A 288,358-nucleotide genomic window follows, 5' to 3' on the forward strand; every position below is an offset into this window, starting at 1 on the left:
TGGGCCCCCACTTTGTGGAGGGCCAGCTCTGGAACTTTGGGAAGGAGGCTGGCCCTCCCAGAGCCTCAGCACCAGCCACAGCTGCAGGGCCTCAGACTCTCAGGCGACCTCCAGTCTGGGAGGTGCCCAGAGCCATGAGTCTCTTGGCCATGCTGGGACTGTCACCATGTCACCATGGAGCACCCAGAGAGGCAGGCAGCCTGGGGGCCACTCTCCACAACCATAGGAGCAAGGCAGGTCCCACTCAGCTCTGCCCCCTCCAAACAGGGGACAAAAGCACCCCTCACTGACCCAGAGAACACCACCCACATGAAACCCAGAATTAAAAAAAAGAAAGATTCTGAATCCATGAGTCCACACTGCCAAGCACTGCCGGGGGTGGCAGCTGCCCAGTTCCTTTAGGCCCAAGTCCAGCGCACTAGCTTGAGGGGGTCAAGTCTGCACCAAGTGGGGCAGCCAGTGCTCAACTTTCTGATTTCCAATACCTGTCACATGGGATGCTAGGCGTCTACATGTCACCGACCCATGTCATCCCCACTGCCTTGTGGAAGCAAGTAATTTGACTTTCCCTAGTTGAGAGACGAGCAGGAAGATTAGCTGTTGACAGTGGGGAGCAGAGGGAAAAGATGCACGTGTCTGGGGCCTGCGGCCTTGCCTGTGCCTGTGCCTGCATGGGTCTGCATCACCTATGCGTGCAGAAGGCTGGTGGGCTGGTCCGCTTTCTGTGCTGTGCCCAGATGCCCAGTAAAAACCAGCCTAGAGGGGGAGAGATGCACTGTGGCACACTGTCCCAGACGTCCCAGTCCATGGTCAGCTGGCTCCATGGTGCTGGGTCCATGTCAAAGCAGAGCGTGATGGCAGAGGGGCATGGCAGAGCAAGCTCCTCCTCATGGTGGCTGGGAAGCAGAGAGGGGCAGGAAAAGGCTGGGCCAGATGTGCCCTTCCAGAACATTCCCCAGGACCACCTTTCTCCAACCAGGCCCCCACCTACAGTGTCCACCCCCTCTGAGTAATGCCATCACATGTGGCTCTCTCGATGGGTCAGTCCGCCACTGAGGTCGGAGTCCTCGGGATCCAATCACTTCCCAGAGCCCCACCTTGGCACTGCTGCAGTGGGGCCAGGCCTCCACACAGGAGCCTTTGGGGACATTCCAGATGCACACCACAGCAGCCGGCTGTCAGGGCCTTTAAACACATCAGAGCAGGTGGGTCAGCCCCCAACTGACCCCACCTCTTCCCCAAAGGCTTTCCAAGTCACATGCTCCCCAGGTCCACCCCCAGCAGGGAGAGCCTTGGTCTTCCTTCCCAGGGTCCGTGAACAGCTCCCTGCAGTGCTGGGGGCTGGGAGCATGGTGTTGCCAGGCAGCCCAGGGCTCACTGCTGCTGAGGTCACGTGGAGCTGGCCGGTCAGTGCCTGGCAGTGCTGGGTCAGCCTCTGTGTCTCCTGTGGAGAAGTTAGGGCCATAGGCAGCTAGTAAAGTATCAGGGTTGGGTGTTTACTGGAGGGTGCACCCAGTTTTCTGGACTCCTTGAAATAAATATGCATTTCCCTAAGTGGGACCTGCCGCCGGCAGCTGGCCCATTCTTGGTCCGTGTGCAGAGCCCTCCCAGGCCTCCCATGCCCAGGGAGATTGGCATGCGTGGGCATGTGCAGTCAGGAGCCATCTTGCTGGATGCTGCTGAGCAGGCCTTGGCTCTTTGGCTGGTTTTGCAGTTTCCAAGTTGCTGTGAAATCTATGCCTGCATACTTGCAAAAGTGCTTTCCCAAACATTTAGGTTAATGATCATTTTAAGCCCAAACGCTCCCTGTCTCTCCCGGAACACAGGGCACACTGCAGATCGGAAAGCCTCCTGCTGGGACTTGACCAGGAGGCCCAGAGATGCCCTAGGGAGCATGCGCACCCTGCCCCAAGCCCTGCAGAGCCACCCCAGCCACAGAGCAAGTTCTGAGCTCAGGGGGGCGGATCTGGAAGCTCTCTGGGACTGACTCTGCCCCCTCTGGTCTCAGTGCCCTGCACCAGGAGTCCCTGGACTCCAGCACCTCCACTCTCCATTTGCTCTACTTCCTTGATCCCGCCTGCGGTTCTGCCCAGTCTTATGCCTTAACAAGCCCGCAGAGCCTCATCCATCTCCTCTGCCCTCCCGGGCACGCTTCTGCTCTGGAAACCTCCCTGGCACGCCAAGCAGTGTCCATTGCGCCCTCTGATGACACACACTTGAGATCTGATCCCTTGCTTGGCACCCTCCACCCCCCCCCCACTCTGAGCCCCTGGGAAACAGTGCTTGACCTCATCTGCTAACCTCTGTGTCCCCACTACCAGATCAGCACCTGGAAACACTGGGCCTGGAGGATGTGGGGCTGAACACATGGTGGGTAAGCAAGTAGAGGCCCAGGGGCACCCTGCACTGCGCCTGGTGCCCTGCTCTGTGGCTCTGCTGCTCACCCCCTGCAGGCTAGAGGATCGCCACAGACCTGTGAGCCTCAGTCTCCCACTGAAGGACGGTGCAGTGACCCTTCTCCACAGGCTGGGACTAAAGTGCCATACACGCAGCAGGGCGCAGGGGAGGAGGAGCAGCCGCCATGCTCCACAGAGGAGGCACAGAGGCTGCCCAGCAGCAAGAAGGGCGAGGACTGCAGGGTAGCGACAGGGCCCCCGCGGCACCCCTGCTGTCCCCCTTGGGCAGACAGCCTCTGTGGGCCTGGCTGCTCCTCAGTAACACAGGCCACCATGGCTCCTCCCCCGGGGCAGAGGACAGGTGTATCACCATGACTCGAAGCACGCAGGGCACCTGGCTGGAGGCAGCTCTGCCCGAGTGCTGCCCAGCAGATGGCCGCAGGCCCTGTGCTCTAGTGCCCCAGGCCCGCCCCTCCTAGGGGACCTTTCTGGCCTGCTGAGGACTGCCCCCCCCAAGTCCCTGTAGCCCTCCCCATCAGGCAGGGGAATGACCTCGGCTCCTCATAGCCAAGGTCGCTCTATCTCATGGCGCCAGGAGCAGGCTGAGCCCCTCGCTCGTGACTAGAGTCCAAATGCTGATTTTTACGGTTTAAAGACCCTAATTTATTGTGTGCGAGGCAGGACACTGCAGAGGGGGAGGACCTGCCTGGAAAGTGGGGGAGGGGGCAGGGAACCGCAGGGGAGGGAGGCTGGGCTCTGACCAGGGAGTCACCAGCCACACTCACCACGCCCTCCTCCCCTCCACCGAGGTCCACCTCCCCTCCAGCCCAGCACTTTTAGCTCTGTACAGTTGTCACCTTCTCCACGACACATCTCTGTCCACTCGCCTTACAGCACCCCACCCCCAGCTTGAAGAGGCAAAGGGACACGAGGTCAAAATTCACTTTTACTGCTTGCTGCCGTGTGACCTTGGCTGTTACCTCTCTGAGTCACTTTCTTCTTGTTAGATGGGGAATGATACCACTTTCTGCAGAGGGACACTGATGGCATTTGGTGTGGTCAGGAGGAGTCAGAGCTGGTTCCTCCTGGGTCTCTCACCCACAGCCTCAGGTCCTCACCAATGAACATGAGCTGCTCACCCACCTCTTGCAAAGGAGACCCCAGGATACCTGACACGAGCTGCCCAGTCAACGCCCACTAGGAAGTAGCTGCTCCAGAGACTCTCACGTCTTCCTGTGCGTAGTTGTCACAATCCTTCAGCCAGAAGCAGTGACATGGAAGACCAGTTGTAGGCCAGGAAGGTCCAGACGCAGGAAGACCCTGGCTTGCACATAGCACGGGCTGGGTGGCCGGCAGGAGCCAGGCGAGGCCCTGAGTGAAGGGAGGGAGGGCAGCCGCAGCTCCAGGGATGGGACCAGGATGGGACCACAGCTTGGCGCACTCATGGGGCCAGCGGGGCTGGCACTGATCTCGGGTGGGGACATTATGATGGTCAAGGCTGTCCAGGAAGTGGACCTCTGGAGGAGCTGCAGTGGGTTGGCTGGTGGCCCCTGAGGAGGCCTGTCCTCAAGCTAATCCTGGAGCCTTCGAATGTGACCTTCTCTGGCAGAAGGGTCCTCGGAGACCTGGCTGAGGCCCTCCAGGTGAGATGATCCTGGATCACCAGGCAGGGCCCCAACACAGTGACAAGTGCCCTCGCACAGGAGATGAGCCGCGAGCTGTGAAGACAGGCGGGGACAGGAGCCCTGCGGCCATGAGCCGAGGAGCCCAGGCTTGCCAAGGCTATCAGAAGCTGGAAGAGGCAGGGAGGGCTCCCAGAGCAGGAGGAGGACATGGCCCTGCCCACACCTTGACCTTGGATTTCTGCCTTCTGAACTACGAGAGGATAAACTTCTGATGCTTTAAAGCACCCGGTTTGTGGTATTTGCTGTGGCAGCCACAGGGCAGGACGACATGAGCTTCGTGACTTAGTGGACGCCCATCCGTGAGGTATCTGTTCACTCATTTGAGGGGCACCTGACTGAAGGAGCACCTGAACCACATGAAACTGCCTGTCTGTAAGTCAGAGATGACAGAATGTGGGCAGTGTCCCTGGTCCACCCTCCGCTCAGCTAGCCTGGGGACCGTGTGCGTAGAGCAAGCAGAGGTGACCCATTAGCTGGTGCTATTGGGATCAAATTCTTGAAAGAGTGGCATTGACACAGGCCCTGGGGGATGCATAGAAGCCCATGTCCATAAGATGGGGCTCCAGGGCCCGGCGCAACCTGAGATGACCAGATGGGAAGAGGCAGGAGATGGGGCAGGCAGGGAGAGGGGGCTTTGGGAGGAGCAGTGGGGACAGAGGGAGCTCCTCTGGACAGGGGTAGAGGTGCTTTATGCACCCACAGAATACAGAGCGTCTGCATGCGCTCAGCCCGAGGGGTGTCTCTGCTGCCTCCCGTCACCAGGTGACTTTGCTAAGACACAGCTCAACATACCCCACCCTGGATGAACGTGCTTTCAGCTTCTGTAAACCTGACCCTCGACACCGGTGCGCCTGCATGCACCATTCTGCCTTGGCCTGGACTGCCCGGTGACACCCGCTGCCTCCCATCACCCCAACCTGGTTGGCACACTTGGCAAACACAAACCAATCCATCCAGAAACCATCACTTCCTTTATTGGGTTCCCATACTCAGGGCCCCTATGCACCTGCCCAAATCACCCAAGCCACACGCTCGACAACCGAAGATGGTCCTAAGCCCCAAAGTCAGGAAAAATCATCCCAACCAGCCTGTGCTGAGCCGTGGGCCCCACCAGCTGCCCCTCCCATGCCAGAGCAATCAGTGCTTTGGTCCGTGGTTCTGGCCCCTCTGCCTCCTGCCGTTCTGCTAGCAGATCCTGGATCCCACCACCGCAGAGGTGGGCAGTGCCCAGCATTTGGCATGGACACACCTCATGACCCGTGACTACCTGCTCTGGGCTGCCGTGCATCTCTGAGGGCCTGGCACGTGTGTCCCTGGGGTTGAGATCAGTAAGCACCGGGCACTGCTTGCTTCCTGAGCCCATGTGCTATAGGTTCCCAGGCCCCCAGGCCCCCAGGTGGATTACGGTGAATGCCTTCGGCTGGATGCTCTGGAAATTCCAGGGTTGTTTTCCTTTCTTCGTCACTGGCTCAGTGCAAGGGTGTGAATTCTCTTTTTCCAATTCCTAAGCACCCCCCATTCTTTCTTTACTGTAGAATCCACACCCCCCTCCCCACTCGCAGGATTGGGCTTTAGTTAACTACCTCCATCACTGACCTTTCCCATCCAGCCTCCCTGACAGGGTGAGGCCATTATCAACCACTGGCCCCTAGACTTGAAAAGGCACTGTCCTTGAGGGCTGGCACTGGGCTGCAGGGAACCTCTGTGGACATCAGTATCCTCATCTGTAGAATGGATACCCTAATGGCCTCAGAGGATGCGGTGAGAATCCTGAAGATGATCCAGCCAGCACCAAGGACAGTGCCTGCCCATCAGTGCTCAGTGCAGGCTCGCTGCAGCTTAGGGAAATGGGACACTTCCTCCCGTGTCCCGGTGCTTTCAGGTTTCCCAGTGCTGGTTCCTTACCCTTTCACTCCAGCTGGGCAGGGAGCCCCAAGGGCAGTCCAGGAGCAGGAAGGCCTCTGAGGCCTCTGGTTCATGGGTAAGGAGGCAGCACTCCCCCCCCCACACACACACCACCACACACTCCCCAAGCCGGGCTCCTGCTCCAAAGCCCCAGGTCCTCCCACACTCCTCCAGGGAGGCACTGGCCAGCCCTGCAGGGGGATCTAGGACTTCTGAGGTAGGCTTGGTGAGGGCTGGAGGCCGCTGGGCCAGGCTGGTGCCGGGGCTGGTGCGGAGCAAAGGGAGGTGAGTGCCTAGTTTTCCCTGCTCCAAGCTGAGCCAGGCATGGGCACAGGAAGCATCAGGGCGAGGGACTACAGGTACATGTAGACCATGTAGACCATGCATCTTTGAGGGCCTGGCACTCAGTATCCTCTTTACAGATGAGAGACGGACTTGGAGGGCAAGGGCTGCGGACAGCCAGCTCAGCACCAGGAAACTGAGATCCGGTTCAGGCCTGATTCCCACCACCCCTCCCACACCGGAGGGCAGTTCATCGACTTCCAAATCGGGTCCCAGCTTCTGCAGAACTCAAGTCATTCAACTCATAGAAACACCCAAGTCTGTTACACGTCTACTAAACTTACAACTACTGTTAATTTTAAAAGGCCACTGTGTGAGCTGGCCAGGGGTGTCCTCAGGAAGTGTCCCAGACAAAGCAGGTCACAACAGGAGCTCTGGAGGCCAGGAGGGCAGATCCAGATGCCTCTGCGTGGACGCGGGGAGGCCTGGCTTCCTGGCTTGCAGCCGCCTTCTCACTGTGTCCTCCCCTGGGGGTGAGCTGCAGTGTCCTCCTCTGCCTAGCCTGGCGCAGCGCCAGGGCCCCCTCTGTGACCTCACTTCCTCTTGCTCACCTCCTCACAGCCCCATCCCCATATACATCACGCTGGGGGTGAGGCTTCCGCTCAGAGATTTGGGAGGGCTCAGATGTGCAGTCTGCCACGCGGGGAAGGCTGGATTGCGCCCACCCCTGCTCCCGCCTCCGCACCTCAGCAGGAGGGGGACTGAAGTGGGAGGTGGTTTAGGATTGTGCCGTGAGCCTGGTGTCACTATGAGAAAGAGCAAGGCTGGCAGAGGGAAGGGCGAGGTGCTGGGTTCTGCAGGCGGAGAAGGGGCCACAAACTAAGGAACTAAGTTGCTGAGGGTCTAATTGGCCCAGGCTGACCTTGAACTTGCAATCTTCCTGTCTCAGCCTCCTGAGTCACTGGGATTACAGGCAGGTGTTACCATGCCTATCAGATGTCCACAATTAGCTGTTTTTCACCCTTGTGTTGTAGACTCATGGACTGAAGAAGGCTGCTGTGGCTCCAAACATCACTTTTGTATTTAACGTAGAAAGAAGCGTGAAGAGTTCTCCAATTCCTGAGGTCTCCTATAGACATCCTAAAAGACTTAGATAGTACTCTATCTGTATTATCTAAGTCTTTTAGACTGGCTGGTCCCCATATCTGTGAGGGGGGCTGGAAAGTCTAGTATTTAGCTTCACAGCCTATTAGATAATAGAGACTCACCCCATTAGACTGCAGATTCCGTGACACTGGTTCAGTTTCTGGGAATTCCTCCACCTCCAGTTGCTATCAAACACCTGCAGTCACTGTACCCACCTAGGATGCTCACCCCGTGCTGTCTCCCCTGTGAAAGGCACAGACGCCCCAGTGCCAGCAGGTGTTGTTTGGATCCCAGGGGAGGTGCCAGTCATTCAGGGTTGGTCCCAGACCCTCAGTCTGTCATCTGGAAAAGAGAAGAGAATGCGACTCACACTCCAGGCTGATGGTGAAGGCCAGAGGCCAGGAAGAGAGCCAGGGTGACCCAGAGCTGACGCCCAGCCACTGGGAACTCGGGGAGTGTCCAGCCCTTCCTCCGTGCCCACCCTGTCTTCCACCACCAATGAAAACTGACCAGTGCCATGTTCAGTGGGGCTTCACCTTTTCAGGGGGCTTCTGATCAGTGCACCTTGTAGACCTCAGGGGAGTAGAACTCTGCCCTCCAACTCTGAACTGGGTGACAGTGGCCAGGTGACAGGGAAGGGCTGCTCTGGCTTTGGGTTCAAATCTGCGGCTAGGTGGCTTTGTGTCCTACCATACTACAGAGGTGACACTCAGCCTCCTCATCTGTAAAATGGGAACTGGTGGGCTGTTGTGAGGTTTCACAAAAAAACACCCCAGCACAATGCCTGGTGCATAAGGGACCCCAGGGAAATGCTGGCTCTCTCACTGTCAGAGGTGAGACAGGCCACCTCCCCACCGGAGGCATGGACATCAGCAGAGGGGACGCTGTGCGGCTGCCGCCCGAGGCATGCAGGGCTCTTGGCTAAAGGTGACCTAATTATTAATGAAAGCTCCCGAGAGCTGAGACATAATCCTCCCTGAGCAGGCTCAGAAGGAGCAGATAATGGGACAATAAAATTAATCTTGTAGAAAAACACAATTAGCTGTATCATTTATAAATCTCATCTCCCTGGCTGGGCAGAGGCGGGCATCGGCATGAGCCCGGCTGCTGCGGCCCAGACTCCCCTTCACGTGAATGGACGGGCAGACGCAGCTTTTGCTGGGAAAACATTTTCATTTCACATTCAAGGGTTATTATTGGAGTTTTAAAAACAGACTTCAGAAGCCAGAATGACCCAGAGAACAAAATGGAAGGCTTGGTGCCCAGCCCCTCCATGTCCTGCCTGTTTCAAGGGCTTCAATGCCACGGCAGCTGCTTTACGGGGAGCGTCCCAGGAACCTGCCCAGCTCTTGACCTGGTTGTGGCTTTCAACAGGAACCAGCCCCGCTTCTGCCCTCCTGGAGCTCCTGGGGCGGAGCGGACAAGCAGCACCAAGACCCGAGGAGGACGGACCGGCCCAGCCCGGCTCCCTGCTGTGGGGTCTTGAGCAAGCACCCTGAGCCTCAGTTTCCCCAAAAGTCACATGTACGGAGCTGGGGGTTGCCCTACCTTCCAGGGCAGGGGGACCACAGGAGTCGGTGTGCGGCACCCCCCACACAGGACCACCGCAGGCGCAGTGTCTGGAGGTTTCCGGAGCTTTCCGGTCCTTCTTGTCCCTGCCTTTCTCTCATCTCCCACTAGAGAGGACTCTGCTCATTTTACCCATCACCACCTTTTTAAAACATTGAAGTTTAATGATTCACACACCCTGAAATGCAGCATATAAAAGCATCCAATTCACTGGTTTTTCATCCTTTCAGGGTTGTACAACTAGCACTACTAACCTTGGACTCTTCACCACCCCAGGGAGGCTCGGCCTCATCGGCAGTGACCAGTCCCCAGCCTTTGGTAACCCCAATCCCACTTCTGTCTCCACAGATTTGTCTTTTTCTGGACATTTCCTATAAATGGGATCAACAACGTGGTCCTTCATGTCTGGCTTCTTTCCAGAGCGTCCTGCTGGGGCAGGTGGTGGTGTTCCCTTACTTTTTGTAGCTGAAAAGAGTCCCATCACCCAGACAGGCCACATTGTGTATCCACCCATTTGTTGGTGGGCATTTGAGTTATTTCCATTGGGGGCTATTAGAATTTAGTGGTGCTCTGAACTCTGTGTTTATATGAATGTTGTGTGTGAATAGATGCTTTAATCCTCTTGCGCACACATCTGGGAGCAGAACTTCTGGGTCACATGTCAAGTCTCTGCCCAGTGCTGTGAATAGCGGCTGCCATGCTGGTTTGCACATTGGCTGCCCCGTTGCACAGCCCACAGAGGACGTGAGAGTTCCAAGGTCCACATGGCTTTATTCACACTTACTTACCAGATGGTTTTTTCGTGGTCATCATCTGAAGCTCTGCACCTTTCCCTCCTGTCCCTCTCATGGCCTTACCCCATTCTGTGCTCCACTTCTCCTCCTGAGACCATGGGGCCACCAAGGCATCTAATTCCAGAGCCTGGTGCCTCAGGACCTGGTTACCAGGTCCCCCCAAGGATGAACTTCTTGTCCTTTCCTTGAGTTGCTGCTAAGGTTCGGAGCTGTTGGAGTAACCTGCGGAGTGAGCCTGCCGTGGACCAGACACGGGTTCCTGCCCACGTGGGCCCTTCCATTTCCCACTGTCAAATGAGATAACTGAGTACGTGTGGTCTCACACTCATGTGCCTGCAGGGCCAGGCGGTTAGGAAGCCTGGTGAGTGGGGCAGAGGCCCATCCGAGGCAGGAAGGGGTGGGTGGGCGCCATCATGCTTAGGCAGTTTGCCACACGGCAATGTTTGCTGTCAGACTTCTCAAATTTAATTAAAAACAATTTTTTTTTCCTGTAAAGGCAATTTTAAAGACTCCAAACAAGTACAGCTTGACCTGTAGAATTCCAGTTTGCAAATCTGGGACCAGTGATTCTGAAACTCAAGTGTGCACCAGAATCACCCAGAGGACTTATTCAAAGATAAAGGTTCTGATGGAGCAGGTCTGGGGTGGGGCCTGAGAATCTGCATTTCTCAAAGTTAAGGCTGCTGCTGGTCCAGGGACCATTTTTGGAGAACCGAACCGCAGCCTTGGACTGATATTGCTCAGTAAGTTCCGTCCCTGTTCTAACACAGGTGGATGATTCGAAAATCCAAAGCTGAGGACTGTGCCCATGGAGAAGCAGCATCCCTCCAGGATAGACTGGGGACCAGGGGACAGCTAGCCTAGTTCCTGGCCTGTGCAGGCAGTAGCCAAGAGCAGCAGTACTGAGCGGCCATATCTCCTCCTTCTCCTGAGCTTTAATCATGGAAACTCACACATGTGCAAAGTGCTTGTAGAACTCAAAACAATGCCGAAGCTGCTGAAATATGTGATATATTAAAACATAGCGCGAAAGCATTGACAGTGTGAAAGCTATTTGGGCCTCAGAGCCTCTGACTGTCTCCTGGGACTATCGTAACAAGTTGCCGTGAGCTGTGCAGTTTAAATCAACACCAGCTCTCCTGCCGCTCCAGAAGCTCGAGTCCAAAGTCAAGGCGTCCACAGGCCATGCTCTCGGCGGGCTCTGGGGAATCTGCTCCATGCCTCTTCCCAGCTTCTGGTGGCTCCCAGAAACCCTTGGCAGTCCTTGGCTTGTGGAGGTGTCACTCCAGTCTCTGCCTCTGTCCTCCCATGGCCTTCTGCGTGGTGTGTCCCCCTCTATCCCTTCTTAGAAGGACACCAGTCGTTGGGTTCAGGGCCCACCCTCTATCCAGGATGATCTCATCTCAAGATCCTCACCTTTCACGCCTGCAAAGACCTATTTTAACATGAGCTCACATTCTGAGGTTCCAGGTGCCACAAGTTTTGGAGGGATGCTCTTCAACCCACTGTGACCGCCTTACTCAGATGTGCTTCTAGTAAGCCTGACAGCCTGGCATCTATGCTTGTAGCAGATTAGAGAATACATCTCAGGAAGAGGTGGCGTGGAGTAGTGACGACCTTGTGCAGGCCCCTGTCAGGGCAGAGGTCACAGGAGCAGGCCCAAACGGTAACCAGGCCCCACAGCCTGGGGACATTCAGGGTGGGGTGGGGGGCCCTAGCCCCCACGTTGCCCAGCTTGGAAGATGGGTATTCATGAAGCTGACCCAATTCTCCAAGAGGTGCTTAAATTCTTTTCAAGGTCCTCTGTCTCAGAAGGCAGGACAATGTGCCTTGCATTTTAGAATGACTGTTCTACAAGGAGGAAAAGTAGACGAGATGGATCAAAATGCAATTGCCGGAAAATCTGTTCACAAGGAACCGACCCCATGCCTCAGCTGGGCCTGAGTAAAGGGGGGGGGGTGCCTGCTGACAGAAGAAGGTTGTGCATTGTGGATGCTAGAAAAATAATCATGCCAGAAGTCCAAGGACAGCTCAGGGCCTTCAGATCAGGGCTGCTCCTGGGGTGGAGGAGTGATAATTTCCCTCTGAGGCAACTACCAAAGCCCCAGCCCCAGCTGCCAAGCAGAGACGGTGGGGATGGAAAAGCCCCATTAGGTCATCCTGAGCCGCCTGGCCTTGGTGTGAATCTCCAGGTTGCATGTGGGGAGCCACACTCTCCAGGGACCTGGCTCCACAAAGCATGGAATGAATTGCATCATCCATCTTCAGGCCTTTAAAAATTCCATAATTCATCCAAGCGTATGGCGGTACCATTGTTACTAGAATTTGGCCTTTCTGTGGTTCTTTACTTTGGCAAAGTGCTTTTATAATCATTTACCGACTAAATAATTTAAATCAAGTTATTGCAACAAGCTAGAAGCCTTGTACTTAGCTGCTGAGGGTGATGTTGGGATGCTTTTGAGAAAGGCAGGAGGGAGCCCAGGGAAATCAAATCCTATGGTCCTTACAACTCATGCCCAGGAGTGGGCAAGAGCCTGTGGGACCTCAGTGTGCCCTCGGGCATGGTGAGACCTTGGGCGTGGTGGCTCTGATGTCTCCGGGGCCATGGTTCAAGGTGCCAGAGCACAACACAGAAAAGTGGCTCTTGGCTGCAGGGGAATCCAGTTCCTTCAGCCCCAACCTGCCTCTTACAGAAGGAAAACCAGGTCTGGGAGGGAGGGCTTGCTTTCCCAGGGAGGGGGCTTGTGTCCAGGTTAAGGGGACTTGCCTCCTCCATTAGAGTCCTAAATGGAGTGAAGAAGGGGCCAGCTACCTGAGCATAAGGGCAGGCGGGGGCTGGGGAGGGGGCTGGGTGGCATCTCTGGTTGGGAACCCACAGGGACAGCGTGTGCTCGTCTCCCCTCTGCTAACACCTCTGCCAGCACCGCCTTAATGACCACGTGTCTCCCAGGCCTTGGTGGCCTCACCTGGACATGGTGTCCTTACAGAGCCCACCTGCAGTGTGGACTGTGCTTTGCCCAGAAGGTGTGCATCACTGCCAGCACACCGTGTGGTAGCTGTCCTTAGCCACCATGTCAGCCCCTTGTTGTCCCTTTATCTGCAAAATGGGGATGACAGTATCTGCCCTTTCCCTGCAAGATTTTTGTGAAGCTAACAAAAAAAAAAAAAAAAAAGAAAAGAAAAAGCAATCAAGGGCAATGGAAGGGAAAGTACTGGAGGAGGAGGGCGGAGGAGGGGTCTCCTGCTCCAGGAGGGAGGGACTTCCCAGGCCTTAGCACTGGTGTCTCTCCATGCCAAGAGGGGGCTGCAAGCTGAGAGGGGTCCTTGGAAGAGACTGGGTTCCAAAGGATCATTTGCAAAGGTGTGGCCAGGGCACAGAGCACGGAGGAGGCTTCAGTGGCCAGAGCTCACATCAGGGTGCAGGAGGGGAGGGGAGAGAAAAGCCTGGAAGAACTGGGCTGCCCTGGGGTATGGGGACCCCCAGAACAGGGCCAGCCTGCTTGGCCAGAGGGCATGGGATCCACTGAAGCAGGCTCTAGTCCACAAGGGCATCTGGTGTCCTAGGGGGAGGGTTGAGGGCCAAGGGCAGGTGCCCTGCACAGCACCATCTGGACTCCCAGGGCAGGGAGGGAAGCAGTGGGCAGACGGAAGCTGGCTTGATCTGTGACTGGTGACTTTGGGTGTCAGCCTGGTTGCAATAAGGAACACCTAGGGATTGGTAAAGTGTCACTTCTGGGAGTGTCTGAGGAGACCAACCTGTGAGTTCAGGGACCAGGTGGGGAATATATGTCCTCACGGTTGAAGGCACCATCCAGTCTGCTGGGGCCCAGACTGGATCCAGAAAAGAGAGGAGGATTCCCCCCACCCCCGTCTCTCCTGGAGCTGGGACACTCTGCTTCTCCTGCCTCTGGACCTCAGAGCTCCAGCCTGTCTGACCTTGGACTTTGGGACTTGCACCAGTAGCACTCTGGGTCGCAGACTGAGAGTTGTGCCGTCAGCTTCTCCAGTTCTGAGCCCTCTGGTCTTGGACTGAGCTACGCTACAACTGGCCTGTCAGGGGACTTCTCTGCCTCCACTATCACCTGAGCCAACTCCACTTCTTCCCGTCTCACACAGATTAAACTGTGTCTCCTACTGGTTCCATTCCTGGAGAACCCTGACCTGACAGTCTGTGAGCTCATCTGCTCTCTGGGAGTCCTAGGGCAGGCTCTGCCTCTCTGCAGGGTGGCCAGTGACAATCTGCCCCTGCTGGCCCAGATGTGAAATGGAGGTGTGGAACTAGAGGATTGCTCATCCTTGCCCCTAGGAGACTGCTTCCCTGGATCTGCCCCTGGATCTGTGCTGCCTCAAGCAAACTTTGTGGAGCTTTGGCTTCTGAATTTGATTCCCACCCCTAAAAATAAAGTGTATTCGATGTGACACGCCCTTTAGAAATCCCTGTGGGCTCCCTCTCCTACTGTCCTCTATTTGGGGTGGGAGGGCTGCTTCTCCTCCCTCTTCCCCTGCCTCCCACTGATGGGAACCTGGGGCCACTAGTCGTCCTTTCAGGTTCTTTCTAGCTGGACAGGGACAGTACTTCTTGTCCTAAGTATTTTCCCATTTTAATGTCCTCCTCTTCAAGGTTGGGCAGATTTGAACATTTGAAAAAAGCCCGGCTTATAAGAGAAGAAGGTGGACAGGTAACAGGAATTAGCTCCCAGAACCTTAGAGGTGGGCACCCAAATGGAAAGAATTCAGCTTCTACTATTTTATGCCCACTGATGATGCAAAATTGAAATGCTCTGCACTCAAAATGGGAATCAAAATAGCGAACGTTTGAAAATCATCTTGTCTTATATACCAAATCTTGGAGCTAAAAAAAAAACAAAAATGATTTTGTGAATATCCTATCAATATATAGAAAGGAAAATGTGGTCCAGAGAGGGCCACTCACCAGAGCCTTTGGCTATTATTTTCTTGCTCACACACTACCAAGGTCAAGGGTCTCAGCACCAGGGCAAAATGGATCTTAGAAATAATTTAGGAAAATCAGGAATGGCTGAGTAGTTCTGTAAGGGTCCGGCGAAACGTCGGAGTAAGAGACCACAAGAGACTGTCTTATGCAAAAGCAGAAGGGTGGGTTTATTTGGAGACCAGCATGCTGGGGCCCAGAGCTCTCTATAGCAAAGAGAGATGGAGCCCTGAGAACCGCTTGAGCAGAGCTTATATACTTTTCTTGGAGAGGGCAGGGAGGGAAGTTCATTGACAGGTCAGGGCGAGTGAGCAGTTTGCCTGCAACCGAGTGAGGGAGTGTATCCTGAAGTTTGGCAGTTTGGGCAGCACATTCTGGGAACAAGATTAGCAAACAGTTCACAGTTGGGGACAACACATCCTGGGAACAAGATTTCAACAGTGTTTTGTTAAGCGTATAGAAAAACAGAGTGACAAGTACCTATTTTATTAACCTTTCAGTTCACTAAGACAATAAGGCAAAACAACAATAAACAACCACCTCCCAAACCTAAAACAAAACGCATGCACACAATTCCTTTTAAATACGTACTAGGTCCCCAAGTGCCTCTGAGCGCCATGACAGTATTGACTCAGTCCCTGTGAATATAAACAAAGAAACAAAACAGCCATGTGCTGCTAACCATTACAGATTGCTTTAAATGGCCAAGTGCTGAGAAATACAGAGGTAAGTAAAACCCTGGGGACCACCAGCAACTGTATGTTTTTGTCTATTTGTATATTTTTAAATATTTTGAGTTTTCCAGAAATGAACATTTATAATAGGTAACATTTAGGAGAGAGGATGTCACAATGACATGGTGGACGACCCTGCCTCCAGGTTGAACCAGTCCACGTGTTTTCTTACTGCACACTGGAACACGCCTTCCCCAGCGATGATTAAACACATTTCTTGTGAGTGGGCAGTAAATTGGTGCCAATCTGCCCGACTCCTCAGTGCCACTCGGGAGACAGGGAAATGAAAGATAAAGCAGTTCTACCTGGATTTGCTTGCGGTCTAGAAAGAGATGTGAATACCAGACCCAGACTAGCATAAAGACAGGCCAGATTCAAAGAGGAGGCGACACTAAACCCGGGCTTGAAGGGTGAGTGGGAGTTTGCCATGTGGACCAGGGGCAAAGCAAAAAGTGTTTCCGAAGGCCTGTGGGCTCCGGGGAGGGGTGGAGTGTGGCAGCAGCTCAGGGGGAGGAGGGACAGCGAGGACTCCACCAGAATGGCTGCTTCACCAGGCCAGTGGATTCTGTGGTTTGCAGAAAGACCCCGAGCCTGGGTCCCCCCAGGCCACAACAGTGTGCCGGCTGACTTCGTGAGCTAGGAACTGGACCAGAGAACGGTGAAGCCATCAGCTTTGTAGAAGAGGTGAATTCAGAAAGCAGACTGGGAGCTGCCAGGGTTGGGAGGGAGGGGAGGACAGGGAGTGTGCTCCTTAGTGCCTCAGGGTCTCCTTGTGGGGTGATTAAGTGTCTAGGAAGGAGCGGGGTCAGTGGCACAGCCTTGGGAATATTACTAAAGCCGGGGAAGTGGACACTTTAAAATGGAGCTGTCTCAGGCACCTGAGCTGTCTCTCAGTCATTAAAATACGTGTGGATGAAGCGTCTCTGGACCTGCGTCTCCAGGCTGTGGGATGGCCAGAGCCTTCTCTGATCAACACAGGCAGCACCAAGCTTCCACTTGCTGCTGGTGCTGGGCGGCCTCCCTCACCCGTCCTGGGATCAGGCTGGAGGTGGGAAGCCCAGAGCCTGCAGCCTGTCCCCTGTGCAGGAACCCGAGGGCCTGGAACCAGTCTCGCCTCCTCTGAGATAGTAAGCTCACAGAACTGTGGGGATGGAGATTCTCAGCCATTCTGGACTGTCCAGAACCATAAAAAATGCCCATCACCTTGTCCTGACTCCAGCATATGCAACTGCCTAAGGGTGCAGAATTAGAAGGCAGAGCAATAATAGCTAAAGCAAGAACTGTTTTTTTTTTTTTTTAACTAATAGCCCATTTGATTCTTACAATACCACCATGATGGAGATATTATCTATACAGATAAGGAAACCGAGGCACAGAGAGAGTAATCTACTTACCCATAGTGACACGGTTTGGAGTAGGAAGGGACCAGGTTCCAGATCAGGGCATAGTGCTAGGGTTTGGCTGGGATTCCCCCCCAAGGTTCGTGTGTTGGAAGTTTAGTCCCCAGGGTGGTAATGTTAAGTGGTGGGGCCTTTAAGAGGTGGGGCCTGGTGAGAGGTCCTGGGGCACTTCCCCTGGGACTCAGGTAGTTCTGAGTTACTTTTCACCTGCTCACCCTGGCTTCCTATCTTCTTCTCACACTTCCTCCTGCCATGATGCCAATTCACCAAAGGGTCCTCACCAGAGCTGAGCTGATGCTGACACCATGCCCTTGCACCTCCAGAACTGTGAGCCACATGAACCTATTTATAAAGTTCCAGCCTCAGGTATTTCCTTATAGTAATGGAAAACAGACCACTTCATGTGGCCTAGCGACTGTGCCACACTACCTGTTGCAGTGAGGATGTGAACTTCAACTAGTGGGACAAGGGAAGTCTCCATCAGCCTTGGACTTGGTAGAAATAGCAGGTTGGCTCTGAGTGTTGAGGAGCAGGATCTGGCTGACCTGGGGAGGACAACCAGGGGTTACTTCAGACATTTAAACAGTGAATATATCCCTCTGATCAGCAACCATGAAGTACAGACAGCCAAGAGTCGTTCAGAAAAACCAAATGTGTTAAAAATCCTTTGTGGCACTTGGAATTACATGGTTGGTTCTAAGATGAAGCTGGGGTCCAGAGGGGAGATCAAGCCCTGTTGGTATCATTTATTTTTGGTTGACCTTCAACCACCATTGTAGCTTCAACCATCCCCACTTCTGTGATCATGGCCTCTTCAACCTAATCTCTTGTCAAGTCCCTGCCCAAGCAAGAGCCACCTCAGCCCCCTGTAAATTACTTGGACTTGGGATCCCCACGTCACTGCACGTTTGCAGGATTAATGCCTTAATGTCCTGAACAGTGGTCCTTCAAGAGTCTGTCCATGTTCTCATCCTGGGTGCCTGGAAGTAGGTAAGAGCAGTGGTCACTTACATGGCAACAGATAGGACTCAGTTGGGGACATTGAGAGGAGGACCTCATTCATCTTGGATCATCAGAGCAGGCCCTAAGTCCAACGTGAGAGACAAGGGAGACACACGCAAGACAGAGGCCTATGGCTGGAGTGATTAAGGAGAATACAGAGCCTGGAGTGACCAGGCCACCAGTCAAGGAATGCCTGGGGCCTCCACATAGAACTAGGAACAGCTTCTCCCCTGCCGCCTCCAGAGGGAGCGGTCCTGCTGACGCCTTGATCTTGGACTTCCTGCCTCCAGAGTGGTGAGGACTACATTTACATTTCTGTTGTTTCAAGCCTCCCAATTTGTGCTCCTTTGTTCCAGCAGCCACGGGAAGCTGGGGCTGCCTTCCTCCCGGCACACACCCTCCCTGGTCCACCTCACTCTGGGACCTCCCCTGGGAACTGCACATTTACCCACCTCCTGGAACCTTCCCTCCTAAAGGCTTGCAATTTGCTGCCCCTTGTCCGTGAGCCCCTTGTGGGTGGCAGTGCATCCTGTGCACCTTGCGTTGCCCGTGTCCTTCAGCAGAAGAAAAGCACACAGAAAGGGACACAGCAAGCGGCACCGCAAAATCACAGCACCGGAAAGCAAGTGACAGTCAGAAACAACATGGGTCCTTCTTGACGTCTTGGAGGGAGAGGGAAGAACCCCACTTTGTTGCTTTCTGTGTGGGATTCTGACCACAGCGGGTGTGTGTCTGTGTGTGTGTGTGTTCTGTAAAGCATTTGGGTCCAAGATGGGGACAAGGTCTTCCCTTGCACAAGCCACAGGTTGTCTCTGATCCCAGAGATGCTGGGGTGAACCAGGACACACCTAGGAAGTGCCAGGACATATTTCAAGACTCTTCCTCACCTGCTCAGGAAGGCATCCAACAGGAAGCTTTGTGCTTCCTGTTGGGAAGGGTCTGTGGCAGAGGCACCCTGAAGACCCCTGACCTCCCTGGGCTGGCCTGGAGGAGTCTGCCAAGAGCCTGGGTCCTCCAACACTGTGCTCAAAGTCAGCTTCCCCCCTGCTGGAAGCCAGAGTAGCTAGAAGGAGCCACAGCTCCCCTGTATAGGGCATGTCCTCCTGGGGATTTTGAAATAGGTGCCCATGGCCGGTTCCTAGACTGGGCCTGGGGCTCAAGGCCCAGAGAGACTCTTTCTTTGATCTAGGTTTATTCTCTCGATTGGCTGGTGTTTCTCAGGGCCTCGGATCCTCAGTAACGACTTGGGGGATGCCTCCCCTGCGTCCTAACGGTGTCCAGCCCGGTGTCCAGGTGCGGATAAGAGCGAATACTCCGCAGCTGCAGTCACCAGCTGGGGCCCCACTCCCATTCTGGCCTCTTTCCCACATCCCTGCAGTTTTTCATCGGCCGGTGAGTCTGGCTGGAGGTCTGCAAAACAGGGTTGTAATCTGGGCAGCCGCGACAGCGCCCCGCTCAGGGAGTGAGGGGTGCGGGTCAAGTGACAACCACCTCCATCTCGGTCCGGATCTCTCCTCTGAGCCTGGGATGCTTGGGCCGGCAGCGGCGGCAGCAGTGGGGGGGACCTATGCCTTGTCTTTCGTCAAGACCAGAGAAACCTTTCTGCAGGGCTCCCCTCGGTCGCACTAAGCTCACTGTTCTGAATAACTGCTCTCTTGCTCCGGAGGGCAGTCCCCATCCCAGGCACACGTGCCCAGCCCTGGGTGAGCCACACTCCGCATCCCGCACCGCGGGGAATGTGCCCCTCCTTTCCCATCGTGCCCCCTTTATACAGGGGAGCGCTCTCATTTTCCATCCCTCCCCAACTAGAATCATTAAGGAACGCAGGGTCTCTGCCTCCGCCCTCCGCCTCCCGGACGCCCCCATCCCATCCCTCCGCGCCACCCCTTCCTGATCCTAGAGGCCCCGCAGTCCGGCGTGGCTGCAGCCAGCACCCTCGGTCCACCTCCCCTCTTTCGGGGGCTCGCTCCATCCCTATTCCCCTCCCCTTTCTCCTTCCCGATCGCCTGGCCCCGGCCGCCGCCCGGGGTTGCGCAGCCCGCAGCCGCTCCCCCAGCGCTGCGCGCCCAGGCAGAGCCTCCCCGGCGGGGTCCCGGGGGAGGCTCCGCGCCTAGCCCCGCGTTCCTTTGTGCGGCGGGCGCTGCGTCAGGGCGGGGGCGCGGCCGCGGCCACACGCACACTCACGCGCCAGCCCCCGGGGGCGGCGGAAGGCGGCGCGGAGGAGGGAGCCGCCGACCCAATCGCTCGCTCCCCCGCCCGCCGGCCGCGCCGCCTCCGCCATTGCTGCGCGCGGGAGCGGGCGACGCGGAGCTCGGAGCCGCTCGGAGGCCAGACCTGCGGAGCCTGGCGTGGGTGAGTGCGGGCCCCGCCAGGGACCGGGGTGGCCGTTCACCTGCCGGAGGAGCGACCTGGTGGGCGGGCGGGTCGACCGGGCTCCGCGGCCCAGACGAGGGACGACGCTTCCAGAGGGGCTGGGCAGGGGCGGCGCCCCCGGCCGGGGTGCGCCGGGCGTAGGGGTCGGGGCTGGTGAGGTGAGACTATTAGTACCCTCGCCTGCCGTCTCAAATCAGGCGGTGACCGCGGCGTCCTCGCGATCCCTCCCTGGGGGCGAGGCGGAGGCTGCGGTGCCCGGGACGGGACGGCAGGTGGGCGTGCGGGGCCCGCCTCCCTCCGCCCGCTTCGGCTCCTGCTCTCCGTGACTCCAGCGCGGCCTTCCCTCTGCAGGCGGCAGCTTTAGGTCTTCGGAACGATGGTTAAGTTGGGGAACAATTTCGCGGAGAAGGGCACCAAGCAGCCGCTGCTGGAGGATGGCTTCGACACCATTCCCCTAATGACACCCCTCGATGTCAATCAGCTGCAGTTCCCGCCCCCGGATAAGGTAAGCCCCCCCTCCCGCCCCGCCGCCGTATTCCCCGTGCTGCCGGGTGCGCACCCCTAATTCTCCCCCATCCGCTGCAACAAAAGAAACGCCACGTGCGCTGGGGACTCAAGTAGGGGCGGGCTTGGGCAGGCAGGCAAGGCCGGGCCAGGAAGCTGCACCCTCATGCAATTCTGGATCCGGTAATGTTGGGTCCTGTCTTAGAGGACACCTCTGTCCTGACGTGGAACTCTGCCAGGGAAAGGTCCCTTCTTGATGAGTTTTGTGGGCGTCTTCTCCAGAGGGAAATGCCCCTGGTTCCACAGTACTACCCAGCTCTGGGTCTGGGGTGAGATCAGGGGGGTGGCTGCTGCCTGTGCCTTCCTGTATGAAGGGGTTTCACCCTGCTTGGCCCTCTGAGGTGGGGAATTGCCAGATGTGCCCTCCCTAGAGGCCTGCTTCCTCTGCTTGTTGGTTTTGCCCATCTCTACCAGGCTGCGGGGCTGCGGGAGGGCGTGTGCGCTCACACTGAGCTTTCTCCCTCTTTGTTCCTTTTGTGAAATCTCCAAATTGGTGCCCAGGCTCACTCCTTGTTGGTGTAGCTGGGAACCCTCATTCATGCACCTTTCCCCAGGGCGTTGTTGCTGAATTTAAAGAATGCCCTCCTTTCTTGAGTGCAGCATCCAGTTTCCAGTATCTCTTTATCCAGTAAGGATAATATTTTGATGAGTTAACACTTAAAGGTTAATAGGGTTTTTAAGTCTAGACAATTGCATTGCAAAACTCAAGCCTAAAATCATAAACACAGTGTCTTTTTCAACTGTGCTGCTGCTCACACCCCACCCACCACAACCAGGAGCTTTCTCCCATTCCCCGAAGTGCTTTTACGTTTATTATCTCCCTGGTGAGGAGGCTCTGACTCAGGGCTTCCCGTTCATTCTGGCAGGATGGTGATTGCTGGCCACCAGCAGGGGTGGGGTGGCTGGGGAGGGCCCTGCAGTGGCCCTCCTGGTAGAGGCTTCCTTTATTCCCATAGCAGACCCTGAGAGGCTTGCTCAGCTTCCCAAAGTGGCTTTGCCTCCCTGACTATTCTCCATTAGGCGGGGTGGGCAGCAGGTGCTTCAGTTCCCGATAGGGATCAGCTGTTGGTCCAGGTTGGGCTTTGCAGGAAGGGTAGGGCTGCCTGAGGCCTCAGCTTCGACTACCCCTCCCTATCCAGGGATCTACTTAGCAGAGCCTGGCCTCAAGCCCCAAGGTGGCCTGTGTCAGGAACTGTGTCCAAGCAGCACCTCTGTGGGGTGACTCCCCCCACTTGGCCTGACCTCCTCTTGCGCCCTCAGTTTGCTCCACTCTAGAACTGTCTGGCACAGTTGGCTTATTACGGGGAGCAGGGTTTCAGGCAGGTATGAAATTCTGAGCAACCCAAATGGTTGCCCAGGCGTGGCCTATGCAGTGCTGAAAGGTGCTCTGCTGTGCCTGCGAGTGTTCAAACAGAGGGGCACCTGGCAGAGGAGCTCCAGAGAAGGGAGTTCCAGTAGGGACCAAGAGTGGGTAAGGAGGCTTCCAAAGACCCAGAGGAGACTGAGGCTGGGAGAATTTATGGGATGCACCCAGGGTCACTCGGGGGAAGGCCACAGTCCCCGGTACACAGGTTTCTGGCAGCGCCTCTTGTTCCATTCCACTTGTAGTGCGATGTCCTGCTCTTGACCTTTCTCAACTCAAAACAACTGCAAGGTGTTGCTCACAGTTAGGTTGAGGGAGGTGATGTCATCTACTCCTGGTGACATGGCATCTGAGGGCCAGATTACACACAGAATCTATCCTGAAGAGGTGCACTAAGTGGAGGCACAGCAGTTACAACAGCAGTGGTAGTCCCAGGGCTGGCTGCTGGCGTGTCAGGGACAGCCTCACCTGACGTTTGCTGGATGCCTGTTGTGCACGTGTTATAGGGTGAAATTCCTTTCATGTCTTGACCACACTATGAGGTAACTACCATCAGTGCTGCAGTTTACAGATAAGGAAATGAAGGCACTGGGTGTAGGGGACCTGCCCAAGGTCACCTAGCCTGTTACGGCGGGTGTAGATTGGTGCAGATGCAGATCCAGGTTAGCAAACGTTGACAGGTAACCACGCTGGACTGGGGTTCCACGGACTTCCTGGTCTGCATAGCCTCCCAGAGAGATAGCCTTGTTCTTGGCTTATGGGCCGATGAAGCAGCTTCAAATAGCAAGTGCATGTTCAGGGTCACAGGGCTAGTCAGGTGTGACTGCGATGTGAGGATGGCAGGGTGACACTCATGTGCTGATTCAGGAGATGGGCAGCAGAGCTTTAAGGGGTGGGCACTTTGGCCAACGCAGGCTGGTGTGCCCTCTCTGGTGCTCCTAGGTGAGCTGTGTGCAAAGGAGTGAGTGGGGCAGCAGTGGGGGTGGGTGGCCCCCAGATCTGGGATCACGCCGGCACTGGCCACTTTCTCCCTGTCCCTTCTCTCCATGGCTGGCTTTCCGGGGTCCACAGCTCAGGCTGAGTCCCTCCAGCTGCTCACCTGGGACTGGCCATCCTGAATTGCTGGATTCCCCTTGTTCTGCTCAATTGCCATGCAGAGCAGGGTGTCTCCCCCAAAGTATGGACCACCCAACGAAGGGGCATGTTCCCTCAGTGGGAGCATGTGGCAGCTGGTTCTTTGCAGTCCACAGCCACTGCCAGGAACCTGCTCTGGGGAGTGGGGTTTGTGGACTAGAGACCTGTAACCCCGGTCCCATCTTGAACCTGTCTCCAGGGGTCCAGTGTAGAGGTGTGAGGAAGACAAGGCCAGGGAGGCCAGGGCTGGGAGGTCCCAGGGACGAGGCACGGGGAGCCTGGGTCACCCTGAAATGAAGCTGGGGATGCAGGGGGAGGGGCCGTGCAGGGCAGCGGGCCGGGGTTGGTGAGTGGAGACCAGGAGCCAGCCTGAGGCCTGTGTCCCCTGGGCTTGCTGCCTGCCCCTCTGTCGAATGTGTGAACCAGTCCTCCTGTGCGCTGCCTGGGGCGTGGGGTACATAAAGGCCCTTGGAAAAGCTGATGCCTTCTGCTCTCCGGGGGTGGAGGAAGGAGCCCTGGAGTAGGAGTCGGGTGTCTTGCTGCCCTATCCAGTCACCTGTCAGCCACCTGACCTTGGCCAATGAGCTTAACTCCTCTGCCCCTCGGTTATACCGTTTCCTTCCTGGGGTTGCTCAGGATTGTGAATGGGAGTTCCTCTGACATGCTGGCACAGAGGAGAGTTCCAGTAGGTGGTGGCTGTTCTCATTCTATTTTGTGGAGAAAGGGTGACTTTGAACATGACAGTTCCCAGACATACCTTCTCAGGGCAGCTGTGTCTGAGTGCATCAGGCCACCACTGACCCCTTGCTTCTCTGCTTCCTGGATAAGGTGGTGGTGAAAACCAAGACTGAATATGAACCTGACCGCAAAAAAGGAAGAGCTCGTCCTCCCAAGATCGCTGAGTTCACTGTCAGCATCAGTGAAGGGGTCTCCGAGAGGTTTAAGGTGAGTGTGCCCAGCTGTAGAGATGACTGCAGGGGGACAGTGACCTGGCATGACACCCTTTACCTGGACTGATCCCAGCTGCGCAAACCTAGCAGCTGCTGGCAGCCCACCAAGATGGTATCCTTGTGGCTTTTAAAATCTTCTTCTTTCAAAATGAACATGTATTGTTTATTTTTATAACAGGGGAAAACCCACCTGTGAGCTTTCTTTTGATAAAGGTTATAAACCTATAAAAAAATCAATTCCAAACATTAAAATATTGACCTAACAGTTCCAGGAAGGAAGCGTGCAGCCCCGGTCATGTGCCAGACAGTGTACTAAGCCCTGGCCTGTGTGAGCTCATCTGAGCCCTGGTCCACAGGAGGCTGGTACTGACCTTGTCACCCATTTCACAGATGGGGAGGCAGAGCCAGGATCCGGGGCCCACCTGGCTGCAAAGCCCACATGTCCATCTTCCAGCCTTCTCCACCTCCAGACATGATGGGGATGCCTGTCCCAAGAGTCAGGGTTCTGGCTGGGTGGGGTGAGGAGGGACCTTCCTGACAGTCTGGTGGCAGGAACAAGTGGGATACTGATGTTCTGGGAGTGGGAAGCCTGCAAGAGAAGGTGGGATGGAGGCACTCACCTAGGTGTGAAGGGGTGGACCGGGAGACACAGGGGTCCCCAGGCCCTGACCCAGGTCCTGTGGGCGCCCTGATCACCCCTTGTGGATGTGCGAGCAGTTTGCTCAGGCTGGCACAGGTTCCGGGCCCCCTTGCACATCGTCAGGTTTGGACTTAATGATGTGAATTGCAGAAGGCCTCAGGACTGTCCCTGGTTAATGGATGAAGGGCAGCAGAGGCGGGTGGCTTCTCTGAACCTGCCTGCCTCTCAGGGCCTGCCTGGCGCGGACTCCTGGCATTGCCCTCTTCTGGCCTCTGGTGGTGTTTGCTTGGGTCAGTTTATCGAGTCCTCCCAGCAGTGCTCTTACCTCCTAATGGTGGGCTCTATTCTGATGGCTCTTTCTGCAGATGGGGAGTCAAGGCACAGAGGTCTGTGTCTGCAGGACCTGCTGGGGTGACAGGGTGTCGAATGTGATGAGATGTTGCTGGCTCGGCAGTCGATAAGCCAGAGGTTCATGGCCAGGATCAGGATGGGCTGACCAAGGTCATCCCTTTCTTATTTTGGCCTGAGAGATTAGCATATGCCCTGTCAGTGGGCACTTGCCCCTATGCCCCATCCCCATCTTGGGATTGGTTCCCACCGCTACTTGAGGCAGGAATGACCTCAGTGTTAAGGTCATGGTATCTGGATGTCTGAGCGGGTTTCTCCTGCCCCATTCAACCCTTCCCCCCAGCCCTGTCATTGTAGGTCCCTGTAGGCCTGGAGCAGTGTGGCATCTGAACGGCTGCTCCTTCTGTTGAGTGTCCATATGTGCCAGGCCATGTCCCCTCTGTTGTCCTTGGCTTGTGCTTTTCCCACAAGCTCACCTGCAGCAAGTCCCTAGGTCCCTTGTCTAAGGTGTGGGTGACGCACATCTGCCACCAGGGCTCTTGGCAGCCACGGCTGGGACTCTGTGTGGTTACTTGGCTCCTGTTGCCCAGAACCTAAGGACTCAGAAGACCTCACATGGTTGGTCCCTGTCCCCGTGGACTGGCTCCTGTGGCAGAAGTCCTGCCTTGCCTCTGCTCCCGCCTTCCGGGCTGTTGGAAGGTGCCGTGGGGTGGGTGCCCAGCACGCTGCTCTCCCACGAGCCCTGTGCTTGGTTTCGCACCGAGGGCGGCTGGCTGTCTTGCCTTTGAGGCCTGCTTCATGGCTCACACTGCATTGCTTGCTCTTTACAGACAGGGGTCAAGTTCCAGCTGGTTGCAGGGAGGTTCTGAAGCCAGTGCCTTTCATCATGACCTCCCATGGCCTTTCTCCAGCCCTGGCAGGAAGCACCCTGCATCCCAGACCTGTCCCTTTCCATCTCCTTCCCGCCTCTTCCTGTCCCACTGCCCTTTGTAGCGAGGCTGTGCCAGCAGTTGACAGTGCCCGCATGCTCCCATGAACAAGGCTCTAGTTCAAGGTCATTCTGCTCATTATCTGTTATCATCTACCTCATGAGGGAGGCACCACTGTCATCTCTGTTTTACAGCTGAGGGGAGACCAAGGCAGAGAGCTTGCCCCCAGGCAGCCTGCTCTAGGCTGTGGCACAAGAGGGCACCTGGCTTTTCCTGTGGCTGGTTTCTAAGGGGTCTCCAGGTCATTATTGTGCTGCGGTTGTTCTCTACATCCCTTTCCTTTGTAGATGCGAAACTCTTCCTGGACTTGGGAAGCTGAGGCAGGAGGATTGCAGATTTAAGGCAAGGCTAGGCAACTTAGTGAGATTCTGTCTCAAATTTTTAAAAGTCTGAGGATGTGGCTCAGTGGTAGAGCACCCCTCTGTTCAGTACCCAGTACTGCAACAAACACCCCCCACCCTACCCCCACCCCAGCAAAAAAAACAGCCTTCCTGGGCACTGTCGCCTGTGGTCTTGGAGTTGCTTCCTTGAGCCACTGAACGCAGGTCTCCCTCCCTCCCTCCGCACCCCTGCGGCCTGGGCTCTGCTGGGCTGCCCACTGTTGCCCTCTTGTCTCTGCTTCTCTCATGGGTTCCAAGTCCCTTCCTCTGGGGGACCGGGTTGGCCATGTTTCTCTTTGGGTGTGTGCGCTGTGATCTGGTGTCCTGGCCAGGTCTAGGGGTGGTCTTTTAAGGAAAAGTTCCCTCAACTGGAGTTGGTGACCTTGGGAAGGGAACCAGGCCATAGCAACCCCCTGGGACAGAATGTCGGCTAGACGCTGAAGGCGCAGGGACTTCTTGGGGACAGACTTGCTCAGAGCGACTGTGCCGGCATCACTCACTGCCATCTCTGCACACGCTCAGTAACACGCTCAGTAACAGCGTGATAATAAAGTGGGTGCCTCACGGTGCTGCTGGCTCATGTGAAGGGGGGCCTTGGTGAGGTCCAGGGTCTCGCCACGGGGCCCCTTGTGTGTTGAGTGATCAGTGTTGGGCCGCTCTCTGAGACAGCCCTCTTTAGACCAGCCCCCTCCAAGTTCTCACATCAGGGCAGGTGACCTGCCCCAGGCCTCATCCTAAGGGACAGAATCTGGGCCAGGAGCCTTCTGGGGGCTTATTTGCCTGGCCTGCTTCCTGGGACACCCTAGCTGGGCTTCATCAGCCTAATGTCCAGCTTCCTTAAGGGCCCCTCTTGCCTTTGCCTGCTCCTGAGGCCCTTTTGAATTGGGAAGGAGATTGTCCCTGTTCATTGCCACCTACAATGGCTGAAGCACAAGGGCCACCCCCAAAGCCTATTTCCCTGAGTGTGCTGGGGCTGCCCTTCTGTGAGTCGCCTGGAGTCCAGCCCTGGGTATGTGCATTTTAACCTGCTCTCCAAGCCACGCTCGTATTCACTGGGATTGAACCTTACATCCTTCCAGTGGCACAAGATGGGGAAGGATCACCAGAAATGCTAGGAGCGCCTACCCTTCTAGAACATTCTCCCTGCCTTTTATTGCCCAGCTCTACTTCTGTTATTCCTGAATGCAAGTGAGGCAGGTGACTGCTGTGTGAGGCTTCAGCTGGTTTCTGAAAATTGGGTGTGTCTGTGTGTGTGTGCTCATGCGCAGCACAGAGCTCCGCCCACCCTGGCCTCTGTGTGTGCCTCACTGGGTCAGTCCCAGCTGGGGCAGGTTGGAACATGGTCCTCATTCTCTTGGTGCCCGGAGGTTTCTGTGTGGCTGCTCAGCTCAGCCATTGGCTTGGTTCTTTTCATCCGTGTGTGTGAATGGACAGAAGGAGATCCTGCCTTTCAGATGTTTAAGCAACAAGTAAACAGCGCATCCCCTTTGTCTCTAATTTGTGTGGTTCAGGCGTGCCTGTCTTTATATACCTTTGGATTGCATCCTTGAAACGAAATGTCTTTTTGGATGTTACTTTATGATTATCACTCAGGGATTAATCTCTTGGCTACGAGGTTGCTAGGCTGGTTGCTAGGTAACAGCTAGTGGGGAAGAGCTTGGAAAGACTCGGCCACACAGGGATGGCAGGATGAATCACCCAAGGCCGCCCAAAGTCGAGGCTCCAAGTGGCTGGCGTCAGGGAAGAAGGCAGTCATTTAATTAATGGAGGGGTGTTTACAGTGAGAAGCAACACGGCCCGAGGTGTTTCTTCAGCCTCAACATTTTTCTAATGTTCTTTCCTTCTTGCTGATGCAGAGCAGTGTGGCACGCACTGGAGGGTGGGGCACTTCTCAGGGCCCTCCCTCCATCTGGGAGGGCAGAGGGGCCCTAATTGGGCAGGCTCCTGGGAGACTCTGTTGGGGCTGCTGGGATGCAGAGTGGGGACTTGGCACTCTGTACCCGCTCCCTGTGCCTGTGGGTTAAGGGTTTGGGTCATGAAGCCACCTTCTAGGCTTTAAGAGAGTCCAAGGTCAGCCTTGCACCTGAGCCAGCAGCTCCCATGCCCACGGGTCGGTGTGGGGTCGGTGTCGGGGAGTCAGGAGAGGCCAGGTCTGATGGTCCTGGAGTTGACGATCAGGCCCCCAGTGGGGATGTCCCTCTGCATCCTGTCTCAGATGATCCCATGGGTGGTTTGCATCTTCTCCTGTCCTTGATGACCTTCAGCTTCTCGGGTGCCAGTTTGTTTTCCACACTCTCCAGTAATCCCCTGGCGCATTCCGACATGCACTTGTTAAATATTTATGAACGATGACGCGTTTTCCTTGGCACTCAGCAGTGTGTGGGGAGGTGTGGGCCCTGCAGACCCCAGCCCCCGACCTTCAGCGGGGGGGCCACACATCTTGCGGGATGTGGCTGCCCACATCTGCACTTGCAGAGCCCCTGGGCTCCCAGTCCAGCGTGGAGTGGGGGCTTCCTCCAGAGCCAGGTGATGGCGTCGAGCTGTCTGGGGAGGCGTGTCTGCGTTCACTTCTGTGTGGGTTGCTGTAAATGCTTGACGATGGCAGGATTCGTCTTCCTTTTTCAGGATTGTTGTTGGTGCCGCGTTACTCAGCAGAAGCGCTCCTTGCTCCCTCCCCCAAGGGAGGGGGGACAGAGAGCCAAGGGGGAGCCACGGTGCCATCGACCCAGCGCCCGCGCAGGCTCAGAGCTTCGCGGTGTGGCTCACTTGGGGCTGCCCTTGCTGTCCCAGTTTTGTGGGTGGAGAGTGAAGACCCGAGAGGCTGAGGAGGGCCCAGCCACCCAGTAACCAGGAGTCAAGGTGGGGTCCAGGCCCATGTGTGTTTGACGTCAGTGGGACTGTGAGTGGCTCTCCTGCTGCAGTGTCCTGGTCTCCGTAATCCCCCAGACGGACATGGCCTTGAGGAGGCCCGGAGCAGAGGAGGCAGGGAAGCCCAGGGCTGCAGTGTCTGGTCTGCAGAGCGGGCTTTGCTGTGTTGGCCGTGGCTGTGCCTCGTCAGCCGAGCGGCTGTGTCGCTCACGCTGTAGCCGGTCCTTCTGTGAATGACCGTGGAGGAGCAGTGATGATGGCAGTGGCCAGGGACTGGAGAGAGAGCAGCTGGGACGGTGTCTCCTTCAGGCCCACAGGCTCCTGGCAGGTATCCTCGCTGCTGTGGCTGGGAAGCCCCCCAGAGCCCTCCTGCTCTCCCTGCTCTGGCCGGGGCGTGCCTGCTCATCAGGACCCCCGCAGCTCATCAGGACAGCCCCAGGTCATCAGGACCCCCGCAGCTCCTGTCACCCCAGCTTCCTGCCCGCTTCTCCAGCCCACTTAAAAAAATTGTGTACAGTGTCCCTTCTGTAAAAGTCACCACTTTCAAGTGTACAGCTTAGGACGTTCAGTGCATTCCGTGTTACCCGACCACCGTACCATCTGCTTCCAGAACATTTCCTCTCCCCAAGAGGAACCTGTTCTGTGAAGCCGTTATCCCCACCCCACCAAGCCCCTGACAGCCACGCCTGTTTGCCTGTTTTCTGTCCCTGGCAGTTTCCCTGTTCTGGACTTGTCCCATAGTTGGAGTCGTACCCTGTGGCGACCCTCGGGTCTGGCCTCTTTCCCTTGGCATGGTGTTTCAGGGTCCGTCTGTGTTGTAGCAGGTTTCAGTACATCATTCTTTTTTGTGGCTGAGTAATATTCTGTTGTATGGATGGAACCCATTTTGTTTATTCTCATTGGTTTTTGAATATCTGAGTATTTTCCACCTTTTGGCTGTTGTGAGAAGTGCTACTGTGAACATTCATGTACAAATTTTTGTTTGAACACCTATTTTCAGTTCTTTTGGGTATTTACGCAGGAATAGGATGGGGGTCGTGTGGTGATTTTATAATTAGCATGTTGTGGAGCTGCCACACGGTTCCCCACACAGGCCGTGGGCTGTGAACAAGGGCCGTGGTTTCCCCACGCCCTTACCATACACGTTGGATTATTCTTCCTTCCAGCCATCATGGCGGATGTGAAGTGGGGTCTCATGGTCTGGATTTGCCCTTCCCTGAGGCCTGATGGTGCTGCCTGCCTTTCATGCCTGTCGGTCATCTGTGGGTCTTCTTCAGAGACATGTCTGTCCAAGTCCTTTCTCAGTTTAATTGGGTTGCCTTTTTGTTGTTGAGTTGTTTAGTCTGGATACTAAAAGTTTTGCAAATATTTTCTACTATTCTGTGAGTTCTCTTTTCATAGTTTTGCTAGATCCTTTGAATCACAAAGTGTAAAAATTTTCTGAAGTACATTTTTTCCTTTGGCTGCTTGTGCTTTTGCTTTCATATCTAAGACACCCTTCTGAACATAAGGTCATGAAGAGTTATCTCGTGTATTTTCTTCTAAGAATTTTATGGCTTGGCTTCTATACAGGTTTTTGTTAGTTTTGAGTTGATTTTTGCATATGGCATATGGCATAAGGGTCTAGGTTCATCCTCTCACATGTGGATATCCAGTTTTCCCGGCACCATTGTTGAAGAGCCTTTTTTTACCCTATTAAATGGTCTTGGTGCCCTTATTGAAAAGCAGTGGACCACGGACACGGTAGTTTTCTGTCTGGATTTCCAGCTCCAGCCCATCTGTGTGTGTGCTTATATCTGAACCATGCTATTTTGATGACTGTATCTTAGTAGTAAGTTTTGAAATTGAGTTTCACAGTTTTGGTCTCTGATTTCAAGACTGTTAGTGTTTCAGATCCATTGCTTAAACAAAAGAAAAAGAAAACCAAGGCTGCCGGGGTTTTGCAGGGGATTGCTCTGACTCCTGGCTCAGGGGGCAGTGTTCCAAGGAGAATAGGAAGCCTTTCAACACCGTTTGCCTGGTCCTCCTCCTTCCCTCCAGCCATGTTGGGTCCTTTCCCTGTGAGATCCCTTTGCTTGTTCATGCAGGCAGCAGACTGCGGAGGGAGGAGTGGCACCTGAGCCTTCCTGCAAGTGCACATCACAGAGGCTTTCATGTCACCCACACTGTCACCAAGACCTTGGGTAGGGGTTTTGTCCTCTGTCCTTTGAAATCAGGTATTACAAGATCCTGTTTAGTGTGTTAAAAACAAAGGACACTCATAGCATAAGTTTTTATTGCAATATTTTGATAACGGTGTTTGAAGAAAAGGCGTTTTCTTTAAGTGTATGTGAGTGTGTTAGGCCTAGGAAACATGCTGAGAAGGACTTGTGGACTCACCGTCTGCCCGAGAGGTAAGTGCGGAACGCAGTGAGCCCTGCACCAGCCCCCTGCTCCAGGTTCTTCCTCTATAGGAAAGAGAAAAGAAAGGCCATGTCACTACCTTGGTCTACAGGTGACTGTAGTCGCCTGATTCCTTCTTGTATAACCATTATTATTAGACCATGTTTTTCATCTAAATTTGAAACAAGATGAAAAGCAGAACAGTTCTTGAGTCCCTGTAGCATGGTGGGCCCGGGGCCTGCCTCTCATACCTAAGAGGCACAGGTTGGAGGGAAGGGCCTGCTTCTGGGGAAATGCCCTCTCACAGGCAAAGGACCTCCTGCCTTGACCCTGGCCTCGCAGTCCAGCCCACCCAGAGTGTGTGTTTTGAGGGAGTGGTGTGCTCCAGGCCCCCTGGAGCATGGAGGGAGGAGCTGCCCTGGGTCTGCTCCTTCCCATACAAGATCATTTACTTAACAAAACCAAGCTGACCAGCACCTTTTGCAGACAAGGCTTAGCTTCTGTTCCATGTGTCTGTGTGGAGCTGGGTCCCAGCGTTCTGGGTTGGGCCAGGTGGCAGGGGATGCTTGGGAATACTCACTGGGAGACAGGTCCCCATTCCTTCTCATTCCTCACTACATCTTCAGGAGGACCTGCTTCTGTGCCAGACGTGTGAGGCCCGGTCCTGCCTTCTGCTCATGGGGGGACTTGACAGAGAGGTGTGCACTTCTTGGAGCTGCTATAACAAATCACCACCAGCGTGGCGCTTCAGACGGCATGCAGGACTTCTCCCAGGGCTCTGTTTCTTGCCATTTCCTGTCTTCTGGACTCCTTCACTCCTTGGCTTGTGGTGCTTTTCTCCACCTTCAGATCTGCAGTGCCGCATCTTCTAGCTTCTGTCCTTGCATCCCTGCCCCTTTGTAGGATCATCTCCCTCTGCGAGGACATAGCATGGAGAACTCACCTGGGTAATCGGGAGTGTCCCCATTGTGAGATCCAGCCTGATCACATTGGCAGGTTCCAGGTGTCTCTGTCCGTCTCCTGCTGCTAAACAGGATCTTTGAGACTGGGACACTCATAAAGGAACTCAGAAGGAAAGGAGGTTTATTGGCTCCTGCTCCTGGAACAGGGGGCTGTCTCTGTCCAAGGCCTGCTTGCTGTGTCATCCCACAAGGGAGGCAGAGGCCAGAGAGAGCAAGGGAAAGGGGAGGAGCATGCCCTTCCTGGTGAACCACTCCTGCAGGGGTGAGCGCCCTCAGATGGGAGCCCTGGGCCTCTCTAGGCCCCACCTCCCAACACTGTTGCAGGGAGTGCATTCCCAGCATTTCCAGGCCCCTAGGGGTTCGGGCTTTCCCATGATAGTCAGTTGAGCCCCGTTTTGTGCCAGCCATTTCTCCTTTGCATGGCCTGGGGCCCGCCTGGGTGTCCTGCTGGCTGGTGTAAAGGTGCCTCCTTTTCAGTGACGGGGCCTGCAGCAGGGGGAAGTGTTGGATTATGGCCTCCACCTGCCCTTTCTGAGGCTGCAGCACTGTGTGGGAGCAGGGCCTGCTGTGCCCCACTGTGTGCCTGACAGGTCTCCTGCTTGTCCCACCATGCACGCAGGCGCTAGGCCAGCGCCCCCTTCATGGGATGGGGAGCCTGGGGTTGGGACAGTGGCCTCCCCATGTCACGGTGTGGCTGAGTGGGCCTCCAGCCCAGGGCCGCCCTGCTCTTGTTCTCAGCGGGGAAGTCTTCTGAAGTTGGTTGGCTGAGCTGGGGCTCGCAGACTCACGGTCATGGTGTGTCACGTGGAGACAGCCTCCGAGCTCCAGGCCTGGGGAATCCTGGATGTCAGGCTCAGTCATTTTGCCCTGGGTTCCAGAATATCCCTCATTCTCATGGGAGAGGGGAGGGAGGTTCACAAATGTCTCCAAACAGGACACAATTTATTTTTGTTGAATCAGGAAAAAAAATGGATGCTTGGGTGCTTGGTGCCTGCATGTGTAATTGGTGACCACCGAGAGGATGGCACGTTCCAGGGCCTTCTGGAGGCTGCTGACCTAGTTAGGGCTTTAAAGGATGAGGAAGGAGAAGGCAGCACAGCCTGGTATGCAGGGACAGGTCAGGGTGTCAGCGACAGGAGTCATCTTCAGGGAGGTGAGCCAGTTCTGTACCCCCTAAAGTAGCTCTCAGTCCTGTGGATGCCACTACAAGGCTCCACAAAGTGGGGGTGCTTGGAACAATGGAATTGCATTCTCTCATGGTCGTCCTTGAGGCTGGCAGTCTGGAATCAAGGTGTTGGGGGCATTGCTCCTCCTGAACCCTGCAGGGAGGACCCTTCTTGCCTCCCCTAGCTTCTGGGGGTGCTGGCCATTGCTTGGAATGTGGGTGCATCCCTTTGGTCCTTGGTCTTCACAGTGGCTTCCCTGGGTGTGTTGTCTCTGTGTCCACATTACCTGTAGTGGAAGGACGCCAGTCAGATTGGATTTGTGCCCTTAATGGCCTTGTCTTAACTAGACTGCATCTGCAGAGGCCCCATTTGCAAATAAAGTCACGTTTGCAGGTACTTGGGGTAGACTGTAACTCTTTTTGGGGAACACATTTCAGCCCGTAAGAGGGGTCCAGGTGCTCTCAAAGCCTGCCAGCCCTTGTCATCCTCTGATAAACGCCTACAGGTGTTTCCCCTTCATTCCACAGATGCGCTGTGGCCTGAGAGGCCAGGCCCCTGCTAGAGTCATGGTCAGCAGCTTGCAGAGCCAGATTTAGCTTGGAGTGGTTGAGTGTGATTCTGGAAAGGCCCCTGACTCACTCCCCTTTCTTAGGCCGTGATAACCACAGGGGTCCCCTGCCACTGGTGAATTTATAGACCCCAGGGGAAGGGAGGGCCTCCCTGCCTCAGGATCTGCAGAGCTGGCTGGAGCAGCTTGTTTTCCATGCCCTCTGTCCTCTCCCCCAGGCTGTGTCATGTTTCTTGCTCTGTAAGTGGGCGGAAGCCGTCCACACAGCCCTTCAGGGGGCTGAGGTCATTTTAAAACCTAAACAGACTGTGAAGCTGACTCCATGTGGCTTCCAGATCAAGGGGGCAGGCTGGCAGCGGCCAGGGTGGGCACGGCCTCTTCTCTCCACCTACTTTCAGTTGCACAAGATAAAATAGAACATGAAAGGCCAGAAAGAGGCCAGTTGTATGGAAAACCAGTTCTCCCATAGCCCACCTTGAGTGACACAGCTCTGCTGGTGGGGACTGTGGAGGGGGCAGGTGATCCAGTCCCTGGCAGGGTGGACTCAGGTGAGGCAGCACTTGGGGTGTGGAGGGCCACCTGGGTGGAGAGCCCACTCTGCCATCTGCGTGACTTCAGGGAATGACAGTGGTGACAGGAACATCAGTAAGAACACACTTCCTTATTGTCCAGCCTGTCCGACACTATCCTCAGTGTCCTGTACAGTGTCCACTCCTTCACCTTCCTACTGTCGTGGGAAACCATCCGTTTCCAGGTAGGACAGGGGCCCAGGCAGGAGCCGGGAGCTGGAGCTGCAGGGTGTGCTCCACAAGCCCCAGCATGGCCAGCAGGGGGCTGTCATTCACCGGCCCGCCGAGTGCTCTAGGCAGTGGTCCTTCCTCCTCCAGCACACTCTGACCATTCCTCACCAGGCTCTGCTCCCAGCCCCCTGGCCTGTCACATGCTTGTCTGTGGCCTGCAGCCATTGTCAGACCCCGGCTAGTGCCATCCCCACGGGTATTGTGGGCCTTGAAAGCAGCCTGGCTGCATTCTGTCTGTGTCCCTGTGCCAGGCATGGGCTCCATATGCAGTGTACCTTGGCCAGACTGACTGGAGTCTCTGGGCCCTCGGGGAACGTGACAGGCCCAGGGAGGGGTCACAGAGGTGGGTTTAGTGGGAGAAAGACCGGGAATCGGCAGGACTAGAGAAGGAAGGGCCTCCTTAGAGTGGAGCTTTCCTGCTTCCCGGGGGTCTGAGGGGCTAATTCCTAGGTGGGAGGACACAGAGGGGACATATCTTATTCATGTTGCAGTGGGTGTGACCTGGGAGAGTGATGGGAGTCGGAGTGGGATTTGGCAGTCATGGGTGTGACAGGTGGCTGTGTAGGGAGAAGCCTGGGGTCCCAGGAGTCTCGGTGCTACCTATTCGGCCCTGGGGAGTGGTGAGGTGCATGGGGGTGGCTGAATCCAGCACCGGCATGGACAGGAAGCCCGTCCGCTGTGGGCTCCTGTGTAGGGCCAGCTCTGCAGAAGCCAGGGCCCCAGCCAGAGATGCCTGCAGCCAGATGCAGGCCCCAGACGGTCCGAACTCTGGAGATTAGGAGCCCCGGGAAGTGGAGGCAGGGGTCCCACAGTAACCATTTCAGCTCGTCATGGGCGTTGGTAGCCTCAAGTGACTGGAAGGTGGGGGAACTTGTGTCCATGTCACAGGTGAGGAGACTGGCTCAGAGAACCCCAGGGTTTCTGGAGCAGCGCAGGATACGTGCCCTGGTGGGTGTGAGGCGGCTTGAAGGGAGCACAGGTGTTACCACAGGGACTTGAGTTCATGGCCGGGCAGGTGAACGTGCTGCTGGTTTATAACGCTCCTTTCCACACATCTCTTCTCCTGTGACCCCAGGACGCCACAGTATCAAGTGGACCCAAGGCCACCTCCTGAGCTGGCAGGGTGCTCTGCTGAGGGTCTACCCAGAGGAGCTGGGGTTGCACTTGGGTCCCTTCTGCAGCCTCAGGATAAGCAGGGTCCCTCAGTTCCCTGGACCTGGGGGCTGTGGGGCTCTGTGTGTGGCCAGCAGGAGGAGTGCCAGCAATGTGGCAGCTCCTGGCCACCAACACTGGAGGTGGGAAGCCCGTGCTCTGTGCACATTAGACCAGTGTTTCCAGCGCCCTGACTGCACGTTGGCTCCCTGGGCCCATACCTTGGCTTCCTTCCTGCCTGTCCAAGGAACCTGGGAGACAGCTGCCCCTTTGCTTACCCAGGCTGGGGAAAGGCCACATCATGCCCTCAAGTTGCTAGGCTCGCTGGCACCCATGTGAGCACCTTTTAGCTCCAGATGCAATCCCATCTTGGGATATCTTGCCCCACGCCCTCCAGCTGGGGCAGGTGTCCCACCTCTGTGTCCCCCGTCTGCCCACTATCGTGTTTGTTGGTAAACGCTAGATGAGCACCTACTGTGTGTCAGGCCAAGCCAGTCTAGGATTCAGCAGCAGCAGCAGTGAGAAAGCCAAATCCCTGTCCTCATGGACACTGAACTGCAGGAGACTAGAGGCCAGAGGTGACGGGCCATGGAGGTTTTGACTTTCCTGCTTAGCTGGTCCCAGTACAAGGACAGCTTGGTGTCCAAGTGACACTGCCCCAGCACTGAGCTCAGAGCTCAGGCAATATCTGTGGAGCAGATGCTTTGCCAGTGGCAGATGCCCCAGCGTGTGACCGCTGGGGGCAGTGGGCACAGCGTCCTGGCCCACTTCTTGGTCATGGGTCTTACTTGCCTCTGAGCCATTTGAGTGATTTGAAGGCTTTGTCATATCTATAACCATAGTTCTCAGTGCAGAGGCTCAGATGCTAAAAACAGCTAACTAAACCTAAAGGTGGGGCTGGGTTGTGGCTCAGCAGTAGAGCGCTCTCCTAGCATGTGTGAGGCCCTGGGTTTGATCCACATAAAATTAAATACAATAAAGAAAAAAAAAACTAAATGTGACACAGGGATATTGTGAAAAATTGAACAAAATGTCATCCAGGGAAACCTGATTCTTGGACCCCACCCCCAGCTGCACTTCCTCAGGTTCCTCCCCCGAGTATCCCTGAGCACTCTGTCACCATCTTCCCAGCTAACCTGACCTCCCGCCTCTGCCCGCCCACCCGCAGGTCTCCGTGCTGGTCCTCTTCGCTCTGGCCTTCCTCACCTGCGTCGTCTTCCTGGTCGTCTACAAGGTGTACAAGTACGACCGCGCCTGCCCTGATGGCTTCGTCCTCAAGGTAAGGCTCCACTTCCCCCCAGAGGCTGCGGGATACCAGTGTGCCTCTACTTCCGATGACCTTGGGACTCCTCTTGCCAGGAACAGGCCCTAGAGCAGCCGAGGCCTTGTGCTCCATACCCACGATGGTGAAATCCTGGAGAGTTGGAGGTGGCCAGAGGGCATAGCTGGACCAGTAGGAAGTGCTCAGTGTGACATTTCCCTCCTGTGTCTTGCACTGGGACTGGTGGAGAGAAGGTTGGCTACAGGAAAGACGGGAGAGGCCCCGTCCAGGTCACCTGGGTGCACACCAGCCCTCCTGGCCCGGGTTGCTCTTCAGGTGGCTGCAGGGCGGCTGGGCCTCTTTGCACATTCCATTTCCTTGTCATTTCTCTTCTGAAACTAGCTCTTCACCTATATAGGGGACTTGCTGGGATTTCTGATCTTTATTCTTCAGTGTCCAGTGAGCTGGTAGAGTCCCTGTTCTCCAAGGAGCAGGGTGGCATCTGATCTTTACATTGTCACCTAACTGGTGGCAGTGGAGTCTGTCCATCTGAGGAGAGGCAGTAGCTACAGCAGCCCAAACGGGGCACACTGCAGCACCCCTGGAGCCGCGGGCATGAGGGCATGCTGCTGAGATTCACTGCCGTCCCACCCTCGCCACCACCACCTCCCCAGATCCTGTGGTGGCCCTTGAGCTCTGCCTGCCCGTCCGTGAGCTGGCAAAGCAGGTAGCACCCAGCCTCTGCAAAGGACAACACAGCTGCCACTTCTGAAGTGGCCTGAGCTCAGACTTTCTGAGTGAAGGCCCCAGCCAGGCAAGGGGACCAGCAGGGCTGGGGTCAGCAGTGCCTCCTGGCTGGGTGTTCTGTCCTCCTGGTGTTCTCGATGCCCAGCACAGCCAGCCGAGCCTGCATCGGGGCCTGATGGTGCCCACCTGCTGCGCTCTCCCTGCTGTACACCCTAGGCACGCGAGAGCGGGAGCCCACCTGTTCAGACTCACTGGGCCTCCAGGTCTGCTCAGGTGAGCGCTTTTCATGACCACCATGTATCCATCCCTCAACATGTTCCGTGCTCAGCCCTGAGACAGCAAGCACAGCCGAGCCATGTCAAATGAACCCACACCTGGAAGGTGACGTTACAGCAGGAGGCCCTGGCTGGGGAAAGCTCATTGCGGAGACTACGGCTCTGGCAGTGGTTCCCTTGCAGCTGACTTCCAGGGCAGGTCCCAGCTCACATTCTTGTCTAAACGAGCACCCCATCTTCCCCCTTGAGGACACAGGGTGAGCCAGCAGCACAGGGGAGCAAAGCCTCCTGGCAGTGAGTGCAGAGGTGGTCAGGGGGACGTTCCCGTGGCCTGAGAGCGTTGGCTGAATTGAAAGGATTGCCGGTGGTCAGTTCTGGACCAAAAAACCCCCAAAACCCAGGGCTAACCTTTGGGTGGAGCGTACCACAAGGCCCAAGGCTCCACTGTTGGTCTTACTTTCCTGTGTGATAGAGACATCCATGCTTTGGTTTATAAGAGTTGTTAGATTTGTTACTCTCACCCAAAGTCCAGGCTGGAAAGCAGTGATGGATTTGTAGTCATCGGACTTCCCTACCTCTTGCTGTCCTTGGCCCCCTGGGTTTTGTCTTTGGGGTGGCAGGAGATACATGAAAAATGGAGGGCATGCAGCTTCCCTTTAGGGCCCACCCAGCCCAGAACTTGCACCTGTCACATCCATTCAAATCCCACTGGCCTGAAGTTAGCCTCAGAGCCTTACCTGGCTACATGGCAGGCGGGGAAATGTAGTTGTTGGTCGGGATGCCCCCTGCCCCGGTCAGCTTTGGGGAGAATGTGTGGTGGAAGACAATTAGCAACGTCAGTGCACCTTCCCCAGGGATCTGTGCTGTGTGCACATGCTTACTGCAACCCCTCCCGGCCAAGTCATCCAGCATCAGTTGTGACTGGGGCAGTGGTTAGTTGGCTTCTGTCCCGAGTAGCAGCCAACTCATGTGCAGGATCTGAAGCCTTCAGGGCTCTACACTCCTGACAGTTTGATGACTGCTATACACTGTCTTCTTCCCAAATGCCACACAGCACCATAGGGGTTTTCAGCCATTCTGAAACCCAGTCTTGGATGTTCCAGTTTTGTGACTTATAGGGGGCAGCTTCCAGCCTCCACCCCTCTGAAACTGCTCCATGCATTCCTGCTTCCCTTGGGGTCACAAGGCCCACCCACATCTCCTACTGGGACCTTGACAGCTGAGAGGCTGGCCCTGGCCCTTCTGCAGGCCCCTGCTCACTCTCTCTGCTGGCCTGGTCTTCCTGCAGTCTCCCGCCCCAGGGCCTCTTCTACGTGTGCTCTGTTCTCTGCCTCAAGTACTTGCCTGCCCATCACCTGAGCAAGTCCTCCTGAGGACTTAGCCCAGTGCCCAGGGAAACCTTTCTCACTTCCTTCCCTCCCTTACTTGGATTGGTTACTTCTGGACATGTCAGAAGGGTCATTGTTTTCTAGTAGGTGTCCTGCGCACCCTCCCCCCACCCCTGCAAAGTGCCCACGTAAGCAAAGCACACAGTGTGAGATATCTGGAGAAGTAAAGCCTGTGACAGAAACTCAAGTGCCAGTCTGATGTGGCACCTCCCAGTTAATGTCAGGCTTCTGTGTGGTCGTGCTCCCAGGGTAGGACTTGTGTCTGTTGTGGCCCATCCTGGTACTTATCCCTCCAGGTTCAGGGAAGGTGCCGTCACAACTGTGGGGCATCGACTGGGGGATACTGGCACCTCTCTTGCACCCACGCCTGGTCTTAGTGGCCTCTTGTCTTGCAGAATACCCAGTGCATCCCAGAAGGCTTGGAGAGCTACTACGCGGAGCAAGACTCCAGCGCCCGGGAGAAATTTTACACAGTCATAAACCACTACAACCTGGCCAAGCAGAGCATCACCCGCTCCGTGTCACCCTGGATGTCAGTGCTTTCAGAAGAGAAGCTGTCAGAACAGGAGACTGAAGCAGCTGAGAAGTCAGCTTAGCGAGACGGGCAAGTTCCTTCCAATGTGTCACTTGAAGATAACAAAGGGACTTTGAGGGACATTTCATTAAATATAATTACTGATAATTTAGAGGTTACTCATTTACGGTGCAATTGCTTCTGTTTGCTAATGCTGCTTTGCAAATAAAACTTGCTGCCGACCACCCATGGGCATAAAACCAAGAGCATATCAGCGTTGCTTAAAGAGCTCTGGCGCCACTTTTTATGCTAAGGGTTCTTAGTTTAGCTCCATCACTGGGATTTACTGGATGCTGTCAAAAAACAAATTTAACCTGGATGTATAAGGGCGTTGGCCTTCAGATACATAATGCATTTTGTGGAGTTTATTTTCAAAGCCACCTTGTTGTGTGCACACCTTACCCCATAGCCATATCTAGAGTGATCTCTTGCTAAGAGCAAGTGCTCTTCAGTTTCCTCATACCCCAGCTGATGGTGCCACTGAGGACAAGAGCACCAGGTGGCAGATCTGCACCAGGTGGTTCTTAGTACGGCTGGGTCCCCTCTGGCTCTGGCAAGAGGGACCACTGAGTGGACATGTGAGGTTCTCTTCAGAGTGCATGGGCTGGGCAGAGGAGAAGGGGGGTGGGAGGAGCTGGTCCTGGGGTTGGGGGCTGCAGAACTGCCTTCCCGTGAGTGGGCTGTCTGCTGGTGATATGCTAAACAGGAAAGAAATGCTCTTTTGTTCATTTCTATTATGATCAATTTGCACGTACGGTCCTGTATGCAAGTTAATTTTTACGAGTAGGAAAAGTGAAAATTTAATTGCTGGTAAGCCAGGGCTACTTTAAGCTTTATTCTCGGATAGATATTATTCCTTGATGTAGCAAACAGCTGGGGGCACTGGTGTGGCACCCTGCAAACCTGACATTTCAATCCACAATCTTTGTAAGAAAATTGTTTCAATTTGAATCTTGACATTAAAGTATATCTTTACAAAATTGCCAGTTAGATAAACTACATGTGTAAGACAATTAAATAGAAAAAAAAGATATCCACAGATGTTGCTTGCATGTTATTGAGTGTGTTGATTCTGGTGGGTGTGTCAAGTTTCACTGGTTTTTAGAAGAGCAGAAATAAATGGCAAATAGTGAGCGACCTGTTGCAAACAAGCATGATGAGGACGGTCGGCTCCACTGCTCTCCCTGAGATGTGCTTCCAAGACAAACGCGTGTTTTATTATCAAGGGTGTTTCGAAACAAAGATCCTGACCTAGGTGTGGACAGAATGCAGCACAGTGGCCCAAGCTTCGAGCAATACATGCAAGCACTAAACACATGCCAAACTTGTCCTGCGCACCCTCCCCCCATCCCTGCAAAGTGCCCACGTAAGCAAAGCACACAGGTGCACCCCCAGGTATTCTAGTAGACATGTACTTTATTGACTGTAAATTGACTACAATAATTTCCTACATTTCACTTGGTGCAAATAAAGAACTCAAGGGTACCTGTGCCACCCAACGACTGTCCATGCAAGTGTTTTGTGAGGAGGAGTGGTGTGAACTGGCTCATCCCCACAGGATGCCAGGATACTGGACGCTGTATGCAGACATGGTCCACATGGAGCAGGCTTTCAGTTACAAACAGGTGATCCTGGAGACTCTTCCTGCAGGCAGGTGTGCAGGCATGGGGTACCAGGCCCTGCTCTTCTGTGGCCCACTTCTTCCTTTAAACACATAATACTTGAACCCTGAAGCAGGAAACCAGGACTTAGGGGCCCCAGTTCCTGCCCTGCCATTAAGAGTGTTGGGGGCGGCAGCTGGAGCCAGGCAGGCAGCCCTGGAGTACCTCGGAGCTTGCCCATCCAGGCAGGTGGGCAACCACTGGACTGCAGTGTTCCTACTGGCAATACAGCGAGGGCCACAACTGTATTTAATAGGTTTACGAGGCAAATGAAACTCTTCTGCAACACTGTGACTGTCAGCTGACTCGGGCAACCAGAAGCTACAAGGAACTGAGGCACCAATCCTTTGTCAAGTCATCCTTAGCCAAGTTCTGTCCTGCAGCTGCTGGGATGAGCCCTGAGACAACACGGGGAGTGTGGCCTGCAGTTCATGGGGGAGCTGTCCCTGCCAGGGCAGCTCAAGTGGAGGTGCAGTCCACGACCTCTCGCTCATGCTGACTTGTGCCTTAGGGCTGCGGGCATACCACTCCCAAGTTGTGCACTGCTCTTCAGCTGCTGAACAGGCACAGGCCCACTGGCCTAGGTAACCCTTTTGTGATGTACATGTCTGTCTCAACCCCCTTGTCCCTCAAATGACTTTGTGATAAAACCTGATCACAGCTCCTCCGATGCCAGACACCTGAGAGTACACGCTTGGTATGTCAGAGGTGCCCCTCCAGATGCTCGTCCTGCATACCTTGGCCAAGGCCGCAGACCCTGTGGCAGCTAGCTGTCGTACCAGTCCAGGAAGAGAAGGGAGAAGGAACACATCACCAGGAAGAAGAGGATCCACACGCGGAAACCAGCGTTGTTCTTAATGGCCTGGGAGGGGCGAGAGCACAGGACCTCAGGACTGGGGATCAGAGCCCTGCAGTGCCCTACCGTTCCCATGCGTTCCCTGCTCAGCAGGAACTGGGTGCTGCTTGGTCACCTTGGATGGGTGGCTTAATTATGAAGTAAAGTCAACAAGTGGGGTGAATCCCACAGAATACAAGGGGATTGTCCTTTCCAATCCTGCTTTGGCCTGGCAGTACAGCCCATTCACCCAGAAAACACGACACCCAGGAATCACACTTGTCTCCGGGTTCAAGGTGCACAGCAGTCTCAGTCCTAGCTCGTGTTCTCCAGTCAGTAGGTGACTCAGTGTCAGCCCTGTAACAACCTGACCCTAAGGACAGCTCAGAAAACAATGTCCACTCAATAACAAGCACCTGGAAGGTCATCCCCAAATAGCAACCAGGCACTGCCCACTCCCTGACGCTCACCCCTCCATTCAAGAAGTCACCTAGCCACTCCTGGTCCACCTCACCTTAGACTGCTGCTTTGGAGGGTGGGAGCCACTGTCTTGACAACGAGCTGGAGTCAGCCAGTGGGGCTCATGAATACATGGCTTGCTGGCACTCACCATGGTTGGCCCCAAAGCCCCTGCATAGCCTTGCCCAGATCACACCCAGGGGACCCAAGAGCACCCACCTCTCGTATGTCCTCATTGCCCTCCTTGATGTTTTCAGTTGCTCCTACCACTAACTGGTGAATGCTATCAATCTCGGCTTCCTGTGGAAGGAAAGGGTGTCGGGTAAATATAGCCACCGCCTCCTCCCACGAGCAGACATTGCGCTGGAAACAGCAGTCTCCGCTTGCCAACAGACAGAGACTTTACTTGTTGGCCCATGAATCCTCATGGCATCCTGAACTTTATGAAAGCTGGCACCCAGCTTTGTGAAAGGGAAATTTGGGGCTCTGAGGTAACTGAGCCCGAGTCATCCAGCAAGCCAGTGGCAGGGCTGGGATAAGACTCACCTTGCTGGACCCCAGAGCTGGTGCTGCTCCCCACCTTCCGTCTCTCCCAAGCCACTTGCTGATAACAAGGACAGAAACCTAAGAGCTGCTGTTTGTGGAACGGCACTACATACCAGGGGGCATTCCCTTCAATCCCTCATTTATTCTTTCCAAGGTCCAGAGAAATGAGCTTCAAAACTCAGGTGCTTCTAAATAAACCCTCTGGCTCCAAAAAAAAGTGCTTTATGTCTTCCCCTCAACTCTATCAGGCAGGCTGAACCTCAAATGGGATGTGATACTTGTAGGAAGTGTTCCCTCCAAACACCTGGAAAACTCAGGAGTAAGGGACCCTGGTCTCATGTGAACACTGCTCCTGGACCCACCACTGGCAGAGGGGACCATGCCTGCTAGCCTTTCGAGCAGTGGTGTCAGTTTGTCTCCCTTGCCGGGGTGCCGAGTGTGTGCTGGCATGGGTTGTGCAGAAGCCACTGCTGCAGGCTTTGGCCACCCGATTCCCTGTGATGGCCATTACACAAAAGCATAAGGGCCAGTATTGCTCTGTAGCCATGCCTTTTAGGAGGAGCTACCTGAACCTCGCCTCCGCTCCTATGAGGGACTTGTTATAGGCAAGCAGCAATACTATGTAAGAGAAGACGAATGTAGTGTCCTAGGTCTCCAAGACCTGAGCCACCAAGGCAAGGCTCAGGCTGGAGCTCCATCTGCTACCTCCCCAGGCAGAGCACAGGAGCTGGGGGAAGCAGGACAGCAGCTCTCCTCTTGTTAAGAGCAACCCATCTGGCTCAGAGCTCTGAGGCAGCCACTGATAAGGGAGGGTCACTGCATTCCCAGCAAGGGGGCTCCTCAGTATCTGGGCTGAGTACAGGAGCCTGAGAAGGAGCACAGACCTCACCTCTTCTGCATCCGGGCCAACCTCATTGCCTTCCACTGTGCCTAAGACACACTCCAGGAATATTCCCTTTGCCAGTGGCTAACAGCCATGCCCAGAAAATAGGACACAACCCAGATTTGTGGTGGCTAACTCCGGAAATAATGTCAGTCACTACTTTCTAAGAGCCTGTGATGGACCAGGTGTGTCAGGCACTTGAGTGAGGCAAGTGACATCAGCCCCATCTTACAGGCAAGGACAGGACCTGGGAGAAACAGTCCCTGCCACACATGGGTGGCAAGCTGGGCAAGCTCTTCCAGGAACGGGCTGGTGCGCTCTGCGAAGCTGAAGTGATGGCCATGGAAGTGAGGTCACTGCAGAGGGAGGCTTCCATCCCGGCACGGCACACAGACCGAGCAGACCCTGTAAGGAGCTACTCAAAGGGCAACTCCTGTGACCCTGGATTTCCAAAGTGGGATTAGATCCAGTTTACCTCCTTCATAATGATCTGACTGGCTGTGTTAGCCCAGTCTAACACGCCAGAGCAAACAGATTTTGTCTTTCAAACCCATAGTCTGTGGGTGCTAAAACCCAAAAGGGCAAATTCATTGGACTTTAAAAATTTTGCCAGTAACTGGCTAGAAAAAGTTTAGAATGGTAGATATGGCATGAAACTTCCTGTAAGAAAACAATCCTATTCCCACAAGAATACTCCTGAGGGTGTGGGCCCGGCATTTTGAGAGGGCCATGTCTGAGCTCCTATAACACTGGTGACAGAAAATCTAGGCCCTATCAGGCACTGTGTGGGTGCCTCTGAAACTTATGGCAACCCTGCAGGTCACCTCACTTGATGGACAGGGAATTGCAGTGCAGGGGAGCTCCCCAGCTCACCCCAGGGCAGCTACAGCCAAGAGTTGTCTGACAACTAGGTCTGGCCTGCCTTCTCCCATGTACCATGTGCTCCAGGAGACAGTCACTTGGTCCTGAGAGGCTGCTGTGGGGCCACCAGGATTTTACTCAAAGAGCTCTGGGTGCCCATGGCTTACAGCAGCCAATGCTGTAACAGCTGCCGGGCTCGGATACCTGCAGGAGGTGCTCCCAGGGCTCAGTGCATTTCTTTTCTAAGCTAAAACTGAGAACTGCTGTGTTCTGTTTTTGTTTACCTGTTGCAAAACCTTTTCCGTGAATATCTCTTGGAGTCTGGAGATTTCAACCACTCTCCCTTCGATTTGCCTTCATAGAAATAAGAATCCATAGGTTACATATGAACTCTCAGCAATTGGTAATTTCATACATTTCTAAAGAAACCATCTTTGCTAGGTGAAAGAAAGAAAAGGACAGGCCTTGTCAAGTGGGGAAGAGGAGATGGCATTTGGTCCAGTACACTGGACTCAACTGTGTAAACTGTCCCTCAGTCCTGAAGGTGGGCATGTGAAGTGCCCCCTACATTCTGGGCTAGTTCTTGGGGACTGGGGAGTGTGGAGTTATGCCCTAGACACAAAACACAAAGTCTCTGGTAAGCCTGGTGTCTGGCTTGGCCACCTAGTCACATGTGCTGTGGACTCACGTCAGAACGTTTCGAGGACCCAACTTAAAAAAGGTGTTTCCCACTCAAGCCAGCTCCCTCTTGTAGGAAAAAAACTCCAACTCGCTTTGAAAACATCCTACCTGGGTTTGGCAAGTAAGTGCTAGACTCGAGCCATCTGTGAGCCCCTTCCCTGTTCTGCAGCAGCACTGGTGCCTATGTGTGTCTAGAGGGAGCCGCGCCTCCCTCCAGTCCAGGGAAGCAGGTGTTAGATTGGGAGAAGAATCAGGAGGTGGGGCCAGGGCTGGGATGAAGTTCGACGCTGGGCCGAGGCAGGCCCTGGGGGCCAACACCTTGCACTGAGGAAGTCTGCACCTAGTGTGGGTCCCACCCGAGGGCTCTATTTTGAGGGTGTGCCCACAAGGCAACCAGGCCACGCAGACTCAGGCTTCACTGTTCTGCACTCTCTACACATGCCCATGGCAACTGAGGCCTGGGTGCTCTCACTGAAGGGCCAAGGAGGGAGTGTGCTTGGCCACTAGGAGACAGACCTCTGCGAGAGAGAGGTCCTTCAGGGGCCTCATGTCATTTTAGAATGACTGCATGTAAACAGCCTTATGCTGCAGCTGGTGTCATGCATTCAGGGTGACCTGCAGCCACTATCTGCTCCTCTTTGGATGGGGTAGCCATCTGGGAGCCTGGTGGCAGAGGCAGTCAGTCACCTCCCACAGGCCCAAGACCCTGACACCATTGTCAGGTAGACTACATGTAAGCAGCTCCAGGGCCAATGTGGAAGCCTGGGCACCAAAACAAATAAACTTCCAAGTTCTTGGAAAGGTGGCACACAGACCCTCGGCTCCCACAAGAACCATATACATACCTTACTTCATCAAATAAGTTGTTCATTTCCCCAATTAACCGCTGATTTTCTTGTTCAAACTGTGAGGAGACAAACGCACTCATGATGACATCCTGCCGAGCTGAGGTGACTGCAACCTGTGCTGCCTCCTCCCTGCCCAGTCCCTCCTCCCTGCCCAGTCCCTCCTCCCAGCATGGCGCCACACTAGGCTGCCAGAGGACTGTGAGCACCAGTGTGAAAAACACCCCTGCTTTGGGAAGCAAGTGACACACACCCGAAAGAGCTGCGGTGTGGGTTGTGGCTCAGCATCTCCATCCCATCATCTGAACTCCAAGTACACAGCTGGCATTTCAGACTGCACAGGCACTCGTGGGCTGGCCTGTAACCATACCCATTTCCAGCTTCCCAGGCTCCACAACCACCCCAAACCTGGGTACCCACAGCCTGCTGCCTGTCTCAGATCTGGAGTGGGGAGGACTGGGGAAGGAGGGGAGAAGCATGGGGCAGAGGCTGACCTGGGCCATCTGACTTTTGGCTATGCTCAACAGAGCAGAGGCCCATGAGCCCGAAGAGCCATATGTCCCAGGGCTCAGGCTGGAAGGGGAGGGTCACAGGGATACCCAGGGACACTGTGTGGGAGTACCTCTCAAAGCAGAGTTAACTCAGCAGAACTAGCAGCTTTTCTCCTGGTCATTCTTGAAAACTTGTAATTGGCCAAAGGAAAGGAGGTGAACATGTGAGGGGTACCACAGAGTGCGCTGTCGGGTTCTTGGAGGCTGAGCCATGGGTCCCTGGGCCCACTTCTCCAGGAGATCTGTCCTGACTCCAAGTCATTTCTCATTTTTCTATCCTTGGCGGAGCATTTGTTTGCAAATACCATAGGACACTGATTATGTTCTGCCTTGTAGGAGAAGCTGCACAATTTTGGGCATGTCTGAAGCTCCCCAGGGACTATGACCTAACGGAGGGCAGGAAGCATGTGAACCTACCTTTGAAAAAGCATTCCAGTTGTTCCTTCTTATACATTATTAAAGCTGCCACCAGATCCACAAATGTTAGATTCTGGGGCTCTGTGCCTGGCACTGAGCAGGATGGCAGGGCACACTTGGAGGTGAGGCCCTCAGTCTCCCAAGCTCCAGAATCCACCAGGACCTGGTTCATGGCTAGCCTGGTGAGCTGTCTGCAGCCTGCTCCCATCTGCCTTCTACTCCCTGGTCAAATGCCATTCACAGCAAACTGCTCCCGGCTGGCCCTGTCCCTCCACCTTAAAGGGTAGGTCTCACTGTTCTCCATGATCTGGCCACTGCCCACCTCTGTATTGCAGTTTGCGCGGGGCACGAGTGACACATCACATCTTCTCCCTTTCTCTGTATGGGGTAGTTCTGTGTGGCCAGGGAGCCCCAAATGGTCCTTCAAAACCTCACACAGGTACCTCTTCTGTGGTCCAACACCTCATGGCTGGCCGAGCCTCTTTCCCTGCAGTTCCTCTGTGCTGTCTGGGGCCAGGAGGGCTGTCTTTCTCCTCTGGAGCCTAAAGCCTGAGCCCTGTGCTGGGCCTCTTAGTCCTGCTCCTCAGTGAAACACAGGGAGGCCCCTGCTCCACCTCTGACCTGCCAGGTCAGGAAATGGGTGGGTTGGCAATGCTTTTGGAAGGGTCGAAGTGTGGGGCAGTTCCCTGCAGGGCCACCTCACCACAGCAGGCCGCCTTACTGGCTGTTGGTAGGTGCTATTTAGGTCCCTTTTAATTAGGCATCAGAGAGTAAAAATTTCACTTCTGACTTTGAAAGTATGAGCTCTGTTAACTGTCAACTCAGCAGTGACTTGAGAGTCCAGTATTTAAGGAAAACATGTAATTACTTCAGCTTGCAGGCGCTTATTTACTTTGACTTAATTCTCTCAGGTGTCACTCAGGATTTGGGGGGGAAAGCATTTTCTTTGAAATTTTCTAATGATAAAATATGGCTCTGCCCTTTTAAATCCACAGTCCTTTTATGCTTTGAAACTGTTCCTTAACACAATTAACTAGTGGTCTGAGGTGATTTATTACTGGAATGTTCCCTGGGAACAAAGCCTGTTTGTTTCCCCCCAAGCCCAGAGCATGTGGCACAGGCCGCCCTTCCCAAAGCCCTCAGAAGCGGCCACTGCTGAAAGCTTCACAGCAGCCTCAGCCCGGCCAGGCCTGGGAGCACATTCTGGCTCTCACTTCCTGTGACCCCAAGGGTTCTCGATGCTACCTGAGCAAGAGGAACAGATGCCTCTGAGGTGACATGGGCTGAAGGGAGGTCTGCCGAAGACCAGGATCTTTGGTGGAAAGCAGCTCCATTCAGAGAGCAGGTCACAATGAAAGAAGCTTTTAAAAAGCCTGATCCTCATAAACAGGTATAAGGTCATCATTACCAGGTGGGCAGGCTCAGGCCAGGTAAGAGCCAGGTGCTATTACACCAGTCCTCCACACAGGCTTCAGGGTAGTTTTCCGTGCTATCTGCATGGCACACCTGGATGACTCACCTCCAGCTGGGGGCAGGGGCCCGGTGGATGTGGAAGCCAGTCCTACGGTCTCATGGGAACGCTTAGGTGACCCTGGGCCAGCCACTGGCTTCTGGGTGCCTACCAGCTTCTTTGTGGACAGGTGGTGAGTGTTACACTCCCCTGCCTGCTCCTGTTACTTGTCCAGGGTCAATAGCTGTGGAATTCCAGCTCCTTTACCTTCCAAGCTATATGACCCTGGACAGGTAACTGAATCTCCTCTGAACCTCAGTCTTTGTCAAAATGGAGAGAATGGTGGTACTTGAGCAGCAGGGCCATCAGGAGGAACCCGAGTTAAACCAAAGTGAGTAGTTTACCACAGTGCATGGCACACCGTAAGCTCTCAGGAAGCGTGACCACGGGAGGCAGATTCTAGACGTGCATGGTGAGGGGCTAGACACTTCAAAGCCCCTCCACCTGTCTGGTCTCAAGTTCTAGAGGCTGCTATGGCCCTTTCACTCAGGCACTGGGAAACACGCACACATATACCCTCTTCTACTGTCCCTCTCCGACCATGTGGCCATGTCCTCTCTCCACACAAGTGGGGACTTCGCCAGTGCAGTGCTGAATGAAAGGCCCAGTCAGCACCACAGGCAGGCTGTGTATATGCCCCAGAAGACGAATTTGGCTACAGTCTCAGGAACACTTACATCAGTACGAAAGTAAATAAAAGAAGCACGAGAGGCCTAAATGGGTTGTGGGGACAAGTAAGGCCCTCCAGCAGGAGACAGTGGCAGCTGCTGTTCTGGCTCCTGCCAGGGCCCGCCTGCTCCAACTGTCAGGTCTCCTAGTCAAACGTGCTTTCCTCCAGCCAGACCCCCTTCCCACCTCTGCCTTCTAAGTAGTGAGGCAGCATTCCGCTTCAGGGTCTAGGGAGCTAGGCGACCTTGCGCAGATGGCCTGGGCTCTCTGTAAGACAGGGCTAGCAACACCCCCTCTCTCATGTGGCTGCATAAATTCACCTGGACCATGTGCACACAGCAGCACCTGGCACTGTGACAGCCACTGCGTTTCGCTCAGGGTCGGGCAGCCCTCTCAGCAGGGCTCTGCTGAAGGGGTTCTAATCTGGCTTCAAATCCACAGCTCCACACTGTGGATATATCATTATAGAAATCCTTTTCTAATCTAATCCTTGTCACTATAGTTTTAAAAAGATAAATCTCTTCTTCAAAGGCTTTGGGTATAAAATGAGGCTTGAGAAGAATCTGCATGGAAAAGAGCAAGAGTAGCCAAGTGAGGACGCTGGGCCTCCTAGATGGCTGTCTGGCCCCTCAGCTCAGAGGCTCACGGCCAGGATGTTTCTCTATGACAAGCCCTTCAACATGTCCCACTCTGCAACCCTCTCCTTAATGCTCACTTGGTGCCCCTCTGAGCCTGGAGCCAGCCTGGGGTCTGTGAGCTGTACAACTCCTATGTCCCTGATGCATGAACGGAGCCTGGCCATGCATGGCAAGCCCTGCCAGCTGGCTGCCTGGGGTTTCATGGGACAACACAGGCAACACTCACTAGGGACACTTCTCATGTAGATCCAAGAGACAGAGGTCACTTGTCTTAAACATTCCCAAGAAATATATCAATAAATGTAGGTGGTTTTGCTTGAGTTAAATGACAAGAAGGAGGACTTCTTGATATAACATTAGAAAACAATTTGGTTCCACTCAGCCTGACCACAGAACACCTGCTAACTAACAAGCTCTTGTATACCTGTATCAAGAGGCAGAAATGAAAATGCACAGTGCAAATCATACAAACCATTCTGCAACATGTAACCACTGCTCCTCTGAGTGAAATAATGAATTATTTTAATATAGTATCAGGTTTAATTCATTCTTTCACCCTGAGGAAAAACTCTGAAAGAGTGACTATGAATTATGACCAGTTTGCTGCACCACTTTCCAATTTAGAAACCAACAGTAAGGTATGGCTTTCTCTTCATTTTCAGAGTTAAGTTTTTTTGATAGGATTTGAGTTAGTCACACTGTAAAAAATGGTACTTAGCTACGAGTCCCAATGAGACAGACGTTACCTAGACCTTAGCCTATCTCAGGAGCACTGTCTATCCACTCATAGTGACACAAACATTACCAAGTCCTGGTGGCTTTAGTCACTGATGCCACCACACTGAAATACTCAGGGCTAGTGGGAAGGGTCCCAGACCACGTGTTTAGTTGATGACTCAGGACAGGAAGGAGTGGAAGGAGGAACTCCCAGTCACAAGGGAGGAAGGGCCGTGCTGCCCTGGGTGTACGGCACACGCGGAGCCTGAGTAACATGCCTCTGCCTTCCCACGTGTATCTGATGTGAGGCAGGTGTGCTGAGCCGAGGCTCAGTGCCCGCTCCTGCCACAGGCTCCTCCAGGTGCCACTGCACCCTGCACTTGCCACGATGCTATGGGGTATCCACTCTGATTGGGCTGAAGGCTGATTTTCTTCCCCAGATTACAAGATTGCAAGTGACGGGGGGAATTCCTAACAGACCCTTGTCATCAGAGCCCATGTTCTCTTGTCTCTGTGGGACTGTGGCATCAGGTGAGGGCAGATGGCCTCGATGCCAGCCTTCCTTGTATCCTTCCACACTGCCAGACGCAGCACACCCCCGGGGGCTTTCCCACCCATGCTGCTCACTGCTGCCTATGGGGCCAACGCAAAGTCCTTTCACAGCCAGCTATGTGCAGCTGGCTCTTTCCTTCACGAAGAACAGCGGTGTGTGCAAAGACAGTCCAGCCCAGAACTTACAGCCACCCAAACAATGTGTTCTTTCTTAATGAAGAGCCAGGGCTGCACACCTTTGTCTCCAGGAAAGGGATGTGGTAAAAGCATGATGTCTGGAGGAACACATCTCATCATTTCCACTAATTAAATCATTTTATGTAAATCGATGAAAAACTACGAGATTTTAAGAAACTTTCCCATCGTTTATCTATAAGAAGGGAACGTACCCCCATGCCAGCTCCTCACCACAGCCTGCCTCCAATGCAGTGTGCCAGGGCGACACCCGGGGCTCCTCCTCCTTTCTCCCATGTATGCTGTTTCTAGAGAACCTCCTCCAATCCTCCCTTCACACTCTAGCCCTAAGATGTCTACAGTCTGTGCCCTGATCCCTCGGTGCACCAGAGCACCCCCTCCCTGTCCACAGGCAGCCTGAACTTTTCTGATGTGGAACCCATCATCTCCCTGTTGGCCCACTGTCTGTGTCCCCTTTCTCCTGATTGTCTATGTGAGAAAGCTCAGGCTCCTCCTTCCTCTCTCGTGCCCCACAATCACTAAGGTGCCTGTCTCCATTCTCTCCCTTCAGTGCTGCTCCCTGGAGCCCCCATGCCAGCCTGGATGCATGCGCTGCCTCAGTGAGTCCTCGCTGCAGTAGTCTCTAGCCACCTCTACACCTTGCATGCCACAAGGCTTCCAGGGCATGTGTCCTACTGGATGCGGTGAGTTAGGCATGTAAAGAAAGTCAGAGGGTAGACTCTGGACCTCGAGTGTTGCTGGAGAGGAAGATGGGAGCCTCATGGCCTCAAGGTGTCTTAGCTCACAATTTCTTAGCTCACAATTATTTCTGTCTGTACAGGTCAAAAACAGCCTGCGTATAACTGCAAAGAAAGTAGCTCAGGCAAGCCCCGGGAAGGTCACTGTTAGCGACCACTGGGATCAGTTTCATTCTTCCCAGGTGAGGTGGATAAGAGTGTGTCAGTCCACACCTGTATGAAAGGTGCTCCAAACAACTGAGGTTCAGCTGTCCCATATCCAAGTGTTCAAGAGGCAGACACGGACTGGCCATCCCCTGGGTCTCAGCATGTTGGGGGCCCCAGGGGCTGTATGGACTCCTCTGGCAGCCACCCACGGCACTCTGCTGTGCTAGCCATGTGCGGCCCCAAACACCTAGGCCACAGAACCCACCAGGGACACAGTACAGAGAGCGCTGGGTTTGGAGGTGAAACTTACGGCCCAGAGCTTGGTTCTGCTGCTCTGCTGGCCCGTGACCCTGGGCAGGGCTCAGGAGCTCTCGTACCTCCTTTTCTTCATCTGTATTATAGTGGCCATTCCTACTTCATTGATCATAGTGAAGACTGAACGAGACAATGTGTGAAAGGCCTGGCAGATGGGCATTCACAGATATGAATAATCACTTTACACGAGAAGACAGCATGCCAGTAGTTACTACTGAGGAGCCTGTTTTACCTGTTAGAACAGACCATGGCTTTTACACTGTGCTCAATAGAGTCACTTATCTGCCAACAAATGATTCCCAAGATGCTGCCTGCGTGGCACCTGCATGTGGAGAGGAGGGGAAATAAAGTAGAGCACTGGGGTGGGGCTGGGAGCCAGGCCAGGGAGGCTGGTCAGGGAGGCTCTCTGAAGAGATAACCTCGGAGACCTCAGACATGACAGGAGTGAGAGAAAAGGGCCTTCAGGTGGAGCAACCTGTGGGGGTCCAGGCTGGGTGGAGGCCAGGCCGTCCTCGCTGGATAGGCTTTGGCTGCACTGATCCTCTGCACAAAGGCTAGAAATCCAGACTTACTTCCTATTTGTTAGGGCACTTTGGGAAGACCCTTCCGAATTTTTGCCAAAGGCAAGAGGAGAAGGTGACACCCCACCACCTCTTCATGCCACTATCAAGAGCACTAAGAGGAAAATAGACACTAGAAAGCTCAGAAATCATGAAGGGGCTCTGACTGGCAGGCCCTGCTACTGGAGATGCTGTGTGGGAACTGTGTTCTCCAAGCTGCACAAGGACACTATGACATCAGGGCAACTCCAGGAAGCAGCTGGTAGCACAGGGGGAGGAGCCGCAGGCAGACAGTGCTGAGGATGAGCTGCAGAGCACTGGCCCAACCTCTTAGTGTTCTTCTAAACCCACCCAGAGATGACGAAGGAGAGCAGCCAGCCACAGGGAAATGGTAACCATACGGAGGTGATCTCAGCAATGAGGTGCTACTTAGCTTTCCCCTCATTACCATAGCATCAGTCACTCCAACAATTACAAAGTGCCATTGTGGCAATTACAAAAGACCCATTTAATCTAAAGATGATTTTAATGCTGGTGAAAAAACATCTATTATTAGTAAAGTTATCCCAAGGCAATTTCTTTTTCAATTATGCTATTGCAAATTTAAAACACATGAAAAGCATATCAGGAATTAGGAAATCAAGTGGGAATGCATAAATATATATTTATATTTTTAAAACTTTGGTACAAATATCAGGGAAGGGCATTTAAGATGGCTACTACTCAATGAAATGGTCTTAGGATAACTCATTAAAAATAAATAATGAGGCAGAGAATGGCATTACCATTTGTATTTCTTCTGGGGATAATTCATCTTCACCTTTGCCATCTCCCCAGGTTCCTAATTCAGGTTGTGCTTCTTCGGTCAAAATCTTTTCTGTTAAAAAAACAAAACAAAATAACAACAACAACAACAAAAAAATGAAAACAGAAGGCCAAATAGTTATTTTAGCATAGTGTCACTCAGGATATAGATGTGTTACAAACAAGAGACTGAATGTTATTTTGCAGCTCTGTCTCTATCCATTGGTCAATATGCAGCAATATTTAGGCCTTAAATTGTGTGGACGTGTGCATGTGTATATGTGTGAGGGTGGGGCAGATGGGGACAGTTTCAATATTGCACTGAATTCAACAGTGGCTGCAGACTAAATGGACATTCTTCAGAACCAGTTTTTTTTTAGTACATTTCATTTTACAACACACTCTCATGCTAACATCCTCCCTCCGCTTTTAAAAGGTTACAACATATGAATGCTTTCACTGGGAAAATAAAAAATATATATGAAATTCTGTTCCCCAATCTCATTCCTTTTCTTGAGAGTCATTGCTTTGATGCGTAGCCTCCTTGACTTTATCTAAGCATATTCACATATAGATATGCAATTCCTTGTATATCTCCCACACCCAGAAATAATACAGTCTTGTGAGTGCAGTGGCTCATTCTTCACAGATATCAACAATAACATACTGTCCTCAAACTTTCTTTTCAGATTTATCAATCTACCTTGGAGATAATTTTGCATCAGTTCAAATAGCTTGACTTCATTCTTTACACTGCTGCTTAATATTTCATTGTAAGGATACAAGGTTTTCTTTGGTTTGGTTTTGGTTGTTGTTTGTTTTTGCAGTACTGGAGATGGAATCCAGAGCATTTCACATGCTAGGCAAATGATCTACCACTCAGCTACACCCCTATCCCTTTTTATTTTGAGACAGGGTCTCACTAAATTGCCCAGGCTGGCCTCCTACTTGAGATCCTCCTACCTCAACCTCCTGAGTAGCTGGAGTTACAGGCACAGGTGCCTGATCCGATACAGTTTAGGTCACTGTAACTCCACTGGTAAACCTTCAGTTAGGTCAGTGTTCACTAGTCTAATACTGTATGCCCCTGTGGAGTATTTCTGCAAGATGGGTGCCTGGCCACGGAACTGCTGAACAGGAGAGTGTGCAGAGTTTAATCTAGAGAACTTTTTGATCATGGTTGGTCAAGTGACGGCTCCTTGATGAAGTTTATTGAGAAGGCAGGCTCCTAGAAAGGCCTGCTCTCAGCACAATGCTGGAGAGATCTGCATGGGTTGTACCCAGGGCTTGAGGACAGCAGCGAAAGGGCAGGGACTACTCCTCCAGGAGGACTGTAACGAGGTCTCTGCCTCCAAAGGTGCCTGTGTGAATCTCAGCAGTACCTCTGAGCTTGCCATCAATTCAAAAGACAATACCATTTCTTTTCCCTTTCTTCCTCAACCTCAGTAAATTTCCTGTAGTTAATCTCAGTCCTAGGAGATGAGCACAAGTCCAGGGTCTTCTGGCATGAAAAGGACTCATGACAGCAGCAGGCTGGAGATAGCAGACCAGGCATGAAAGATGTGGTTGTCACTGGAAAGAAATCTTCACAAAAATCCTCCACTTCCACCACAACAGTGCAGGAAAACCATTTTCACCACAACTGTCATCACAGGAAAAATATATTTATAAGGCCTGGCTCAACGCATCCTTACAAACCAAGCTACCATTTCATTGAGATGACATCCTTTGGGCAGGGGAGTTGCACTTTCCATCCATCCTACTCCATCCCTAAGAGCTTGCTGTCTCCTGTCTGTTTTCATTATGGTGCCCATTTCAATTTTTTTAAACACATAAACCTTGATCATGTCTGAACCAAGCAGTCTAGGTCTTTATAGCACTTTTGATTCCATGGCCATCTGAAGCCTTGTCCTGAACCCTGTAGCTCACTGCATGCTGCACCCAAAGTGGTGTCGAGTTCAGATGCTTGGTCTAGTGTTCAAGGCCTTCTGTGCTTTAGCCCAGCCCACAGTTAACTCCCGTTACTTTTGGGTTCTCCTCATCCCTTCTTTCTCTCGGATGCATCCAGGCGAATGGCTGCAAACTGCCTATTTCTCAGGAACCCCTCTCCCCAACCCCAGCTCTAAGCTCTCCCTGCTCACTCCAACACATACTCTGTACATCCAAAGGGCATCTTAGAAGGCCTGCAGGCCACTGTATTGATTCCTTCCCACTCTCCTGAGCTTTAGTGCCAAACCCCACCTCTAGCTGTGCTCACCTCAGGCAGCAAGGCCACCACTCCCCGTCCACCATCTACCTATTGCTCCAACCCCAAGCCTGCAGGCTGTTTATCCCCAGCTGTTCTCATCTTTCACATCTCATGTTCCACTTACCAGATAAACTCAGGCTCCGAAATGCAGCAAGTGCTTCTCTCACCCCTCTACCATGGCCTCCCCAAAGGCCTACGCTACCTTGTGCCTGGGCTGTTGCAAGATTCCTGGCCCATCTATCTGCCTCTGTGCTAACCCCTCACAGCAGTATCAGGGCTTTTAGGACCTAACCCAGACCACATCATGCTCTAGCTTCAAACCCACCAGTGGCTTCTTACTGTGCTTCAATTCAAAGCCTAATTTTGCCACAAAACACAGTCTTCTGCCCAGCACTGCTTCTCTGCACACTTGGGGACATCTGATGCTACCTGCTCTTGCACTCTCCCATAGTCCTAGCAGGTGTGAGCTGGTTCTTTACTGGGACTGTCATTTGCATTTTCCTGATTACTAAGGATGCGCAGCACCTCTTCATGTGCTTACTGGCCATCTGATGTTTCTTTTAAGAAACTTAAGATCTTTCGCTGATTTTTAACTAGTTTGTTTTTGTAGTACTGAGTTGTAAAGAGTTCTTTCTATATTCTAGATACAAGCACCTTATCAGATATATAATTTGCAAACACTTCTTCCCATTCTGTGGGTTGTCTTCACTTTTTTGATGAGGTCCTTTGAAGCATGAAAGTTTTTAGCCCCAGTGACTACCACTAATCTCCCCACATCCCTGAAAGGTGGGTACTATCATCCCCATTTTAAAAATGGGCGAACTGATATCCGAGTGCTGTCAGCGCTGGAGCTGGGCTCCAGACACCTTCAAAGGGGCACTCTTCATATGCCCTGTCTCCAACATGCCAGTCAGTGCTCTCCTGAAGGCCAAGAGAGCTGTGTTAGACAGGAGATGGCCTCGTGCCTACATGGACTTTAACCATGAAGAGCAGCATTCTTTCACTCTGACCACTTATTTCCTACCCTGCAGAGGCAACTGATTCCTCTCCATAGTAAGGAAGAGCAACTGGGTTCCAGACAGAGACTCATGCATGTGTGCAGTTTTCCAAGCCATATTTGCTGAAGCCTCCTGTGGGTTGAGTCTGGCTCCAGTACTGGGGGTACAGGAATGAGCAAGACTCCTGCACTTGTGGGACTTCCGGTTAGCAGGGAAGACAGGTAATAAGAAAACAGAGAGGACTACTGGGAGGAGGGGAGAGACAGTCAGACAGGAAGTACCAGAAGGAGGAAGTCCTTCCTTCTCTTCCTACTAACCTTCACTCCTTGTGAATCCAGCCTGTCTCAAGGAATCAAGACTGTCTACACCCCATCCCTGACCTCTAGACTTGTGAACCCAGTTTCTTACTCAACATCTCCCCTAGGAATCTCACATCCACGTGTACCACCCACGTTCCTGATCAAGCTTGCTCTTCCATCGTCCTCCACAGCTCAGTGAAGGGCAGCCCTTTCCTTCCAGGTGCCTAAGACACAGTGGCTCTTTTGGTGCCTCCTCATGCCCCACACCCAGAAGGCAAATTCTGTGACTCTATTTCAGAAGACATCTGGCATTCTACCACTGCTGCCGTGCTTGGTGCAGTCCGCCCCTCCCTTGCTGCTGGTGGCTCTAGAAGCCTCCCAGCCACTCATTTCTGTCCTTGCTTCCTAACATTCCATTCCAACAGGATGACCAGAGGGATCCTGCTGAGACATAGTCAAGTGTGACAGTCCTCTGGGCAGATCTGCTCATAGCTTCCTGTCTTACTCAGTAAAGGCACAGTCTCCCTGTGGCCTACAGGCCCCCAGGACCAAGTTCCCAGCACCTTCCCAGTCCATGCCTCTCTGCTCTCTCCCCATCTCCAGCCCTGGGTGGGAGCTCAGCAGCCACACAAGACACACTCGTGTCCTGGGCCACTGCCTGCAACAATCCTCCCAGGGGCCACAGGGTTTTAATTCCTCAGGTCTTAACTGAAATATCAAGGTCTGCACATCTGGGACAAGCCACGGCACACACCTGTTTCCACAGCATGCACCATAACTGACAGCAGCTAGCATCTGCTTCCCACTGGGCTGAAGGAGAGGTGCTGATTTTCTGCTCCTTGCCATATCCCCAACAGCCACACTGCTCACTCCCATGCCCTTAGACCCATGAATGAATTGGCACCTGGCACAAGATACAGCTTGGGCCTGGGGCCCAGCAGAGCAGATGGGCTCCAGTTCTGCATAGGAGATTCGGAGTCCCAAGTCTGCACTGGCTTTCCCACTCTCATCTACCCTCACGGCATTTCCTGAATACATGCATGAATGAGCAGATGTGGATGCTGTGTGGACTGAGTAAATTTAGTAATGACGCATGTACACATTATCTTCTGAGAAGCCCATGATTTCGTGGGTGATGGTAGGGTGGGTAGGAACAGGAGGTACACCGAGCCCCTGCCTGTGAAGTCAGGGCAGCTGTCACTAGGAATGGGCTCAAGTTTGCAAACAGCATGGCCCACGCTGAAGCCGGTGCTGTCCTTCTTGGTGCTGGACTGTGCATGGGTTACGTAATCTCACTCAACTCATTTCCTCACATTTGAAGCGCTGACAATAACAAACACCTCACAAGGCCCAGTATACATCACGTCTTTAACATGCCCAGCATGTGCCTGGTACCAGTGGAGGGCTCCATAAATGCTCATCTCCTTGCCAGTCCCTCCTGAAAGCTGTTCTGAACTTTAGAAAGGAACTGTGGCATGGGCCAGGCTTAGGAAGCCACGGTGTGTAGTGAAGGCTCTTGCTTGTGAGAAGCAAGGGATAAATGAGATGGAGAGACAGGAGGCAGCCTGAGTAACAGGACTTTTCAGAAAACAGAACTGTGCATGAATTCTGCAGCTGCCAGTTGTAAGTCACCCATCCTGGACAAGTCCCCCAAGTTTTGTGAGTCTTTGTGAGCCTTTCAGGGGGGTTTCTCTGAAAAAAGAGAGGCTCATGGAATGTACCTGCAGGGGGCTGCTGTGAGGGTGACAACCACTCCTGTGAGCACGCGGGCCTGAGCCCCACACCCCAAGACAGACCACAACAGAGGAAGCAAAGGTGCCCAGCTTCTCCTGGCCCCAGCGCCCCGCTGCCTGTGAGTCACATAGTGTGGAAACCTCTGTGCTACGTGCACTAACAGGCGTCCTCTGCATTGGGTACACACAGAATGAAGATGTCTGTGACAATAGGATATAAAGTCTAAAAAGTCATGGGGTACCTGGTATCCACAGCGACAGGCAGCACATAAACCCACTCTTGCACCTTGTCCTGCTGGCTTGACTGGCTACGAAAGCCACCGAGGTCACACGCTCGCCCTGGCAGGACTGGCAGGACAGTGCCGAGAGCATAGGGTTTTGCCTGGAGGGTAGCACTGCCTCCCTCGGCCCTTCAGCAGAGCCCAATCCCCGGGCAGTGTACAGCTCAAGCAGGCCCTTTCATCTGGACCCCAGCTCCCAGGTGACTGGATGGCTCTTCTCAGCCAACTGTGGACAGACAAAACCACGGCCACCTCCCGCCGGCCTTGGCTCAAGCAACCACACACGCAGCTGGCAGGGGCTGGGCTGCTGCTTCTGTCCTCCTCTGCACTCTGGCCAGCGCCGTGAGGAAGGAATGCAGGGCAAGGCTTGAACTTTAACTCATACCTGGATGCTCTTCAGTGGCAAGTGTTTCTTCAGAGTCTTTTGAAGGATTCTGTGAAACTTTCTCAGAGGATGTGGATTCTCTTGTCTTTGTACTTGGCTCAGGTTCCAGCTTAGATCTAAAAATAAACAATTGTTTGCTGTAAAACCTATGCTACTCTTTTTGACAACAGAAGAGAGTCACTGCCTCACGGACCAGCGGCTATCTGGACACACCTCCACAGGGCACCTGTAAAGAGGCATAGGCATTGCTGCCTCAGGCAGGGGCTGTGCACCCTCCGTGTCCCCAGCCACAGCATGGGAACAGCATCAGTAGAAGGCTGCAGTCTGAAATGCCCCCGATGGACACCACACTTAGTGAATGGGCAGTGAAGGCCCTACCTTCAACAAACCCAAAGCCGGATGTTCACTAATCCACTAGTTTTACACTAATTCAAAAGTCTTGCTGAATATGTGAGTGTGTGTACATATACATACAGTAGAAACATAATTTTGACCCATATTATATACCCACATATAAGTAATACTTAGTTTAACTATAAAAGCACAAGTCTTTAATACCTCTGAGGTGGAACCATCTCTGCACTTCCTTCCTGAACTTCTTCCTACAAGGGGTCTCCTTTTCCACCCAGGGGGCGTAGCTACACCTATTCAGAGAGGCTCTCCCTGCTACCCAAGGACCCTGCCACTCCTCTGCACCTGCTTGCTTCCTCCGCAGCAGTGATGAGTCTGTCATGCCCTGTCTTTTATCTGTCGTCTGTGAGAGCAGCTCTTTGCCTTCATGAGTCACGTTTGCTGCTTAGCCCTGGATCCTGGCATTCAGTGCTTGCTGATGGTCTAGATAAGGGTTTCCCAAAGGCCTATGTGCCGAAGGCCTAGTCCCCAGCCCATAAGCACCTTTAAAGGTGAGTCCTAGTGGGAAGTACTCAGGTCACTGATATGCACTTGAAGGGGATATTGGGACCTTGGCCCCTTCCTGTTTGTCTTCACTTCCAGGCTTCCATGAAGTGAACAGACTGCCTTTGCCACCCCAGGCCCAACGCAAGAGGGCTAAGTGACCAATACCTCTGAAACCATGAGCCAAAATAGACATTTTCTTCTGTTAAGTTGGTTATCTTAAGTATTTTGTCACAGTAATGGAAAACTGATAGTGTTCAGTAAGTATACGTTGAATAAATGGATGCTTTACAAATACCAGTAAATGGCTAATGAGAGAGAAAAACTTTGCTTCCTTTGCTGAAAAGAAGCTTTTTAGTTTGAATCCATCCCATTTATTGATTCTCGATTTTACTTCTTATGCTTTACTACAGTGACACAGCCATATCAAACAACAGGCCCCGTTATGAAACAACAGGCCTTGTAACAGCTTTATATGACACTGTGAAAATCCCAGGCAGAGTGCTAGGAGGGTCTGTGATAAAGTCCATGTTGCCAGGCAGGCTGTAAGTAAGGGAACAATGGAAACATGTGAGGGTGACTTATTAATGCCAGCTAATGTTTACTGGGGGCTTATTATATACTGGCCATTTTTCTAATAAGCACTTACATGGATAAATGTATTCAATTCCACAACAATCGAAAGAAGGCACTAGTAGTAATGACCTTTTTATAAAGAAGGAAACCGAGGCCTGAGGAAATCTGGACACTCATAAGGGTCATAAAACACACGGCTGGTTTGGGACAGGACCTTAGGGACCTAGCTCTGGAGTCCACACTATGTCAATTCAACGAGGAAAAGAATGTCTGTTTAACAAACATTGATGGAATGAGTAGATATTTATAAAGAATAAATAAACTCCAACCCCATTTCACTCCATCAAAAAATTAATCTGACACACACAGTAGACCTAAACAAACCATCAAGTCAAAAAGACTCTAGAAGAAAGCATAAAAGAATATTTTAGTGACCTCTGGGCAGAGAAAGCAAAAATTTCAAAAATCTGGCTTTCTCAAAATCATGTTTCTATTCATCCAAGATATCATTAGGAAAATAAAGAGACAAACCACAGAACAGGAAAAATTATTTGTAGCACGTATCTGACCAAGTAATTGTATATACAATAGATAAAGAACTCCTATACAAACCAACAAAAGGACAGATAATTCAACAAGAAATGGGTAACATATTGCTAGACATAGGGCACGTCTGTTAATCCTAGTGACTCAGGAAGCTGAGGCAGGGGGGTTGCAACTTTGAGACCAGCCCCAGCAACTTAGTGAGATACTCAAAGTTTAAAAACTAAACAAGACCGGGGATGTGGTTCAGTGGTATAGCACACGTGGGTTCAATTCCCACAACTACAAAACCAAACCAAAACAAAACAAAAGAACCAAGAAGAAGAAAAAGAAAAAAAGGGGAGGCGAGTGGTAAGATACTTGAATAGATGCTTCAGGAAAAAATATACAAATGGTCGATAACACACGAAAAGGTGGGACAATGAGAAACCCCCAAGCATTCACTGGGACAGCTTAGGAAACAATCAGCCCCTGATCGTAGTGGGGACCCGAAATGTATGTAAGCACATATTGCTAGAAGGTATGTAAAACAGTGTTACTATTTTGAAAAACTTGCGGCAATTTCTTACTAAGTTTAAGAAACATCTCCACCATGGCAGAGCAACCCACACTTAGGTATTCATCCCAAAGAAATGAAAAGAGGTATCCACATGAAGGTCTGCAAATGCATGCTCACAACAGCCTTAGTCAAGAAATGGAAGCAACCTGAAGTTGCCCACGTGAGACCCGACAAGCCAGCTGTGGCACACGCCTGCGACGCAGCACCACTGGCAGCAAAGAAGGAGTTTCTGACAAGGGCAGCAGGGACAGGCCTAAAAGATGCAGTACGCAAAGAGACCACACAAACAGCTCCAAGGATGAATCTATTTAAGAATAAACATTCCACATTTGATTTTGTATATAAATATAATTATAAAATTTAACATTTGCTACTTAACAATTTACCTCAAATACTGCTAAAGATAATTTAGTAACCTGACACATTAGCCAATTTTGAAACTAGCTTAAAATAAGACATGTATCAACCAGAATTTTCAGGTTTTTTTACAGTTACTAAATGACAAATGGCCTAACAGTTCCTAGCCTGTTTTCCCATCTATAAAATGGGGCTGTGAGGGTATCTTTCCTGTCGAATTCCTTGTTTATTTGCAAATGCTTCCTTAGCACAGCCAACAGCCACAGTATGAGCTATTACTGCTACTGTTCTGTGGTTGCAGTTGCTGTCATTAGTGTGGAAGGAGAAATGGCAGTGGTTTGATAAAGAAAATTTCTTCTGAAGTAATACGCGTCCAGCACACATGGCCACCGGCAAGGTGCAGGCCATCAGAGGAAAAGAAGTGATGAAATCCATTCATGACTCAGAGCTGAGAAGCGGGTGCACTGAGTGATCTGCACAAGTGACTCAGCAGGGTCTTCCAGCGCTGGCGCACTCGCAGCAGATCCCTCGGCTGGCACACCAGCGGAAGGTCAGGAGGAGTCTTGACAGACTGGCAGGGGAGAGGTGTGGGCAGCCTTTTCCTTGGCCCTGGTGCTCAGCAGATGCCCTGCTGCCCTTGCAGACTGCCTTGGTCATCAGGTTCCTCCAGCAGTTCCACAGACCCCACATCTGGAGGCTGGATCCTTAAGCCATCGGCAGAGAAAGACAGATTTAGAAGAGGGCCTGGAGACAACAGAGGGCTTGGTCCTAGCTTGCCATTTATCTACTGCATGACCTTGCTTCAATCCTCTCGCTCTGAGTTTTCTTCATCTGTAAAACCGAGAAAACGCCACCCTCCTCAAAGGGATGTGGCGAAGATGAAATGAGAAGGGGCCTAGCGTGGAGCCCGGTCCGCAGCAGGCGCGTTCCTGGGCCGCCTCTTGAACTCTCAGCCTCCTTCCCTCTTGGTGAGGTAGCTCACTGAGGTTTTCTCACTCTCACCTCCTGACGGTGAGAGACCTGCTTTTTCCACTTTCACATCGGCCACTCAGAGTGGATGCAAAGACTAACACAGATTCCAAAGGTGCCATGTAAAATATAAAGGCTTTATAAACTCTTACTACTACTATTTTAGAGCACAGAAATTATTGGGAGCTTCACAGGGTAAGTGTCACTTAGTTAAGATCTTGAAAAGGGTAAGATTTTGCCAGGCATAGGGGAGAAAGGATCTTCTAGGCATAGAGAATCTAGGTCGAGCTTCTGGGTCACAGGATGGCATTTAACTTTGGATAATTATATGGCTCTTTATAATACAGACAGAATAACTTCATATTTGCATTAGCCACATATGAGAGTTCCAGTTGCTCCGTGCCCTCCCCTTCATATATCATTTTAAATTCATTTATTCTAATGTATGAAATGTATTTTGTGGTTTTGAAAAATTTCACTATGAAACAACTATATGCGGCAAGGAGGTATAGTACAAAGAACCCTTTTTCCTGAACCATCAGGGAGTAGGTTGCCAAACTGATGCTTCTTTACTTCTGGCTATTTTTTCCCCCAGTACTGGGAACCAACCCCATGGGTGTATTACCACTGTATTACCATTCCTTTTTTTCCCCCCTTCTCTTTTTATTTAAAAGTTTTATTGGTTCTTTTTAGTTATACATAACAGTAGAATCCATTTTGATAAAATTATACAAGCATGGTCCCCTTTTCTTTTTCTTTCTTTCTTTTTTAAATTTTGAGACAGTCTTAAGTAGTCCAGGCTGGTCTTGAACTTGAGATCCTCCTGACTTAGCCTCCTGAGTCACTGGGATTATAGGCATGTACCACTGAATTACCTTTGACTATTGAATGTACTCTTTGATATAACCAGAGTACAGCCATCAAAATCAGAAAAGGCATATCAATACATGACTCCCATCTTTTCCTTATATCCTGGTTCATTTTTGACCAACTCAATAATCTCCTTTGTTCAAAGGATCCAGTTCAGAATCACATGTTGCATTTACCTGTCATTTCTCTTCAATCTCCTTCATTTGAACAGTTCCTTCAGTGTCTCTTGAGTCCATGATTTTGACACATAATAATATGCCAGTTATTCAGCAAGATGTCTCTGAATTTGAGTGTGACGTTTCCTGGTGACAGGAGTCAGGCTGGGCAGACATCACAAGTGCTGCTGAAACCTCACGGCAGCCCATCAGGCGGTGTGCTCTCACTATGCCCACTGATCAAGGTGGCAGTTGCCGGGCATCCCACCACAAAAATTAATCTTTTCCCCTTTGTAATTAACAAGCATTGAGGGGAGGGTGCTTTCACATTATATATTTCAAACTTTTAATTAATTAATTATTCATATTCCAATGGACTCATGATGTCTTATTTCATGAAATATTTTGTACTCTGCTGTCACTTCTTCTGGCTCCGGTGGTCTCCAAGTGGGCCAGGAGAAACCCTTTTACACTTTAGACATGTCCCTATCCTAGAGTCCTTCCTTGCTTTCTGATACAATCAAAAGTTCCAGGCTCATTTTGTGCTCTCCCTGCCCCAGCCTAAGAACCAGTCATTTCTGCAAGAAGGGTGGTTTCTTGACACTGAAACTCAGAAACCAAGATCTGCTTATTGCTACTGGGGTGTCACTGCATCCAGGCCCTCCCAGGGGACAGAATTAAAAGACACATGCATGCATTTTTGTATGTACACATACATTCATGCCCACAACCATATTCATTTCCATGCTGCCTGTGGAAATAAGATACTATGAGTTCACATTAGTACCTTTCCTTCTGTCCCATGACTACAGGCCTCATTCTGGCTTCTTCCCTTTCACTTCTATAGTGAGAAACCTGCCTATCCTCCTCTATTTCTTCCTTGATCAACCCCTTACAGGCACTCACCCCTCATTCCTGCTGCCCGCCACTCTTCCTGGTGGGGATGCACCACTCCTCTTGTTGGGGCTGATTGCTGTGTTGACCATGCTGCTCAGCTTGACCTTCCACTGGGAAACCTCAGCTGCCCACACTGCACCCCTCTTACCCCACCTCACTTCATGGCTCCAGAATTGAACTGTTTTGGTAGGGGAAGGGCATAATTGACTTTTGGATGAAGGTTCCTTTAACATCTGCCATCTCTGTATCCAGAGGATGGCAATGTACCAGTTTTCAATTTAAATGAATGAAAGACTGCAGTGCAGTGGACTGAGACATAGGGGAGTGCCTTTTTCTTTTTTTCTTTTTTAACTGATAAAAACAGATTCTAATTATACACAGAGTATCTACTGAGATCCTCAGGGAAATTACAAATTAACTAGTTGAAGGAAATTTGAAAACAGCCATTTTAAGAGTTCTCGGGAGGATCAGCATCTACCCCATTCTGATGGACACTGACCTGGCTAGGCCCACCCCTGCCTAGTAGGCTTCCAGGTCCCACCTTGAGGACCTTAGGATTCTGTTTAAAATTTTAAAAGAACAAAAAGAGACGTAAAAGGGGAGGTGTAGGGAGGGAGGGAGAGAGATTTTTGGGCTTTAAAATAAGAAAACATGGGAGAAATTCTTTGCAAACCTTAAATAAGGCCCATATAAATCTTAGAGAGAAATGGCTCTTTTTCCAGATTTAAGGACTGCTCTTATGCTGTTTTCCTGCCCCAAACAAAGGCTCTGGGTGGAAGAGTGTTTTCGGTCTGTCACAGGATCGTCTACAGCACCCAACATGGCTTCCAGGCAAAGGGCAATGGCTCCTGCTGCCTGGACCAAGTTGTCCCTCACACAGCAAAGGCGCAATGGGCCACAGATAGGACCAGTCACACACTGCTCACGATGGCCTGTCATAGGACAAGCACAGAAAACAAGAGCAAGCACCTGCAGCCCTCTGACTTTGCCCTCCGATCATTTGTTTCACGTCATTAAACAGACTACACATCAGCTCAAGTGTCATCTGCCTGCTGGGTTAGTCACTTGTGGCATAACCTCAGAACCTGTCACATGCTGTAGAACACACACCTTGTCCACAATAGACAGCAAAATACTGAAGCAAAGAAATGGTTCTGAGGGACTCTGCTCTGAGCCAAGTCTACACAGACTTTCTGTAAAGAGCTACAGGGTGAATATTTTGGACTCTGTAGATTATATATAGTGTCTGTCTCACAGCCTTTCTTCTTATTATTTTACCTTTAAAAAATATAAAAAAAACTTTCAGTTGGAGGGCTGTACAAACAAAGCCAAGGTCTAGATTGGCCCATAGGCCGTAGTTTGTTGCTCTCTCTTCTAGGCAATGATTAAGGCCCTGTTACAGAGTAAACAGTGCAACATTTCTGTCATGGGTCTGCTGTCACAGGGCAGAGCTTCTTTTTGTTCTTTCTTCATCTTGATCACTGCCACTATCATCATCCCCAATTACTGGCAAAACTTATGAGCTCTTACGAAGTATAGGGCCCTGGGTTAGAGGTGATGGATACAAAGAAGTAAAAGATACAATCCTCTCCTTACCAGTCTTAGAATTCGGAAGGGGTGAGAGGGCTAAATTATAATATAAAGTGCCTTCTTCAATTACCAGGTAAGTACTGCGATATTATGTACTATAAAAGGAGGAGAAGAAATGAAATGCAGTAGAATGTTGATCTTTTGTATCAATATTAGGAAGCAATTAATAATAACTCAAGATGTCCTGCCTAGCCATGGATCAACGCAGCCTTTTCCAAGGTGCACTGGCCAGCTGTCCGCACAGTCGTGGCTCCATGCAGGCAGGCCTGGGATAGGAGGTTGCATAGACTATGAGAACTCTGAACACGAAGTGCCTCTCTAACCTGTGTGACAATGGAAATAAATAAACCTACATAAGTTTTAGGTGAGATCAGATAAGTACACCTCACTGAAGTCACCAGGGTTTCCCCAGAGCTCTTGTCTTCCAGAATTCATAGTCCACGTGCTCAGCACCAGCTTGGCGCCACATGAGGGCCTTGCAGTAGTTGCAGAGCTCTGGCCTCCCAAGCTGCTGGTGTGCAACCTGCTCAGTGGTGGGAGAAACCCTCACCTCCCACTAACGGATTTCACTCTTCTCAGCTCTCCCTTGAGACAGGGAAAGCAGCCCAAAGTTTCCACTTCTAAGAACATGAGTGTACTAGTGAAAGGTGAATGTTTGGAGGATGGGCCAGAAGAGCAGACATAAGACCCCAATAACAGTGATCACTGTCCCTCTGCCCAGCTTGGCGGGTGCCACTGCCACGTCAGAAGTGAAACGCCTCGAGGATGGGTAAAGAACCTCCATCTAATAATGGCACTCACATTTAAAAAAATAGACTCATGGTCAGAAAAATGCAGAAAGGTCAACTGACACTGTTTACGGCTTAATGAACAAAAGAACTTTCATCCAGTTTGGTACGAGAGCCCTTTGGTATGGTAGATTAACATGACAGCACCGTTCTACGAAGATAATCCTAGCATGTAATATCTTTCTTCCTACACCATGAACAGATTACAGCAATCACGATGTTCCTTAACCAACATGAGTGACAATAATGCCATAAAATATTTGCAGTCAGATTTCTCAAATCAATTTCATACGAACAACTTTTTTTTAACAATAACCACTGACAACAACAAAAAAAAGAACTCACCGATTCAACTTGACAATGCACCAGTTCCACTACTGTATAATGAGCTGAGGTGGCACAAGGACAAATAAGCCAGTGGCATCTTGAAGAGACAATGTGCTGCACCTGACTGTGAACAGCACACAGGGCACCCATGAGGAGAGCCATAGCACTGCCTGAAGGAGCTGGAAGAGACTTTACAGAGCAGGCAATTTTCACTGGGGCAGGAAGGATGAGCAGAACTTTGTTCACCAGATGAACTGGGTGGGGGTAGGGGAAACAGAACATAAGCATAAGTGAAAGGCATTCTTGGGTGGAGAAACCAGCAAGCATTAAGGCCCAAGAGCCTCAAAGAGCAAGGTGTCTTTAGGGCAAAACTGTGGTAGGTCCTGGCCGAGCATGTGTCACTGGGGACTGCCTAAGAAACAAGGCTGGGGTGCAGTTGCTGTGGCTCTGAATGCCTGCTGTGTCCGGGCCCTGTGAGATACAGCAAGCAAGGGAGTGAGCCCACCTCCCTCAGACAGAGCCCACTGCCCAAGGTGAGGAGCCAGGAGTAGAGGGCTGGACTACACTGTGGAGGGACGCACAGCTCCCCACTTCCCTCCAGGTCTGTGCACAAAGTAACTGGTGCAGGGCAGCTAGCTGGCAGGAAACGGTGCTGCATTTCACTGTCTACAGAGGACTTCCTATCTGACTGATTTTAATGTGTATTTTAGTTGAAACCTCTGCCAAGGGCAGATGGAGGAGGAAGCAGCAAAAGCCTCTTACTTTTCCTCCTATACCTGTTGGGTCTCCACCTGGCATTGTGCAGTGACATCTGCTGCTCCTCCTTGGTAGTAGTGTGAGTCTAGTGGCCACCTTCCCACCTTCAGGGTCCATCACCTGCCATCGGAGTCTGAACTGCTTCCCAGGACCTGATTAGACAAACTGGTCTCTGCCTGGGACGTTCTGCTCACCGGTTCCCCAAACCTGGACTGCCTGCTTCCTGGAATTTTCAAAGCCAACATGGATCCACTACTTGAAAATCTGCCCAATCACTCAGGTTCAGACTGCAGTTCAGTGGGCAGCAAACTCAAATTTGCCGAGCCCCTGTTTCCTCATTTATAAAATGAGATACTAATATTTACTAATAAGGTGGTTGCAAGGCTTAAAGGAAATAAATTAACATACTGCCTGACATGTGGCAGGTGCTTGATGGTAGATGATAAGTTAACATTTATTACTCCAAGTATTTTATGTATCCATTCATCTTCTTCCCACAACACTATAGTTATGAAGATAGATACTATTAATTCTTCCATGGTACAGGCAAGGAAACTAAGGCACAGAAAAATAAAGCAATCTGCTCCAAGTCACACAGCTGGCAAGTGCAGCCAGAACTCCAGCACAGGCTGTCTGGCCACTGGGGGCCCGGGCTTTGTGCTCACCCTCCACCAAGCCGCTTCTCTCTTTGGACTTCCTGGTGGCCTCACTGATTCCGACCTGAGAGCACTATCAGGGGCACCTGACATGATACAAGGAAACCTGTCCCAAAATATTATGTCCTGATTAAGTTGGTTAATTTTTCAAGTTTTTATAGCAGCCCAGTCTGCCTCTAAGTTCCCTGAGGACAAAGACTATATTTTTTGCTTCTCTCAAATTACTCTCTTGGTACATTATATAATAGTAACTATCTGCTGTCAGATAACTTGCCTGATCTACTTATTATCATCCCCAAATGCTTCTACCCATTGGCATTTACTGTTTCAAATCTATTTAACAAGTGTGCAGAGAAAAGCTCACATGGAAGGCCTCAGACTGCCATCCTTAGAAGGGCCTGCTTGCAAGGCTAGCTCTTGGTGCATCTGAGAACCTGGACTTTCAGGAGTTGTGCCATCTAGCTGAGAGGAGCAGCTCCCCGTGACTAAGCTGGGTGTAAACAATGTGAGCTGAAAGGCTGTGACGCCCAACCCTGCTTTCCTGCTGGCACCTGGAGTTCTGATATTGCCAGAGAGAAGGTGCCATGTGACCAGGTGCCAGTAAAATCCCTGGGTAGTGAGTCACTCCTGAGCTTCCCTGGTAGACCACACTTCACCCACTGTCACGAGTCACATGCTGTGTGACTCCCCTAGAAAGTGTCCTGGGGGCTCCTAAGTGTTCTGGTGTCATAAGGATTTTGTCCCATAGGCCCCCCCCCCCTTTGATGTTCCTCTCTGTATCTGTTCATTATGAGAAACCAGTCATGAGCAGAGCTGAGGCCAAGTCCTGGACCTGAGAGCACTCTCGGGGGCACCTGACATGATATAAGGAAACCTGTCCCAAAATATTATGTCATGCTATCTTCTCATAATGTTCTAGAATATTTCCAAAGTTAGTTGAGAAGTGCTCAAGATTCAGAGTATGGACATAGTACTCACTGAGGTGTTTTATTTGTTTGTTTGTTTTTTGTACCAGAGATTGAACCTGGGTGTTCAACCACTGAGCTACATTCCCAGCCTTTTTTTTTTTTTTTTGGAGGTAGAGTCTTGCTAAGTTATTGAGATGGGCTTTGAACCTGTGATCCTCTTGTGTCAGTCTCCCTAGCCACTGGGATTATAGGCATGTGTTACCACATCCAGCCCACTGATGCTTTTCAGTCTCCATGATGGGCTGGGCTGCTGAGATGGCTGCCACTGTGCACTGTGCCCAACATTGTAGGAGGCTGTGTGAGCCCAGATGGGAAGGTGGACAGAGGCACACAGAGGTGTCACAGGAAATACTGGTGCCTGGTCTGCTACTTCTTGGCCGTGTGGCCTTGGACAAGTCAGAACAGTGCCTGTGTGAAATGGGTGCTGGGCTTGAAAACAGGTGTGTGCTCAGAGCATGTGGCATCTCACAAGTACATGGGTCACAATGGCCTTATGGAGCACTGGTCACTGTGCCAAGCTCCTCCCTCAGAAAAACTCTTTCAAAGATAACAAGAAATATGTGGGGGACAGAGATTGGGGTAAAATGGCTTCATAGAATAATTAAGAAGCAAAATGGGTAAGAGCACAAATTTCAAATCGATCCCAGCTCAGCTACCTCCAGACTGTGGGGCTATGGGTGAGTAGCCCAACCTGCTCAGCCTCAGCTGAGGAGAGTAACAGTACCTGTGAGCCAACAGAGCTGAGCATAGCACCTGGCACACAGACTGCAGTAGGCACTAGCTAAGGCACTTTATAAAGAAATTCAATCTCAATATACATCACAGAGGAAGTGCTCTGTGAACTTGAGTTACCACTATTATTATTATTATTATTATTATTATTATTATTATTATTATTAACTGAGAAATACCAACAGAGGCCATACTTACAATCTCTTCTTATCCACCACTCGTTTAACTCGAATGGCTCTCTGCTCTGAGTAAAGTTTACACACTCCTGTTGAAAGGAAAATAGCAGAACAGAGACCATTTAAAATGGCTTCTCAGGCAAAGGTATCATTAAATATAATGAGACACTACCATCTTCAGCTAGCAAAGCTGAATTCTGAATTCATCTATTGTGAAAGGCCACATTTGACCTTTAAGGGAAGATGAAATACTTTTTAAGTAATCTTGAATGAAATCCAGAACAGCAGTCCTGTGCTCCTTCACTTGCTGGGAATGTATCTCCTTGTGGGCTGTAACAGAAAAGACAACATTCAGGCTTCTGTATTCAATGAGCCTAAAAACAATGCATCAGATTCCCTTTCTTTATTAAAGGTATTTTTTAAAACACAACCACAGAGCAAGTCTTATGTAAGTGAAACTGTTTTTAACAGTAAGATAAGGCTTTGCCAGATGAAAGATTAAAGCCAGAGGAAAACTAGTCAAATAATTCATGGTTTATTATAGCACTCAGGGACAGTCCTTGATGCAGTCCCTTCTTGAGGACTGACCCCATGTGTACTGGCAGCATCAGTACCCATGCTGACCTTTAATAACATGCTAAAATCAAGCCTAAGTCCTAACACCCCCTCTGGGCCTGCACTGTGCTTTGGCTTGGAAAGCCCCAGCTCTTCCCAGTCTCACACTCCCAGGACCCCTCAAAACTGAGGTGAACTCTCCACTCTAGGAACCTTCCATGACGCCCAGTCACAGAGGTGCCTTTCCTGTGTGGACTACCACACAGAAGTCTGATAGACTTAGCAGACTGAAGTCTGTACCCATTAGTCTGGTAAGACAACTACCACTCATGGAGGGGACAAGTGCCTGCTGTATGCGGACACTGAGCTCACATCCTACACAGCCACCTTTTGAAGGGACCAGGTGGCGATTCTGATTATATCCACTTTCACATGAAGAAACTCAGGTTCGGAGGCCAAAAGGAGCCTCAGGTTCTGTGGTTTGATACTTAATGGCTGGTTTTATTAACGTTCACATACACTTTCTAGGCATCTCAATAAACGCAGAGGTGAAGAGTATAACCATACGTAGGGCTGCAGAGCTGAGATCCCACGAGGGACTCAGGGATTTTGTGAGACTTCGCAGTGTTTTGTGTTTTCTAGAATGTCTACAGCTTTCACCAGACTCTCTTGATGGCCCATCAGCTCTCATGGAAGCTTCCCCAGGAGAAGTCTGTGTCTTGAACACACGGCACCCTGACACTTGGAATGCTAGATCATTTCATGTGCTCTACCTGTCTAAACACATTTTAAAAGATGTGAGGAAGACACATAGCTTGGGAAGGCATCCCAGTGCTTCAACCAGAATGAGACTGGGCAAGAATGAGGTGACAATGGCCCTCTGGTGCCAGGGTCAGCTCTAGGAATCTAGCTCAGTTTTCATAGTAATGCTGAGATGCTTTCTATAATCACTTGCATTTTACAGAGGAAGAAACAGGCCCAGGAAGATTCAGTGACTTGTCTCAGGCCACACAGATCAAATATGGCAGAGTGGGGATGCCTCTCTCAGCAGCAACAGCTCAGATCCTTCCTCTTGACTGCAAGAGAGTGACACCAGTTTACTATTGCTAGGGCAGGTGGAGCATAAGCTGCCTTCTTACTTTATTATCCACATGCCAGCCAACCTGCCCCACTAACTGCCACACACTGCAGGCACTCGTGGACATCACACACGCATGTATGCACACATATAATTTGCCTTTTCTGACCTTGGCCCCTTAGTAAATTTCTGGTTCTGTTTGATGAGGTCCATCCATCTCCTTCCTCCCATCTGTTTAACTTGAGTGGTGGCCTATTTGTGATTCTGACTGGCTTAGTTTGTTAAAACATGGATCAGGAAAGATTCTGAAGTTTTAAACTCTGACTCTCAGTAAGAACCTAAGAGGGACTGTGGGTGGTTGCTCTTCATGAATCCTGTTGAACTACTTGACACATCCATGGCTGGCTGTTTGCATCTTTCAGAGCACTTTACCTTCTGTTCTGAGTTGCTGGATTGCTTCTGAACAGGTCCTCATGAATATCTGAGCATCCTGGTCTATCTGGTCACGTTCTGCATCTGTCATCCTCCCATATTCAGACATGATATGGCTAATAAGGACAGAGGAAGAAAATAAGAGGGCAGCAGCAAATGAAGACCCAAGGGAGTGTGGGCAGGGGGAAGGGAACAGCTTCCCTGATCCACTGACACCAAGGCTGAGACCTGGAGGAGAAGGAGGAACCGGCTGGGCTGAGAAGTGGGAGAAAGACCTAGAGGGTGGCACATGAAGGCTGTGAGGCAGAAAAAGCTTCCCAGATAGCCCCAACTGCAGGTCAGTTAAGGGAGGGAGAGACAGATGGTTTAGGCAGAAGCCTGCAGGGCTTGGAAAGAACAGAGGACTTGACTTTAGAACAATGGGGGGCTCCAAAATGGCTTTGTGCAACCCAATGACTGGCAGTTCATCCTGGGTGCTGCCTGGAGAATAGGACAGGGAATGGATTTGGGGTTCTTGAAATATCTGTGAGAAACTGGTTTGGGATGCAGTCCTTTGATGTTGACAAGCAGTCTTCACAACTCACAACAAAGGTGCTTTAAGAAAAAATATCATTTCCCTTGATATTAAATTACACCATCCTAAAATTGCCACTTTTAGTTACACAGCAGCTTGAAGCTCAAAATATGGTAGTTTTATTACAGCGCTCATGGTTGTAAGAGCCGGGCAGGAGCGGCAGCATCATTACTAATGGTGATGCTGCTCAGTCCAATTCAACACTCTGGACTCCACATCAAATTCAGAATTAATACAGCAAATTAAAGGGACCTTACAAATGTGTCGGTGCTAGCCACCAATTCTCACTGAGGGCAGAACGCCAAGTCCTGGTCATCCCACGCCTACCCATAGCCTCGCTTCCTGTGGCTCACCCCTCAGGCACTTCACACTGGCCACATACTGAGCAGCAGCGGACCAAGCAGGCTCCTGCCTCCCCTCAGACTGGGCCTCTGCTTGGATGGCTGCCCTGGGTCACCTTTCCTGACCGTTCCCCACAACACCTGTCCCCCCAAGGTTCCCCACAGCACTTGTCTAACAACATCTTCCCACCTGTGCTGGTCAGATTATTGTCTCTCAGTGTCAAAGCTGCCCTCTGCCTTCTCTGCTTTGTGACATGGAAGCAAGCTAGGACTCCCAAACCCACTTTACTGCCATCTGTTCCTTATCCTGCTTTATTTTTCTTTATTGTATTTATTATTCCCTGAAAGAGTAAATATTTATGTCTCTCTGCTGTCAGCAGAATGCAAGCTTCACGAAAGTAAGGACTGTGTGAGTCTCGTCTGGTTTTGTTTCCCTAGCACCCAGAATGGCAGCTGGCACAGTGTGGGTGCACTAGTATGAGCTGAGCACTTACTATACGCCACATGCTATTCTCAGTGTCTTACAGGTACCCTATGTATGTATTTAGTCCTCACAATGTATTCATTCACTGCCTTATATACTGAACCTACATATGTCAGGCACTAGGCCAGGGGCTGGGGGCTCAAAATTGAGCAAGTCTCAGTATCAACCCCTACAAAGGGTACTGAACTATAGGAGTGATTGACACAGAAACAGGGAGTACAAGGAACTATAGTGAATGGTGCTGGTGTGTGTGTGGGGGGGTGGATGTGGAATCCAAAGTGATAGTGGTCAGTTCATACAGGAAAAGGAAAGTACCCACACAGAACACAGCAGGGAGGACCAGCTTCAAGTTTCCCAACCTTCAGATGGTGCTCAGAGTAACCATGTCACCTTTGCTCCACACCAGAGCATATCTGAGCGAAGGGGGAAAGGAGTAAACAGGCTGGTTCCATGGAAACCAAGCAATAGTGATGGACCTCTGGGGCACCAAGGGTCACTTCAAAGGGGCAGCACATCATACACATGTGGTCAGTATCTCTACATCAAATGTGCCTAGCATTATGTCTACACTATTTTTTAAATAAATATGGATGGTATTATGATGAGTATGTATATATGTGTTTAAAATTGTTACTCTGTAATAGCTGTTTCTCCAATATCAATAGGTTTTCCAAAAACACAGTGGTCATACAAAATACAAATAGTCCACCATCAGTTGAATCAGGGTCCCTGCAATACCAAAGCTGGGATCAAGGGTGTATTTGATGGAAATAGCCACTGGAGGATTTTACACAGGGGAATTTGCTATTTGCATGGTTCCTCTGTGTGGGTGGCCTGGAGGCAGATGAAACCACGTGCCCTCAGCCCTGGTTAAGAGACCACTGCTAAAAAAACCTAAGCCAGGTAGTGTCTATGGTGGTGAGGACAAATCTGAGGCCTAGATTGCCTGGGTACAGAGGCAGATAAGGAGCAGTTAGAGGGAGTTCTGGGTTTGCCTGAGGGCATGCAAAGCCATAGAAACAGAAGAGAGCACAGGTTTGGAAGTGTTAAGGTGCTGGGCCACATACAGGGACTCACACAGGAGACAGACTGGCTGGAAAAGGGATTCTAACTCAATGTTCCCATGATATTTTAAGAATAGCAGTAGGTCTATGGTGGGCACTTGAAAACAGTCATCAAAGTAATGAAGGTTGCTGATGATGCAGCTTCAAATTAGATTCTAACAAAATTACTACTTTTTAAAAAAGGTTAAATATCCGTCAAATATTTCCAGAAATATATCCTCATAGGATATGCACATATAACTTTATCAAAGTTTAATTTTATTTTCTTTATTATGTACAGAGAGATAATTTTATTAGAGATCTCAATTTCTCTAAAAATTAGACTCAATTAAAGGGAACTATGTTGGATATCAGTTTAGATTAGGCAATTACTTTAGGGAGAGAGGAGGAAAAAAACTGGGTGGTAAGTTTATTCCATAGTTCAGAAATTTAAAGGAACATTTATTTTTGTTATTTTGTTGATTAGTATTGTAAGAAAGGACAAGTTCAAAATAACCAAATACCATGAAGTTCTATTTATTTTTTAGTTTTTTTAAGTGGACACAATATCTTTATTTTATTTTTATGTGATACTGAGAATTGAACCCAGTGCCACATGCATACTAGGCGAGCACTCTACCACTTGTGCCACAACCCCAGCCCTGTCTATTAATTTATTATACAACTAGAGCATTCCTGAGGATTGAGAAGAAGAGAATGTTTAAGACACTGTTGTAAAGGTTCCTGAAAAGGTATGGGTGGGAAGTCATATACTACAACCTGATTTTTACTATAAATACTAAATCAACAGATTAATTTTATAATGCATATTGGGCATGTACTATGTATATTATGAAATGAATCTACCCAATATGATTTATGAAATTAAAGTTACTCTCTAAGACATAGAAACAAAATATAGACTCTGTTTTCAATACACTGTACTACAACAAGTAACACCTAAGGCTGATGTATGTGTTCATAGAGCATAAACAAAGGCTGAGGCTGTGGACACTTCTCATCACCAACACTAACCACTGTTCTGGGCTTCACATATATTTGCTTACTAACTTCCCCAAACTCTATGAGGTAGGTACTACTATAAATTCCCATTTTACACATGCAGCAACTGAGGCACAGAGAGATTACACAACTTGCAAGGCTATCCAGCAGTCATCAGCAGAGCTGGGGTGTGACCCTGGGCAACTACTCCGATCTCAGATGTTACAACTCTCTCTAAGGCATCTCTCATGCCATAAAAGGCAGAAGAGTTCAGAAGAGTGTGCACTTACTCTCCTGAGGACACCTATAAACTAATCTTGAAAGGCAGGTGTGGCCATGAGAGGCAAGAGTAGAGCCCTGAATTTGAAGAACCGTGAGTGGTTCAAACTGGCTGGACATAGGACAGGTGGAAGGGATGTATCCTTGGTGGCCTTCAGTGAGTCAGAGTTTTATTCTGTGGCCAATGGAAAAGCTGAGCTTGGTAAAGATAACTGTGGGAATACCATGCTGGAGGAACCATGGGGAAGATCCAGTCCTGGGTTGATGAGGTTAAGCACAGAATCTTGTCCTATTTATCTTTGTATTCCTAGCATCATGTGATAGGTATGGGCTCAATAAATTTTTGTTCAAATGAAATTTAAGAAAGGGAAAAGGGAGGTGAGTGATTGGGAAGAGGAGAAGGATCCAAATGTAAAACTTCCAGTAATTAAACAGACATTGGAGGTGAAGTATTAACAGAATGTGAGATCTAGGGCATAGGTGAGCAAGAGGCAGAGTAAAGACACAGACCCAGAAGGAATAGAAGAAAGCACTGGAAACGGAAAGGAAGGAACTAATACTACCATTTGTCCTTATGATACAATTTTAGAAAGATAAGAAATAATGCTCTTGAGACCAAATGTTCCATAACTGATTCTTTGTTCTGAAAGAAGAAAGTGTGGGGGCTGGGGATGTGGCTCAAGCGGTAGCGCGCTCGCCTGGCATGCATGCGGCCTGGGTTTGATCCTCAGCAACACATACCAACAAAGATGTTGTGTCCGCCGAGAACTAAAAAATAAATATTAAAAACTCTCTCTCTCTCTCTCCTCTCTCACTCTCTCTTAAAAAAAATATGTTAAAAAAAAAAGAAGAAAGTGTGGCAAACGGTCTTTCAACCATTTCCTGTTAAAATATTGAGAAACTAAAGGAGATTCTAAAGTTCGACAATTTATTAAGGGGAAAGGGAAAAGTTACTATGACATACAATGCAAGGGCCACAAACCTGAGCCTGAGCTGAGGATAGCTCTGATTCGAGTAAATGCTCGCTAGGGCTTAATAAGCTGAAGTGAGAAAAACATTTGTCGGCAAAGACTGCACAGCAGACAGCCTTCATATATTTGGCACTCAGAGCAACTTGTCTGCTTGGGTCTTGTTTAATTTATCTGGTTTTGTGTGTTCTAATCTCAGGGTTACCAGGCAGGCCTGGCCTATAGGAAGTAAGGAGTAGAGGCCATGAGAGAAGAAATATTTGGGAGTCAGGGCCTGATGTGGCCAATAGCAGAAAAAGAACCAGTACTGAACGGCTTTCCAGGTAGGTGAGCCTAGGATCAAGTGGGACTCAGACAGATCGAGATACTGCCTTACCGGATCACTCTCCTAAGTGGCCCCCTAATGGCACCTGGCAATAATGCTGGTGCCTTTGCTTGCCCCTCTCCTGAATGACCATTCCACATCTCTAGTCTCCTCAACTTGCCCTCGCCTCCTTCCTCATCTTCAGTGTCAGTGACCACTCTGCTTTCAGTTTTCTGAGAATTCCTGTAAGCTCCTCCTCTGGGCCCATAGACACCTGCTCTTCTGCTTCTGTGGAAGCATCTCCTGGTGACAGCAACTCCTTCCACCTGGGCACTAGAATGACCCTGGCAGTTCTCATTTCTCCTGCACCACTAAGCTTGGATGACGTGATGTATGCATCCAATACTTGGACTTTGGCACAGAGTGAACCTATATGAATTTATTACTTATTAATATCAAAATATTCCTACATGCTGGATATTTCCTACCTACATACAAACATGGTGTTATTTTCCCCAATTTTAAAACAAAAACAACTTTAAACCAAACCTCCAATCCCATTCCATCTCCCCTGCCAGGTACTGCTCAATGTCACCCCTTTTCAGTAAAACTTCTCTCAGCAATGCTTCCATTCTGGGTGACCGCTTTCCTGGCCATTCTCACTTGGACCTGATACAATCACGCTTTTAACCCTCCTCATTCTGGCGTCAGCAGTAATCACCAGCAACTGTCATGGTGCTCAGTACATACCTTACTTTCTTATTTCCCGTAGATTTGATGGCACTCATCCCTCCTCCTCCTCTTTGGCTGCACTGACCTCCATGATAACACAGGGTCCCATCCCCTTCCCTCCCTGGCCGCTTGTCTTCAGCCCTTCTTGACACCTCTTAACTGCCAACCACTTTACAATGGGCAGTTCATGACCTGGTTCCTGAATCTCTTCACTGTCTACCTATACTTGTTACCTTGGTGAGTTCACTAGTCCCATGGCTTCAAGCTGACAAGTCCCAAGTTTCTATTTTCAATCTAGACCTCTCCTTGACCTTGAGACACATCTATCCAACTGCCTGTCCAACATTTCCATTCAGATGTACAATCTGCACTGCAAGTATGTTCAGAACTGAGCCTCTCCTCAAACACTCCTCCAGCAGCCCTCCCCATCTGTGCCGGTGCCAATTCCAATCTTTCCAGTTGCACAAGACTCAAACCTTGGTATCATCTGTAGCTCTTTTTTTTTCCTTCCCAGTTCACATCTAATCCATCAGCATATCTTATTGGCTCTACCTTCGAAACATTCCCAGGACCTGCCTGTTCTTATCGACGGTCGCATCCACCGCTGCCTCTTAGGGCCTGCCACCAATGCCTCCCACTTGGATTACAGTTGTGGCCTCCTACAGGGTCTGCTTCAACACACGGACCACGGACCATGGACCACAGACCACGCTGATTCTGTTAGAGACTAAGCTGAATCCTGTTAATCCTTTGCCCAGACCTCCCAGCGGCTTCTCACCGAAGAATAAAAATCCAAGGTCCTTACAAGATCCTTAAAAGGAACTGTAAGACCTGGCACCCTGCTGTGTCTCTGGCCTCATCTTCGCCTCTACTCCCAGCTCTGGCTCCAGTTATACCAGTCCCCTCCAGCACCTCAACCTTGCAGGCACACTCCATCTCAGGACCTCAGTCTTGCTGGCTGTCTCCTCCTTCTGGGATGCTCTTTCCCCAGATACCCCACAAACAAATTCCTCACTTCTTTTAGGCATTGTCAATGTCACCATTTTAATGAGGCCCTCCCTAATTCACCTTTATAAAACTGTATCTGTTCTGATCTTTCATATGCCCCTTCCCTTCTCTCCTCCCAACATTGATATTTATTCTGTTCAACATCTTACATTTTACTTATTATTTTGTTTCTTATCTGGGTCCCCTCACTCCACATCAAAACTTAAGTTCCACAAAGGCAAGGACTATTGTCTGCCTATTCGCTGATGTATCTGCATCACCAAAAATAATGCTTAGCATTTAGCAGGCTGAAAAATCAATAATCAAATATTTTCTGAATGAACTAAATAAAAAGATAAGGCTAAACTAGAGAATATGGTTGATATGTGGCTACAACTAGTTAGGACTCTCCTGAGCGGATTCCCCACCTTCAACCCCAACACCTATTGGCATCATCCTACTCTAAAAAAAACTTAAGACACACATAGCAGGGACCACGCTCAGCCTGAGGACAGGCCCACCTAAAGGAGAAAGGGATGAGTGAAGCACGGGGCTCCTCTTCCCAGCCCCCCCATAAGATTGGCATCCTCTCCTTCTTGGCATGGACCCTTTCCCATTCCTACTCCACTTTCACATTTTTGGGGGGAGAACTAGAAGAAGCAGGGAAGCCCACAGCCTCTCGGAGAATTAATGTTCCTCTTCTCAGTGAAACTGAAGGGTGAGGGATAAGCATTTCCCCATTCCAATGTTCCTTAGCACCCTGATCTATTCACCTGTCTGGCTGAACATGGTGAAGCCACAACTGGCCATTCTTCTAAGAGGAATCAGAGTGGTGAGCAGAAGCACCCAGAGCCTGGCACTTATCCCTGCTAGAAGCCAGCTCATCGGGAATAGAGGCTAAAGGGATCAGGGGCTCATAAACCAGAAGGGTACTCACTTCCAAGTTATACCCCTGTGGACAGAGCAGACCTATATATGACTGATTCCAAGGACATTAGATTAACATCCTCCTACTCTATTATTTTGATTTAATGGAAACCCAGCTCAGTGAATTTGAAAAGGTCTAAAGGTTAATTTGATAAAGTTCCTTATTCAATTAAAAGGTGATGTTCATTTAGGATACATTGTTTATACACACATGCACTAACCTTTAAAATGACAGAATTCTTCTCGTTCAGTGGCAACAACAGAAACAAAGAAAGTTTTCACTAATTGGTATGTTCTGTTGCCAGGATATTTTAGAAAAGGTACATCTACTAGAATTGGAAAAACTATTTTTAATTAAGATAATTCAGAGATCCAGCCAGAGGCTACCCTGGTTGCATGCTGTTCTGCTCTAGTAAAATGTCATTATTAAAAAAAAATTAAATGGGTCAATGAAGTCTGAGCTCTATATTCTGGAAAAAAAATCATAGCTTCCTAATTATGTCAAACTACCAAAGGCTCTCGGGTCTGAAAGCAATATTTCTATGCATATTCTTTCAATTCCAGGATTGTACTCCATCTAAGATGGACCCAGAAGCAGGTCAAGGCCAGCACACTGTTTTGGGAGGGAAGGCACTGAAAAAGAAAGGCTGCAGACAGCCTGCCACCTGCAGGAGGGAGAGCCTGATGGGAGGTGACGGGTGGCCTCTCTCCCTCTGGAGGGGACAGGTCGGCAGTGGGATGTTTCTGGTGTTTTTGCATGGATCAGCTTGCCCAGATGATACGTCCTCTCTCCTCACCTCTCCCCGGTGGCAGAAGCAGGAACTTCTAAAAGTGGTGCTCAGGGCAGAAGAACTGGACACACACCTAGCCACCACTCCTTTCTCTTTGCTGCCACCTGTAGGCAACAGGGATTGTGCCCTATTCCTCTCTCAAGATGCTACACAGGGGCCTGGCCCTGCTCTCTGGGTTCCAGGAACTACACTGTTCAGTGGCACCAAAAGCTGAGCGGGTCTGTCCCTGGTTAAGAAGTGAGGATCACAAGGCCACCTACCTGCAGACCTCAGATGTCAACCAACCAATGTTGAAGCTGATAAAGATGCTGTTCTCCATCGTCTCTGACAAAGCTGATATCACTGGTGTGACTCTCGAATCCTCAGTCTTTCCCTCCTCCCTCCTCTCTTTCTCTCCATCACCCCACCCTACAGGAAATGGGTGGGTTTTGTTTTGTTCAATAATTCCCCTCCTCAAGTACATGGTAGTCAGATGGGGTTCCAGCTCTATTTCCATTCATCAAGGCAATTCCGTGTGCCAGGAGCTCTCACACACAAATCCAATCCTCACACTATCCACGTTTCATTAGAAAGAAAACAAGCACAAAGGTGTTGAGCTATATTCACTCATATGACTAACACATGACAGAAATGAGACTGGAACTTAAGGTATGACTCTTTAAAAGGGACCAAAGACAGAATAGATGTGGATCTCAGAGTGCATGGGTTGTTAATGAACTGTAGCACCAAAAAAAAAAAAGCAAAACCTGAGTTTCTATAACATGGCCACAGACTGCTCAAGAGGAAGAAGGCTTTAGGAATTAAGAGTTCTATGTGATGCTCAAAGATGGGTAAGTGACGTGCTTAAGCCACACAGCAAGGAGTGGCAGAGCTGGTCCAGACCCACAGTTGTTGCAACTGCATCTGGGAAAGGGAAAAACAGTGTGGAGGAGCAGAGCTCTGGGTTTGAGGATGCCTGCCTCAACACTACTGCAGTTATGAAGGCATAGTGGTACATGTCTATAATTCCAGTGGTTTAAATGCAAAGTCAGCCTCAGCAACTTAGAGAGGCCTTGTCTCAAAATAAAAAAATAAAAATAAAAAAAGGGCTGGGGGTGTGGTTTAGTGGTTAAGTGCTGCTAGGTTCAATCCCTGGCACCACAAAACCAACAAACAACTAGCACAGTTGCAGAATCACACCCTGAAATAATTACACTATTTTTTTCCTGTAAATTTCAATTATATTGACTCCTCTGAACCTCTTAAGTACTCCTAGTGATTATCACCCCCATTGTTGGCCAGATATAAACATGTCACACTTTGTGGGCCTTATGTCTGCACAGCTACTCAGCTGTACAGTTGTGGCCCAAAGCAGTCACAGACAATATGCAAACGAATGGGCTGGTTATGTGCCAATAAAACTCTACATGGATACTGAGATTTGAATTTCATACAATTTCTGTGTGGTAAAGTCAGAGTATTATTTTTTTCCAACCAATTTACAATATGAGGCTATTCTCAGCTGATAGGATGAGAGGACACAGGCAGGGCTAGGCCTGGTGTGGCTGACCCTTGCTGACCTCTGCCTAGAGGAAGACACTGCTGTTGGAAGATAAAATGGTTCTCCCAGATTCATATGGCTTTCAAGGGGTGCCTTGAGCTAAGCCAACGTTCACAGCATCCACCCTGCTCGATGCCTTTTCAAGGCAAAGGGAAGTTAACAATGGACTTGTATAAAAGGTCTCTATGACTGCATCTTTAACCTAAGTTGTCAGGTACTAAAAAAAGGAACTGGAAACTGACAGCTTTATACCAATTCTGTAAAGCTTCCACAAGCCACTGTAGCTTCCATTTTAATGACCTATTAAATTAGTATTTAACTCTAACAAAAGAAATTAAACATTTACACTGCCATCTAGCGTTAAACAAATCTTTTAACTAAGAAGCTAAACATAAGATTTTCTTCGTTCTATGCATCAGAATAATTGTTTTAATGTGTTCCAAAATAATAAAAATGAAAATTGCCTTATATAAAGTTTAAGTAGACAAAGTATCAAGGCTTATTTTAAATTCATCTGGGGACTGGGGATGTAGCTCAGTGGTAGGCCAGTTGCCTGTCATGTACGAGGCTCTGGGCCTGACTCCCAGTACTGCAAAGAAATAAAAATAAAAAATAAAATTCACCTGGGATATATTATTTTCTCTGTTGGAGTATTTATATGAAGCACTTCCATGTTTGCATCTACTGATGAAATTAAGAAAATGCAGAGGATTTTTTTATATTTTCAAATTTTGTGAGAGAAAGGTTTTTCTTTCTTTCTTTCCTTTTTTTTTTTTTTTTTTTTTTTTTTACTTTTAGATGGTACTCAGGATCAAACCCAGTGCTTCACATGTGTTAAACAAATGCTCTACTACTGAGCCACGACCTCAGCCCTGAGAGAAAGGTTTATGAAGTAGAAAATACACTTTGTTTCAAAATCCTAAAGAGATGCTCCTAATGATGTCATCTCCTGTGTCAAACTCATTCTTCCACTACTACATGACACATCTGGAAAGAAGTTCCCGTGGTGAGATGCTGCAGAGCAACCAGGAGGAAGGTGGCAAAGAGGACAGCTGGGATAGGGCCCCTCACTGCAACGTTATAGTGCATGCACAGGCCTGGACTCTACCCCAGAAGCCACTGTGGAAGCGATGGTCAAAAGGCTTTCTCTTTTAAAATCAACCTCGTCTTTCCAAATGGTGTTTTCTCCACCTGTTCAATAAATAGTCACTGAGTGGCAAACTGTCTTTTGCATCTCTGAATTTCACAAGAGGGCAGACGCTGTCTCCATAGGACTGTGCGAGGGCTACCTTGAACTCCATTCCCTCTTTCCTTTGGTTACTGGGCTAACCCCCACTCTTCCAGATCTCAGCTCATGCTATGGCTTCTCCAAGGACTCTTTCCCTGACAAGGCCGAATTCCTCAAAGTCATTCCTCTCCTCTATTTTTGCAGTACCTATCCTATCTGCAATGCTGCCCGTATGTATGAATCCTTTCACAGCTCTGTGAAGGTAAAGGAGCACCATGTTTGTCTGTGCTCACTATTTTATACTCCATGCCTGGCACAGTGTATGGCATGGGGTAGATAGTAAAGATCTGTAGAATGAATGAAATGATGAATCAATCAATCAATCAAACCTCGGCACTGTCAAACACACAGTATTAAGAGTACTTCACCCAAGAAGTGTGGTAGAAGAGAACATGGAGAAATAACTCTTTTACCAGGCTCATGTGAGAAGCAGCCTAACAAAAGTACAGAAAAAGAGGTACCAGACTTCAGAGGTAGGGGAGATGGCTTTCAGATAGGGCCTGGGAAGCTTTGGGAGAAGGTGGTGGTTAGAAGTGAGGCTTTCAGGGGAACAGATGGATGCATGAGATGCACGTAATGAATCAAAGAACAAAAGGCAGACAAATGGGTGAGTGAAGGCCTGGAGGCACCAACGCCTCTGAATGCAGCCACAGGAGGAGCGGATGGACGTGTGGTGAGGTGTGGTGAGGTCACCAAGAAGTATGGACATGTCTGCAGGCAAAGAGAAGGGATCTAAGGAGGAGAACTGAATGATCACATCTGTGATGATGACTGTAGCTGTGCCTTCAGGAGAAACAGGGAGGGAGGGACAAGGAGCAGGGGTTCAGAAGAAACAGATGAGGCCAGTAGCCAAGACTGCACTAAAGCACCTAGAGGGAATGGAAGAAAGTGGACAGAGCCACACGTGGAGGTGGGACTGCCCACGTGGCTTATAGGTAAGACAGTGGCAAGTGGAACTGAAGGAGCCTGTGGCTATGCCATGCTGGAAGGCACAGTGGTGAGAGGACACTATGAAGGGTAAGAGAGCAGTGGTGAAGTGCCTGGCTCTGCCAGACCACTAAGCCCTGGCTCAGCAGCTGCCAGGTGGTGGTCTTTAGCAGGTTCCTTCACGCCTGTGTTTCAGTTTCCTTCCTGTCAAATAGGCTCAATGACAATGTCTCCCTCACAGGGCTGATGTGAGGACCAAATGAGATGAAATACTAATAGTGCTCAGCAGAGTATCTCACACATAGTAAGCACTCAGGAGGGGCAGAGAGGGGCTGAGTGTGTTGGAGGTAGGTAGATACACAGATGATGACAGGGTCAATTTTTGTAATGCAAAGTAGAGACAGACAGGACAAAAGGGTCAAACAGAGCTCTGGAGTTCTTTTAGGAAAAGATGGAAGAACAAAGAGGCAAAAAAATGGAGTAGTCAGAGGAGCCCCCAAATACAGTGGGTCCTCCTCCATATTTATCTATGCATTCACACAGGATTCCACCAACTATGCACTGAAAATATTCAGATAAAAATAAGTGCAGCTGTAGTGAACATGTGCTGACTTGCTTTCCGTCATTCCCTACACAACTCACTGTAACAACTATTTACATATCATTTACACTGTATGAGGCATCATCCATAATCCAGAGATGATCCAAAGTAAACAGGAAGATGTGGGTAGTTTATAGGCAAATTCTATGCTATTTTACGTGAGGGCCTAGAACACCCATGTTCAGGTTTCCTTGAGGGGTCCTAGAAGCAATCCCTTGCTATGGACAAGCTATTAAGTAATGGCAGTAAAGGGAATAAGGAATTTCTCAAAACTGATGGTGGTCAGCAGGATCAAAGGCTGTAGCAAAGTGGAGAAATGAAAAGGGCTGTTAAGGTCTGCACCGTCATTATCATTAGAGAGCCGCATATTTAAAACACTAATTCATACTTTATTTCTCTACAGTGGTTAAAAAGAACAGACCATCCAACACCACATGCCAGTTACTCTGCAGCCCTATGCACTGCTAATGAGGCAGCAACACCACTTCGCAACTGGTAATTTATCTCAAAGTTAAGAACACACCTGCTGTGTGTGTGACCGGGCACTTTCACTCCTAGGTATTTATTCTAGGGAAATGTACACATATATGCACAAAAAGCCTTGCAGAAGCTGCTCACACATAGCAGCTTATTCATAATAGCCTGAAACTAGAAACAATCCAATTTTCCCTGTTAGTAAATGAATAAGCAAATTGTGGCAATTTCACACAACAGAATATTTCAAAAAATAACTAATAAAAAAGAACAACTAGTGATATTCTCAGCAGTATATTGTGTGAAAGAAGGTAGATACACCAAGAGTGTACTATATGACTCCACTTATACTAAATTTGAGAAAAAGCCACCAGCTTTACTAATTAAAAAGCATATATGAGCTCTGGGAGAAAAAGTCTCAGAAAGTAATGAAAATCAAGCTCCACTGTTAGGATCAGGGAGGAGTGAATGGTGAGGAAGCAAAGGATCAGGTACCAGGGGTCAGTGACCTATAGCCAACAGGCCAGATCCAACCCACAGGCTTGGTTCTATACAGCCAGAGCTAAGAAGCACTTTTTACATGTTTCCAAGGCTGTATAAAAATAATAAGCAAAACCAATAAAAGAAAACCAAGATGAATGTGAGATAGCATATGTGACCCACCAAGCCTAATCCACTTCCTATCTGGCCTTTTACAGAAGGTCGGCTATTCCCTGATGCAGACTTTTCCCCCAAGTCTGGCATTGGATTGAAACAAAGTGACAGTGCACATGGCTTCAGGAGGAACAAGGTTAAGTGCATGAGCTGAAGGGAAGAAGAGAAAAGAGTGTGATCATCAAAATTAGAGGGGAATCAGGAATGCAGCAATGATCCAGAAGCAGTCGGAATGATGAGATGAGGAACCCAAGTTGGACAGTAGGACAGCAGAGGAGAAATAGGTACAGCAGGTGAAAAGAAGGTAGGAGGCAGAGAGGCAGGAGAGAGAAGTCCTACTAACACTCTAAACCTCAGAGGAGGCGGCGGCCTCAGCGGGGGCAGTCCCGACCACTCTGGATATAAACCACCGCCTTCCTCAGCAACCCTAGGTCCCATAACCTGACTCTACTGTGTCCGTTCCACAGGACCTAAGTGCTTGTCTTTGTTAATCCCTAGAATGCAAGCTGCAGAGAAGCAATATTTGCCTTTTTTATTCCATTATGTGCCCTAAGAATCTAGAATAGTACCAGGCACTGAGCATATATTCAACAAATATTTGGTGCATGAATTAGTTAATTTGCATAGATTGAGATGGGAAGACATTGAGAACATCAACACAACTGAAACTGTGGGCCAGACAGTTCCTTCTTTGTCCTCAGACATTGCCAAGTGTCCCCCACAAATCAGCTGTGGTTGAGAACCAATGGGCTCATCAGGGACCTTACGTATTTGGCACCAGGGATTGAACCCAGTGGGGCTTAACCACTGAGTCACATCCCCAGCCAATTTTTTATTTTGAGACAGGTTCTCACTAAGTTGCTGAGGCTGGTTTTGAACTTGTGATCCTCCTGCTTCAGCCTCCTGAGGCACTGGGATAACAGGCATGCACCACCACATCGGGCTCATCATGGACTCAACATGAGTTCATTCATTCATTCATTCATTCACTGACATATATTTAGTTAGTACCAAGTATGGGTGAGGCACTATGGAAACAAGAATAAAAAGCTGACAAGGTCTCCAGTCTCATAAAACTTAAAAATTATTCACAAAGATAAATAGTAAACTATGTTATTATTATTGAATAATCACAAATCATGCTTTGTCATGAAAAAAATAAGGTACAGAAACAAACAAAAACTCCCAGGTCTATTTTATAAACGGTGGCCCAAGATGGCGTCTCAGAAGATACAGCATTAAAGCTGAGCACTAACTTTTGAAAAAAGACCACCATGGGAAGAGGAGGAACAATACCAGCTGCCTGTACCAGCATCAAGAACGGGCAGGGAGACTTCCAGGAAGGCTGGCACGCTCACCACCATGGCAGGAGCAGGGTGTGAAAGAGACGAGAACAGGCAAGGCCAGGTGTGGAGGCTGCTGCTGACAGAGAGCAGTGGGGCATTCATGCTGGGTCTCCTTAGGGGTGACTAATCCAGGGGATACTCCAAAAGGTGATGGCTGCCAAGTAGAAAGGGGACCTAGCCAGAGGAGGAATGTGATCATGAGTTACATTAGAGGCTGAATAAAAGTACTTATAAACCCCCCAAAATGAAGGCCAAGTCAAAGTGAGCTTGTTGATGTCTCTAGCAAGTGTCAGAAGCCTGGGAGAAGGACAAGGAAAGAGGTCATGAGGACTGAGACTGGAAAGGGCAAGAAAGGCCTGACACAGTGAAGTGAAGGCGTAAGATGGAAACATGCTCACAAGGGCACCACCCAAACAGCAAGGCCAGTGTCACAGGCTGGGACAGCAAAATACAGGCAAAGAGAGCCAAGCAAGAGCCTTAAAAACCTTGTCCCTCCTCAAGGTTCAGGTGATACAAATACATGTGCTCCCAGTTTTATGTACTGCTCTGGTAAGAAATCAGAGTATCACATGCTAGGATGTAATGGCACCCATGGAGATAGAGACCAGAAATTATGATATCACATTGCTGTGGGAACACAGGCACAGCAGCTGTGAGTTTTCTTCTGTTCTGCACATGTTCTTCCACTGCTATACTGATCTTCCTCATTACAGCTCTGAGTTGTCAAGAAGTGAGGACAAAAAGCTTAAAAGGGCCGGGCATGATGGCACATGCTTGTAATCCTAGCGGCTTGGGAGGCTGAGGCAGGAAAATTGCGAGTTCAAAGCCAGCCTCAGTAAAAGCAAGGCACTAAGCAACTCAGTGAGACCCTGTCTCTAAATAAAATACAAAATAAGGCTGGGGATATGGCTCAATGGTTGAGTGCCCCTGAGTTTAATCTCCAGTACTCCCCTGCACCTCCTCCCAACCAAAAAAAAAAAAAAAATTAAGCTCAAAAGGAACATAGGAACAGAAAAGAACACAGCCGTCCAAATCCAAGTCCCTCCCCCCGCCCCGCAAATGCACTTACCTGTAAGCATTAATGTAATCTTTCCTGTGTTCCAGAAGAAAATCTCTCAGTTTGCCAATATGAGAAATCTAAAATTAAAAAAGAAAGGAGTTCATTAGATTAGATAGATTACACTAATGCCATGAAAATCAAATTAACAGAGAATGGAATGCAGCCTGCAGAGAATGGGAAGCTATGAACTGAGCAACTTGAGGTTTTAGTCATGCAGTTACTGACTTGCCAACATCCCTGGGCCTGGTCTCCTCTCTTATGAAAAGTTCCTTCCTTCTACCTCTCATTACTGTGATCTATGACACTAGGAACAGGTGCTCTCTAAGGAATACAGAGACTAGCTGAGATAACTCCTGTCTAGGAGTTATCAGACTGCAGGAACTGTGTGTCTTCTATCTACAAGTAAGCATTTCTTCTCTCATGTGTTGCAGGAGATGGATTCTAAGGGTGAAGTTAGGTGTATAAGTAGGGCCCATGATGCTACAGGGTTAAAAAAAGATCTGGGGGAATGATTATCCCTGTGCAGCAAATCTCTGTTTTCCCTCTGATTTGCTTCTATGGATGAACAACAAGATACCAAGTACAGGTACAAAGCTTTGTGCTCATGCTGGCCAACTCCTGCTGCAACAGAAACCCACTCTGGAGCCTCTACCATGTTCCATACTGTGTGTGGAGCTCAGAATTCAAAATTAAGTAGAGGCAGGGAGAAACTGGAATCAGAGCTGCCAGGGACTGAAGTGTTTCCAGAAGGAGAGGGTGATGAACTGGAGGTCTGCTCTGTCCTCTGGCCACTGATCCAGTCCCCACTCACATTCTCTGTACTCCTGCCAAACACTTGTGCTCTAGCCTTGAAAGGTCTACTGAATTTTCATTTCTTCCACACATAAAGTTTTCCTGTCAAGGCTAACTCAAGCCAATTTTCACTTTGCTTTCAACTTAAAAGGACTTCTACACACCACCCACTTGGCACACTCAATTACATGCATCCACGTACTCTGACTTCACTTTTACACACGTGCCTCTCTTGGGACATTATGAACTCTGCAAGGAGGGGTTGCACAGTGTTCCCTGCAATTCTAGGCACAAGAACAAAAGGTGATCAATAAATATTCATGGAATGAGGGTATGTCTAAATATCAAATAGTACTTGTCATAAAAGAAGCATTCTCAGTTCTGGAGATAGGCTGAACTTGCAGGGGTTCAGTTAAATTTCCTGCATGGTCTAGACTATTTATTATAAATGTGGTTCAGACAGATGCCCTAAGACACTTAAGAATATGGACCAAAGAAAACAAACATGGCTAAAATATTTTGTGCTTATTTCACAGATAAACAACACGTTGTCTCTTTTTCTTCCCAAGAGCCCTGCTGCATATCCTGATTATCCTGGTCTTACTAGCCAGTATGGGAAGGCCAGCCTCACAGAAGCTAACTGACTCACCCAAGCTCATACACTCAGTGGCAGAGCTTGAATTCAAGCACAGGACAGTCCGAGCTGCCTTCTACACAGTCCTGCTCCTATTTTCCACTTAAGCTGCATCATGGAATCTGACTTTATAAGTTTGTCTGGAAAAAAATTTAAGAGATGTGCAAGCAATGTCTGACTACACTACATACAAGCTTCCATCAAGTGACTCTTCTTCAATGGTTTCCATTCCCTTTCCTGCAATCCCTGCTACCAGGGGCCAAAAATTCTTTAGGGGCCTCTATTAGGAGCCAGGTAAACCACATAAAGGATTGAGCAAGGGAAGCAGGTAGATAGGATACATGGGGTGAGGTCTGCTTTCCAAATTCACAGCAACCAAAGAAGCAACTCTGCTAGCTGATTGGCTAAAGGGCCGCTGAGGCCTAACCTCAAGGCTTAACTAATGGCAGCAAGTCCACTCCCAGCCCTGGCACTTAAGGCCTGTGGAGAGCTGCCCCTGGGCTGTGTGGGACTGTGTTGTGCATCATAGCCTAGTGACGGGATAGTCTGGCACTGGGAACTTCCCATGACATCCCCACAGGGATAGACCATCTGATTCAGGTGAACTTCCCCCACAAGCTCTGCCAAAGATCCCACACAGCACCTGAGATGGGTGTGACCTGCCAAGATGCCAATCAACCTGCTGACTACAAGACATCACCAAGCAAGACTCCGCCCTTGAAACATTATCCCTGCCTTTGATGTACCCACTTAAATAAACCACCAGAGCCATCTTTCCTTTGTCTAGTTCCAGCTCTTGTGTGGAATGGATGTATCAAGGGCTCTGCTTTTGTAAATATATTTCTGGCTTTTTATGTTTTGTTCTTCACTCATTATTTTAGACTTTTAAGTTTTCAGGCAGCTTACACCCTCCTCAGCAGGAAGAAGACCACCCCCCCGCCCCATGAGACACTGGCTGTCATCCCTTTTAAAGGTAGGTCCTTCACAGTTGGGTCCCAAAGTCCCCAGTTGTATTGGCCCTGCCACACTCCCTGCCAGACTCCAGAGTCCAAGATCTAGGGCTCCTGACTCTAGCAAGCTCAAGTGGTTCTCCTCCCTGGGATAACCCATGGCCATTCTCTCCAGGGCAAACCCCTCCCCTTCAAAACTCCCGTTTCCTCTCCACACCCATGCCACTCCCAGCTACAGCCAGATCCCATCCATGATAAAGCACTGCCAAGCATCTGTCTCAGCACCTAAAAGCTCCTAGAGAGAAAATAGTCCTCTCTCTCCCTAGACATTGTCAGACTGAGTTCCTGGTACAAAGCAGAGCCTCGGAAACATTTACTAAATGTTGAATAAACAGTGGATACTGAATAATCTCAGGAGGATTATACCTACTGTGAAAGGCAGAATAATGCTTTTTTGGCCTTCCCTTCTCCTGAAAGATGTCCAACTCCTAATTCCTGGAAACTGAATACATTACATGGCAAAGAGAATCAAGTAGCAGATGAATTAAGGCTGTTGGTCAGCTGATCTTAAAATAAGATGACTATCCTGGATTATCCAGGTAGCAAGGTAGTCACAAGGGCCCTTAAATGCGGAAGGAGGAGGCAGAAGAGAGTCAGAATAACATGCGTGCCTCTAGTTGCGGGGAGGGCAAGGGGATCGATCCTCCCCAGAGCCCTCAGAAGAGAACACAGACCTTTTGAAACCAGATTTTAGTCCAGGGAGTCACCTTTTGGACATCTGAACTACAGAAGTACAAGATAATAACTCTACATTGTTTTAAGCCACAAGTTTATGATAATTTGTTACAGTGGAAATAAGAAACAAATACATCTACTTAGAGCCTTAATCACCGTAACAATATTTTTACGAATCATAAAACTTTGCATAAAATGTTTTAAAAGGTCCAAGGAATCTACTACATGGCTGGATCAGCTGTCCTTTGCCCCTGCTACCCATTTTTAGTTAGTTTGGGTCTGCAAACTAGCAGACCAAATGGTGAAGGGATGAGCGCCAGGAACAAGAAGGCCCATGGCATCTGATAAAAACACAGTCGCAAGCGGTTTCAGTTAAAGTGTAACAAAATGTGATCCCAGCTTCAGGTGCTCTGTAATGGCAGATTTTGATAAAATAAGTTTATTAAAACAGAGTGAAGGCTGTTTAGGATTACATGGAATTCTTGGTAAATTAAGAGGTATTAAGTAATTACTGACTTAATAATTCATCAGTACAGTAACTCAAACTTAAAAGTATGCTGTATAAAATAATATTTTAATGCCAAGAATGAAAAGAAACATAGGAGCATTAAGATTTCTTTAGACATTTGAGAGCTCTGAATTTCTATTAAATTCCTAAAATCATGTACCAAAAAAATCGTAACAAATCAATGACAAAGAAAAAAGCATTGTATAACAGGGTCATCTTTACAAAACAGGATATGACAGTTTAATCGCACACTACCATCATCTTTACAGAGATTTTTGGCCAAGTTCTGATCTGTTTACTATTAGGCTTAGACCTACTTTTTAGAATTAACTGCTGAAGATACAACATTATATTTCACACAATTCTGATAAGCCCCTTACAATTTTCAAATTTTTAGAGCAGCTGAACACTTGTATGCTTTGATTTTTAATGATTCTACATATAGTGCTAGTTTCGAGTCACATGATAAAGTAGAAATATTCGTACACTTAAGAGAATGCCTCTTTTAAAAGGAGAAAAAAACATTCCAGTGTGAAGTTTGGAAGGGGATCAGAGAAAAAGAAAGTACATTTTCCCTTTAAAATTAGTGTTCTTACAATTGAGATGCCAGAGATGGAGAAAAAGGAAAGCACCATTGGTGAACCCTCGGTGGGACCAGGCGGCTGACAAGATGCCAGGGCTAAGTATAGGGAGTGCTCGTAGCAAAGGGACACCCATGTCACTGCTGTGTACCTCCCTCTGCTTGGAGAGCTGACACCACTGCTTCAGGAGAAACTCTGCTCATTCTTCCAGGTTCACTTAATTGCCACCTTCTCCTAAAAGCTTCTTGAACACCTCCCTTTTTGACACCTGTTTGCACTGTCCAGATTACATGACAAGTATTTATCTGTGACCCCTAGCAAACTTTAGTTCAGCTCCTGAGGTCAGAATCTCTGTCTATACATTTTTTTTTTAATCCCCTACAGTTCTTAAGTGTTTAAAAACAAGGAAAGGAGAGAAAAGGGGAGGGGTGGGGAGGAAAGAAACCCAACAAAAAAGGCCTCACGATCTGATGGATCCTGATACACTGATGGGATCAAAAAGATCTAAAAGGTATTGCACATTCTACACCCAGATATCTGAGTGAACAAGCAATTGAAGAGGGACAAGACACCTATTTGTGCAAATAAGTAGTTCTCTCCAAACTGCAAGGGGTATTCATAAGGTACTGCCAGACCATGTACAATCTACTGAGACTTCGGTCTGATGTGCTTCACAAAATGATCATGTGCCCCGCGAAGTGGACCATTTTCCACCTGACTGACAGTCTGTTGTGGAAAAGAGTTTTTATCACAGCTGTGGTTTGATGGCACTGCCCCTTGATATTAACTATGTCACCAACAGAGGATGGGTATGGACAAAGACTAGAGAATCCTGTATTTCTAACACAAACTGTAGTTTAAGATAAAAATTCAAACTAGCTAAAAGAGAAAAGTAAAAAGGAAAGGGAATGAATATTTATTTTATATCTCCTGTGCCAGTCACTGCCGAGTAGGTTGTTTCATTTCATTCTGACCATGACCTGTGGAAACAGATGATTTTCTTAGTGGGAAGGAACCCAAACTCTGAGAGGTGAGAGGAATGATAGAGCTGGAACTGGCCCCTACCGGTGCTGAGCTGGCGTGGGCTCTCTCAGTGCCAGCATTAATGACATGCTGGTGTTTTCCAGTTTCCTTTGGTGTTAAAGTCATTTTAATGCCTGCTGGGTATTGTTGTCGTCATTTCACTGGTCAAATAATTTCCCACTTAATATTTAATGATATTAAGAAATTATGATGAATTTTCATTTAGGTATAAAAAAGGCATTATATATTATGACTATGTTTTTATTTATCTTTTTTAGCTTTAAATTCCTTCTCTTTTTGAGATAAGTACTGAACAATTCATAAATGAAATCATATAATAACTGAGACTTGCTTCAACATAAGATGGGAATGCAACAGATGGAACAGGATCAGCGGTTTCAGCAGTGAGGTCACTGCAGATGGGCACACATGTACCTAGAGGTTCCTTCCACTATTCTGTATACTCTAATAAACACTTGAAATTTTCCATAACAAAACACAAATAGTTTTCAAAATCATCCATGTAGAACCTTCTTACTTTTAACACTTTTAGTCATTTTGAGGCATATATTTTCTGCTACCAAACTAGTAATAATCCATACTTAAACCAACAACTAAATTCCAACAACCTCTAGTTATTTATTTCTACATACTTGCAATCTTCACTTACATTCGATGAAATAGGATCAATGTCACTTTAAAAAATCAATGACAACAAAACCTTTGGTGAGTTTACTCTGAGGCTGACAGTTTCTAGAGCTCTGTATGCATTAGTTCATCTACTCCTTCCTGCAACCCCAGGGTGGTGGTAATGTTATCCTATATATTCCATACATGAGAAAACTGAGTCAAAGAGGAGTCCCTTGCTTGGGCACCCTGGGTTGAAGTCTGGATTGAAGCCAGGCAGTCTAAGTACCAGGCTTGAGTTCTCTAGTGCTATATTCACAAGGAACATGACTAGGACCTGGGAAAAGCAGTCAACATAAGCAATTTCAGGCTGCTTTCTTCCTCCAGCAACTACAGCCAGCCACACCTTACACACTTGATTTACCCACAGAGATCAGTGCTTACCAAGAACCAGCCACAAGTATGCTAGGCAGTGCATAAATTACTCCACACATACACAGTCACTCCCACTCCCATCCCTCGTAATAATCTCATGGCTGAGACATTACCTACTATACTGCTTAAAAACTGAGGCCCACGCACGGTCACAAGGTCATTAAGTGGGCAGAACTGGGACTATAGGTCTAGGTGACTTAAGGGCAATGTTACTTATTCTATACTATGCCATCAAAAGATTAATATATTATTAATATTTTACCTATCTAAATTTGAGAGTTTTTTCATAGAAATATAAACTGGGTTTCATGTGGGAGTATTTCTGTATGCTGATTTAAAAAAAAATTCTTTGCTTGCTTAATGTGAGCAAGACTCTGGGTTCAATCCATAACAAAGGAAAAAAATTTAAACTACAATGGATATAGAAGGATCTGCAATAAAGGTATGACTTCCTAACCAAAGCCATCTTCTCCCAAACTGGCTACTTACTGTTCCCTGTGTTTGCAACACAAGACTCAGAATTGGCAAGGTCACATGGATGCTAAGAAGGTCCACACAAAAACAGGATGGCCAGAAAAACTGGTAGGACAACGTGAGCAGTTCATTTTGAATATCAATCATCAAGACACTTCAAAAGATGATTTCAACATGTAAGGAAAGAAATATACAGAATTGGCTTTCCTGCTACAGCTCCTCTATATCTGTCCTTTAACCTGGGATTGAGTATAGGGCAGAAAAGAAATCCTGGGTAAAAGACTGTGTGGGGCTTGGGACACTGCGGGCCAGGAAGAGAAATAAATAAGAAATATAGAGGGTTGGCAGGATTCAGGGTGGGATCCCTGCTGGGTCACCCCCAGTGGAAGGAGTCCTGACGCCCTATGTGGAGGGACCTGGGCTACTCTGGTTCTTGGCCCATCTCCCAACCTTTCCTTGCTCTTTCTCTTCCCGAGAAAGGAGCCAGAGGACATTTGGAGAAAAAAATGAGCTGCTGCACTGGCCCCCGCCCCTCGTCCTGTTCTCAGATCAGCCCCACAGCAGAGAGGATGTACTCCGGCCTGCAGTCCACCCAGAGTTGGCCAAAAATCTAAAGCCAGGTTCTCTACTTGGCCTTTTTCTCTTCTGTATTTTTCTTTCAGGTAATTCCAACACTAGGCTGAGAGGAAAGGACTATATTTTATAAGCGCCCCTAAATTTTGACAACTATAATTTTGAGCAAATTGCTTAGTCTCCCTGGATTTCAATACTAAAGGAAGGGGGGAAAATTGTTTTTTTTTTTTTAAAAGTAGTAGTAGCAGCACAAGTTAATGTTAATTCCCTGCACATCTCCTCTGCAGCATGCATCAATTTAAATGTTAGGCATCTATTCCCTCATGTACTTCTTCAAACAACCACAGAAAGTAGGTCCCATGCTCACTCCATTTTGGATGAGAATACACTGAGGTAACTAACGCATTACGTACAAGTTGTTCAAAATAAATGGAAGACTGCCTGACTCCCACAGTGTCTGAGTGCCTCCAACCTCCACAGGTCTACCCGTGGAGGTGACTTTGCCATTTAGCCTTAGCATGATCACATCTCTAAGGGCTAGTTTTACCAGAAGTGTAGGCAGGATGTACTGAGATCAAACTGATTCAGGTGAAAGGCAGCATACTCAGCCCAGGGTAGCACAGAATTGACGCCACTCTAAGCAAGTTAAACTCTACAACGACAGGTTTTTCACCCCCTTCTTTCTCTGAAGATAAATCAAATTCACTTTTCACTGGCTACATTTAAAAAAGGCTAATTCTCCAAAGCATCAAGACACTGAAATTCTCCACAAATTGATTATAAAATACAAGCAAATTGACTATAAAACAGCAGCAATGTGGGCCCTTTATTGGAGGCATTTGGCAGGGAGAAAAAAAAAAAAAAAAGACTCTCATGTTCCTGTCCTCACACACACAGAGGTTCTAGTAGGAGGGTCCAAACAGAAACAAACACCCCAAAGTGTACATATGAGACATCTGGTCACATAGGTGCATCTGCTGTTGACAAGGACTCAGCACCAGGGACTTATGACACAGGCAGTTTCCCACAAATACGTTGTTTGGTGAGGATAAACCCAGGCAGAAAGGAGGCTGGCCAAAGCTCTTGCCCAAAGTATGGGCCACGTGATCCACTGTGTACACTACATGCCGTGCCTAATTAAAACGGAACACACAGGAATCCACAGGACTGCTTGTTGAAACACTAATGGCCCACTTGAATCAAATGTATGAAATATGATATGTCAAGAGCTTTGTAATGTTTTGAACAACCAATAAAAAAAATTAAAAAAAGAAACACTAATGGCTCTCTGGGTATGACATGGACACTGCTTTCTTAATATTTTTTGCACTTTGAGATTTTCCTACATTAGTATTTATAATATTTGTAAACAGAAATGTTTTAAAATCTTCCCACATACTTCTCAGTGCCCCCAGGATCTAATTCCTGCTGCATTCTCCAGGCACAAAGCCCTTGCCACTGCCTGATCCTAGGCTTCTGATTTGCTCCTGCTCATAATACTCTGCTCAGGGATCACACTTGGAAAGCCTTCACCATTTCTAGGCCAGTTTAGACCCTCCTGCAAGTGTATTGATTCCAGAGGTGTCACAATCGTATCTGAATTGTTTTCATGTCTGATACTGCTGTTCAAGCACGCGCCCAAAGTGACTCCTTGATTCCAGAGGTGTCACAATCGTATCTGAATTGTTTTCATGTCTGATACTGCTGTTCAAGCACGCGCCCAAAGTGACTCCTAAATTTTTGTTTTTTGAGACAGGGTCTCACTAACAGGGTTGTCCAGGGTGGCCTCAAACTGGTGATCTTCCGGCCTCAGCCTCCCTGGTAGCTGAGACTGCATGTGCTGCCACACCTGGCTCCTCAGTAATTATTTAATGCTCCAGATGGATTTGATTTTTCTAGCTCCTTCAAGAACTACTAAGATGGGAGATAGACTACAAGCCCGGCAAATCAGCTGCATTCCTCCCACGCTCCACTAGGTGGCAACGCAAGAATTAGAGCAGCAGGGATCAATAATATAAGCTTGCTCAGAAATGTCACCATTCCCCCCTCCCCAAGGTTTTAACATTTCTCTGGCTCTTTCTTTTTGGTCTAGAATCAAGGATTAATCAAGGTTAACAGTTGTGCACATGCTGAGGCAGAAATGACCTAGTTTTACACATCCTTGTGCACTCTGGATGGGTCCAGGAAGATTTAAAACCTTGCACTCTAGGCAGAGTCCACACAAAGGGAGCTCCAGAGCAAGGATGCCATCTGCCATCCCAGGCGGCAGGCCCAGCTCTGTTTATGTGTGTCACCCACACAACAGCTTGGCTAGCTGCTCCTTCAGGGGGACTTTGTAAATTATAAGCAAGATAAACTGTAAAACAAAAGACTGTGCAAAACGGTGGGATTCTTCACAAAGAATGGCTGCATTTTAACTGTAGGGCGAGTTCAAAGCAGTTGACAAGTGTCCTTTGCTGATCACAGCAGTGGTCTGACTTGCACCCCCTCCCCTTCCAGAGGCGATAGGAATTCTGTTCTGCTGGCACTCACAACACTTCCAACAAAGACCTGATTGATCATGAAACACTAAGTATGATTTGCATAATTTGCCTCTGCAAGAATCAAGCATTGTTCAAGATTAAAGAGACTCCAGTAGGTCCCTCTGGCATATTGTAAAAAGTTCCCTGTAACACAAAATCATTATTTTTTCATTCAATCAGTGGACACAGCTTGCTGCTCAGTTTAGTATGCAGCCAAAGGCGCAGCCAGAACAACCACTGCTGTACAAACGTTTGCCAACTACTGATAAGCTGAATGATTTTTCACAAGGATCGTGTTCCCAAGTTTAATTTGGAGTCCACTAACTACATTCCAAATCCACTCCCTTCAGCCTTAATTGAAAAATGCATCAATACCAATTACTAAAAGTCTGAATTAGAAGTTCAGACTAGCATACCTCTAGACCCTGCTGAAGTCACACTGCGGGGATGAGTCCTGTCCCTATGCAAGAGGACTCCCTGGGACCAGTCACCCACAGAGAGCCTGGCACGGTCACAGACATTCCACTGTGCTCTGAGCAGCCAGTTTGTTAGGAACTAATATATGAACCATTCCTTTCTTGTTCTTCTTTTCTTTCGACAATTGTTTAGCAAGCAAGTTCTAAGGGCTGGGCCCTCAGTGACTGTGGAGCCAGGAGGGGTGGCAGTGGCAGGGGCTCTGGCCAGCCTGCTTTCCGTGATCACAAGCCTCTGCAGCTCTTCCACCCCCTCCTGAAGCACCAGCCCCCTTGTCTTCCAGAACACCACCCTCTGCAGCTTCTCTCTTCAGCCTCTGCCTTCCTTCACAGGTTTCTCTCCTATGCTAACCTCTGACCTTTCCTTGGCAGTCTTTCCTTGACACTTGACTTTTTTTCCTTACTTAGCCCTTGGCTCTTTCCTTGAAGCTTCCTTGCTGCTCCCCTCATTCCAACCCACAGCTTTGTTTGCCAGGTCCGTAAATAGCCACCCAGCCCCCAGCTCTCTCCCATGCTCCAGCTCAGCGTGCTGTACATACCGCTGTGGATCTCTCTGGTGTTCTGAAAGCAGCATGTCCCAGTGGGACACTAACACAACTGCTCACACTCCACTCTCTTGTGTCCTCCGTCCCTCCTGTACCCATTGCCCCAAAGACAAACCCTTGATCCTCTCTTTCCAAATTCCCCAAGTCAGAAAATCAAATGTTTCGACTCTTCCTTCTTTTTTCACCCACAAGTGAAGCTGGTCCACCAGTGCTACCCACTCTTCCTGTTAAACATCTATCTGCTCCAGGCCTCACAAGGGCTCCTCCTCCTGTACTTGTGGCGTGAGCCTGCCTGTGCACCACAGCACAGCAAGCCGCCTCCTGTCTGCCCCTGCACTCTGGTACCCGCTTCTCTGCCTGAGTGTCTTCTTTCTGACTTCCAACTTCTACTCCAAGGAGCAGGGCCCAGGGAGGTTCTAAAATGCAGGCTTCTGGTTAATTCCTACCCTGCCTGCATGCAGTCTTCCAGGGCATGCTCTAAATGTCTGCTAAATGTTAGCTGAATACATAAAGTACTTTATCCCATCAGTCTGGAAATCTTATTAGAAATACCACAAGGCTACCTTGATCCAAGGAGAACTGTAATAAATAGCTAAATAACCTGTTCCGCAATTTTGTGGAAAATCTGTACTAATCTTATTGGACTGCAAGTCCAAGACTATAGCATGTTTTTTAAAGAAACACAAAGAAAAACTATGTGCATGAAAGAAAGTCCATTTTTTGAATTCCACCCCTTTGTTCTAACTTCACAGAGTGCTGAGTAGCAGGCAATAGGGCTGGTTAAACCCAGGGGACAAGGCTGAGTAACGTGAGGTAGATGGATGTGGTGGTCTAATTCTGATATTAGCAACTTTCTAAAACCTTGAGAAGTACTGCTATCTTTCTAATGCTAAGCTCCTATCCTCTTTAAAGAAATTTAAAAATTAGAAAAATTAGAGGCTGGGGACAGTGGCACACTCCTGTAATCCCAGCATCTTTGGAAGCTGAGGTAGGAGGATCGCGAGTTCAAAGCCAGTCTCAGCAACTTAGTGAGACCCTGTCTCTAAATAAAATATAAAAGAGGGCTGGGGATGTGGCTCACTGGTTAAGTACTCCCTGGGTTAAATCCCTGATATCAATAAATAAATAAAATAAATAAAAATTTTTTTAAAAAGAAAAAGTAAATCCTGGATTTTTAGTGTGAACGATGAGATGAAAGACCTCAAGATTCAGTCTTAAGAGCGGAGCAGTCCAAGACAGTGCTTGCATTTCTCATGAAGCTCAGTACAGCTTCCTTTTTAAAACTGGTGTAGGGTTCTTCAACCTGAAGAAAAATCAACTGCTTACCACACATTCAACCCCTCTCCTCTCTTCTTCCAGCCCCAACTTTCTCTAAATATTATAATCTAATTATGTATTTGCATTCCGCAAACTGCATTTATTTGGCATTGCTCAATGCATTCCCTGTATTTCCAGAGTTCTGTCTACTCTTAGCGTTTATCTGCCCTTTCTATTTGCCTAACAAAGGCTGGAAGGTGCATAGACTATAAAGCAAGTGACTGGCTGTCCCCCTGCCTTGGTTCTCCGGACCCCTTCCAGTAGAAAATCAACTAGTTAGATGCCCTAGCAGTCCATTTTTAAAATGTTTCCTCCACAAAAATATCACAAGAGAGTCTTTGATAACTACTGCCTACTGGAATCAAACACTCTCCACTCCTACTGGGCTAAAAGCACACAATGAGGCGGGAGTATGGGGCTTTGCAGATCCATGCTGGTCAACAATCACTCCCATCTCTTCTGTGTGTTTGGATGCCTTCCTTTCATTTGTCCATTTGATGACTATGCCAGGCCCAGTATGGGCCAGGTGCACTAAGAGGGTACTGGGGAACAGGGATGGGGATGAGTGAGAGCAGGGTAGGTAGCTCAGGGCGGGTCTGCCGTGGCTTCACACTGCTGTACAGGTCTAGTCCAGGTCCTGTCTGGTTTCGAGACTGTGTGTGGAGGGTGCACACACAAGGGATGAACTGCCCAGCCCAACTGACCCAGATGGCTCCCAGCTGTACCCCCTACTCGTGTTGTGACTTTGGGCCAGTTTCCTTAGCCTCTTCCAGTAGCATCTCCGGTGTAAGCTTGGGTCAATAAGGCTGCGGAAAGTGACTACAAGTTGTTAATGAGAATAATGTCTGTAAGGACTCTGACCCTGTGTCTGGTACAAGGTAGGTGCTCAGTCACTCTAAGTTTTCTTCTTCACCCACGAGGCAAACTGTACCTTGTGGTAAGCTAAGCTGTCAGATGATGACGACTGACAAAATTATAAGAAATTTAGTTACAGATGGAACTTGCCATTTATTAAGAGGCAGCCTTTACTGTGCAAAAGAGAATGAGAGCTCCCACTGGTATAAGCAGGAAAATGTGTTTCATAAACAAGGAAACAGAATAATAAAATCAAATGACTGCTTGGTTAACATTAGAATACTTTAGGTCATTTTTCCAAAAGGGTTAAAGCAGAGGGGACTTCCTTATTATACTCAGACTGAAATCTCCTATATAAAAGAAAAACTCATCCACCTTAAAATTTCAGTTTGCTTATGTGGCATTAACGTGAGTGACTCCATGTTGGTTTGACCTGGTCTGTTGGAGCCTAGTGCAGGAGCTTGGGCGAAACCCATGGTCTCCCATGACTTTGGTTAACAGAGTGTCATGGTGGACAGCACACACAACTCAAACGAAACCTGAAGTTCAAAGCAGCTCGATGGTCCCCTTGAAGGAAGAGACAGCTTTTTGTTCAGATGTTTATCAGAGAAAATGGCTGTTTTGAGTTTAGGAGTCAGGATAAGAGAGAAAATGCATATTCTTAGATGCTCAAGTCATTAGCAGTGAGGCAAGATACTCTTACAAGAAGAGGCCCTGGAATAAAACTTGTAAAGGGAATAGGGTTCTCCAGCCCTGCTGCACTGTCACACCACAGCGTGCATGTGCTTGGTGGGCAGTGAGTTCACTGCCAACAGGTATTCTCTTCTGCCAAGCACAAGTTAATCAGTTAACTGGTTCCTAGGGACCTCCTCTGCATCTTTCCTCCTGCTCCTAATGTCTTTCTTTTTCCCAGTATGGGTCTCTGCTCCACGGAATAGTCTTCTCATTACTACATGCTTATTCTGGAATGGCTGCTCCTACTTGAACTCCACAGGGGGCCTTTTTCTCTCTTGAAATTATAGTGGTAGATAGGCAGGAAGCAAGAATGCCACCTCTAGGCCCAGGGTGACTCCGAGCTGTTCTCTGGCTGTGCTGAGCTTTCTCATCCTCATGCTGCGAAGGTCAGATGGGGAAGATCCCTGAGATGCTTTTCAGCTCAGGAATTCCAAGATGATGTTTGATGTTTCAACTTGAAAGCTCCTACGGGGAAACTCTGTTGGCTTCTTTTTATTCCTGTTTATGCTTCCCAAGTTTTCAGCATGATTCTAAGGCCCCCAAGTACTTAAGATTCTCAATTGTCAAGGCTCTCTGACTCACAGCAATTCAGTGCAGCCCTGAAGGCAGCCGGCAGAATCTGTCTGTGAAACAACACTGGCCAGCCACTCTCAGGGATGGGTGGGGCAAGACAGTACACGTGATGACCACTCATATCAAAGTCTGATCAGAAGAAATAAGTATTTTCCGGGGCTGGGGTTGTGGCTCAGCGGTAGAGCGCTTACCTAGCACTTGTGAGGCATGGATTCGATCCTCAGCACCACAAAAAAATAAAATAAATAAAATAAAGGTGCTGCGTCCAACTACACCTAAAAAATAAATATTAAAAAAGGAAATAAGTATTTACAGTTGTTCACATGTTGATAAGGAGTAGGAAAAACAGACAATAAGATATTCACCTATACAATTCATAAAAGGGAACTGATTTGGAAATACCATAAATGTCTGCTGGGTGAATGTGCAACTGAATTGACGGTAGCGCTCACTAAGTGCCAGGGGGAGCTTTTTAACCAGCACTCCACTCAACAGTCCTGTTATGACCTTATTGTTCCCATTTGACAGACATGAGAAGCAAAGCAGCTGGCCCAATGCCTCACTAGTAAGTAGCAGTGCCGTGCAGGCACCAGAGTCTACTCTCAGAGTCTGCGTGCTTTACTTTTCCTTGCTCTTCAGAACTTTGACAACAGGGGTGAGAGGAAGAAACCATTTCACTTATATTTGAGCTTGTCCATTTAAAATCTCAATTCTATTATTAAAATTTACTTATATATCTTTAAAAATACATATCTTTAAAAAATATTCAAACACAAGTCTCACTCTCTAGAAGGGGTTAGATTTATAATTTCTCAAATGGCGTTATAGGAAGTCCTGAACATCCAAAGTAGTGTTCTTGACCTTTTCATAGGGCGCGGATACCTCTAAGACTGATAGAGTTATGAATCTGATTTCTCCCCTTAAAAAAAGAAAAAAAGGACATCCACACACACAAGACACTTTCTACGCATCGTTCTGAGCTTCAGAGGCACTTGGCTCACTCGGGCTCAGGTTAAGAAACTCTGATTACAAATGTGCCAGCACACATGCAAGCTTTCTGTAACACACCGCTCACAAGGACGGGCTTTGCAGTGCAGCACTGAGGGCAGCTGGGAGAGTCTGTCTGTGAAACAACACTGACCAGCCACTCTCAGGGACGGGTGGGGAAAAGACAGTACACGTGATGGCCACTCATACGTCTGCCTTACAGCACACAAAGAAGGGAGAGATGGAGTCATGGGTCATGATAAATACCTAGTGTTTAACGTGTCAGGCACTGTATTAAGCCTGTGCACTGATTATTTTATTAAATTCTCACAACAAATCAGAAAATAGATGAGGAAACTGATCCAGCTAATAAGTTGGAAAGTCAGGGTCCCAGTCTAGAATAGATTTCAGAATAGACTCCAGAGCTTGCTCTTAGATTCTTCACTGTGTGCCTCCAAACTTGGCTCTCTGAAGCTCAAACTTGAGTTGAAGGACTAAAACAGAGAGGAGTTACTACAAAGCCTTCTATTACCTACCACACTCCAAACTCATAAAAATGAATCCATCAACTTTAAAAAAGCATTTGCTAACCGTCTTCTAAATTCTTCCAATCCATGGCTGAAAATACCAAGTAATCTATTATAGTGCATTCCACATTCCAGGAATACGTTCACTCCCTTTTGTGATGAAGAATTAAAAGATTCTTTAAAAATTCTAAGTCCAAAAAGAACTATGTAATGCTCATTTTGGATTCCCCAAAACTGGCACAGTTTCTAGTTCAACAAATGTCTAGGAACATGCAACAAAGGAATGAGTGATATATTTTATCAGGGATTTGTCACTCTAAAATGAACATTAAAGAACTGTCATATTTAAACACTGGTGGTTATGAAGTGTTAAAGATTTTTAAAGTTTAAAAAAAATACATGAAATTTTTTCACATAGTTTTTTACAAAGGCACACATGCTCTTAGTAAGCAGTCAGCAATTTATAACCTACGGTTCACAGTCAGCACTAACTCCTCCTCCTCTGAGGCGAGTGCTTAGCAGGGCAGTATGAGGTTTGTGGGTAGTCTATCGCTGAAGTTAAACACCAGCACTCAAAAACATGAAGCCCTCAAAGACCGAACACTGCCCCAACAGACAATATTTTTTTCTTTGAATTATAATATCAGATATAAGGAGGAAATGTTTGTGAAGACAGCAAGGCCTAGTAGCAGTGGGAAAGCCACAAATAAAGACAAGACATCAAAACTGCTCTCGTGGAATCCTGACCCCAGGTTAAAATTATGTGCTAGGAGCAACACAAAAATGTGCTTCTTTGCAAGCCAAGTAGCAAGAGTTACACCAGTGCAGACCAATTTTCTAATCTTTTACCCACTGCGGCAAGTACAAGTCCCATTCACTAGGTGGTGCTCTCCACCACATCGTTCCTCCAAGTAGTACAGTATGTCAAAATGACAACAGCCTGGTTTTAAGATGATTTGTCTCTTGAGAATATACATTTGGTTTAAGTTTCTACTGCAAAGTTAAAGTTCTTAAGATAGGTCATGCAGATCAATTGCTCCTGTAATCTGAAACTCAAAAGAGCAAGTAATATCTAAACAAGGGGAGGGGTGGCCTGAGCTTACAAGGGTCTCTAAAAGCCAGGAGACAGTCTGCCTGGCTACCTCTAATCTCACCATCAAAACTGTTACCTTGTTCAGTTTCTGCTTCGCATCAGCAAGAGAACAGCAAAAGCAACTGGGAGTGGTACAAAGGGAGGACAGACCTTCCACTTGTACACTGCTTGATAGATGCCAATAATTTACACTCAACAGAGCATACAGCTTTGATAACATTCAAAACCAGAAGCAGAAGAATTCTGTTCCATTCAAACTTATTTCTTTTCTCTTTTAGTAAGAACAAAAGCAAAAGAATGAATGTTCATTTTATCATGAAGCTCTAAGAAAAGCATTTGGTAACAAAATATACAGCCTTGCCTCCAAAGTCATCTGTCAACTAAGTGAATGGCAATAAAGTGCAGAGTATGCTCGCCTCGACCAACGACAACTGTTCTGATTCCTGCAAAATCCACCATTCCCAGTCTGCAAAAAAAAGGGGGGGTTATATGTTATAGAATACACACACACACACACACACACACACACACACACACATGAATGATCGACAAGATTCCTTTCTCTCATTATGGTCTCCTATGGAATAAATAAGGCATGTAACTTTAAGTACTTCAGTACCCTCCCACACAAATGCAAAAAATGTTATTCCAAGGAATAAGTTACAAAACATTCTAACATCCTCTTTGCTTAAAAAAAAGAACATATAAAACTCAGTGGTTTCTAGAATTTAAAGAAGTTGGAGCAACATTAAACAACTATACTTCACAAAATAAGAGCTTCTCTGATAAAAAATTGTTGCTTATATGTTCAAAATAGCATATATTAATTAGTAACTAATAAAATACTTGCTAGGAAAAAATATTGATAAAAACCACTAGAAAAACAATTGTTAGGTCCTGAGTAGTATATTATAGACCTTAAATTTGAGAATCAAATTATACACTTTCAATATACTCTTAAGAATTATTATTTCACTGGACACAAAATATTTTAAGGCCCATATTTGAAATTTATATTTAGAACTCAGTTTGAAAGCTTTGAAAATAAACTAAGTATATGTAATTTAAATTCCTCTCAACAACTTTTCAGATCATTTATTAGGTAAAGTGTTTGATACATCACATATATAAAAATTAGCATTCATTATCATAGTAATGAATTTCATTTAAAATCACATCAGTTTATATGCAATAAAAATTATCAAAATTTAACACTAATTTCCCCCCACCGCAAACAACAAATACCCAAACACTTTTAAGGGACACACAGTTGTACACCAAAGAAAAGAAAGTCAAAATTTACAACTTTAGGAAATTCTTCAGAAGCTTTTCAACAGTCAGTATCTGATCAAATGTTAACATTACTATTTCAAAATGCCTATGTGTAAACTTGGCAAAGCAATATCTTCCTGTACTTATAAGCAATTTATAAAACAGAAAACAGACAAATTTCCTCAAGAATTGGAGCATAAGCATCTGAATGCCAATTTGCTAATATGAAGCCGATCTCAACAACTTTCACATTAAAAACAAAACAGATTAAGGTTTTTAATTTTTATTTAGATTCTATATGTTTGTAAATTTTACTAATTAAACAAAACTAATTTTTCTCCTCCATGCCAAAAACAGAATTCCCATATATGTTTGTGGTTTTAAAAAAAAAGTTTAAATTTTACTGAAAACTAAATATCTTGTTTTTTAAATGGAATCTATAAATATATGTGATTTCTGTGCTCAAAATTTGAAACGACCATTGTTGGACACTCCTATAACAATCACTAAAGCTCTTTGATATGAAAAACAACAACAAAAAATCATCCGTGTTGAAAATTTCATATTTAGCCTTTATTTTAAATTACAGTCAAAGCCTTTGTTCCAAATCCACATAAATCACTGTTACTCTGAGAATAAGTTTTATAGAAAACATTATTAAACATTACATCTGATTTTAATATAGTTTCCCAATTTGCTTTTGCATGTTTATTATCAAACTCTAATCATGACTTTCCCAAACTTATTTATACTTTCACACAAACTTCCCAAGTTTTCCCAACTTAAATAAAAACCCACAAAAACTGTGGGAAATGTTTCGCTTGGAAGATAAAAGCAAATTGGTCCAAATGTACATTTGCAATAATCACTGTTTACTTTTGTTGGTCAAACATTCAGCTTGCAGTACTTTCAATATCTACATTCAACTTAATTTTCTTATTTCATAAAAAAAAAAAAGGAGGGAAAGTAGCCTTCCTTTCCCCCATTTTGCTCTCAAAATATAAACTCATTTAATGCAAAGCGTTCCTGGGTCAGGCAGACATGTTTTAACAACAAGCACATCTAGTCTCAATGCCATTCATATCACATATAAATGCCAGTTCTTTCAAAACTTTAGTCTGAATACTTTATAAGTCTAATTTGGCTTCTCCTAATGAGTACGTTTTACTACATAAAGCCCAATTTTTTGAAAAAATTAATAAATAAAAAAGCAAAAGAAATATTAATGTGGGAACAAGGATAAGCATTAATTTCATTTACTGAAAAAGATGAGGGCTTTTCCTTGAAGTGTCTGACTCTACCATAGATTTTGTAGTATATTTATTAAAATATAACAAAGCTTTAACCTGGGAAGAGTTTACTAATTCACATTATCTACTCAAAGAGGAAGTCTGCTTTGGGTAAGTAAAATCCGGAAACTATGCTGCTTAAAAAACTAGGCTGTGTACTTTTTAAAATAATATTTAGAAACAGTCTAAAGAGTATCTGTGATAATCCACAAATTAATTCCTCTCTAGAGCCAGAAACTTGTCTCTCACAGGGGATTTAAGGCAACCACACGGTAAAATAAGCTAAAGGTAATGAAATTAAAAAGAAATGTTTCCTGATAGAATGAACACATTTTAAAGTCTATAATATTGACAACAAAAAAAGATATATTTTTTTTACCATTAAAAAAAAATGTCTCCTGAAAAGAGATCCTGGTTTGAAGTCTATCACACCACAGTTTGCCAGTCATGAATCCCAGTTCATTTTCAAAATGAGGTCTATTTCCTGCAATTTCAGATATTTTAGAGTACAATTATTTTACATTTTTATGATGCCTTTGGGGTATCATTACAAATATTTTTATGTGTTTAAATTTAGGAAAGTAAAATTAAGTAATAGCTCCTCTTAAAGGGAGCTGTCAACTCTCCCCTGAACAAAAATCTTTGTTTTAAAGCAATCTAGAGATTTATATCCCTAGTAACCATAGAAATTAGTCTTAAGCTTTAGGGAAAAAAATTGCATAAAATGTTCTTATTTAATTAAAATCAGAGCTCTGCTCTTAGAAATAAGAACCTTCTTTTGAACAGAAAGAATTTTCCACCAAGTAAAATTGTTTTAAACTCAAGGTAGCACTCGGTGATAAATTAATCAAACACGTTTAGCTGGCTCTTAAACTTGTGTGCAAACAAAGTTAAATATTTTGTTGGAAAGATTTTGCCCAGAGACTATATCCACTGAAAACTTTCCATAAGAAAAGAAAGTGAAACACACAGGATCCAAGTAGTATTTGTAGATCATCTAAGTAAGAGCAGAAAAAGAAAAAGCCAAGAAAATGACTTAACAATAACAATGAGGAGCAGCACTCATGGCAGAAGTGACTTTGTTTTTATTAGGAAACTGCATGTCTCACTCAGTGTTCCTTCCCATGAAGATCCAACTATGTGCCATTCTGGTGGTGACTGTTACTTTCCGTTTCACATGTACTGCAATGGAGACATATTCTTAATTCTGCTTATCACCCAGTGGCTAAAACAAGTTTATTTCTGATTTAAAACCTGGCCAGGAAGCCCGGGAGATTCTCCACGCTCTCGTGCACCATTCTTTTCAAGAACACACGCATGTGAGGGATGGTAAAGACAAACCCCTCAAACATTTTAAAACGTCAGTTTTCAAGGTTTATGAAATTCAGATGCTGAGGAACTCTGTAGACTACCAAATGTAATTAAGTTTCATGAGATTTAAAATCTGTAGCTTTGGGGTTTTCTCTGTATAATGAATAATTTTAAAAGTCACATTCTGATTCTCATTATATTTTTAAAAACTGCCCATTTGGAAATGAATCTATTGTTGATCATATCATAAAACAAATTTTAAATACCTGTGAAGTAGTCATTTTAACACACTGTACACACCAAGTAACGTCCAAACTACAAATATTTCTGCTTTTAGGTAAGAGGCCCAAAACAGGTATTTCTCCACAGAAGTTTATGCACTGGTAAGAATGCTAAGCATCCATTGCCTTCTGTAAGCAACCCTACTTTTGGGGAGAAGTATGGGTATTTCCTTCCTCCATTGCACATGGCTAAATTCACAGTCCTACGGAGGAAAAATTTACTGAGCACTTAAGATTAAGACATCTTGGTATATATAATGAGTTGCAGAAGGGGACAGAAAATGGTGCGGAATTTATAAATGGCAAGAGTAGGTTGTTTCCACTGTATTTAAGGACACTACAGCACGTTCACTTTGATAGTCCAAAAAGCTATTCCTTGATGGTCAAAGGGGCTTTTGTTTGTATAGTGGGATAAGAATCAGGAATTTTGATTCAAATGAGAGTTTTTACTATCTTCATTGTAGTCTGTGCATTTCCACAGCAAGTGGTTCCCAAATTTACACACACACATACACACACACACACATTTTCACTTTAATTCAATTAATCAACAATGCTAGAAATATAAAGTCTATGCTAGCATACCAATAAAAAATATTATCTGTGATAGTTTAAAATAATCTCAAAGCACAATGCCATGTTAAAATTTTTTAACACACAATGGCTGCAACAACAAAATGTCAGTGTTAGTGGCAGTAGCACTGGAATGTCTTCACCTTCCCCCAGGTCAGCCTACACATGCAGGAGTTTATGAAAGATTCAAGAGCCTTATCCTCATGAGGAACTGAAAACTGGAAAGCGCTTCATGGGCTTTTGACTAAGTTTTTATAATCTTCTTCCTCCCATGCAAAAAACCCCAACAAGGTAAACATATATTCTTTCCTTGTCCCTTCTTAACCCCATATAGTCCATGGTGGTCCCCTCTAGAATCTTCTCTTGCAGACAAAGGCTTACACTGGGGTCAGGTAATCTAAGTCTGCAAAGTTATACAAGAGTGCACTGAGGTGACAGATAATGCAAACACTGTGAATAAAAGCTAATAACTTACAGTAGTAAGAAAGCATTTATAACCATTTACTTGTACACAGTATTGAATGAGTATTCTGCACAAAGACTACATCTTGGCTTACCGTGTAACCTTATCAAGTAACTTCTCTAAGCTTCAATTCTTGCATATAAAACAAAGGGATTGCATTTCCTGATCCCTAAGGTCTAGTCTAGCTCCAAAAATTCCATGGCTTCTTGCATTTGACTGAAAACTCAACAGGATATTTTCAAGTAAGTTTTCAAATCCACATCTTACGCGTACTATGCTCCATTTGCAAGGGAAAGGATTAACATTTCTTTCCACCTACTATATTACAAGGCATATTCCAAACTTCTACATATCTCATTTAATATTCACAATAACCCTCTTATATTAATACCTTTCTCATTTCATGGGTAAGAAAAACAAACCTAGATCTGTCCATTTGACTCTCCATGCTTTTTCCAGACATTATGGAATCTCCCGGAATGCAAAGCAACAACATATGGAATCACACACTACAAATTAATAATCAAGTCATGCTAAGTGTGCTCTACTGGGCACTGTGCAAGATATGCAAAGGTAGGAAGCTTGTTCTTTTCTCCCCAGTGCCTGCCTTATGGGGCTAAACTATAAAGCTGTATAAGCTATATGTCCTTAATTGCAAAGGGCCACAGGAGCCCCATAGTGCCATGAAATGAGAGACAGGAGAGACTATGGTGAACTAGAAAATGGAGGGAGTAGTATTTGACCTCGAAAGCAGAAAAGGTCTCATGCAAAGCCTTGTAAAATGTATGGCTCTCCCAGCTGATCCCTCTCCAAATGACTCTCTGCATAAGCCAGGCTGAGAATAACTCTTGCAGGAGACACAGGAATGTGGCCAAGCATGGACCACGCCGCCAGGCAATCTGGATCCACCAGTTCTGACATTCATGAGCTGCACTGCCATTCCCAAATTACTCTATCTTGGCCTAAGTATCCTCATCTGTAAAATGAGGACAACAGCAGAGTATACCTCATAAGGTATGTGAAATGCGAAGGGCCCAGGAAAGTGTCTGGCACAGAGTAAGTGCTGTGCAAATGCTGGAAGGCCCAGGGAAGGAATCTCTGTGAGCCCATGGCGTGAAAATGTCCTCTTACAGTCCTGGGACACAAGAAGGAACTTTTTGTACTTTCCTTCTTATATATTTAAACTGTATGGTTAAATACAAAAACAACAAAAATACAATCTTATGTTAGTCCATCTCCAGCCTCTCAATTCCAGGCCAAATTTTTAAAAACAAAAATGACAATGAAATTCAATTTTAGATAAATGAATTCTGAATTTTGCTAAATAAATTAAAACAGTTAAGTTTGGCTTTTAAAGAGAAGGTTCTTACAGTATCCCAGCATTAAAAAAATGGAAGCAGTTAAAATTCAAGGTAGGTGACAAAATTCTGTAGTATTATCATACCGGGGGCTCTAAAAATCACCCACTTCTAAAGTGTAAGGAAAGTAAATGAGAAATTATATGATTATCAGATGATTCAATGTTTTATACTCTGGTCTTATTTCATTTCCTTAAATAATGTTTCTTCATCAAGCGCTCTTTACCATATATATGTTCAAAAAAGTGAATATTTTTTCACTTATTCTTCATATTCCAAGAAGAAAGGTAAAGCAAGTAATATTACATGCTCCATTTAAACATGAAGAAACAGACTCAGAGAGACTTGGTCAGGTCACTGTTAATTGAGATGGGGACTAACTTCTTAAACAGTGGTGAGCTAAGGGGGAGGAAGGGTCTATGCAGCAAAAGGGTATCCAAAAATCACTGGGGACTATCCGGTCTTCATCCCATCTTGCTACTCCAGTGCAATCCTACAGCTGGAGTCCCCATGTTAGCCAGCTGTCCTGGCTAGGAGAGCATCCCTGTCTGCGAGTCAGGCTAAGGCCTCATAGCTCACCACTGTCTCCTATTGAACTGGTACAGCTAACCCTTCACAGAGGCCTACAGATCACACACCTTTAAGGGCTCCTAAATTTACATCCCCTGGCGCATCCCTCAGTCTCAGCCTTGCAGTCTCTCCCCTTTCTCAGTCACCGGCCCATTGAGCTTGCCCCGCCCAAGCTTGTACTAGGGAGGAAAAGCTGAGGTCTGGGATATCTGTGCTATTTTAAAATCAGTAGCTTCTGTGTGTCATTTCAAGGATACTTATGATGCTATTCTACCCAACCGGGGAGGGGGAGGGCTGCTACCAGTCACAGTATACCATCCTGTCATCGAGGAGACTAAAATTTTGCAAGGCTTGAACACTTAGGATGCAAAAAAAAAAAAAAAAAAAAAAATCAGATGCTTGAAAGAGCCAGATGCAGTGTGTGGGAAGCAGCTGACTTGAAGCCCTCAAGGAGGTGGGGAGACTCCTTCCCACACTGCCAAGACCAGCAGCCTGAACCTGAAATGAGGCCTCACCCAAGTGCCTACACAGCAAAAGCACCAGCTGCTTCATGTCTGACACAATCAAATTCCACAAAGCCAGTATCTCAACCAGAGCAGTTTCTGAGGACAGTGGCTCAGAATCTAGGCTCTAGATTGGCCACAGAGGGCAATATCTGCCAGAATGCCCTCAGGCTCCAGAGCCAGGGGAGCTGTGACAGCATGATGACTCTCCCATCCCAGTACCTGTACAAAAAGGCCTCCTTGGGATGGACCCAGCACAGCTTGACCTCCAATTTTAGGCTAAGGCTAAATTCCCAGAATCACTGATAATATGTCACTGAGGAGCACAGACTTCCATTTTCTAAGATGTTTATAATGCACCATCAGTGAAGAAAAACTCAGGGGAAAATGTCACCACTCAATTCATCAGCATTGACTGATCAGGCCCTGAACTATCAATAATGTTACTTTTTATTATTATTTGGTATAATCAATACCAAAAAACATCAATAGCACTCTTGTGGCATTATGCACAGGCAATTTCATCCAGTCCTACAAATATTACCTCATTTAATTATCATTAGTGACCTTTTGTGGTTGCTATTAATTTACACATAGGAGAATTCATCATCCCTTATTTTATACAGAGGAAACCGAAGCTCAAAAAGGTTAAATACCTTGCCCAAAGTGACTCAGCTGGTACTAAGCGGATCATAACCCAGCTAACCTGGTTGTGGAATCTGTTCCTTTCTACTGTCTGTATTGCCTGTCATGTTTCAACTGTCAAGAAAGCAAACCATGAACTCTGTCAAGGACAAACTTGTTTGCTGGTTCCCTCTGTCACACCTTCCTGAGATCCATCAACTAAACCTAGAATGAAATTTGTCTTGTTCTTATGGAATTGAGCAAATATTAACTTTATCTTCTTATACATATGAATGTCAGAAGACGCCAGGCTTTGGGCCAGAGAATGTGTACTCACAAGTGATTGCATGGGAAGGTACATGGTATAAGAGAGGCAAGGTTATTAATTGCCCTAAGTGGGCAGATATGTTTTCCTACTTACTAAAGGAAGTCACGTAAGACCTTCATAACAATATTCATTAGGAAGCCCAAAATGAATCACTCTTTTCTAGAAAAGGGATTCTCATTCCACAGAACTTCCCTCCATGCATACTGTTTTTCACCAGAAATTTGCAACTCATCTGTATAGGTCTTCCCTAAATTTGGAAATAATAATATTACTGCCGATACATCTTCAATCATCAGCTTAAGGATATCCCATAAATATTTACTGAATAAATAAAAGTAAGTACATGTGTTTGGACTATCTAAATCATTAGTTTAATCCAAAATTAAAAACTTCACAAACTCCCAAAGGAAAACAGTGCTGTGATATTAATTCACTGACAGAACAAAATTATCAGCTCATATAATACAGGTACTCAAGAGGTAGGATCAGAAACAGTTTCTATATGGGAATAAATTAATACCCCCAAATATAAGGCAAACAGAAAGAAATATGAATTCTAAGAAAAAGATCTAGGTTTTCAATGAGGGGACTAGAGAGAGGCCAAACACTGAGAGGACAATGGCATTTTCCACTCCACAGGCCTTGAAGAACAAGACCTGGCCTGGTTCACAAAGCCTCTGGAAGTTCTGCACACAGCAGGAGGTTCACCTCCACAGCACATTCCAGCTCTAGAATCCCTTGGTGCACAGGGAACAAAATTTACAACTGGGCCAAAGAGACAAAGGAAGAAGCTAATGTGCCACTTCGTAGCAGAAAAGTAACACTCTGAGGCCATCATGAACTCACACAAGACAAACACTCCAAAATTTTATCCCAGTGCCCAACAAACTTTCTTTAAAAGATCCTTTCTTTCAAATTAAAAACAGTAGCTTTATTAATGTACGATCCATTTCAAATTTGAAACACAACTCTAAACCATACCTTGTGGAATGGAAAGCCATAATTGTAATGTGGAATGAGACCAACTGAAATCAATATAAGAAATCTGAAGTAAGTAAATACTCTTTTTTCCTGGGGGTAGTATAAAACGTATGAAATTACAGTAGTAAGAAGTTATTAATTTGAAATTATAAAGTGGAATTGAGGACTTCAAAATATTCGTAGATTTTTTCAAAGAATTCCAAAAATAAAGAAAACCACACCGTACTCTGGAAAAGCTTACCTTTTAGAAAAACAGCATTTAATTTACACAGCTGCTTGACCATGGTGTGCTGCAAAGAAACAGCAGTATGGACTCACCAACCTCAGCACTGACTAAAGCAGCATTTTCAAGTTCATGGGTATTCATGACTAGCTTCTACAAAACTATTCATTATTTAATAGCTAACCCAACTTAATTATTAAACCTAAACCAGGTAAGAATAGGACCTGTATCAAGTTACCTGTATAACAGAATACTCTGGCAAGCAGATTTGTTGAAAATTTCAACAATCACTGGGCAAAGAATCACCAACAGCAGAAAATTACCTTTGAATCAGAAAAACTAACTAGAGGCACTCTAAAATGCTTTGTTAAATGAAAAAATAAAGGAGTGCTCATTCAAGAGGGGAAAATGGCTTTAAAATTTTTTTTTCTCAAATAAAATGACTACTAATTAAATAAGTTATCTTGGCTTTAACCCACAAATGGCTCACTGTTTCACACCAGTGGGATCTGTGCACTGCAGGTAGAGGTGGGGCAGCTGTGTGTGTGTGTGTGTGTGTGTGTGTGTGTGAGTGATCCTAAGCATAGGCTTCAGGGACTGCAGATCTATGATGCTATCTTCAGTAAGATCTTAAATTACTTTTCTGTCACTTTGTATTATTAAAAAAGAAAAGATAAAACCTTACCTATTCAATTGTATTTTAAATTTTTATAACCTTATTTTCTGCATACAGTGGAGAATTTATAAAACACACAAAATACAAAGAAAATAAAAACTACCCATAACAACATCACCTTGAAATTAGCTCTTGTATTATTATCCAGGTTATGCATATCCTTTATATAAGTGAAACCACCTTATGTATACAATTCTATATTCTACTTATTTTCTTAATGCCATAATGAGTACTTTCCCATGTAATTAAAAATTCTTCTGGCTCAGTGGTAGAGCACTTGCCTAGCATGTGTGAGATACTGGGTTCGATCCTCAGCATCACATAAAAATAAATCAATAATTTTTTAGATTTATTATTATTTTTAAAATTTATTGTAATTTAACTATTTCTCTGTTGTTAGACAACCAAGTTGTTTCTTCTAAATTTTCACAAGGACTAAATATGCTATAAAGAATATCTATTTTGCTATGCCAGCGTATTTCTGTACATTAAACCTTCTTCTGTATTTGTAGTTCACTAAGGAAAAGACTAAAAAGAGCAATTGCAAAGTAAGAGAGAAGCATTCTAAAATCCTGATGCATTTTGCCAAAGTGCTTCCTGTCCTGTTTGCCTCAATCCTGGGCACAAGGCAATGGTCTTACAATAGTGCTGCCCCGGCCTCCCCTCCCCTATTCAGATGGTACAGTTTATTTTTATTTTATTTTATTTTATTGGTATCAGGGATTGAATTCAGGGGCACTGAAGTATTGAGCCACATCCCCAGCCTTTTTTCTTTTTTTTTTCTTTTTTTGTATTTTATTTAGAGACAGGGTCTCACTGAGTTGCTTAGTGCCTTGCTTTTTGCTGAGGCTAGCTTTGAATTCATGATCCTCCTGCCTCAGCCTCCAGAGCTACTGGGATTACAGGCATGCACCACTGTGCTTGTTGTTTTAAACTGCACCACAGTTTTTTCCTGGGAGTAGTATAAAATGTGTCTATCCAACCATGAGAAAATCTAACTCCTTTCACCTCAAGTTAGTAACCATTTTATCTATGCAGGGCAAATTAAGACCTCAGTTTTCTCTTTTGGAAAATGAGGGAAGTCAGATGAAATGACTTCTCAGGCTGTTCGGAGTTCTGACATTTTATGATTCTTCTTTTGTGTGCAGACACCACATGTTTAGGTTCACAGACACTAGCAGAAGGACAAAACTGGACCTGCTCACTTAGAGCTGTCCAGCTGTCACTTAACCTGTTTTCCTTGGAGCAGATCATGAAGAATAACCTTGCAAATTAAAAATACAACTGCCACACTCTTTCATAAAAAGAAGATAACATTCCCTTCTGGTATTTAAATATATAACCTAGTTTTTGATTCTCAATTCAGGCTCCATAAAACTAGATGCCACAGCTGGAAATTCTGATTCAAAATTATGACTTCACAGCAAACCAGATGCTATAGTGAAGATAAGGTTTCCTGGAGAAGGGCAGCATTTTAAAAGGCAATCAAAAATCTGCATTAGATTTTCTACAGAAAACAGAAACCTCCAGGACACTAGTAAGCATAAAGAATCTGAACATCAACAAAAAGATGAAGCTGCCAATTTGCAGTACATATTTCTTAGCAACAACAATATACTTATTTGATCACACAGAGACCTCTATGAGGTAAAACGTACCTACCTGGTACCTTAAAAGTACCAAAGGCGAAAGAAAACAAATGACAACATGAATTTTTAAAACTGTATAAAAACCACATTAGTATGAAAAGTACTAAAAACACCTAATGTTGCTTTAATAGAGAATTTGAATAGAATCTTGTTACTTGAAAAACAGTAAAAGTCACTTAAAACAAAATAGGTAGGAAAACAGAGAAAATAAGTTTAGAGAAAACAGCTTTACTATGAAGTTAGCTAGAAGCTAGAGAATCGACAAAAACTTTACTTGTAAAAGAACATTTTTATTCCTGAAAATTAATCTCGTAGCATAAAAGACTATTCAGGAATAAAATACTTTTCCTTTTATATCTTTTCAAAAGAAAATGAAAAGTTTATAGATTTGGAGTCAAATTTTACAGAGAAAGTTTTTTCTTGTATTTAATACCAGTGAGGAAAAAAAAGTTTTTTACTGAGTTCTCGCACCATACCTTGGTTGAGGAAACTGTGGTCATCATCAACAACAACAACAACACACACGACTCTTGGCTCTGGTGTAGCTTTCAGCAGCAGTCCACCCTGTAGGGGGACAAACATCCCTGCAAGTAGATCCTCCATTGCTAAGTGTTCCTGGCACAAATAATTTCAAGGGAACTGCAGTCTAGCTCCCCTCCTGCCCCACATCCATCCTCTCCACTAAGGTAGCTCTGCTGGGTGACTTTCCCACACCCAACACTCTCTCCCTGGCCTACTCCAGGAGAGAAACACAGTACACCAGCCCTGTTTACTGTGCTCACTATCCTGGTCTAAACACCTTGGACAAAGGGACAAGGGACACTCCTGGATAAGATGAGAAAGTGGATGGCTTTAATGACTGACAACAAATCTTTTCCCAAGTCCAGGAACTCCCAATTTATTCCATTAAACAAAATGAAAGAAAGATCTGAGTTGCCATTTGACCAATCATTAAAGAAAAAAAAGAGTTGATGATAGTTCTGACCTGGAACTCAGAGGAAGTTCTCAGAGCTAGGCGGCCAACTTCCATTCTTATCTCCTTATTTATGCAAATAAGGCTTCTTAGTGCTAATGTAAGACAAGAAAACTAAGAGTGCAATTGATATTGACCCCTTTCACATTCCAGAAAAAGGTAATATTTGTCCACCTGCAACTTAGAAAAACTTTCTAAGTTTTCTACTTAGAAAAACAAGATGAGTCTATCCATTGCCTTGAGAGGTTTTCCTGACAAAATAATGTATTTTTTGTTCCTTTTTATTTAATTTTTTTGGTACTAGGGATTGAACCCAGGGCTGATTTACTACCAAGCTACATCCCAGCCCTTTGCGTTAATTTTTTATTTTGAGACAGGGTCTCACTAAGTTCCTGAGGGTCTCACTAGGTTGCTGAGGCTACTCCTGAATTTCAGATTCTCCTGTCTCAGCCTCCTGAGTCACTAAAATTACTGGTACATGTCATTGTGCCTGGCTTGTATTTTCTGTTTTAATTTATGTGCACCAATAATAATCACAAAGGTAACTCAATACAGAACACTTGGAGTCTTTTGGTCACCACTGGGAATTTATTTTAAGTTAAGCTTCAACTTGCATACCTATTTTTGCTGCACAGAAGTATGATAGAATAATTAATGAAAAATTTCCAAGCATAAACAGAGAACAGGTATTACATAAGGAAAACAAAAAGGAAATATGGGTTTCATGAGAAAAAGTGATAAAATTTACAACTGTATAAAAGCTTTGTCAGAGTTTTAACAAATTATGACATCTGGATTCCATGGGCTACATTTAAATGAATGAAAAAAAGTTTCATTTTAAAATGTCAAGTTTCATAGTATGCTAGAAATTATATTCTTTGCAACTATTTAAATTTATGGGGAAAAATGAAAGATGTCAGAGTGTTACCTGTTTTTTTTTTTTTTTTCTTTTCAGAATTCTTCTGGGAGATACAAGAACAAAAATGTTTAAAAGTCACTGGCTTATAATCTGGTAGGGAGAAAAACACTAAGAATACCTTTACAAATACAGCTCTGTGACTCGAAAGCATCAGGATCCTAGGAGAGCATAAAAGAGAAGCTTCCAATGTAGTCTGGGGAAGGAGCAGAGGCAAACCTCAGGAGAGAAGGACTGTGATTGTCATGTTCACTCTGAGTCCTGGGATCTAGAATAAATGAGTGAAAGGAATGTTTGGGCTGAGAAATAAAATTTTAAAAGGAGCAAGCCCAGCAGAGTGTGTGTGGGTGGGGAGGGGGCTTTCACAGAGGGAGCAGCATCTGTAAAGGCTCAGAGGTGGAGGTGAAATGTCCAAGGAATCAGGCTCGTTCATGCTATGCTCTATAAACTCTATTGGGGATTCACTTGTTTTTTTTTAATTTTTATTTTTTTCTAAAGAGATAACTGGAAAGAAACATTTCAATCAAGAAGTGACTATTCATTGGGCTGGGGATGTGGCTCAAGTGGTAGCGCGCTCGCCTGGCATGCTTGTGGCCCGGGTTCGATCCTCAGCACCACATACAAAGATGTTGTGTCTGCCGAAGACTAAAAAAAATAAATATTAAAAATTCCCCCCCCCCTCAAAAAAAAATAAAGAAGTGACTATTCAGGTTCACTTTTCATGTACTTATTATCTCTCAGAAAAAAAAATCTGTTACTAATCATTCAGAAGAAGGAATTCATCCATCCATCCATCAGACATTAACTGATCTGTTTTGTGCTGGGTACCCTATTAGGCACTGAGGATATGTGGTAAACAGAACCCGCAACCCATGAAGAAGTTTTGTTTTGCTTTTGTTATTTTGGGCAGAGATGGGGATCAAACCCAGGGCCTTCCATACAATAGGCAAGTGTTCTACCATTGAGTTGCATTCCCAGCCGAAGAATTATTTACTTTACGAGAATAAAAAGACAAGCTTATTGTGAGCCTCCAAAAATATTTCATATGAAAAAGGACTTGTATCTAGCATACGTAAAAAATCTCTAAACTTAAAATTAAGGAAACAACCCAGTTTAACAGGAGGCAAAAGACTCAAACAGACATTTCACTAAAAAAGGAAAACAGACACACAAAAGATGGTCAACAAGCTGGACACAGTGGTGCATACCTATAATCCCAGTGACTTGGGAGGCTGAGGCAGGAGGATCCCAAGTTTAAGGCCAGCCTGGGCAACTTAGGGAGGCCCTAAGTGACTCAGTAAGCAAGACCCTGTCTAAAAATACAAATTAAAAAGGGGCTGGGGATGTGGCTCAGCGGTAAAGTACCCCTGGGTTCAATGACCAGGACCAAAAAAAAAGCACATAAAAAAGATGCTCAACATTATTAGCCATTAGAGAAATGCTAATTTAGAAACTGCAATACACATCTAGTAAAATAGTTAAAATTTTATTTTCCTGACAACATCAAGCATTGGTAAGGATGTGGAGCAACTAGAACTCTCATACATTGCTGGTGGAAATAGAAAATAGTATGCTCTTTGGGAAATAAGCTAGCAAGTTTGTTCTTTTTTTAAAACTACACCCTTACTGAAATTTAATTTATAGAGCACACAATTTGCCCATTTATAGTGTACAATGTGGTGGTTTTTTAGTACACAAATTGTGCAATCATCACCCTAATCTATTTTCGTACCTTCTCACCACCTAAAAAACTCTCTACCCATTAGTAGTCACCCCCCATTTCCCCCCAAGGCTCCAGCATTAGGCAACCATCTACTTCCTGCTTCTCTTTCATTGGATGGATATGCATTTTATTTATCTATTCATAAGTTAATGGACTTTGAACTATTTGATTATTATAAATAATACTGCTATGAACATTTGTACACAGGCAGTTTCTTACATTAAAACATACACTTACACTATGACTTGACAGTGTCACTCCTAAGTATCTGCCCTAGAGAAATTAAAACTTATGCTCAAATATTTGTAGCAGCTCAGCTGCCAAAAACTGGACACTCCCAAATGTCCATCAAGAGGTGATGGCAGATAACTAGAGTACCTCCATATGATGGAGTGCTACTCAGTAATAAAGGGGGAGGAACTGCTGATAGACATATTTTTTATTGTACTGGGGATTGAAGCAGGGTGCTTTACAACTAAGCTATTATTTTGAAACAAGGTCTAAGTTGCTTAAGACCTTACTAAATTGCTGAGGCTGGCTTTGAACTTGCAATCCTCCTGCCTCAGTCTCTTGAACTTCTAGGATTATAGACATGTGCCATTATGCGCGCACACACACACACACACACACCTACCTTGAAGGGACTGAAAGGACATTATTCTTTTAGTCAAACTGAGTAGAAGTCAGTTGAAAAGGGTACATACTACATCATTACATTTACATGAAAAACAAAATTACAGTAATGAAGAAGAAGGTAAATAAAATATATTAGATGGTTCCAGGCATGAGGGCCATGCTTGTAATTCCAGCAACTCAGAAGTTTGCAAGTTCAAAGCCAGCTTGGGTAACTTAGGGAGACCCTGTCTCAAAATAAAAAAATAAAAAAGGGTTGGGAGTGTGGCTCAGGAGTAGGGTGCTTGCCCTGTGTGTAGGTGAGGCCCTGGTTGGAGGCTAGATGGTGATGTGTGTTATTAGAGTTGGAACACAAGAACACAAGGTGAGGGAGACCTAAGCAGAGTGCAGGAGAGGAAGTGAATTACAATTTTAAGGAGAGTGTCAGGGTGTCTCACTAAGAAGATGGCAGGCAAGAAAACGCTTCGCAAAGGGCAGGTAAAGTCAGCCAGGCACATATCTCTAGGCAGATATCTGGGGGAAAGCATTCCATATAGTGGGAACAGCAAGTACAAAGGCCCTGAGATAGGTGTGTACCTTGCATGAGTGATGACCAGCAGAGACTCTACAGCAGACATCCAAGCAAAGACTTGGATGTAGAGAGACCTTCAGATCTCATAGATGATACAGGTCTCTAAGTTAGACTTTGAAAGAAAAGCCTGTAATAGACATATAAATTTGGGAGTTTCTGGACTACAGATAATATTAAAGCCATGGGGCTGGATGAAATCACTATTCATCACTTTATGAACAAACATTTAATGAGTACCTACTGTACGTCAACCATGTGTCAAGGAAAAAGAGGCAGAGGGGGAACCCAACTTCTCAAAATCCTCTGCTAGTTTAATTGTAAGTTTAACCAGAGTAAAGATGGAAGGCAGGGAGAAGAGAAACAGAGAGAATCTGCATTCATGGTTTTAAAAAATTTAGTCAGTTTTCAGAAAATTTTAAAAAGCTTTTGTGTAAAATGTCAATAACCTTGACTCTGGTCCTTCTAGGGGATTAACTGCAGACCCTGGCTCAGTGGCTCAGATCTACGCTGTCTACTCATTCACTCATGTTCTCCGCATCAATTTGTCCAACAAGAAATCCATGCTATGGCTTGAACATGAACTGGAAGGTGAATCAAAGGTACCCTGAATGCTGACAGTTTCAAAGAGGAGCTCCACTTGTGCAGCCCATGTTGAGGCAGCCCCTGGTGGCAATACTGATGCAGCAATGCTTCACTGAGGCCACTGAGAGATGCACTCTGTTCCATGTAGCTGAACACTTGACTTCTATCAGTTATTCCTAAACATGGTGATTTAATTCCTTTTATGTGAACTGAATGTAGATCTTAAAAGAAATCATATGGCAGGCAGCATATTTTGGATGTGATCCTAATAGCAATTTATGAATAGGCTTTACTCCTAAAGGTTTAAACTTTAGGGTATATATAAATATCTACCTGAACCTGAATGGTAGGCAAATAAACAGTCCTCCTAAACCTGGGTGATGGGAGATCTGCATATTAGGAAAGCTAAATGTTGAGAAATCTTAAAAACGGGACAGAAATGTATACCAATCACCAAACACTCCACAACTCATTCATGTATACCTCTAGGTTAGCTAAGGTCCTTCTGCACAGAAATATTTCTAGCTAGCATTCCAAAGAAGGGCTCGGAGAGATTTCAGTGGATACTACGGAATATGTGAAGGATGAATTAAAACCAACCTTGACTCTTATTGACACTTTGGGCTGAATAATTCTTTGTATGGAGGTGGAGAATGTGCTGTGGGAGAAGTATCTTGTACAGTATAGTTATGTTGGGAGCAACCCTGGCCTCCACGCCCCAGATGCCAGTAGCAGCTCCTATCCATGCCAACCAGAAATGACTCCAGATGCTGGCAAAGGCCCTGGAGGCAAAACCGCCCCCAGTTAAGAACCTCTGGTTTAAATGATCCAAACAAGTAAAAGGCTAAAATAGAGCTGGGTCTCTGAAACAAATGGAAGCAGACATTCAGACCTCTAGGTCTCCCTTGATCCTAGTCCTTGTTTCCTCTGCATTTTAGCTTTAACTCTCTCAGTGCAGCCCAGCAATGATAAATGGCCACCAACAGCTCCTGGGCTCTGTTTGTTAAAATCCAGGCTGCTAGACAAAAAACAGCTCTGTCTCAACTCCAGCTCAAAAATATCCAGGGAAAGGATCCTGCAGGGCCTGATTCAAGTCCAGTACCAGGTCCATGGCCTGGAGGATAGAAAACGTTATTTGGGAACACAGTGGCTTCTACTTGAACCACCTGGTTAAAGTCAGAGTTAGGATCAGTTCCTAAAAGGAGGAAGGGCCACTGTTGACAGAAGGGTGGCTTGGGGACAAAGAACAATAGGTACCCACCACAACCACTTAATACTACCAGTAAGGGCAACATCCAGCAAACATCGCAGTACTAACAGTCCTTCCTCATAACAAACTGATCTGCTTTCTATGCCCGATGCAGTTTGTGGGCTGGGTACTCCAGGATGCATTTGATTCCACCAGGAGACCACCATCAACTTTTGAATAAGTGGGCAAAAAGAGTAAATAAAATCTATGGCTGGAGGTTTCATTCACTGATAGACTTTAAAGTGATTTCTGGATGACACATTTAAGTAATCCACCGATGAAATTTGGGATTATTATTATTATACATTGCTCACAGTCAGACATGACAAAGGACTGACAGTTGGTATGCTTTGTGGGATACTAACAAAATACACTTTCAACATGTGACTATGCTTCAATCAACAGAAGACCATAATTGAACAACCATTGCCCAATTTGTGGGCTAACAGAAAACCAAATGTTTGCCTTGAAACTTTCCAACTGGGTTCAAGAATAAAATTCAGGAATATGATGATATACATATCAAACAGACAGGAATGCATTCAATTCATACTATAAGGAATGAAGCAATCTAAGTTTAAAAATTTTTAAACTTCCCTACGCCAGAAGACAGGAAATAGGAAACCTTTCCTTGGGTTTTTCAATATCAAATCCCAGCACTTATGTTCTATGTGAATTAAAGAGGCACCTATACCTTACGAGTGGGGCTCAAAAGAAAGTGGACTTTGACTTAGATCTCCAGTTTCTGCTTTGCCTTCAGCAAGCCAGTGTGTAGGGGTTGCCCATTCATTTGCTAACTTCCAGAAGAAGGACCCTCCAAGACCTGAAGGAAACCTTATCTCAGAAACACTGCCTCCCATCTTAGGCCAAAGATAGAATAAGGTTTAAAGAACCCTAGAAGTAAAAGAGAGTGGGAGATTTCAAACCTGCCTTGTCATCTCAATCTGCGTTGTGGAAGTCTCTGATATAATGGCCAAAGCCCTCATTGGGTTGTTCCTGGATCTTATGGTGTTATGGTTTCAGGGACCACATTCCTCAGTGACCAAGTCACAGGAATAGCAATATTTTCAAAGTCCACAGTGCAATTACTTAAATGTGGCACACTGAAAATTTCCAAAATCCCCAAGTTGGTAAAAATCACATTCCTACATCTTAATAGATACCTGACAAAAGGGAATGGCCAATGAGATTCTTAACCCACTAAGCATGTCCATCTTCAGGGAAAAGCCACAGGTCTGGAATGCCTCCTTGCTGATACAATAAGAACTGGCAGGTAGGTGATGGGGTTAGACAACTACCAACTTCTTATTTTTCAATAAAAGACTAATGTTCAATCATTGCTCTTATAAATGTTATGATTCCTCTCCCTTTCAACTGAAGGCAGGGCTATGATAAAGACACTGAGGTCCTGAGGAGGAAAAACGGGCGAATATGTAAGAGTTGATACTGGAGGGAGAAGTGTTGAGAGTCCACCTTCCATTTCGGAAGAGAATCCAGCCTCAAGGAGACATGATCGGCAACCTCACACTTCAAAACTCACAACACCAAGGACTTTGTATACCTTCACTGCATCAAGGAGCAGTGAAGGAAGCAGTGCAAGTTCTAAAATGTTTATCAACTGATTACTTCTGCAAGGTCTCACTGTGAATCAGGAAGAATTGTACAAATCCGAGAAATGTTTCTCAGTCTTCTTACTGCAGATGGGAAAAGCAGTTGCACAAAACTGTCATAAGTTAGGCAATAAACTCTTTTTGTCAAGAACAGCAACAGACACTGTAGAATCAATGGAAAACAGAGACTTCATGAACAAATTTATTTTATCATTCTCATTTTTTAAAATTTAGAATGTAATGCCTATAGACCAGCTACTGGGGAGGCTGAGACAAGAGGATCGATCACAAGGACAGACTCAGCAAACTTAGTGAGACCCTGTCTCAAAATAAAATATAGAAAAACGGCTGAGAATGTAGCTTAGTGATAAAGTGACCCTAGGTTCAGTCCCTAGAAACATTAAAAAAAAAAATTAGAGTGGAAACGTAAAGTTCTATCTTTCAGTTATTTGGTTATAGCCAAAAAAGAAAAAAGAAAGATTCCTTAAGTGTTATTTAGATGTGACTATTAACTTTTAAGGGTCCTTCAATTTGACCTGGAACTCTGAATGGGTGATCCACTCTGTCCCCATTCAGTCAATAAGGAGAGTGGCTGCCACGAGCTAGCACTGGGTATGAAGCTGGACTATGGTGGGAGAACATAACAACCATCCAGGCTTTGATCTCAAGGAGCTTATAGTCCAGCAGGAGTGGCAAAGACAGGTTTAATGAAACCACTGAGGGAGGTACTCACATATTAGGTAATGAATACAGGAACTCAGGGAGCGCTGGTCTGTGGAACAGGATGAACAAAGAATCAAAAGCACTTTCTACGGAGTAGATAAGGGCTGGCTAAGAGAGGCTCCTAAGAGTCTCTCCCACCACTAGTTAGGAAGGCTTATCTTTCATTCTTGGTGAAGATACTAAGAAGCATCCAATGACACTATAGCAGTAGGTCATAAAATATGGGCACAGGAAAGAGGGAAAGAATCACATTCTCCAAGTGTTCTTAAGCAAACGCCTCATGGAAACATGCAGCATAAGGTACTTGTAACCCTGTTTAAGTTTCATTTTCTCTGTATACAATTCCCAGAAAGTACATTCATATAACCACTTATAAAATTGCTTTTCTCCCCAGTGACAAAGTCCTTAAAACTTTCAAAGCAGGATGAGACCTGAATGAATACAACTATTCAAAAATAACATAACACACTAGGTGTAATATTTCTAGAAAAATTCATGGTCTAATATGTAATGAAACTTCCAATAAATATCTCTACACAATTATTTCCAATGTTAATTGGGATGTGAATGATTGTGAATAATAATGAGGAAAAAGAGCTTGGATGCTTCATAGGTTATTTTAAAACTTGTGGTCATCTTTGTGTTGTAAAAACAAACAAACAAATAAACAAAAACTTGAATTGCTACAGTTCCTGGACAAAATTTAAAAATCTGGAATTGCTGTGGCAGTTCAAGTAAACTTTCATTCAAATATTCATCCAATCATAAAATGACTTTATTAAGAAATAGTTTGAAATGGATTCTGAATACAATACACTTACCTCATACTGGATGCCAGTCTGATTAGCAAATGCAAAAAAAAAAATGTATAGGGAAAAAGATGTAACACACTTGATGAAAGAGAAAAATATGGTTTAACAATTTGCACATATTTTTAAAAACATCTCTTTAAGCAGACAAAACAACTGATAATTTAAAAAAACTATAGTTTTCTAAGCTAAAGGAAAACAAATTATTTTTTCCTAGCACATAAAAGTGAGTACAGTCCGCAGCAACATTTTTAAAGGCTACTTGTAAAGACTACTATTCACGGTAAAATCTCAGGACTCCCCCATCCCATGCAGTTTTTTCTCTAGCACAAATTACTGATTTGTATGAAAAGGTATGTATTTAGAAAACAAACATCTGATTAAACATAAGCTATAGCCAATACAAAAACTTATGTGATATAAAAAGGCAGTATCTTACAACCAAGAAGGTAAAACACCAAGTAGCAAAATGAATCCTTTAAGAACTATCAAACCAAACAAAAAATAAAATTAGATATAAATTCAAGTTTTAGACTGTGGTCAATTGAGGTCTAGACAAAACCCTATGTTTGTTCACTGCCTAGTCTCCAGTCTGCTCCAAGTTTGAAAAGGTAATTGAACACAGTCTATAATTACTGGATTAGACACAGATGGGCTCTGTACATTTCAGGGGGAAAAAAGCACTGTTTTGATTCATTTTATGATTGCCTGTAAGGTCAGACTTTTCAAAATGTACTTTCATCTGTTAAATGGTTTCTCAAATTCCCTGGGGTATATCTTCAATAACTGTGATGTTTTAAGCAATTTGGGTCTATCAGATCCTGTCTTTGAATGTAACTAGCTGCCCATTTTCTAGTATTATAAATGTGCATGTAGGTTAATTGCTACATCTCTTACATATTTTCTGAAGTTGCAGTTTTGGGGGGAAAAATTGAAAAACTGTGCCTCTTTCCAGCAGGAATTGGCCATTTTGATGATTTTCACATAAAAATGTTGGCTATTTGATAATAAATGATTCAGTACCCTCCAAGTCCAAGAAAAATAACTGACTCAAGTAAAAAACAGAAACACAGAAACATCAACATTCTGGATATAAGTTTTGCAAAATAAATTTAGTTATCTTAAAATTGAATAATTTATAAAGCATAACATTTTTGACTAAAATCCTATGCATTTTTATTTAATACCTATAAATGACTAGGAAGTATTTTGTTGGTGCTAAAACAAAAAAGTTCTCAAAAAGAGCCTAAACATAGCATTCTCTGTCACAATAATAATGATGTCATGACATAGCTGTGAATAAGAAATTCATCGTGAAAAATATATCTAACTTGGAGACCTCAGGGCCTGCTCCCTTCATGGAGTGCCTATCCTATTTCCAAACATCCACATTGAAACAATTTTTTCCACAGCGCTCTACACAAAATTTTTAATTATGAAAGTCTGTAGCATACTCCACAACATTACTTAAAATGCCATAAGACATCTTCTTCACTTAGTACGCTTAGCCACTGAAAGTGGGTTCTCAGCTAACACTGGTCAGTCAGGGGAGTGCTGGACAAGCCCGGCTATGGGGCAGCCAAGCGAGGCTGCTTCTGCTCTTCACCTCCTGCGGACATGCAAGGCAAGGCGTTCAGTGCTGCTCACCAACCCCCTCCTCTCCCTTTATGGCTTCATTTCCTATTCCCAAAATTCACTTCAGTTAACTATTTTGTGTCGCTGGTTGGATAGAAATATCCTAATATCACAGAGAGACTGTAGAAGAATGTAGAATAAGGAATAATCCCCAAACGTTTCCATATTTTAGGAAGTTGATTTTGTATGTATTATGTTTTCACACATAATGAAAAGAGGAATTTATAGTCATGTTATAAAACCTAAGTTTATATTCTTCATGAAGTCACATGCATACAGAAATATTTACACTTAAAACAGAAAAAGCTAACAGGCTCTGAAAAGAATATGTCTTCAGAAAGCTAGATAAATCCAATGCAGATTTACTAGATTTCTAATTTAACAGCCATGTTCAAGAAAATTTGGCAACTGGCAGTCTTTAACAGATGCATAAATGTGATCTACTTATAAGCTCTTATCACAAAACTTGTGTTTCTAAACACAGAGATTATCTTGTGTTTTAAAAATTTTAACTTGAGTACAACATTTTGCAGAAGTAAAGTTTTACCACTATTTACACCATCAGCCATCATCATTTCATTTGTAGTGTTCCTATAAAATGTGGTTGCAAATATAATGATCTCATACAGACTAGGAAAGTGGCTTTTAAAATTAAATCTATTACAAATGTATCTATGCAAAATTTTATATTTTATATTTTACATTTTATATTTGCTCCAATTTTATATTTTCTTAGAACATTTTTCCAACATAAGACATACCTGTATTAAATGACTAGAAGCACAGAGTACCATATAAATGCTGTAGAAAATCACTAACAATTTCCGTCCTTGCTCTCCAGAGGGCTCATGCTCAAACCAAGATAATATCAGAACACAGCATTTGTACAGAGAGCCATGACAGGTCTCTGGTGCTGTTGCTGTCCTGTTTTATGCTTTCTCTGTAGGGCACATAAACAGTGTGGCAAGCCAGCTGACAGGTAAAACTGCCGAGAGAGGAGAGTGTCTTCAGATAAAGCTATTTGTGAACTTAAATGTGATTTCACAAGACTGGTTACCAAAAATTATGTTTTAAAGTAGATTAACCTTAGAGAGAATATCAAGAATTTTTTTAAAAAAGGATATATGTGCTATTAATTCTTTCTTCCTTTTTCTTCCTTGATTCCATTTCCTAAGTCTTAGAAATTATAATATAATGAACTTGATGATTAGTTTTCACCAACACCCATTTTTGGCCTCTCTACTTACTGTAAGTAGAGCTCACAACCATCTCTACTTACATATATGTGTGCTTTATTTTACAACAGTAATACTCTAAATAAACTATGAGCCTAAAGTCATGACACTGACTATAAGAAACAATAGAAAGCCTGGAGAGACTTCTTTCTAGCCCTTCTCAGAAAAGGCCTTTCCCTTTTTAAACAATTTACATGATGTTTTATGGTCCTTTTAGAAGAGAATTATAGTAAATGGCACTCCAAGTGGGTTGTGTGAACCCACAAACCACTCCTCATAAAAGCTGCTATAATTTTCCAGGACAGGGACAATAAAATATCATACACAAGCCAATGCTAAATCATGGTGTGACCACAGTAACAAACACATTATTTTCATGAAAATTAAGCATGATAAAGCTGACAAAAAGATGACAAGGAAAAATCCTGATGGAGTTTTCTCAATCTACTTAGCATACAAGTATTTCCAGAATCTCCCCCCATTTTCTAAGTGGCTAGAAATGCATACAGGAACTAATCTAGTACCCATGTTTTAATAAGTAGTTCATTTACTTTTCAGTGTAAGAATAAGAAAATAAGTAATTTCAACTGAAACTCAAAGAACCCTTTAAGAAAGACAATCAACCTACCTCAAATTATTGACATTTTTGTTTTGAACCAAATAAGAAGCTTTATGGAAGGTTCCAGTACAACTTCAAGGATGTATTTCCCATTTCAGACCACTAGGGACCAATACATGCCTTCCATTCCCAAACCTGGAAGGAAGGAAGGAGCAATGCATTCCCTTCTCCCCAGCTAAACTGGATTCACTCTGTAGAGCTGCTAAAAGATCTGAACACAAGCCAGAGAAACAGTGATTTCAAATGAGATTTTATAAAAACTCAATATCCATGGTTCAAACAGTTTAATCATCAGAGACATTGAAACTTTCCTACATTCCCTCTCCCTGTGGTAGAATTACTGAACATTAAAATTAAAAAAAAAAAAAATCTAAAACCATGCGCTTCTAACTTGAAGGTAGAAGAAACCATTCTACCACATGGTTACAGGTAGTACACTACCCTGTAGCTGATCACAGCAGCTTATTGCTAGGTCAAGCATAATACTGAAATAAGACCTATGAGGCAAGCCAAAATATCTATAAACCAATACAATTTACTGGGTAGTAATAATGGTAAAGTGAAACAGCATTTTCTGCTTGAATCTGTTAATAATTACAAATTCTGGTTAGAGAGAACTATTTAAAACACCCCCAACACTCCTTCTCAGCAAAACATTAGAAGAGAAATGGAATGAAATGATATAAGACCTAGAAACAGCTAATGGATACAAGTACAACAGACACATTTAACTGTCTTTCAGATTCTTAAATTAAAAATGGATGGCTCCTCATAGGGAAACAACATAGTATTTTTGAACATCTCTCAAAGTTCTCAACTCTTTCTAACAGGGTGCCACTAATTAGCAATTCAAATTTCCAAGAGATTATGGTGGTGATTTCATTTTATCTGCTAAAACTAAGATATCAGACACAAAAATTTGCTCTCCTTCTTCACATACACACACACACACACACACACACACACACACACACACAAGATAAGAGTAATTTAAAACAAAGAGCGAGAGAACAAAAGCTGAAGAGTTGAAAAGTGTAAGAGTCAAATCCTTTCATGTAAAATGCACTTTAAGTACTTTTGCTCAAAGTGGATGTTAAGAAGCTATTCATGGTATTAGATTTAAAGAACAAATAGTCACATTTAAGTAGTGTGCTATTAAAAATGAGTCCATTATTCTTGAGGTTAAACACACAGTTTTGTAACACAAAATACATTGTTATATTTGTTCAGTTGAGTGTTTACTGAAAATGCCTCTCATATACCCCAAATACCTCTCTGCCTCAAAGCAGAGAAAAAAACAATGATTCTCAAAAGAGAACTGTGCAAATAATACATCGTTCCAAGGTCAATAAATCTATCCAAAGCAACAAAATTGTTTGTCCAGGTTAATCAAACCCTCCTGCCTAGAGAAATACATCGTTCAGAAAACATAAGACATTTACATGTCAAAGACATACAGCTAAATGATCTCTAAATTAACCATTTCATCAGCCCAACACAACGATGTACAACTTATCTAGTGTTACAGATTGATTTGAGGAATTTCTGAAGATACAAAGTACTTTTCATCTCATGCTACAAAATCCAAGATAACTCCTCCTCAGTTTACCAAAGCCTAGCCCCACCTAACCCATGCCTCCAGTCAATCTAGACTTTTGCTTAAGAGAATGCAAAGGTCTACCTATGGCAAAAACCTTGTAAGCAAAGAATTTCTTGAATCTCTTCTTGCTCCACAGCCTGGTTTCCTCCAGGTCCCCTTACTAACATTTCTTTGGCCCCACAGTGTGGGGTACAGGCGATCTGCGTGGCTGGCTATACAGACACATTATGAAGCCTTTACAAGTGACCACACAAACACAATACCACAATGTAGGTCAACTTGTGCACTCAAATGCCAAAGCAAAGCTTATATGGAAGAAACTACAGACATAAATCTGCACGGGTAGAATTCCACTCAATGATCCCAAAATTATTTCAAGGAATCAGTCTCCAAGAATGCATCATGAAATCAGAAGAGCCCAGCTAAGCTTTAAGAGGGGGGAAAAGAGAAGAAAGAAAATGAAAGGCTTTAGAAGAGGCAGCAAAGGCTTCACCAGTCATTATATCATCGAGAAGGCTCAAACTACAGACGAAGTTAGATACAGAAGATTGTAGAAAGGGTATTTAAAATTATTAACTGATCAAAAATTTGTAGTTGTCATTAAAAAAAATACAACTTAGCAATTCAGTTCAGAAAGAAGAATATCCCCGGGAACATACACATCTGTTTAATATTACAAGCCAACTGTCAACATCCTAAGTGAAGTTTTAATTTAATATTTTTTCTTTCTTGATGTTTTACCTTTAATCAATGCCTCATGAGAGTATCAACTTTCTATAAGAAACTGTTAAATATAAAGAAATGTTATTGTAGCATGTTTATAAAATCATAGTTCGAGAACTTTTTATTTTTCCAAAGCCTGACCACAACTTAATTATCTGCAGGACATTCCAGGCTCACAATTGCAAGCTCCAGTTCCCAAGCAATTTTAAACAATATCTACTGTACAGGACAGAGGGTACACAAAAGACCACAACATGGTTATATTTCCAAAAGTCAGCATTAGGCCCTTTAGACATGGTTTTTATTTTCATTAAACAATATTTGTTTCCTCACTAATCATTAAATGGTTTTCATCACTATCGCCTGCTTTCCTTTCACATGTCAGTTGTTAGCATCAGTGTTTGTGTTCATAATAAATAAAAAAGTGACCCACCCAGTTATTTAGAAATGAACACACACGACGTCTGGTTCAACGAGTGTTGGAGATTCAGCGACATACTCACATCCTGAATATTGTTCTATTTTAATCTAGACTTTAGAAAACAGTGAGTAGTAGACTCTGCACAGTACTCTCCTTTAAATCAGTTTTCAGCTTTGTGCTTGCTTATGTTATTGTGGGCACACAGATCTAATCAGTGGTTCGAGGCATTTACTTGGGAAAATGGAAGAGGAAGAAGAAACGACAGCAAGTTCATATTTCTGACCATAATGGAGAGGGGTTGAAAATATTGCCAATTTCTACAGATGGATAAAGAAACCAGCCTGATTAAAAGTAACGTGCCAGAAACTGACTGAACAAACTGATAGGATGACTACCTGAGTGTTCTACAATTTTAGGAATGATTCTGGGGAAGAAACTTTAAAAAGAAGAGTGAGAAAGAAGAGGCAAGAAAAGCTGTATGCTCTGAAGTACTAGGAACAATTTTAAAGTAGGTAAAATGTGGACGAAACAAAACTGTAAGTCAGGAATAAAACTGTCAGCCAGTAAAAAAACAGAATTCAATAAATCATCTGAAAAACCTTCGAGTCAGACACTTGCATTGTCGCACTGGGACCACTAGTTTTCAGAAGAGCAAATTATTTAAGTCCCAAAAAGGCTAATTTTGGATTTCAGATGAACTGGTCAGCGGGCACGAGAGTGTGGGAAACCAGCAGAAACACAACACAGCACCTGCAGGTGTGGGCTTGCCTGTGAAGCGCTTGCAGGTGCTTTACTCATTTTAATCCTCCCAAGTGAGGTACTAGTTTCTCCCTGCTAGGAGGAGGAGATGAGGTGAAGTAATCTGCCCACAGATCACCTGCTGGCAGGGAGTAGAGCCCAGAGTCCATGCTCTTAGCCCAGGCCACAAACCATCCCAGATGGTGCTGCCTTTATCAAAGAAAGAACAAATCTGTTAATTGGTGGGAGCCACCCCTCTGGCTTCTTACCCTGTCATCCCTCCAAACATTGTTTTTCCCCAAGAACCACTCCAAGGCCTTCTTTTCTTTTCATTTGAAATTCTCCTTGAGCACCCTCTCTTGCTACAATGTTTCAACCTCCATTTGCTCCCAATCTACAGGCCTGGCTCTGAAACCTTGCCTGCTATCCATTTCTATATTGCTTGGGGCTGATCCACTTCTCACCTGCTGAATCCACCAGTGACCAGCAGAATGAGCACACCTGATTGTGTCAGTCCCCTAGTGAAAGCTTTCTGGGGTTCACTCTGGCCTTCAGGCCGATGTCATTCCTTTCCCATCCGGGAGGAGGCATTCTTTACCTTTCAAGACTCAATTGAGAATGCACCTCTCCCATGCACCCTCCCCTTACACTCTGATAACAGCACTTATTACTACATGATTGTTTGCCTTTAAGTCTATCTTTTCACTAGACTCTGAGTTTCTCAAAGTCAGTGGTATCTCACTCACATTTGTATGCTACTTAACATGCCCAGCACATAGCGGATGCTCAAAAAACAGAGTGATGACGAGTAAAAGAATACGGAACTTATTTTCAGAGATATTCTCAGTCATATCGATTTTAATAACCTGTCTAGAGCAGAGTGAAGGGGCACAACTTTGAATGTATGCATATCTCTTGTTGGCCACCCATATAAATTGTTTCCATCCTTCTGAGAAAGGAGCCCGTCTAATTTCCTTTGAAAATCATCCTGTCTCAATTCCCTGCCACACATACTCAGGGGAAGTGACACACTGCTCCAGCTCCAAAACTGGGTCCAAAGTAGACTGAGGTAGGCAAAAAAGCCTTTTCCTCTGGAGATGGGGTAGATTTCAGGATAGGCATATGACTCAATTTGAGTCAGTGAAAATGACAGACCCCCAAGATATGGGCAAGTACTACAAGGAAAGAGCAAACTCCTCTCTCCCTCTGCTGGGGCAATACTGGAAGGTGGGGTCTGCCAGCCTCACAGCTCTTTGGCTATCACAAAGCAAGGCCTTGAGGTGCTCAAAGAGATGCAGCACTGTAGAAGGCAGACCAGAGGAACAAAAAAAAAAAAAAAAACAGGCCTGTGGTAACACTGTGTTGTCCATCCAATCCAGCCAGGGATAAGCCAACGAGTCCTTTGATCATTTCAGCCAATTTACACTGGGGTCTCTAACCTGTAACCATGAGACTCCCAATAAAGCAAGTTCATGCTTGTGGGGGGAAAAAAATCAAGCTACATATTTGAAGAAATGCTAGAAAAATGGTGAATGGGAGTGGGTACTAAGTTAAATGGGATAGGCTATGAAGGGAGGGAAAAAGCTAACAGCACACTTCAAAATCCAAACAGAATGCAGCTCAAGATGTGGAAAGAAGACTGCCATTCCAGACAGCATCAATCAGGCCCTTACAGGGACATCCTGCGGTACATTTATGAAAGAAATAAAATTTTATAAAGAGCTAGAAAAATAAATTAAAAAATAATGAATGCTTCTTTTTTAAAAGGTCTTTATGAGAAAAAAGAAAAGACTCTGGGATAATTTAATCTGGAGAAAGCAAGTCCTAGAGGCAATTTAACTTGTTGAAGGCTTATTTATAAGGAGGTGACTAAACAGTTGTTCTCCAATTTCACAAGGAAAAGAATAAGAGGAAATTGACTTAAATTTCAGTTTGAAACTGAAGGCAGGCAAAGGAGAAGAAGTGCTTGAGGGAGAACTGTTAATGATGAAAAAAGCTAAATGAAAACTGGATTTTTATGGCTTTTAAAAGATGGAAAATTATATCTGCTGATTCTTTCAATTTTAGGTCAAACAACTGAACCAAGATCTGAGGAGTTCCCCAAGCATTTACTCCAATACTGTGTAATGAAAGCGGGTCAAGGGCCAGGCTCTGTGCTAGGCTCAAGTCATACAAAGATGAAAAAGATACAGACCATGTCCTGTCTAAAGGCAGTACCACTAGAAACAAAAGCCACTGCAGGCACTATAAACCAACAGCAGGATGGAATCCTGCTCTCCTTTTCCATCCCCCATGCCCTAAAGTAAACAATATCATGTGGGAAGCAATAGCAATAGCACTACTCCAACAGCAGCAAGCTAGGCCATGGTAACCTTTAAGTAACATAAAACAATACAAAGGGTGTCACAGGCCGTATATATTTCCTTATTTAGTAAGTGATATAGGCAGCAATGGTTAGAATTCAGGAGACTAGTATAGGCCAAAATGTGCCTTTCAAGGTAAGAATTTGAGAAATCGAAGGGGGCAGCAGTCCAGGCAAGAACAACAGAAGCAGCAAGACAAGGAGATAAGGAGGCCAAGGGTACTGCGACTATCGCAGTTTCATCACAGCTGAAGGGGATGGGCAGGAGAAGTGTGGGGTTCAACCCTGGAAGGGGGGGGAGCCTCTAGACACCAAGCAGATATCTGAGGATCCACTATGTAGGAAATGAGTTATACTGAAGGCTTCTGAGCCAAAAAAATGTGATGAAAGCAGCCTTCTCTGTGTTGTGGCTTGACAGGGGAGAGACGGAGGGCTTAGCACTGCTGCGACAGCCCAGGCTCAGGACATCAGGGACTGAGTCCACACAGCTCATTCCACTAACGGATGCGAGAGGACTCAGGCACTTACTCACTTAACTCACTTCCATATATGTGCTGAACTGTGCTTCATGCTGCAAAGGAGTGAGACAAATCGTCTGTCCCCTCAGCCTGGTCATTAGCTGGCAGGGTTGGCCATGAAAAGGGACAATGACAGAAACAACTGCAAAAACGGCAGTAAGTGTGAAGGAGCTGATTCCCAGAAATTTTATTTACACAAACTACAACATCAAAATGCCAAAAATATAAACAGAAAAACCAATCCTGCCAAAGTATCATTTCATGTACATCAAGGGAGATAATGACTTTATTGCCAATTGGATCTATAGAAAAGTATAGAAGCAAATATGTCTGTGCTGATTGAGCTGTACCAAGTAATGAATATTAAGAAAGACTTCTAAAAATGAGGAAAGATCTTTGCAAGTACTGAAATGTTTCCAGATTTCATTTTTGACATAACTGAGATATATTCACAGATTTCCAATCACTTACCCACATGCAGTATTTAGAAGCTTTCAGAAAATTCATCACCTCTCCTTGATATCTTTTTTCCCCTTACTTTCCTTAATTTAATTTTGATTTAACTTCCCCTTGTCACTGCTTGCTTACAAATCACAGCTTGTGTCTGGAGTCAATTAGGGCTCTAAAGTATCCCTCGGTGCCTTCATCTGGGGACCCATTCTTATATATATTTTCTTATTACAAGAGGTAGAGCTAAAAGCCTGTAACTCCAAAGGTTTCCAATCAACCATCACATTCTATTCTTAGAAAAGTATGCTTCTTTCCATAGTTAAGAAGAAGACATCAAACTATGCATTTTGCAAGGATATTTCTTTTCTACCTGTTATAAAGATGAATTCTCCCTTGGAAATTCACTTGCAAAATAAGGTTGAGCATGGGTAATAAAGGCTTAATGGCAATAACATTTAAAAAATCTTTCTACCATTTAAAATTAAATATAATTTCCTTATTACTTTAATGAGATCCCTTGGAGTTGAAGTACTTAACTAGTCTCCTTCATATCAAGTATTCATTATGTAATTCCCTTTTAATATTAGTTATGTACACTGTCTATTGGACAGAATAAAAACACACATTTCCACTAAAACAAAAATTGGAGAAGGACATAGCAGCTTGATTCAGAATCTGATAATGGGTTACAGATTCCATTTCAGTTCAGATTTACAGTCAACATGCCACAGAGCCACTTACCACCTCTAACCTTTCTGGTCATATCTGGAAGAAAAATATGAACTGCCACATCACTGAGGAAAAGTATGTTGGAGCTTAAAATACTTGACTTTTCCAACTGCAATGCTGAGCTAGAAAACAGGGGAGAGAAATATACCTCATACAGAAACCACTTTAGATAAAAAGACAGAGATCAAATTGTCCAAAGTTATGGCCATGAGGAGGACTTCCCTTTCTCACTGTCTTCAGGGTCACCCGAGGAGGGATGCAATGTGGCCCTGTCCACTGCTGGGTAGAACCAGCCTACTGGTTATCTCATCCCAACCCACAGGATGACTGACATACATGAAAAAATCCTGGACACTTAACTATGGGCTATGGATGCAAAAACTCTCTCCCCATCTTCTGATCTCTTGCTGGAGTCTGCCACTGGTGAACCCCAGGGGAAGCCAAGGGCAATGAAAGCCCACCATACAATCCATGAAGACCTGCCTCCTGTGACAAGAGCAGAGCCCAGAGGACAGAGTGGACCCAGAAGGGTCAAAGAACACAACATGACATGCGCCATGCCTCCTCTCGTGGTCCTCCCACTAAGCTAGCTCCTCGTTCATCTGAGCACCTCATGCTTCCCAGCGTCTCTGCCCCGTGTGCCTGGCTTACCTCTCCCCTTCATTCCCACACGTGGAAAACGTATGGGTTTTCAGAGACCACTCAAATGCCACCTTTCCTCCCAGTCTCCTCTCCACCTCACCCAGAAGTGATCTCTCCATCTGAATTTCCAAAGTTCCTCTTTTGAAGATTTCTATAATTACTTATGGGGATATCTTAGACATACGAGTTAATACGAGTGTGAAATTATCATTCTCTAAGTATGCTTCTATATTTTTGCTTGCTATAAATTTCCCATTAGACTATAAATCCATGAAAGCAGAGGTTCTGTGTCTTTTACCTTTGCTCTGCCCTTTAGGAACCAAAACAAGCATATCCCATACTAGATGCTCAATAGACATTTACAAAATGGATGCTCCCTTCTGGGCTCTAAGCATATTGATGATCAGACTGACCCTTCTATCATAAAAAGAAACCAATATAAGTGCCTTCCTTATTCATAGGTGGACACTCAACACACAGGTGATAATAATGTGATTGCATTTCCTGGGTATCAAGAATATACCAAATACAACACTGGAAGCTTCATAGATAGTACCTCATTCAATCCTTACAACAATGCTAAAAGGTAGTACAGGACCACCTTCAGGATAGAGCCTTCTCCACCGACTGCTAGACCTAACTGCTGACAACAGATCACAGCCTGTGTGTCTCAAGGTCCTGTGCTGAAGGAAGTTGCATCCCACATTAGGGCCCTTCTCTGGGGCAAGCCGGTATTGAAAGGTTGGCCAGTGCAGTAATTAAAAAGGCCAGGCCCTTTGCTGTGACTGAACAATTCTAAAAAGCCATCTTAACACCAGAGCTCTCCATGGCCTGACTATCCCAAAGGCAGAAAAGGGAATTACACTTTTTCAAATGACTATATATAATCTACAAATTGGGTTTCCTTCCTTCTCGGTAATTTTATTAACTAAACCACAAACCATTTCCCCTTTTCCCCAAAAGCATACCTCAATACAATCTATGCAAAATGTGTTATTGCTAGGAAATTATTGATTAAAAAAATAGGAAAAATAGGGAGAGAGAAACAAATAAAATTTTTGGTTTGGAGGGAAAAAAAAGAAAGAAAGAAATCTTTGATTCAATAGTAGTAATATTTTCCCCAAATCTAGCCAAGAACTTTCAATGTGTGTGATTATGTACCAAATGTGCCATTAAAAACAGCAAATGATGTGATAACATACAAAAGAGCAAATCACCAGAGAATGCCAAGCAGAATGCAGCTCCACAGGCGGGGGCAGTGCTTGCCCAGGCAAATCCATTCATTTCCAAGAGCCTGCAGCAACAGCAGTCAATCAAGGGACAAGGCAAGCTCTCAACATTGTTACCATCTTACAGCACCAGGGACATCACCTGGGAAGGTGACTTGGCCTTCTGAACCTCGGTTTCTTCAGGAGTAATGGAACCTAACTTGTAAGGACAGTCAAATAAGTTATAAAGCTCTTAGCACAGGGCCAGGTAGAGTACATGTTCAACAAGTGGTAGCTATTATTATCGTTTATTATTTTTAGAATGACAACCAGAAAGCTAAGACATTAACCCAACATTTGTGGATGATTTTCCTGTATAAGTTAAGAAAGTCTAAATTGGAAATCCAGTTGAGTTACAGGAAAATTACCCCCTTTACAAAAGGTTTTACCACAGACTTCCTTTAAATAGGGTCTCCTCCACTGCACATTTTAAATATAATTAGATACTGCTTACTCATGACATTTTTCTAATCAAAAGCTATTAATTCTTCTCCAATTCCTACCACAAGTAAAAACTTGTCTGCTAGGAGCTTTACTTGTTCTGTTTTGTTTTCATTTCAGAAGTAGTATGTGTTCATTAAATAAATTCTGGATGACAGAAGAAGAAAAGATCACCCATAGACCAATCACCCAGAAGTAGCCATGTTTGATATTTTGGTATATTTCCTTCTAGTCAGTATTTCTACACCTAGAGCCTTCTTTTTTTCTTTATTATTTGTTTTTGGTTTTGTATACATAGTTTTAATTATAACCAGTATTGGTATTTACTTTCTTAGCCTAATATGATAATATAAGCAATTATTTTTGTGTTATGACATATTCTTTGGTAAGCCATATTTACCTAATAATTTCTCTCTACCTGGGAAAATGCTAGGCATCTCTATGTAAAGTGACAGCTCTGCTATCTGCCACCACAGTCACCACCATGACTATCATGAAAACTGCTGCTGCTTTTACTCAGAGACCTCCCACTTCTACAAGGTAAGACAACATTCCCTTTTCACTTTCTTCAGTCTTGCTTTTATAATTACAAACTGTAGTCCATTTATAAATTTATTTTCATATGTATCTCTTATGAGGTAAGGATGTAAAACAAACTTTGTCCCCCCCCCAAAGTGCTAACTACCCCCAAACCATCATTGAATACTCCTTTTTTTTAAACTGATTTACAATGCTTTCTTTAATATGAACAAAATTCACACACACACCCTGGCCTAATAGGTCTCCCTGAATAAGTCATATGTGCATATCTTTACTATATTTTGGCTTTAAAATGTTCTTATATCTGATAAGACTAGTGTCCCCATTCCTCCTCCACTCTTTTTTAAAAAAATCAATTAGATATTCTCATTTCTTTTTTTCTAGATGAATTTCAGAACTACTTTCAGATTCACTCAAAGTTCTGTTGGAATTCTGATCCAAGCTGTATTAAATTTACAAATTAATTTAGGAACAGCTGATCCCTTTGCTACACAATTTTTCCTTCCATTCCAGGTATACGATAGGTTTCTACTTAGTCGTCCTCTGCATCTGTTGGCAAAGTTTCACAGTTCAACGGGGCCATCAGCATTTCTTTTAAAGTTATTACTAGAAATCCTTTGTGTTACTACTCTAAATGTTTCCACTGCATTTTAAGTGGTCATTAAACAGACACAGGATCACCACTGAAGTATGTACACTTGTTTTGTCTGAAGGCTCTCAAGGCCTTCTGAAATCAGGCCTCCCTGGACTTACTTCGCATCCTCTGGCTTGAAAAAGTGGACTTACACTGGCCTCCCCCCAACTGCACTTGCTCTCTAGTCTGTTCCCCCCAGAAGTGTCCCTCACTAATCTGACCCCAGTCACCCCCTTTCCCATGCTCATCCAGTAAGTTGTAACACATTGAATACTTTCAAATAACTAAGTGGTAATTTTCCTCAACTTTCTATTTATTCTATTGAAGAATAAACACAAACTGAATTTATATTTTTTGCCTTTTAAAGAGATTATGAAAAATTTGAAACAAATTTGGTAAAAATAAAGTTTTGTTTAAAACAGCAACAAACTGGAAGCAAGCTAAATGTCTCTCAACAGGCATTCAGGTAAATCAATTATGTGATATTATTTTTAATGGCCAGGCAGCCAAACAAATTGATGATACAGAGTAATATGGAATGACACCAAAAAATGTCCACAATAATATAGTGTTAAATGATCAAGAAAAGAAGATGGAATAAGAAGGATTGCAAAAATCCTGTTTTTGTTTAATAGATAAAACGTTTGGAGACACTAAAATTGTAACAATGGATATTTCTGGCTTATAGCACCAAATATGAACTTTATGTCCTTCCTTATTCTGTTTAATGACCATTTAACTACTTTTATAACCAGATTTAAAGAGAGTCAACTTTGAAAATGTATCCTGCAGACAACAGCCCATTGTAAGAAATATATTTAAGTATTAAGTATAGTATTAAGTACACTTGTAAAATCATACAAAATGCCACCTTTAACAAAAAAAAATTTTTTTCTTATCTAGATGAAAAATTCTAAGTACACAGGGCCTCAGGGAGAATATCACAAGGCAAAGGGCATTATTATTGCAAAAAGCATCTAAAAAGATATTCTAGGAATTGCAGAGAGAAGAGTACTGAATCACAGAGAGATCCTACTGGTCTTAAGGACCATCCAGCCAAATCCTCCAACTAAACAAGAACAGTGAGGCTCAAAAAGGCCCGGCAGTTCTTCAAGATCACATCATTAAAAGTACCAAGCTGCAAAAAGTACTTTAAATTCAAAATATACATTCTTCAATTCCTTTCTCAACTGCTCTGAGTTAAGATATGCTGTTACCTATCTCTGCTACTTGGACTACAGGATTTGTTGCTGGAGAAGATATCCAAGAAAAGGTAAATGTTCACTTTACTAGCTTTCTTATCATTTGGCTACACATTGGGTAGAAATGTATTTAACACTGTGAAGTGAAAAGACTCTCTTGGTTAAATGTGGCTTATGAGTTCCATAAGAACATTTCAACAAACATGTTAGCTGTGATCTGTAGGAGGTGGCAAATTATAGTATTCCCAGACTTGAGAACTGGAAAGCCAGAACTGGAAAATCAGGAGTCAGGCCTCTTTTTTCTTTTCCTTTTTTTTTTTTTAGTTGTAGGTGGACACAATACCTTTATTTTTTATGTGGTGCTGAAGATCGAATCCAGTGCCTCACACATGCCAGGAGAGCACACTACCACTGAGCCACAGCCCCAGCCCAAGCCAGACCTCTTTTTAAAGTCAATTTTAAACCTAATGTTTTGAACATAAACAGTTTTTATACCTTAAGCTGTAATGAACATCTGCAGACTTCACTGATACTTTACCCACCAGAGGGAGCAGATGTGGATTTCCACAGAAGAAACTTTAAACATCTAATTTACGTGAATTCTAGAATCATATTATGGATATAATACAATCAATCTATATTATATAATCATTTAATATTATATTTCTATTCCCCCAAAATGGGAAAAAATAAATGAGATCAGGTATAATAGAGTTTCCAACTTATTGCAGAAGCTCAAAAATGATTTGATTTTCCAAAATTTGTAACCTTCTAAGTATTGGTTGTAGTGTTCAAAATAAATGAACAAACTGGTAAAGTCATCCCTCTTCCATATCTGCAGGGGATCAGTTCCTGAACTCCTGTGGATACCAAAATCAACAGATCCTCAAATTCCTTATATAAAGTGGCACAGTAGCTGCATACAACCTAAGCACATTGTCCTCTATTGTAAATCTAAATATTTTATTCCTAATATAATATAAATGCTATGTAAATAGTTGTTATATTGTTCAGGGAATAATGACAAGGAAAAAAGTCTGTACGTGTTCTGTACAGATGCGATTTTTTAAAATCTTCAGTCCTCAGTTGGTTGAATTCACAGATGCAGATGGCAGATATGGAGGGTCAACTGCTTTCTGACTTACAAGCTGATGTAAGCTTGATTGATAGCTGCCCTTATGGATGGTTCTATCTGAACATGTACACAAATCTGATTCCAATATGAAACCAGACCATGAACGGGGAGAATTTCACTAAAAATGTCACACTGAGGGAACCTATTTCAGCAGCCCTACCCTAAGAGCTGATACGCTGAACTGCTGATACCTGCCAACTAGAAGTGGGGAAAGGGAGAATTCCTTGACCCACCATAGACTCTACTTGGAATGAAGGAGGAATTCAGCCAACAATCTCCAAGAACCATGCTTCCCCAACGTAATGCAACTGCCACCACCAAGACGAGTTTCCTTTTAAAGCCAGCACAACTGAAAAGAACTGGAAGAACCTGGCATCCACACAGCCCTCAGGAGTCTCAATCCCCATCCATGTTCAGAGGAGTGAGACTTGTCTAGTACTTCCTGCCACAACAAACCAGGTCTAATGTGTTGCTGGACTGTGAGGCAGGTCTCAATCTCCCACAATAGGCATACATACCAGTTATCAATTTTGTATTAAATACAGCAATACTGGAGAACCCCACTGGATGCCAGTTGTGCTCTCCAAACCACATTTGCCAGGAAGCACTGCCACTGAGCAGTCATCTACCACCTGCTTCTAAGTCCTCTGGGCTCTTAGACCTATTCTTTCCTGTTTAGAATTGAGAAAGTGAGCAACTGGCATCCAACTATAATTTTGAAAAAAAAATGCAATTAGAATTTAATACGATTTAATTTTCCAGTCTTTCTACCTCTTACTCCAACTCCATTAATTATCCACTAAGTTTGCTGAGTCTAACTATTAGATCCTAATTTTAAAAATCCAATATTTGAAACTTTTTGAGTACAGGCGTAACACCACAGGTAGAAAATTCCACATGACTTCATATTATGAGATGAGTCAAAATGCAGGTGTACTAAAAACATCCTAAAAAATTGACTTCTGACTATGTGCGTAAAGCATATTTTGTTTTTAGAGTTAGGGTCCATCTCCAAGATATCTTATTATGTATACTCAATTATTCCCAAGTCCAAGAAGTCTAAAATCCTAAATACTTCTGGCCCTAAGCCCTAGAGAGAAGGGAAACTTGACCCGCACTGACTTCATCTCCCTTTCCTGTCTATTCCTACTATCACTGGCTCCTCAGCTTTCACCTGACTTAATGCAACAGCCTCCTAATTAGCTCTCTATGTCACACTCCAAAGTGATCATCAATATTGCTACTGATTACTTTTAAACATGAATAATCCTTTAATGCCTCACTTATAAAACTCAGAGCCTAACACCCAAACTCCTTATGCTGCTGAAAATGCTCTAACCCGAGAGCCAGCAAACTTTTTCTCTAAAAGGTCCTGCAGTCCACACTTTAGGCTTTGCAGGCCTTTGAAGGCCACCACACTGCTGCTGCAGTATAAAAGCATCCATGGTCTGTATGTAAATGAATGAACACAACCACATTATAATAAAACTTTATTTACAGGAATAGGCAGTGGGCTGGATTTGGTCTGCAGACCCGAAGTTTGCACCTTTCGTCTAACTTAATCCAGAACCACCTCATCTCCCAGCCAGCGCCTGAACCCTCACCCTGGCCTCCTCTAATAGATGACTCTCATCACACCAGTCTTGCCTCTGCTCCCCCAGTCAGCCCGCTGTGTGCTTCACTGTCCTTGCTCACTCTTCCCTCTCCAGGAATGTGACTGATCCTTCCTAGGTCTGGTGGCAGGGTTCACAGCTTTCACAGCTCAGTTGGATTCTTCCCAAAGAGTTAGTTATCCTTTATATGCATTTTCAAAAGGCTGGGACATATGTCTCATTGTTCTTTGTGCCCTCACAGTGCCTGATATACATCCCATGTTCAATGCTTACAGGATAATGGAATGAATCAATTACTAAATAAATATAATTTCAAAAGTTGCAATTCTCACAAGTCCTGGGTAAAATTCAGAAGTGCAAACTATACAAAGGGCTCACTATTATATCATGAAGTCTCTGAGCGTGGTTATGGTATACACTCAGCTATTACAACCCATAAAAACACAGCATCATGAAGCTAAAAAGGCCTTGGAAGCACCAATGTGGAAGTTTTTATACTCTGCTTCTGAGTCCTGTGGTTAGTTTCTCAAGAAGAGAGGAAGGCAGGAGAAGAATATGGCTCATGAATACCTCCCAAGCCCTCTACCCCAGCTTCAACCAAAGCTACTTCTCTTCTTTGCAAATAGGTTTCTGCCACGTGTATTTTTTAAATCTATGATTCAACACATACATGCTCGGTTTGCAAACTGCCCACTGGACCTAAATTGCTTCCCAATCTGTTCCTGTAATCTGGACTATCTCTTGCCTTTCCTGTTTTTCACTTATCTTTTCTGTCTGTTGCCAGGGGCTGCTTCTTTGAATCATGTTCCCTACCTGAAATCCCAATTTTACTATGATTACATTCAGTCTTTGGACAATGTACATTTCCAGCTACCCTAGGAAATAATCCAGGCAGTACCAACTCACCCTTTGGGCCCCAAATTAAGTCAACACTGCCCTGAGAAGGAAATTAGGAGGGCCTGGAAAGTTAATGCTAGGAGAGTTACATCTGTCAGTCACATCTAATTCACTGCACTCCCTAGGTCTGTTTCTCTCCAACAGACTGTGAACTCTTTGAGGGAAGAACTAAACCTTAGCAACAAAATTAAAGCTACTATTTATGTAATATCTACTCCACAGATACTGGGCTAAGTGAAAATGTATATTGTGTAGCATTCAAGCTCATGGTAGGACTGTACATTTTTACAACTGGAAGGAGCCTTGGAAAGAGATCATCTAGTCCTCAAAGAGAAAGCTAAGAGACACAGTAGATTAGCACTTAACTCAAGAAATAATGAATTGAGTGCCTACACCCTGCACTGCTCTAGAAGCCACAGATTCAGTGCAGACCACATATAGCCTTCATTTTCAGGAAGCATATATTCTAGTAGATAAACAATAAATAAATAGCCATATGTTAGGTTTACAATGAAATAAAACATTGTAAGGGAAAGAAAAGGGGTATCAGGGAAGTCAAAGAAGGCCTTGATTGAAGAAACTTGAAGATAACAGAGATCAAACCATGTGGAATCCGGGAGAAGAGTTCCAGGTAGAAGCAACACTGCAAAGACCCTCAGATTGGAATGTGCCTTGTGCAGGTGAAAGCAACCAAGAAGCCAGGATAGTCAAAGTAGAAACGCAAGAGGAAGGTGAGAGGAAATGAGGTCAGAGAAGGAGCGGACTAAATCATGTTGACTCTGAACCACCTTAAGAACTCTAGATTTCAGCCAGGAACTAGAGATCAATTCCTAAGAATAAAAAAGTAAATAAATGAAATTTAGTTTTCACAAAAGCAAGGCATAATAAACAAAGAACAAAATCTCATCTGTATGCATGATTTGAACACAGCCTGCTCAACAACTCAGAATCACTATGATCTTATTTACAAAACATCTATGTTTCACCAGAAATCCCTACAGTTATCTAGTTATTAACATGGTGACTAAAGCCCAAAAAGATTATGCAGCAGCCCAATTCACGGCTGACTTCCTGTTCAGAGCCCCTGCTGCCTCTGAAAATGCAGCTGGACTGTTTACAGGGGTCCTGGTTACCTGCCACTTTCCCTAGCCTCTGAAACCTTTATAGATCAGTAAGAGAAAAGCTGCCACTCTTCAGCATCTCAGGTCCTTCCCTACTCCCAAAGCCTGTCATTATAAACCCACAGCTCTAAGTTCTCATTCCCCGTGGAGTTGAAGACAACCAGCAGGTGAGGTAAAAGCATGTCGGGCACTGTGGCAGGACAGGAAGGGAGATGGTTGCTGGTTGGTCTGCCTGCTGTCTTGTACTCCCTACTCCCAGAAATAGCACTCCTTTTCCACAGTTCTAGTGAGGCTGGAATCACTGTACTCAAGCCACCTATTGGCCACAGATTGAAGCGGACATATGATGACCTGATCAATTAAAGAACTTACCCCTATGGCCAGAGGTCTACAAGAGAGGATTCAGAATCATAACAGAACCAATTAAGAGTCTATTCCTGGAGTTTTATGCACAAGAGCTAGAGAAATCAGCTCAGAGTGTGGATTTCCCAGTTATGTTAATTTATATTAAGAAACTATCACATGCAACTCAAAGAATTCAGACCCACACAGAATACCTTTTCTCATTCCATCTGCCTAACCACCTTCTAAGGTTGCTACTACTCTATTTTAGAAGTGAAGAAATTGACTTACCAAGTTCATACAGGTTGTAAGAGGTACTCAAATTCTGTCTCTGCTCCAAGTCCCATTTCCTATTAGCCCAAGAAGAAATTGCCACTCAAAAGCAACGGAATTTTTTATTTATAAATATAGTGGATATTTAAGGGAAGAGGTTGAAATAACATCAACCTGGGTTAAAGGACCCGGCTTCAACTTCTGACTGTGCTCCAGGACCTCAGCTGTGTAATTTTGGGCCAGTCATTTTACTTCCTTACCTGAGTGTTAGCCTTCACATCTATAAAAGGATAAGCCTGGACAAGATAAACTTGAGGTTCTTCCTTTTTTAATTTTTTTGGGGGGGTGTTCTATACTAGAAATTGAACCTCGGGCCTCATGCATGCTGTGGGAGCACTCTACCACTCTACCTCCCCAGACCTTAAGATCTTTTGAAGGTTTTGTTTTGTTAGTCAATGGTTCTGCTTTAGTCATACAATTAAGTTTTAACTATATGTCAAGTAAGATGCCAGGCAGATTGCAATTGAATATCAAGTCCAACAGTTGGTAATGGCTCCTGGGACACAAAGTCAAAGGACCCACTGGGAAATGAGCACTGGCTTATGTGGCCGACGGGGAGGAGAGAGAGGAACAGTGGCACCCGCATCACACAGGTGCCAAGGCTGACAGAGTTTCACCACGGCACAAAAACACCTTTCTGAATACACCCAGTACTTCTTCTCCACCATGGGTGCTGTCTGCACCTACACAATATTCACTCACTCCTTCAGGCACTTTCTTGGCTTTCCTTCACAAGGAAGCAATGAAAGTACAAGACAGCTAAGTGGTTTTGCAGACTACAGCTTGGAGCCACCGAAGAAAATATGTCTATACGTCCTACGTGAGAGGAGGGAGTTAGTGTTGAGAACAAGAAGAATCAGTATCCTTCCTTATATTCATAATCTCATGAGATCCCAATAATGAGCTTGTGGTTTAAGTACAGTAAAATCAAGCCCTTGTTATAGAAGTGAGACTCAGATAATACAGCCCAAATTCACCCATATCTAAGTAGCAGAATCCAGATTTGAATCCAAGCCCCAATTCTATTTGTAATCCCATGGTCTTCATCAGTCCCATGCTCCAAGTGAGTTAACTAATCAACTCTCAGTGCAAACTGGTATATTCATCATTACACAGAGTTGCTCAAATAATGTTAAGTTCCTCCCCCCAAATCTGAAATGCCATTACTGTTGGTTTGTAATTTAATGGGCTGGCATGCATTTCAGTCCCAATTACTGATATAAATTATGCAAAACATAAATTAAATTTATATTAGCAAATTTAGCAAAACTGAACATAAAAGTTAAATATTTAAAGGAATGATGGAGAAGAAACCAGCCTGAGGGAGGGAAAAATATCTAATTTCAACACATATGTTAAACTTAATATACTTTCTACAAGGATTCAGTGAGATGGAAATCTGACATCAGGCATGTTTTGTCCAAAATGAGGAACAGAAGAACTGAAATTGAAGTAGGTAAAATGTATCCTAGAAATAACAGCAATGCTTCAAGGAAGGCAGTTAGCAAAGTGCATTATTATAACTTGCTACATTTCCTTATGTCTGACAATGGAGCTAAACCCAAAATAGAATATGTCCTCCTAGTACCAACCAGACTTTGTGTGTGTGTGTGTGTGTGTGTGTGTGTGTGTGTGTGTGTGTGGTGCTTGGGATTGAACCCAGTGCCTTGTGTGTGTAAGGCAAGCACTCTACCAACTAAGCTATATCCCCAGCCCCCAACCAGACTTTTATGTGTAGGTAATCCAGTCCAAACAAAATGCCAACCACACCTTGACACACCAGACTGTGGTGAAAGCACAGGACTCCATCACTGACTCTCTATTATAAGTTTCACAAGGAAAACAGGGAAGAGCTGCAAGAAGAGTAATGCACAAAACAGCTACAATATCAAATCGAAATTCCTCAAGAGAATGCAAGTTTTTCCCATGTCAAGAAGGGATGTGGCTGCATTTAATTCAGCCCGTGTCCCTACTTACAGAATCTCAAGCCTTGACATTCTCCCACTTCATTAAATAAAAGAACTGAAACTTTCAGGGACACGCAGTCTAACCCTGTGAACAGGTACAAAATTCTCAAATATTTCTGACAAGCAGCCATCCTTCTGTATAATTTCCTCCAGGGACAGGGAACTCCAGCACTCAGTACCATGTCACTATCCCTGAGGCCTGTTAACTCAAAATAATCTCAAGCACACTCTCACCATTCAAGGAAAGGTCCAAACGGTCACAGGGCTCTCCACAAGGGCTCACCAAGCCAACTGCGCTTCTCACCTTTATAGTTCCCAATTCTATACCTGATCAGGACCCTAAAATAGTGCAGTATTAATAAACCAATTTTTTTCAGAAAGGACCTTCCAAAAGCCAAAACTGTGATCTTCATACCACAGTTCCATTAAAGGAACTCAGGAACAGCCTGGGCCAAACTGAGAGTCAAAATGCTCTACTTTTCCTCTCATTTCAACCTGGGAAGTTCCCCTTTGAGATGTATGTCTGTCTCTGTCTCTCTCTCTCTCTCTCTCTCTCTCTCTCATGCACATAATCAATGCAGTTTTGTAAGTCTTTTGTTTAAAGCAGAAGAAAAAATAGGAAGGGACCATCTTATAGATAAATAAACTAGGATCATAAAAGTTGCTTAATAATATCCTACAGCTAATAGTTGCTGGGTTAAGACAAAAATCTGGTCCATTGGGCCTTCTCCTGTGCTTGCATGGACCATACAACTCTCACTGACCTTAGGACAAGGCACAAACTCCACAGAGTGATCTCTAAGATCCATCAAGATCTCTTCCCCCACCAACCGCCTGCTACGCCACTCCAATTTATCTAAATGTGCCAAATTCGACTCACATTCAAATGTTTATCAAACTAACTTAGGTCAGCCTGTTACCTACCTCACACCTTTGTGCATACTACTCTCTTAGCCCAAGATGCCCTTCCCCACACTATCTGCACTGGAACCAACAATTTCTCTCCTAGATTTTGTTTCAGATATCAATGCCCCTATAAAAACTTCCCAGTTCTCAGACAGAACTGACACTTTCTTCTTTGTGCCCTCCACAACACCTGTAAGGCCTGTTGCACCTGTTTTGTTTATATGGCTGTGTCCTCCACTGATCATTTTATATCATACTACTCTAAGATGGTACTAGTCTAGTTCAGAAGTAGATGTGGAACAGATTTTTATTGATGGACAGTATTTATTTACCTGGTCCAATCCCCAATGTGATCATTGAACATCCTTTCAAAAATGCCATTAATTTGTGCTAACATATATTTTAAAAAATGAGTGCCCCAAAGTGCCAAGCATTGGACCATGTGTCAAGCAGATGTGAATGTGGAATTATACTGTGGAATTAATGAACCTTAAACTTCAGAGATCCCTCATTTGTACCTTGCAAAACTATGGACCTTTTTGTGTGATTCTGTATTTTTATTTATTAAAGAGGGAAGGCAGAACTGTATAAGCTTTAGACCCCACAAAAACTAGAACCAATCTTGGTGCCAAAGTTACCAAACTACATAAGGCAAACATTATCTTTCCCCTTACGGAGTTTCTGGTTTAGTGGGAAAAACAGACAACCGTTTGTCCATTCATTCATTCAAGGAACGTTTCCTAAGCAATGCCATGAGTCATGTGTCTGAGATGAAGCCAACACGTCCCTGCCCTGAAGGAGGAGGTTCCTGCTGTCAGGAAGAACGAAAGCCTGCTGGGTCCAGCGGACAGACAGCAGTTTAGAGGACTGGGTATCAGAGTCACCATCCTAAACTAGTCTCAGGAGGCAAAGGGAAGGGAAAGTGCAGCTCGAGTGGGTCGGGGAGGCGGCAGACAAGCCGACCCAAGAGGCCGCACGGAAAGTCAGCGCTGTGGGACGTGTCGCGGCTCAGGTCTCCGGGGACAGCGAGCTCACTGCCGCACCGAGGACCCCGGGAACCTAGCGGAGGGGAGTCTGCTCCCCGGGCTCCCAGACCGGACTCCCCTTCCTCAAACAAGCCTGCCCTCCGGGCCACCGCCCTGACCCCGGAACCGCGTCCTCGCACCACGCCCACGCGGCCGGGTCTGCAGCGGGCCCGGGGTCCCAGTCGCCTTCCGCCCACTCTCGCCCGCCGTCGGCGTAACCACCGGCTCACCACTTCGCGGGCGCGGCTGGAGAAGTCGCCCTTGGGCCGGGGGCTCCGACGGAACAGCTCGTCGCGGCTGCCCTCGGGCCCGCCGCCTACCGCCACTCCCAGCGCCTTGTTCCGCGTCTTCACGGTCTTGACGCTCGCCCGGAACAGCAGGGTGATGTCCACCGCCATGCTGACCCGCACCCGCGGCCCTACACCAGCCGGCCCACGTCAGCAGCCGGCGACCGCAGAGACAACCCGGCCACGGGAGGACCGTTCCGTTTCTGCACACTTCCGCCCGGCAACGGCGACGCGAGAAGAAAGGTTCCGGCCTGTGCCCAGATCCTGCGGCTGGAGAAGAAAGGTTCCTGCCTCGGCCTGAGCCCGCGCGCGGGCGCACCTTCCTCCTCCTGCGAACCTCGGGTGGCCTGGCCGCGCACAGACTTCCGTGTGCCCCGGGACGAGAGGAGCGGGGAGCCGAAAGACCCGCTTCCTTGTCGTGGTCCCCTGACTGACTAATTGAACCCAGGCGCTTCGGTTGCGGGCATGCGGAGGAGCGCCACCCTTGACCTTTGCCTTCAGGGACTCACCTGAGCAGGACAGAGGCCGAGAGCGAGGAGATCCGGCTGCAGGGAGAGCTTGGACCGTGCAGGTGTCCAAGAACCAGCCGCTTCTGCAAAACGAAGCCAGCACCTTCCTCCGAGTTTACTGAGAATAAAATGGGAAGACGCGTGTCGAGTGTTTCTAGGCTCCTAGTCAGTGTGGCCCGCTACGGTAGCCACCGCCTGGGTGATGTTATTGTTCTCAGGCTCATTACTTACGGTGAGGCAGAGACCCTACGGAAGGCATCCCTGAGCAGAGAGCTGGGATGAGTAGAAATTTAACCGACGCAAAAAAAAAAAAAAAAAGTGATAACTCCCTGGTGTTCATCCCTGCTATATCGGTTTTAAATGTACCATCTTGAGTTGTCGTTGTTTTAATTGAATACAGTTTAGCCAATGAGGTTTCCCTGCATTTTTGGTTCATGGTTCAGTTTTAATTCAAGATCTCGTTGAGTCCAAGGTTTATTGTTTTTGTTTTCCTTGGCCTTAAAGAGGAGACACAACTGGAATGTGCATTAAAACTGGTTTTAATGGTCAACAAGATTAAGTTATTTTCCTAATAATACTAAGATGCTATTTGCCTTTTCACTCTCATTTTCTCAGGAGTTGTGTAGCTGTGCTTTCCAGACTCTGATCTTTCAACAGACTAAATGCAGACCAGCTGTCTTCTATTAAGCCAGATTTCAGAGAGATTTGCAGAAATATAAATACCATTTTTCTTACCAATTTTTGTTGTTTTGGAAAATGTATTTTTTCAGAAAAAGATATCATTTATGTTGGTATGTAATAGACATTAGTTTTAGATGAATAAAGACCTAAGTTTTTTATTTTATTTCAATATGATACATATCAATAGATAAAATCCATATAAACAAAAGTTGCTTAGGACCCTGAATAATTTTTGAATGTAAAGGAGTTCTGAGATCAAAACATTGAGAGCCAGTCTGTTAAACAAATAAGTTTATAAGAAATAGATGTCAAGAAAATATACATTTACCAGCAAGGAGGAAGAAAAGGAAAATCCAGATTGCAGTCTCTTGGTCCTAACTGTATGAAGAAAATTAATTTCCATATGGCTTTCTTCCATCTATGAGAAAGAGAGAGTAAGAAAGAAATTACAAAATCTCTGCCAACAAGGATTCTGTCTTGCATAAATGGCCCTTTGTTTTATGGAGACATTAATGAGTCTTTGGCTATGCAAAGGTAGGCCTGAGGCAGAGTTGAAGGAAAGAGAGTTAAATTGCTCTGCATAATAAACTGAGGGGGATTGAATTAGGGGAAAGTGGGGAAGCCAGAACCAAAGAGTGGGCCAGGAAAGTAGAAAGTAGGTAATCAGAGGGGACTTTGGGAGGAAGACTGAGCTCCACCAAACCTGCCTTGTGAGTGGTGCCTTGTGTGAATAGTGTGTTGTGTGGTACGATTTGGGGGCAGAAAGGTAGGACAAATATCTAAGTGAATAAAAACATAGAAGATAATGGTAGAAATGAGACACAAGTGTGCTCAAAACAGCAGATTATAAAATTTACAGATTACTTGAGGTTTCAAGTGACCATAAGTACACAAGATTTCCTAGAAAGTGCACAAACTAAAGGCCTCTTGTCCTGACCAACTGGCTTGTTCCACTCTGCTTTCTATTCTCCTGCTCTGCAGTGAGGCAGATGTTGGCCCCTCCAGAGCTCTTCAACCTCCAGGTTCCTAGAACACCTGAATGTTAACATACTTGCATATGTAACAGTCAAGGTTCTTGCAATAAGCAGATGATCCGGGATTACCCATGTGAGCCTTAAATCCAATAAGTGTCCTTATGAGATAAGAATTTGAGGATATAGGGAAAGGTAGATTGAGTTTCACAAGAAAAGTGCCCATGTGTGATGGAATGCAGGAAATGCCCATGAACCTCTGAAATGCAAAACAAGTGTTCCTGAGCCACCCAGCTCCTTCCCTTTGCCTGAAATCTTGACCCATGCCCTTGACCACATAAAGTAACAAGTGAGCCTATGGAGGTGCACACCTGTAATCCGAGCAGCTCTGGAGGCTGATGCGGGAGGATCTCGGAGGATCTCAAGTTTGAGGCCAGCCTCAGCTTAGCAAGGCCCTGTCTCAAAATAAAAACTGTTATGGATTTGGCTCATTGGTAGTGCCCCTGGATTCAATCCCCGTACCCCCACCCCCCAAAAAAGTAACTTGAGAACAATGAGCAAGTGCTGGAAAAACTGGCACAAAATTGTGTGATCCACCCTGACTCCTCCTGTAGTTCTGCCCTAGCAACTGTCCCTCTATAAATAACATCCTACACCAAGGGGTGGCTAGCTCTCCCTTTGGAGATGGCCCATGTTCTCTCTTGACTCTATATTCCTTGCTTTACCCCCAAAGGTATCTCACTGTCAAGATGGCCATCATTCTCCCTTGAATGTGTATTTCTTTTTAAAAATATTTTTTATTTGTTATTGATGTACCTTTATTTATTTATTTGCTTAAATGTGGTGCTGAGAATCTAACCCAGGGTCTCACACATGCTAGGCAAACGCTCTATCACTGAGCCACAGCCCCAACCCTTGAATGCATATTTCTTTATCCCCCCGCCCAATGTCTCTTTCCTGAGTTAGCCTACATTCTCCCTGGAATGTGTCTTCATAAATAAATCTGTGTCTCCAACTGACATGTGCTGAAATCTTCTTCTCTCCTGTATGCCAAGGACCCCACTTGTCCCAAGTCAAGGTCCCCCTCTCTGGGACTTCTCGTAACACTTAGAACAGAGAAGAGAAGTTCCTGTGCAGACACCCAGATATTGCTGACAACCAGTAGAAGCTGGAGGAAGCAAGGGACATTTCTCTTGCTAGAGCCTCTGAAGGAAATAGCCCTGCCAACACTTTGATCTCAGACTTCACCCTCCAGGACTGTGAGAAATAAACTTCTGTTGTTTTAACTCACAAAGTTTGTTGTCATCTGGAAATTGCAGGAAACTAATGCACACCATAATTCCCTTCCCCTCCCATCCTTCCTTCTCAGTTGGGCCTTCAGTTGATCCTCAATCCCTGTTTGGGCTCCTATTACCTTCACAAAGCCACCTTTATGGCCTGTATCTTTCTGGGTGTTGATCAAGTCCTTCAGCTGCTCTTCCTCTTGTTCTTTCCTGCCCCATCTCTTTGGTATCCCCACTACCCTTCATCCTTGGAGAATCATATCTGATCAGGTCCCTTATGCTCTACAGAAAGCCAGAGACCAGAATGAGCTGGAACTGACCAAAAAGAGTGCCAACAAGAGCTCCTTTAATGAAATCTGCATCAAAAAGGATGTCCAGTGGCCAGTGTCAATGCAGCAAATGCTGCCCTGTTACTCAGAAAACGGGAGTTACTCAGAAAGGGAGAGGTACTCCGCTCTTGTTTCCAGCTTTCCTCATAAGCAGCTATTCAAGTCCAAAAGGTGGGAGGGAACTTGTCCATCTGGAAAGGTGCTCCACTTTGAGATGTTCAAGTGCTGGAAAAGAAAGCAGATGCTTGCCACACAGCCAAAGCCACCCTGGATGTCAGTGAATGACAAGGTCCCACCAGAACCTGGTGGCTCAGAAAGCAAGCCAATTCTGAAGAAGGCACAGGATGAGAGAATAAGGAGCCACTTGACAGTAAGAGTCTCACAAAGGTCAAAACAGATCCCAAGCTTTGAGGATTCTCCTTCTGTCTTCCTGAATATATGTGACTAAATTTCAAGAGATGGAAAGAGCAAAGTTGGCAAGGCATAATCTATGGTTTGAATTCTGCCAATCGCATATCAGGTAATCACCATAGAAGCTTGACTTGTTCAGAAAATTATCTTAAGACACATCCTGGGTGGTGAGACACAAGAGTGAACTGACCTGTTTTCAGGTGGCATTTCCTGTTATCAGCAGCGGCCATGAGAAATAACCCCTCCTCCAATTCTAGGTACTCCTATTATCACCTGCTACCACATGTCTTCAGGAGTACCAAGCCCAGCAAGGACAGGGAGCTCAGGGTACTGTGCATACCGCTTGGCACTCCCTGAGAGTCCAGCCCTGACAGCCATCTCTCTCTGAGCAGTGACACTCACAACCAGCAGGGTGGTCCTGGGCTCTACTAAACTGGAAGCTGAGAGTCACAACTTAGGAATTGCCAGTCTAGACAGTGGGCAAAGACCAAGACCCAAAGGAAGTTGAGCATCCGGAGCCTGCTGGCACCCACTCCCCAGAAGCCACACAGATGTGGGCATGGGGAAGCCAGAGCCCTCCGGAGACAGAAAGGGAAGCCATTGCTCCATGCGGCCAGCTGCCTCTGGTCTGTAGTCTCTGGACACTGAGGCCCCTGTGGCTTCAACTGGATCATACATTGGCTTTTCTCTTCTGTGAGAAATGTTTAAAGATTATCTAAGCGACATTTATCAGACCTTTGAGCTCTTTCTATTAAAACAGAAGACCAGGAAGCAATTACTAGAGGATGACTAATGAGACCAAACCCACACAAAACACAGCAGTTGGAATGAAAAGCCTCGGGTTTGAATTCCACCCTTCCTATTCACCATGACTTTGGGCAAATGACTTCATCTCCTGGAGTCTCTGTCCAAAAAATGCAGCAATGCCGATTACACTCCAGATTCCCGTGAGCAGGGGCTTCCTTCCCTGGACACCCTTGGTATCTCCACCTGGAGCAGTCATTTGGTTTTCAGGCAACACTGGGAGTCTGCGTTTTTCAGTTGGTCAAAGTGGACCTTTCAGAAGTTCTGAGCCGAGGACATTTGCTCTTCTGCCTTCGCCTGACTGAGGAGTATATTCCGCAGACTTGCACTCTGCCCCCCAGAAGGACTATAGATCAAGACACTATGGGAACTCTGTCCCTGCCTCTCGGTGTAGCTTTTATCTCCCCAAACCAACTTTTCTTCTTCTCTGCTCCAGTGACTGAGCCCAGGCTCTCCTCACCTCCTGGGCTGAAATAGTGTGCTTCTAATCAGAGTTAACTTGATTTATCAATTCCAAGTCTCATGCATATCTGTGTGTCTGGACATTAATCAGGTCTTGCAGCCGCTTGACCCATGTCTTTCTCTGGTCCAGTCAGCTGTGGCTTACCGTCCAGAGCCAGCTGGCTCAAGCAGGGCACCCTGGGCACTGCCATGTTTGGGAGCTTTGGGATGTGAGTTTACTCTTGCTGCCCTATCAGATCACCACAATTCAGTGGCTTAAAACAGCACAGATCTGTTGTCCTAAGGTTCCAGAGGTCAGAAGTCTAATGTGGGTTTTTCTGGGCTAAAATCAAGGAGCTGGTAGGGCTGTGTTCTGTTCTGGAGGCTTTGGGCCCATTTCCTCCTCTTCCCCGGCTCTGGAGACCACCTGCATACCCAGGCTTATGTCCCCACCCTGCTGTCCAGGGCCAGGAATGGTGGGGCTAGTGCTCACCTGGCCTCAGGGACACCAGCCCCTCAGTTCTTTCCTCCACATTTCAGAACCTGCCCCACTCATTAGGTCAACCCAGATAGTTCAGGAGGGGTCCCTCTCTCAAGGTCAACTACTGTATGCACATCTGGATGTGCCCCAGAGTCCCCCTTGTTCAAGGCTTGGTTCCAAGGTGACACAGTTGGGAGGTGGTGGAAACTTTAAGAGGACTGCCGAGTGAGTGGTCTTCAGGTCACTAGGGGTGTGTCCTCAAAGGGGATGTGCCACCTGTCTCCTCCTTGTCCTCTCTCTGCTCCCTAGACATGAGCGGAGCAGTTTGCTCTACTACTTCTGTCACCATGATGTGCTGCCTCACTGCAGGCCCAGAACAATGGGTCAGCTAATCATGGACCGAAAGCTCTGAAACTGGAAGCCAAATAAGTCTTTTCTCTTCATAAGTTGTTTATCTCAGGTATGTGCTATAGTAACAGCAAGCCAGCAGAGGCACGCCCTGATCAACAACCTGAATTCCATCCCCACCTCAGTCGCCCTTGACATGGAGTGTAGTAATCACAGACCAGGGGTCAGGACCCAGACATCTTAGGGGGACATTTGACTGCTATCACAGGGAGGTAACCCGACATAAGAGATGGTGATCACGAGCTGGGCAGATACCCCTCATTGACTTCCTGGGTGAACAGGAGGTAGGTCACCTGCTCCTTTCATTTCTCAGACAAGGTTCGTAGCCTGCTTCCTGTGACACTCCAGGCCCTGCAGAAACAGGGGAAACAGAACCTTTGCCCTGGCAGGGTCCACTCTAGCAGACTCCGGAAGAGTCAAGGCACAGGCACCGTTCCTTTGAAATCTTCTAGCTTGCCACCTGGTAGGGTTCTCACCCCATTTTGCCCACCCACCTTAGAGGACCCAGCTTAAAACAATGTCGCCAAGTCACCAGGGTTCAAGTCCTCTCTCCTCGGCCCCCTCAGGGTCGGGAGTTTGTTGCAACTTCTTCCCAGCTCTTTCCTCGTCCACCCAGGAGTTTCATAAATCACCTCGTAAAAAATCATTTACTGGTTTCCCCAACATGATGGCAGAAATAAACTGCTCGATACACACTTGGAAACTCCCTCTAGAAAACCTGTGCTCTGTTCTGTCTGCCTGCATCTCGGTTTCCAGCTTGAATTTCCACCACCTTTGCTTTCTGACAGTATCTTCCCTAATTAAGACAGCTGAATCCTCTACTTTTTATTGAGTTGGACAGCAAATCACAGAACAAATGCTTTCCCTTGCACTTTAAAAGGATTTAATAGGAAAATATTTTTCCTACATCCTGTTTCAAGGGGAAAATGTGATTTTAGGGGACATTTTATAGTTCACAACAGGATATTGAAGGGCATTTGGTTTTGCTTAGTTTATTATGACTGTGTTTCTCCAGCATGAAGTAGTGTTTTTGTGATTATTTAGATAAGTCTATAGATAGCCATAGAATTATGGAAATTCAGGACTGAAAGGGCCTTAAATATCATCCAGGCCAACTCTCTTCATCCTTCAGATGAGAAAACAGGTGACTTGTCCAAGATCACGCACTGAGTCGGTGGGGAAATGAAAGCAGTCTCACCTCCCACTGTCCAGTGCCCCGCACCAGCTGTGTGGTGGAGGCAGGGGTGGGGTGTCCAGCCTGTACACGAAGACACTCAGGGACCTGCAAGTACTTTTGAACTTGAGATTCAGAGTCATTAGTAAGTGTGTCCATGTGGCCGGCCAGCCAGCGAATCACATTCTAGATGTTTCCGTTTCCGGTGTCCCCTCAGTAGGTGTCTACTGGGTTCCTGTGCTGGTGCAGAAGACACAAAACAAAGCTGAGACTCTTGCCTTGGAACAAGTCAAGGATGATGGGTCCACAAGTGTGCACAAGATCATTGCAGCTAAGCACAGGGGTGATGAGGGGCCGTCTCAGTCCCTCTTCTCCTTCTACAGTGGCATGTCTGAGGGGCTAGGATGTGGTCCATGGTGGAGCACTGGCCCAGCACGCACAAGGCCCTGGGTCCATTCCCCAGCACCCCAAAACAACAACAAAACAACCTGAGACTGGACACTTACCATGATTTACTCAGCTCACAGTTGTGGGTGCTGGGAGGGTCTGAGGGCCACCTCTGATGATGGCCTTCTTGCTGACAGGGAGTCTGGTAGAGTCCTGCGGCAGGGTGGGGCCTCACAGGAGGAGGGGGACTTTCACAAGAGACAGCCAAGCTGGCTTTGCTGTAGCAGAGCCACTCTCTAGATAACCCCTAGCTCATTAACCCCGAGCTCCAAGAAAGGATGCCCGTTCTTGAGGGTGGAGCTCTGAGGCTAATCACCTCTTAACAGTCACACCGGGCCCCACCTGAGTACCTCACACTGAGGATTAAATTCCAGCAAGGGTTTGGGTGGGGCAGTCAAACCACGGCATAAAGTTGGTTGGGTTTTGTGCAGCTGGGGGAAGCCCTGGGAGGAAAGCCCAGGGCCTTGTGCACAGTGAGTCGGCACACTGCCACTGCTAATTTTTTTTTTTTTTAATTTTGAGGAAGGGTCTCACTAAGTTACCCAGGATGGCCTTCAACTTGTCATCCTCCACCTCAGTCTCCCAAATCGCTGGGATTCCAGTGTGCACCATGAAGCTGACTTGGTTGTTTTAAGGACATCTCTAAAAGAATGAAATAAAAATGATTTATGTGACATTAGCCTACTCTGTGTGGCTAGCAAAAGGACAGCAAGAATTGGAAGGAAGTGTCGCTCCAGAAATGGAACTATAGACAAACTCCTCATGGCCTGTTTCTGGCTGTTTCTGTCATCCCCGTCTTGATGGGACTCTGCAGAGCAGGAACCGTGTGTCAGCCTGGCAGGTCCTGGGCTATGTCGATGGCTCTGGGTTCAAACCCAGTCACCTGTTAGTGGTGGGATCTTCTGGAGTTATTTCTTCATCTCTGAATTAAAAAAAGTCTGTGTGACAGGTTGCAGGTGTTATATGAGATGGTCTGAACAAAGTGTGAAACACAGTGTCCACTGTGGAGCGAGAAATAAGATACCGCATGGCCCTGGTGGCCACAAGGGTGTCCAGAGTGAGGGTATACTGAACTTCAGCTGGAGCTGGGGTGGCTGAAGGAGGTGGAGTCTTCCTCGGACATTGGAAGGAAGCAGATGACTTTCAGGCCTCCATGTTAACCCAACATGTGCCGTTTAAGAATAAAGGACTGGGCTGGGGTTGTGGCTTGGGGTAGAGCGCTTGCCTGGCGCATGCAGGGCCCTGGGTTGGATCTTCAGCACCACATAAAAATAAATAAAATAAAGGTATTGTGTCCAACTACTTGAGATATATATATATATATATATATATATATATATATATATATATATATAATGAAGGACTGAGACCCCGTGGGTTAACGTTGGGAATGGAAGGAAACACTTTAGGACGTCATCGGCCTCCTTGGTTTGGGTGGGTCTCAGGATGTTGATGACATTTAGAATATTTATTCTGGAGAAAAGACGACTTGGGACACGGGTGAAATCAACGTCCTCAAGTGTGTGAGCTGGTGATGGAGAACAGCTGTTCCCTATTTCTGTTTTGGACAGAATGAGAAGTAATGAGTCACATGGAAGCGTGAAGGATTTAGGCTAAACATGAAGAAGAATTTCCTGAACGTGGGTGTTGTTGGCCTTTGGAAGGAGTTACCGAGGGGTTTAGGAGAGGACAGTGTCTCCTGGCTGCAGACCTGGAGCATGGCAGCCTGGGCTCTCGGGGGTGGCCATGGTTCACCCTCCAGCTCTTCTCAGTCTTTCCCCTGGAGGACTGCTCAGCTCCGCCTCAGCCCACCCCAAGCCACTGTCCGGTCCTGGTGGTAAGAAAGAACCTCAATACTAGTTGGATGATTACCTCAGGCCATCTGCAGCTTGACATTCCACAAATACCACAATTGCTTATGTAGGCTACTCCAGAGACCAAACATCTCCCCTCTTTGAAATTTATTAAGAAAATCTCTGTAGGGCTTCTTTCACCAAAAGTGCGTTTAATAAAGCTTGGAATTTCCTCACAACACACTCATTCGTGATGGTATATTTTTAGGTCTCCTTCATTGCTGTCTCCCTCTTTGCTCTGCAGGCAGAGGCAGGCCGGCGCAGCCAGGGTTGCACAGGTTACCGGTCACCAGGCTCTGACCACACTGGGTTCTCCCCGCCCTGGGTTCTCCCGCCCTCCTGGGGCAGCGTGTTTCCACTGGCTAATTCAGAAAGCCTTCGTTCAGGCCAACGACTAGTTTTCATAATTGTTCATCGAAAAGGCCGGCAGCCACTCTATGTTCAAACTTGAGTACAAAAGGTATGGCTGTGCGAATCACAGGAAATGATTTTGGGTTCCCCACTCCACCACCAAAGTGGCCCATGATGGCTTAGGTGTTTATTTCGAAGTCACTTTAAAGTTGAATGGTGGTCACGTAGAAGAGGCTTTGAACAAGGAGCCCATTTATTGACAGAGAGCAAGTCTCTCCCTGTGTGCCCCAAATCGTTGTTCCAAAACGTCTCATTTACTGTCATTTCATTCATAAAGTCCGTAATTGTGATCAAAGGACTTCTTGTGTCTGCTGCCTCCTGGGGGACCACAGGACGCCTGTGATCACGCAGGAGCTGGGGGTGCTCCGCCCCTGCCCCAGACGGGCTGTGGTGTCCCCGACTGGGCAGAGTCCATTACTCCAGGTCCCTCCCACCAGGCAGCTGCCCCAGAGCCAGGTCCTGGTGCAGGCCTTGGCTCCCTCCAGGCCTGGGCGCCCGGTTTGCACGGCTCCTCCCCTCAGCCCCCTTTCCCTTCTCTCCTTCCTCCTGGGTCTCTCCTCCCCTTGGAGGTCCCCTTGGAGCTGGGGTTTCCCAGGAAGGGAGGAAGGGTGGAGTGGAAGGCCACTCTCTACAGGAGAATCAACAGACCTCTCCGACTGGTAACCAGTGGTCATTACAGAGAGGTGACGATGAAGGGGGTGGCAGCCAATCCTGCGCCACACTCACTGGGTGCCGGGCTCCACATTCAGTGGTTGGCAGAGAAGGCTTCGGCAGTCCTGCGGGTGGGCTTCTTCTTGTCCCCTTTTACAGATGAAGTGGGTTGGGTTCCTCCTGAGCAGCCCAGGTCCAAGGTCTGAGAGGCCTCTCAGGAAGGGTCATCAGCAAGGGCCTGGGCCTGCCAGAGTATGTGCAGGCATTCTGGCCTCGAGGCCAGCGGTGGCCTGAGACAGAGCTTAGGGGACCGTGTCTGCTTCTGGACTCCTGCCCTGGTGAGACTTGCCACAGGCCACTCTTCCAGCTCTGCCTCCTGGTGAATCAGCCTCTCTTTCCTCCATTTCACTCACTCCGGCCCACACGTCACCTCTGTGAAGCCACCATCCTGCCCCAGGCATCTCCAGCCTTGATCCACGCTTCCTGCCCTCAGAGTTACTCCTGGTGCCAAGGTTTCCGCACCGCTATGATTCTGTCGCTGCTGGTCCTGCAAGCTCACCTCCACCTGCAGCATCTCCAGGCCTCCTCATGGGCAGGCAGCCTTTCCACCAGGCCGAGGCTCTCCTGGAAATGCAAAGAGGCCTAATATAATCCACATAGAGTATTTATTAAGGAGGAGACAGCAAAAGGAAACCCACGTGTAAGGACTTCTTGCCCTTGGTGTCCTCCCATGGCTGAGGTCCGGGCCAGGGCTGCAGCTCAGGAGGAGACTCCAGTTTCAGGCCTGGAGACGGGAGGGGCGGGATCAGCAAAGAGCCCTGTGTGCATCTTAGGATGTGTGGCTCCGGGCTGGGGCTCGCCCTGCAGGTGCTGCGGGGAAGGAGCTGGTGTAGGGGGAGGTAGCCGTCCAGCGATTCTCTGCCTGTCATCCTCCATGGTTCCCTAATGGTTTATCCCTCGTCCATTTAGTACCTGATCCATCATGTTCTGAGAAGCCCCTGAGGCAGGTTACCAGAGCCTGGAGTCAGGAATGTCTAGGGGAAAAGGTGGGGCTCTGCGGGTCCCCAGGTCAGGCAGTCCTGGTCCTAAGTCCCGGCTCACTTGGCCACCACCATCCACTAGTTCCTCAGTCTTATTTCTTTTTCTTGAAGATCAGACTCCCCCTTGACCACTGGGGGGTGGGTGGACCAGCTAGCGATGTTAGGAACGTGCTCGGCACATGACACCTGTCACTAGGCAGACGGCAAACATTGTATTCATTCTCTAAGTGGTTTTTGAGCACCTACTATGTGTCAGTGCTGCTCTGGCTGCAGGCGCTATGACAGGGGATAGGAGAACCCAGGCCTCACTGACACCCCTCAAGGACTCCAAGACCAACACACAACTCAGTGTCAGAGAGCAGAGTAAACCCGAAAGCGTCGAGGCCCAGAACTTCAGGACAGAAGTACGTGTGAAATCGCATGGAAAGGAAGCACACAGAGATAACCAGAGGTCTTGGGTTTCACAGAAACTATAAGCTGTTTATGGTAAAGAAAAATTAATAAGAGCTGATGCTCCAGCTTCAGGTCCCTTCCCCAGGCAGTGCAGAACCCCAGGGTGCTGTTTACTCCTCCAGCAGGTCTTTCCCTGCCACGGAATAAAACACACAGAGTAACTCCCTGGTGAGATATGTGCCGGCCTGGGAAGCCCGTGACCAACAGAGCGGGCAGCCACGGTGTCCATCCATCCACCTTTCACCCATTCGCAGATGTCCATCGACAGGTCCAGTTCACCAACACAAAACAAACACACTGTCACCGAGACAGTCACCATGTCCCTCAGTGAGTGCCGTGACAAAGTGTAGGTCCCCCTCAAAGGTGGGAAGGCAAAACCAGCCCTGGGGTGTGAATGGCCCTTACACGGTCCACTCTTCTTTCCCTTCAGTCTTCCTATCTCCCTTTTCTTTGGAAATTACTCAAAAAAGAGAACTGGATGCCTGAGAGTTAAACATGGTGAAGCCTGTAATCTCTAGCTTCATGGAATAAAATCCTTGAGATCGGACAGAGGTTCACATCTGTTCCTAAGTCCACACTAAGTCCTCGAAGCTCCCCAGAACTCCACCGACATGCAGTTGTCTGTTTTGTACTTGAATGCCGTCATGGATGGGGAACTCACTCCTTTATGGAGGGCTCTCTTTACCTCAGGACACCCCAACTGGTTGGTTCAGCAAAAACTCTAACTTGTCTCAGACACTGCGAACACCTAGGTGGGTCAGACACTAGCCACCTCCTGCTGTGCCCAGCATCCCTGAGCCTTTGAGTCCCCCCTCCTCTTGTGCCCTGCCTTTCCACCCCATGCCTTCTCCTGTCGCATGGCTGCTGATGGTGTCACAGTCTGCCTGCATACCTTTTCAGAACAGAGCCCCAAACTTCAGGTGTGGTCTGACTCCTGTCCCTGTTGGGTCCCTTGTTCTGAGAACCGTGCTGGTGTTAACAGGAGCTTGCTATGATCTTGGCAACCAGGCCCTCCTTCTGAGGCACAGGAGCTGGCTGTCAGCTTGGGGCACCCCCATCTTTGCACACGTGCCGTGGCTAAGTCCCGCCTCCTCCACAGGCTCCCTGTGTGGGGCAGTTTTGAACAAATGTCCAGAGTCTAACACCTGCCCTTGTTAAACTTGATCTTGTTACATTAGTTCCCTTGTTCTAACTTCGTGAACATTTTGAATATTGCTTCTGTTACCCAAGAAGACCTGGAAAGCACCACATTTCCTCTTAAAGTGTGCGTGTGTGTTTGCATGCACACCCCTGGGTCCAGCTCTCAGAGGCCACCCATAGGTCTGTGCGCACTCTCTCATGAATGCAGCTCATTCACACACACGTTGATTCTTTCTGCGACACTAATCCAACATTGCCCAACAAAACACTTGCTCTTCTGAACTAGCCAGGGGTGTTTGCTTCTTAAATGGATTATGAAGCATCACACAGCCCTGCCAGGAGGGAGGGAGCTTGCTGTAGATGGCTTCATTCAGCTACTGACAGAGCCCTAAGAGGAGGCTGCCGACCCGAGAGCTCCAAGTGTCCAGAGGCTGCTTAGAACACGGCCTGTGCGTCCCAGCTCTCTGCTGGACAGCACCGAGCTCAGACATGCCCTGGGGACCTCAGAGCCCCAAGATCCTCAGGCCTTGAGCCCAGTTCAAAACCTTCTCCCTTGTTTTCAGGAGGGAGCCGGAGACCTTGATCAGATATCTCTTCTCAAGTCTTGCCCAGTGGTACCTAGGCAGAGTTAGTTTGATGGGACAGAATAGCAGAGTCTTAAGCAGATCCAGCCTCTGGAAAAAAAAATAATGTGGCTATAATACCATTTTCCAGAGGACTCTTAGTCAAATGGCACGATGGCTGGACATGTAAACACCGTGCCAGGCCTGTGGTAAGCTATTGTATTAGCTAGGAAAGTAATGAGCACAAAACATGGCACCTGACAGAGCCCTCATCTGGAAGCTCAGGGAGCAGGGCCCATGGAACTCCTACAGGAAGATGCTGAGAGGCAGGTGGCTGCAGTCATTGCTCAGCAGCTCAGAGATGGTGGGGTCAAAGTGCTTCAGGCCTTTCCCTCATCAGAGCAAGGGAGCTGTCATAACTCCAGCAGTTGCATCTTGTGTAAAGCCAGAAAGGTGACAAGGCTGCTGTAATCACATCTGACATCATTCATCACAAAAGAAAAGGCTTTCCTAGAAATCTATGAGAATATTTCTGTTCGGGTCTCAAGGGCCAGAATTGAGTCACATAGCTCCTCCCTCACTGCCAAGAGGCCAGGAAAGTGGAAAGAGAGTAATCCTGATTGGCACACCAGTCATGAGCCATGGCCAGGAAAAGGGGTTGAGGAGTGGACAGTGATTGCCATAACGATCATGCCAGCCTGAGTGTACCTTCCTGTCTACCCACTTCCTGTTGGCAGCTCATTATCCTGCAGCCTCAGGCCAGCTATAAATGTTGTTGAATGTACTGCCCCGTTGCCTGCACTAACCTCTCCCTGTCTGTCTGGATTATGTTTCCTGTTGTTCCTTTCCCCTGGGGAAGTTCTCTGTAGGAGTCATTATTGTTGATGATGCTGTGTAACAAACAATCCCCAAACAGCAAGAAGCATTCTCTGTTGCCTGCAGCCTAGAGGTCAGCTGAGTGGCTGTGGTGTAGGACAGGGGTGCAGGGTGCTCGTGTCTCTTATTGGAGAGCCCTGACTCCACGGGGGAGGCCCTCTTCACCGTGGGTTGGGAGGGCACCTAATATACTATGTAAGTGCATTTTAGGTCCCAGCTAGTGCCTTTACCACCAGCCATGGGAGGTCACACGGCCACGTCCAGCAGGAAGGATCATGTCCCCACTAGAGGGAAGCACATGCAAGGAACCCATGGCCCCTTCCTGATCCCAGCCTGGGTTGAGAGTCTTCCTTGGCTCCCAGGGTCCTTCCCACACCCTGCTACATCTCATTGTTCTTCACTGTCCAAATCTCTCAGTCCTCTGCCTTCCCCAGTAGATTGGGAAAAGGTGCCTGTGACTGTGCTGTGTTAGGAGCCTTTTGTGGCACCTGGATGAGGGGTAATAAATGTCATTGTCATGCCTGTGATGGTCTGTTATGCAGTGGTTTGTTTCCAAAATAATAAAGACCCAAAATTAGAGAACAAGGATATAAAATATAAATTATTTGAAAGCTGTAGTTAGACTCTACTTCTGAGTATTATTTGAACTTGATGCTAAAATGCTATGGCTAATGATTTATCAAGAGAATAGAGACCGGGTCTCTGTAAGTCACACCATCAACTGTCTTTAAGTGAATGAAACCACTTCCAAAAGGCTACTGACCTTCTGGAAAAGGTGAGACTATGGGCACAGTTAACAGATCTGTGTTTGCAGGACCTGGGGGGGGAGGGAGGGATGAACAGGCGCAGCACAGAGGGTGTTAAGGCAGTGAAACGGCTCTGTACATTACTGAGGGGGTGGACACATGACATTGTACATTTGTCACCTCCTTTCTCCAATGTACAGCAGGAAGAGTGAACTCCAATGTGAACTCTGGACTTTGTTAATAAAACTGTCTCTATACTCCTGAAATGAACCAAACCAATAAAGTCCTTAACATAAGGGACGCAGGGGCAGCTGGAGGGTACACAGGAGCTCTCTGTATTTCCCACTTCGTTTTTCTATAAAGCTGAAGTTGGCCCCCAAAGTAAATCCATTAACTTGGAGAATAAAGGTAACGGAGGGCTGAAGAAGAGAATGAACAAAGCGTGACGACGGCAGAGAGAAAGCAGCGACCTGGGACGGGGAAGCCTTTCCTGAGGAGGTGGGTTGGAACTGAATCTGGTGGGATAAGTAGAAATTCTCCAGGTAGAGCATGAAAAAACATGGGCCTGGTGGAGGGCACCACCTGTGCCAAGGTCAAGGTCAAACTCCTGGTAGTTGTGTCCACTGACGTGGGGGCGGGGCAGGTAGAGGGGGGCCTGCCATGAGGGAGGGGCTGGGTAGACATTGACTGCGTGATGGTAACCAGACAGGACTTGCAGCGCAGCGCGGGGCTGTTTTCTGTATCGAGGTTCAGTCCAGGGGCACTCTACCACTGAGCTGCATTCCCAGACCTCTTTATTTTGAGATTGAGTCTGACTAAGTTGCACAGTCTGGCTTCTAATTTGGCATCCTCCTGCCTCAGCCTCCTAGGCTGCTGGGGTCACAGACGTGCAATACCATGCCTTGCTGGAGAACATCTTAATGTTCATATTAATGCTTGAAAGGTGATTAGATGTCAGAGAAGGGATTAGATTGGAAGTGGTGGTATCTTGCTTTTGGTATACATTGTAAACAAGCAAAATTAAAATGGAAAAGAGCATTTGAGGATGGTTTTGTGTTTCTTAACATTGAGCCAACAGCTGCGGACTGGATCCCACTCCAGCAGAATTGTCAGCCTTAGCCAAATGAGGAGCCCAGGCATTCAAACAGAAGAGTGGATGCTGAGCGAGGCGGGAGAAGCGTCCCCCTCGACACTTGGCTCTGTTCACAGGCACTAGGGGCAGATCCCAGAGGTCATGGCAGTGTGGGGATCCAGCCTCTGTCCCTCAGTATGCCACTCCTGGCTTTAGGTCGAGACTGTTCAGGAGAGACTGTTCTTGGCCTTTCACCTCTCAGAGTCTCTGGTCCCTGGACGGGACGCAGTGTCAATGCCTGGTCACAGTTGCATTTATCTTCTTGCTGGCTGACCCACCTGTGCCCAGCGTGCCTCACTTAGGAGCAATCACTGACTGACCTCTCCATGGGAGGACTCTTATAGGCCCTGGGAGTAGACAGAAAAATAAAGTAGAGTTCTTGCCTGGAGGAGATGAATCCTAGAAAGTAAAAGGCAGGGAAACCCATATTAAAGTATCCAAGAACAGCCTGTGGACGAGACCATATTCCAGAGGGACTGGCTGCCTAGATTTTTAACAAGCAAGAAGATTAGTTCAGATAAATGAACACAGGAGACTGACCTGGGCGAGGAGCTGGCCCCAAAGGCCTGGCACAGAGACATTTGAGCAGAGACCCTGGATGCAGCGCGGACAGCACCACGTGGAAATCTCCAAGAAAAGGAAACAGCAAGCGCAAAGGCCCAGAGGCAGGTGCATGCTGGGCACATTCCAGAAACATCCAGGAAGCCAGTGTGGCTGAAACACAGGGGCCAGGTCATGGTTCAGACTGGATCAGGGTCAGGATTCTATGTTTATTTAAAAGACAATGGGGAAGAATAGGGTCTGAGCAGGGAAGTATATGTGTGTACCTTTAACGTGATTCCAAATTCACAGAAAACTTGCAGGTATAATACACAGAATTTTCTGATCCTGAATCATCTGAGAGTGGGTTGCCAGCATGATACCTGTCACCTCTGGGTCCCTTGTGTGTATTTCCAACAAACAAGGAGGACTGTCACCAAGACTGTGAAGTCCACGCCATGCATTCCTACCATCTGTCCTCAGACCGCACTCATGTTTCCTCCTGTGTCCATCGAGGCTCTTTGTCCATCAAGGAGCCAGGTGAGTATCAGGCCTTACCTGTTTCCTTCCGTCTGGGAATGGTTCCTTAGGCTTGCCTTGATTTTCATGACCCTTCTGAAGATTGTAGGCCATTTTCTTTTTCCTTTATGGTTTTGCAGTGCTGAGGTTGTAACTCAGGGCCTCACACATGTAGGCAAGTGCTCTACCACTGAACCACGACTCGAGCCTTTTATTTTTAAATTTTGAGACAGGCTCTTGCTCAGTTGCTGGTGCTGGCCTTGAACTTGTGATCCTCTAGTCTCAGCCTCCAGATGGGAGTACACTTGACACCTGGCTAGGCCAGTGATTTCTAGAATGTCCCTCAGTCTAGATTTTTGTGAGATTTAGGACATGCATCTGTGACAGAAATCTGCCTTCTCCAAGGGTCCCTTCTTATTTAGTTGGAATTGGTGACTAGAAGCCAAATTCTGGCACTTGACGCTCACGGCATTTGGAGTACCCCGTCTTGGGTTCCTTGAGTGGAAACGACGAGGAGTACACGTGTCTACAGACACCCAGTTCGGGCCCACATCTGCAGCAGCACTTTGCAGCTACACTTATTTCTCTACCCCCTTATACTCCAGCCTCTGTGAGTCCCCTCGACACCTCCAATTGCAACGCAACTCTCAGGTTTCCAGATTCCTCTTGTCCCACGTTTGCAGCTCCCTTCTCCTACTGTGAGTTACCTTCCTCCTTCATCTTTTGTAGATCTGCCTACCTGGCCAATCCCCTGTGCCTGGCTCAGCCACCAGCTCCGCTCCGCTCCTCCCTGACAAGGATGCAGCCCTTACTCCGTCCAGGCCGACAGCCCGCGCAGACTTCCTGAGCGATGCCCGCTTGCTCTGCCTGGCTCCGACAGCTCCGGGGGTCACTTCTTCACCTTGGGTCAGACCCTGCGCTGAGCTGCCCTTTGGATGGTGGTTTTCTCCTCCTCCTTTAGCCAGGCAGCCCTCCCACTCTTATGGCCTCGAGTTCCTTCGTGATGTTGGAGCTCTCTGGACCCTATTCCCAGGACTTACTTGCATCTTTCAGGCTTCTCTATTTTTTTTTTTTTTTTTGAGTGAATGATGGTTTTAGTGTGTGTTGAAGTTGGTTTGCAGTGTTTTGATGAGGATTTTTTGCATTTATGCTCATCAGGGATCTTGTCCTGTAACTTTCTGTTTAGTTATGTCCTTGTCTGGCTTTGGTATTAGGGCAATGATGAGTTTGGAAGTGTTCAATTTTTTTTTTTTTTTGAAGAGCTTGAGAAGAGTCGGCGTTTGTTGGGTAGAGTTCAGCAGTGAAACCATCAGGCCTTGGGCTTTTCTTGGACAGGAGACTTTCTTAATGATTCAGTTTCCTTTTGTTATCAGTCTGTTCTGTGTTCTATTTCTTCATTATTCAATCTTGGCAGGTTGTATGTGCCCAGAAACATCCATTTCTTGTAGGTTGTCGAATCCATTGGTAGGTAATGGTTCACCACCGTCTCTTACAATCCTTTGTATTCTGTTATTGGTTGTAATCTCCCTTTTGACCTGATTTTGTTCAAGTCTTTTCTCTTTTTTTTCCCCTTAGCCTAGCTAAAGGTTTGTTGATTTTTTTATCTTTTCCAATAATCAGCTTTCCACTCCATTGATCTCTTGTATTGTTTCTAAGTCTCCATTTCATTTATTCCGGCTCTGATCTTTATTTCCTTCCTTTCACTAATTCTGGGCTTAGTTTGTTCATTTTTCTAGTTCTTTTGAGGTGCGTTATTGGGTTGTTTGTGAGCTTTCTCTTTTGATGTCTGTGTTTATTGCAATAAACTCCCCTCTGAGCTGATTTTACTGTATCCTAAAGGTTTTGGTATGTCGTGTTTCCATTTTCATTTGTTTCAAGAAATTTTTTAATTTCCCCTTTGATTTCTTCATTGACCCTTTAATTGTTAGGAGATGTTGTTTAATTTCTATGCACTTATAAAGTTTCTGAATTTCCTCCCGTTGTTGATTTCTAGTTTTGTAACATTGTGGTCAGAAAAGATACTTGAAGTGATTTCAACTTAAATTGGTTAAGGCTGTTTTGTGGTCTCACATATGATCTCCCCTGGAGCATGTTCCCTGTGTGGTTGAGAAGGAGGTACATCCTCAGCTGTTGGGTGGAATGTTCTGTAAGTTTGTTAAGTTGCACCTCTTTGCTTTTGCAAGTGTTTCAAGAGCATGGAATATGGTACTTACCTCCCTGCTAGCTTTTTTTTCCCCTTAATGATCACAATGATCGAGACAGTGATCATAACAATATGATCACCAACAATATCCAAAAATGCTTACCAAGGATTTACTATATCAAACACTTGGCTAGAGTGCTTATCATTTGCCTCTGATAATCTTCACAGTCACACTCTCAGATGAGCACAGGTCCACATTGCCTAATTTCAAAATCCAAGAAGCTCTGAAAACAATTTTTTTGAATCTATATCATCATCATCATCATCACCCACAAAACCTACCCTGACCTGTATTTGTTTAAATTTATTTAAACAAAATAAAGCCTCACAAAAGTAATGTGAGGTTATTTATTGTCCTGTATTTGCTCTACTTAATGTAACTATTTGCTTCTCTGATTCACTGCAGTGTCATAGGATTGTTGACTTGGTTGGCTGCAGGGGCTGCTCTAGTCTCTGCTGGGTGCTATGTGCAGGTAGAAGAAACACGTTTTCTTGTTCTGAAATCAGGAAGATGCAGAATTCTGAAATACCTTTACTGGGAAACTGTGGGCTGTACTCTGATTTCATCCTTTGCATATGAAGAAGCAGGCCAACAGAAGACAAGGGACTCGGCTGACCCAGATTCCCAGCAGGGTCTCATTCAGCGCCATTCAGCCTGTTGACTGAGCACCTGCTGTGTGCAAGGGATATGGGCAGCAGGGGAAATAAAGAATGGTCCTTGCCCCCAGGAGGTGGCTGTGTACTGGTAGGGCTGACTTATATATGAAAAGAGTGTTTTCTGGGCCATGACCTAGCATACCCAGTGAATGGTTACTGTCTGTTCAAGCCACCCAGACCCCTGGACGCCTCTACATTCTGCATGCCTGTCCTCCAAGCTTCTGTGGGTTCCACTCCTAAGACAACTCTTCAAGGGACCACCTGGGCTGCTGCACTGGAGTGAGAGCCAGATGTTCCTTGCTTGCACCTGCTCCAGGATGGTAGCCAGTCACGTTCCTTCTACTTTGGGAGCTCCCTGAGACTGTACCTTCTCCTGACAGGAACCTTTGCTGGCCTCTTCCCCTTTCCTGCTGTGTTTCCTACACTCCCTCCTGGGAGCATCTCCTTTGTGATTCCCTTGCTCACTCTCAGCTGAGGATGATGCAATACCTGGTGCAGGGCCCTGCTGGCAGGACACCTATCTTCCCCCACCTTGCTCACTGGGCAGGTATAGATATGTTCAGTCCAGAATTCCAACCAGCCCAGAGACTCTGTGCATAGCTGAGAAAGGGGCTGAGGTGGAGCAGACTTCTCAGTGAGGGGGAGTTGGACAGGACCTTAGGGGAGAGTAGGAGTCCATTAGTTAGAAAGGAGGGAACTGCCAGGCAGGCTGACGCTGTCAGCCATGGTGAGATGAGGTGGTCAGGGCAGGAGAGAAAGAAGGGTGGAAAAGAAAGTTGATGAGCGCTGGTGCGGACTCCTAGTGCACCTGCCTTTCATCTTTCCCCTCAAAGTCTCTGCTTGAGAATGGCCTCCCCTCCCCCAGGACAGAGAGACAGAGAGACAGACAGATAGACAGACAGACACACATACACACCCCTTCTCTCTTGAAACTGAATCAATCCTGCCAGGCCTAGATTTTTGTGCAGTGATTTTATCCCCACTTATAACTTCTGGTCAACCTCAGGGGTTCCCTGGTCTCAGAAATATTCAAGTGGTAGGAATGTGTGCTTGTAAGAACCGGCCGGAGTATTATGAAAAGAAAAATTGAAGATAATTACGCAATCGGCTTGACCTTGAAGTAGACAGAAATAGTTTCATTATTGGTCGCTTTGGGTAAAGGCGCTCCCCATCCCATCAGAGGATCCGAAGTGAACCGAGCCCCGACGCCCGCGCCTCCCGTGTGCCGGACCGACGGGGCAGGGACTGACACCGCACCCTGGCACGGTCCGGCTGCCTGGCTGCGTGGCTCCGCTGGCGCCGCCCCGCCGGGATCGCCTTGGGAGACCGACGGTCTGTCGCGCACACTTTGAAGTGCGGCGGCCTAATGAAGGGCTCGCTGGGCGGCGGATCGAGTGTCCGCGCGGCTGGGCAGACAAAGGGCGCGGCGCTCGGGGCGCTGGGAGGCCCGCGGCCCGCAGCGCGGAGCCGACGAAGGCAGAGCCGGCGCGCGGCGGGGATCGGCGGGGACCGGCGGCCTTACCGGGACCCGGGAGCCTCCCGAGGCGGGGCGCAAGGCGGGCGACTCCCACGCGGCCCCTGGAATGCGCCCGTGCCACGCCCCCGAACGTAATTTCCTTGATGACATTGTGACCTCGGTTTGCGCCAACAATGTGGGATGTTCCCGCTGGGTGTGAAAATTCTCTTGCACCAGAAGAGCTGTCTGAGAGTCTTAAAGCGCCTCCAGCCCAGCGGGGTGCTCGCCCAGCCCATTCAGCTTCCTCCCGCGCCTTTTCTCTTATGAGAAGTTGGAGCTGGGTGCATGCGAAGTCCCACCGAGCAGGTGCAGGAAGCAGGCCCAGAGCACATTGTCGATATGGATTAAATTGTGACTTTCCTGTAGGGAAGTGGGGAACCAGAACCTATGCCCCCAGGCCAGGTGGCCCCGGAGCCCCAAGAGCCGCAGACAGAGCCTGCTTTAATTTCTGGCTTTCATTTGTGTGTGTGGTGTGTTTTGTGTTTTGTGTGTTTAATTTTGCATCTTTGATTTTTTAAAAAACAGTTCATTAAAACAGTCATGCAAAGCAAGCGCTCTACCACTGAGCTACATTAAAAAAAAAAAAAAACAAAAACAGTCATGCGCGCTTGACGACCTTCCATCAAGTGCACAGAGGACTGTGGTCACGAAAGATTCTAAGGGAGCCGAAAACTTCCTGTCGCCCAGTAATGCTGCAGCTGTCAGTCCTGTCGCAACACTCAGGTGTTGTAGCTGGTGTGAACAGAACTGCTCTGCCTGTCTTACAAAAGTACAGCACTCACAGTTGCTCTCACTGAGCAAAGCTAGATGACAACAATGTTTATGTATTTACTACACTTCTATTGTTACTTCAAAGTGTACTTAAAAATAAATGCTTTCTGCAAAAGCGTGCAGTGTTAGCCGGCAAGAGCCTCAAATGTCCCATTGACCTTGTCTCTTATACGTTGCATGTAATATATAATAGTCTTTCTCAGAGAGAGAGGCTACAGCCTTGATGCAGACTAGGCTATATCATCTATGTTTGTGTAAGTACATTCTGATGTTCAGTGACAAGTCTTCCCAGGATGATTATCTCAGAACATTAGCTGGTTGGTAAGCAACACAGGACTGATTTATTTGTGAGTTTTGAGTGCTCTCTTTACAGTTGCAATGCCCATTTCCCGCCTCCTTCCCCTGGCATCTGAGCTTTGGATCCTCACAGCCCCATAGCAAACTCAGGCAGTTTGGGCTGCTGATCCCTACATGTTTAGAAATGGGAAAAACTGCATCTCGGACGCAGTGACTGCGATGATCCCCAGAAAGCTAGCCTGACAGCAGCCCTGAGTTAGTTAAGGGTTTGAGTTGTGGTGTCCTGGAGGCCCTGGGACACCTTGTTTTGAGGTTCCAGACCCAGCCCTTCTAATAGCAAACTCTTAAAAACACAGCAACATCACACTCGTTACATATAGGCTTTTTATTACTAGATTTCTGAAAGGATTTTTTATATTATGCTTTTGCTTTTACTTGGCTACAAGGCACTAATTCACAATGGCTGTGATTTCTTAGGAATGATTGGGCGTACTGGGAAATTCTTGCAAAGTGAGAAAATCTAAGTCGTTTTCACCTGTAATGAGATTTTCAGGAATAATTAATTGACCAATTTAATGATGTTGACACGGTGCTACCTTCTGTGGACATTTAATTAAACATTTATTAGTTTTGACTTTGCAGTTTGCTTTTCTCCTGGTGGAGCCAAAAGTTACTTTTCCAGGTCTCCAACATTTTTGTTGGAAACTCCTCCTAGCAGCTTGAGAGACCCAGGCACTTTGCCTAGCTACCCTGCCCCTAGAATGGCCCTGCCCCCTCCAGGCCCCGCCCACATGGGTGGGGCCTCTGGTCGTCACTGTTTGGCTTTAAGGAAGCAGAAGCTCTTGGCTCCGCCCTTCCCGCCCACAGAGCTGCTTCCAGAGAGACTGTAATTGTAACCAGGGCCGGGTCACTCAATTCACCTCAGAGGGAGGACGCTTGTCGATATGGATTAAATTGTGACTTCCCTGTAGGGAAGAGGGAAAGGTACAGGAGACACAAAGCGTAGCGGAGAAGGGGTAAGGAGTCCTGGTGTATCCTTGGCACCTCAGGCTCCCGGCACAGATCGCCCTAGCCTGGCTGGCTTAGGCAACATTGATTTGTTTCTCACAGTTCTGGAGGTTGGGAAGACCAAGGCCGAGGTGCACGCAGATTCTGCTGTGTCTTCATATAGCAGAGAGAGAGCCAGCTCTCTGATCCATCATGAGGACCACCCCGCCATGACCTCATCCAAACCTAGTTATCTCCAAGGGCCCCCAACTTCAAATACCATCACCTGGAGGGTTAGGATAGCAATATATGCTTTTGGCAGGAGACACAGGGATTCAGTCCATAATGTGGTACTACTTCTAATGCTGTGTGTCTTTAAGAAAGTCTCTTTCCCTCCTTGGGCCTGCTTCCCTTTCAGGGGAATAAAGATAGTCAGGAGATTTCCCATCTAATGCCCCTTCAGCCCTATTGTTTTCTGGCTGATTTGGTTTGTGAAAGAAGCAGTTTGTTTTCACCTGAGAGCATTGTGAAAGTAAGTTCCTAAAGGTTTGCTTTGGCAAGTGGGATCCAGTAGCAGTAACTTGTCATTGGGTACAGTGTTCCTGTTGCTCTTGTCCTGGAATCCTTAGCAGACAGTGCCATGGCCTTCCTGTGCCTGTGCCATTGGGGCACAGGTGACCGCCAGGCACTAGACTGGCAGGTAGTCTGTGCTTAACGTGTAGTTGGTGGAGAGGAACAGCTTTTCCAGATGAGGAAGCGGAGGCACAAAGACTCTGTGTCGAGGCGAACACAGCCATCTGCTGAGATGCTTTTGCACAACCTCCCTGAAGAGGAGAGACTTTTTGTCTGCATATTGGTTCACTTTCCCCTTACTTGTACCCAAACCACGAGCTGAATGAGTCACCACCGAGCCCTGTTTTCCACCAGGGCTGAGGACAGGACAGGAGGTGGAGGACTTTCTGCAGTGCACAGTGTTCCTCCTCAAACCATTTACCCCAGGCCTCTGGCTGATGCAGTTGAGCTGGGGTGCTTGTCCCAGCTGCAGTCAAACATGCTGTAGACTTGGAGCCAGTCCCTCACCCGCTTCGACCCTTTATGTCCTCACCAGAAAATCAGAAAGCGGGAGTAGAGCAGCGATTCTCACACAGACCCTCTGAGGAGCCTGTTAAAACGCAGAGTCTGATTCAGGAGTGGGGGGAGGCCAGCGATGGCGCGGTTCTAACCAGCTCACAGGTGGGGCACTTGCTCCGGTTTGAGGGTCATCTTTGAGTGGCCAGAACCAAGAGGACTTCTCAGGTCCCTCCCTGCTCTGGAGGGCTGGATTTTGACACCTGGCAATGGCCACAGGGAGAGTAACCAAGAAAGATTTGCCCAGATGGGGTCAGCTGGGGCCGTTCAGAGTGCGAAATGATTCCAGAGGACTCCTTTCAACCACGGGTTACAGAAATCATGACTGTCACCATCACTGTCACCGTCATCCACAGACATTTGTCCAGTGCTTTTTGCTGTCCAGAGCAGCTGTCACATCCTTGAACCCAGATGACCCCTACAGGCACCCTGGTGGGAGAGGAGGACATGGCTGGGGAATCCATTCAGTCCCAGCCTGAGGATCGGGGCCAGAACACAATAGGCCCCCAAACTATTGTTTTCCTGCTGCCCTTTGATTTTCTTAGTATTTTTTTGATGCCTGCTCTCTGACCCCTTCCTCCTTTGTCTCCTCACGCACCCTTTCCCTGTCCTAATTCTCCCCTCCCCCAACACACACACAGTGTCCGGGGAGAAATCCAGTGTATCCACCCCCAGATTTCTCACTTTTGATCCTCTCCTCTCTGATCAAATAGAACCCAGCTCCAGGGACCGGAATCTTGGCTCATTTGGGGCAACCTGGGGCAAATCACTGCATCTTTTCTCATTTGTAACAATGGCAATTTCTCTTGAAGTGACATTTGTGGAGGATTGATGTTGACCAGGGCACTATATGCTCTGTGATTTCATCCTCATTACCCCAGGGAGGTGGGAACCACAGCTATCTGCACATCACTGATGAGGAAACAGACTTTAGGGTGTTGACCTGCCCAAGGTCACCCAGTTGGTAAGTGTTGGAGTCAGGATGTCACCTGACCTTGGCTGACTCGAATCAGAGATCAAGCTGATTCACACACAGCTGTAGGACACAAAACGGAGAGAGCTTTACAACCCCTGCCCACTTCCACCTATGGGAACATCTTGCAAAACTATACTACAGTATCACAATCTGGATGTGGACACTGATACAATCCATGCATCTTATTCAGGTTTCTTTGTTTTTTTTGTATGCAGGCGTGAGCGTGTGTGTGTGTGTGTGTGTGTGTGTGTGTGTGTTGATCTGGTCAGGATACAGAACAGCTCCATCGCCCTCAACATCCCTTTTGATGCCCCTTATCACCACATCGACTTCTCTTCCTGCACCTGCATCCCATGCAACCACTAAATCTTCTGTTCTACTTGTCTACAATTTTGTCATTTCAAGAAAATTCTAGGATATGGGTTGTAGTTCAGTGACTCAGTGGTAGAGTACTTGCCTGGCATGTGTGAGGCCCTGAATTTGAACCATAGCACTGCAAAAAAAAAAAAAAAACATTTCTACAAATGGAAGTATGCAAAAATATATGCTTTATTACTCATCATAAATCCCTTGAGATTTACTCAAGTTATTGCATATACAAGTGGTTTGTTTGGTTGTTTGTTGCTGAGTGGTATCCCATGGTGTGGAAGATCCAAAGTTTGACTAACCATTCACCCACAAGAGGACAATAGAGTTTCCAGCCCTAGCCATTGTAAATAATGCTGCTAGGAACATCCACGCACAGGTGTTGTATGAAGTATTCATTTTCTGGGACAAATGCCTAAGAGACATTAATGCATATTTAACTATCCCAAGCTCATAAAAATATTTTTTTAATCTTCCAAAAATATTGTTTTGGCTCTCCCATTTAGATTTATGATCATCTGGAAAGAATTTCTGTGTATGGTGTGAGGTAGGGATCAAAGCATGCATTTATTTTTCTATGACTTTTCAATTTATCAGTGCCAACATTAAAAATATATATCTGCCCTCACTGCATTATAGTGGTAATTTTGTTTTAAATCATGTGCCCTAATGTACATGAATCTGTTTCTAAACTCTTCTTCTGATTGTTGTGTTTATCATTGCGTAATTACCAAGATATTTCAGTTATGGTAGTTTCATTGAGAATGCTTGTTATCTGATAGCATAAGTTGTCTGATTTTGTTCTTATTTTTCAAGATCGTCTTTTAACTAATTGATTGGTTTTTCCATAAGAAGTTTATAACTCATCAGTTTCTACAATAAAACCTAGTTTTGGACCTGAAAGCTTAGATCAGGGGTTGGCAAGCTTTTTCAGTGAAGGATGGTTAGTGACTTTTCCCGGGGCTGCAGCCTGTGTGGTCTGTTACAACTGTCCCATCTGGTTAGGAGTGAGAAGTAGCCAGGGGTGATGCAAAACCTGTGGGTACGGCTCTGATGTGGCTGGATTGGGTTGGCAGCTGCAGTTTGATAATCCTGGTTTAAGGAAGGGTTTTTTAGTTTTTCTTCTTTCCAGTATTTGTAAGTTTTTCTTTATGGTCTGAATTAGCTGTATCTTACAGGTTTTTATGTGTCATATTTTGTTATGATTTAACTCAAAATGTTTTAGAATTTCTATTAAGGTTTCCTTTTTGATGCCTGAATTATTTAAGTTCTATCTTCATATCCAAACATTTTGGGTTTCCCAGTTATGTTGTTATTTGTTTCTAGCTTAATTTCACTGTGTTCAGAGGACATAGCTATGTGATAGCAACCTTTTCAGATCTGTGAGCCTTATGACACAGCGTATGGTCTGTAAGCATTCCACATGCCCTTGAAAAGACCAGCACCCTGGGCTGTTGGTTACATTGCTCTCACTGTTTTCATTGGCTAAGGTTGTTAATCATATTCAGATCTCCCACATCTTTACTAAACTGTGGTCTGCTTTGTCTTCAATAACAGAGAGGTTACAATCTCCACGAGGATCCTGGATTTGATTATTTTCCCTTTCTCTTACTTTTTGTCTGATTTTTCGAGGCTGATTTTTAGCCGCATAAAAACTTTTATATTATCTCTTAAATGATTTTAATATTACAAAATATCTCCAGTAATAAATCTTGCCTTAAAAATGTATTGTGTTTTTATGTTGTAAAAACTATGTGTTACCGGTGTTGATGAGTCTTACTTAAGTCCTGAACTAAGCGATATAGTATGAGAGTATTGTAAGGGGAATGAGCAGAACGGAGGTACTCCTTGCTAAGAAGGTCCTGAATAATAGGTTGTAGGCCCAGAAGAGCTTTTGTGGACAGGGGATATTGAGCCTGATTGGGGAAGGTGTTAGGATCTTTGAGATGAATGTTAACTGGTGGGCAGGAAATGGTGGAGGGGGTGTGGATATCCCATACAATTGGGTCAACCAGGTTCATAGGGTAGGGGTCCTTTTTCATGTCAGTCTCACAAGTGGAGCAGAATGGCCAGTCTTCTGCCCCGGCTCCAAAGACTAACCTCCCCATCCCACAAGAAGAGCCATCCAATGGTGAGCCCTGCTAACTCACATGATCATTACCCACCAATCAGAACTTCCCCATCGCTGTCCAATGGTGAGCCCTGCTAACTCACATGATCCTTACCCACCAATCAGAAAGCACCCTATGCCAGCTGCCCAAACCGTTAAACTGTTAAACTGTTTCAACTGTCAGACCACCCTGGCTCTATAAATATGCAGAGCTGCCTCAATAAACGGGCATTTTCTCCGACAGCAAGCCTTGATCGTTCTTTCATTGGTGCTGAAACCTGGGAAAGGGAATTCCTCGATGCTCGAGGGCCCCCTCTCTCAAGGCTTGCCGTCCTCGTCCACTCTTTCGAGCGCTGCTCACAACACCAGCTCTTCAGTAGGCAAGTTCCCCTATGGGGTATCCAACTTCAGACGGGCTACGCAGGGGCTCTGACCGTGATTGTCCAGCAAACCTCTGACACCCAATCTGGAGGAGAGAACACACCCCACCACGACCTTCACGATCATGGTGGACTCTCTGGAACCCTGCTCATGAGCGGGAGGTCCTGAGGGGTGGAAGAACAGGCACTCCTCTCTCTCTCTCAATCTCTCTCTCTCTCTCTTTAACCACCCTTATCCCTCTCCTGGCCTAAATAAACCCAAAAGCCTGGTGCCAGGTGGTCTGTGACTTCTGGCCGTTCTGGGCCTGCCAGCTGGACTCTTAGGTGATAACTCAACCGTCCTCCCAGCCCAACTCTCCTGAGTCATATTGGTTGAGCTCTCTTTGCGGGGACACCTGTGAGGAGGCTCATTCAATTCTGTTCTGGTCGGGACCTTCTCACCTTCCCACTTCCTTCTTAGGGACCATTATGGGGGCCTCTTCTTCCCTCCCTGCAGACCCCCTTAAAATGCCTCCGGGCTAATCTGGATCAGTTATCCCTCACTCCTGATATAAATCCCAAGACTCTCACGAAATTCTGCACACAAGGTTGGCCTTACTATAATTTGGATAATCAAAGTCAATGGCCACCAGGAGGATCCCTAGATCCCACAAATCTCAGAGATCTGTTTAACTTCCACAAGCGCTCGAAAAAGTGGAAGGAGATCCCCTATATTGAGGCTTTTTCTCTTCTTTGTTCTTACCCCGACCTATGCTCTTACCTTAATGACCCTACTGACCCTTCTTAGGATCCGGCAGATGAACCCCCTCCCTACCAACCTGAGGGCATTATCCGGGTACATATCCCGTTTTCTATGAATGACCTCATGCAACTCAAGTGAAGGCTGGGCTCATTCACCACAGATCCCACCACTTACATTAGAGAATTTCAAAGGATCCTCCAGGCTTATAGCCTCACTCACCATGATATATATATGCTATTGACTAATACTCTCCTTCTTGAGGAACGTACCAGAGTCTGGGAACTTGCCAGAGCCCATTCGGATGAAACTCACCGGGTTAATCCCAATCACCCCCCAGGGCCACTTGCTGCCCCAGATCAAACTCCTGACTGGGATTATAATACACAAGCTGGCATACAGAGTAGGGACCGATTCTCCGCATGTATTATTGCTGGGCTCAAAAAAGCAGCATGTAAGGCTGTCAATTTCCAAAAATTACAAGAGATTATTCAAAAGTGAGAGGAGACCCCATCAGAATTTCTGGATCGGCTTATGAAAGCCCTTCAGCAGTATCCTAATCTAGATCCCGAAACCCCAGATGGCCATCAGGTCCTTATGACATATTTCCTCTCACAGAGCTACCCTGACATCCGGGCCAAACTAAAAAGGCTCGAACAAGACCCTGCCACTCCCCAGACTGAGATCTTGGCGGTAGCCTTTAAGGTTTTTCACAACCGGGATGAGGAAATTAAGCACTGCAAGCACAGGGCCGAACATAATAAATTTCAAATGCTCGCCCAGGTGCTGCAGGTTGCTTCCTTGGGTCGCCGCCCATCACCGAAAACCCCCCCAGGTGCCTGCTTCAAGTGTGGCAAGGAGGGACATTGGCCAAGGCATGCCCTGAACCACGCACTCCATGTACCCCATGCCCTAAATGTCAACAACAAGGTCATTGGGGTTCTGACTGTCCTAGGTTCCGTAGGAAGCCAATAACCAGGGAACCCTCTGACCTTCTGGGCATAGCAATTGAAGATTGACGGAGCCTTGGGTCCTTGTCCCCAGCCATAACGATTAATAAACAAGCACCCAGGGCGTGGATTCAGGTGGATGGGCGCAAGGTTGACTTTCTCCTTGACACCAGGGCTACTTTCTCAGTCCTGACAGAATTCTGGGGGCAAACAGTGTCGTCCACCTCTCCTATTGTCGGGGTGGGAGGAAGGACCATCTATCCAAAAAAGATTCCCCTATTACTCTGTTCCATAGACAACTTCCCATTCTCTCAGACGTTTGTAGTTATGCCCCAATGTCCAGCTCCTTTGCTCGGCCGACATATTCTCTCTAAATTTAATACAACAATCAACATCCGGGCTCCTGGCATCAGTCAGGCCCCAGAATCGGCCTGTTCGTCTTTTCTGGCCCTTTTGGCAGAAGACTGGCCATTCTGCTCCACTTGTGAGACTGACATGAAAAAGGACCCCTTCCTTATGAACCTGGTTGACCCAATTGTATGGGATACCCACACCCCCTCCACCATTTCCTTCCCACCAGTTAACATTCATCTCAAAGATCCTAACACCTTCCCCAATAAGGCTCAATATCCCCTGCCCACAAAAGCTCTTCTGGGCCTACAACCTATTATTCAGGACCTTCTTAGCAAGGAGTACCTCCGTTCTGCTCATTCCCCTTACAATACTCTCATACTATCGGTAAAAAAGCCCAACGGGTCCTATCGCTTAGTTCAGGACTTATGACTCATCAACACCCCCGTTAGGCCCATACATCCTTTGGTTCCCAACCCATACACCCTGCTGTCTCAGATCCCTCACACTGCCACCCACTTCTTGGTCATAGATTTAAAGGATGCTTTCTTCTCCATTCCCTTTGCCCCCGAATCACAAGATCTTTTTGCCTTTACCTGGGCAGATCCCACCACCAGACATTCTCCACAAGTAACCTGGACTGTCCTTCCTCAGGGATTTCGAGATAGTCCACACCTCTTTGGACAAACCTTGGCCTCCGACCTCCAATCTTCACCCCCAGTGCCCCAAATCCACCTCTTGCAATATGTTGATGATCTTCTCCTCTGTAGTCTGTTCAAAGGGCAGTCAACAGATGACACAGTTCTCCTACTTAATTTCTTGGCCTTAAAGGGATATCGGGCCTCTCCATAAAAGGCCCAAATAGCATATAAAGAGGTCACTATCTAGGGTTCTCTATCTCTCAAGGGAAAAAGGCCATTACAGTAGACAGGAAACAGCTTATTGTGTCTATATCTATACCAAAGACCAAAGATGACATACTCTCCTTCTTGGGTTTGGCTGGGTACTTCAGGGCCTGGATTCCTAATTTCTCCCTCCTCGCCAGGCCGCTATATAATTTGGCCAAGGGCCCCCAAGGTGAACCCCTACCCTCAGTGGTAGGGAAGCCCTTTACAATCCTTAAAAGGCCCTCCTCCGGGCACCCGCCTGCATCTCCCGGACCTCTTCCGACCCTTCACCCTCTATGTACATGAAAAACAGGGGCAAAGTCTGGGCATTCTGGGTCAGGAATATGGGCCCACATTTGCACCAGTGGCCTAGCTATCCAAACAGCTCGACCCCACCATCAGGGCTGGCCCCCATGTCTCAGAGCCCTAGCAGCGGCCCATGACCTTCAGAAAGAAGCTTACAAGCTTAGCTTTGGCTCCCCACTAACCATCTCATCTCCTCACCATCTAAAGGATTTCCTCACTTACAAGGGGCTACAGTCACTTCCTCCTTCCAGGGTTCTATCCCTCCTTGTCTCATTCCTTGAAAATCCCTCCATCTCTTTTCAGTCCTGCTCTTCATTAAACCCTGCCTCCCTCCTTCCATCTTCTCTCTCACAAGATCCCATCCACAAATGCCTGGAGGTATCATAGATGATTTTACCCTGCCCTACCACCATTTCTGAGGGACCCCTGCCCTCTTCAGCCCTCGTCTGGTTCTCAGATGGTAGCTCCTTTATACACAAAGGGGTTAAAGTAACGGGGAATGCTGTCCTTTCCCTCTCATCCATCATAGAAGCAAAACCTCTCCCACCCAATACCACCAACCAACAAGCTGAACTCATAGCTGCCACAAGGGCATGTGAGCTAGTGGAGGGAAAAACCCTCTCTATATATACAGATTTCAAATACGTCCTCCATATCCTGATTTCCCACACAGCCATCTGGAAATAAAGGAGGCTATTGACCAGCAGAGGGACAGCAGTCATTAATTCCACACTTATTTCTGGCCTACTATGAGCCTCCAGGCTGCCTTCCCAACTGGGAATAATCCATTGCAAGGCCCACCAAACTGACTCCTTCCTTACTACTATGGGGAATTCCAAGGCCCATCAAGTGGCTCAATCAGCTGCCCTACAGAGCTTTACCTTCTCTCCGCTACTCTTCGTATCCACCGGGGATTGGCCCAAAGATCCCCAGCAACTCTTCCAGTTTCTTCATTCTCTATTCCATTCTAGTCCAGAGAGTCTCACTACTATCCTTCACTCCTTTTCCACCCTTTCCCACGAGATAAGATCCTCCTACAATAGATCACTTCCGCTTGTCAGATCTGCCAGAAACCAATACCAATACTCCATTAAAACCTAAACCTTTCCCTTCTCATCAGGCCCGCGGTCATACCCCAGCTGCAGACTGGCAGATTGATTTCACCAACATGCCCTGAGTAAATAACAAAATATTTTCTTATATTGGTAGATACTTTTTTGGGATGGGTTGAAGCCTTTCCCACTTCTAACAAATGAGCCTCTATGGTAGTTGATCTATTGCTTACTCACATAATCCCCCATTTGGGGATGCCCACTTCTATCCAATCAGACAATGGCCCAGAATTCACCTCGCAGATAACTCAGGGACTGGCTCATGCGCTATCACTCCCTTGGCACTTCCATTGCCCTTACCACCCCCAGGCTTCCCAAAAGGTTGAAAGGACCAATTGGTCCCTTAAAGAGACCCTCACCAAGCTCACCATGGAATTAAGCCTGGCATGGGTAAAGGTGCTCCCCTTGGCTTTATTGTGCATTAGGGCCTTGCCAAAGAAGCCCTCTAATCTCTCACCTTTCGAAGTCATGGATGGGGGTCCCCTCGTTCCTCCCAGATTGCCTACAGAACCTCTACCCATCTCCGAAACCTATGCCCTGCCCCTCCTCTTCCATCTACACTCTGAACACTGGTGGTATCAAGACTGGCTCCTTCCTGACCCCAGTCCCTCTCAAAACCCTACCTCCTTAACACCTGGTCAACTTGTTTACTATTGCCCACTGGGGGAAAAGCCCCCTCTAAAACCATAATGGGAGGGTCCTGCTCAGGTGATTATGTGCACTCCCTCAGTGGCCAAACTCAAACTACCTAATAACCAACTTACCCCATGGATTCATATTTCCAGGCTTAAGCCCGGCACTCTGACACCTTCATTAGAAGAGCCAACAATCGTCACCTGTCATTAAGTACTCTTGTCAATGCTCCCCCTCATTTCTGGCCCCTCTTGAGTCCTCTCTTCCCCTATATCTGAAGATTCAAGGCAAGTGACCCTAAGGGCCCTCTCCAGCCAGACTCCCCACCCCCACTTGCTTGAATCTGGCCGATAGTGGGACCATTGTGTATTGTCCTTCTGACAAACCACTTAGGTGTCCAGAGCATGGTGACCCCTGAATAAGTGTGATCGTAAGAGAGCACTTTACCAGTTGCCTTCTGGGCCTAAGGAGGAACATGTGTGTTTTGTTTACCCTCCCAGTTTCATAAGAATTTCAAGTATCAGTATTTAAAGTTGAGGTGTTTCACATAAAACCTGGAGAGATCTGACTACTCTCAAAGGGAAATATGGTAACAATGGGCCACCGTCCTCCCTTGGCCACCTTCGAGAAAGGCAAAGAGAGAAGCATGCTCGTACACCCAGGTAGGAGAAAGTTTGAAGAGCAGCCTTAATAAGAGGGAGGGAGCTAGTTTGGACTAAGGAATGAAGAGTGGAATTGAGGGTGTTAGGTGTGGGACAGGCTGGTCTGCAGGGCATGCCAAACAAAGTTAGCTGCAGAATGACCTGGCTTCTCAAACCCTCTGTCTGGTTCTTTATCATCTGTTTGCTTTAAGCCCAAACACCCAAGCCCCTGCTCAAGGCTGAACACCCAAGCCCCCGCTCAAGGTTGAGTACTCAACCCCCCTTTGTGCCAACAAGGCAGCTTGCAGACCCAGAGACCCCATTAGATTTGGGCTATAAAAACTCCCTGTGCCTGTTCCTTCCCCCTATCATAAAGTTCATTCAGACTCAGGTGGGTAAAATTTCTAATCAAGCTTTTAACCAGCTTCTCCCCAGGAATTACCAACTACTGGCTACTGATGATACCTCCAGTCGAGACCTATGCTGAATGGACTGTGGTGGCAGTCTGTGGCTGAGACCTATGCCGAATGGATCTGTGGTGGCAAGGAACCTTCATTGATACCAGTCTTCTCTGCCCTCCTGTGGGGGCTCCTTACTTCCCTCCTCTCTTTCTCCCACACCGTCCCATTTCAGCAGGAAGCAGCCAGAATGAGTCAACGCCCACTCTCATTTAACAACAAAGAGGGGGGAATGTTGGGAGTCACCCCGGCTCCAAAGACTAACCTCCCCATCCCCGGAGAAGAGCCATCCAATGGTGAGTCCTGTTGACTCACATGATCCTTACCCACCAATCAGAAAGCACCCCATGCCAGCTGCCAAAACCATTAAACTGTTAAACTGTTTCAACCATCAGACCACCCCTGGCTCTATAAATATGCAGAGCTGCCTCAATAAATGGGCATTTTCTCCGACGGCAAGCCTTGATCGTTCTTTCAACCAGAACTGATAGAGTGCTTATCTAGCATGCATAAGGTCCTGGATTCAATCCCCAGAACCACAAAATCAACACAACAACTACGTGTCATGATTCTATATGTGTAGTTGTAATTATATTGTTATTACATAGCTTTGTGTTAGTCAGCTTTTCATTACTATAGCAAAATACCTGAGATGACCAACTTAGAGAAACAGTTTATTTTGGCTCACAATGTTTAAGGTTTCAGTCCATGGTCGGTTGCTTTGGGGCCTGTGGTGCCATGCTGGGGAACAACCCTTCAGCACACGGACCTTTGAAGAACATTCTAGATCCAAACTATAGCATAAATGTTAATATAATCACACCAGCTTTTTCTATTATTTTAATTTTAATGTTTCAAGCTCCTTCTATTTAAGGTACATGTTTCTTATAATCATGGTGTAAACGAATTTTCAAAATATGTAACAATTTTTGGATTAATAAAAGTAAAAAATAGTGTGCCATTTCCCCCACCCTGCTGACTTGTTAGCCATCCATTGTGTCATTATTTGTGTGCTGGTTCTCCTAGAGAACAGAAATTCATCTTTGACTTACTGCAGCTACCTTAGTTTTGGATGTTTCCACCCCTACACAAGGCAAAGTTCTAACAATGCTTTAAACGGATTTATTCTCTTCTGTTTTTGGGCCATGTTGTCATATGTTTAATTCTGCATGTTTCACCTCCCTGAGTACAATGCTGGTTTTGTTTTATGTCGTCCTGTGATGTATGTGAGGTATAGTTTCCAGGACACCCTGGTGGCCCAAAATTCATGGTCACCAAGTCCTTTATATTAAAAGGTGTAGCACTTGCTATAAGCTGTATATGTTCTCCCATGGACTTTAAATTGTCTCCAGTTTAATATAATATAATATAACATAATATAATATAATATAACATAATATAATATAATGTAAAAGCTATGTAAATCCTTGTTATACTGTATTGCTTAGGGAATGATGACAAAAAAGGTCAGTACATGTTCAGCACAAACACAGCTGTTGTAGGTCTGACTACATTTTTTATTCAGCCTTTAGGTTTTTGGGATTGGCTTACTTCACTTAGCATTATATTCTCCAACTCCATCCATTTGCCTGCAAATGCCATGATTTTATTCTCTTTTAGTGCTGAGTAATGTTCCATTATGTATATACCAAAGTTTTGCTATCCATTCATCTACTGAAGGGCATTTGAGTTGGTTCCACATTTTGCTATTGTAAATTGTGCTGCTATAAACATTGTGTTAGTCAGCTTTTTATCAGTGACAAGGTACCCAATGAGAACAACTTAGAGGAGAAAACATTGATTTTGGCACACAGTTTCACACATTTGGCATACATTTTCTATCCACAATTGGTTGAATACATAGATGCAGCACTCATAGGTAAGGAAGCCAACTGTTTGATTTACCTTCATCCATATGTTTATTTACATTCCTACTTTTTCATACTTCTATCTTGAGTTAATTTCCTTTAGTGTTTATTTTAATGCTAGTCTGCTGGCAACAAATATCTTGTCTAATATATTTTGATCTTCATTTTATTTGATTTTTAATTAAAAAATAATTTATATCTATATATTGGATACAATGCTATATTCTGATACAGGTTTACATTTGTGGAATTGAAGTCAAGTTAACAAATACATTACTTCACATATTTATCATTTTATTTTGGTGAAATCTGCTCTTTCAGTAACCCTGAAACACACAATGCATTGTTATTTATTACAGTCACTTGTGCCAAGTTTCACTTCATCATATTCCTCTTATCTGACAGAAACTTTCCAACATTTGATCACCCTCTTTCCTTTATACATCCACCTCCCTCTTCCAATCTTCATTTAAAAAAATATGGTTTTCATTGAAGGTAATTGTAACTGGTTGCTTCAAAGATGCATTCCATTGTATGGCTTCCATCATTTCTCTTAAGAAGTCTGCTGTCAGTCTTGTCATTGCTGTTTAAAGATTATTTCCTTTGTTCTTCATTTTTAGTGGTTGGGCTGTGGTTTGCATAATCAAGATTTTGACTGCATAGTTTTCTATTTGAGGCTAACAGCTTTTGTGCCCATTTCTCCTTTTCTTGACTCACATCTGGGCTTTACCCTCCTGGTCTAGTCACCTCCCAAGAGCTCCACCTCCCAATGCTATCACCTCAGGGGTTGAGTCTCCATATATGCATTTCATGTGTGTGTGTGTGTGTGTGTGTTACACATTCAAAACATAGCACCACATAAAAAGTCACCATAAGATTATGGTGACACATAAAATCAAGTTGACACATAAAATTAACCATCTAATGTTCCATCCTTTCTCTTCTCTATTTTTGGAACTTTAGTTGTATATGATTAAGTATTTTTCATCTGGTCCCAGATGCTTCTGTGTTAGTCAGCTTTTTAAAAAAATTAAATTATTTATTTATTATAATTTATTATACATGATGGCAGAATGATTTCATTTCATATTATACATATAAAGCACAATTTTTCAAGCCACTGATTGTACACAAAGTATTTTCACACCATACATGTATTTAGTGTAATGATGTCCATCTCATTCCACCATTATTCCTACCCACTTGCTCCCTCCCTTCCCTTCCCTCCCCTTTTCCCTATTCAAAATTCCTCCACTCATTCCATACTCCCCCCCCCATTATGGATTAGCATCCATTTATCAGAGAAAACATTCAGCCTTCAGTTTTGGGGGATTGGCTTACTTCACTTATCATTATATTCTCCAACTCCATCCATTTACCTGCAAATGCCATGATTTTATTCTCTTTTAGTGCTGAGTAATGTTCCATTGTGTATATACACCAAAGTTTCCCTATCCATTCATCTACCAAAGGGCATTTGAGTTGGTTCCACAATTTTGCTATTGTGAATTGTGCTACTATAAACATTGTGTTAGTCAGCTTTTTTATCAGTGACAAGATACCCAACGAGAACAACTTAGAGGAGAAAACATTGATTTTGGCACACAGTTTCAGGGGTTCAGTTCATGGTCTGCTGAATAATCCATTTCTCTAGGCCTGAGATGCGGCAGAATATCATGGTGAAAGGGGGTGGCAGAGGGAAGCTGCTCAGCTCATGGTGTCCAGGAAGTGAAGAGAGAATGAGGAGCCTCAGATAAAATCCAGTCCCCAAGGCCATACCTCTAGTGACCTGATTCCTCCAGCCATGCCCCCCTTGCCTACAGTTATCATCAAATAATTTTTTCAAATTATTAATCCATCAAATGGATTAACCCACTGACTAGATTATAGCTCTTTCATAATCTGACCATTTCACTTCTGAACATTCCTGCACTGTCACATGAACGTTTGGAGAGATACCTCATATCCAACTATAGCAGCATCTAATTTTCTGTATTTTAATCCCCCCCACCTGCTTTAGTCTGAACCTTTTATGACCCTATTTCTGGTTCACCAGTTTTCTCTAAACTAACAATTGAAAATTTAAAGAACTTTCAAATTTAGGGTTTCCTATTGACTATTCTTTAACAGGCATCCACTTCTGGTGGTTCCCCCTATCATTTCTCTATTTTTGGTATGAATCTCTGTTACTTTGAAATCCATTACTGAACCTGCAGTGTGTGGCTCCCCTGCAGTCTGCTTCACAGTCTGTTGACTTCCTGCACTTGATCTTGTACTGCCTGTTTTTTTTTTTTTTTCAGTGCTTGCTGAATATTGCATTTTGAACATTGTAGAGTTTGTGGGTGACATCCTATTCCTTCAGAGAGGGTTCAGCTTTCTTCTTATTGGTGGACAGTAGCCCAATCCCCTTCATCTGATCACAGCTTGGCTGTGTCACAGTCACTCTCATTCTTAGCCTTTTGAGAGTCTCAATTGAAAACCGGAGGTGCTTATTAAGAGTACTCATCTTTGATTTGCTCTGGAGAGCTTTTGTTTCTGTAAACCAAGGAGACTGCCAGATTCTCTGCTCAGCTTTTAGCTTCTTTGCTTTCTAGTCGGGTTCCCTGGACCCCTCCCTGTGACTATGTACTATAGGATGCAGTACGTTTCTTGTGGAGAAATAGTCTACAGAAGGCAGGACTCACTTCTCTGTGGTTCTCGCCCTTTTAATCTATTCCCCTAAGTCATGACTGCTTGTTACCCCTGAGCTGTGACTTTTCCAGTCTGTAACTGGGAAGAGGGCACTCACCAGAATCCAACCATGCTGGTACACTGATCCCAGACCTCTAGAACCACGAGCAGTCAATTTCTGCCTGACGTGGTAGTGCACACCTATAATCCCAGAAACTTGAGAAGCAGAGGCAGGAGAATCACAAGCTCAAGGCCAGCCTCAGCTACTTAGTGACATCCTCATCAATTTAGAAAGGCCCTGTCTCAAAATAAAAATAAAAAGCACAGGGGATGTATCTCTACAGTAGAATGTCCCTGGGTTCCATACCCAGTACCAGGGGGAAAACAAAAAGTAAGAAAAACTTCTATTGTTTATAAGTCACAGAAATTGCCTACGGAATTCTGTTATAGCAGTCTAACAGATGAAGATCAGAATTGGTACTGAGAAGCAGGGGTGATGCTATAACAAATACCTAAAACTGTGGAAGCATCTGGGTAATGGGTAGAAGCTGGAAGACTTTTGAAGTACATGTTAGATGAAGTTACGACTGTCCTGAGAGGACTTTCAGGGGTTGTTGTGGTGTTGGCTCCAAAAGGAAAGAGAAGAGATACAGAGAAAGCTGTCATCTTAGAGAATACATAAATGATTATGTACAGAATGTCGTTGGCAACATGGATGGTGAAGGCCATGGTGAGGTGTCTGATGGCATTGAAGGACACGTCATTGACAATGGAAAATCCTTGTTTATTAAGTGGCAAAGAGCCTGGCTGAATTGTGGCTGTGTTCTAGAGATTTGTAGAAGGTAGAACTTGTGAGCAATGAAATCAGAGACTTAGCTGCTGAGCTACTGAGGCAGAGTGTTGAGAGGGTGGCTCATTTCGTTCCGATGGCCCATAGCAATTAGGAGAAGAAGGAAACAATTTAAATATGGAATTATGAAGCAAAATGGAGCTAGATCTTAAAACAATGGAAATTCTCATGTTATCCATACTGAAAAATAATAGAAAGTGTGTTCAGAAAAGAACATTTGATAAGGTTACTGAGGGCATGAACCACAGATGTCAACTTGAACTGAAGGGGACAGAGATGAGGAGGAGTAAAGGAAGACTGCTGAACTGCTTGGGTTCTACAGGAGGTGATTATAGGGTTATTCAGCTTCAAGACAAGTGAAGAATTACCCTAGAGGCAATGCAGAGATCATTAGAGCTTCCTCTTTAGTTTCAAGGGCACTGATTACTCTCAACACAGATGGTCTCCAGATAAAACTGTGGGGGCACAGCACCTGGCAGAGACCTGGGGGTGTTGCCTATCCTGGCTGAACTTGAAGAGCCAAGATTATCTCCTGGGTAGATCTGGAAGGTAGGACCTCTCCCCCATGTATCTAGAAGGTGGAGGTATTGTCCCAGGGACCTGGAGGGCAGACCCATGGAGCCAAAGAAGATTATGTCCAGTCTTACGAGCTTATGACGTTTGCCTTGCTAGGTTGGGACTTGCTTGGGACCTGTCACTCCTTCCTTCTCTTCTGTTTCTCCCTTTTCAAATAGAATGTCCTTCCTGTGGTGCCTGCACCACCAATGCATCCTGAGAGCTCGTTACTTGTCTGTTTTCACAGGGTCACAGCTGGAAAGGAGTTTTGTCTCAGGAGGAATGACACCTTGAGCCTCACCCATATCTGATTTAGGTGCTATTCAGATCAGACTTTTGACTGGAGACTTTAGAGCTGATGCTGGAATGAACTAAAACTCTTGGGACTTTCAAGATGAAGTCAATATTTTATTTATTTGATAAGGGGGCATGATTTTGTGGGGTTTGAGTGAACATTCATGTCCCCTTGAAATTCACATGCTGAAACCATAATCCCCATGCATGGCGTTTGAAGGTGGGGCCTTTGAGGTAATCAATCAGGAAGTAGAGCTCTCACAAATGGAGACGGTGCCCTCGTAGGAAGAGGCCAGAGAGCACACTAGCTCTCTGCATGTCGGGATGCTACAAGAAACCCACCATATGCAACCCAGAGAGGGTCCTCCCTAGAGCCCAACCACATTGCATTCTGATCTTCCCGCTTTCAGAACAAAGAGAAATAAATGTTGGCATCTAGAAGCCAGCTAGTCTTGAATTTTTGTTAAAGTGCCCTATTTTAGTCAGGTTGTGTGTGTGTGTGTGTGTGTGTGTTTTTTTTTTTTTTTTTTTTTTTGGTCTGTGTGTTTTTTTGCTGCTGTGACCAAAAGACACTCAAGAACAACTTTAAAGGAGGAAAAGTTTACTTGGGGCTCAGGATTTCAGAGGTCTCAGGTCATAGATTGCTGACTCCATTGCTCTGGGTCCAAGGTGAGGCTGAACATTGTGGCAGCTCAGGACATGGCACCAGGAAGGGAGGTGGAGAGAGAGAGAGAGAGAGAGAGAGAGAGAGAGAGAGAGAGAGAGAGAGAGAGAGAATGAATATCAACCCCAAAGGCATGCCTCTAGGGACCTGCTTTATTCGGCCACACTACCTGCATACAGTTACCACCCAGTTAATCCCTATCAGCTTTAACTCAGTGATTGGGTTCAGGCTCTTATGACCCAATCACTCACCTCTAAACTTTCTTGCATTGTCTCACACATGAACTTTTGGGGGACATCTCACATCTAAGTGATAACAGCCCACACAGACTAAGATGATTCTTCTTATCTCAGTAAGATGCTTCCTGATGCTCTAGATGATCACTTTCAGCTTGGCCTCTGTGACCCACACGGTGAAGTAGACCTCAAGGGATATGTCTCAGTCTTTCCCGGGGTGTTGTAACAGAATAATTGAGACGAGATAACTTGTAACAATCAGAGATGTATTCGACCCACAGTTCTGGAGGCTGGGAAGTCCAGGGCCCGGTGCTGGCTTTCCCTGCCCTTGAGGAGGGCCTTCTTGCTGTGTCTTCCCGTGGAAGGAGGGAGGAAGTCAAGAGATCAACCTCGCAGCCTGCCGTGCTTCCATAACTGGCACTCACCCAGGCATGAGGCTGGGCCCTGGAGACAAAGGCACCCCCCACTAGGCCCCACCCCACCCTGCGCACTGGCTATTCAGGTCCAACACAGGCTTTTCGAGGGATGCATTGAAACCGCGCAGACCATAAACCTACAGGGGACGCAGTGCTCACGTACGGTGCTTCTCTAGGGCCTTGATCCTTTCAGCCTGCTTGAGATTTACTCTGAAGCCTTCAGTAGCCTTAAAAGAAATCTGCACGTCACAGTTATTCTCAGTGGAAAGTTAAGTCTGATTCCAGCTACTTATCTTTAGCAGAAGCAGAAGTCTTGGTTCACTTTTGCATGAGTCTTGGCACCTAGAACATTTCTGTCTCATGTGGGTTCTCTTCCCTGATGGGAAAGATCAGTCCTTGTCTGGACAGTGAGGGAGAGATCCAAGTGTTCTTTTAGTCAGCTTTCTGTTACTGTAACAAAATACCAGAGATAAGAAGTTTATTTTGGTTCACAATTTGGGAGGTTTTGGTCTGTGACTATGCACACCTATTGCTGTTAGGTGGGGAAGGCAGCACATCACAGCAGGGGCACGTGGTGAAAAAGCCATCCCCCTCATGGCCAGGAAGTGAAAAAAAGAGAGGAAGAGAAAGGGCTGGGGTCCACTGACATACCCCAGTGATCTAAAACCTCCCCAAGGCCTGCAGGGTTCTGCCTCCTGCCATGGCACCAAGCTGGGGACCAAGTCTTTCACACTCAGGCCTTTGGAGGGTGATCAAGATTCAACTACAGCATCCATTTTTTTTAAGGCACATGATTGTCCTCATTGCGTCCAAAGGAAGTGCCCGCTTGAGAGCGAATGGGGAGAATTCTTTGTCCTGCCCTGTTAAGTGCTGTTTGTCTAGGACCAGGGTGTGACACACTGAGACTGATGGGAACTACAGAGCCCAGCTGGGTTCAAGGACCCTCTCACAGATGGCCCAAAACTGCAAGCAGAGTTCAACTCTGCCTTCACGTCCGTGTCTGCAGGCACCTGAAGTGTCCTTGAGATAGGAAGGCTGCGAAGGGGGAGGTGACCTGAGCAGCAGAGGCACCTGAGAGAGGAGGTGCCATCTGCCCTCCCATGTCCTCAAGGCCTTTCCTCTGCGCACATGGGGAGAGCTTTCTGGTGTCTCCTGGGTTCTGGGTCCCCACCCTTACGGCCTCATTTGGCCTTCACTACCCACTTGGAGGTCCTGACTCCAATCATAGTCACGTCCAAAGTTCTGGGCGTCAGGGCTCCACATGTGAATTCTGGGGGAACACCACACAACCCATAGCAGAAGAGCTGTCCAAGATCCTGCTTAGTGACAGTCTCAGGCTGAAGACGGGACACCCTCACTGCCTCCCTGACCCCTGTCTGGAAGGACATGCCCTCTCACATCCGCAGCTTCTGGGCCTACAGTGTGCTGGCTCCGTGAATAGCCAAGGAGTCCAGTAAGCCCAGGGGCTCTAGTGGCCATCTCTCCATATAAACTTCTTCCCTTCCCTAAATGGAAGACCAGAGGCCAGCTGAGCCACGTGGTGAGCTGGTGGTGAGGGTGGGCTGGGGCCCGCCTCCAACTCAGAGCTTCCCCTCGGCCCTGGGTGGCTTCCTCCACTCCTCACTGAAACCCCAGAAAAGGCAGCAGATCTGTGAGTCAGGGAGTCAGCAGCTGAGGAAGAGGAGTCATGGCCATCTGCAGGGCTGGGCAGGCTGTGGGCTGGGCTGGGGCGGCAGGCCTCCTGAATTCCTGCGTCCTCCACCCCACTTCCTTTGTGATGCTGGGGTATGTGTTGGGGAGGCTCACGACGGTCTCTGTGGCTGACACTACCATCTTCCAGCCCTCTACCCCGTGCTAGGGGGCCAGATTAGCTCATGCCTTCATATCTGAGTTAGAATTCAGAATAACAATGAAGGTGAAATGCTCTTTACAACGTTAAGAAAAAAGTTCTTCTGCTTCCAGAGTAGGGTTTAGACCATCCTGCTCTCCCGCGGGCCTGGCTTGCCGTCTGGCTGGTTTCTCACGGGGAGGGACCCACGGGGGCTGGTGCTCCCTGCTGCTGACCTGCCATGCTCACTGCAGCCTTTGACTTTCAGGCTCAGGCTCGCCCTCCCGCAGTATCACAGTCCTTGCTGGAGGTGGGACGGGGGCTCCTGAGGTGCTGAGCTTCAGAGGATGAAGCTGGGAAGCACCAGCCATGCCTCTGAGTCCACGCTGGCCTGGGCTGCTTTGAGCCAGGAGAGCTGCGGGACCTTGGGCAAGACCCTGAGCACCTCTGTACCTGCTTCCTTGTCTGTAAAGGGGAGGGTGAGAGACCAGAATGCGTCACCCCAAAATATGAAGGATTCCTGAGCCCACGGCAATGAAGGGAGGCAGGTGCAGGGCACTCTCTGTGCCCCACCCCACTGTTTACCTAGAAGCAGGACAGAGGCTTATGAGGGGAAAGACAGACCACCCTGTTGGGGAGAGCAGAAGCCAACCATGAGGACAACTTCAGACCCTCCTGGGGCTGCGGGTGGCACCGGAGCATCTGACACTATGGGCCTTACTCACAGCCTTTACCTGCCACGCACTTGCCTTCCCACAAGGTCCTGCCCCTAGAGACTCACAGTCCTTTCGCTTTGTCTTGTTAGTTCTCCAAAAAGTAGTTGTTCTTGTTGAAGATGCGGCATGAGCGGAGATTCCCTAGTGTCTCCCACAGAATATACACGTGAATAAACTTCTGTTTCCCTCTTGTCAGTCTGTCATTGTTATAGGGGTCTGTCTGTTGTGATCATTGCAACTGAACACTTGTGGGGTTCAACAAAATCATTATTTTTCTTTTTTTCTGTAAGGCCATGGTAGCGCCCACCTCCGTGTGTCGCCGTGGGGTAGGTCAACCAAGCTCGGGCTCTCTGGTAAGCTGGAGAAGTTGGTGCCTGGCACAGTCAGCCCTGGACTCAGTATCAGCTACTACCGCTCCTGTCAGCCCTCGAGCCTCACTTTGGAAGGGTGGGAGACAAGGCCCGTGGGTACAAGCCACCAACACTGGCTCTGGCCAACACAGCACAGGGACAAGCTCTTGGGAGACACCTTCACTCTTCTCGGCGTGGAGGGGAGGCTGAGCAGGAGGCTAAGGAAGGGTGCCTACTGGGAAGAAGAGCGACTCGCAGGCACTCAGAGCCGTTGGCCCGAGCTCCTTCTGTGCTCCATCCTTCTGCTCAAGAAGTCCAGGGGAGGGAGAGAGTGGCTGGGTGAGCATCCTGGGGCAGCCGTGACAGACTGCCACCAGCAACACAAAGCTGGCTGTGATGGTGTGTCTTCAGCCCCAGCGACTCAGGAGGCTGAGGCAGGAGGATCACAAGTTCAGTCAGCCTCAGCAACCTAGTGAGGCACTCAACAGCTTACCAAGACCCTGTCTCAAAGTAGAAAATAAAAAGGGCTTGGGGTGTGGCTCAGTGGTAGAGTGCCCCTGGGTTCCATCCCCAGTGCCAAAAAAAAAAAAAAAAAAAAGTTATTAGCCATGTTCTTTGTTTGTAGGGACCTGATCCATCCATGAGGAAGGTGCACTCAGAAATAACAGAGGGAGCTGGGTGTGGTAGTGCCTGCCTAACCAGCAGCTCCGGAGGGGGAGGCTGAGGCAGGAGGCTCATGAGTCCAAAGTGAGATCTTGTGTCTAAATAAACTACAAAATAGGGCTGGGATGCAGCTCAGTGGTCCAGTGTCCCTGAGTTCAGTCCCTGGTCCAAAAAAAAAAAAAAAAAAAAAAATTAACAGGAAGCTAGAGAGAAGCTGGCAGGGACCTTGGTCATCAGCCCCACAGGTTGCTAAGAGCCGGCTGAGTGGCCAGGGGTCTGGCCACAAGTGCTCCCGGGGAGATGCGGCCCAGCGGGCCCCTGGACCACGTGGCTTCAGTGGCGCCACAGTTGGGACAATTTACCTGGATTTTGGAACCAGAGAACAAGCCAGAGGGAGAATCTGCTTTTAATTCTCAGAAACCAGGAGGCTGATCAAATGACCCAGGGGACCAGCTGACCGGCCCAGCCCGCCGTCCTGTGAGCTGGAGTCCCCACGCTAATGATGTCGTCGCCCTGGGCTGCGTCCGATCTGTGTAGTCAGGCTGATGGGATTAATCAGCTCAGGTTAACACGCTGATGATCATGAAATAAAGACGAGCATTTCAACAGGCGACTGCGGCTGAGGGACCCGAGTGGGATGGCTGGGACGGCTACAGGGGTTACGGTTGAATTATCACAAAACTTCCTTTACTCGAAGCAGATGCTTATTATGATTAATTCAGTGTGAAAAGTGAACCAGGCTGAGGATAAAGGACATTGTCTCCTCAATTATGTAACGAGACACCTCCTCATTGTCCTCGACTCACTGAAGATGATTGCACACTTCCTCGGGGACATTTCAGCGCTCCGAGCCCAGCCGCGCCATCCCTCTTTCGGGGATGTTGAATGAGGCCTCAGTGTTCCCACAAAGACAGAGCGGGCAGAGACAAAGGCACACCAGCTGGGAGGGAAGGTGGGCAGGGACAGCCGTCGTCCTGCTAAACCAGCGCTCGGCCTTCTGGAGATGAGCCTTGTGGGGCGACGACGGGAAACCGAGGGGAGGCCGCTCCCCGCGAGGAAGATGTGCAGTCCAGGCGGTCGGACGGCAAGGCCTGGAGGCCTCCTCTGCTGGACGCAGAGAGGGCCTCCTTCCTTCTGGGGCCCCGGGGGGCTGGTGCTCTCCACCCTTGTCTCCCTCTCTCTTCCCAGTTAACAAGCCCTCTCCCCTGGGGGTCTGTTAAAAAGCGCCCTGTTCTGGGGCCTTCTCCCTGGGCCTCGGGGCCTTCCTCCCAGGCCTTCCCACTTCCCGGCCTCTTCTCCTGATCCCTTTCCCTGGCTCCTCTCCCAGGCGGACTCTTTGGCCAGGGCTGTGCCGGGGCTCCAGCCCCGCTCTGCTTCTGCTCACTGAAACGCTCCTCGTGGAGTTAGTCTGAACGCTCACGCGGTTCCTGCTGGTGCCCTGAACGTGGTGATCCCAGGGAAGCAGTGCTACCTGCCTCGGTGGATTTCACCAGGACTCGGCCAGGGTCAGTCATGGAGGAGAAGGCCCTTCTTCCAAACATGATTTCTCTGTGTTTCTGGCTTTTGAACCCACCCCTCCTCTGGAGCATGTCAAAACGGCCTACTTTTCCTGTAGATGTCTTTCTAAGAGTGGACAAAATCTTTCCCCTAGTTTTCCTGAAGTGCAGTGAGAGGGGAAGGAGTATTCTCAATCGGTTGCTACATCATAGGAAGGAAAACAAAAAGAAGGAAAGCAGAGAAGGTAAACAACTTGGCCTACGAGGTGTGAACTGATAGAGCTGCTATCAGTGGCCGAGTAACAAATTTCCCCAAAATATGTCACCTACATAACACAATTGGTTGTTAGGCTTGTGGTTTCCACAGGTCTGTTCAGGAAGACGTCAGCTATGTGCTTCTCACCTGAGACCTTGCAGTCACACTCCTATGTCCACACCTGTCTGAGCCACAGTACATTGGCAGGCAGAGTGGACTGTCCCATGAACTGCCTGTGTGAGGCATCAGCTTCCTTTCCTGAGGCTGCACCTCCTGGACCATGGGAACATGCCTACACCCTCACGAGGTCCCTTAGCTTCTCATGCTTGGGCAAGTCCCTTCACTTCTGCTAGCATTTATGAAGTGTCTACCACGCCACATTCTTTCACAGGCTGTGTCAGTGTGCTTTCTGTTGCTGTAACAAAATAACTGAGAAAATCAACTCCAAGGAGGAGATTTTGGTTTGTGGTCACTCCGCCCCATTGTTTCTGGGCCTGTGGAGGGACAGGGAGCACCTGGTAGAGGAAGCTGCTCACCTCATGGTGGCCAGGAAGCAGAAAGAGAGAGAGGAGAGAGAAAGGGGTAGGGGACAAGATACTCCCTTCAAAGGCATTCCCCAGGGGCCTACTTCCTCTGTCTGGGCCTTCCTCCTACCGTTCTCACTGCCGGCCATAGCTCATCAGGTCATGGGTCCATCAATGAACTGATCCACTGCGAGGTCAGAGCCCTGGTGATCCAATCCCCGCCACCTCTGAACACAGCTGCACGCAGGCCATGCCTTCAACACAGGAGCTTTTGGGGGAAACGCCAGATTCCCACCCTGGCACAGGTGCAGGGCACCCTGAGGGACCGAGGTTCCCCTCACTCACGGGTTCTTAGCTGGAGGATGGTACAAAGCAGCGTCCACGCAACAGGAACCATCCTTCGGATTTAGAGTTGGGCCTTTTCCCAGGTGTGCTGTGTGAGGTTCTTTCTCTCCAGGCGGGATCCTCCTTACCCGGTCAGCAAGGACGGGCTGACGACCCACACTCTACCGTGTCCCTGTCACCAGGGTTGCTCGGATACAGATATTCAGCGAGTGACGTGATCACCGTCGGATCCTGCAGCAGCCTGTGTTAGACGACTTTGCCCGACCGTAGTAGGCTGCCGGGAGCCGTCTGGGGGTTTGAGGCAGGCGACGAGGCTGTGGCCCGCGGCAGCAGGTCAGGGGTGGTCAGTGGTCACTTTCGACTTAGGATATTTGTGAGGGGCTTATCCAGATGGAACCCCACCCTGTCAAGGAGCCTCCTGTGAACCTGGTGTTGGTTTGCTGTAAGGGACCTTGGTGAGGACTTCGCCGATTGATGCTCATTTTGTAGAGGAAATGATGGAAAACCATGGTGACAGGGGACTTCTGAGCCCAGGTGGCGATTAGTGACAGAGCCGGGACGAGACCTGCTTTATGCCCGATGACTTCTGCACATCTAGTCCCAGGCCTCTGGCCCTCCTCCTTCCCTCCTTGCAGAGTGAGACCGACGCTGCAGCCAGGCAGGCCTGGGAGGGGTGGGCCAGCGGGAGACCACACTCTGGCCCAGGACCCCGATGGCGAATGGCGGTTTGTCTTCCACCTCCCCCTGCCCAGGCTCCTCCAGGCCCCATCCCGGGTTTGAACTCAGACACACGTGGTTTTTGTTGGGACAGACAACAGGTCCCATGAAGCAGGAGGCAGCGGCTGTGCCAGGCTGAGGAGAGGTGCAGGCCGAGAGCTGGGCTTGGCTGGACGGGGAGCCACCCTGGGGTTGAGGGCAGATGCAGGGGCACCAAGGGCCATGCCAAAGGGCGTGGGCCATAGTCCAGTCCAAAGGAGCAGCAGGAGGCCATCTGGAGCAGCAGGGGCAGGAGAGGCAGGGGCTCAGCGCTCAGGCTGTGGGCAGCGGAGTAGCCCAGGTTCTCCCTGGGGGAACTGGTGGTTGTTTGGGCTGACCACAGTCGGCTGGCTGGAAGGAGAATAGCTGTGGTTGTAGGGCTTCAGTGAGAATTAGGGAGGTGAGACTCTGGGCTGCTGCAGCCTCCCCCAAGACACGTGGTCTGGGCATGGAGTACGAACGGAGTTCCAGACTCCTGAGCGGTTCCTGTCATGCAGTGCACAGCCTGGACAACCACACATGGCTCTATACAAAAGGCTTGGGTCTCATAAGGTGATCTTCTCCCTACTGTAATGATTTTCTCCCTTTCTTCCCCTAACTCCCCAATACAAGGCACCCCTAATTAGAATGCAACTCCACAGGGGTGCCAGGAGACAGCTGCAGTTGTATCTGCTGTTAGATTTTCTTTTTTCTTTTTTTTTTTTTTTTTAAGAGAGAGAGAGAGAGAGAGAGAGAGAGAGAGAGAGAGAGAATTTTTAACATTTATTTTTTAGTTCTCGGCGGACACAACATCTTTGTTGGTATGTGGTGCTGAGGATCGAACCCGGGTAGCACGCATGCCAGGCGAGCGCGCTACCGCTGAGCCACATCCCCAGCCCAGATTTTCTTGATTTAAGTAAACTGAACTTAGCATAAAATTAACTGTTTTAAAGTGGACGATTCAGTCACGTTCAGTACCCCCCCACCACGTACTGGATCTAGCTCCGGCTCGTTTGGTTACCCCAGGGGAAGTTCACTGGGCAGTCACTTCTGTTCCCTCTCCTCGGGCTCCTGAAGCCCCTAGCCGGCTTGCCTTCTCTAGGGATTTGCTGTCCTGGGTACTTCCTACAGACAGAGGCAAACATGACACTTTGTTTCTCACCCAGAAACACCCTCATAGACACATCCAGAAACAATGTTTGACCAAATATCTGGGCCCCCTGGGACCCAGTCAAGTTGATCCGTAACTTACACGTGGGTGTCCATCCTAATGCTGTGGCTGCCCTTTGGCCATGCTCAGTAAACAGTCACCTGCTGCAAAATTGGTGACCAGCTGCTCAAAGGGACAGTTCTATTGAATATCAGGTACTGTTGGGATGAGGGATTTGGGGTGGACTATCTCAGGGTGGGTTGAGAGTAACCAGAGTCCCAGAAACATGGGCATATCTCTAAGATGAGTAGCACACCCTAAAACTTCATGTCCATCCAGAGCCTCAGAGCATGATCTTATTGGGAGATAGGGTCTTGGCAGAGGTTACATGAGATTGTCCTGGATTAGGCTGGGCCCTACCTCTGAGGAGGGTGTCCTAATGAGTGGTGGCTTCAGATATGCAGAGGACAGCCATGTGAACATGGCCACAGAGCCCGGAGCGTGCATCCACAAGCCAAGGACACCTGGAGCCACCAAAAGCCTGAAGAGCTGAGGACAGCTTTGGAGGGACTGTGGCCTTGGACACCTAGACTTTGGTGTCTGGACTCGTGAGCTGTGAGAGAATAGACGCCTGCTGTTGTTTGCTGCCCGATTGGTGGTCACTCCTTAGTGGACACAGGGCTCTAGCACGGTCTCCTTAGGATAGCTGTCCTACCCCTCCAGGGGGTTGCTGACCCTGCTTCCTCCCTGGAGCACTCAGGCCACTCCCCCCTCAAGGGCCGGTCCCCTTGACTGCAGGGGCTCAGACCCTGCATGGGCCCTGCTGGGTTTCAGGGAGTCCCTTGTGATTTCCTTGCTCCCTGGGACAGGAGGGTGACCCACCTTGAGGAATCTGCCTGCACTTTAGATAGGAAAGGCCTGCTGACCTGGATGGCTGTGGAAGCTCTCAGAGAAGTTCCTCCTGTGTGAGCTACTGGCCAGCCCTCTGAGGGCCAGCCTGGGAGGGTGTGAAGCCTCCCAGCAGGAGGAGGCCACCCGGCAATACCCTGAGCTTGTCGGCCTCCGGGCCTGCCCTGAATGTCAGGAGTTTGCTATTTCTTTTTTTCTAATGACACAATAAAAGCATATTATTTGAAAATGATTCAGACAAGAAATAAGATCATAAAGGGGCAAAATGACCTTGGTGTCTTGGTAGCTAACCAGTCTGAACATTGTATCAATGTTTTTCCATTCTTTCCTCCGTGCCCATCCCACCCATCCACCCATATGTGCCTTGTTAGTTTTTATATTCAGAATGATTTGTTCTCTACACACACCAGGCTATCGCCTCTCTTTACACTTTAGAACACATTGTGCACACGTTTCCGTGTCTAACTACAGCCCAGCGTCAATCTTAAGTTGCTGTACAGGGGTTCATTGCCCCGGGTACCTCCTTCCTGTCACTCCCTTGTTGTTGGGCATCTAGGTTAGGGTGTGCAGGAGGGAAGGACAGAGACTCCCCTGGCTGAGGACGAAGGGTGGAATTCCAGCCCTGAAGCAGTCCGTTGAATCCCTTTTTCGTTTGGCTGTTCTGGATGTTCTCTGTGAGGCCCTACTCTGGCTGCTGCAGGAATGAATGTGTGACCGCTGTCAGGTGGATAGAAAGAGGCCTGGATGCGGAGGAGTCCCCAGGAGAGCTCTGCCTTGGTGGGCTTTCCTCCACTTATTCCCAGAGGCCTTGGGGAGCTCTCAGAGGGTGGTCACCCAGGAGCAGGCTGGGATGTCTCCGTGTGTCCACCTGCTGATGGGCAGAGGGTTGGGGCAGAGTCTGGACCCAGGAGCCCACTGCCAGGGTGGAAACCTGAGCTCTGCCTGCCAGCCGAACATGCCCTGACTGTTTGCCTCAGTTTCTCATTGAATTAGTTCCGTGTGATCGCTCCCCACATGGTCACACACCAGGGACCTCAGCACAACAGAGATGTGTTCTCTCCTGGATGTGTGGGACAGAGGTCCAAAATCAAGATGTGAGCAGGGCACGTGCCTGGGAGGCTCCGGGAGGCCCTCCCTCTGCTTCCAGATCAGGGGCTGGGGCATTGTGGACGTCCCTTGGCGCGCAGCGGCTCACTCCCGTTCCTGCCCTTGTTGTGTGGCTGTCTTCCCTTGGTGCGTCTCTGTGGTCCAGATCTCCTTCTTTCCTTCACAAACACAGCAGCCATTGGATTGAGGGTTCACCCTGATCTCCTGTGACTTCACCTTGCCAATTCCTATTTCCAAATAAGGTCACATCTCGAGGTCTAAGTAGAAATAAATTTGGGGACATTGGACACTTGCTGAACCCACTACACCAACCCTTTAGGAGGAGGGAGAATGCAACTTGGGGAATTAGTTAGAACACGTAAAACCCTTAGAACAGCAGCCGGCCTGGGGAAGCCCTGGCCAGCGGTGGTTCTCTCTGAAGGGCTCAGAGGGCGCCAAGTGTGCTGCGAACCAGGCGCCCCACCCCCACCCACCCCACTGTGGGTCTTTATGTCTCATATACCAGAATATCAAGTTTTCCTCCTGCAATCCTTCCATTAAAGAACGGTTTATCTGGCCATTTGTTTATGTGTGGAAAATGCATAAAAATTTATAAAATAAACCCATTTACTTCCAGACGTAAGTTAGTGTTTTGCCTGGAGTGAATTTTTGTGGCTGAGTTATAAAATTCCGAAAATAAGGGTTTCTAATGAAACTGCGCTACCCTTTAACGAATATCACCGCCCTTGCCATAATAAAGAATGTACAATATTTGGCATGATGCACTCCGGAAAATCCACCTAATATGTAATATGAGTGGTGGCTCTCTCTGTGAGCCAAGCTCTGTTTTCATTTTGTGGGGATAATTCAACTCAACAAATATTTATTGAGCGCCTACTAAGTCTCAATCACCCTGCTGGGCAGTGAGGACCCCCACAAAATTGGTGGGGGGTATGGTTTTGTAAATAATAATGAGCTCTTGAAGGGGCGCCCGCTGGGCTGTTCTCAGAGCCCGGTATGCCTCAGCCCATATAATCCTAACGGGGTCCCAGGAGGGAGGCCCACTCTCCGTATCCCCGTTTACTGCTGGGGCATGGAGAGGTCAAAGCACTCCGCTCACCACGGTGCAGCCAGCAAGGAGAAAGCTGGGTTCCAGAGTTCATGTCCTCGAGCACCGTCCGGGCAGCCTCTGAAGATTTACGGTGTGTGTCGGGCAGGCAAGTTCAGTGCTGCGGGGGGTGGGGGTGGGCAGGGGCGGCGGGGCCCACAGGAGGGGCACCTGCCGCGTGGCCTGGGAGGCCAGCAGAGGCTTCTGGCTGGAGTGTCGTCAAGGGGGCTGGTGAGGGAGGGAGGAACGCAGGGGCGCGCCCCTGAGCCTAGAGCTGGCTGGTCTCTGTGCAGGTGTGTGAGGGTGCTCCATGTGGGTGTGCTGGGTCCCACGGCATGGGGAAGAGGGGGAATGAATCCAGACACGTGGGCAGGGCTCAGCGTGCTGGGGAACAGCATGGGTGCTGCCGGCTGGACCTCTGAAGCCCAGGAGTTTTAGGAGGCAAAGGCATGTTGAGTCAGCCTGTTGGAAAAGCTTAGGTCATTATCTCAAATTCCATGCTTCCTGTTGTCTTTCTCTCTCTTTAAATGTTCTAAATATTTTCGTATTCACCTCATCTTTCAGCACCAAACTCTGAGCTTTTTTTTTTTTTTTTGTGTGTGTGTGTGTGTGTGTTTGACCAGATTTTTTTGCTAAGAGCGGGATAGATCTTCCAGCTGATATAATAATTAATGATAATAATAATAAACAACTAACATTTCCAAATGCTTATGGGCATTCCGATATCTTACACACTGTGAACATCTTATGTTGTTTAATCCTTTCCAGAACTGTACGAGGTAGGTACTAGTGGCATCCCCATATTTAGATGGGGAAATCTAAGGTCCCCCAGTGTCTCAACACTGGAAGGGGTTGAGCCAGTGAGTTAGTCAGCTTTTTGGAAAATCCTTGACAAAGATGACTAGGGCAGGGGGAGTTTATTTGGGGCTCGTGGTTTCGGAGGTTCAGTCCACAGTGGGCTGATCATTGCTGGGGACCTGAGGTGAGGCAGAACATACCGTGCAGGGTGCGGCCAGGAAGATGCCCAGCTCCCAGCAGCCTAGAAGCAGAGAGAAAAAGGGATGGGCCGAGGACAAGATAGAGCCCAAGGCCACACCCAGGGGCCCACTTCCTACGGCCTTGCCTCAGATGCCTACCGTCATCACCCAATAGTCCATTCAGATTATTAGTCCATCCAATGATTTAATCCACTGATGAGATCATAGCTCTCATAATCCAACCTTTTTTGTGGGGGTCCTGGGGATGGAACCCAGAAGGTGCTTAATCACTGAGCCACATTCCCAGCACTTTTTAATTTTTATTTTGAAACAGGGTCTTACTAAGTTGCTTGGAGCCTTGCTAAAGTCTGAGGCTGGCCTTGGACTTGTGATCCTCCTGTCTCAGCCTTGTGAGTTGCTGGGATTACAGGCGTGCCCCACCACATCTGGTACAACCCAATTTTTGACCACTGAACAATTGCCTAACACATGAGCTCTCTGGGGACAAACCATAACTGCCAGGATTTGAATCCCACAGATGGTCCATCACTAGCTCCAGGGCAAGCCGTGCCACTCAGGAGCACCACCAGCAGTGCTGTGAGTGCTGTCTACTGGATGATGTCCTTCCCACACTCCTGTGTTGGTGGTGTGCAGGTGAAAACCTCGGGAAGTGACGAGTCTCAGATGCGGTTTGGGAGGGTCCTCATGACAAGATTATAAAGAGAGACACTGGGGAGCTTGCTTCTCTCTCCACCATAGGAGGACACAGAGAGAGGTGGCCATCTGCAACAGCGAGAGATCCCCCAGGGCCTGAACACACTGGCACCTGGCCTTGGACGTCTGGCTTTCAGGACTGAGAAAATGTCTCTGTTGCTTTAGCTCCCAAGTCCGTCCTGCTTTGTTATGGCGACCTGAGCAGAGAGAGCTGAGTTGTGTCAAGATGCTGAACTGAGAGCCCTTGGAGTGGGCAGAGACCCGAGCCGCCAGTTGCTTCTGGCTGAAGCAGCCTGAGTGGTGACTGTGGTGAGCCACTGGATCAGATCTGTGTGTGCTCCGTCCTGCTTTAGGACCAAGGCTGCTCTGAGACTGCAGCACGTGGTCATGGGTGGTGTGCGCCTCAGACAGACCTTCAGGGTCAGCACTGCCCTTCATGGGCACAGTTAACCTCTGGACCTGAGTTTTCTCAGTTACCAGATGGGGATGATGACACTTAGCTCTGAGCGTTGGTGTGGCCTTCACTTGAGATCCTCTGGGCAGAGTGCTCAGTACCTAGTGAATAAATGGAGGGTTTTCATGTTAATCTCATAAAATTTGCCCTTCGGTCCCCAGCTCAGGTAAACCCTCAACAGGAGAGCCCTCCCAGGCTTCCCACTGGGTCTCTCTGTGCCTCCCACGTGACGCTGGCTCCTCCTGTAGGGCTCAAGTGGCTTGCTGATGTGCCCACCTGCCTGCCCAGATGCACAGAGATCTCATGGTCCAAACTGCTCAGGCTTCTGGCAGAGAAGGGAGATGGGCAGGGGTGTGTGCCAGGCAGAGGGAGGCCGGAAGGCCGTTCCAGAAAGAGGTGGGCGTTGCGCAGGGCCAGGTGTCTGGGAGGAGAGGGAGGTGGCGGGCAGGGGTGCTGGCTGTGGGGAAGAAGGGGTGGTTTTAGGATGAGCGGAACATGAGCGCGGGGTCTTTGTCCTGAGGTTCAGGTCACCCTTCAGGCACTGCGGCAGAGAGCTCCTGGCAGCAGCAGCTTGCTCAGCTTGACTGCAGCAGGGAGAGGTGCCCTGGCCCTCCTGGGTGGGTCTGGAGGCGAGCAGACCAGGGGAGAGGTCACGGTGAATCTAGAGGGACCCTGACCTGGCAGGGGCTGTCCATGACCCACGTGGCCTGGGGTCTGCTGATGCAGAAGGTCAGAGGGGAGGATGAGTGTGGTCAGCTGCCCTCATAGGTGGCCACTGAGGACCCAGCCCTTCTCTCCCCATGCCCAAGGGTGAAGTGGGGCAGCCCGGGCTGAGTTTGGAGGTTTTCTTGCATGTTTTTTGTCCCATGATCATTAGGCCAGCTGATAAGTGAAGATTATTAATTAGAGGGAAGAGCGTCTGCTTCCAAGGGTGATTACCATTGCTGTAAATCAGCCTTAATGGCTGCAGAAATTCATTAGGGATTCATTTCCTAATGATAACGAATTGGTTTGAGCAGATGTCAGATGCAGCCGTGACTGTAATTCTAATTCCAGGCTCAAGAAGTGAGGAGTGTCTCCTCCCCAAGCCAGGCCCGTTCTGAGGAATCAGAGTGACCGTCTCAGAAATTTGGGCCTCGGAGCGTGTCCAGTGCCCAGTGGCCATGAGTTCATGGCCTCTTCTGGAGGAGCTCAGGCCTCACCCTCACTTGGCCTGGGCTGGCACGTCCCTCTCGCCTCCTCCCTGATTCTCACTTCCTGGCATCTTCCCATGTGGCTCAGGCTGGCTCGAGGGCCTGTCAGTGGCCCTGAAGTCCAGGGCACTTTGTGGTGTCCCCATCGGTCCCTCTCTGGACTCCATCTGAGGCAGGCAGTGGCTCAGCTCCATTTCTGCAGCGCCAGGCACTGGTGCTCCAGATGAGGGCAGGCTCCAGACGTGAGCTCATGGGTGTCTGGCTGGGGCCTCCTGTGCGGCTGAACCCGCAGCAGTGGAATGACCCCACTTGGATTTGGGGTCCAGCCTGGAACAGACCGGGTTGTTATGGTTTGATATGAGGTGTCCCCCAAAAGCTCATGTGTGAGATAGAGCAAGAAGGTTCAGAGGAGAAATTATTTGACTGTGAGAGTTTCAACCCAATCAGTGGATTAATCCCTGATGGGATTAACTGAGTGGCTGAGGAGGTGGGTCACTGGGGATGTGCCTCAGGGGTGTACGTTTGTATCAGGAGAGTGGAGTCCCTCTCTGCTGGCTGACCATCATGTGGGCTGCTTCCTGCCACCACACTCTTCCTCCATGATGTCCAGCCTCACCTTGAGCCCCGAGGAAGGGAGCCTGCTAAGGACTGAGATCTCTGAAACCGTCAGCCCCCAAATACATTTTTCCTCCTCTTCAATTATTCTGGTCATATCTTTTAGTCACAGCAGCAAAAAAGCTGACCAAAACAAGGGTGTCCCCTGGATTGCCTAGAATGAGGTCCAGTTCAATCTGGCCTCCCGGGGAACCCAGGCGAGCCCAGTTCTCCACTCAGGGCACACAGATGCCCTGACCAGGCAGGTCCTGGGTCTTGGGAAATCCACAGAAGATTGACTGAGGCTTCAGGTGCTAACTGATGACGTGCCACCTGCCGAGCCTGGCTCCTCACCTGTGAAGTGGACCGCAGTGGTTACTTTGAGGAACAGATGAATAAGTGCCCATCAAGAACAGTGTCTGGCACATGGCAAGCATTCAACAAATGCCATCCGGGGCAGAATCACCAACTCTGAGGTCTGGCAGAGAGTGTCTGAGGGCCCGTGTTGGGGTACCAGTGGGATGGGAAAGGGGAAGGAAAGACAAATGGAGCTCATTCTTGTGTCCTCAGGGCCAGACCTTGGGGAGAGCAGGGTGTGTGGAGCCCGTGCAGAAGAAGGGTGGGCGGGCTGAACCTGGTCCAGACAGTACCAAGTGGCCAGGGCAGCAGCCCTCCACAGTCTGGCCAGGGTCTTAATTGCAACAGACACATACTCATTCCCAGTGTGTAGCATGTCTGCCCTGAGTCTGCTCTCACCAGCCAAGTGCTTGAATGGTCGGCTGGGCCGGGGAGGTCCTTCTGTGGATGAGACCAGGCTCTGCAAGGCTGGGTGACGCTCACAGGCGCTCAGTGGAGCCTGAGATCCAGCCGCTGGCCTCCACCCCAGAGCCCTCCTCTCCACAGGGCTGGCTGGCTCTGTGACCTATGCACCGGGGAGTGTTCTTTCTGATACTGCATTTTACTCGTGGGACCAAGGCTCAGGGCCTGGGTCCTTGCGAATTGCCAAAACCTCTTGGGAATGCAGTCTGCACGTATCTATTAACATTTAAAATACACATTCCCTTTGATCCAGCAAGCCCTCGGAAATGAAAACCCCAGAATGCAAGGACATAGAAACAGGATGTTGGTTGCCACACTGTGGTGGCAGAAACCTGGAAGCAATCTGAGGGTCTGTTGGGACTGGGAAGGTTAAATGAGTTGTACTTGCTTTTTTGGAGCATCTTTTAGAAATGAGATTTCTGTGCAGTTATCTGGAGGGCTGCTCCTAAGTTGCCCAGTAACATAAATCACACAATGGTATTTAGGAGAAAGGAGTTTTATGTGTGTGTTATATTTTTTATTTTTGTATAGAAAAACGAGAGAAAGCAAACCCGTTGTTTCTGGATGGGGATGAAGGACTTATCAATACACTTCTGAATCAGATCTGTGCTCACGGTGAGGATGCCGTCATCCTGCATCTGCAAACCCAGTGAAAGAGTCCTGTGCACACTGAGCTCCTTGGAGTCTCCATGATCCCTCCACACAAGTGGGACCTGGAGAGGCATTTGCCAGTTGCCTCCCTCCAGGACGGTGAACCGAGTCCCTGCAACGTGACCAGCAAACCCCATGCTCGGTCGGTCGCCTGGCCCTACAGGGAGCCTGTGTCTTGATGGGTGGGGCAGTGCCGCTGGGTTTGGCAGCCGCTGCCCAGAACACCAGGGTGGGGCGCGCCACTTCCTAACCATCGTGAGACTTTGACACCTTAAGCCCCAGAACTCGATTCCACAGCCCTAAAAAGCCTTGATTGCCTGCCCGCCTCACCCTGACTCCAGGGCCGGTGCTTTAGGGGGAAGTCTTGTGATCTCTTCATCCGTTCATCCACCTGTTTGTTAGCTGAGCTCTGAGCGCGCAGCTGCCCTGTCTTGGTCCTGGAGTGCTCAGGAAGGTTCTAGAAGAACCATGAAGATTCTAGAAGCTTGCAGCTGTGCCTTCACTGGCCATAGAGCAGAGAGAGGGGATGCTGTAGAGACTGAAGTCAGGGAGGGCTTGGGGGGAGATGACCGGGAAGCTGGGCTGGGAGAGGAGGGGCTTCACCGGGTGCAGGAATGGGGCGCAGGCTGACATTCTGAGCACCGGGATTGGCAGAGCAGAGTGTGGCCTCAAGACAGCACAGTAGAGTTTGCACCTGGAGTATCTTGGTGTTGCTGGATGTTGGGTGCCTGCATGTGGGCGGGAAGTCTTGGGAGATGAGGTGGGGGCAGGCTGCGTGGCCACCTGTGAAGATAAGTTAGAACAGCAGTCACAGGACAGAGCAGTACTAGTGACCAGTAGAAGTGGGGTCACACACCTTCTCCCGCTCCACACTCAGGTGCAGAAATGAAGCTCTGCCTTCCACAGGTGACCTAACCCACGCTCTTGGGCAGCTCTGGACAGCGGAGAGGGACCCATGATTCCATGGTCATTGTGTCTCAGTCTCAATGAAACGTCTCCTTAAGGTGCAGGGTCACTCTCAGGCACGTGCTCGGACGTGCGGAGCTCTCTTCTGCCACATGGCGGCCATGGGGAGGAGAGGAGGAGCAGCCCTGGGCCTGCAGGGTGTTGGGCTGTCCCTGCATTCATTCCCTTGGCTCTCTTCTAGCATGTCCTGTTGGGTGTGATCTGGTCTCTGTGTCCATGTGGAGTCCAGGGAGGGGCAGCTGGGCTCAACTGGCCTTCTGGAACACCATCTGGGCCTCCACTGTAAACAGCCATGGCCATCATCGGCTGTCCTCAAAGCCCACGCATTCTGGGGCTCCTGCCTTTTGACGTGGGCCCTGCTGACCCCTGGTCCCCTCTCGGTTTGCTAAGACATTTGGAAGACTGAATGCTCGTTGATCATGGGAAAAGGGCAGCACCTCCTGGGCTGCAAACAGACATTCCCTTTGCTCAGGCTGCGCCCTGCTCTTGGCTGCCATATTGGATGCTGCACGTGGTGCAAGGTGCAGCTTCTCCCAGAGGCCAGCAGCCTCCTGCAGTTCTCCTGGGTGACTGGGCCATGAGCGATGCTCTCCAGTTCCCCCAAAATTATTTAGATATTTCTTCCTCAAGGTCCTGGGCAGGCCACTTTTGGCCGACCTCGTTCTCCCTCCTCTAGAGAGCCAGATGGGTTGTATTTAGATCTTTCCTGTCTAGCAAGGACTTCCTTAGGTCAAATCTCTTCTTGTTCTTCTGCTCGCTGAGGCTCTGAGGCAGAATGGCTCACTGACAACAAGGTTTACAGTAAGGCAGAGAGGATGAAAAATAATATGTATCATAATCCAAATACCACTCATGCTACAGTAAGTGAAATGATCCCTTGGGTCTCAGCAGTCCTACAGGACTTAAGTAAGAAGGACCAGGGGCTCATAGATAGAGGTGAAGTGACTTCTCAAAGTCACAAAGGAAATTAGTGAAGAGTCAATTCCAACTCCAGAACCCCAATTCCTCATTCAATGCTTGTTCCCCTAGGTGATGTTAAGGAGACGTGGGGTGATTTGGGGTGGTGTAGGGAGCCTGGGCTTTGGAGTCAGACCTAAGGGTGAATTCTGGTTCCCCCATTTCTGATAAGTGACCCTGGGAGAATTTGCTTTACTTCATTAAGTCTGTCTCTTCAATCCAAAATTGGTGGCATCAATACTTATCACTCAGGATTGTCACAAATAAACAGAACACAGTGTAGTACACACTACAGCATCAGGATGCATTTGAGGCAATTCTCCTCAGCTGGCTTAACCAGTCATCAATCGCCTTGCTGTCTCAAGTGGAAGGGAGGCGGGGATGTCCTAGAACTGGCTGACTTAGTAGCTCGGCAACGTTGACAGAGCCTGGGTTCTTTCCATCTTGCCTCTCTGCCATCCTCGTTGTATTCTCTAGCTCCCCTCATGGTTGCAAAATGGCTGCTGCAGCCACTTACCTCATACTATGTCCAAAGGCTGAGAAAGGACATTTCTTTCCTGTGCATTTCTTCTGCAGAATAAAACGCTTCCCGAATGGCCCCTGTCAGACTCTCCCTCAAATCATTTGCTACAGCTGCTCACAAGTTCTGGGTATCTATTACTGTGTCATAACAAGTTATCCCAAAATGTAGTGACTTGTAACCATAACAATCATTTTATTTTGCTTACAGATGTGCATTTTGGGCAGGACTTAGCAAGGATAACTTGACTTTGTCCATGTGTAAGTGGTGTGTGTGTGGGGGGAGTCAATTGGGAGCTAGAAATCTAATATCAAGATGGCTCACTCTCATGGCTGGCAAGTTGCTGGCTCTTGGTGGAACTGTGCTGTGTGCCATGGTCCTCTCCATGGGCTCTCTGGACTTGTTCACATATGGTGGCACCCACCTCCTGAGAACTGAGTGGAAACTGTACTCTGCTTTGTGACCTGCCTTCCATAAATCACATTGCCCAAATTCAAAGGGAGGTGCTAGACCTCTTGCCTCTTAACAGGAGTGTCCAAGTCATACACAGACGCTCCCCAGTTACAATGGGGTTAGGTCCTGATAAACCCGTCATAAGATGAAAACAGTCACACATCCCGTGCACCTAGCCTACCAAACGTCCAGCAGCACAGGATACTCGGAGCATTGGCTGTTGGTGCTTATCATTTGGCCGGCTGGGAGCGGCAGAGATGACTGACATATTGGAGCCTGGGATAAGATCAAAATTCAAAACCAAAGTGTGGTTGCTGTTGTACTTCACTGAGAAACCACCTAGTGCTCATCTCTTCTGCACCATCATGCAGCAGAAAATTGTTAGTTGAACCACTCTAAGTTGAACTGCCATAAACAGGACCGTCAATGGAAGAGCATGCAGGATGGGGGAGAGAGGCTGGAGCAGCTATTTCTGGAGGGTACAGTCTGCCACACAGCTTTCCTCCTAACAGGAGGTGACTAGGATGATGGGAACGCTAGATTTATCTGGGATCTCTCTGGATTTGTCAGAGTGGCAACGGGGAAGGCCCAGGAGGAAACGAGCAGCAGCATCCAGCAGCCTGCGGTGTGGGCTTGCAGAGCTGCTCGATGCATGAGCCACGCTGCTGTGACTGGCCACCGACTTTTAAGCCTGAGTGGAGACACCCAGAATCCTCTGTGTGGCTAGGTAGGGAGAATCTTCCAGAAAGTTTCTTTAGGGCAGCTGGACGAGTTACCCCGATCCTCTGGGATCCCTGCTCCACTGTGACCCCTCCTCAGGGCCTGAACGTTCCCCCTGCTAGAGGGGTAGCACTTTACTGGCCTGGAACTTTCCGGCAGGACCAGTTAGCGGCCAGGGGCCCTTCCTGGGGCCAGACTGCATTGGCCCCCCGTGCCTGTTTTCCTTGTGGCTGTTTTGGGGTGTTAGAAAATTGGATTAAGCTTCAATCGCATTTCCTCCTAAACACAAAAGTCCAAAATTAGTAGCACATTTCCAACAGACCCCGCTTAAAGCCACATCAAATTAAATAGGATCGTTTAAAAATGGACCCTCCTGTGTATCCATGGGGCGGCAGAGATTGGAAGGGTTTATGAAGTGAGGTATGTTTGTAAATAATGGAAAGCTCAAAATTGTTTTGACCTTGTGATATTTGAACCATGTTCTTGTAAATTGTATTCAACTTGGAATCGACATCCTGTGGATTTACAGCCCTTATCCCGCCTACATATTGCTTTGGAATTTTATTACAAGCTCATTTGATGATGATTTGTTTTTACAAACCTTGATGGTATCTGAATGTGCATGGCATCAAAGGATCCTGGGGGTGGAAGCCTTTGAGCGTTCCTACTTAGCCCCCAGAATCATCTCATCACAGAGATGGATAAACCAAGGCTCGAAGGGGCAAAATAGATTCATTAAAGCCCCCTAGAGCGCAGGCGTCTGAGCTGGGAGTTGAACTCAGGCTCCTGCAGCAGGATGGGGACGGGCATGGAAGCCTGCCTGGGAGGGACATGGGTGGCCTGAGCTCGTGCCAAGCTACCTCCCTCACTGCTGGGGACCTCTCTGGGCCTCAGTCTTCCCTGCCCCTGTGACGTTTGGCCACGTGTCCTTATCTTGGGTGGTTGTGAGAGTTGGGTGAGGTCAAGGTGTGCAGCACCTGAGCAGGGCCAGGTCCTCAGCCAAGGCCTGTGTTGTAGCAGCTCCTTAGGGGCTGTCAGTCCCCTTGGGCAGCGGATGCCACAGACTGTTTCTCCTGGTCCAGAGGCTGGAATCCAAGGCTGCGCCCCGGCTGACTGGGTGTCCGTGAGTCCTGCTTCCTGGTTCATGGGGCAGCTTTGTGCTTGGCCTCTCCTGGTGGAAGTGGTCAGGTGGCTGTCAGGCCTCTTTAGAAGGGCACTAATGCCATCCATGAGGGTCCCCTTGTCATAACCTAGTCACCTTCCAAGGGTCCCCACCTCCAGGTGTCATCACCCTGGGGGCAGTTTTGGGGACACAAAAGTCAGTGTCTAATTCCTGCTCTTCCCCTTTCCTTGTGAGGCCGGTGTGGTACGTGTGCTGCCCAGGGGCCAGGGCTGCGTGCTCTGGTGGCAGTGGGGGGACACAGTGTGGGAAGCTGATGGCTTGTTTAGTTGGCCAAAGTCCAGACTCTTGGTCTCTGGTGAGGCGGGGTGTGGTCCTAGGGCGCACAGTCACCGCACCCCCAGGGCACACCCTGCGCTTTTGCCTATGGGAAATGCCTTGTCCCCCCTTCAGGACCCGGCCCAGGCATTGCCCGTGAAGCCCCCTCGTCCCTTGAGCACCGGACACTGGGCGGGAGTTAGGCTGCGGGGGCTGTGAGGAGCAGGCGGGTCCCGAGGCTGAACCACGTGCTTTTTGCAGCAGTCTGCAAGTGGGCCGTCCCGGGGGTGCTGCAGTTGGGCTGGTCTGTCTGTTGCTCCTCCATCTCTGGGCTCTACGGCTGCTTCCTGCTCAGAAGATGGAGCTCAACCCCCAGTCTCCACCGTGAATTCTAGGGAAAGGAAGAAGAAAACTACAGTAAAGAAGGCTGCCCCAGGGTAAGACCACAAGAATAGGGAGCAATACTCCAAGTATGTGTGACATGTCAGAATACACGCTGTCACATATATCTAAAAAGAACAAATTAAAAAGTCGATGAAATCGAAAACTCAAACAAAACAAAACAAAACAAAAAGGATGTAACTACTTTCCTAGGGATCCCCACCAAACTTTACTTACAGGCAATGGTAGATCAAAGATGGGAACCGCCATTAATGAGGGGGGTAAGACCTGTGTCCTCTCCCCTTGGATGTGGTGAACCCTGTGACTGCTTGGCCCATAAAACACAACAGAAGGGAGACTGTAGTAGTCAGCTTCGTGTTACTACAATAAAATACCTGGGACAATTAACTTATGAAGATAAAAGGTTTATCTATCTCACATTTTTGGAGGTTTTATCTAAGATCAATCTGCCCCATTGCTTTGGGCTGGATGTGTGTCAGAGCTAACTGCTGACATCACAAGATGGGAATCGAGAGAAAGACCCTGGGGTCCTGCGATCTCCTTTCAGGGCATGCCCCAATGACCTAAGACCCTCTCCCTGGACCTCTCCTCTCCTCTCTCCACAGCATGTTCCAATAGCACCTCCTGGGGGGCAAGCCCTTCACTCCTGAGCTTTTGGGGGACGCTCTCCACGCTCATCACCAGCCTCCAGGTCAAGGGTTTTTATCACTTAGAACCCTTGTTCCTGGAACTCTGTCACCATGTAAGGGAACCCACGTCCCCCCACGGAGAGGAGCAGAGCACCCGCCTGCAGCTCTGGCACCAAGCTGCCAGCCACGTGAGGGACGCTCCCAGCAGAGCTGCCCGCAGGTGCCACTGTAGAGCAGAGATGCTCTGAGCTGGTCCCGCCCCCGAGCCCTGCCACATCCAGCTGGTGAAGCCACCAGGTAGGGGCTGCTGAAGTCACAGCTCGGGGCTGGCCGGTCAGCATTGTACCAGACAGCCACAGTGTGTCACGTCAGGCGTGGGCCACGGGGTGACCGCTGACTGCAGCACGGCTGGGAGTGGGCAGCGTCACAGCACGTTAGGCCACCAGGAAGAGCGGAGTCCTCTCAGTAAAGGACAGATGGGGCCTCGCTCGGCCGGCGGCCGCAGCCCCTGGGCCTTCTTATGGCCGTGTCTCGAAGCCTCCAATGCTGCTGTCTCCAGCCTTAAAAAAGATTGTTGACCTGATAAAACACTTGGCAGGTGCTCCATATATTCATCTATGACTTCAATATGTATAATGACTACAAATATACCACCACTGTTACAGACCCTGTGCAGAAACAAATTTCAAAGAGGACTTATAAAAATATTAAATAAGACTCTTGAAATTTATATTTGCATTTTGTCCATTTATAGGAGTATTTTGAATGATTTTTTTAAAAGATATTTTATTTTACATAACTAATGTCTCTAGGCACCCTATGTAAATGTTGATAAAGATGGTTGTTGCTAATGATTGTGTGCAAATCCATATTTTGCTTCTTTTTTGATACCAGGGATTGAACCCAGGAGGCCTCAACCACTGAGCCACATCCCATATCCCCAGACTGTTTTTTTTTTTTTTTTGAGATAGAGTCTCACTCAGTTGCTTGGGGACTCACTAAGTTGCTGAGGCTGATCTCAAACTTGTGATCCTCCTGCCTTAGCCTCCTGAGTCTCTGGGATTACAGGCATGTGCCATTGTGCCACTTGCTCCTTTTCATGATGAATTCTTCTCTCTCTCAAATATTGTTGCCTCTGGGGGGTTGTTGGGGTTTTACCCAAGGGATGACAATGCGTTGATACTTGGAGAAGTGGCAGATCTGAGTTCTCCTGTTCTCTCTGGCTCCCATGTTTAGTATTATCTTCCACTTCAGCCCCTCCTTTCTTTGCAGGAATTTTATGCAGCTGTGGGTCCAGTGGGGGGTTCCTGTAACTAATTACATAATACAAAGTTGCGAACTCACTTTGCTGGACCCAGGCAGCTGCACTTGGCTGAAAAGGCTGATGGTAGGTGGCCATCGGGGCCATGTCCCCCAGACTGGGTGTGGACTCTCATTCCCACTTGGACTCACCACACACTTGGTGGGCTTCTGGGCACCAGTGTCAACCCACATATCAAATGCAGCAGAATCAAAGTTCCTGACTCCCTCTACCTGTTGGATACAAATAACACAAGCCCTCAGCCCCAGGCACGTGGCACTGTAGGTCACCCGGGAAGGCAGCGGAATAGGGCGTTAACGGGATGGGCCACACCATGAGGCCTGGGTTAGAGTCTTTCAGCCACTTGTGTGTGGGGCCTGGCACAAGTGGCATCAACCTCGGTGTCTTCATCTGGAAAGTAGGAATAATGACCTTAGAGGTTAAATCGTAAAATGCAGCTATGCCTCGTACCTGCTGTCCCCAGGCCCTCCGCAGACACCACAGGTGGCCGCCCAAGTGTCTTGTAGAAATGGCACTGTGCTTGCACAGAACCTGTGCACATTCTCTGCCGTCCTTTAAGTCACCTGCAGGTTACCTAGAATACCTGGTGACCTAGCGGTGACATGAATGCTCTGTGAATAGCTGTCATCATGCAGGGTTCAGGGAATAACGATGTGTTTGGTGCACGCACAATATTTTTTCCAAATATTTTCCACCCACAGTTGCTTGGCTCTGTGGACGAGGAACCCACAGATATGGAGGGAGGCCTGACAGTATGTGTAAGGGTGTCACACACGAAAGCGTCACTGCTACTGTGACAAGAGAAGCTGCAGGGTGCTGCCGGCCCTGAGGAGCCACCTGCACCCACAGCCCCTGAACTCTCGTGCCTGAGCCTCCCGTGTCCAGGAAGCCCAGCCCAGTCTGGCCAGGCCCCGGCTCCCTGTTTCAGGGCACAGAGGGTGAACACCGTGAGCAGGCTAGAGACGGAGTCCCTGAGCGCCCTGCTGCGCCCCGCAGCCCCGGGGAGGACAGGCCAGAGCAGGGGAGCCTGCCTGGTGAGCTGGGCTCAACTGGGCTCCGGGCGGCTCCTGGCAGGCCCCAGTGCCTATGCAGAGCGTCAGCAGGAGGGGTCTTTCTGGGCCCCCTCTCCTCCGCTCTCCAAAAGGAGACAGATAGCAGGGAGACAGCCCCTGCCCTTCCCGCCAGCACAGCAGAGTGGTGAAGTTTATGGGAAGGTTTGCTGATGGGTGTTTGTTTAGGAGAAACGTGTTCTGCATGAACAAGTGGGGGTTGCTCCTGATTGGCTGGAGGGGAGACAGGAATCTGAGCCTGGTGGGAAGGCATCTAATTTGAATTTCAGTTCCTGCCTCCACATTTGGAAATGCAGGTGGTCTGGGGCTTATTCTCTGTGTTAGAGTCCCTGTGCCTGCAGGCCTTGGGGAAGAGGGTCCCCTTGAAGGAGCAAAGGCTGTGTGTGTGTGTGTGTGTGTGTGTGTGTGTGTGTGTGCGTGCGTGCGCGCATGTTTCACTGGGGATTGAACACTACCACTGAGCCACACCTCCGGGTCTTTTTATTTTTTATTTTGAGACAGGGTGTTGCTAAGTTGCCCAGGCAGGCTGCCCACCTGCCTCGGCCCTGGAGTAGCTGGGATTACAGGTGTGTGCCCCCACGTCCAACAAGGTATAAGACCGCCTTATGTTTCTGGAATTCTAGCCCCTCATCAGATGTAGGCTTTCCAAGTGTCTCCTCCTATTCTGGGGGATTCAATTCATTTACTTTTTAGTGTCCTTAGATGTAGAAATAGCTTTCAATTCTAGTGACGTTCAACTTATCTATTTTTTTTTGCTTTGGTTACATTGATTTCTAAGTATCTTATTCGTTTGATGGTACTGAAGAGGGAGGGCACAGTCAGTTGGCAGAGCAGGGAGCTGGATATCAAACCTGGTTCTTTTCCCCCAAGCAGTTAGGCAGGGCCCCAGGCCTGCATCGCTGGAGTATGACCGGAAGGAAGTGACCGGCCACCCACAGGCCTGTCCTGAAAACCTTCTGGCATGTACCCTTCACCATCTTCTCCGACCTCCCGGCCAGAGGTCAAAGCCCAGGTTGACTGTGAGAGAGGTGACAGAGTCCCCTCCAGCCTGAGCTCCTGAATGACCCTGTGGAAGAGAGCAGACCCCATGTCCAGTAGACAGGTAGAGCTACAGGGGACAGTAAGGGCTGAGAAATACTTTCTTAAGTCACTAAAAGTTGAGGTGAATTTATTACAGGAGCAACATCACCCCAACTATTACAGTTGGATTTTTTCTGAGTCCCCTTGATGTCTCCCAGCCTGACGTCCCCTTTTCCCCTTCTCCTACGTGGCCACTCTCTGAACTGATTCATCCTAACAGCACCTGGAGTACAACAAGTAGGAATGTGGAAAGGATCCAAAGGTGGAAGTCTGGGGTGGGGACGGGTTCCTCTTCACTGACAAGAACCTCTTAGGTCGAGTCGAAATATCACTCTTGCTGTTTTATCATTTGTCCCCATAAGATCTTAAGGACTAGGGACTCTGGCTGCCAGCTGGACCTGTGAGGACCCTGGTGTGCAGGAACGGCTTCACATTCCCGTGGCTGTGAGGTGGGAGAGGGGGGTGTGGACACAGATGGGTGGACCCCGGTCCTTGGGTCCTGCCGCGGCCTCCTGTCTCTGAGCCTCAGGGTTCACCACAGCGGTCCATCCTAGGTATTCCTCTCCCTGTCCCGTGTGTGCTGCTCCCTCCACCCAGGACCCCTCCCTCCCTTGGCTCTCTCCTATGCCCTCCCTGCAGCTCAGCTTGGCCTCCTGGAAGCCTCCTGGTGTCCCCTGCTGGGCCAGCGGCCTTCTCAGAGCTGAGAGGTGCTTCCTGCGGAGGACGCGCCACCAGTGTGGGTGAGAGCGTGGGCCCAGGGGACTCCTCAGCCGTCTGATGGGGATGGTGCTCACAGGACCTGGCTCGTCCACTTTTCAGGATGACACATGCAGCTCTGGGGACAGTACGTGCACGTGCGAGTGGCCAGCAAATGGCAGCTCTTCTCCATGACAACAGGGTCTGTTCATGCGTCCCTTCCCTGACTAGACGGCAGCTCCTTGAGGCAGGGACCTGGCACGTAGCCGGGCCCAGTAAATGCGGGTCACATGGAACTGACACCTGCAGGATGAGCGAGCAGCCTCCTGCCTGGTCCAGCGGTGCCCCAGGGCCCAGGGTTAGATGCAGGAATACAGGAGGGCACTCCTTGCCCTGGTCCCAGTCCTGTGGGAAAGCAGCTGATCGTGATGGTTAGGAAAAGTCTGTGTCCATGTGCCAGGGCCACAGAGCAGTGTCCCTTGAGTCTGTGTAGGCATCAATTTCCTGTTCCTGGGAAGGATCTTCTCAAAGGCTGAAGTAGAAATGGAAAGCCAACCCTTGGATTCAACTTTGGTTAAAATGAGAAGAAAAGATGTCACAACTTAATTAGATCAGCCTGGGACAGAAGAATTTGATTATAATGAGCCCTTTCTAATCTCCAGGTGTCTTGCTGGTAAGGTGACGCTGTTGACATTCCGTGGCCACAGGGGCCCGGAGCGCAGAGACCTTGCCTAGCCAGGAGGGGAGGTCGGCTTAAATTTAATTTCACAGAAACCCATTGGTCTCTAGTTTCTGAGATGGGACAAAACTTGCAGGCCAATCCCTTCCGACCGCCATTCATAAAGACAGAGTTCTAAATGTCTCCAGAGTGCCATCGTCACCCTAGGATCTTGTTCATCAGCCACATTAAGCTATTAGATGTTTTTACAAGAGGTGCAGCTTGCTCAGTTACACAGCAAGTAGACTCCCCAGCCCTGAATCGATCCCTGCATCCATGGCTCGGGGTCTTCTGGGCAAGTGGGACCCCTGCACCTAGTTTACTCCCGAGGAGCTGCAGAGACTGTGAAGTGACACCTGCAGCACACCACGGCCAAGCCCAGGGCCCACCTGCAGCACACCACGGCCAAGCCCAGGGCCCACCTGCTTCTTTGAAGTCCGGAACTTTGGGGAAACATTTTTTGCTACACGAGATGACAATTAAGCCCCTCAGTTGGGGGTGCCCTCCATGGACTCAGGACCCCGCTCAGCAGCCAGAGGCAGCAGGGCTGAACCAGGTCTGCCTCCTGCCTCCTGGCTCGTGGCCCTCGAGGGAAGACAGCTGAGATCCTGTAGATGGCCGGGGCCTTCCTGGTGGGCTCACTTATTCCTTCTCTCATCTCTTCACTCACTGGGTTTTTAATGGATACTAGCACATTGCTCCAGGTGCTGTCCCAGGTATTGGGAAACAGCAGCAGACTTGCCGGAACAGAAATCCCGGCCGCCAAGGTGCCTTGGTGAGATGGCAGGGAAGGGAAGCCCACCCAAGCCAGAGCCCTGTGAGTTCCTCACGGATCAACACCGCAGATAAGGGCAGGAGGTGAGGGTCCAGTGGAGACAGGGCGGTCCTCTCTCTGGATTTGAGTAGAGCCAGGAATGGAGCAAGAGGGTGAGCTGGGGCCAAGGACATTCCAGGCAGGGGGCACAGCCCATCCAAAGGCCCTGAGGTAGGCGTGTGCCTGGGGTTGGGAGGACTGAGGGCAGTGGGCAGGATGATGCTGGAGGTGGCCAGGACCAGACGAACTCGACAGTCCCCCGTCTGGGTACTGGGGGAAGCGACAGGGGCACAGGGGGCTCCCTCATCTCCACCAGCACCTCTGATTGGATTTCAGACATCCCTGCCTAGAAGCCACACGTGGGGACAGGAGTGTTGGGCCTGGGTCTCTGCTCCTCCCTCTTGAACTGTCCTCTGGCGGGAGGAGGGAACCTTTCTGGGCTGCTTCATGTACAAGGCGGAGACAGTGGACGAGGTTCCGGTCTCCATCCTGGGGCCGGGAGGCCATGGAAGGCCAGGGCTGCAGAGGTGGTCCCCAGGATCCCTGGAGCGTCACACCCCTCAGCCTGTGCTTCTGGCAGGGAGAGGTCTGTGTTTATTATCCCCGATTATCAGTCTCCTCTTTGACAAATGAGGACACGGAGGCCCAGGGACTTGGTCACTCAGTGGCCAAGGGAGGAGCAGACCCGTGGGACTCTGAAACTGGGTGTCTGTCTTTTCTCCTTCTGAATTCTCCCAGGAGATTTGGCTTTCCCTTGAATTGAAGGGCGTGTCCCTGGGTGGTCCTGGCTTGGCCCTTTAGTGTGGGGGGTCAGGGAAAGGTACCCTATCTCCATCCCATTATACAGACTCTGAGGGAGGTTATGGGCTGCACTGGGCGGGAGCCTGGGGTCTGGGGGCCCGAGAGGCCCCTCCCCCACAGGTGACACTGGATGGCAGAGTGGCTGCAGCAGCCCACGAGGCTGTGAGAGGACCGGAAACCTCAGAGCGCACCACAGAACGGGCATCCCTCCTTGGCCTCACACACTGCCCTCCTGGAGGTGGTGACCTGGGATCCAGGCGTCTTCCACCTTGGGCCATCCTTGTCTGAAACACCTGGCTGCTGAGGTCACCCTGAGGAGAAGGGAAGGCCAGAGTCCACACGATGCCTTTTAAGGACCGAGTGGCCCACACAGCTTCTGCTTTATTCCGTCGTTGTCCATGACTCAGCCTTTAGTCCCCAACCCACCTGCAAGGGAGCCTGGGACATTCAGACCAGGGACTGTCTGGAAAGAGAAAACGAGGGGTGGACCCACAGCCACGGCCAGCCACGGTGGTCCCGAGCCCCACAAAGCGAGATGTGCTTGGGAGAGAACAGGCCAGGACTCCTGCAGCTGGTGTTTTGGAACATTCCATCGCCACAGTCACTTTTGAGTCTTGATTTTCCCATTGATAAAGTTGGTGGTTATTTCCAACCCATGGGCCCGGATTCTATGAAGAGGGCAGGCAAGGGAACTGCAAAGTCACAGGGAGTCTTGGAATTCCCAGGCCCACAGTGCTGGGGATAGGGCTCAGGGACAGGCTGCTTGCCTAGTGGGCACAAGGCCCTGGTTCCATCCCCTGTGCAAGAGAAAAACAATCCCAGTCAAACCTCGATCGTGGTCGATGGCAGGACTCTGGTGCCTCGGGACTGGGACGAAGCACAGTTATCTTCAGACCTTTCTGTCTCTGTCATGGATATTCTTGATTTCCATAAATATGGAAATACACTTTCTATCAGGTGAAGATCTGTGTGATACTTTATGGGAGAGTCCTCATGATAAAAACACCTGGAGCCACAGAATGACTCATGGGGACGTAGAGAGAGGGCACCTATCCCAGCTGAGGACTGAGACATCCTCCTGCAGGAGGTGGCTCTTAAACTTGAGAGTGAAGAGGAGTTAGCCCAGATACTAGGTCAAAGAAGAGCATTTTGGGATGAGGGAACAGGTAAAAATGGAGGCAAGGTTAATTGGACTGTGGGGTAGCTCAGCTGGTAGAGCTCTTGCCTGGCAGGCTCCAGGGCCATGGTTCAATCCTCACATGGTAAAATAAACAAATTAATTAAAAAATAAAATAAAGAAGCATAGGTGACAAAATGAAAAAATAAACGGCACTACATCAAAATTAAATGCTTCTGGCCATCAAAGGACACCATGAACACAACAAAAATACAACCCCATCCACAGGGTGGGGGAAAATGTCTGCAGATCATGTATCTGATAAGGATCTGGTATCCAGAATATACAAAGAGCTCCTATAACTCAACAACAACAAAACCCAAGTAAGAAATGGGCAAAGACCATGCACAGGTATTTCTCCAAAGAAGACATACAAATGGTCACTAGCACTTGAAATGATGCCCGACATCTCCAAGCATCAGGAAAATGCGAGTCAAAACCATGATGAGATGCCATTGTGAGATCCCTGGGAAAGGACCCGAGTAACAACAGAGAACAGCAGGGGTGGGTGAGGATGCCTCTCTGGTGGGACCCTGAAGCGGGTGCAGCCACTGGGGAAAACAGTACTTCACCCTGAGATCCAGCCATCCCACTTCCAGTGCACCCCGACGTGACCGCTACTCAAGTCCTGGTCCTCAGCAGGAGTGTCCTACCCCCCAGGAGGAACCGAGGGTGCCCACTGGCGGTGAATGGATAGACAGGGTGTTGTTGGTGCCCAGGATGGAAGGGCTCAGCCTGGAGAAAGGGGGTTCAGGCAGGATGGACCTCGAGGTCATTACGTTCAGTGAAAGAAGCCAGATAGCAGAGGACACGCACCTGGAGATCCCAGTGACGTGGACTAGAGCCAGGAGCTCAGAGCACACAGTGGAGGGGCGGGAGCAGGGCGGAGCTTCAGTCTGAAGATGAAAGCGCTCTGGGTGCCCACCGCGATGCTCACAACGAGGCCGCGCCTAATGCCAAGAGCGGCACATTGAAAACAAGTGGAGATGATGAGTTCTATGTTTGTTTTACCTCTCTACACAAAGAGCATGTGGAGGGGAGAGTGAGGAAGGGTCGGGGAGGCCAGGGGCTGTCCTCTGGAGCAGGGAGCGTGCGGGCTGCAGAGGGCCATGTCAGAGGGCCAGAAGCGGCGACCTCGACCTCCTGGCCTCTGGGACTCCATCTCCCACGGGCTCCTGCGGAGACTTGCAAGGCCGTGGGCAGCCGGGGTCGTCAAAGGCATTTCTGAAATGCTTCCCTCCGAGGGCACCGTCCCCGGGAGCTGACCTCTCGGGCTGGCTTCCCCCGTCTGGTGCCAGCATCATCTGGAACCTCTAAAGAGTTCATTTAGTGTGGAGGCAGAGGCTGTGGCGTTGGGGTCTGCCCCGAACGGGAAACCAAACTGCCCTTGAAAAGAGGAACCAATTCAGAACGAGTCCTTGGGACCCTTAACACACAAACCCCAACACACGCTCCCAAAGCGTCAAAGCGTCAGGGTGATTACCACCTCAGGGGCTTCTGTAGATCTCCCCATTGCAAATGGACAAATTGCCTGAGATGGAAAGGGAGGTTCTGAGGACGACTCCTGCTTCCAGCAGGACCTGGCTGGGGCTGACTCAACCTTAAGGCCAGCAGGGTCTTGTCACAGAGTCTGGCTGGAATTGGCTGAAGAGAGACAGAAACTGATAAATTTTCCTTTGATCTCAGATGTGCAAAGCCACTCTGGGAAAAGGGGGAAAAAAAAAGAAAAGAAAATTGAAGCAGCAGAGAGCGTGTTGGCGTGGGTCAGAGCCAGAAGGGGTTCTTCTGGGCTCGGGGTCCGGGTTCCCTACTCTTTACTTATCACAAGCAGGGGTCTCGCTGGGGAGGGGTCCCCCGGCTGAGAACCAGGCAAGGAACCTAATTAGGTGAAAATCATTTAAATGGTTTTCAGGGCACCGCTTGATTTAAGGCATTTATCACCACCTAACTACAAACGACTGAACAAAGGCTCTTCTACTCCTAGGGATTATGTTGATTTCCATTAATCTTATATATTACCATCTCTCCGCAAATGAATGTTATCTTAAAGGCCCAAATGCTCCCTTTGATCTTGGGGGGAGAGGAGATGGCAAGTTGTGTGTGTTGGGGAATGAGCTCTCACGGGCCCTGAGGCGGGATCCCAAGTGCAGTCTTCAGGAGCTGGTTGATCCAGCTAGGGGGGAGACTGAGGCGCTGACCTGTGCCCGGAGCCGAGGACCCCTTGCTGCTCAGGTCCTCTGCTGTGTGGTTTGTCCCCTCTGAGAGCGAGCTCCATTCCCAGATAACCTCTGACCACTACTCTTCTAGGTGGACATCCCCACGCCCATGTCCCTTCACCCAGTCCCTTCACCCAGCCCAGAGCGTTCCCTACAGGACTTTTAGTTTAAAAAACTCAGTTAAGATCCTGACACTCAATTGGAGGAACGTCTGGCTTGGGGACCAGGCTCCTGGGCTCCCCCATTGTCTACTGCGTCTCTGTCCCGCCATCCACTCCCCCCCTACTGCAGCCTGACTGCCCTCCCTCTGGCCACCCAGGAGACCCTGCAGGGAGACTCTCAGTCAGTATGGGGACTCTCCCTTGGCATCCTCAGGGCCTGGGCCCTTGACCGCTAGGCACCCAGCCCCCCATGCGGTCAGGCCATCTCCAGAGGTGTCTTGGCCTCTGCACCGGCCTCTCAATCACCACTTCAGGTGTTGGTCTCAGCCCTGAACCAGCGGCTTGAGTTTGTGACACGCTATTGAGTGGGGTACTGTTCCCCCTTGACAGACGAGGAACCCCTCAGAGGGCCCGTCCCACAGCTGTGGGCTGTCAAGCTGGGTCTGATCCCCGCTGAGCAGACCCTGAGCCCCTTCCCACCCTCAAAGTCAAACGGGGACAGGGCATAGTTCAGTGGTGGAGCCCTGGGTTCCATCCCTAGTGCAAGTGCTCATGCACGCACGCGCACACACACAGACACACACACACACAGTCAAACGAGGGTGCTTTCAGGCTTTAGAAACCTAGGAGTCCACTGTGAGGGGCTCGGTGTGTTGGATCTGTTCAACCGTGGATCTGTGAGGCCACAGGGCCAGGAGATGCGCAGACCTCCGTCCCCACCCACATGCACAGAGCAGTGAAGTCAAGTGGGGAGACCCCAGCCAGCTCAGACCTCAGCTGGCTGTGCCATTGCCCACGTGCTTGTTGTGACATCTGCTGCAGTTTTGCAAAATGTTCCCACCTGGTGAGCCAGGCAGAGCCCAGAAGGCCCCTCTGTGTGGCGGTCTCCAGTGCCCACAGGTCTACCATGAGTCCAATAAAAATGCCGATCAAAAGTAGCAATGAACTGGGGCTGGGGTTGTGGCTCAAGAGGTAGAGCGCTTGCCTAGAATGCGTGAGGCCCTGGGTTCGATCCTCAGCACCACGTAAAAATAAAATAAAGATATTGTGTCCACCTATAACTAAAAAATAAATATTGAAATGAACTAAAAAAGCGAGCGGATTCCCTCTGCAAACACCCGAGTAGCTTTGCTGTGTGACTGTGACGTGGCGGGGAGAGGTGATTTATCACAGGATCCCTGCCTTAGGTGAGTGGAATGAATTAGTTACAATCACTGTCGGAATTTTAAAAACGCCCAGGCTCTGAAGTGCCCACTGTGCTGGTCTAGTCAACCCACCTCTCCGCAGCAGTCAGCTGTCCCAGGATCCCTGCTGCCAAGGTCTCCCCGACTCTTCGGGTGAAGAAACGGAGGCTCCGCATGGGGAGAGACCTGAGGAGCCTCCCAGCCCGTGGGGCCACCCTGGGACTCAGAGTGAGCCTTGGAGAAGGGGTGGGACGTGCCCTGGCGAAAGGCAGGCCCCAGATAAGGCCAGCGGGTTCCTGAGCTGAGCCGGGCCAGAGGGGCTGGAGCTGTTTACTCAGCTTTGGAAAGATCGCTCCAGGCCTGGCGATAAAGCCGCGCTGTTTTCACTCCAAACATGGCCTCTCCTTGGAGGACGGGGCTCGGAAGATAGTGCACGTCTCTCCTGTGGATCTTTCCAGACACCTCACCAACCCAGTATCTCACGGGACTCTGGGGAGAGATCCAACCACCGAGGGCAGCTCGGGATGTTTCTGGGAAGCTGAGTTTGGAAGGCCAGCAATGGTCCTCTAAAGACACATGGCCTGTGCGGACCTCCGCCCTGACCCTGGCCCAGGGCCTCCTGGACTGAGAAGAGCCTGTGCCACGAGCCTGCCGGGCCCTGGAACCTTCTGTGTGTCTCATGTTCAGACTCCCCACAACCCCGGGAGGGAAGGAGTCTCCCCATGTCACGAATCAGAGGAGGTGGAAGGGCCTCATTCACAGCCACCGGCTGGTGGGACTGAGGTTTGTTGATGGCAAAGCCGGAGACGTGTTGGCCCGGGTGAGCAAGACCTGGAGGAGGTACCAGAGCTCATGGAGTCAGGGGGAAGGAGGTTAAGGGTGTGGCCCAGCGACCTGCAGTGCTGAGATCTAAAGTGGCTTCCAGGCTGCATCTCAAACCCGACTCACCTTTGGGAAGCCCAGGTAGCCCACGTGGAGAGGCCACGGTGCCCCAGCCAAAGCATGGGAGGCCCAGCTGGCAGCAGCACCAGCTGCCAAGTGTCATGTGCCGGGTCCCATGGCCTTGAGTCCTCCAGCCAAGGTAGGGTCAGGCTGAACCCAGGAGAAGGGTCGGGCCGAATGGGTTCAATTCAATGCAGCAAATAGTACTGAGAGCCCTCACCCCTGCCTGGTGCCTGGACTCCCAGCAGCCAGTGCCACAGCGGGTGGACACAGGGATGGAGACAGCATGACACGAACAGAGATGGTCACGGGGTCCTTTTCAGGCCTGTAGGGTGCGGCCCTGGATGTCCTCCTCTCCTTCCCTCCTCTCCTCTCCCGTCCCCTTCCTAACAGAGATTCAGAGCAACCTGCCTCAATTGTCCAGCTGGGAGTGCCTGACCAGGGCCCAAGTCCAGGTCTGCTTTCCTGTGCACCGTGGCCTTTCCTGCACCCTGCCACCTGCTGGAGTGACAGCTGTGTGTTACGGGAGACCCCAGGAGACGCACTGTGAACGGGAGGGAGAGCTATCACGTCCAGCTGTGGAAGGCTGGCTTGTCCCCAGCATCTCCCATCCTCTCCCTTCTTATTGATGGGTGTATCACTACATCTACCAGCGTTTTTTGCAACTTGGTGACCCAGGGAGCAAGTTCCGGCTAAGCAGATGTAAACATGTCTTCTGTAGTACTTCTTGGAGGCCTTCTGAAAGAAAGAACATGTGCTCAGTCCCCTCACTCTCAAAAACCTTCTATCAGAAATGTGGATGCAATGTCTGGAGCTATAGCAACTATCTTAGATCATGAAGTACTCTACAAATGGCGGAGGAAAGCCAGAAGCAGCCTGGGTCCCTGATAACCGAAGAGCCACCACACCAGCTCCTGGATCATCTACCTCTGGTCATCTTTCCAACAAGAGAGAATATTTATGTCACATTATGTAATTGGGTCTTGTTTCATTTCAGTTGAATCTGATCCTAAGTGACACAAGGGAGCAGCAGAGTTGTGTTTGGTGCCAAGAGTGAACTTGGGCTGTGTTTGAAAGACGGGTAGGACTGAGACGGGGACAGTGGTGAGGAGAGCTGTCGAGGTGTGGAGTGGGACAGGGTGGAGCAGTGCCGTGGGAGCTGGGAGGGGCAGGGAGAGAAGACAGTGGGGCTGTGGCTCTGTGGCCGCTGGAGGGTGGCGTCCTGGGAGCTGGGTTCAGCCTCCAAGGCCTGGGCTGGAATTGAGGCGGTGGGAGTGACGGGAGCCTGCTCCTCAGCCACCTGGGAGCAGCTGATCCACTGAACTGTGGTGGCGATACCACGCGCAGTCGGGCAGCCACGGAAAGGATGTGCACAAGAAAGAGTGACGACGTGTAAGGCAGGGGATAAAGACGGGCCCCAGGCAGTGCGAACCGTGATCAGTTCCTGAAAGCCAAAGAGAAACCTCAAAAACTCAACACTGTGCTGTGCCTGTTGAAAGCCGTCAGTTCCTCCCGGGGAGGACAATGGCCCTGCTGGGGGGGGGGGGTCTTTCTTTCTTTCGCCCCTTTCCTGTTTGTGCTGCTTCTGTGCTGTGGGGTGACAGTGGGAGGGGCCTCCACAGGCCCAGAGTGTCCCCAGGATGGGCTCTGTCCTCGCCTGGCCCACGCTCAGTAATTTCATCCCCATGAGACCCCACGAGGGCGGCTTGATGTTGTCATGAAGAGTAGGAGCCGGGGTCCAGGGAGGGACGGCCCAGGATGGAGGACAGCTGGGTGGGTCCTGGGAAGGGAGCCTCTGTCCACCTCGAGGCCTTCCAGGTTCCTGGAGCCTGGTGCCTACCCCTCCCCGAGGTGCTGGCCGGGAGTGGGGGTTGCTCCTTCCATGGGAAGGGACAGACTCAGAGGGGTCAGCAGCTTGTCCAGGACGGCAGGTGGGGCTCAGGTCCTCTCTGCCACACACAAGCAGCACAGGTGGTCTCAGGGCTCCGTGGTCAGCAGGCAGCCTGTCCCTGAGGCTTCAGCTCCACAGAACGTGTCAAAGGGGCCTGACTCCTGCTGGCTGGTCTCCCTCCTGGACTCTGAGGCGGGGGTTCTGGTCACCACTCTCGCCTCGACTTGGCTGCCTCTGCTGGTGGCCAGCGGTGTCCCTGGAGCCCTGCCGCCAGGCTGCTTCTTTATCTGCCTCTTGACCAGAGGCCATACTGCTTCTGACCACCTGAGCCAGGGTCAAGCTTTACCTGCCTGGCTGCTGGGCTCCCTCCCTTGGTGGCACCCCAGGCTCTGGCCTGCCCTGGCCAGCCAGCCTGGCTGCTGGCCTTCTGCCCTCCATCCCTGCCGCTCTGCAGCCGGACCTGGCCCACGGAGGCCAGCCCTGCAGAGAAAGGCCCCAGACACCGTCCCCCAAGCCGACGCGGCCCGTTCCCTGGGGCTTGATCTGTCATTGCTTCAGTTTACCACAGGTGATTTTCCAAGCCAGTGGATTTAATGGCATTACACTTAGGGAAATTGGTGCCATTCCTTAATTAGTTTTAGAGTCGAAAAGCAATCACTTAGTGACCACGGGACAGGCTTCTGGGGCTTCCTGGAGCCTGTCGCCTTAGAAACTCTGTGGAGAGCCGGGTCCGTTTGCAAGATGTCGGGGGGGTGGGGGGGGCCTGGGCAGGTTGGAACCCGGGGGATAGACTCTGTGGGCGGAGCTGGGAAAGGTGAAGATTTATTTATTTACTTTTTTGTATCATGATCCACCTGGTTGCTTAAGCCTGACCCTGCCGGTGCCCGCGGCTCTCCCTCTCCCTGGACTCTGCCCTTGTCATTGGTGAAGTGCTTTGATTCCACCTGCTGATAGCGCTGAATCCTGCCGCCTGGTCCAGGCCACCAACATCGCACACCTGGGTGATAGCAGATCTCCCTGTGGGGTCCCCTTCCCCTGCTCCCTGTGGAGGGAACACCACCTACACCCTGTGACCGTGACCTTATTTGTGAAAGGATCTTCCCAGATGTCATTACGTTAAGGACCTTGAAATGAGAACGTCCTGCATTTCCCAGGTGGGGCCCACATCCAGCAGAAACTGTCCTCACAGGAGAAGGGAAGAGGCTCAGGGGGGAGGCCGTGGGAAGAGGAGGCTGAGGTCTGAGTGACCCTCTGCAGGCCAAGGAGCAGCAGCCACGTGGGAATCACCAACCAGAGAGGGCCCTGGGCCACGTCCACCCTCAGAGCCTCCGGAGGAAACAGCCAGCTCATCTTGGTTTGGGCTGCTGGCTTCCAGCACTGGGAGAGACTCCATTTCTGTCCCATTAAGCCACCCAGCTGTCTGTTACAGCAGCGCCACAAAACTCAGGCGGCCCCTTCAAGCTCCGCGGCCTGCGGCTCCCGAGCTCAAAGCCCCATGGCCTACTCCTCACTCTGACTAAAATCTAGGCTTCCTGAGAATGGGGTTGAGACCCTGGCCATCTCTCTTTGCTTAGCTCCTGCCACTCTGCTCTGGCCACTTGGTTTTCTTGTTCTTCCTTAAACACAGCAAACCCACTCCATCTCAGGACCTTTGCATGTGCTGCCTGTCTACCTGGGATGGTCATTTCCAGAGATGCTCATTGCTCACTGCCATCCAAGCCCTGGCCAGCCCCAGAGCAGCCTTCCTGGCCACTGGGTATAGCCATAGGCCCCACCCCTTGGTCCTGCCCCCCTTTCCATCAGATCACACCCCACACCACATGGTCCTCGTTCACTGTGGGCCCCTCTCCAGCAGAAGGGCAGCCTCCTGGGCACATGGCCCTGTTGCAGGTCCAACCCTCACCCCCACCCCTGAGATAGCACCTGGAGCAGGTGGTCAAAGAGACATCTGATGAGTGAACGAGACTTGGGTCAGGAGAAGAGCAAAGGAGGGATCCTGGCCCTGCGTCCCTCCAGTGGGTGTGGCTGATGGGCGGACTCTGTGGTCCTCAGATGTCCCCTGTCTTCCATGTGCCTGGCAAGGTGGCACAGGCTGCATTGGGCCAGGGGAACGTGCCTTTACGGGGCCAGGTGGCCCTGCGCTGGAACCCTGGCAGCCCGCCTGCCACTCTGCCTCAGGGATCCCGATGTCCCCTGGTTCCTCAGAGACTCCTGGGTCATCGAAGCAGCTCATAAAGCCTCACGGGTGGCAGCAGGGAGAGCCGAGGTGGGCAGCTGACCCCAAGCCGCCCGCCTCTGAGCAGCACCCCTCGCTGGCCCCCATCACGCTGCCGTGGGAGAGGAGGTGCTGAGTTCCGGGCCTGGGGCCTCACAAAGACTGGAAACAGGGGAGACCTGGGACAGGAACGGACCTTGAAGGAACAGCACGAGGCCCACGCCCTCCCGGCCAGCACCGTCCATCCTGCTCTCCCGTCCCCTCGCCCAGCGGCGCTCGTGTGCGCAGTGGAGTGGAGCTCTCTGGGCTTGCAGCTGCTTTATCGAGTCACCCGGAATGTTCTTTCGTCTGCTTCCTTCACTGCACATTGTGTTGTGAGATTCTGCTCCTTCCTGTCTTGTGGGTGGTGGGCCCCTCATTCTTACTGCATAGAGGGCCATTGTCTGGGTCCGTTCACCCTGTGGTTGGCGGGAATCTGGGGGTTCTCCGGTGGATGCTGATATAAATACTGCTTCTGTGAACATTCTAGTACACATCTTTGTGTTGGGTACATAACTCAGAATAGAGACACCAGATTTAGCAAAGATAAATTGAGACATTTCACTAAAAACAGTATTTGTTGTTTATCTGAAATTCTGATTTAACTCGGATGCCTCGGATTTTATCTGGCGGCTCTATTAATGAGTGGAATTGCAGGGTCTTTGACTCTGTGTCCACTCAAAGTTAGATTATTGCTCAACATGTCCCCCAATGGCTGGGCCCACTCACACTTCCACGAGCAGCACGTGGGAGACCCATGGATTCTGCCTCCTGCCCACGCGTGGTGCTGAGTGCCTTTTTCCATTTTATTCTGCTGGTGGGTGTGATTGTAACAAGAAGTGAGCTCAGTGCACTTCCCTACTGACTGATATCAGTTGAGAGTCGGATATGTCAGGTGGCATGTCAATCAGCTCTTTGAATATCTCTCCATGTCTCTGTTCAAGTCTTTTGCCCACTTTAGTTACATGGGTCCTTATTAGTCGATAGAGTTCTTCATATATTCTGTACACTCATCCTTGGTCAGGTGTGTGTCTGGGAATACCTTTGGTGGGCTGCACTCTCTTAATAGTGGTTTTGGGTGGCTAGAGTTCTTGATTCTAATATATCCCATTTAATCAATTCTAAATCTTATAGTGAGTGCCTTTCGTGTCCTGGTTAGGAATCTCCTCTCCCTCAGAGATGAGAAGAAGGTTCTCCTGTTTCCTCTGAGCCATTAGTGTTTACCTTCCACATTGAGATCTACACTCCTTCTAGGATCGGCTTCTGGGCATGGTGTGGGTGCAGTCCACTCTGGTTTTCCCCACGAGGCTGTCCGGTCAACTGCATGGCCACTGTTGACATACGTAGGTGGCCATGTATGTCTGGGTATCACTTTTTAATTTATTATCTTAGTGGTAGTTGGACACAGTACCTTTATTTTATGTCTTTATTTTTAGGTGGTGCTGAGGATCCGACCCAGCCCTCGCACCTGCTGGGCGAGCTCTGCCGCTGACCCAGCCCAGCCCCGTGTTTGGAATCTTCACTGACTTTAAATCAATCCTGTCTTCTGGAGCCTCAGTTCCAAGGCTGCGGTCAGCTTGGGTTCACAGGAGGGACCCAAACCTGAGCCCTGGGCCATGGGGTGATGAGGAGGAGGTGAGGCGAGGCCCTGGGCCCCTGTCCCCGTCAAGCAGGCCAGCTAGAGAGTGGCCGGGCTCCTTTAGGTCTAACTGGAAACCCACGTAGGGAAGTGGCTGGTGACATGTCCCTGCCACGCTGTTGCCTCTGTCATAAGAAAAGTCCCTCTGGTGTGCGCCTGCCCCGTGGGCCCTCTGCCCCTGGGGTGGGAGAAGGAGTCCTCTCCTGGGAGCCCAGGGGGTGCGGAGGACACTCTCACCTTAAAAACCAACCCCGGGGGCACAGGGAACAGCAGGACGTGGCAGGGGTGTGCGGAAGCCTCCTGCCCAGGGGCGTGGACTTTGCAGGGCGGATGTAGCAGCAAAGATCCAGGGAGGAAGGAGAGAGGCCTCGATTGTGGGTTTTAAGGAAACCACCTGTTACCTGGCCTTAGAGGGGCTGCGGTCAATTCCTACGCTGAACCTTCATCGCCAACGCGATGGTGCTGAGGGAGGCCTGCTGGGGGAGGCTAGACCAGGAGGGGCCCCCTCACCAATGGCATCGGCACCCTCATAAATGACACTCCACACAGCACTCTCCCCTTTGCCCTCATGCCTTCTGCCACATGGGGACACATGCTCCTTTCCCCAGGGGACGCAGCACAAGGCGGCACCCTCTTGGAAGCAGAGAGCAGTTCTCTCCAGACACGGAACCTGCTGGTGCCTCCAGCCTGTGAAAGGCGAGTTTCTGTCCTGTCTAAACGGCCCACTCTCTGGTGTTTTGTTACAGCAGCACAACTGGGCAGAGACTGAAGGCTTAGAAGGAACGCGCCGTTCCTTTCGACCACTCTTCCCTTCTGTGAAGCCCACTGTCAGCAACAGCAGCACGCTCTGGGGCTGTGGGAGGGGAGGGACTTAAAAGGCACAGCTGGTCGCAGCCAGGCTCGTAAGGGGACGGGCCCCTGGAGTGGAACTCGCAGGGCAGGAAGCAGAGGGAGGTGGAGGAAGACAGGGTAGGCAGAGGTCCAGTGAGAGCAGAGGCTGCCCACCGCCACCCACGGTCACTTTCCCTCAGTCCAGAACCCGACGCGCCCAGGGCGGCCAGGGGCCAGCTCAAGGGCTATCTCCTGGGCTTTCCTACAGGTCACTGTGATTGGTGACGGTGGTGATGATGACATGAAAGAGGGAGTGTGGTGGGACTTGTAGAGGACCTCCCCAGGCAGTGGGGGATCCTCCCTGCCTCCGTTCCTTCCTTCCTCCCCATTCATTCTGGAGTGCAGACGTGGCCTCCAGGTCTCCACGGCCCGCCTCCGCCCCAGATGACCAGTTGGAAGCCACGGGTTGAGGGGGTGAAGGAGTGTGACACAAGGAGTCAGGGACCCACCGGAATGCCCACACATGTCTTTCAGTGATCCTCCTGGGTGTCATTGTCCCCAAAGCAGAGAGAGCAGATTCCTAGCCCCCAAAGGAGACTCACCTCCATTCTGTCTTATTCCAAAAGGCCCACTTGCATTGGATATGATCTGGTTTGGAATAAATGGCTTTGTTTTTCTCAGAGTAAGAAACCTAAAGGTAGGTGTTGATGTGGCAGTTCAGGGGCCTGGGGCCGGTACGGCTGCTTTTCTCACAGTCCATCTCTCATGGGTGCAAGATGGTGACTGCAGCTCTGGCCATCACAACCCTGTTCAGGGAAGAAAAGGGCCAGCAGACAGCACCAGCAACTTGTGAAAGCTGCCACTAGAAAAGTCTGAGCCTTCCCAAGGTTCCAGACGGCTTTACCTAGGCCCCGAGGTCACGGGGCAGGTTGCTGCTCAGGGGCAGGTAAGGGACCTCTGCCCTGGCCAGAGCGAGTCATGTAGCATGCCTGACCTCAGGGAGGTCAAGGAAACAAGCACCGACTTTTTCCAGCTCCAAAATAAATGGAGACAAAGGAGGAGCTCTTTCCACCAGGCTCCCTCTGTCACCTTTACGGGGCCTGACCAGGTGCCAGCTACACACACAGGTGGACGGCAAAGACGAGGCTTGGCGAGGCCCAGTGAGGATGGCCCAGCTGGCGGGCAGTAGAGCTGGACTCTGACCCGTGGAGCTCAGCTCCCCAGGCTGTGGCTGTCCTGCAGACTGAGCTGGCCCAGAATGCCAGGAACAGCAATTTGGCAGAAGGAACAGCTGGAGCAAAGGTACAGAGATGGTGGTGATAATGGTGATATTGATGGTGATGATAGTGATGATGGTGATGATGATGGTGGTGATGATGATGATGGTGACAATGATCATGAGAGTGATGATGGTGACATTGATGGTGATGATGGTGATGGTGGTGATGATGGTAGTGATGATGGTGATGATGATAGTGATGATGGTGATGGTGACAATGATCGTAATAGTGATGATGGTGATGATGGTGATATATGATGGTGGTGATGACGATGGTGGTGATGGTGGTGATGATGGTGGTGATGGTAGTGATGATGATGAAGGTGGTGATGATGAAGGTGGTGATGATGTGGTGATGATGGTGGTAATGGTGAAGATGGTGGTGAAGATGGTGATGATGATGGTGGTGGTGATAGTGATGGTGATGATGATGATGGTGATGATGGTGATGATGATGGTGATGATGATGGTAGTGATGATGGTGATGGTGACAATGATCGTGATAGTGACGATGGTGATGATGGTGATATATGATGGTGGTGATGGTGGTGATGACGATGGTGGTGATGGTGGTGATGGTGATGATGGTGGTGATGGTAGTGATGATGATGAAGGTGGTGATGATATGGTGATGATGATGTGGTGGTGATGATGGTGGTAATGGTGATAATGGTGGTGAAGATGGTGATGATGATGGTGGTGGTGAAGATGGTGATGGTGATGATGATGATGGTGATGGTGGTTGGGGCATCTTTGTTGAGGTGACTACATCTGTGTGGGTTTTTGGTGCCTTCTATTCTGCCGTGGGTCTGAGTCCTCAGAACGTATCTGGAGGGTCTTTCCTATGCGAGCAGAGGATACTGCTCTGTTGTTGTCGTTGCTGTTTTTTGAGGCGTGGGAGGGCCTCTGTTACTGGTGCAGGAGATGCGCTCACAGTCCCCTCAGAGACCCTGGCTTGCTTCGCTGCTCCCCGTTAGGCCAGGGCTGCGGTCTGCGGCACGGCCCCGGAGCCTGGAGCAGCGTGGTAAGACGGAGGGTGCAGCCCTGGGGACAGAATCACTGCCACTAGGTGTTGTGGTTGTGCGTTTCGATGTTTCTGACTGCCCCCCACAGGTGGCCCCAGGTGGACACTCGATGGGGAGAGCAGCAGGGGCAGGTGGGGGTGGCTGTGGCATCGGTGGCAGGGCCTAAGGGAGGAAGAGCAAAATGCATACGGCAGGTTCAGATCAGGGGAGGAGGACAGGTAACGGCCAGAGAAATGTGTGTGGGGAAAGGGAGAGCTGCTGGGGTGACCTGTGGGTGGCACAGTGGGCTCCCTGTCCCCTTGTTTCCACGCTGTCCTACCCACATGGTAATGACGTCACTGGGCACAGGACTGGCCATCCAGCGACGACTTCTCAGACTCCCTTGCAGCCAGGGGTGGCCTTCTGACCAGGTTCTGGCGGGTGAACTGTGAGCAGGGTGCTGTGACTCCAGGCCTGTCCCCTCTGCCTCCTTTCTTCTCATTGGCTGAAGTGTGGATGCGAGGGCAGTTTCTGGGGGGACTATCTTGGGCCACGAGGTACAAGATTCTGATAAGGTGAAGCAAGAAGATCAAGGAAGCCTCCCCAGGAGAGAGAAACAGGTCGTTTCCTTGTTAAACTGCTCACCTCCAGGTCCCTGAGAGCCGCCGAGCCCCGATGGCTGGTGGCCCTGCGTTTCTGCCTTTCTGCAGAGTGTGGCTTCCCTAGAACAGGTGCTGTGAGGGGGAGCCTCGCCCTGGTCCCTCTGGCTGTGGACCCCAATCCATGCCAGGTACAGGGGGGACAAGGCAGATGGTGACCCCTCTCCTAGGGGCCTGTGGTCACAGCCTTGGTCCTGCAGGAGGGTCCGGCAGGACCCTGAGGAGATGACATTTAACCCCAGACCTGCAGAGGGCCAAAGCAGGCGGGAGGGCCCTGCGGCAGGGAGCCACAGAAGCCCTGTATTCCACCTGTGCAAGTTCCATGGAAGGAGCAGCCTTCCTGTGGAGAAGCAGCCCAGGCCCAACCTTCCTTCCTGCCTCCGAGCACATCGGGAATCGCAGAGGGAGTCTGGAGGTATCGGTGCTGGACTCTTATAGAGCGTTTTCTCCGACTTTGGACTTGGCCATGTCCTTTCAGCGGTCAGAGGTTCCACTCCACCCACACCTGGGACTTTCTTCCCAGCTCACTGTTTTCCAGGGGGGTCTCTGGGTTCTTTCAAGCTAATTGCCTCCAGGAAATTCATCGTGTCTCCACTCCCCGACCAGGACACTCACTGGGGAGAGGAACCGTCAGCAGAGCAGGTTGATGGGGTTGGGGGGGCGCTGGAGACCTGTGGAGGGAGGGAGTGGAAGCTGGACTAAGCAGAATCCACCAACACACACACACGCCCAAAGGGAGGCTCGGAGCCCTGAGCCAGGCTGGACGAGGGTCCAGGAGCTCAGCTCAGGGACCAAGGGCGTCTCCCCTGTCGTTGTCTCCTCCGGCCTGGCAGGCCATGCTGGGGTTCTCCCTACTTGTCTTCCTGCACGGGGCCCAGGTCTTCCTGGGAAGGTGAGTTTCCTGTGGGGCACACGCTGGGGCAGAGTGGGACCCTCTGGCTTATTTAGCAAGGCTTTCGGTCAACGCACAGCCCACTGCCAGAGCTGGCAGACAGCCTGTCCCTGAGGGGGTGGCTCCCGTGGCTCATGCCCTCAGGTGCTGTGAGTGACCCAGTCATCCCCCAGTAGGGGGGATCAGGCCTCCTGCAGATACCAACCTCTGTGGGTGCCCAGGTCCCTCGTCTACCATGTGTGGTATCCCCCCAGACCTGAGTGCAGCCTCCTGTGGGGTGACATCACCTCCAGATTACATGCGGCACCCTGTGATGGACATTGTTTTACTGCGTCATTTAGGGAATGGTGACAAGGGGAGGAAGGCACAGGTTCAGTACAGACACAGGTGTCATGGGCCCAATTTGTCCCCTGCAGTGGGCAGAATCATGGGGAGGGAGCCTGCAGATACAGAAGTCCTTGGGCTGTGCATGGACAAGGATGTGCAGTGTGACAGATGCTAGGGATGGGACTGTGGGGACACAGACGGCCCTGAGCCAGGCTGGATGAGGGCCCTTGGTCCCCCTGGGAACCAGGAAATGCTCTCAGGGCCTTGGAGCAAAGACCCCTTAGCTGGATCCTCCAGGCTCAGTGAAGCTGGCCGGACTCATATGAGCCATGGGCTAGACCTACGCTCTTTCCTCCTGTCTCCACACATCCTGCTTCCCTGTGTCTCTGGGTTCAGACGTCCCTCTTCCTGCAGATAGCAGTCATTGAACTAGGGGCCACCTAACCTAACACGGCCTCATTCCACCTTGGCTACATCTGCGGGGCCCTGTTTCCACCGTAAGCATTCGACATGCCTTCTTGGAGGACCTCACTCAACACCATTAAGGTGCTAATAATATAATTCTCTTCTCCGAATCCACTTGAGCTTTAGATCCACTGAAGTCAGATGGGCAGACTCAAACCTTGAGCTTTGTGGTTTAGAAAAGCCACCGTTGGTGGATGTGTCTGGCTTTCGCTGTACCCTAGGTTTCCTCTGGGTGTCCCGTGGGATCAGACAGAATCACTCCCCAGCCCACGCCAACCTGCCTTGCAGGAGGGGATAGAGAAGCCAGGAATGTCGTTCTAATGGGACAGGGAGCCCAGGTCTGGGTGCCTGAAGGGGAAGATCCCACCTGGCCAGGGTGGGTGTGCTCTGTGCCGCAGGTGGAGAATGGGAATGGACCCCCCAATCACCCCTGGGGTGCTCCATGGGGTCCAAGTAGAGGGACAATTTAAGTTGGGACAGACTGGCAGGTGCCAGAGCGGGGAGAAGAGTTCAGAAGTCTTGGAAGAAAGTCTGCAGCAGGCACCCAGCCAGGTAGGAAGAGCCCCTCCTTCTAGCTCCTGGATGAATTCCCCTCGAAGTCTCATACCTTGTGTCCATACATTTTGATGGGTAACCCATCCAAAACAAAACCGAGCAGCCCTGGGTCCCCCTGGGAGCCAGCTAGTCCAGACCACTCCTGCATTTAATGGCTTCTGGCCTGGCTGTGAGTCTGGGCCCTGCCCCGGCCCCCAGGAGGCTGACTCACTGAAGTAGCCTGTGCTTCAGTGTTTGGCTGTTTGCATTTCTTGACAAAGGAAATTTGTTGGGCTTAAGTTGCCAAGGGTTTGCATCTGGATCCTATGATGTCTGGCTTCGGGAGGGCTGTGCACAGAACCGATGCTGGGGCCTCCACCAGCCTCCATGTAATGAACTTAAGTGCTCCGAAGATGAAAGCTTATTTGCCTGATCCCGGATTACGGGAGCGCCGCGAAGGTAGGCTGAGCAGACTGCAAGTTATCTCCCGCCATTGAAGTTTCCAAAGATAGCAGCTGTGGACGGTGGAAGGCAGGAAGTTTGGGCATGTTGGAATTTATTAAATTTGCAGTTTGAAAAAAAAAAAAAAGATGAGTTCTGGATGCAGTGCAAAGAGGTTAAGTGGAAACACAACTTTACATAATGAAGTGGTTGATCGTATTTTGCTTTAGAAACACTAATATCATAAATTGGCCTCGTACTTTTGTGCTTCCAGATTCAACAATAGAGCGGGGACGTTAATTTCCGGGTTTGGTATAACTTCTGGGATCCTCCTCCTCCTCCTCCTCTCCGCCCTCCTCCTCCTCCCTCCTCTCCCCCTCAGCTGGAGTGAGGACGATGGCTTTGATCCTTGGTGCTCTGGGGTCTGCAGGAGGTGGTGTGTGTGGGGGGATAAGGATTCCTACAGGTGATTTTTAGGCCTGAATTCCATTGTGACAGCAATGATTTATTTTAACTACTAACCCAGGAAAGCAGGCGCCACCAGGATGAATACCTACCACTAGCCCCTAGCAGACTAATTTTACTGTTTATGAATCACTAATATGTTTAGGGCGGGGGCGGGGAGGGGGAGGCTCACCCTTGCAGATAACTAAAAGGAAGACTTTGAGAAGAGACCTCGTGGGCTCAAACAGTTCCACATGGCCGCGATGCCTTCGGATCCCCAGATAGAGAACACATGGGGTCCAGATAACTGCCCCCCACCTCCGCAGCCGGCAGAGGCTACTGGCAGATGAAACACTTTCATCTCTCCCAGGGAGATAAACAGGCCAGTCTGGATGGGCCTCTTTATTTACAAAAGAAAATGAAATCTGCTTTAACACTTTCGCCCTTCATGGGAAACACATGTTGCCCGGTAATTGTTTTGAACTCGTTTGGAGAGGCTGCTCTTGTGTTTTCGCACTGGCGAGGGATGGCCGCGGAATTCGCGAGGAATTTCTTCCCAATTCCAGAGGCTCCAGGAAGGGGGCATTCCTGGGCTGGGCTGGCAGAAGAGCGCTGCTCAGCTTCCTGCCTCCTGGAGGGCAGCGCTTGGCCCTTGGGGGAGAGGCCTGCCCCCAGCGCCCCTGGCCTGCGTCCTTATCGGGAGATTGGAAGGGATCAAAGGGACTCGCAGCCCTAATTGAGCCCGACAGGCTTCCCTCCCGCCTGGGAGTTTTCGCAGAAAGAGAAATGAAAGCTCGGCTGATTTTCCCAAGAGTTCCTGATAGAGTTTTATGGCTGCAGGGAGGTGTCACTCAGATTCTGGGCATCACCCAGCCGGAGGGCTGTGCTTTTTTACATGTTAATGTGCACACGGACCCCTGGGGAGCTGGTTGAATGCAGATTCTGACTCGCAGGTCCAAGAGGCCTGAGCTCCCGTATTAACCTCTCGAGGCAGCGATGGCACCAGGCCTGGGGGAGGAAATACCACATGCAGGGCTGCAGATTCCCGGCCCCAGCCCCAGAGGGCCTGATTCCATGGATCTGGAGTGGGACCTGGGAATCTGCACCTCTAGTCAGCCCCCGTCATGCTGATGCTGTTGGTCTGGGGAGGACACATTCAAACTCACATTTTGCTTTAGACACACTGATACCATAAATCACATATGTTCATGCCTCCAGTTTCAACGACAGAGCAGAGAGACTAATTTCCTGGTTTGGTGGGATTTCTGGGATTTTCTTCCTCCTCCTCCTTCTCCCCCTCCCCTTTGAAAACTACCATCCAGAACCAGCGACCTCCGTGGGAACTGAGGCTTGGTAGGACTTTCCCCTCCTGAGGTGACGTGACTTGAGGGTGGTAGCACCAAGGCCAGCACCCCTGGGTTGTCCTTTTTTTTTTTTTTTTTTTTTAGTGAACCCAGGTCCCAGCACAAATGAGGTAAGCACTTCAGCACCGAGTCTCACCCCACATCCCAGCCCTGGACCTGCTCTTCTCTCCACAGTCGGGAGGCAGGACCCTGAGAAGAGAGCCATTCTGGCATGTCCAGGCCTGGAAAGGGTCTCTTCCAGGGCAGAAGAAGGCGTGGCTTGAAGTGCTGTGCTCACCTGGCTGTTCCTGGCCATGGATACCTGTTTCCTGTTCTCTGAGCTATTTCCTGCACATTTTCTCAGCTCAACCCTGGTGTTGCCTCCTCCTCCAGGCAGCCTCCCTTTCCCCCTAGTTCCCCTTCTGCACCTTGCTTATCTGCATGATCACTTACTCCATTGCACTACAAGTGACCTATTTGCAGGTAAGAGATGGTGAGGTAGGTCCCCTCTGGGGTCTCAGAAAACAGGACAGAGAAAGTGTAAGAAGGCATTTCTTATGGGATTAAATCAACAATGTTCTAGGGCATCTTTACCTGCTGTGTGTCCTTGGACACGTTACTTGGTCTCTCTTTGGCTTGTTTCCCCATCTGTAAAGCGGACATGCTAATGTTTACCCTACACAGTACTATGAAAGGATTGAATATAAGCAAATGATGTAAATAAAGGGTATCTTTTGTTGTTTTGATATTTTTATTAGTAATCTTTATTGCTCTTAAAGTTAATATTTTATCCCGTTTTACTTTTTCAAATTTATTGTTTTGTTTTTAATCGTATGTATTCCGTGGAGTGCAGTGTGATCATTCAACACCTGTTACAGGTGTTGAATCAAAGGTCCTTTGCATTTCCATCTCCTTGAACTAATTTAGCCATTGTTTTTGTGTGTGTGCTGGGAAACTTTGGATTTCTCTCTTTTAGTTCTTTAAGCATCCTTCCGGTCACTACCTGGCTGAGGTCAGGGTCTGGCGTGAGAAGTGGGACAGAAGCCCCAGGTCGAGGGTCTGCACTGCCTGGCTTTATCTTTGTGAAAGTTTGCGGGTTTGTAGAAGAGCGTCTCCTTTTTCCTGAGCTTTCCCCTTTGCAAAGGTATTTCCCTTTAGGAGCACTGAATGAGGTTTGATCCTACTAATCAACATGCAAGAGATAGCTCAAGGTCATTGTTGTGTCCATTTTGGAGGGGGAGAGGGGGAGATGGCCCCTGGAGATGGCCAGCAGTTTTGGGGTATTGACGTTCAAGGACCCACCTGAAATTGAGCGCTGCCAGCTCTGCCTTGGGGCTCTTTCTCTCACTCCAGGTCCTTAGGTCTGAGGGACTTCTTCCTAACAAGTGAGACCTTGGCTGAAAAGTCAAACAGATGTGGCCTTGGTGACGGACACGCAGGACCTCAGTGGCCTCATCTGTAAATGGGACAGTATCAACCTCCCCAGGTGGTTTTGAGGATGAGACAATCTGTACAAATACCAGACACAGGTTTGCATTTAGCCAGTGTTCGGCGAGCAGCCATGAGAATTCCTGTTGTGGATGATGACAACTCTCTCGTGCAGGTAGGAAAAGGTGGTGGGCGTGGTGTCAAGTCTCACCACCTTCAGCTGGAAAGCCCTGGGCCTCTGTTTAATAAAATCTCTGTCCCCAGGGTTGTGGCCAGGGTCAGTCGTCTTGTATTCAGGGGCTTGCAGACACAATTGCCAATGGGGACCAGATCATAAGGGTCATGGGTGAGGCTGGGCGGGGAGACTGCGTCTGGGGTGGACAGCTACCACCTGCAGGGAATGTCACCAGGAGAGGTTATGACTTCTCAGTTTTAAAGAGAAAATGGAAATCGGAACTTCTACTTGCAGTCTCCTGATTTACAAACTCCAGCCACTCTGTGAGCTGACCACAGTAGCCCAGACAGGGTGGTGAAACGCCCTCACAGTTCTGGAGGCTGGAAGCCCAGGACCCAAGGGTGGTTGGGTTGGCTTCGGGAGGCCTCTCCTTGGCTTGCTCCTGGCTGTCCTCTCTCTGTGTCCTCCCTGGTCCTCTCTCCATGCCCTGACCTCTCCTTCTCCTTTGTCCCGGGGATTGAATCCAGGAGTGCCTTACCACTGAGTCACACCTCTGACCATTTTTATTTTGATTCCGGATCTTACTAAGTTGATGGGCTGGCCTCCAACTTGAGACCCTCCTGCCTCAGCCTCTGGAGCCGCTGGGATCCCAAGCCCGGGCCTCCACGCTGGGCCCCCATCTCTTCTTCTAAAGCAGAACTTAATCGCCTCTAAATATGATCACACTGTGAGGTACCTGGATCAGCACGGCCACAGGGGGATTTGGGGGCCACAACTCACTGTAACTGCCACGGATTCAAACACATTCACACTCCTGTCTGAGCCACACGGCGTCCTGACGCTCCTGTGGAACGCTGTGCCTGGAAGAGCTGGCTGGGCACTGAGGTCCACACAGAGAGCTGGCTTGTCCCCATGAGCTGCTCCTTCAGTGTCGTCCCTCTTGCTCCTAGCGTCACAACTGGGGGCTCAGGGCTCTGCTGGGTGGGGTTCCACCTCTGGCCCTTTCTGATGTGCGAAGCCCTGTTGAGGACTGGGCTGACCTCGGGTTCCAGCCAGTGCCCGGGTGCCCACCACCTTCTTAGGCCACAGCCTGCACTCAGGTCAGGGGCCTTCACTGAGCCACTTGCAAAAATCCTGCCAGGAGTCTCCAGCTGGGGTGGCCTTGAATTTTACCTTGAGCCCTCCCGGGTCCTGCTGGGGGATGGAGGAGGCAGGCTGTCCCTCTGGGGTGGAGAGGAGTCAAGGCCCCACAGCCCTCTGCTGCCCCCACCCCGTGAGAAGAACAGAATTCCCCGGCAGAGTCTGGCACACAGGAAGTGCTCAGGGGCCTGGGTCTTTCCCTTCCTGGGGAAACGCAGCTTTTACAATGTCCAGTGGGGCTGCTGCTGAGGAAGGGCAGCTGGGGCCCTGTTACGGGCTGAATCCTGTCCCCCCTAATCCACATGTTGAAGTGCCCACCCGGCACCTCAGATCCTGTGGCTGGTTTTGAGTACAGGCCTTTACATGGGTCACTAAGGTCAAAAGAGGGCTTTAAGAGGGGCCCTAACCCAGAATGACTGGCCCCATAAGGGATTAGGACGCCACACAGGCAGAGGACACAGAGGACACAGAGGACACAGAGGCCAGAGGTTGTTCTGAGCCGGGCCTTGGGAACACCTGGAGCTGCCTCACCTGGACTGGGATTTGAGCTTCGTGGTTTTAGGGACTTGGCTTTGACAGCTACCAAACCTGTACAGACACCAGCAGGAACGTGGAGATCCCCCACTCACTCGTTTCCCTTGTACAAATGAAGCCTTGAGGCTGAGAGACACACAGAATTGCTCTGTACCCCTAGTTGGCCCCCGGGTGCCCTCACAGCGCCCCACATCCCAGCTCTCTGTGTGCTCTAGACATTGCTGGAGCTGAGTCCCGAAGGAGGACCTATAGAAGAAAAAGACTTGCTGAGAAGTTTGACAGGGATGCCAGCAGCTCGGGAGGCTTCCTGGGCCGGAGCAGTCACCTCCCTGGAGTGAAAGCTCTATCCCAGAGGGAGCCTGTGGCTACCAGGGGCTCTGGGAGGGCAGGGGAAGTGGTTGTCCCAGGCTCCCCGTGCACAGGCATCCTGCAGGCCCATCTCGACTGGGCCTCACGATGACTCTGAAACCAACACTCATGGGAGCAGCTGCAGAAAGAAATCCTGAAGATGTTTATCCTGAAAATTCCAGGCCTGATTTACAGCCTCCTCCAAACTGCATCTTGGTTCGCCAGCCTCAGGGTCAAGATGAGCGAAAAAGCACCTCCAGGGCTCAGCGCGTCCATGGAAAAGCTCTTGCTGTCAGCCCAGGAGAGCGCAGGGCTCGCTGTGGGTGGGGGTCGGGGCCAGGTGTCTGCTGGGCTCCCAGCACCTTCCGGGCCCCTTCAGAGGACTTGAAACTGCTCTTTCAAAGTCCCTCTGCAATGGAATTTCAAGCCATCCAGTCCCCAGGACCACATGAGGTCCAGAATTTATGGACAGCAATTTGTAAAACTGTGGGGAACACCCACAGACGAAGCCCGTCAGAAGGGCCAATCTCAGGCACCAACGCGAGTCGCAGGGCCACAGATACTTCTGACTCCTGGGAATTCTCTAAGTTGTGATTTGGAGCAAAAAGAGAAGTGGGTGACTGAGGGGTGGACGGAGTGGGCAGAGCTGGACTCTTGCTCTGACTCCCTAGGTGTCAGGAGGGAAGTGGGCAGGCACAAAACTGGTTTGCTCAGTTTGTCTGGACCTGTCTGATGTGGAGGGGGAGTGCCTAGCACGCCCCTCCTTCCTGGTACAGATTTCTCTCTAGAATCATTTTTCCTCCCTCCCAGTCAATAGTTGACGATGGAGGCATGCGTTCATTCACTGGCCATTGGAAACCTCCGTTGATTGGTGGAAGTGTACTGTGCAGCTGCCATACACTGCACATTGCTTTAGGCCATGGGCGATATTCTAAGTCGTGGGTTCTTTGCCATTTGAATGCTACTCTTTGACTGGGAGGCACTGGTGTGGGGTATGCAGACGGAAGGCAGACTCAGTAGACACCCTGAGTTCCTCAGTGCCCGCAGAATAGCACCAGGCACACAGCGCGCGCACTGTGTTGGGCATGTTTCTTGTCCTTACTGCCACCTGTTTGCACTAGGATGCAAGCTTCCCGAGGGCAGGGGCTATTGTCTGTTTGTAGACAGGCTCAGAGCCTTCATAGGAAGTGCTCAAACTATTTGTCCAATTAATGGGTAAAGCTGTACCTCATGGGCAGCTTTCTTTTTTTCTTTTTCTTTTCTTTTTTTTTTTTTTTTTTTGGTACTGGGGATTGAGCCCAGGAGTGCTTTACACTGAGCCACATCCCCAGCCCTTCTTTTTATTTTGAGACAGGGTCTCGTTGAGTTGCTTCAGGCCTTTCCAAATTGCTGAGATTGGCCTTGAACTTGCCTTCCTCCTGCCTCAGCCTCCCGAGTCGCTGGGATTACAGGTGTGCCTGGCTATTGGCAGCTTTTCTTGAGGAGAAGGCTTGGGTCTGTCCTCCAGAACAACTGCTCCCCACTCAATCCTGCCTCCTCAGCACAGAAAACTCCATGGATTATTTAAAATATGTATTCAGTTCTGAAAAGCTCTTAGCCTCCCAGTCATTTCCTTTGACCTTCCACAAACCTCCCACCACCCTGTTCATTACAAGACGAAGGAATCTGTAAGAGCATCCTTGCTCTGAGGGCTGCTGGACCATGCCTGTAAAGCAGGGATTAATAGTCTGGCGCGGACCACGCCCCTCCCTTCTGGTGGCCTCCCGAGATTTTCCAGACCACGCCCACCACTCCTGACCACGCCCTCCCTTCAACATGGCAGAACCACGCCCACTTCTCCCTGGCCACTCCCGTTCTTCCTTTGTGACCACGCCCACCTCATCTTCCATTTAGGGGCTCCCACATCCTGCATGGACTCTCCTTTCTGGTTGCAGCTAATGACATATTTCTCTGCACAAACAGTTCCAGTGCCCATTCAGATCAAGTTCCCTCCCCACCAAGTTAATTTGAAAATGACTTTGTTCAGCAGATTCCCCACTGTCTTCCTTCCCTCTAATTACTTCACTCCACCCATCATCCTAGGAACACAGGCATACTGTGGGGAACTTAAAGAGAACATGACATTATAAATGGCAGAAAAGCTACTATTCACTATCCCATTACTCAGAGGATGAGAGTTGTATTTTAAGTTATTTCCAATAGTCTATTTTTCTTTATGAGTTTATTAATAGTTTATACATGCAATTTATAATTTAGAATTTAAAATGAGCTTACATATTATTCATTCACTTAAGACAGTTTTGTAAATATCACTTTTAGTAGTTGCAAAATAGCTTGTGGTATGGACGAACATCTTTTCTAACCAGTTCCCAACTTTCAACATTTAGGTTGTTTTCAGTGAGCAACTGGGTAATGAACATAATTGTGTTTCATTCTCTTTCTGCTTTTTTTTTGGTACTGGGGATTGAACCCAGGGGTGCTTTGCCAGCCACAACCCAGCCCTTTTTATATTTTATTTAGAGACATAGTCTCACTGAATTGCTTAAGGCCTTGCTAAGTCGCTGAGACTGCCTTTGAACTTGTGATCCTCCTGCCTCAGCCTCCTGAGTTGCTGGGATTAAGGGCATACACAACCACACCCAGCTCTCTCTGCATTTTGATGTATGTCCTAAGGATGGATCACTCTAATTAGCATTACAAGAGGTCATCTGTCTTTTTTTAAATTGTGCATATATATATATATCTTAAAAGTTACTAGGTTAACATTTTTCAGTGCACAGTGCATGGCATGAAGCACATTGTAATTGCTGTGTAAGCATCAGAACTTATTTATCTTCCCAAACTGAAACTCTGCGACATTAACCTCCATCTACCCTGTGTGTCAGCTCCTGGCACCCCATTCAAGTTTTTGTGTATGAATTCGACGATTCTAGGGACCTCATAGGAGTGGACTCATACAGTATGTGTCCTTTTTTGTGGCTAACTTACTTCACTTACCATCATATTCTCAAGGGTCATTTGTGTTGTAGCATGTACCAGAATTTCCTTCTAATTCAAGGCTGAATAATAAGGCTGAAAAAAATAACAATGACATTACTGTGTTTTGTTTATCCATCCATCTGTCCATAAACATTTGGGCTATTGTGAATAACGCTGCTGTCAACATTCGTGTGTACTAATTTTTGAAGATTCTTGATAAACTTTAACATCTGGAAAGGTTGTACCAATGGCATTTCTACTTGGCAGTGGATGTATGAAGACCAATTTTCACTGTGTTTAACACTTGACAGCAGTTTTTAAAATGAAAGACCTGTGATTGTTGAAGGGGGAATGTGTAATAAAATCAGGAATTTTAAAATTTTATTTACCTACAAATCCACTCATCTATTTATCCACCCACCTACCCATTTTTCCATTCACCTATCCATCTATTCATCTACCTATTTATTCACTCACCCTTCCTTTTGTCCACCATCGCATATTCATATCCACCTGGTCACTATCCTACCTGCCCACTCACCTATGTATCTGTTCACCCATCCACCTACTGGTCTATCCCCACTCAGCCTTCCACCCAACTCCCCAAACTCCATCTATTCACTATCCATCTATCCACCTGTCCATCCATCCACCATCCATCCACCCAATTGTCCATGCACACATTCATCTATCACCTGTCCATCGCTCCATCATCCATTCACCCAACTGTCCTTCCACTCATCCATCTATCCAGCTGTCCATCCATCCACCATCCATCCACCCAACTGTCCATTTACTCATCCATCCCCCCACCTGTCCATCTGTCCATCCATCCATCCACCCATCCATCCATCCATCCATCCGTCCATGCATCCATGCATCCATCCATCCATCCACTCACACATCATCCACCCATTCTTTCTACATCTCAAATTCCAGTCCCTTGGAGCTACTCACAGGTAATTTACTATATAGCAGAATAATAAAGAGATTAGCATATTGTGGATCTGTTTCTGCCTCTTGTCCCCATGGAATCCTCTTAATCGGCAGCACAACACTTTGTTCAGTTTTTATGTCCATCTCTGTGTCACCCCCTGCTCCCCAGCCCAGGGGTCCGGCATTTGGAAGTTTGTCCAGTCAGGCTGTCTTTTCCGTGGTGATCACACCTGCCTCCCTCTGCTCAGCCCTGGACTGCGCCATGTTATGAAAATACTTTCAACCTTTACTGTGAAGCTTTACTCCCCCAGTGTGCTGTTCTGCTTTGGTTTGTGCTGGGCAGGTGACGTTGCCTGCGATCCTTACGGCTTTGAGGGTGTTGCTTGGAGAGGGGGATCCTGAGCTCGGAAACCTCTCTCTTTTCAGACAGCATTTGGGTCTGGAGCAAAGAGAATCAGGAGCCATGTACAATGACCCACAGCTCATTTTGCATGACCTGGCATTCTCATATCGTCTTGGAGTTCGTAAGGGAAGATTTGGGGGTTGTGTGTGTTTTAATGTAAGTTTAAGTGATAGGTACATTGTATGGGCACATTCGGATGGAGAAACCAGAAAACAACTATAATATCGACCTGTATGAATTCCCTAGCAGTCTCTTTATAGTAGGCATAAGAGGAGGCACCATCTCAAATAAATGGAATAAATCATGGGAGCGGGGAGAAAGCACTTTAGGTCTAAATGGTATCCAAAGTGAAGTTGGAGGTAACAGGCCCCTAACTGACTTAACAGATAATTGGATCTTTTAAAAACTAGTTTCTCAGTTAAAAACAAACAAAGAGAAAAGCTTCTTTTCATAGAGTATGGACGTTCATGTTCCAAAGCTGACAAGTTCAGACTCTGCAGGGGGCTGGGCTGTCCCAACAACTCTAGCCCCTGAGACGTGGATCCCAAGGAGCCTGGGGATCCACCCAATGTCCATCCACTCACCCATCTACCCACTGTCCATCCACGGTTGGGTGGAGGATGGTGGAGGGATGGACAGGTGGATGGATGGATGAGCACTCGCTGCCCCCAGTTTGCTTTGAGGGCAGTTTCAGTATCAGTCCAGTGGGCACCTAGAAGCCCTTAGAGAGGTTAGCTTAGGACCAAGCCGGAAATGCTGCACGTGGGAAGAGCCAGCGGTGGGAACGCTTCCTGGGTTTGTACCCGTGGACAAGCCTTTGGCTTCCAGCTGCCACGGGGAGTTGATTGCCACCAGCACCCAGACGTTGGAAGGGAACACTACTGACCACCACCTGTGCTCCCTTGCTGAAGAACTCTCTGTGGTCAGGAGTGCTGGGGCTATTTCAGTTCTTCAGGCCCCCCTGACCTAAAAAAGCAGGTGGGGAGGTGCACTCCTGTAATCCCATCTGCTCCAGGAGCCGAGGCAGGAGGATCACGAGTTCAGGGCCAGCCTGTGCAGTTTAGCAAGATGCTGTCCGGAGAATAACATAGAGAAAGAAGGGGTCAGGATCTAACGTGGTGATAGAGCAAGAGAGGCCCTGGTTTCGATCCTCAATATCCTGCCCCCTCCAAATTTAGGCAATTTCAGTTTTCTTTTCATATGGCATTTGGATAAAAGAAGATAGGGTCAAGGCAGGCCAGTGTCTGTCCTCTGAAAGCCCATGTCTTGCCCTGATCCCATAGGGTAGAGTCAGCTTCGGGGAATATTTCCAGAACTTTCCAGAGGGTGCTGTGCTCAACCCTCAGAGGACCATTAAGTTCTGTCTTCTCCTGGGAGCAAACTTCATTCCCCAAGCTAGGGTTATGAGTCTGCATGGGTGCAGGGAGCATCCTGAGGGAGGGCTGCGGACAGCCAAAGTTCTGAGGCTCATCCACCCTGGTCACCATACCTCCCTCTCTCTCCCCCACACTTCTCAAGTTTATTCCTCCATGTCTTATTCTTTAAACAACAACAACAACAGCAGCAACAACAAAACTCTTTTCTCTTGTTTCTTGGTCCTACATTGCTGGCAATTATGGAATTTTTTTATTTTTTATTTTTGGTATGGGGATTTAACCCAGGGGCACTTAACCACAGAGTTACACACCCACCCCCCTTTTATAATTTATTTAGAGTCAGGGTCTTGCTAAGTTGCTTAAGGCCTTGCTAAGTTGCTGAGGCTGCCTTTGAACTCACCATCCTCTCACCTCAGCCTCCAGAGCCACTGGGATCACAGGCACGTGTCACTGTGCCAGACAATTATGGGTTCTTTATGGATGGGCTTCTGTTGGTCCTAAGTCTTTCCAGTTGTCTTGCCTTCCTCTCTGTACTGTGAAGCTCCGACTTGATAAGAGCTTTGGCATTTCGAGCTGGGAAGCATCATTCATTCAGCAGGACGGCAGGACATCCCTGCAGGTGAGGGCTTCCACCCAACCTGGGTTGCAAGCAAGCCCTGGGGTTTGTGTGCGGGTATCTTCCGGGGAATCAAGATTTAAATGACCTCAGGTATGAGATCATTAGAAGGGCCTTGTCTTCCTGGTTAAAGACCCTCTTTCATTGAGATTAGTTCTTCTGAGCCACAAAGAGTGAAGTCTGCAGAAGTGGATTTCGGAGGTCGAACTCTCCGGGCTAAATTTAAAAGCCATTCCAGTGTGTGCCGGTATCTGGAGACCCAGATGGAAACGAGGTTGCAGTTTACTCCAAATACCTTTATTGGTCTTGGAAAAAGTCTCTGCTGAATTCTTTAGATTCTCAGGCAAAAATGCCTGTGCTGCATTAAGGCTTCCCACGCCCACCCCACCCTGGCTCAGCCACCCATTCCCCCAGGGTGTCAACTCTTTTTCTTAAAGAGAGAGGGGCTGAGGGCGCAGGTCAGCGGAGGACCTCACCTAGGAGGCTCTGGGATTGACAGCCAGCACACCAGGAAACAGGTGAAGCAAAACACCCGGAGACTTCCACTGTCCCACCCAGGCTGGCGCAGAGGAAGGGCTGGTAATAACAGTAACGTCACTAGTCACTATCGTTACCATGGACACGCTGTCGGCACAGGGGACAGGGCACAGGAAGTCCCCCGGGAGTCCACATCTTCCCCTGAGCCTCTACAGACTGCTTCAGCAGGACGTTTTCAGGACTCCCCACAAAGAGCCAGAACTTTCCAGAAGGGGCCTTGCCAACCTTTCCCAGGATTCCCAGGTCAGGTTCTAGCCATGTCAGTGCTGCCCTTTGTCATTCACTTCTCCCACACCCGGGAAAATCCAGGGTTCAGGAACTATTAACCATTCAACGTTGAGTTTGATGAGACTGATAACAAAAGAAGAGGTTTTAGGAAATCTTTTTCCCCAAACGCGGGCTCCCTTTTGCAAGTCGAGTAATTTCCAGACTGTGGTGGACTTGCAGTTCCCAGGTTCTACACAAGAGGGCGCTGTGGTACCCCAATGCCCAAATCACAGGGTGTTTGTTGTAGGGGGTGAATTTTTTTAAAAGTACTTCATTCCAAATGCCTGCTAACTCTTGGCAAAGTTACTTCTGGCTATACAATTAAGAAAAGAGAAATTTATATTTGTGCACATTCCTTGTTTTACTTGTATACCCAATTTGCATGGATGACTTAGTGTCTTTGGGCAAGCACCTTCTAAAAAAGGAATATACATGGTATTCAGCTGGGACTGTATGCTTTTTATGACCATGTTCAAAAACTGTCCTTTATAGTCAGCCCGTGTCCCAATGTTGCCAGGGGCTCAGATTCCCAAACGGACTCTGCCCCACCCCTTCTTCCTCCTGATCTTATTAGAACTGTGCTCCCTCTCACCTCCTAGGCCCCAGACTTAGCGTCGGAGGTAGAGCTAAGCCAGGTTTTGAGGGACAGACCCCCAATAAGCTTGAACTAACTCCCACGGAGTTGTGAATTGATTTCCCTATTCCTACCTTCACCCTTTCAGAATTAAACTCAGTTCAAAAGAGGGGGTCCCGAGTAGCCATAGTCAGTAGAATCCAAACCGATGACGTGCACATTGGTATAGTGATAGGGTGATGTTGGTGATGTGGTTGAAGCTGGGTGATGTGGTTCAGGTTCAGATCTTACCACAGGATGGCTTGGGGATGAGCAAACAGGAGCCCTTCCCCGGCTCTGTAGCCTGATGAGATAGGTTGGCATTAGCCATGGCACAGGTATGGGGTTAGGAGCCCTGTCCTCCGGAGTTCTGTCCCCACCCTGTTGGGCACACGTTTGGGTCCCACCTCCCCACCTCCCTCAGAGTTGGGCGCGGCCACGACTTGTTCAGCAATGAAACAGAGCACAAGAGTCATGTGTGTCCGTGAAGTGTGGGAGCCGCTCAAGCCAGCACCGTGGCCACGCTCCCTCCCCGGCTGTGGAAGAGGGAGGCACGTGCCAGGGTGAGGTCTGCCGGGCCTGGGTGCCCAGTGCTCAGTGACTCACCCCCTCACCTTCCTCCCGGCATCACTTGGCAGACATACGGCAGGAGGGGAGCAGACCTCCGTGAGCCCCTGGGACCTGAGGTGTGCTTTGTTACTGCAGCAGAATGCGGCCTATGCTGACATGGCAGCGCAGATAGGGAGGTGCCTGGTGCTGTGCCAGGGTGTGCCAGGGGCATGGGCTGGGCAGGGAAGCTGGGGAGATGGAAATGTGACAGCTGAACTGAGGTCTGGGGAAGGGTCCCGGAGGAGGAACATCCACACTGCGACCTGTAGGTCAAGTGCAGAGAGAGAACCCAGTGGAGGAATGTTCGGGGCTGATGGGTGCACAGCTGAGAGATCTGTTGGGAGGAGAGGCAATGATGGAGGGAGGCATGCAGCCCGCAGCCTGGTATGCGGGAGGTGCTCAATGCATAGCAGGAGCTCATAACATGTGCCAGCTCCTGCGGAAGTGCTGTGCACACACAAACTCACTCAACCCTCACAGTTCTATGATTTAGGTACAATTATCATCCAGACAGGATGATAATTGTACCTAAATCATCATTTTAGTCAGTAACTGGGGAACAGAGAGGTTAGGTCACCTGTCCAAGGTCACTCAGGAGTGAGTGGTAAAGTGTGGATTTGAACGCCATCTGCTTTCAGCTGCCGAGCCACCTGGCTTCTTTTTATTACTATGGTTTAACCATGAAGGTGGGGGCTTTCTTCCCCCCAGGCCACAGCAGGAGTGATGGCTGCCAGGGGAAGCCCTGTGTGCTGATGTGCAGCCACTTCTAAGGCCGCTTGGTGTCCTGTGTCGTCAGCCACCACCTGATGATGCTGCGTAAGGAGCACAGCCAAGCCCCGGTCCTCGTTGGCATCGACGACTCCTCATGGGCAGGTCACTTGGGCAGCGTGTTCAGGACAGGCTCACGTGGCTGTTCTGATGCACGCTGGGCCCCGCTGAGCTGGGCGGGTGGCTCTGCCCCTCTGTGCACTCACTTATGTCACCGCTGAAGGAAGAGCAGCTGCTGCGGGGCCCTTCCCAGGCTGGCAGGAGTGTGCGCAGGGCGGAGGGGCACAGAACGCGCCCTGGCAGCCTCTGGCTGGCCACCCTCCCCTGGGCTCAGGAGGCCGTGCTGCTGTGACAGGCTAGAAGTTTGTGTCTGCTCCATAAGCTGACCCCTGTGCGACCCTGGGCCAGTCACTAAATTAATAAATAACCCTCGTTCTGCTCTCGCTCCGTGCTGGGGCGCCTCACGCTTTGCATGTATTAACTCAGACGCTTCACGTCCGCCCTAGGAAGGAGGCTGCTGTTCCTGTCTCCATTTTACACTTGAGGAAACAAAGGCACAGAGAGGTTGAGCAAGTGTCCAAGGTCACACAGTGGCTAGTGGTGGAGCTGGCAGAGGGGCCTGTGGTGGTCAGCTCAGGCTGCTGTAGCCACGGGCTGGGCTGGGCGGCTCCAACAACAGAAATTTATTGTCCTGCAATTCTGGAGGCTGGAAGTTCAGTCAAGGTTCTTCTGAGGGCACTTGCCCGGGCTTGCAGATGACCGCCTCCTTATGTGTCCTCACGTGGCCTCTCCTCAGGGACGCAGCAGCCCTGGTGCCTAGTCCCCCTTGTCCTGTTGGATCGGGACCCACCCTGAGGAGCTCCTTCAATCCTAATGACCTCCTGGGGCCGGTGTTGGAGGCACTGGGGTCAGGGCTGCTGAGGGGACAGAGTCGGTCCCTAAGAGGACACGCCGTCTGCTCCAGGACTGGCCTCTCCGCCATCCTGTTCCACTTTAACACGTATGGAAGGGCAGTTGTGACGTCGCCTCTGTCGGGAAGCTGTCCCAGGACCAGGCCTGACGGGTGCAGGGCTTTAGAGAAGGATGCCCTGAGACGGGGGACTTAGACGGCCAGCCCCCGCGAGGACACAGGCCGCCCCAGGACCCCTGGGCCGGCTCGGTGGGCGCTCTCCTGGGATCTCATGGAGAATGTCCCCTGTGTCCCCTCCTCCGGCCCCTCCTTGGCGGCACCCTCAGTCCTGTGTCTCCTTTCCCTGCCTCCATCCTTCACTTTGTGACCCCGTTTCTGTGGCCTCTGCGGCTCTGTGGCCTGTGGTGCTGCTTCCCATCTGGAGGTGCCCCCTTTGGGGCCTCCCGGGGTTCTGTCCTCTCCGGTGTCCCGGTCCCTGGCTCCTTTCAAGCCAGGAGTCACCTCTCTCCCTGTCGCTCACAGTTGGTCAGGGCGCTTGGTTCTCGGAGACCCCAGGATCCCACATGCACCTTTCTTCCTCCTGGGCTCTGGGAGGCCTGGGGAGGCAGCCTCCTAGGACGGCCCCAGGAGGGGACCCAGCCCACACCGCAGCCTCCCTCAGGTGGGTGGGCGCCCCAGGTCACAGGACTCCAGGATGGCATGAGGCGAGGTGGCAGGCAGGAGGCTACCTGCCCCTGCCCCCAGGCATGGTCCTTGTCTGCCCTTCAAGGATGGCTGCTTTTAATGGCTTTCCCCAGTGTAGACAAAGACGAAGATGCCCCCCTACAATAAATAAATTTATTTGTTCTAATTTGTTATACATGACAGCAGAATGCATTGCAATTCAAGTACACATACAGAGCACAATCTTTCACGAAACAGAGTCACACGTACCTAGGGTAATGAAGTCCCTCTCAGTCCACCATCTTTCCACCCCTCTGTCCCCTTCCTTCCCTGCCCTCCCCTTTGTCCTATCTAAAGTTCCTCCATTCCTCCCATGACCCACCCCGTTATGGATCAGCATCCACACATCAGAGAAAACATTTGGCTTTTGGTTTTAGGGGGATTGGCTAACTTCACTTAGTAGGATATTCTCCAACTCCATCCATTTACCTGAAAATGCCATGATTTTATTCTCCTTTATTGCTGAGTAGTATTCCATTGTGTAGATATGCACAGTTTCTTTATCCATTCATCCACTGAAGGGCATTTAGTTTGGTTCCACAGTTTAACTATTGTGAATCGTGCTGCTATAAACATTGATGTGGCTGTGTCCCCGTAGTATGCTGTTTTAAGTCCCTGGTGTTCTTTATCCAAATTTGGGGAGGTCGGAGTGGTGCTCACCTGGAAAGGCCGCTCCCTCCCTAATCTCGTGGATCTGCTTGTGCCTGTCACCCCCAGGGCCCCTGCTTTGCCCGAGGAGAGGCACGGGCATCTGCCTGGTATCTGTCCCCTCTTCTCCTGACTCAGCAGTGTTAGCCCTTCAGTGTCTCCGGGCTGGAGGGCAGGACCGTGGCCCCCACTCCTCTGGTCATCCTCCGTGTGGCACTGGAGCCCCAGGGGCCTTGGGTTCAGGCTGGGTCTTGCTCGCCCAGCTCTTCCTGGCTCTTCCCATTGCCTGGTGCAGTGCCTGGGCACACGGGGAACAGGCCTCTGTCACAACCACCCAGGACAGAGACTCCCAGGTTGTAGCATGGGGAAGAGATCAGAGGGATTTTGAGGAGCTAAGGCAAAATTGAGTCAAATTGAGACCAGCGACGCCGTGCCACCAGCTGACACACACTGGGGACCCACCTTGTGGTTGCCTCTCCACCCCCAGCACATGCATGGGATCCAGTCAGGTGTCCGCTTCTGTCCTCCAACTGTACACTCTGGCCACCTCTGGGGCTCAGCCAGCGGTGCCATCAGGATCCGTGACCACGGGAAGTTCAGGGAGGGTGGCGGGTGGTTCCCCAGGACAGACAGCAGGCTCCTCTCCTCTTGCCCTTGCCCTTCCCACTGAGGTTCCACCAAGTGTTGGCTCAGCACCTGCAGTAGGTGACTCCCAGAGAAGCCCCCGACCATCTCCACCTCCTGGAGTTCACTGCAGACACCATTGCCCTGGGAGACTGCACCCAGGGATCACTCTCCCCGGCAGGCTCACGGCTGGCCCCTTTGGTGAAGCCAGGGGTGTGGGAGGCCCACCGGAGACACTGGCCAACTCCGGCTAACTTCCCGGAGGAGCTGAAGCCTCATTACAGCCACCAGGAGCCGAGGGCTGCCTCCACCACCGAGTGAGTGCACCCCGCTCCCCCGGAGCCTTGGGGACACCACGGCCCCTGAGCAGAACCTTGTGGCATCCAGTCAGAGGCCGTGAGGCGGAACTAAGCTGGGCCTGGATTTCTGACCCTGGAAGCCATGACATGGTGGAGTTTTTAGCTACTAGGACTTGGGGCTGTTTGTTATGCAGCCAGAGATGAAGGTCTGCCTTGAGCCTGTTCTGGGCGTCGTTCCTGCCCCTCCCAGGATCCCCAGCCTGAGGTTTTGGAGGATGGAGGGTAAGCACTGTGCTTCCAATATCCCAGCTGCTGGGTTCTGCAGGGACGTCGGCTCCGGGAGACCTTGGAAAGCACAAGGTGTTCTGTGCTCGGAGAGCGCTTTTGCAGGACCTCTTTACCTAACTGCTCAGGGTGACGGCTGCTGGGCCACCAGTGGGGATCACCCAGAGTTTCTTGAATTCAGAATCGAAGCACTGGTGGGAGGACCTTGAGGCCCGAAGCCCAGCAGCTGCAGTTCCCCTCCTGAGCTCATCCAGCCATTCTGTGGCACCCGTCCCCACCCGAGCACCCTGCTCTGGGCTCTGGGCCCCAGGCAACCCGGATGTGATTCCAGTCCTTGAGTTCCTCTTGCCCTAGCAATGGAGACGGAAGTCATCTGCTGTGACGTGCCTGCATCTTTGTCCCCTCCTGGGGTCGATTTCCTGGGAAGATCACACAGCCGCGTTTCAGTGTCCTGACTTGAGTGGGTCCCTCCCAGGCCCGAGGACGGCTTTGCACTTTAGTTTTCATGGTCATTTCTTGATAAGCACCTCCCCACCCCACACTGTGTAAGCTCCTGGGCCCTGGGAACTAGATTGGGAGCTGCCTCTGGGGACCTCAGCCACTCGGATGGCTCAGCCCGTGGGCTCTGTGGCCCCGCACGCTCCCAGGCCTAATGGTCAGCTCGATCTCAAGCCCTGGGCTCCAGCTCTTCACCAGGCGCCCCGGCTCCCTCTGGCACCTCCAACTTGCTCCTCCCCACACCTGCCCTTGGCCCTGGGTGTCCTCTTTGTGTAAGCAACGCCACTGTCCACCCGCTGGACCAGTCCAGACACACGGGCTCATCTTGACTCCTTCCAGATTTGTGGAGCTGACAGAGTGCCCCTGAGAGCTGGGACACGGGAGCCTGGGCACATGGTGATTCTGTCACCAGAAGGGCTGCCCAGAGCAAGGATGGGCCTGGGCCCAGCACCTAGGAGGAGGGTCTGTCTGGGTGACTCTAAGCAGAAAACAATGTGCCAGGCCCCCAAGTCACAGTTCCATGGCAAGGTATGTGAACCAGGGTTCCTCAGAGAAATAGGGCCAGTCACACACACACACACACACACACACGCACACACTCACACACACGCACACACACACACACGCACACACTCACACACTTACATACATGCACATGCACACACTCATGCACACACACACTCACACGCACACGTTCACACACTCACATGCTCTCACACACATGCACACTCACACATACACACACTCTCACACACATGCACACTCACACACACGCACTCACACACTCATGCGCATGCACACTCACACACACATACTCTCTCTCACACACACACATGCACTCACACATACACACACTCATGCACACTCACGCACACACCGTACACATGCACTCTCACACACATACACTCACACACACATGCACACTCACGCACAATGCACTCACACACTCATGTGCATGCACACTCACACACACACACACACACACTCACACACACACTCACATGCTTGTCCCTCACTAATTGAGGGTCACTCTACAGTGTCTACCTGTGGGCTCTTCCGGCTTTCTTCCATGTACCAAACCAAACACGTCCCTGTGGCCAGAGAAGGGAGCCTGCGGCTTGTTTGGGGGCCTCTGCCATGACCTGGGGGTGGTGGGGTCATGACTGAGATGTGGCCACTTTTGCTCCAGGGACACCTCTGGTGTCTTCAAGGCTGACAGCCTCCCACTTGCTGCTGCCCCCTGTGGGGACACCCACTCAGCCTGTGTGGTGGGAGTGACTGCTCAGTCCTTCCCGTGGGCCCGGGGCGGCATTGCAAGTCCCTGTGGCCAGGATCGTGCAGCCAGTGAGGACCCACTGGCCCCGAGTCCCTGGGCCTGGCTTTAAGTCCTGAGGCCCCTCGTGCTGAGCAGCTGCCTTGCCCGCTGGCCCAGCGTCCCCAACACAAGGCCGGTGACCGCAGTGCCCACCTGCAATGGGGCTGTCCGAGCTCCAGCTGACCTGCTGGCCCCAAGGTGGCTGAGGTCAGCGGCAGGCATTGGCGGGTTCTGCAGACTCAGTGGCTTCCCTCCCGCAGTCCTTGACCTCGGCCGGGGCTTCCATCCTGACTCCTGCTCACCAGGGCTCACGCTGCTTCAGTGGAGGGGACCTGCCAGGCTCAGGGCCACGGGCAGCCTCTTCCCCGTGCCTGGCTGTCAGAGCCCGCCACTGTGGGGGGGTTCTCGATTTTCGGCTCATGGGACGCCCTGGTGGCCTTGGCAGCTGGGCCCATGTTGAGACATCCCTAATGGTGTTTCCCCCAGAGCCACGGTGGAGGGCATCTTGGCTGCCCCTCCTGTCACCAGGTGACCTGACACCCCCCCCCCCCCGCCGGCTGCTGGTGGTTCCCTTCGCTGGCTCGGAAGCTTTATGGGTGAGGCACCCCCGCAGGCACTAGGCTCCCTGCCCCTGTGGCTAGGCGGCTCCTCTTCCAATGGCCTTTCCTCCACACTTGGTGACAAGACATCTGACCCCCAGGGTGGCTTTGGAAAACCTTTGGGCTGGAATCTCACTGCACCAACATAACCCTAAAGGAGAGAACAGTCCTCATGTTATTTAGGAGACCAGAGAGGTTAGGCAACTTGACTCAACTTGCACAGCCAGTTAGGGACATAGCCAGGCTCGCTGACTTCACAACTCCAGGACCTGGGTTGTTCAGGAGAGCTCTGAAGTGCACCTGAACCCACCTTCCCCACACACAGCTCAGGCCAGACATGAGGGTGTCCCACCCTCCCTCCCTGTCCCCCCACTCCTAACCACAGGCCAACTCATCCAGGTTCTCTGCTTCAAGATCAGCAACTAATAAAGGTTCCAGGAAACTTGTAGGGAGGGTGGGACGCAGTGGAAAGGACCAGGAGCCCTCGGCCTGGGGCCTAATGAACTGCAAGTTCTTGAGAAAGTCACTTCCCCCCTTCAGGCCTCTGGTCACTTGAAGAGAAAGGGCTAGACTGAGCCAGATGCTCACAGTTTGGAATTCTGCCCACCCACCCACTCACCATCTATGTGCCCATCCGTCCATATCCACCCAGGCGTGTCCCCAGCATCCTGGCCCCAGCCTTTCACCCCTCTTTCCACCCACCCATCCGTCTGTCCATCCACCCATCCTCTACCCACCCACCTACGTGCCAGGCCTGGGCTTTGCACCAGACACAGATGGAGGCCTGTAGCCAGGGCCCACACAGAGGAGCCCACGGTGGTGTCCAAGGTCCTACAGCTAGTCAGGGGCCAGGCTTCCATCCTGGGGCTCCGACCCCAAGCCAGCAGGCCACTGTTCCTGGACCTGGTGGCCTTCCTTCTATTGAGCTGTTAGGCCCCGAGGGCCGCGAGTGGAGACCACTCTTCTGTGCTTCTCGGTGGCCCGTGCTGGGACCCCCGACCTGTGTTCCGTCTCTGGTGCTCCTGGCCATCTTGGGAGCCAGGGCTTCCTATGTCCGAGGAGACCAAGGAGGAGACCAAGGCTCTGAGAGCCTGCCCAGGGACTCCTCTGTGACATCATCAGCCACTGTCCTCCTGTGCCCCACTGCACTTCTGAGTCCTGGGTCAGATTCAGGCTCTGGGTCTTGGGAAAGGTCCTCCTCAGCCTCTGCTGCCTCCTGGGGCAGGACTGGCCCCTTTTTGATAGGATTTCTGTGGGTGTTACCTGGGGACATGCCCGTGAATGGCTCGGGTGAACCCTCCGACCCTAGGCTGTGTCAGGGTACACCTGTTACGTGCTACCCAGAGGCAGACAGGTAGAGACGGGGAGTTTTCAGAGGAGGACTGACTGCCCAACATACTTTGGATGTATGGACAGATGGATGGATAGATGGATGAAGGACGAGGCCATAGTCAAGAACAGCATGTTGGGAGCTGCCCATGATACACCATGGGAGTGGCCATCTCCTACATGGGAGGAGGGCCCCGGGGCCACAATTAATTCCTCATTCCTCACGCCTCCTCCCAGGCAGACCTCAAGCCTCATTACCCTGATGAGTCCCTGAACTGGGGATTTGTGTAATCTTGTTTCCCTCCAGCTGGCCCCTAGAGTGCCATTGTGCTGTGCTGCAGCCCATCAGACTGTCCCCAGCAGGCAGAGGCTGGGGCCTCGCTGCTCAAGGAAAGCCCTGCAGCCAGGTGACCACCAGCAACTCCCCAGCACCCCAGATTGCCCAGACACAGAGGGGCAAATTGTGAAGTTCTCAACACCCGCAGACTGAGAAGGAAAGGGGACCCATGAGTGTCTCCACCTGCGAGCCTTTCTACCACTACAGTGTTATCCACTGGTACAAGCTGGGGACCTCCTTCAGGGGGACTTCAGGATGATGTCAGAGGCCTCCAGAAAACTCTAGAGCTAGAGTAGCAAGAGGTCGGGGTGCTCAGGTTTGGGTTCACCCTGAAGCTGGCTCTGGGATCCTGACTTCTTGGAAGGAGGCCATGGGGAGTTCTCCACTCCAGGACTGTGTTCTCAGAGGTAAAAGTCGGGACATCCTGAAGGTGGGAGTAGGGGCCTCCTGAAGGTGGGAGGAGGGACCTCTTGAAGTTGGGAGTGAGGACCTCCTGAAGGTGGGAGTGAGGACCTCCTGAAGGTGGGAGTGAGGACCTCCTGAAGTTGGATTGAAGACCTCCTGAACGTGGGAGTGAGGACCTCCTGAAGGTGGAGTGAGACCTCCTGAATGTGGGAATGAGGACCTCCTGAAGGAGGGAGTGAGGACCTCCTGAAGGTGGCAGTGAGGACGTCCTGAATGTGGGAGTAGGGACCTCCTGAAGGTGGGAGTGAGGACCTCCTGAACGTGGGAGTGAGGACCTCCTGAAGGTGGGGAGAGAGGACCTCCTGAAGTTGGGAGTGAGGACCTCCTGAATGTGGGGAGTGAGGACCTCCTGAAGGTGGGAGTGAGGATCTCCTGAAGGTGGGAGTGAGGACCTCTTGTATGTGGGAGCGAGAAACTCCTGAAGGTGAGGAGTGAGGACCAACTGAAGTTGTGGAGTGGGGACCTTCTGAAGGTGGGAGTGAGGACCTCCAGAAGGTAGGAGTAGGGACCTCCTGAAAGTGGGAGTAGGGACCTCGTGAAGGTGGCAGTGAGGACCTCCTGAAGGTGGGAGTGAGGACCTCCTGAATTTGGGAGTGAGGACCTCCTGAATGTGGGAGTTAGACCTCCTTAAGGTGGGAGTGAGGACCTCCTGAATGTGTGGGTAGGGACGTCCTGAAGGAGCGAATGAGGACCTCCTGAATGTGGGAGTGAGGACCTCCTGAAGGTGGAGTGAAGACCTCCTGAAAGTGGGAGTGAGGACCTCCTGAAGGTGGGAGTGAGGACCTCCTGAATGTGGGAGTGAGGACCTCCTGATGGTGGGAGTAAGGACCTCCTGAAGGTGGGGATTGGGGACTCCTGAATGGGGGAGTGAGGACCTCCTGAATTGGGAGTGAGGACCTCCTGAATGCGGGAGTGAGTACCTCCTGAATATGGGGAGTGAGGACCTCCTGAAGGTGGGAGTAGGGACCTCCTAAAGGTGAGAGTGAGGACCTCCTTAAGGTGGGAGTGAGGACTTCCTGAAGGTTATAGTGAGGACCTCCTGTATGTGGGAGTGAGGACCTCCTGAATGTGGGAGTAGTGATCTCCTGAAAGTGGGAGTGAGGACCTCCTGAAGGTGGGAGTGAGGACCTCCTCAAGGTGGGAGTGAGGACCTCCTGAAGGTGGGAGTAGGGACCTCCTGAAGGTGGGAGTGAGGACCTTCTGAAGGTGGGAGTGAGGACCTCCTGAAGGTGGGAGTGAGGACCTCCTGAAGGTGGGGTTTGAGGACCTCCCGATGGTGGGAATAGGGACGTCCTGAAGGTGGGGAGTAAAGACCTCCTGAAGGTGGGAGTAGGGACCTCCTGAAGGTGGGAGTGAGGACCTCCTGATGGTGGAGTAGGGACCTCCTGAATGTGGGAGTGAGGACCTCATGAAGGTGGGAGTGAGGACCTCCTGAAGGTGGGGAGTGAGAACCTCCTGATGTGGGAGTGAGGACCTCCTGAAGGTGGGAGTGAGGACCTCCTGAAGGTAGGATTGAGGACCTCCTGAAGTTGAGATTGAGAACCTCCTGTATGTGGGAGTGAGGACCTCCTGAATGTGGGAGTAGGGACCTCCTGAAGGTGGGGAGTGAGGACCTCCTGGAGGTGGGTAGCGAGGACCTCCTGAAGGTGGGAGTGAGGACCTCCTGAAGGTGGGTGTGAGGACCTCCTGATGGTGGGGATTGAGGACCTCCTGAAGGTGGGAGTAGGGACCTCCTGAAGGTGGGAGTGAGGACCTACTGATGGTGGGAGTTGGGACCTCCTGAAGGTGGGAGTGAGGACCTCCTGAAGGTGGGAGTGAGGACCTTTTGAAGGTGGGGAGTGAGGACCTTCTGAAGGTGGGAGTAGGGACCTACTGAAGGTGGGAGTGAGGCTCTCCTGAAGGTGGGAGTGAGGACCTCCTGATGGTGCGAGTGAGGACATCCTGAATGTAGGAGTAGGGACCTCCTGAATGTGGGAGTAGGGACCTCCTGAAGGTGGGAGTGAGGACCTCCTGAAGGTGGGAGTAAGGACTTCCTGAAGGTGGGAGTGAGGACCTCCGGAAGGCGAAAGTGAGGACTTCCTGAAGGTAGGAGTAGGGACCTCCTGAAGGTGGGGAGTGGGGACATCCCGAAGTTGAGAGTAGGACCTCCTGAAGGTGAAAGTGAGGATCTCCTGAAGGGGGGAGTAGGGACCTCCTGAAGGTGGGGAGTGAGGACCTCCTGAAGGTGGTGAGTAGAGACCTCCTTACGGTAGGTGTAGGGACCTCCTGAATGTGGGGTGTGAGGACCTCCTGAAGGTGGGTTCTAGAGATATCCTGAAGGTGGGAGTAGGGACCTCCTGAAGGTGGGGTGTGAGGACCTCCTGAAGGTGGGGAGTAGGACCTCCTGAAGGTGGGAGTAGTGACCTCCTGAAGGTGAGAGTAGGGACCTCCTGAAGGTGGGAGTAGGGACCTCTAGAAGGTGGGAGTGAGGACCTCCTGAAAGTGGGAGTGAGGACCTCCAGAAGGTAGAGTGAGGACCTCCTGAATGTGGGAGTGAGGACCTCCTGAAGGTGAGGAGTGAGGACCTCCTGAAGGTGGGAGTGAGGACCTCCTGAATGTTTGAGTAGGGACGTCCTGAAGGTGGGAGTATGGACCTCCTGAATGTGGGAGTGAGGACCTCCTGAAGGTGGGGATTGAAGACCTCCTGAAGGTGGGATTGAGGACCTCCTGAAGGTGGGAGTGAGGACCTCCTGAAGGTGGTGAGTAGGAACCTCTTGATGGTGGGAGTGAGGACCTCATGAATGTGTGAGTAGGGACGTCCTGAAGGAGCGAATGAGTACCTCATGAATGTGGGAGTGAGGACCTCATGAAGGTGGAGTGAGGACCTCATGAATGTGGGAGTGAGGACCTCCTGAAAGTGGAGTGAGGACCTCCTGAAGGTGGGAGTGAGGACCTCCTGAAGGTGGGGAGTGAGGACCTCCTGTATGTGGGAGTGAGGACCTCCTGAAGGTGGGAGTGAGGACCTCCTGAAGTTGGATTGAAGACCTCCTGAACGTGGGAGTGAGGACCTCCTGAAGGTGGAGTGAGGACCTCCTGAATGTGGGAATGAGGACCTCCTGAAGGAGGGAGTGAGGACCTCCTGAAGGTGGCAGTGAGGACGTCCTGAATGTGGGAGTAGGGACCTCCTGAAGGTGGGAGTGAGGACCTCCTGAACCTGGGAGTGAGTACCTCCTGAAGTTGGGGAGAGAGGACCTCCTGAAGGTGGGCGTGAGGACCTCCTGAATATGGGGAGTGAGGACCTCCGGAAGGTGGGAGTATGGACCTCCTGAAGGTGGGAGTGAGGACCTCTTGTATGTGGGAGTGAGAACCTCCTGAAGGTGAGGAGTGAGGACCAACTGAAGTTGTGGATTGGGGACCTTCTGAAGGTGGGAGTGAGGACCTCCAGAAGGTAGGAGTAGGGACCTCCTCAAAGTGGGAGTAGGGACCTCGTGAAGGTGGCAGTTAGGACCTCCTGAAGGTGGGAGTGAGGACCTCCTGAATTTGGGAATGAGGACATCCTGAATGTGGGAGTTAGACCTCCTTAAGGTGGGAGTGAGGACCTCCTGAATGTGTGGGTAGGGACGTCCTGAAGGAGCAAATGAGGACCTCCTGAATGTGGGAGTGAGGACCTCCTGAAGGTGGAGTGAAGACCTCCTGAAAGTGGGAGTGAGGACCTCCTGAAGGTGGGAGTGAGGACCTCCTGAAGGTGGGAGTGAGGACCTCCTGATGGTGGGAGGAAGGACCTCCTGAAGGTGGGGATTGGGGACTCCTGAATGGGGGAGTGAGGACCTCCTGAATTGGGAGTGAGGACCTCCTGAATGCGGGAGTCAGTACCTCCTAAATATGGGGAGTGAGGACCTCCTGAAGGTGGGAGTAGGGACCTCCTAAAGGTGAGAGTGAGGATCTCCTTAAGGTGGGAGTGAGGACTTCCTGAAGGTTATAGTGAGGACCTCCTGTATGTGGGAGTGAGGACCTCCTGAATGTGGGAGTAGTGATCTTCTGAAAGTGGGAGTGAGGACCTCCTGAAGGTGGTGTGTGAGGACCTCCTGAAGGTGGGGAGTAGGACCTCCTGAAGGTGGGAGTAGTGACCTCCTGAAGGTGAGAGTAGGGACCTCCTGAAGGTGGGAGTAGGGACCTCCCGAAGGTGGGAGTGAGGACCTCCTGAAAGTGGGAGTGAGGACCTCCAGAAGGTGGAGTGAGGACCTCCTGAATGTGGGAGTGAGGACCTCCTGAAGGTGGAGTGAGACCTCCTGAATGTGGGAATGAGGACCTCCTGAAGGAGGGAGTGAGGACCTCCTGAAGGTGGCAGTGAGGACGTCCTGAATGTGGGAGTAGGGACCTCCTGAAGGTGGGAGTGAGGACCTCCTGAACGTGGGAGTGAGGACCTCCTGAAGGTGGGGAGAGAGGACCTCCTGAAGTTGGGAGTGAGGACCTCCTGAATGTGGGGAGTGAGGACCTCCTGAAGGTGGGAGTGAGGATCTCCTGAAGGTGGGAGTGAGGACCTCTTGTATGTGGGAGCGAGAAACTCCTGAAGGTGAGGAGTGAGGACCAACTGAAGTTGTGGAGTGGGGACCTTCTGAAGGTGGGAGTGAGGACCTCCAGAAGGTAGGAGTAGGGACCTCCTGAAAGTGGGAGTAGGGACCTCGTGAAGGTGGCAGTGAGGACCTCCTGAAGGTGGGAGTGAGGACCTCCTGAATTTGGGAGTGAGGACCTCCTGAATGTGGGAGTTAGACCTCCTTAAGGTGGGAGTGAGGACCTCCTGAATGTGTGGGTAGGGACGTCCTGAAGGAGCGAATGAGGACCTCCTGAATGTGGGAGTGAGGACCTCCTGAAGGTGGAGTGAAGACCTCCTGAAAGTGGGAGTGAGGACCTCCTGAAGGTGGGAGTGAGGACCTCCTGAATGTGGGAGTGAGGACCTCCTGATGGTGGGAGTAAGGACCTCCTGAAGGTGGGGATTGGGGACTCCTGAATGGGGGAGTGAGGACCTCCTGAATTGGGAGTGAGGACCTCCTGAATGCGGGAGTGAGTACCTCCTGAATATGGGGAGTGAGGACCTCCTGAAGGTGGGAGTAGGGACCTCCTAAAGGTGAGAGTGAGGACCTCCTTAAGGTGGGAGTGAGGACTTCCTGAAGGTTATAGTGAGGACCTCCTGTATGTGGGAGTGAGGACCTCCTGAATGTGGGAGTAGTGATCTCCTGAAAGTGGGAGTGAGGACCTCCTGAAGGTGGGAGTGAGGACCTCCTCAAGGTGGGAGTGAGGACCTCCTGAAGGTGGGAGTAGGGACCTCCTGAAGGTGGGAGTGAGGACCTTCTGAAGGTGGGAGTGAGGACCTCCTGAAGGTGGGAGTGAGGACCTCCTGAAGGTGGGGTTTGAGGACCTCCCGATGGTGGGAATAGGGACGTCCTGAAGGTGGGGAGTAAAGACCTCCTGAAGGTGGGAGTAGGGACCTCCTGAAGGTGGGAGTGAGGACCTCCTGATGGTGGAGTAGGGACCTCCTGAATGTGGGAGTGAGGACCTCATGAAGGTGGGAGTGAGGACCTCCTGAAGGTGGGGAGTGAGAACCTCCTGATGTGGGAGTGAGGACCTCCTGAAGGTGGGAGTGAGGACCTCCTGAAGGTAGGATTGAGGACCTCCTGAAGTTGAGATTGAGAACCTCCTGTATGTGGGAGTGAGGACCTCCTGAATGTGGGAGTAGGGACCTCCTGAAGGTGGGGAGTGAGGACCTCCTGGAGGTGGGTAGCGAGGACCTCCTGAAGGTGGGAGTGAGGACCTCCTGAAGGTGGGTGTGAGGACCTCCTGATGGTGGGGATTGAGGACCTCCTGAAGGTGGGAGTAGGGACCTCCTGAAGGTGGGAGTGAGGACCTACTGATGGTGGGAGTTGGGACCTCCTGAAGGTGGGAGTGAGGACCTCCTGAAGGTGGGAGTGAGGACCTTTTGAAGGTGGGGAGTGAGGACCTTCTGAAGGTGGGAGTAGGGACCTACTGAAGGTGGGAGTGAGGCTCTCCTGAAGGTGGGAGTGAGGACCTCCTGATGGTGCGAGTGAGGACATCCTGAATGTAGGAGTAGGGACCTCCTGAATGTGGGAGTAGGGACCTCCTGAAGGTGGGAGTGAGGACCTCCTGAAGGTGGGAGTAAGGACTTCCTGAAGGTGGGAGTGAGGACCTCCGGAAGGCGAAAGTGAGGACTTCCTGAAGGTAGGAGTAGGGACCTCCTGAAGGTGGGGAGTGGGGACATCCCGAAGTTGAGAGTAGGACCTCCTGAAGGTGAAAGTGAGGATCTCCTGAAGGGGGGAGTAGGGACCTCCTGAAGGTGGGGAGTGAGGACCTCCTGAAGGTGGTGAGTAGAGACCTCCTTACGGTAGGTGTAGGGACCTCCTGAATGTGGGGTGTGAGGACCTCCTGAAGGTGGGTTCTAGAGATATCCTGAAGGTGGGAGTAGGGACCTCCTGAAGGTGGGGTGTGAGGACCTCCTGAAGGTGGGGAGTAGGACCTCCTGAAGGTGGGAGTAGTGACCTCCTGAAGGTGAGAGTAGGGACCTCCTGAAGGTGGGAGTAGGGACCTCTAGAAGGTGGGAGTGAGGACCTCCTGAAAGTGGGAGTGAGGACCTCCAGAAGGTAGAGTGAGGACCTCCTGAATGTGGGAGTGAGGACCTCCTGAAGGTGAGGAGTGAGGACCTCCTGAAGGTGGGAGTGAGGACCTCCTGAATGTTTGAGTAGGGACGTCCTGAAGGTGGGAGTATGGACCTCCTGAATGTGGGAGTGAGGACCTCCTGAAGGTGGGGATTGAAGACCTCCTGAAGGTGGGATTGAGGACCTCCTGAAGGTGGGAGTGAGGACCTCCTGAAGGTGGTGAGTAGGAACCTCTTGATGGTGGGAGTGAGGACCTCATGAATGTGTGAGTAGGGACGTCCTGAAGGAGCGAATGAGTACCTCATGAATGTGGGAGTGAGGACCTCATGAAGGTGGAGTGAGGACCTCATGAATGTGGGAGTGAGGACCTCCTGAAAGTGGAGTGAGGACCTCCTGAAGGTGGGAGTGAGGACCTCCTGAAGGTGGGGAGTGAGGACCTCCTGTATGTGGGAGTGAGGACCTCCTGAAGGTGGGAGTGAGGACCTCCTGAAGTTGGATTGAAGACCTCCTGAACGTGGGAGTGAGGACCTCCTGAAGGTGGAGTGAGGACCTCCTGAATGTGGGAATGAGGACCTCCTGAAGGAGGGAGTGAGGACCTCCTGAAGGTGGCAGTGAGGACGTCCTGAATGTGGGAGTAGGGACCTCCTGAAGGTGGGAGTGAGGACCTCCTGAACCTGGGAGTGAGTACCTCCTGAAGTTGGGGAGAGAGGACCTCCTGAAGGTGGGCGTGAGGACCTCCTGAATATGGGGAGTGAGGACCTCCGGAAGGTGGGAGTATGGACCTCCTGAAGGTGGGAGTGAGGACCTCTTGTATGTGGGAGTGAGAACCTCCTGAAGGTGAGGAGTGAGGACCAACTGAAGTTGTGGATTGGGGACCTTCTGAAGGTGGGAGTGAGGACCTCCAGAAGGTAGGAGTAGGGACCTCCTCAAAGTGGGAGTAGGGACCTCGTGAAGGTGGCAGTTAGGACCTCCTGAAGGTGGGAGTGAGGACCTCCTGAATTTGGGAATGAGGACATCCTGAATGTGGGAGTTAGACCTCCTTAAGGTGGGAGTGAGGACCTCCTGAATGTGTGGGTAGGGACGTCCTGAAGGAGCAAATGAGGACCTCCTGAATGTGGGAGTGAGGACCTCCTGAAGGTGGAGTGAAGACCTCCTGAAAGTGGGAGTGAGGACCTCCTGAAGGTGGGAGTGAGGACCTCCTGAAGGTGGGAGTGAGGACCTCCTGATGGTGGGAGGAAGGACCTCCTGAAGGTGGGGATTGGGGACTCCTGAATGGGGGAGTGAGGACCTCCTGAATTGGGAGTGAGGACCTCCTGAATGCGGGAGTCAGTACCTCCTAAATATGGGGAGTGAGGACCTCCTGAAGGTGGGAGTAGGGACCTCCTAAAGGTGAGAGTGAGGATCTCCTTAAGGTGGGAGTGAGGACTTCCTGAAGGTTATAGTGAGGACCTCCTGTATGTGGGAGTGAGGACCTCCTGAATGTGGGAGTAGTGATCTTCTGAAAGTGGGAGTGAGGACCTCCTGAAGGTGGTGTGTGAGGACCTCCTGAAGGTGGGGAGTAGGACCTCCTGAAGGTGGGAGTAGTGACCTCCTGAAGGTGAGAGTAGGGACCTCCTGAAGGTGGGAGTAGGGACCTCCCGAAGGTGGGAGTGAGGACCTCCTGAAAGTGGGAGTGAGGACCTCCAGAAGGTGGAGTGAGGACCTCCTGAATGTGGGAGTGAGGACCTCCTGAAGGTGAGGAGTGAGGACCTCCTGAAGGTGGGAGTGAGGACCTCCTGATTGTTTGAGTAGGGACGTCCTGAAGGTGGGAGTATGGACCTCCTGAATGTGGGAGTGAGGACCTCCTGAAGGTGGGGATTGAAGACCTCCTGAAGGTGGGATTGAGGACCTCCTGAAGGTGGGAGAGAGGACCTCCTGAAGGTGGTTAGTAGGAACCTCTTGATGGTGGGAGTGAGGACCTCCTGAATGTGTGAGTAGGGACGTCCTGAAGGAGCGAATGAGTACCTCATGAATGTGGGAGTGAGGACCTCATGAAGGCGGAGTGAGGACCTCATGAATGTGGGAGTGAGGACCTCCTGAAGGTGAGGAGTGAGGACCTCCTGAAGGTGGGAGTGAGGACCTCCTGAATGTTTGAGTAGGGACGTCCTGAAGGTGGGAGTATGGACCTCCTGAATGTGGGAGTGAGGACCTCCTGAAGGTGGGGATTGAAGACCTCCTGAAGGTGGGATTGAGGACCTCCTGAAGGTGGGAGTGAGGACCTCCTGAAGGTGGTGAGTAGGAACCTCTTGATGGTGGGAGTGAGGACCTCCTGAATGTGTGAGTAGGGACGTCCTGAAGGAGCGAATGAGTACCTCATGAATGTGGGAGTGAGGACCTCATGAAGGTGGAGTGAGGACCTCATGAATGTGGGAGTGAGGACCTCCTGAAAGTGGAGTGAGGACCTCCTGAAGGTGGGAGTGAGGACCTCCTGAAGGTGGGGAGTGAGGACCTCCTGTATGTGGGAGTGAGGACCTCCTGAAGGTGGGAGTGAGGACCTCCTGAAGTTGGATTGAAGACCTCCTGAACGTGGGAGTGAGGACCTCCTGAAGGTGGAGTGAGGACCTCCTGAATGTGGGAGTAGGGACCTCCTGAAGGTGGGAGTGAGGACCTCCTGAACGTGGGAGTGAGGACCTCCTGAAGTTGGGGAGAGAGGACCTCCTGAAGGTGGGAGTGAGGACCTCCTGAATGTGGGGAGTGAGGACCTCCTGAAGGTGGGAGTATGGACCTCCTGAAGGTGGGAGTGAGGACCTCTTGTATGTGGGAGTGAGAACCTCCTGAAGGTGAGGAGTGAGGACCAACTGAAGTTGTGGAGTGGGGACCTTCTGAAGGTGGGAGTGAGGACCTCCAGAAGGTAGGAGTAGGGACCTCCTGAAAGTGGGAGTAGGGACCTCGTGAAGGTGGCAGTTAGGACCTCCTGAAGGTGGGAGTGAGGACCTACTGAATTTCGGAATGAGGACATCCAGAATGTGGGAGTTAGACCTCCTTAAGGTGGGAGTGAAGACCTCCTGAATGTGTGGGTAGGGACGTCCTGAAGGAGCGAATGAGGACCTCCTGAATTTGGGAGTGAGGACCTCCTGAAGGTGGAGTGAAGACCTCCTGAAAGTGGGAGTGAGGACCTCCTGAAGGTGGGAGTGAGGACCTCCTGAAGGTGGGAGTGAGGACCTCCTGATGGTGGGAGGAAGGACCTCCTGAAGGTGGGGATTGGGGACACCTGAATGGGGGAGTGAGGACCTCCTGAATTGGGAGTGAGGACCTCCTGAATGCGGGAGTCAGTACCTCCTAAATATGGGGAGTGAGGACCTCCTGAAGGTGGGAGTAGGGACCTCCTAAAGGTGAGAGTGAGGACCTCCTTAAGGTGGGAGTGAGGACTTCCTGAAGGTTATAGTGAGGACCTCCTGTATGTGGGAGTGAGGACCTCCTGAATGTGGGAGTAGTGATCTTCTGAAAGTGGGAGTGAGGACCTCCTGAAGGTGGGAGTGAGGACCTCCTGAAGGTGGGAGTGAGGACCTCCTGAAGGTGGGAGTGAGGACCTCCTGATGGTGGGAGGAAGGACCTCCTGAAGGTGGGGATTGGGGACTCCTGAATGGGGGAGTGAGGACCTCCTGAATTGGGAGTGAGGACCTCCTGAATGCGGGAGTCAGTACCTCCTAAATATGGGGAGTGAGGACCTCCTGAAGGTGGGAGTAGGGACCTCCTAAAGGTGAGAGTGAGGATCTCCTTAAGGTGGGAGTGAGGACTTCCTGAAGGTTATAGTGAGGACCTCCTGTATGTGGGAGTGAGGACCTCCTGAATGTGGGAGTAGTGATCTTCTGAAAGTGGGAGTGAGGACCTCCTGAAGGTGGTGTGTGAGGACCTCCTGAAGGTGGGGAGTAGGACCTCCTGAAGGTGGGAGTAGTGACCTCCTGAAGGTGAGAGTAGGGACCTCCTGAAGGTGGGAGTAGGGACCTCCCGAAGGTGGGAGTGAGGACCTCCTGAAAGTGGGAGTGAGGACCTCCAGAAGGTGGAGTGAGGACCTCCTGAATGTGGGAGTGAGGACCTCCTGAAGGTGAGGAGTGAGGACCTCCTGAAGGTGGGAGTGAGGACCTCCTGAATGTTTGAGTAGGGACGTCCTGAAGGTGGGAGTATGGACCTCCTGAATGTGGGAGTGAGGACCTCCTGAAGGTGGGGATTGAAGACCTCCTGAAGGTGGGATTGAGGACCTCCTGAAGGTGGGAGAGAGGACCTCCTGAAGGTGGTTAGTAGGAACCTCTTGATGGTGGGAGTGAGGACCTCCTGAATGTGTGAGTAGGGACGTCCTGAAGGAGCGAATGAGTACCTCATGAATGTGGGAGTGAGGACCTCATGAAGGCGGAGTGAGGACCTCATGAATGTGGGAGTGAGGACCTCCTGAAGGTGAGGAGTGAGGACCTCCTGAAGGTGGGAGTGAGGACCTCCTGAATGTTTGAGTAGGGACGTCCTGAAGGTGGGAGTATGGACCTCCTGAATGTGGGAGTGAGGACCTCCTGAAGGTGGGGATGAAGACCTCCTGAAGGTGGGATTGAGGACCTCCTGAAGGTGGGAGTGAGGACCTCCTGAAGGTGGTGAGTAGGAACCTCTTGATGGTGGGAGTGAGGACCTCATGAATGTGTGAGTAGGGACGTCCTGAAGGAGCGAATGAGTACCTCATGAATGTGGGAGTGAGGACCTCATGAAGGTGGAGTGAGGACCTCATGAATGTGGGAGTGAGGACCTCCTGAAAGTGGAGTGAGGACCTCCTGAAGGTGGGAGTGAGGACCTCCTGAAGGTGGGGAGTGAGGACCTCCTGTATGTGGGAGTGAGGACCTCCTGAAGGTGGGAGTGAGGACCTCCTGAAGTTGGATTGAAGACCTCCTGAACGTGGGAGTGAGGACCTCCTGAAGGTGGAGTGAGGACCTCCTGAATGTGGGAGTAGGGACCTCCTGAATGTGGGAGTGAGGACCTCCTGAACGTGGGAGTGAGGACCTCCTGAAGTTGGGGAGAGAGGACCTCCTGAAGGTGGGAGTGAGGACCTCCTGAATGTGGGGAGTGAGGACCTCCTGAAGGTGGGAGTATGGACCTCCTGAAGGTGGGAGTGAGGACCTCTTGTATGTGGGAGTGAGAACCTCCTGAAGGTGAGGAGTGAGGACCAACTGAAGTTGTGGAGTGGGGACCTTCTGAAGGTGGGAGTGAGGACCTCCAGAAGGTAGGAGTAGGGACCTCCTGAAAGTGGGAGTAGGGACCTCGTGAAGGTGGCAGTTAGGACCTCCTGAAGGTGGGAGTGAGGACCTACTGAATTTCGGAATGAGGACATCCAGAATGTGGGAGTTAGACCTCCTTAAGGTGGGAGTGAAGACCTCCTGAATGTGTGGGTAGGGACGTCCTGAAGGAGCGAATGAGGACCTCCTGAATTTGGGAGTGAGGACCTCCTGAAGGTGGAGTGAAGACCTCCTGAAAGTGGGAGTGAGGACCTCCTGAAGGTGGGAGTGAGGACCTCCTGAAGGTGGGAGTGAGGACCTCCTGATGGTGGGAGGAAGGACCTCCTGAAGGTGGGGATTGGGGACACCTGAATGGGGGAGTGAGGACCTCCTGAATTGGGAGTGAGGACCTCCTGAATGCGGGAGTCAGTACCTCCTAAATATGGGGAGTGAGGACCTCCTGAAGGTGGGAGTAGGGACCTCCTAAAGGTGAGAGTGAGGACCTCCTTAAGGTGGGAGTGAGGACTTCCTGAAGGTTATAGTGAGGACCTCCTGTATGTGGGAGTGAGGACCTCCTGAATGTGGGAGTAGTGATCTTCTGAAAGTGGGAGTGAGGACCTCCTGAAGGTGGGAGTGAGGACCTCCTCAAGGTGGGAGTGAGGACCTCCTGAAGGTGGGAGTAGGGACCTCCTGAAGGTGGGAGTGAGGAATTCCCGAAGGTCGGAGTGAGGACCTCCTGAAGGTGGGAGTGAGGACCTCCTGAATTCCGGATTGACGACCTCCTGAAGGTGGGGAGTAAGGACCTCCTGAAGGTGGGACTAGGGACCTCCTGAAGGTGAGAGTGAGGACCTCCTGAATGTGGGAGTGAGGACTTCCTGAAGGTGGGAGTGAGGACCTGCTGTATGTGGGAGTGAGGACCTCCTGAATGTGGGAGTAGTGACCTCCTGAAGGTGGGAGTGAGGACCTCCTGAATGTGGGGAGTGAGGACCTCCTGAAGATGGGAGTAGGGACCAGCTGAAGTTGGGATTGAGGACCTCCCAAAGGTGGGAATGGGGATCTCCTGAACGTGGGGAGTGAAGACCTCCTGAAAGTGGGAGTAGGGACCTCCTGAAGGTGAGAGTGAGGACCTCCTGAATGTGGGGAGTGAGGACCCCCTGAGGGAGGGAGTAGGGACCAGCTGAATTTGGGATTGAGGACCTCCCGAAGGTGGGAATGGGGATCTCCTGAACGTGGGGAGTGAAGACCTCCTGAAAGTGGGAGTAGGGACCTCCTGAAGGTGAGAGTGAGGACCTCCTGAATGTGGGAGTTAGACTTCCTTAAGGTGGGAGTGGGGACCTCCTGAAGGTGGGAGTGAGGACTTCCGGAAGGTGGGAGTGAGGACCTCCTGTATGTGGGAGTGAGGACCTCCTGAAGGAGGGAGTAGGGACCTCCTGAAGGTGGGAGTGAGGACCTCCTGAAGGTGGAATGAAGACCTCCTGAATGTGAGAGTAGGGACTTCCTGAAGGTGGGCGTGAGGACCTCCTGAAGGTGGGAGTGAGGACCTCCTGACTGTGGGAGTGAGGACCTCTTGTATGTGGGAGTGAGGACCTCCTGAAGGTGGGAGTGAGGACCTCCTGAAGGTGGGAGTGAGGACCACCTGAAGGTGGAGTGAGGACCTCCTGAAGGTGGGAGTGAGGACCTCCTGAAGGTGGGAGTGAGGACCTCCTGAAGGCGGGAGTAGGGACCTCCTGAAGGTGGGAGTGAGGACCTCCTGAAGGTGGGTGTGAGGACCTCCTGAAGGTGGGAGTACGGACATCCTGAAGGTGGGAGTGAGGACCTCCTGAAAGTGGGAGTGAGGACCTCCTGAAGGTGGGAGTGAGGACCACCTGAAGGTGGACTGAGGACCTCCTGAAGGTGGGAGTGAGGACCTCCTGAAGGTGGGAGTGAGGACCTCCTGAAGGCGGGAGTAGGGACCTCCTGAAGGTGGGAGTGAGGACCTCCTGAAGGTGGGTGTGAGGACCTCCTGAAGGTGGGAGTACGGACATCCTGAAGGTGGGAGTGAGGACCTCCTGAAAGTGGGAGTGAGGACCTCCTGAAGGTGGGGAGTGAGGACCTCTGGAAGGTGGGAGTAGTGACCTCCTGAAGGTGGGAGTGAGGACCTCCTGAAGGTGGGTGTGAGGACCTCCTGAAGGTGGGAGTTAGGACCTCCTGAAGGTGGGAGTGAGGACCTCCTAAAGGTGGGAGTCAGGACCTCTTGTATGTGGGAGTAGGGACCTCCTGAAGGTGGAAGTGAGGACCTCCTGAAGGTGGGAGTGAGGATCTCCTGAAGGTGGGAGTGAGGACCTCCTGAAGGTGGAAGTGAGGACCTCTTGTATGTGGGAGTGAGGACCTCCTGAAGGTGGGAGTGAGCACCTCCTGAAGGTGTCAGTGAGGACCTCCTGAATGTCAAAGTGGGTACCTCCTGAAGGTGGGAGTGAGGACGTCCTTAAGGTGGGATTGTGGAACTCCGGTATGTGGGAGTGAGGACCTCCTGAAGGTGGGAGTGAGGACCTCCTGAAGGTGGGAGTGAGGACCTCCTGAAAGTGGGAGTGAGGACCTCCTGAAGGTGGGGAGTGAGGACCTCTGGAAGGTGGGAGTAGGGACCTCCTTAAGGTGGGAGTGAGGACCTCCTGAATGTGGGAGTGAGGATCTCCTGAAGGTTGGAGTGAGGACCTCCTGAAGGTGGGAGTGAGGACCTCTTGTATGTGGGAGTGAGGACCTCCTGAAGGTGGGAGAGAGGACCTCCTGAAGGTGGGAGTGAGGACCTCCTGAATGTCAGAGTGGGTACCTACTGAAGGTGGGAGTGAGGACCTCCTTAAGGTGGGAGTGTGGAACTCCGGTATGTGGGAGTGAGGACCTCCTGAAGGTGGGAGTGAGGACCTCCTGAAGGTGGGAGTGAGGACCTCCTGAAGGTGGAGTGAGGACCTCCTGAAGGTGGGAGTGAGGACCTCCTGAAGGTGGGTGTGAGGACCTCCTGAAGGTGGGAGTGAGGACCTCCTGAAGGTCGGAGTAGGGACCTCCTGTATGTGGGAGTGAGGACCTCCTGAAGATGGGAGTGAGGACGTCCTGAAAGTGGGAGTAATGACCTCCTGAATGTGGGAGTAGGGACCTCCTGAAGGTGGGAGCCAGGACCCCCTGAAGGTGGGAGTGAGGACCTCCTGAATGTGGGAGTGAGGACATCCTGATGTTGGGAGTGTGGACCTCCTGATGGTGCGAGTGAGGAACTCCTGAAGGTGGGATTGAGGACCTCCTGAAGGTGGAATGAAGACCTCCTGAATGTGAGAGTAGGGACTTCCTGAAGGTGGGAGTGAGGACCTCCTGAAGGTGGGGGTGAGGACCTCCTGACTGTGGGAGTGAGGACCTCTTGTATGTGGGAGTGAGGACCTCGTGAAGGTGGGAGTGAGGACCTCCTGAAGGTGGGAGTGAGGACCACCTGAAGGTGGAGTGAGGACCTCCTGAAGGTGGGAGTGAGGACCTCCTGAAGGTGGGAGTGAGGACCTCCTGAAGGCGGGAGTAGGGACCTCCTGAAGCTGGGAGTGAGGACCTCCTGAAGGTGGGTGTGAGGACCTCCTGAAGGTGGGAGTACGGACATCCTGAAGGTGGGAGAGAGGACCTCCTGAAAGTGGGAGTGAGGACCTCCTGAAGGTGGGGAGTGAGGACCTCTGGAAGGTGGGAGTAGGGACCTCCTGAAGGTGGGAGTGAGGACCTCCTGAAGGTGGGTGTGAGGACCTCCTGAAGGTGGGAGTTAGGACCTCCTGAAGGTGGGAGTGAGGACCTCCTGAAGGTGGGAGTCAGGACCTCTTGTATGTGGGAGTAGGGACCTCCTGAAGGTGGAAGTGAGGACCTCCTGAAGGTGGGAGTGAGGATCTCCTGAAGGTGGGAGTGAGGACCTCCTGAAGGTGGGAGTGAGGACCTCTTGTATGTGGGAGTGAGGACCTCCTGAATGTGGGAGTGAGGACCTCCTGAAGGTGTCAGTGAGGACCTCCTGAATGTCAAAGTGGGTACCTCCTGAAGGTGGGAGTGAGGACCTCCTTAAGGTGGGATTGTGGATCTCCGGTATGTGGGAGTGAGGACCTCCTGAAGGTGGGAGTGAGGACCTCCTGAAGGTGGGAGTGAGGACCTCCTGAAGGTGGGAGTGAGGATCTCCTGAAGGTGGGAGTGAGGACCTCCTGAAGGTGGGAGTGAGGACCTCTTGTATGTGGGAGTGAGGACCTCCTGAAGGTGGGAGTGAGGACCTCATGAAGGTGGGAGTGAGGACCTCCTGAATGTCAGAGTGGGTACCTACTGAAGGTGGGAGTGAAGACCTCCTGAAGGTGGGAGTGTGGAACTCCGGTATGTGGGAGTGAGGACCTCCTGAAGGTGGGAGTGAGGACCTCCTGAAGGTGGGAGTGAGGACCTCCTGAAGGTGGAGTGAGGACCTCCTGAAGGTGGGAGTGAGGACCTCCTGAAGGTGGGAGTGAGGACCTCTTGAAGGTGGGAGTGAGGACCTCCTGAAGGTGGGAGTTAGGACCTCCTGATGGTGCGAGTTAGGACCTCCTGAAGGTGGGAGTGAGCACCTCCTGAAGGTGGGAGTGAGGACCTCCTCAAGGTGGGAGTGAGGACCTCCTGAAGGTGGGAGTGAGGACCTCCTGATGGTGCAAGTGAGAACCTCCTGAAGGTGGGAGTAGGGACCTCCTGAAGGTGGGAGAGAGGACCTCATGAAGGTGGGAGTGAGGACCTCCTGAAGGTCGGAGTGAGGACCTCCTGAAGGTTGAAGTGAGGACCTCCTGATGGTGCGAGTGAGGACCTCCTGAATGTGGGAGTAGGGACCTCCTGAAGGTGGAAGTGAGGACCTCCTGAAGGTGGGTGTGAGGACCTCCTGAAGGTGGGAGTGAGGACCTCCTGAAGGTGGAGTGAGGACCTCCTGAATGTGGGAATGAGGACCTCCTGAAGGAGGGAGTGAGGACCTCCTGAAGGTGGCAGTGAGGACGTCCTGAATGTGGGAGTAGGGACCTCCTGAATGTGGGAGTGAGGACCTCCTGAACGTGGGAGTGAGTACCTCCTGAAGTTGGGGAGAGAGGACCTCCTGAAGGTGGGCGTGAGGACCTCCTGAATATGGGGAGTGAGGACCTCCTGAAGGTGGGAGTATGGACCTCCTGAAGGTGGGAGTGAGGACCTCTTGTATGTGGGAGTGAGAACCTCCTGAAGGTGAGGAGTGAGGACCAACTGAAGTTGTGTAGTGGGGACCTTCTGAAGGTGGGAGTGAGGACCTCCAGAAGGTAGGAGTAGGGACCTCCTCAAAGTGGGAGTAGGGACCTCGTGAAGGTGGCAGTTAGGACCTCCTGAAGGTGGGAGTGAGGACCTCCTGAATTTGGGAATGAGGACATCCTGAATGTGGGAGTGAGTCCTCCTTAAGGTGGGAGTGAGGACCTCCGGAATGTGTGGGTAGGGACGTCCTGAAGGAGCAAATGAGGACCTCCTGAATGTGGGAGTGAGGACCTCCTGAAGGTGGAGTGAAGACCTCCTGAAAGTGGGAGTGAGGCCCTCCTGAAGGTGGGAGTGAGGACCTCCTGAAGGTGGGAGTGAGGACCTCCTGATGGTGGGAGGAAGGACCTCCTGAAGGTGGGGATTGGGGACTCCTGAATGGGGGAGTGAGGACCTCCTGAATTGGGAGTGAGGACCTCCTGAATGCGGGAGTCAGTACCTCCTAAATATGGGAGTGAGGACCTCCTGAAGGTGGGAGTAGGGACCTCCTAAAGGTGAGAGTGAGGACCTCCTTAAGGTGGGAGTGAGGACTTCCTGAAGGTTATAGTGAGGACCTCCTGTATGTGGGAGTGAGGACCTCCTGAATGTGGGAGTAGTGATCTTCTGAAAGTGGGAGTGAGGACCTCCTGAAGGTGGTGTGTGAGGACCTCCTGAAGGTGGGGAGTAGGACCTCCTGATGGTGGGAGTAGTGACCTCCTGAAGGTGAGAGTAGGGACCTCCTGAAGGTGGGAGTAGGGACCTCCCGAAGGTGGGAGTGAGGACCTCCTGAAAGTGGGAGTGAGGACCTCCAGAAGGTGGAGTGAGGACCTCCTGAATGTGGGAGTGAGGACCTCCTGAAGGTGAGGAGTGAGGACCTCCTGAAGGTGGGAGTGAGGACCTCCTGAATGTTTGAGTAGGGACGTCCTGAAGGTGGGAGTATGGACCTCCTGAATGTGGGAGTGAGGACCTCCTGAAGGTGGGGATTGAAGACCTCCTGAAGGTGGGATTGAGGACCTCCTGAAGGTGGGAGTGAGGACCTCCTGAAGGTGGTGAGTAGGAACCTCTTGATGGTGGGAGTGAGGACCTCCTGAATGTGTGAGTAGGGACGTCCTGAAGGAGCGAATGAGTACCTCATGAATGTGGGAGTGAGGACCTCATGAAGGCGGAGTGAGGACCTCATGAATGTGGGAGTGAGGACCTCCTGAAGGTGAGGAGTGAGGACCTCCTGAAGGTGGGAGTGAGGACCTCCTGAATGTTTGAGTAGGGACGTCCTGAAGGTGGGAGTATGGACCTCCTGAATGTGGGAGTGAGGACCTCCTGAAGGTGGGGATTGAAGACCTCCTGAAGGTGGGATTGAGGACCTCCTGAAGGTGGGAGTGAGGACCTCCTGAAGGTGGTGAGTAGGAACCTCTTGATGGTGGGAGTGAGGACCTCCTGAATGTGTGAGTAGGGACGTCCTGAAGGAGCGAATGAGTACCTCATGAATGTGGGAGTGAGGACCTCATGAAGGTGGAGTGAGGACCTCATGAATGTGGGAGTGAGGACCTCCTGAAAGTGGAGTGAGGACCTCCTGAAGGTGGGAGTGAGGACCTCCTGAAGGTGGGGAGTGAGGACCTCCTGTATGTGGGAGTGAGGACCTCCTGAAGGTGGGAGTGAGGACCTCCTGAAGTTGGATTGAAGACCTCCTGAACGTGGGAGTGAGGACCTCCTGAAGGTGGAGTGAGGACCTCCTGAATGTGGGAGTAGGGACCTCCTGAAGGTGGGAGTGAGGACCTCCTGAACGTGGGAGTGAGGACCTCCTGAAGTTGGGGAGAGAGAACCTCCTGAAGGTGGGAGTGAGGACCTCCTGAAGGTGGGAGTGAGGACCTCCTGAAGGTGTCAGTGAGGACCTCCTGAATGTCAAAGTGGGTACCTCCTGAAGGTGGGAGTGAGGACCTCCTTAAGGTGGGATTGTGGAACTCCGGTATGTGGGAGTGAGGACCTCCTGAAGGTGGGAGTGAGGACCTCCTGAAGGTGGGAGTGAGGACCTCCTGAAAGTGGGAGTGAGGACCTCCTGAAGGTGGGGAGTGAGGACCTCTGTAAGGTGGGAGTAGGGACCTCCTTAAGGTGGGAGTGAGGACCTCCTGAATGTGGGAGTGAGGATCTCCTGAAGGTTGGAGTGAGGACCTCCTGAAGGTGGGACTGAGGACCTCTTGTATGTGGGAGTGAGGACCTCCTGAAGGAGGGAGAGAGGACCTCCTGAAGGTGGGAGTGAGGACCTCCTGAATGTTAGAGTAGGTACCTACTGAAGGTGGGAGTGAGGACCTCCTTAAGGTGGGAGTGTGGAACTCCGGTATGTGGGAGTGAGTACCTCCTGAAGGTGGGAGTGAGGACCTCCTGAAGGTGGGAGTGAGGACCTCCTGAAGGTGGAGTGAGGACCTCCTGAAGGTGGGAGTGAGGACCTCCTGAAGGTGGGTGTGAGGACCTCCTGAAGGTGGGAGTGAGGACCTCCTGAAGGTCGGAGTAGGGACCTCCTGTATGTGGGAGTGAGGACCTCCTGAAGATGGGAGTGAGGACGTCCTTAAAGTCGGAGTAATGACCTCCTGAATGTGGGAGTAGGGACCTCCTGAAGTTGGGAGTCAGGACCCCCTGAAGGTGGGAGTGAGGACATCCTGAATGTGGGAGTGAGGACATCCTGATGTTGGGAGTGTGGACCTCCTGATGGTGCGAGTGAGGAACTCCTGAAGGTGGGATTGAGGACCTCCTGAAGGTGGAATGAAGACCTCCTGAATGTGAGAGTAGGGACCTCCTGAAGGTGGGCGTGAGGACCTCCTGAATATGGGGAGTGAGGACCTCCGGAAGGTGGGAGTATGGACCTCCTGAAGGTGGGAGTGAGGACCTCTTGTATGTGGGAGTGAGAACCTCCTGAAGGTGAGGAGTGAGGACCAACTGAAGTTGTGTAGTGGGGACCTTCTGAAGGTGGGAGTGAGGACCTCCAGAAGGTAGGAGTAGGGACCTCCTCAACGTGGGAGTAGGGACCTCGTGAAGGTGGCAGTTAGGACCTCCTGAAGG

At 49.0% G+C, this 288,358-nt stretch overlaps 2 protein-coding genes across 6 annotated transcripts; one reads left to right on the forward strand and one right to left on the reverse strand.

Moving 5' to 3' along the window:
• Nucleotides 1–20,074: 20,074 nt before the first annotated feature.
• On the forward strand, nt 20,075–41,420 carry Nsg1 (neuronal vesicle trafficking associated 1). The gene is made up of 5 exons (XM_026403583.2): nt 20,075–20,216; nt 20,589–20,742; nt 24,127–24,243; nt 37,672–37,782; nt 40,570–41,420. The coding sequence occupies exons 2-5, from the start codon at nt 20,614–20,616 to the stop codon at nt 40,768–40,770; spliced, it is 558 nt and encodes a 185-aa protein (XP_026259368.1). The 5' UTR covers nt 20,075–20,216; nt 20,589–20,613; the 3' UTR covers nt 40,771–41,420.
• Stx18 (syntaxin 18) lies at nt 31,862–155,896 on the reverse strand. Of its 5 annotated transcripts, none has more exons than XM_077803360.1 (12): nt 155,651–155,896; nt 91,485–91,552; nt 75,154–75,269; nt 73,341–73,418; nt 73,111–73,177; nt 61,276–61,391; nt 55,313–55,404; nt 47,520–47,578; nt 46,278–46,347; nt 43,923–44,003; nt 43,147–43,271; nt 31,862–31,920 (listed from the first exon to the last, which is right to left on the reverse strand). In XM_077803360.1, the coding sequence occupies exons 1-11, from the start codon at nt 155,816–155,818 to the stop codon at nt 43,176–43,178; spliced, it is 1,011 nt and encodes a 336-aa protein (XP_077659486.1). In that variant the 5' UTR covers nt 155,819–155,896; the 3' UTR covers nt 31,862–31,920; nt 43,147–43,175. The 5 variants fall into 5 exon arrangements, with proteins under 5 accessions (XP_077659486.1, XP_077659485.1, XP_077659484.1 ...); XM_077803359.1 differs by lacking the exon at nt 31,862–31,920 and adding an exon at nt 42,179–42,392; XM_077803358.1 differs by lacking the exon at nt 31,862–31,920 and adding an exon at nt 42,179–42,448.
• Nucleotides 155,897–288,358: the final 132,462 nt, after the last annotated feature.

Source organism: Urocitellus parryii, chromosome 10 (assembly GCF_045843805.1).
Source record: "Urocitellus parryii isolate mUroPar1 chromosome 10, mUroPar1.hap1, whole genome shotgun sequence".
In the NCBI taxonomy this organism is placed as follows: Eukaryota; Metazoa; Chordata; class Mammalia; order Rodentia; family Sciuridae; genus Urocitellus; species Urocitellus parryii.

Excerpts from the sequence above, each read along its gene's own strand:
- Nsg1 (XM_026403583.2), top strand. The coding sequence starts at position 20,614 with ATGGTTAAGTTGGGGAACAATTTCGCGGAGAAGGGCACCAAGCAGCCG. Across the intron at positions 20,743-24,126 it reads AGTTCCCGCCCCCGGATAAG|GTGGTGGTGAAAACCAAGAC; the intron begins GTAAGCCCCCCC and ends TTCCTGGATAAG. Across the intron at positions 37,783-40,569 it reads CTGATGGCTTCGTCCTCAAG|AATACCCAGTGCATCCCAGA; the intron begins GTAAGGCTCCAC and ends CTTGTCTTGCAG.
- Stx18 (XM_077803360.1), bottom strand. The coding sequence starts at position 155,818 with ATGGCGGTGGACATCACCCTGCTGTTCCGGGCGAGCGTCAAGACCGTG. Across the intron at positions 75,270-91,484 it reads GATTACATTAATGCTTACAG|CCATATCATGTCTGAATATG; the intron begins GTAAGTGCATTT and ends TGTCCTTATTAG. Across the intron at positions 55,405-61,275 it reads TGCCACTGAAGAGCATCCAG|AAAAGATTTTGACCGAAGAA; the intron begins GTATGAGTTAAA and ends TTTTTTTAACAG.